General features: G+C 43.1%; 1 protein-coding gene across 6 annotated transcripts; it reads left to right on the top strand.

Moving 5' to 3' along the window:
* Positions 1-2,050: 2,050 nt before the first annotated feature.
* On the top strand, positions 2,051-232,779 carry SYCP2L (synaptonemal complex protein 2 like). 6 transcript variants are annotated; one of them, XM_033930427.1, is made up of 37 exons: positions 2,071-2,091; positions 3,237-3,302; positions 12,771-12,791; positions 14,743-14,880; positions 14,969-15,085; positions 22,284-22,388; positions 27,167-27,194; positions 32,719-32,804; positions 32,910-32,998; positions 35,738-35,772; positions 47,441-47,583; positions 55,405-55,457; positions 66,920-66,965; positions 72,946-73,038; positions 73,134-73,194; positions 73,603-73,748; positions 78,125-78,182; positions 82,009-82,121; positions 90,034-90,103; positions 90,223-90,361; positions 93,668-93,725; positions 100,178-100,236; positions 106,332-106,386; positions 111,326-111,375; positions 127,102-127,156; positions 137,642-137,801; positions 137,918-137,970; positions 155,702-155,840; positions 159,009-159,079; positions 164,465-164,534; positions 177,251-177,382; positions 186,088-186,224; positions 191,473-191,567; positions 215,310-215,409; positions 215,506-215,564; positions 228,784-228,904; positions 232,368-232,779. In XM_033930427.1, exons 1-37 carry the CDS (start codon positions 2,086-2,088, stop codon positions 232,434-232,436), a joined length of 3,096 nt encoding a protein of 1,031 aa, XP_033786318.1. In that variant the 5' UTR covers positions 2,071-2,085; the 3' UTR covers positions 232,437-232,779. The 6 variants fall into 6 exon arrangements, with proteins under 6 accessions (XP_033786319.1, XP_033786318.1, XP_033786320.1 ...); XM_033930429.1 differs by having other exon boundaries at positions 78,122-78,182; positions 228,784-228,856; XM_033930426.1 differs by having other exon boundaries at positions 78,122-78,182.
* Positions 232,780-243,644: the final 10,865 nt, after the last annotated feature.

The raw sequence follows: 243,644 nt of genomic DNA, 5'->3' as shown, positions 1-243,644 counted from the left end.
AGAATCAGCCAGAGTAGCATGAAGGGGCAAAGAGATTACCTCTTTTGGAATGTGAAGATACTTAAGGACCTGAAGTCTCTGTTCCCGGGGATCCGGCTGGGCTGTGGCGGTTAATTGTAGAGAGGACGCCATCTTGGAAAGGAAGCGTGGGTAGGAGGTGTCTTCCGGGGGTGACGCCCTATCTCGCTCAGATGGGGTGTCGTCATGAGCCAGAGAAGAGAGCAGGGGATCCGTCTGCAGATCAGGCGAGGGTGAGCGCGAGGAGGAAGCATAGTAGGATTCCAGCTCCGCCGCCATAGAAGAGGTAGTGGAAACAGAGTCCGAGAGATGGGCGTCATGCTGAACCTGAGGTGAGGATGTAAGCTGAGTGCCCTGTTCAATCGGCTGAGCGGAGAGTAGTGGAGGAGATGCAGAAAGCAGTTGCTGTTGCTGAAAGAGCTGGAACTGCTGGAAAAGTTGAAAAAGTTCAGGCTGCATCAGAAGCTGAGGCTGGAGCTGGGGAGGATCCTGGGCTGGAGCAGTAGCAGCAGACAGTGTAGGAGGAGAGCCCTGGGAGGAGGAGGAACTGGAGGAAAGCAGTTGTTTAGATGTCCTCTTTAGTTTCCTGGGTGGGCTGGCTGAAGCAGAGTGTGGATGCCGGTCTGGGGAGGCAAAACGCTGGGCTGCAGGCTTTCCAGGAAAGGGAGCACGGTGCCGATGGCTGGAGTCAGTCGGTGCCGAGGGCGGGACCGAGAGACAGCGATCCTGCCGTGATTGGCCAGTGGGAGCAGTCACTGAGCCAATCGGCAGTAGAGGAGCAAGGGAGCCAATAGGGAGCGTCCCAGTGTGTGACGTCATCGGTCCCGACGAGACACACGTGGGGGACGCTGGTGCCTGAGCTGGTTTGCGAATCACCAGCTTCGGCACCTTGGGAGGTGGTCCCTGCGGCTCCGATGCCCCTTGCAGGCAGGCGGAGGGGAGAGCGGAGGCCGCGTTAGGGATTTCAAGCTCCTTAAGTTTTAGTGCTCGGATTTTAAGCGAGCGTTTGTTTAGTTTAGCGCAGTGAGCGCAGGAAAAAGTCCGATGGTGGGGGCCCAGACAACGGATGCACGAGGCGTGTTGGTCAGTCGCCGACATCTTTGCTGAGCACGTGGAGCAGCGTTTAAACCCAGGTTTGGCTTTTTCAGGCATCTTAAACCAGAGCGCTGCTAAATCAAATTCGAGAAGAAGAGAAATGTTGTTGAAAAAGTTGAAGCGATAAGGGAACGAGGAAACCCCGTTAAGACTACCGAGTCGGGTTAAATCGCGGAAACTTTTAAAACTGTGTTTTGCCGGTTGGGGGTGTGATTATATAGGTGCGGGGTGGGATCCTGTAGGGGGGAGGGCTGGCACATGTGCAAAGCTCTTTAGCTTTGCAGCTTTTAGACTGCCGGGTCGGCTCCGTCACGGGGACGTCACCTTCTTGTGTGGCTGTAAGATCCATCTGTCCAAGGAGAACTACCATTACAGGTAAGCAACTTCTATTTCGCACCTGCCGATACACGCTAGACCGCCAGGCTATAAGAGGGAATTAAAAAGGTACGACGGGGCAGGGAGATGTTTTAAAAAAGGTACCGGGGGGATTAAAAAAGGTCTGGCCCCTCTGTCAAATTTAAGAACCCATTCTGGCCTACGAGTTGAAAAGTTTGCCCACCCCTGAACTAGTTCCACTGATTCTTTCCAGGGATCTGCTTTTTCCACAGCCTTTGCAACTCAGCCCCTCCTTCCTATCCCTAGCCTTCTCTTTGGCTGGAGCCTACCACAATCTCAGAACTGTAGGGGGGGAGAGCTAAACTCTGAAAAATATCCACACACTTATCCATCTTCCTGGCTTTAAGACAGGTGATGTACAACATTTTTGAATCCTGAAAAAATTCAGACAGTTGGCAATCCTAGCCTCCAGAACAGTGAGCAGATAAGACAAGATCCCCCCTAAACTTTTGGGCCCGAAGCACCTAGCTTGCCTATCCCTTGAACTGGCTCTGTCTGTTGTTAATGGGCTTTGCATGTGCACCTGCAGCTCAGTCCTTCTTCTTCTTGCTGCTAGTTCACGAGTTCTCTTACACTATGAGCGTGAGTACTGCTTGCAGTGTGCTTTGGTTTGGGATAGAGCGGCAGTGGTGTGGGTATTTTCTGGGGGTAACGGAGTTGGATGGGCCACATTTTTTATCCTTAAATGTTTAGATTAGAACACGGTTGCTTGGGTCTGGATCTGTCACATCCCGCACACTCAGGGGGAGGGTATATGCAGAGAATACGAAAAGATACGGGGGTATGTGGAAGCCATGGCACCCCCTATATGGAAAAGCTCTAAGACTAGCCTTCCCTGTACAACGTCCATTGGCTTTAGCACTGCAATCGTTTTGAAAAGGGGAAGAGCAGCAGATTCCTTAACAATAAAAAGTTGTGCAACAACCAGTTCTTTCCAAATTCACTTTTATCTTTTAACTGGCGTTTTAGATAGCCTCTCCGAATAACAATATTCAGCAGCACAACTTTTTCATTTTTTTAAAAACTCAGATGCAGTAAGTTTCTTCCTGAATCAGCTTACAGTTCAAGAGAACATAAAATGACTTGCCCAACTTCATAGGATTAAAGGGGGTAGGGTTGGGGTTGTTTTCAACCCATTGATCCAGGAACCATTCTTCTTAAAATTCTTCTTAAAATGATTTACTGTATATGGAACAGAAACGTGTAATTTTACTTTATGGAAAAATTTGAAAGATTACGGTAGCTTATGAATTCATGGACCGATTTACAACAGGACTGTTGTCTTCCAATATCTTATTTAATGCTAAGGATGGCACTTTTAAATCATGGACAATGTATGATGTTTGTTGTGTTTTGTGTTTTTTGGTTTTCTTTTTCCTGGCTTTCATGTCTGATAAGCAGTAGTTGTCTGATTTGATAAGGCTTCCCAAATCTGTCCTGGCCTTCCAGTACATGCTGATTTAATTCATGCATCTTCATTGTAACTCCTATATATTCTGCAAACCAAACTTGTTAGGAGTATATCAGGAAAAATTTGCCACATTTACTATGTTTCTATATGTGAGAAGCTCATTTGCATCCATAGCCAGCTTTTAGCAAAAATGGCTGGGAGTTGGTACATTGGCCTCCTGCTGTACTTCATTATGATAATCTTATCCAGAAGACTGCATTATAAATAGCTGTAAGCAGACCACTTATTTCTGATTTATTTTCTTGTGATTCTCAAGGAGGAAGAAAGTCAACATCCAAGCACTGAGATAACTGAGTCCATGGTTCCTAACAAAGAATTTTTTGTAAGTAACCTATTGCAAAGTCTGTTTTATATAACACTAGCTGATGCCCCGGCGTTGCACTGGTATTTAATTATAGCAATAACACTGTAAATGGATTCAAATAAAGATACTTTATAGTGGTGAATGAAATTATTTTTTTACAGCTTAATAAAAAGTACAATATTCAAATTATAATGTGAAATATTTGACAAAATGAATACAATACAACTAACGCAAAACGTGATTATAAACAACATTTTTAGTTTCACCTCCTGGAGCAAGAACATATAAATTCTTGGGTGAACCCAGCCTTGAGCAAGCAACATAGAGTTGTGGGCCGCGAGACCCCCAGAACATATCACCCCAGGTAGTGAGGGATCTGCATACCAAGTTTTGTCCAAATCGGTGAAGCCGTTTTTGAATTACTGTGAGAATGGCAGCTTTTTACATTTTTTCCATTGACATGAATGGGTGAAATCTGATTTTCTGATTGTAGCTCCGCCCACGTGTGCAGGTGGGCCGCGAGACCCCCAGAACATATCACCCCAGGTAGTGAGGGATCTGCATACCAAGTTTTGTTCAAATCGGTCAAGCCGTTTTTGAATTACTGTGAGAATGGCAGCTTTTTACATTTTTTCCATTGACATGAATGGGTGAAATCTGATTTTCTGTTTGTAGCTCCGCCCACATGTGCAGGTGGGCCGCGAGACCCCCAGAACATATCACCCCAGGTAGTGAGGGATCTGCATACCAAGTTTCGTTCAAATCGGTCAAGCCGTTTTTGAATTACAGTGAGAATGGCAGCTTGTTACATTTTTTCCATTGACATGAATGGGTGAAATCTGATTTTCTGTTTGTAGCTCCGCCCACGTGTGCAGGTGGGCTGCGAGACCCCCAGAACATATCACCCCAGGTAGTGAGGGATCTGCATACCAAGTTTTGTTCAAATCGGTCAAGCCGTTTTTGAATTACTGTGAGAATGGCAGCTTTTTACATTTTTTCCATTGACATGAATGGGTGAAATCTGATTTTATGTTTGTAGCTCCGCCCATGTGTGCAGGTGGGCCGAGAGACCCCCAGAACATATCATCCCAGGTAGTGAGGGATCTGCATACCAAGTTTCGTTCAAATCGGTCAAGCCGTTTTTGCGTGATCGCGGCACATACACACACACATACCTCCGATTTTATATATATATATATAGATTATTGGGGGGAGGGGGAAGGAAGTGCACGCTAAATTTTGAACCAATTTAATCAACACAGTTCTCGTATATATTTAACCAATTGAATCAACACAGTTCTCGTATATATTTTTGTACAAGTATGCTGTGTGACTTTCAGCTACCCGTGGTTTATATATTTTGATGTTTTAAAGCAGATTGTTTAATCTGAACCAGGACTATGAAATGTTGTGTGACGTTGTTTAGAGGATAGATATATAGAAATCTAAAACTGTGGACATTAAGTTCTAAACTTTAACTTGAAAGAGCAGAGTTGGATCTCTTTAGGTTTAAACAATTTTTTATTGATGACAATCCATACAATCAAGGGACAGTGCAAAACAGAAGATATACACACTATTTAACTCCATAGGTGGACAAAGATTGCCAGTCATCAGTTTTTGAAACTACATTACTCAACCTTACCCCCCACTCTCCTCCCCTATCCGAACCATAGAACCCCCTGAAGCCCAGGACCATGGGTAAAAACAAAGGAAGCCCACAACCCACTAGTCCCCCCATAGTTCAGAGAAGTATAAACTACCTTCCCCCCCCACTACATTCTGACCCAACTTGCAACAAGAAAAGGAAAATGAAGGTGTAAAATGGTGCAATCAGAAAATAAGAAGGACCGTAGTCAATGATGCTGGATCCAAAGTCACCCCCCCACACACACATCCCCAGCATCTGCTCTGTGCTGCTTAACATCTACTCCAGAGGCTGGGACCCTTATAGCCTCCAGAACTATCACACCCCCCAAAAAAAATTCCCCCCTTCACATAACCCAGAAGAAACAAAAGCAAAAAAAACCCCATCCCCACACTGAAGGAGACAGGACAGAGACCTGCCACACCACAGGCCCCCTCCCCTAAACTGTCACCAGGACTTCTCTACAAGGAGTTCATGAGGAGGCTCCGACCTCTAGGGGATCTCTTTAAACATGTAACTTTCTTATGTGGGCTGTCTTGTTTTCTGTTCCTTTGTCAATCCTCAGCTCAGCCTGTGTTTTGTGTGCTGCTCTCCAATTGGCTGGGTGGGCCTGGCTGGAGCAACCTGAGATGAGTTGATCACAGAGAAATTGGGGATAGATTTTACTAAAAGATGCGACTGTTATTTGCTGCAGGTCCCATTTTATGTGATGGGACTTATTACTAATAATGGCATTAGTATGTATTCACACAGTAACACATTTCAGTGAATCCAGCCATTGGTGATTTGATAAGTATTTTAATTTTAAGGTCACAGGGCTTTTCATCTGCTTGCAGTATTGAGCATACACAAATAATGAAGCTATCTGAGGTGGTAGGTAGGGTTGCATAATGAGGCATTATTACTTTTATGCTGCTTGTATACAAAAGTGCCACCCTTTGTTTTTTTTGCGGGGGGGGGGGGGGGAATTTTCTTATTCATAGTTGTCAAAACCAGGACCATCAAATTTTTGTAGAGAATGAAATGGTCACAGAATTCACCGTTCCATCCCCAACCTTAGTCCTTCTACACCAGCATTCTTCAATGCAAGGCTTGAGGTTCAGTGGCTGTGCCCATTCATACTCTGATTATTCCCTCTCTCCTTGAAGAATTGACATGGAGATGGTTTTCCGTGGTTATCCGCGGGATGGGAATGGTGATGAATTTTGTCACCGTGTTATTTTCTTGGAGCTTCATTTTGTGGATCCTTTTTTTTTCTCTCCAGAGCTTTGGCTGAATAGTCCTATTTACTGCATTTATCAGTATTTGCAAGAAAGCTCTTCCTTGCAATCCTTTTGTGCATCATTTTTTCAGGAAATACTTGTGGCGGAATTGAATATTCAGCTATTTCTTTAGCATTTCTAATATACCAGTCCAGAACCTATGATCTGTGCCAGGGGTGTCAAAGTCCCTCCTCGAGGGCCGCAATCCAGTCTGGTTTTCAGGATTTCCCCAATGAATGTGCATGAGGTCTATTAGCATACAATGAAAGCAGTGCAAGCAAATAGATCTCATGCATATTCATTGGGGAAATCCTGAAAACCTGACTGGATTGCGGCCCTCGAGGAGGGACTTTGACACCCCTGATCTATGCCAATCTAACAGCAGGTGAAGACAGCTCAATTTAGTTATATCATGCAGAACAGGGTACAGCAGTTCCAGTTCATTATTTCTCCATCTATATCAGGTGGTGGATAGTTTTGGTGCAGCTTCTGGACTCCTCTGTGGACACTTGCTTTTAGTCTTATTGAGTAGGGGGAAAAGTTTGGTCCTCTACTTTGCTTTGTATTCATGGTTATACCTGGTAGTGTCAAGTCCTTATCTTTCGCCACTCAACTTTCCTCCTTTAAAAAAAAAAGAAGTGTCTTTAAGTATCAACTTTACTGGCTATTTGAGGAAGTTGTCTCTCTACAAAGCACTTTGTTGGCTGTCAGTCTGTTTGCTCTGCCTTTACTCGGTGGGGAAGTTACGGAGCGGTCAGTGAGTACCGTTTTTGCTTCTCTTTTGCTCCTGTAGTGTTCACACAACTACTTTTCATTTCAACCCCTTCCTGTCTTTAGGCTCCAAATTTACATGCCTGCTGAAACTTGGTATAAATGCTGGTGCCTGAGTACCTCTTATATGTAAATCTCTTTGGTTGTAGCCACAGAAAGGCAGTAAATCAAGTCCCATCCCCATCCCTATCCCTTTATAGGAAAAGGCAGAATGGACTCCAGAATGGTCCCAAAATTGATTACTAAAGCTTGCTGTAGTACTTACACTGTGCCAAAGAAAGCTGCCTTTTGCATTTCATAAGTTGTAACATGCATAGGCAATTTTTCCAGGTATGCTTAAAAACGAATTTTAATCGGGCCTGTGGCACCAAAACAATGGAAAATATTTGTCATCTCCTGCTACATTTTATAGGTTTCACGACTGCATTTCTTAGTATATATTTATTTATTCTATTTTCTATACCATTCTCACAGGGGAGCATTTATTCAGGTACTCAAGCATTTTTCCCCGGTCTGTACCAGTGGGCAATAGGGAGATTAGGTGACTTGCCCAGGGTCACAAGGAGCAGCGTGGTTTGAACCCACAACTTCGGGGTCTGAGGCTTTATAGCTTTAACCACTGCGCCACACTCTCCCTCCCTAGTAACATACGAACATAAGAATTGCCGCTGCTGAGTTAGACCAGTGGTCCATCGTGCCCAGCAGTCTGCTCACGCGGCGGCCCTCTGATCAAAGGCCAGCGCCCTAACTGAAACTAGCCCTACCTGTGTATATAAGGGTCTCTCTTCTCTATGCATTCCACAAAAGTAATTGCTTGGGACTCGCATCTCTATGATCACTTCTGTACTCAGTGTTCTCCCTAGGGCCTTTTAGCTGGGCGGTCCGCCCAGCTAACTTAGATGACCGCCCGGCTAACATCTGCTGCTGTCACTGCTGCTGAACATTAAAAAAAAAAAAACACAAAAAAAAAAACGGCTTGGAGATTTCAGCCCATAGCGAACTTATGCTCCGGGGCTCTAACGAGTGCGTGCCGGCTTCCCTTCTCTTCCCTCCGAAACTGGAAGTTATGTCCAGGGGGGCGGGGAAGAGAAGGGAAGCTGGCACACACTCGTTAGACCCCCGAAGCAAATGTTCGCTACGGGTTAAGGCGGGAGACAGGTCAGTGAAGCATTTTCTCTTCTCACTGCCGGGTCCTGCCTACTTTCTGTTTCCACAAAGGCAGGACCCAGCAGCATTTCCCCCAATAGGTCGATCGCGATCTTGGGCTGATCAGCCTTCCTCTCCCCGACATCAATTCTGCCATCAGAGAGGAAGTTCTGGCCAGCCAATCGCTGCCTGGCTGGGCTGGAACTTCCTCTCCGACGGCAGAATTGACGTCGGGGAGAGGAATGCTGGTCGGCCCAAAGCAGGGAGAGCTTGTGGCAGTTTGGGGCCTCTTATTGGTGGCGGTTTGGTCCTGGTCCCTGATGGAAGTGGCAGTGGCTTGGGAGAGGGCAGGGAGAAAGAAAGAAAGAAAGAAAGAGGGCAGGCAGGGAGACAGAAGGAAAGAAGAGAAACAGAAAAAAAAGAAAGGGAGGCAGAGAGAAAGAAAGGGCAGGGAGAGAGGAAGGAAAAGTTGGGGGAGGGAATGAGGTCTGGAGGAGAGGAAGCATACAGGCTGAAAGAAGGGAAGAAAGATTGGATGCACAGTCAGAAGAAGAAAGTGCAACCAGAGACTCATGAATTCACCAGACAAGGTAGGAAAAATTATTTTATTTTAAATTTAGTGATCAAAATGTGTCTGAATTTATATCTGCTGTCTATATTTTACACTTTGGTCCTCTTTTACTAAACCGCAATAGAGGTTTTTAGTGCAGGGAGCCCATGAGCGTCGAGAGCAGTGCTGAGCATTCAGCGCAGCTCCCTGCGCTAAAAACTGCTATCGTGGTTTAGTAAAAAGGGAGGGGGTATATTTGTCTATTTTTGTATGCTTGTTACTGAGGTGACAGTACATAGAGCCATCTGCTTTGACCTCTTTGAAAAAACCCTGGAATAGGAATGATAATTAACATTTTCTATGCGTACAGTGTGCTTTGTGTTTTTTTTTTTAATTTTATTGTTGGTAGATCATTTTGACTTGGTCATTTTAAAAGTAGCTCGCAAGCCCAAAAAGTGTGGGCACCCCTGCTCTAGAACATCGCTCCTTAGTTTTATCAAGTGGTGCAGTGAGGGGCCAGCACTTTACATCTTATCACCTCATTCTTTCTTATTTCTCCTCATGTACAGCATGGTTCTTAATTCCAAGCAGCTCTGGCACTAACAGTACTACGGGTGCCTTATGCTACTTTCACTACCACTTGCAGTCAGGTTCGGCATTTTATCATGGTTTTGGTTTTTTATTTAGTTTTTTATTTATTAAAGCAGCCTTTTTTAACAGCCCGATGCCCCTCCCCTATCAGTGTGCATTCAATCCACTGCCGACACTTTTTTGGCGCCTCTTTCAACGGATCAAATATCATAGCCCCACTGTCGCGTGTTCACATTTATTCTGCGTACGAGTTTATCTCATCAGTGCAGAGACCTTTTCGTTAAGTCCATTTTACTCTCCCTTTTTTACTTTACCGAGTACTGTGGTTTTATTCTTTGGTTTAAATAGAAGCTCATTTGAACAATAATTTAGATCTTTCCCAGGTTTCACTTTTCATCTACCCGGTCTTTTCTGGTTTCCTTTCTATAGTCTGCTTTTCGTCTGGAGTCTTTTGAGTTTAGAATTACATTTTATGACATATTTTTGTGGTTATAATTGTATGGCATGTCTAAATCGGTCAAGTTATCCATTCTTTTTATTATTTTTTGTTCCCTCATACAGTAGCAGACCGCCCCGGGTGCCAGCCTTAGGGGGGTACACAGCCGGCTGGATCCAGAACCTTCCGAGCTGCTCTAAATGGCACCTGCACCTCAGCGCGGCTGCCGTACTTATTCCGAAGCAGAGTCAGCAGCCACACTGCCACATTTGCCGCCTCTGCCTCCGTAAGACGTAAGTGGCGTCGGAAGGGGTGGACTGGCAGCTGCAGTCATTGCGGAACCTTGTCGCAACTCCCTGCGTCTGCCGGCCCACCCCCTCCAACATCACTTACATTTTCCATAGGCAACAGAAGCAGTCATCATGGGACCTTGCTGGTTTGGAGGGAGAGAGGAGCTTAGGAGGGTGCTAGAGGGGGGAAAAAGGGGGTCAGGGTGGTATGGAATGGTGGTGGAGGGAGAGAAAGGGGGCAGATGCTGATGAAATTGGTGTGCAGGGAAAGGAAAGAGAGACATATAAGGGGGAAGGATACTGGATGGAATTGGGTTGGAGGGAAAGAAAGGGGGCAGATGCTGATGGAAGTGGGGGGAAGGGAGAGGAGAGAGTAAAATGCCATACCATGGGGGTGTGGGAGAGGAAAGGGAAGAAGAGGAGAGAGATGCCAGACCATTGGAGGAGGGAAGGGAAGAAGATGGATGCCAGAATAATAGGGGTGAAGGGAGAGATGGAAGGGGAATACAAGGAGAGAAGATGCCATATTAAAGGGGCAGAGAGAGGGTAGACAGTGGAAGAAAGGAAGAGAGTGACAAGACTGAGGAAAGCAGAAACCAGAGAAGACAATGTAGAAAAAAATTCTATTTATTGTTTTGCTTTAGGGAAGATGCATCGCTGTTTCTGTGGTGTTGCATTGTATACAGAGTCCAGCTTCTTGGTGGTTCAATTTAACCATTGTCTATGTTTTTCTATTTTATCCCCCCTTTTACAAAACTGTAGAGTGTCTTTTTAGCACCGGCCAAGGTGGTAATTTTTTCAGAATTCTATGAGAGTCTGAGCTGTTACCACCATGGCTAAAAACCACATTATAGGTTTGTAAAAGGGAGACGGGTTAGTTTGTGATTACATATTCCATACTAGGCGAAGGTGTTTTCTGTGTTCTGTGTGTTCGAAAGACATGGTTTTCAGTTAAGATTGACTGTGTAGGATTGATCTGTACTAGACTGGCTTGTTTAGTTTTACAATGGGTGTATTGATGTACTGCTCACTGCAGTATGTAAGATGCTGCCTTTTCCTTTCAAGATCATGAAGGGCTTAGAGAAAGTGGAAAGAGACAGATTCTTCAAACGCGCCCAGCAGTCCGCTCCCGCGGTGGCCCAACAAGTCCTGGACCTGTGTAGTAATCCTCTATCTATACCCCTCTATCCCCTTCTCCAGCAAGAAATTGTCCAATCCTTTCTTAAACCCCGTTACCGTACTCTGCCCTATTACGTCCTCTGGAAGCGCATTCCAGGTGTCCCCCACACGTTGGGAAAAGAAGAACTTCCTAGCATTCGTTTTGAATCTGTCCCCTTTCAACTTTTCCGAATGCCCTCTTGTTCTTTTATTTTTTGAAAGTTTGAAGAATCTGTCTCTCTCCACTTTCTCTATGCCCTTCATGATCTTGTAAGGAAAAGGCAGCATCTTACATACTGCAGTGAGCAGTACATCAATACACCCATTGTAAAACTAAACAAGCCAGTCTAGTACTGTTCTATTAAAATTGACAGGGTGTAAAAGGTCCTTGTGGCCATGGACTGAGATTTTGCAATCATCTTTTTGGTAACAGAAAATCTGAGATTCAGCCGGTGTTTTTTTTTTTCCATTCATTATTGATTTTCTAAACTTCAAAAAGTGCAATACTCAAATCTATATCATATAATAAGTTAATAAAATCACATTCAACTTACCAAATATGCATAACCATACATTTTCTTCCCCCCCACCCAATAATTATTCAATGAAACACAGAAACAGACTATCCCAATAACCTTACCCTATTCAGATTAAAAATATCCTCCCACCCCATGTGGACATACTCAAAAGTCAAATTAGGAAAGAAATAGCCCCTCCCTCACCCACCCTTTCCTGGATGTGTACGAAAATAAACCAAAACTGACTCGTAATCAGACCTACTATAGTGAGGTAATATATCAGGGGTGTCCAATGTCGGTCCTCGAGGGCCGCAATCCAGTCAGGTTTTCAGGATTTCCCCAATGAATATGCATGAGATCTATTTGCATGCACTGCTTTCATTGTATGCTAATAGATCTCATACATATTCATTGGGGAAATCCTGAAAACCCGACTGGATTGCGGCCCTCGAGGACCGACATTGGACACCCCTGTAATATATGATGTCAACGGCCCCCAAACCAGCTTAAATAAATTACTGTGCCCCAAATTATCGGCATTCATTTTTTCATATCTATAGCTGGAGTACAAATTTGCCGGTGTTATCAATTAAATTACATATCATTGTATGTAAGAGGATTTATGTCTTTCTCTATGATTTTTCCATAGGTCTACAGCAGGGGTAGGGAACTCCGGTCCTCGAGAGCCGTATTCCAGTCGGGTTTTCAGGATTTCCCCAATGAATATGCATTGAAAGCAGTGGATGCAAATAGATCTCATGCATATTCATTGGGGAAATCCTGAAAACCCGACTGGAATACGGCTCTCGAGGACCGGAGTTCCCTATCCCTGGACTACAGAAATGTGGTATTTTAAGGCAACCTGAAGTTCAGTTTGCTATGCTGTACCCAGCACAGTTGAGGGTGGTTTATACTGATACTGTCATCATTTGACTTGGTCAAGGCTATGGAACAATATATTCCAATAGTATGCTGCATATTGTAAGGAGATGGAGCATTGTGTTAAAAACTAACCTACTATCCTGCAGTTCAAGAGCATTTAAATGTCATTTACAATAATGAATTTTATGCCTCGTCAGCCTTTTTGCAGTAAACATACAAATTTGTTTCTTCTAGGCATACTCTACAATTGACTGTGTAAGTAGGTGGTCCTCCTTTTTAGCAGCAGCTTTGTCCAACATGTTTCCCTCATTTTGATTTTTGTTTCATGTCCTAATGTGAAACTTTCTGAAATTCGGTGTTACATTTGTCCCTTTTTTATTTTTGTATGTAATGTGAAAGTGAGTGTGTTATCCAAATTATCTTTTAGAAAGTTTCCCCCCATTTTCAGAGCAGCTCCACTGCTATCGGGAGCTGCCCCAGCGAAAAAACCGCCACCATCCACCACAAGGGGAGGAAGTCATGTTGGCATCCCTTGCAGCACGGAGTGACGCCATTTAGGGCAGTGCGACTAGCGGCACAACTTCTTTGCGCAGCGACTGAACGCAGCGCCATAATCCCAAGACTGCACACCAATGGACCTCCTAGCAACCATCTGACCATCTAAACACTGAATTCCCACAGCATCGGGTATCCAAACAATTTGGACAGCAGGAGCCAACTCTACACAGATCACAGGATGAAATCCCCATTTGCTCTAACCCTACCAGTGCTATACATCACCAGCATAGCAGCAATTCACAACACATTTCCCACCTACAGCACCAACACCTCATGGCACTCCACACAACAAAGACCTAAAACAATAAACCAAACTAATACACATAATGACTACTATGGACATCACCAAAATTTCATACCCATAATCTGGAATAAACACACAACCAACAGCAAACAAAAGAAATAACCTCCCTTTTAAACAAATTTCAGTCCAAAGCCCACAAAACAACACACAAAATCGAATAATGGCAAAATCGTTACCCCAGTCCCATGTATGTATGTTAATGCAAGATTAGTAGTAAACAAACTATTCCTCTTAAATAAGCTAATCACAACTAACAACACAGCTCTTTATCATTCATCACAGAAACATGGCTAAAAGAACTAAATAGCCCATACAACATACTCCAAATCCCTAGGAAACACAAGAGAGGAGGAGGACTAGCAATAATGTACAGAAACTCATATACCATTACACAGATCGACTCGGCCACCCATCCAGATCTGGAATATCTAGCATGTAAACTAGAGGACAAGCCCAACTCCACGTTAAAAACATAGGAATCCTTTTGATTTACAGGTCCCCCAAACTCCCATTCAAACACTATCACCAAACTGTTGGAAATAATAACAAACCTAGCATGCCAACACACCAACCTGCTCATCGTTGGGGATGCCAACCTACCCCCTCGAATTGACCACCAACAATGATGTCTCTAAACTGAAAACCCTGCTTGAAGATTTTCAAATCATGATCATACCCTCAGGCCCAACACACGAAAAAGGACACACCCTAGACTTACTTGCATCCATCCCCACTAATCTTACTTCTAACATCAAATGGTCCCCTATCCCCTGGTCCGACCATTACCTCCTCAACTTCAGCCTGAACCTCTCAACAGGAAACCAAAACAACAAAGCTACCAAAGAAGTAAAGGTAATACAAAGAAAACAAACCTTCTTCTCCTTCTCCCCCTTCCCCACCCCCTAAGCCTTAAAACACCCTTTTCCCATTGCAGTTCACCTTGAGCCTGCTTAGGTTTGCGTGACGAACAAAGATTAGATTAGATTTTTATCACTTTATTTAATGCAAAATCTAGCATACAATCACTTCTGTAATCTTTGATATTTTAATGTTGGCTTTATGACTCCATTATTTTCACTAAAGCTGTTAATAAAAATTAATCTAGCCCATCTTATCTGTTTGACCTGTAGCTTGACCTGTAGTTTGACCCCTAGGTTCTCCATGCTTCTAGGAATTGCTTCTTGCATGATTTCTTGAATTTTGTGGCTTACTGTTCCGTAGGTTTTGTCACTCTTTCTCCGAAGAGATGCTTTTGCACTCCTCTTCTTTTTTTCATAATTCATTCATGTTCTAGAATTTTATTATTCCTTTTCCAAGTACCTTTTTTTTCTTTCTTTATTTTAGTTGGAATCTCTCATAATTGATGCTTTCAAAGGAAAGGGATTTCAGAGAATAGGTGAACTATTCAAAAAAAAAGAGACATGGCCTTCCCAAAAATGCAGTAAACTACAGTTGAATCAGTTGGACAGGTTGGTAAATAAGGCAAGTATCATAACTTTACATGGTATGAATGAAAAATGTTTTTCTTATGCAGTTGTGCTGCTAACATGTACAATGTTGCTTCTGTTAGGAGATGGACAAGAACGACTTTGGAAATGTTGCATATTTGATGAAATGTATTCAGCATTTCTTTAAAGGTGGTTTGGAAGAAGAATCAACTTTAATTCAGCAGGGACTGGTTCCAAAGATAAGTACTATGTGGTGATTGTGTTAGACCACTTTGGCTGTCTAGAAATAAAGTTAAGTTAGTTACTGCAAAAAATTTACATTGTTAGTAGCCTATTTATTTATTAACCTCTGTCTATAAAGCAGAACCTATAATGGGAAGGTTCCTTCATTGGGCGAATACCTACATGAAGTAGAACTCTTATGAAAGGAGCTATTGTAAAACCTTTAGACCAATTGTCCTCTAAAGCTTGACCTAAAGTTGGTTGGTTGCTTTTCAAGTCACTTAAAAATATTTACACCAATTTATTTTCTCTTATTGTATTTCCCTTGGGGACAGTGTGCTTTTTATGTCATTTGTAAAGGTTCATCTGATAGTCTTTTGTATAGCATAATTAAATTTAATATATTTTATGATAATTTTTATGTATGTCTGAGCTGAGAGTTGGATCGCTTGTTTCACAGGAAATTTATTATTTTCTTGAGAAAGTTTTGAGAACTGATGGCTGAGTTCCAGAGGCAATTCTCTCACAGGGTCTTGATCATCAAACATTTTGTTTCCATGTTAGCTGTGGTGACCTGTTTAATTTCATGTGCATTAGGCATCTCCCATGGAAAAGGGATAGGTCATTTTACAAAGTTGTTCCATTTGTGTTCAGAATAGAAATTCTTAAGATTTGAATGTTCACCATTTGAAGCAGGTTTTCATTCTGCTAACAGCCCAAATTAGCCCAAATTACTAGAAGACATCTGGACCGCATGTATATATTTTACTTTTATGTATGCCCAGCTCAGACTTGAATTGTAGTGGGGTGATAGTGCCATGAGCTTTTATTCACAGTATTCCATTCTAATATTTATTTGTAACCCGCCACAAAAGATAAACTTAGTATGAGGGGGTGCTGAAAAGTTCTCAGCCCAACCAACCAACTTCCTAAATTCTGAGCATTATTTTGCCACTGTAGCTGCAAAGTATTTTTATTTCGTTAAGTGCCAGTTTGCAGAAATGAAATTCGTTTCGACATTGTTTTAGTCTTCTCCAGAAATAGGAGATACCACCTTCACAAACGTGAAAGCAGAAAACAAACAATGAAGGTGACTGGTGGATATTCAATTTCCTTTTATTACAATGACTCGACATGATCGTGTTTTGGCCACAACGGGCCTGCCTCAGGAATTTGTATGCTGATGATAAAACAGTAAACATAAAGGCCCGGATTCTGCAAAGTGCGTCCCGATTTTAGGCGTCCTACAGCTGTCTAATCAGCTAATTGGGACGCACGATTTTTTAAAAAATGCTCCCCAGGCAGGCCGCCTTTATTGAAGGCGCCTCCGGGAGCCTAGAGAGGCCCGCAAGACCGCTTAAGGCTAGGCGGTAGCCTTAGATGAACCTAGGCGGCCCTGCATGTCTCCCTAGTAGAGCGGAAGATGCTTACAATGCAGGCCAGTAAAATGCTGGCCTACATTGTAAGTAGAAGCGGCCACTATACTTATCATGGCAAGGGATCTCCCTGCCGCGATAGATATAGCGGCTGCCTGTCCCCCCCCCCCCCCTTCGGACGATCGCTCTAGGAGCCTGGGCCAATAAGGCCTTAGGCTTATCGGGATGGGCCGGAAAGGGGCGGGCCAACGATTAAAGGGTAGTGGGGGGAGGTCCGGGGGGGGCAACAATTAAAGGTTAGTGGTGGGGGAGGTCTGGGGGGGGGTGTTAGCGCGGAGTGGGGTGTCTTCCGGCAGGAGGGGTTGGGCACCCTCCTGCTGGCAATCGTCGGGGGGACAGGTGGCCGCTATACCTATCGCGGCAGAGAGATCCCTTGCCCCGATAACTGTAGCGGCCGCATCTATTCTAACCCATGTCTGTAACATGGATGTCGGTTACAGAATCGGGGTTAGTGTAGGCCCGATTCTGTATAGTATGCCCCTCCTGGGCGTCCTGTACAGAATACGGGCCTTCATGTTTATTGTTTTTTCATTAGCATACAGACTTCTGAGGCAAACACGATTGTGTCGAGTCATTGTAATAAAGGAAATTGAACATCCACCAGTCATCTTCGTTGTTTGTTTTCTTACATTGTTTCAGGTCATTGATTGAACCATATCCACGTCATTCTCTTCTTGGTTGAGCTGAGAACTTCTCAGCATTTCCTCATAATCCCTAGGAATATACAATGAAAAGCATTAAAAAGAACAGTCAATTATTAAGTAAAGATTTCTGAAACAAAAAAACTTCAGGTGTCTGCAAAATGATTTAGGCAAAACATTCTACCACTTAAAATACAATGGAAGAGAATAGAAAAAAACAATTATACACATGCAACTCTTTCCCCTTTCTCTATTCTAGCTGGACTTCTGAAGGGGACCTGCCTCTGACTGCCTTGAGAAATATGATATTATACAGATCCATCTTAATTTTTCCATCCAGGGCCCATTCAATTCTAGCTATGCCACTAGGATACATCTTGATTTATGTTGACCTGATGAAAATATTATCCAGCTAATAAAAACATGAGAAATGTACACTTTTCCTCAAGTAAATTGTTTGGGAAATGCAAAACCATATTTGAAAAAGAAGAAAATGAATACATTATCTTTTATGAATAAAGTTGAGAGGTTAGGTACAACTTGAAATTTGTATTTAAAACTTATCTGAAAGGAACGTGATCCCATCTTGTTAGTTAACAGTTTTTCTGTATCGCCTGGTAGACCGATATACAGTGCTCCCCTGGTCATTCGCGGTCTGCGATCCGCGGTCGCAGTCAGGAGAGGGCAGCAGGAGTGCCGGCGAGTGAAGGAAATCACTCGCTGTATGCTCCGACCGCCTCTTCCTGTACTAAAGTCGGGCCTCGCCAATCATGAGCTGCTTTGACATGCAGCTCCTGATTAGTAAGGCCTGACTTTAGTACAGGAAGAGGCAGTTGGAGCATACCGTGAGTGATTTCCTTCACTCGGCGGCGCTCCACCTGCCTTCTCCTGCCCCTCTGTCTGCCCTCTCCTTTCTCCCCTGCTAAAAATCGTATTTGCGGTTTTTCAACATTTGTGGGGGTTCCTGCAACGGAACCCCTGTGAATATTGGGGGAGTACTGTAGTTCCTTACGGATGGGTATTATACCTCACTGCTACCAGCAGGTGGAGACTGAGATCAAACTTGTATATCAGTATAGGTTCCCCCCTAAGAGTATTCCTCAGTCTCTGGAAGCAGATGGTAAGGCTAATTCGGCTCCCCTCTTAGAACCGTTGGAACTTTGTTTTTGGACTTCTGGTTCCCCTTTTGTGTAGGATAGAGCTTGGCCGAGTCCTGTTTTGGGATCTGTCCGACCTCGGGAGTGTCAAACTCGGCGGGTCTCATACTGAGTCTCTTCCCCCACCTTCCTCCACCTGCCCCATATTTTTGTAGAGGTGCCTCAGCCCCCTGGTTTGTTAGCCCTCCAGCTTTGAGAGCCGTGTTGCCTGTTCTGTAAAAATAACAAAAAAAAAACCCAAAATAAAAATGCTGAGGTGTGCCGGTATAAAGGGCTAATTTCCATTTAAAACTGCCTTTTTACTGTATTTTCTCATCTAACCGGCACTTTTCTTGCAGCTAGGGTGATTTTCAGCACAATGAGCACTTTTAAAGGGAAAAAGTGCTCATTGTGCTGCAGATGCGAGATACTCGCGGCCAGCTTGTGCAAGCGTTGTGCAGGCAGGAGCGGTGGGGTAGTCTCGTCGGTAGTGCATGCCGGCGGCCAGGGCACCCCGCCACATGTAGCTCACGAGTTGGTTTTGGATCGCGGGGAAGCTCGGGCTTCCCCTGACGCCCATGCTGCCGACGGTCAGGGAGAAAAGCATTCCCTTGCCGCCAGAATGTCTGAGGATTCCCTTTTCACGTTGGTTGGTTCCTCGGCCTCAGCGTCAGGAAAGTCCCAGGCTTTTCAGACACGGCAGGCTTTTCAGACACGGCAGGCTTCAGGAGCTCCAATTTTGGCGGTTTCAGGTCCAATTTCAGCGGGAACCTCCTTCTTCATCTTCATCTCAGTTACCTCAGATGACCTTCCCCCTGTTCTGGAAATGAAGGGACAAGGTATGGTAGGGTACCCTGCTTGGGGCAGGGAGTCCCTTGGGGCCGCTGGGGGTCTTTCCCCCCTGAATTTATGTTAGCACTTTGTTAAGCTTATGTGCTGGCAGCTGGAGGTTCCGTGTCCACTCTTGGGGGGGAGGAGGGTTACCCTTGACATCTTCGTGGGCATGGGCGTGATTTCTGCCCTGGTAGAGGGGCTGTCTCTTTTCCATCTTCTGGGCTCTCTAGAGGCAGATTCTTCCAGCTCATGCAGTCCTTTCGTGGGGCCCGCCAGGGTGCGGGTAGCGCCCCCGCCGAGTCCCCAGCCGCCTGCCCTACCCAATGATTCCTTGCTGGTGCCCATTGTGGTTCCGATGGGTGCCCGACTGAGGGATTTTTATTCAAAGTGGGCAGACATCACGTCCGATCAGTGGGTTCTGGAGGTGATTCAGGACGGCTATGCTCTGGAGTTTGCCCGGTCCTTGCCCGACTGTTTTTTCACTTCTCCGTCGCAGGTGGTGTGAAAGCAGCAGGCTTTTCGCCAGACCCTTCAAAGTTTGATAGATCTCTGCGCGTTTGGTTTCAGTTCCCCCGCAGGAGTGGGGCACAGGTTGGTACTCTATTTACTCTGTGGTGCCAAAGAAAGAAGGTACCTTTCGGCCCATCCTGGATTTGAAGGGGGGCAACAGGGCTCTTCAAGTTTTTTTTACAAGTTTATTAGGATTTTATATACCGCCTATCAAGGTTATCTAAGCGGATTTTACAGTCAGGTACTCAAGCATTTTCCCTGCCTGTCCCAGTGGGCTCACAATCTTTCTAACGTACCTGGAGCTATGGAGGATTAAGTGATTTGCCCAGGGTCACAAGGAGCAGTGTGGGATTTGAACCCACAACCCCAGGGTGCTGAGGATGTAGCTTCAACCACCGCGCCACACACTCCTCCACCTTCAAGAAATATTGGCATCCCACATAGCCGGAATGGAGAATGTTCAAGTGGACTTTCTAAGTCGTCACGTGCTAGATCCCGGAGAGTGGTGTCTAAGCCCCGTGGCCTTTCAGTTGATAGTGCAGTCATGGGGTCAGCCCCTCATGGGACCTGATGGCCACAAGTGTCAATGCCTAAATGCCCCGCTTCTTCAGTCATCGCAGAGACGGGCAGGCTGAGAGCCTGGATGCTCTAGTTCAACCATGGCCAACAGAGGGGCTGTTGTATGTGTTCCCTCCATGGCCATTGGTGGGCAGAGTTCTTTTTTGCAGAATTCGCCATCCGGGCCTCGTGGTTCTGGTGGCTCTGGATTGGCCTCGACAACCATGGTACGCAGATCTAGTAATAATAACTTCTATACCGCCAACAATCAAATGACTTCTAGGCGGTTTACACAGAAGAGAAACTGGTCAATCAGCGAAGTACAAAGTATTGAGAATAGAAGTACAGCATGTTATCTAAATTACAGGCAGATTAAAAGTATTGTTATAATGAGACTTCAGTTAAGAAATGAATTTATCAAACAGTGCAGTCTTAATTCCTTTTCGAAATGCGCTGTAAGATTGCATGGTTCCGTTGATATACTTGCCCAACCAGGATTGTTGTTTATTTGCTTGGAATGCTAGCATCCTGTCCAAAAAAGACTTGTATTTACAGCCAGTGAGGCATCTGGTGGCGGATCCTCTTCCTCTCTTGGACGACCTTCTAACTCAGGGTCTCATTACAATGTTTGATCTGGATCCCTTCTGTCTTATGGCTTAGCTCTTGAAAGGGGTCGCCTAGGTTAGAAGGGGTATTCGGATAAAGTGATCGCTATTCTCTTGGGGTCCTGGAGGCTTTCTACCTCTCGGGCTTGTGTGCGGGTTTGGCGTTTATTTGAGGAATGGTGTGCAGTGCGGGTAGTGGTCTCTTTTCGCTCTTCCTTGCCTAACATCTTAGAGTTCTTGCAGGATGGCCTGGAAAGGGGACTGGCTTGGTCTTTTCTCCGGGTTCAGCTTGCGGCCTTGTCAGCCTTTTGTGAGTTGTTGAAGGGTCAGCATTTGACTGCCATTCTTGATGTGATTCGCTTCTTGCGGGTGGCCAAATTGCTCAAGCTTCTCAAACGACCCTCTGTGCCATCTTGGGATCTGAATCTGGTTCTGTCAGTGCTAGTGCATCCTCCTTTTGAAGAGTTGGCCGACTGCTCTTTGAAGGACCTTACTCTTGGTGGCCATTACTTCAGTTAGACGTGTTTCTCAGCTGCAGGCTTTCTCTTGTAGGGCTCCCTTCTTGGAATTTTCTAGGGAGTGGGTTGTCTTGAGGCCTGTTCCTTCCTTTCTGCCCAAGGTAGTTTCTCCTTTTCATGTCAATCAGGCAGTGGTCCTCCTGATGTTGGGGTAGCCAGGAGGGTTCTTCCGAGCAGAGACACTTGCGCAAGTTAGATGTTACTCGGGTCCTTCGCTCTTAGGGGTCAGGGAGCTTCTTGGGCTGAGTCTTCTCTAGTGCCCCCAGTAGATATTTGCAAGGCTGCTGTTTGGTCTTCTCTGCAAAGACACTACCGTGTGGATGTCCAAGCGCGTAGGGATGCGTATTCGGTGAACATGTTCTGGTGTCGGCTTTTCGGGGGTCCCACCCTTGATGGGTTCTGCTTTGGTACGTCCCATCTGTAAGGAACTATACCGGTCTACGAGGCGATTCAGAAGGAGAAATTAGGTTCTTACCTGCTAATTTTCTTTCTGTTAGCCTGTAGACCGGTATAGTTCCCCAGCCTATCTGTCTTTGTGCGGTGATTGCGGGTTTTTGCTCGCGTGCAGATTTTGCTTTTTCTGCAGATTTTGCTTTTTCTATTATTTTTCTAGGGCTGGGGAGAATTAGGAACAGCGGCGATGGCTCAGCTAGCTTAGCTGGTAAGCTGTGGGGATGTTTATTTTCCAGGGTACAGTTCTACACGTTACAACAGTTGTTTACAGATGCTTGTTGTTTTTATGCACCTGTTCGGAGTGTATTTTACTGTTTTTCAGTTAAGATTTTTCCTAGGTTTTGCTTGGCTATTTGGCAGACTGGATTCTTAGGGGGAAGCTATACTGATATACAAGTTTGATCTCAGTCTTCACCTGCTGGTAGCAGTGAGGTGTAATTCCCATCTGTAAGGAACTATACCAGTCTACAGGCTAACAGAAAGAAAATTAGCATGTAATAACCTAATTTCTTCTTTCCCTTTACATGGTTTTGTGGTTTGAAAGAGCAACGGAATTTCTGAGAGTGAAAGGATTGTCGTCAAACATATCCCTCATGTCTCTTATTGAAGACTTTTATGATACTGCTTTGGTAAGTTTCTCATTAACTATATGTGTTCAGGCATGTACATAGGACATTCCGTCTAACTTCTAGGTCAGTGTTTTTCAACACGTGTTATACGTATCCTTAGGGGTTTGGTGCCGGCGCTGTATGTCTCCCAACTTCCTTCTGCTGTTGTGTAGACGCGGTGCTGTTTTTCTCCCTTCCTTCTGCTGTCGCATATCTCCCGCCTTCCTCAATTTCTCTTTCCTGCCTCCCTCCTGCCTTCCAAACAGCAGCAGCAGCAGCAACTCACTATGTACTTCCCCACACAGCTGCCACTAGCGTTAGTTTAGCTGGTGATTCCATCAGACAGCCTCGAGCCTTTTCTATTTATTTATTAAAAAATTTATATGTGGTTTCCGTATCACAAAAAGAAAAATAAAGAGGAATCAGAGCAAAAATCCACAAACACAACACTTATATCCTCCAGTTCAAACGCTGAAGCTAAAGCTCAAGGCTTAACTATTTTATACCTAAAGCAAACAGTTAAAGCACATATGCAGGGGGATTTGCCTCAGAAGCTACCGGGCAGTCATTGCTCCAGAGCTAGGAAGGAGAACCCAAATTCCTCATTGGTTAACCTTCAATATTCTATCATAGGCAACCCCACTGCGCCAACTATAACGGTAAAGTGATTAAATATTAATCTAACAAAGTGCAAGCCACACCTATCTGTTGCTTCATGGCAGACAGGCTTGATAATGTGGTACAGGCACTAATGAAAGCTTCCTCTCCAAACAGCTGACGAAGGCCTACGTTTCATGATTACAAAATCATTTCTTCGGGGCTCTGCAGTTTACTAATGCTGAGAGTCTCACATAGTTATAGTTATAGTCCTGTTATAATAGGGATAGAGCACAAATACAATCAATATTCAATCAGAAATACAAGCAAGCTTTAAATCATACATTGATGTCAGAAAAATTCTAAAATGCGATTACCAACTAAAATATACCTTAGCATAAGAAGGCATTGGCAAATAATTGAGTTTTCAGCATTTTCTTAAAATTCATCCTCCCCATACAAAACTGCAGGATACCAGGCAAGGCATTCCATAGTTCTACTCCAGCCACAGATATCCTAGCATGCATAGTCGACATTCTCCCCTCCAAACTTAATTTCATCCCATTTATACCTCTAAGCTCTCTTCTCGGTTTATAGATCTGGAAGAATTTTTGTAAGATCTTTGGGGAAGCGTGATAAAATGTCTGTATAATCGCAACAATCTTAAACTGCACTCTTTGTTGCATAGGTAACCAGTGTAGTTTCTTCAACACAGGAGTTATATAGATACTCCTAGGAACCCCTGTGATTAATCTTGCAGCGGAGTTGATAAGCATTTGCAAAGCCCTCAACTTCCCTTTCACAACTCCTAAGTATAGTGAATTAGAATAATCCACCCTACTCAGGATCAATGTTTGAACCACAGTACGGAAATCGTATGCTGGTAATATTGGCTTCAATCTATAAAGCATTTGAAGTTGCATGTATCCCACCCTGATTATTTTTAATATTTGGTTTTCCATTGTCAAACAGCTATCTAAGCACACTCCCAGGACAGTTGCATCTTTGGAGGCAGGCCGGCCTAGTAAAGGCCCCAAGGCTGCCTGATGGAATTGCTGGCTCAGCAGTACCTCCCCTCTACCTAGTGGCATCTCACTGCATGCTTTTAAATTCCCCACGCAGCCTGCTGCTAGTGTTTAGCCACTGTTCCATCAGGCAGCCTTGGGGCCTTTACTAGGCCAGACTGCTAACCGATGAAAGAGGAAGTTGCATTATTGGAGGCGGGCTGGCCTAGCAAAGTCCCCGAGGCTGCCTGATGAGAGAGGGAGAGATGGTCGGGGAGGGCAGAAAGGAGATAAGGAGAAATGTCACACTCGGGGGGGGGGGGGGGTGAGAGGGCAGAGTGTAAAAGGTTGGATTAATGGAGGGAGAGAGAGAGATGTTGGTTGGGGAGGGAATGAGGACTGGAGATGAGGAAGTGTGCAGGAGGCAGAGGAAATGTTGGACTGGTGGAAAGGAAGGAGACATATTGGATGTGGCAGTAGAGGGAGTGGGAGATAGGCACTCTGGATATCTCTCTCTTTTCCCACTCCCTTTTGCAGCAAGGGAGAAAATGAGAGAAGGACATTGAGAGAGATAGCGAGGGAGACATGTTGCCAATGGGGGTAGAGGAGAGAGGAAGAAAAGTTGGTCTCGTGGAGGGACAGAAAGAGATGTTGGTTGGGGAAGAGAATGAGGTCGGGAGGAGAGGAAGCATGCAGGAAACAGAAATATTGGATGCACAGTCAGAAGAGGAAGTGCAACCAGAGACTCGTGAAATCACTAGACAACAAAGGTAGGAAAAATTATTTTATTTTTAATTTAGTGATCGAAATGTGTCAGTTTTGAAAATTTATATCTGCTATCTATATATTTTGCACTATATTTTCTAGTTTTCTATACAGTGTTCCTCTGCAAATTCACGGTTTGAGAATCGCGGACTCACTCATTCACGGTCTGCTCTGACCGCCTCTTCCTGTAGTAAAGTCGGGCTATACCAATCAGGAGCTGCTTTGATATGCAGTTCCTGACTGGTGTAGCCTGACTTTTCTACAGGAAGAGGCGGTCGGAGCAGACCGTGAATGAGTGAGTCCGCGATTCTCAAACCGTGAAAAGTCAGGCTACAGCATTCAGGAACTGCGTATCAAAACAGCTCCTGATTGGTATAGCCCGACTTTACTACAGGAAGAGGCGGTCGGAGCAGACCGCAAGTGATTTTCTTCACCCGCCGGCGCTCCAGCTGCCCTCTCCAGCTCCTGGAAATTCATGGAGGTTCCTGGAATGGAACCCCTGCAAATTTTGGAGTACTGTAGTTGTTACTGAGGTGACATTGCATATTTTAAAGTCAGCTGCCTTGACGTTTTTGAAAAAAAAAGAATATAAATGATTAACATTTTCTCTGCATACAGTGCATTTTGTGGTGGTTGTTTTTTTAAAAATTTGTGGTTATTATATATTAAGATTATGTTGTGTATATGAAAAATGGATGGAAGAAATTGCATTACAATTTGTACTATTATGAGGGTGGGGTCTGGGGCAGAGCTAGGGCTAGGTCTGGGGGCGGAGCTTGGGTGAAGGTACTCGGTTGTTATTTGTTAGACTTAAGGGGTACTTGGCTTGAAGAAGTTGAGAAAGCTTTATTAGTAGTTCTGTCTTTAAAAGTTATATATTCTAGGAGAGAAACGATCTTTTCTGTAACAGTCCCTCAAATCTGGAATTCACTCCCACTCAATATAACACCACGAACACCTTCTCTCACATCAAGCAGCGCTGTGGGGTAGGGACCTAGAGCAATTGCTTTCGCCCACCACTTATGAGGTTTTCAGGAAACGTACAAAAACATACCTGTTCCTAAAATATCTAGACAACTGACCCTCTTCTCCTTCCCCCTCGATATTAATCACAATATCCTATTAATCTCTCTATCCTCAAAAATGGATTTCCTGTCCCACCAACTCTTTCTTCCTCCCCTTTTTAGTTCAATCAATTTGTACCTTGCTTAATCTTTTGTAAACCGCATAGAACTTCACGGTATTGCGGTATATAAACTGTTGTTATTATTATTATAAGAGAAGAAAAATTATTAAGCAAATTTAAAAGTCTCCTAAAGAGTTGGCTATTCAAGGACGCTTTCCAATAGATCTGTTCTAACCTATAATAATGTAGAAGATGATTTAATAGAATTAAGTGGGTAACTGTTCCCCAACCTTATGTGTCTCCGGACCTTCCACTGGTTTTTATTTGTACATTTTATTTTTTTAGAATTGTATTTAAATCAATGGATGTTAAGCTACTTCCCTCCTTGAATGTATTCTGTAATTAGTATTGAATGTTTCGTAATCTTATCTTGTTTTATTATCTTAACCTGATTTTGAACTCATGTAAATCGCATTGGATTTGGATTATGCGAATTAATCAAAGAAATCAAATAAACTTGTAACAAAATTAGGATAGAGCTTCAATGTTGTGTGCACGTAGGATCTCTCGGGGGTTACTGTGGCAGGGCAGACTAGATGGGCCATTTGGCCTTTATCTGCCATTATGTTTCTATGTTTATTGTAAGCACATATAGCAAAGAGAAAAGAATAATACACATCAAAGTTTTGAAGGCACTGCAGCTTCCCACCTTAGTAAAAGTTGAGAGTGGTTTGTCATTTTAGTTTATGGAAAATGTTGTATTCTGTAGTACAGTGACATGTTTGCTTTCTTTGTGAGAAGTATAAGCTGAATCAGGGCATGATTAACCCTGTTTATCCTTAGGCACAGAGCTTTTTTTTTTTTTGAGAGAGTTCAAAGGGTGATTTTAGCAAATGTTATGAATAAATAACTGATAATCCAATTTTGTGTATAAAATAGTACGTTTAAGTACATCGGTGCTTTCCAAACTTTGGGCATGACCCCATTTTAACAGGGAAAGAGAGCGCATAGTCTTAAGTTCTACATTGTTGTCTGCGTTGCTGCTCTTGGCCCTCGTGTAGCGTCTGCTGCTATGTTGCTGTCCTAATCCCCTGCCTCTTATTCAAAATGGATAGGCTTAGTGATTTATAATGTCCCTGGGCAAGCCAATGACACCTCTCCCCCTGTTTTAGTCATGATCCCAAATTCAGATTTGTGACCTTATTTGTGGTCATGACCCAGAGTTTCGTAATTGCTGAAGTACATTCTCTACCTGGCTTTTTTTAATGGGTCTTCTGTGGATTTTTTTTTTTTTTTTGTCTGCTCAGGTCATTTGCAAGTGCAGTGCGGGTGAAGGTCAGTATACTGTATATGTGATTCTATGTCTAGTAAACTGTTGAGTTGGTGGTTTCATGTTATGTTACTTTTGCCATAATATCAAACAATATGATAAATATCTTGAACATGGCGAATGGAGGGGGTAGAGTAGGCATCTGGAGAGAAGTGGTGGTGTCCATATACCCCCTCAAGAACATTACGATCAAACTCTCAAAATCTCTTAGTAATTCCTTCAATTCGCCAAATTGTATGTGATACAATGCATAAAATGATCTTTTCTGTCATGGCTCCCTCACTTTGAAACACTATGCCTCAAGACCTCAGACTAGAATCTTCCCTGCTAAAATGTAAATTCAATCTCGAAACCATTCCTATTCAAGAATGCATTCAATAAGTGAGAATCATCCCTTTCAAGGCAAACTCCCCCCCCCCCCCCGGCCAACCTACTGTGTTCTCCCTCTCCCTACCTATTTAAATTTTTATCTTGATGTTATGCTATACCATCCTCCCCATATCCTCTTGGTTTCATGTTATTTATGTTCTGTTTATGAAATCCTTTAAATTAAAAAAAAATCAAATAAAAAAATCATTTTATATAAAGCATTTATTGTAAACCGTTTAGATATATTTGATAGACTGTATATCAATAAACTAATAAACTTGAAACTTGTCTTCAGATGAAGCATCATTAAGACTCATGCAGCCTAATTTTCTGCCTCTGATTCAAATGGTGTTGTGGCTGTGTTAATCCACTTTCCAAGGTAATATAAAAAAATAAAACACAAAGGAAATAAGGTAATACCTTTTTTTTATTGGACTAACTCAATACATTTAATCATGAACTTTTGAAGGTAACCCGTCTTCAGATCAGAAATAAGCAAATGTTGACAAATACCAGTGTACAGTATATATAAGGACAACATGAAAGCATTATAGGGATAGGAAGAGGGAGGGGGTGGGTTGGTGGGAAGGAGACATTAAGGTGGCAGAGCAGTTTTAAATGTCTTTATAGTGAGAAAGGAAGCCCAGATCTCTGTTAAGTCCTTTCTGGTAGGTGTCAAAATGTTTTATAATTTTGATTTCAAAGGTTTTATGTTCGTGGATTTCTTAACGTTCTCTTAGTATTCTTACCATAATATAATTGGTGCAGTGATCAGTTTTTCCAAAGTGTTGTCCAACAGAGGTGACATCCTGGTTGGTATTGCAATTTTTAATATGATAGCTGTGTAGGTTGATTCTGGCCTTTAGCATTAGGCTTGTTTCACCAATGTAAAAAGTCTCTTTGCACTTTTTGCACTGAATGATGTATATATCACATTAGAAGATGAACATATGAAAGATCCCTTTATGTTGAATGTTTTTCCCATATGAATGACTGGGGGATCCTTTGAGATGTGCTTACACAGTTTGCAGTTTGTCACACCACAAGGATGTGTGCTATTCTCTTCTTCGAGGGTTTGTGTGTGAGTTTGCTTTTTACCAATTTTTGTTTCTGAGTAGGTGGCTGATGGAAGGCCAGCACAGGTGGAGCTAGGAATATTTCTTTTAGTAATTCATCTTCCCGGAGTAGCATTTTCTTAGTTTTTCTAGCTCTGGAATGTATGTCGCTACCAAGGGGGTTCTGTCTCTGGTTTTCTTGTCCTTGTAGTTTAGTAAGTTTTCTCTAGGTGTTTTAAGGTAGTGTTTCTCAACATGCAGTATGCGTACCCTTAGAGATACGCGGCCTGGTCGTCGCAGTGCATATTCCTGCCCGTCCATAGAAGCTGCTGTGTCCAGGGATCTCAGCCTTCTGCCAGCCCCTTGCTGCGGCCGGGGATCTTGAGATCCCTGCCTGCCCTTCTCTCTGAAGCCAATCCAGTTCTTGTTTGGGCCGCACTCCTTCAGTCTTCAGCGGCACTCCTTGCAGGGATGGCACAGGCAGCGATTTCCACGATACACATAAGTAGCTGACCCAAAAACCTTCCCGTTGATGTCAGAGGGAAGGCTTGTGGGTCAGCCACATGCAGTGTGTGAATTGCTGTCTGCGCTGTCCATGATCTGGGGGATGAGAGAGGGAGAAATGTTGGATATTACAGAAGAGGGTGTGGGAGAGATGCTTGGATCTCTCAAGACAGATGGACAGTGAGAGAGAGGGAGTCTTGTTGCCAATACAGGTGGAGGAGAATGGAAGAAAAGTTGGACTTGTGGAGGGACAGAGAGAGATGGTTGGGGTAGGGAATGAGGTCCGGAGGAGAGGACACATGCAGGAGGCAGACAGTGTTGGACTCGTGGAGAGAGAGATAGTGTGAGATAGATGGGGAGGGCAGAAAGGAGGGGAGGAGAAATGTCACACTTGGGGGAAGGGAAGAAGGCACAGAGTAAAAAGTTGAATTCATGGAGGGAGACAGAGGGATGTTGGTTGGGGGAGGGAATGAGGACTGAAAGAGAGGAAGCGTACAGGAGACAGAGAAAAAGATGTTGATCTAGTGGAAAGGAGTGAGACATGTTGGATGTGGCAGTAGAGGGAGTGGGAGAGATGCATCCTGGTTCTCTCTCTCTCTCTCTCTCGTTGTTTCCCTACTCCCTTTGTAGCAAGGCAGGGAATGAGAGAAGGACAATGAGAGAGAGAAGGAGACATGTTGCCAATGGGGGTAGAGGAGAGAGGAAGAAAAGTTGGACTAATCGAGGGACAGAGAGAGATGTTGGTTAGGGAATGGAATGAGGTCTGGAGGAGAGGAAGCATGCAGGAAACAGAAAGAAATATTTGATGCACAGTCAGAAGAGGAAGTGCAGTGCATCCAGAGACTCACAAAATCACCAGACAGCAAAGGTAGGAAAAATGAATTAATTTTCAATTTAGTGATTGAAATGCGTCAGTTTTGAGAATTTATATCTGCTATCTATATTTTGCACTGTATTTGTCTATTTTCAATAGTTGTTACTGAGGTGACATTGCATATTTTAAAGCCTTGACCTCTTTGAACCCCCCCCCCCGAATATAAATGATAATTAACATTCTCTCAGCATACAGTGTGCTTTTGTATTTTTAAAATTTTGTAGTTGCCATTATGTTAAGATTATATTGTGTGTATATGAAAAATGGATGGAAGAAATTGCATTACAGTTAGTACTATTATGGGGGTGGAGTCATGGGCAGAGCTTGAGCGGGTCTGGGGCACCGCTTGGGTGGGGGTACTTTGATTTATTAGACTTGACATGAAGTTGAGAAACACTGGCATAGACTCCTACACTTCTCCTGTGGCAGATTCAGGAATGATGCATGGCCACATTAAGAACAGTGTGTGGTTATGCATACTGTACCTTAGAGGGAACACTGATAGGAAAGTTGGCCCTTTTATCATCTGGGAGCAGAGATAAGCAGCAAGAATCTTAAAATCTACAAGTTCTGAGTTACGTACAAATCTGACTTAAGAACAGCTTTAAAAATATAACTTATTCTTAACCTGGGGACTGCTTATACCACAGTTGCAAGCAAAAATTGACCCTTAATACTCCACAGAACCAGAAGTCTACAAAGAACAAAAACACTATGGAGGAGATGATGTCCAAGATGCAGGCTTTATTGAAAATACAGTCAATCCACATGACGAGATGTCTAGGACACAAGTGATTGGGACTATGGACCCAATATGGTCCATATTTCGACAACCCTGTGTTCCTCAGGGGTCCCTGAAAGTCCTAATGCAAAAGCTCATGGATCAAATTCTAAAACCTAAGGTGGTCAAATATGGGAGTAAACCTCCAACGACTGAATAAGAGTGGCCAAAGGCCTACCGCAAAAACTGAAGAGATCAGTAACAGAATGCTGAGGAACCCCAGGAGGTCTCCCTTTGTGCATTCCTATCTACTAGACCGCAACTAACTACTGGGGTTCCTCAACGTTCTGTTCTGGCACCGATCGCTTCAGTTTTTGCTATAGGCCTTTGGCCACTCTTATTCGGTTGGAGGTTTACTCCCATATTTGACCACCTTAGGTTTTAGAATTTGATACTTTTAAACCAATAGGAGGATATATTTTTTCACTCGGAGAATAGTTAAACTCTGCAACACATTGCCAGAGGTTAGAAACATAGAAACATAGTGGCAGAAAAGGGCTATAGCCCACCAAGTCTGCCCATTCCAAAGTATTCGCTCCCGAATTTACTCCCTTAAAGATCCCACGTGAGCATCCCATTTACTCTTAAAATCCTTCACGCTGCTGGCTTCAACAACCTGCAGTGGGAGTTTGTTCCACTGATCCACCACTCTTTCGGTGAAGAAGTACTTTCTGGAGTCTCCTTGAAACTTCCCTCCTCTGATCTTCAGCGGATGCCCTCTGGTGGTCGAGGGACCCATAAGACAGAAGATATCATCTTCCGACTCAATGCGACCCGTGATGTACTTAAACGTTTCAATCATGTCTCCCCTTTCTCTTCGTTCCTCAAGTGAGTACAGTCGCAACTTCTTTAGTCTTTCTTCATACGTTAGATCCTTTAGCCCCGAGACCATCCTGGTGGCCATTCGCTGAACCGACTCAATCCTCAGCATGTCTTTATGGTAGTGTGGTCTCCAGAATTGAACACAGTACTCCAAGTGAGGCCTCACCATGGATCTGTACAATGGCATAATGACTTCAGGTCTCCTGCTGACAAAACCTCTGCGGATACAACCCATCATTTGTCTTGCCCTGGAGGAAGCCTTCTCCACTTGATTGGCAGCCTTCATGTCATCACTAATAATCACTCCTAGATCACGTTCTTCCTTGGTCCTAACCAAGGTCTCTCCATTTAGTGCATAAGTTCTGCGCGGGTTTCTCTTACCCAGGTGCATTACCTTGCATTTTTTTAGCATTGAAGCCCAACTGCCAAGTCGTTGACCATCTTTCCAGCAGCAGTAAGTCCTGTGTCATATTGTCAGGTAATAAGCTGTTGCCTACAATGTTGCAAATTTTGGCGTCATCGGCGAACAGTGATACCTTTCCCCTAAGCCCTTGCGTCATATCTCTTATGAATAAGTTGAATAAAATTGTTGTGGTATGAGTAGATAAGGTTGTGGTATGAGTAGATAAAGCTGCTGGTTTTTAAGAAAGGTTTGAATAATTTCTTGAAGGAAATGTCCATAGTCTGTTATTGAGAGACATGGGGGGAGCCACTGCTTGCCCTGGATCAGTAGCATGGAATGTTGCTACTCTTTGGGTTTTGGCCAGGTACTAGTAACCTGGATTGGCCACCGTGAGAACGGGCTACTGGGCTTGATTGACCATTGGTCTGACTCAGTAAGGCTATTCTTTTGTTCTTAAGCTGCACAATGTTTGGATTTTTTCTTCAGCTGTTCTTAATCTATACTACTGCTTTGTTTTTATCCTTTCTTTTATCCCCACCTCTGTTTTGCATGCAACATTTTTAAAGACTTAGAAGCTCTGTGGGGAAGTAAGCTACTAAAAAGCATGTTTTATGGTTTTGTAGTATAGGAAATCCTATTTATAAATGTCTAATATAACATTTATATCTAAAATAACTTTAACCCAAGTGCTTTTGGCATGATTTTTTTTTTCTATTTACAGGGAAGAAACAGTTACTGGATTCATTTATAGTAAGATTGGGACTGCTGGTAATGCAGAAAGATGCTGCATTTTCTCTTCGGTTAGAGGTGAGAGTTTGGTGAAGGAAAATTTTTCATTTGTAAATTGAAGTTTTGAAAACTGTCTCATCTTTCCTTTTTGTTCTCCTTCATTTTTTTCTGGGGTGGAAAAAGGCCTTGAGGACATTAAATGCCATGTTAGACAGCGTACCACGGGAAGACAGAAAAAGATTCCACTTGTCAGAAGAGCTATGTGAGCTCACGTAAGTGTGTGTATTATGTACTGTTTGATGATGTAGGGAGTGGGAACTTTGGGGTCCTTTTATCAAGCCGCGCTAGCGGGGTTAGCGCGTCGGACATTTCATCACGCGCTAACCCCCGCGGCCGGCTAAAAAACTTAACGCCTGCTCAATGCAGGCGTTAGCGGCTAGCGCGGCAGGCGGTTTAATGCGCGTTAACCCCCTACCACAGCTTGATAAAAGGACCCCTTTGTTTTAGTCAATTTTAAATAGTACAGTAATGTGGATAGAAGAAGCTTTGGTATTAGTTTTATTTCTCCCAGTCGTTATGTTGGATAATATCAGTAAAATAAACAAGAATAGGGCAAATAAACTCAAACCTTCCAAGGATGAGTGATTAAAGGAGTATCCTGAATTCAATGAAATAATCACTCCCAAGTATTCAAAAATAAGCTGTTTTGAACTACATACAACTGTTAGTGAACTTTATGCTCGGAGAAATGGAGGCAATAACAGGGGAAGAACCCCAACACTATTACCTCACCGCCCAATCATCGCATATTCAAAAACTTGTAAAAAATGCAGATGTTTTTAATTACATTTGGTGCCACTAAGGCTTCACTCTCTGTTCCTATAATTTAAATCTGGACAGCAAACTTATCTTATAGCTTGCAGGTTCCGACGCGACGCGTTTCGTTCCTGCTTCAGGGAACCAACGAAATATACAAAAGTTTTCTGAGAATATGGACGTAATAGCCTCGAAGATTTTAACGCTTCTTGCATATGATCCAAAACATTTCTGAACTTCCTGTCACGATAGGAGGAAGTTCAGAAATGTTCTCTTGTGTGCACACAATCAACTTAAAAAAATAAATAAATAAAAATTAATAAAACAATTTACCTGTGGCTAGAGTCACTAATGCTCACCTTTCCATCCGATTCGTGGGTGATTTGTGGCCGAATCTTGCCGGGCGACCAATTCACAAAACAGTCCCCATGTAAATGACCTGATTGGACACACGCCCACAAGCAATCCCATGGATCACTGCAGAGCGATCCAGAAGTATGCACAGATCATCCTCTCTGCCTAGAGAAGCGATTTGCGCATTCACTTTCTCTCTGCAAAGCGTGATGTCAAAACAAAAGGGGGGTAGTTCTGAAATCAGTCTAGGTCACCCCGATTTCTCTTTCTGGCAGCTGCTTGACCTCGGTCCTGGGGCTGGAAAAAAGGCAGCAGGGCTGCATCCCTGTCTCATTCCACAGACTGGAACAACACCGTAGTGCAGCCTCGCTTTTAACCCACGGGTTAAAACCACTGGTTAAAAACATGGGCTTGCAGAGAGGCAGGGCAGTCAGGCGGCCTAGCTCAAACGGTGTTCCTGCTTCTTTTTAGTGAATTGAGGCCCTTCCTACTTTGCATGCCATTTCCCCTCATTTGCGAATCGGGAGGAAGGTTAGTGAATTGGGTCGGGGTCGCAAACTGATTGGGACGCAATCGGTGGGCTTAGTGAATCTAGCCCCTGGTCTGAAAAGCCTTTTTATTTCATTTCATTTGCAAGGAACCTTTCAGACATTAACATTGGTAAGGGTTCAAAGAAAGATACACTAGATAAAGAGGTGGGAAAACACAAAACTAGTGACAGAGAGAAAAAGACCTGTAAACAGGGTCTCCTTGTTGATTACCTGTTGGAGAAAAGACAGGACAATTTTACATAAAGTAACAGTATATGGAAATAAGTAGTGGGAAAAGTAAGGAAAAAGGTACTCGCCTGAAAGGTTCCTGAATACTGTTAACCTTCTAAGTGGAACCCTGAAAGGTACAAAGACAAACTGTTTAAGCACTTTTCATGATAGAAAGGTGCTATTGAGAATTTAAGTGATTTTAAGAGAACCATTTTAATTAGAATAATAAATATTGCACTATTAATTGAGTGTGTGTTAAAAAATGTTGCACTTTGAGGATGTTTTAATGCTTTTAAAATGATATCCTAGCATGTTGAATGCACTTTAAATTTATGAAAAAACACTATGAAGTGAGTTTCTTTCTGAAGTGAATTTGAGAAATTTTGTGTAATAAATATTTAATTTATTTGAATTGGTATTTGTGAGTGTTTTTTTTCCTTTACCAGGTGTACACTGTGACTCACACCATCAGAAAGACTTTTTCAAAGTTTCATACACCTGAAGTGTGTTCGGGAGAAAATGTACTCTGACCCGGAGGAAATTTTATTTACCACCCACTGCTGTGTTCTCTGCTAAATAGCTGCTGCATTGGGTCAGGGTAGCGCTGAACCCCAGAGGGAGCTGCAGGGGTTTTCAAAAGGAACCAGTACTTCTATTAGCCTTCTAAAGCAGTGTTCCTCAACTCTGTCCTGGAGTTACCCCCTTGCTGGTCTGGTTTTCAGGATATCCACAATGAATATGCATTAAAGAAATTTGCATTATAATGGAGGCAGTATATGCAAATCAAATTTATGCATATTCATTGTGGATATCCTGAAAACCAGACTGGTAAGGGGGTACTCTAGGACCAAGATGAGAAACACTGTTTTAAAGCACATCAAAAATATTTTAATTGCCGAAAGGAAACTCTACCAGGTGTACCTGTACCTTTTTAAGTGGATTTTTGCATTTGGTGCTTCATGAATGATCACAATACCATTTGCTGTCTTCCTCGTGCCATTTTAAACTATTTCTACCATGTCTATTGCCTGGTTTTTATGCAACATTTCTAGGGAAGTTAACGATTATATTTTTTTCCAGGCAGGATCTTGCAAGAACGATTCTAGAAGCTGGTGGTAAGGAAAGCTAATGAATCCTTTTTTTTTTGTTGAAATGTATATTTTACTACCTTTATGTTTCACATTTGTGGAGAGAATGCACACTTCTATGCAGAATATAAGAAATATTACATTCCAGACCTAAAAGGTTCATGATTTAGGTTGCCTTTAACAAAGGTGCACCAAAGGATTTAGTGTATGCAGTGGCGTACCTAGGGTATGTGGCACCCGGGGCCCATCATTTTTTGACACCCCCCCCCTATGTAAAAAAATATTTTTTGTAATGACCATGAAACAGAATAAATGGTCAGAATAGAAACAGGCAGTGAAAATTTTCTTATATTCCAAACATAACATAACATAAATTATGTCTGAATTGTCATGACATCAGAAGTACATATGGAGTAGTTGCAGGTGATGCTTGGGACAGTTCTGATTGTGTTAGTTCGGTTTTATGTGTTTTTTGAATAGAAGGGTTTTTATTTCTTTTTGAAGGTTTTGCAGTCTGTGGTCGATGTCAATTGGTTGTAGAGTTGGGGGTCGAGTGTTGCAGCTCGAATGGCTAGGAGGTTGTCGAACAGTTTTTTTTCTTTTGACGTTTTTGGTTGGAGGGTGTGTGAATGGTGCGTGAGTTCTCCTATGTCTGTTTGAAGTGGATTGAATTATTTAGCTGAAGAAATTAGTTACCCCCTCATCCCACACACATTAATTCTCTTCCATTTTTGTTCCCATTATAAAAAACACTGATAAGTTCCCAGAAAAAAAATACATTAAAATAAGAAGTGAAAACAAAGGCCCCTACAGATGAGAACATAACATAAGAATAGCCTAACTGGGTCAGACCAATGGTCCGTCATGCCCAGTAGCCCATTCTCATGGTAGCCAATCCAGGACACTAATACCTGGTCAAAACCCAAAGAGTAGCAACATTCCATGCTACCGATCCAGGGCAAGCAGACACTTCCCCCATGTCTTAATAACAGATTATGGACTTTTCCTCCAGGAATTTGTCCAAATCTTTCTTAAAACCAGCTACACTATCTGCTTTTACCATAACTTCTGGCCATTTCATTTTTAAGTTTAGATCTTTCCTTTCAAACAGAGACCTTGCTAGATGTCAAATACAGCACAAGGTAACTTCACATGGACTTAGCTGTGCATGAAATGTGAATCTCCTCATACACCTACCATATAGTGCAAAAATGTGCAAAAGTCTGTTTTTTTCTTTCGATCACTACATAGCCTAATGTCACACAAGCAGCGCTGTTACAAACATATTCTGTAGGTCAATGCTAAGGATAACAAAGTTTCCTTCCTTGGACCAGAAGGAGATAAACCACTGGAAGAGATCCCAAAACAACACCCAAAGACCCACTCAGTGTGTGAACCAGTTGAGTGGAGTGGACTAACTGGGGGGTGGAAATGGGCCCGGAGTTTGCTCAGCAGAATTTCCCAGACCACCTCTTCCTCTCAACACATTGACACGCTGCCACCATCGCCACTAGGAATACCTCACTGGGTAGGCCAGCTATGCTATAAACTTTATAAAACACATTATTATATTTTCTTATAAAGCACATATTTTAACTGAACTCTCTGACATCCTCAGCCTTTCCATTCACAAAAATAGAAGGAAGAAAAGCTCCCATTTCCTGCTGTCTCATGTCCCCGGCCTATACAATATTTTTTTTCTGCAGACCCTTCAAAAGTCTGACCAAATCCTCGTTTCACTTGCATTATAAAGTACTGAGGATGCCATCTCTCCCCAATCCCAGGTCCTAAAGTCTAAGACAGTAGCACAAACTAATGCTGCCAGATTCAGGAAAAAAAATTTTGATTCGATTCAGCCTATTGCAGGGGTGTCCAATGTCGGTCCTCGAGGGCCGCAATCCAGTCGGGTTTTCAGGATTTCCCCAATGAATATGCATTGAAAGCAGTGCATGTACACAGATCTCATGCATATTCATTGGGGAAATCCTGAAAACCCGACTGGATTGCGGCCCTCGAGGACCGACATTGGACACCCCTGGCCTATTGAATTGGTTTTTCAATTCGATTTTCCTGCCCAGTTGGGTGATTTTTTTTTAAAACTCCTGGTGGGTTTTATAGCTTTTTCACCCCCTTTGGCTTCTCCTAACCACACTGGCGCTGTGGTGTAAATAAAATAAAGAAACAAAAAGGACTTTTCCTCTCTCTGTTAAATCCTAGCTCACGTTTGCAGTCCAACACCAGCTCTGGCAGGATACACATTTCAAATCTGACATATTATAATCACAAAACAGAAAATAAAATTAATTTTTCTACCTTTTGTTGTCTGGTTATATTTCAAATCTTGTTGGTCCAAGGCTCTGGTTTTCTTCTGATAACTTGCTTGCCAGGGTCTCCTTCTTTCTGCATGGTAACCATCCATCTGCCAACTCTGTCCTCCCTTTCCATTTCCCTTCCCTTCCCTGGCCCCCTGGTTGGTCAGCCCTCCAGCTTTGAGAGCCATGGAGTCTGTTCTGACTAAGTGAAAAAAAAAAATCCGGAGGTGTGCCAGTCTAAAGGGCTCAATTCCCTTTGAAACTGCCATGTGTATTGTTTTTTCTCATCTAACTGTTACTTTTTTATTACAGCTAGGGTGTTTTTCAGTACACAGAGCACTTTTAAGGGGGAAAAAAATGCTCACTGTGCTTCAGATGCGAGATATTCGCCAGCAAGTGTTGTGCAGGCCAGAGCGGTGGGGGAGTCTCGTCGGCAGCAGTTGCTGGTGGCCGGGGCACTCTGCCGCATGTACCTTGCGAAGGATTCCCTTACTGACGGAGTGGTTGGGGATTCCCTTTTTGTGTCGGTCGATGCCTCAGCGTCAGCAAAGTCCCAGGTTTTTCAGACACAGGCCGCAGGAGCTCCAATTTTGGCAGTTTCAGGTCCAATTTCGGCAGGAACCTCCTCCTTCATTTCTGTTACCTCACGTGACCTTCCCCCTGTTCTGGAAATACAGGGGCAAGGTATGGCAGGGTCCCCTGATGGGGCAGGGAGTCCCTTGGGGCCGCCAGGGTTTTTTTCCCCCTGAATTTGTCCACACTATGTAAAGCTTATGTGCTGGCGGCTGGAGGTTCCGTGTCCACTCCAGGGATCTTGGGGGGGGGGGGGAGGGGTTTGCCCTCGACATCTTCCCCGGTGCGGCCCCATACAGCAGCGGTTTTGCCCCCCCTCTACTCTTCTCTCATCCAAGCACCTGAGGGTTTCATAGGATGAGGATTTTTGATTAGAGAAGCAAGATGTTATTGATGAGGACCTGGACCCTTGGGGAGATTTCCAGGATCCTCTTGGGAGGCCAGATTCCGCCAGCGAGGGGTTCGAGCACCCCTCTGCTGGCGAAGATGCGTCTGTGGTGTACATCTTTCAGCGGGAAGAGCTTCATGAGCTAATTCTTCAGGTCTCCTCAGTTTTGCACTTTGAGGACACCGTGTCGGAGCCCCCGCGTACGGTGGACCCCTTGCTTAAGTGAATCTGCTCTGCTTCCCGCTCTTTTCCTATGCATCATGATATTCGGGACATTATGTTCGCACAGTGGCAGGTTCTGGAAGCTCCCTTTCGTTTTGTGTGCTCCATGGCCCGCCTGTATCCCATTCCTGAAGGGGATAGGGACACTCTGAAGTTGCCTGTTGTGGACGCGGTGGTCGGCAAACTCATTAGTCAAAAGAGCCAAAGATCAGCAGTACAACGATTAAGATTTCTTTTCAAGAACCATGTTTTTAGGAGTCTGTTTAAACTAGCTACTAACATTAAATAAAACCAGATATCACAATAATAATCTTATTTATTGACAAAAAAAATATTTTTCTACCTTTTGTCGTTTCTGCTTTAATCATCTTGTCTTCACTCACTTCTTTCTAGCCAGGATCTGTCCTCTCTCTGTCTTCCATGCAGCATCAGTCCCTTCCATGTCTGCCCTCTCTCTCTCTCTCTTCCCCTGCCATCCACTGTCCGCCCTCTCCCCATTCCATATGGCATATTCCTTCTTTCTATGCTCCTTCCATAAACTGTCTATCTTGTGCCCCTTCTTTCCTTTGTACATGATTCATTTCAGCTCAGCCACCTCTCCATTTTTCTCTGTCACCACTCCTTCCCCTATGCTCTGGCATCTCTCTCTTCTCCTTTCCTTCCCACTCCAAGGTCTGGCACTCCCTGATTCCCTGGCATCTTTCTCCTTTCCTTTCATCTCTCCCTCCCCATCCATGCTCTGACATCACATCTTCCTTTTCCCTTGGTCTGGCATACCTTCCTCCTTCCCTCCATGCCCTGGCATCTTGGTAGCCAGAATGTTCCTTTTCAGAGGGGCCCCAACACGGCAGCTATTCTCACAAGCTGCCAGCAGCTGCACCAAAGTTTTTCCTCTGCCGCAACTTCCCGTTTCCGAAAGGGCAGATTGGTTCAGAGGAAAAGCTTCAGGGCAGCCACCGGCAGTTTGTGAGAATGGCTACCATGTCAGGGCCCCTTTGAAAAGGAAAATTTAGGTGTTTAATAAAGAAGTTCGGACTGCAGGGCCCCCCTGGATCTGTGGGGCCCAGGGCAGCTGCCCTGTTTGCTTTTCTATTAAAAATAAAAATGTCCAACTGATGCCGCCTTTGAGCTCTGCTGGATCAGGGACAGAACTACTAATCTTCTTTTGTCTCACAATTTGACATAGATTCTATGTCAAATTGTGAGACAAAAGAAGATTAGTAGTTCTGTCCCTGATCCAGCAGAGCTCAAAGAAGGCATCAGTTGGACATTTTTATTTTTAACAGAAAAGCAAATAAGTGGACAGCACATGAAAATTAAAGACAAAAGAGAAATATGAGAAAATTTTTTTTAGATGTACAGAAGATTCTGTTTCCTAAATAAAAATAATTTTTTTTTTTTTGGGGGGGAGGGGAACGGGGAGAAATGTCAGTTAAGCGCAGGGGTTTTCAATCCAGTCCTACCTACGCAGTCCGGTACCTGCAGAGAGAAGCTAACAATAACTGTCGTTTTCAAGTGGGTTTTCTCTTTCCCGCCACTCTCCATCCGTCTGACAGAGGAAAATCCCAGTAAGTCTGCGCATCACAACATGTGAGACAAAGCACATGCACTACGTTACACTGGCGACAAAACACATGTGGAGATTTACCATTAAAAGAAAAGGGGGGGGGGGGTTCAATAGGAGACACTGCCAAAAGGAGGTTATACTTTAAAATCTTCAGTATTTTCTGCTGTATCTTAACTCTCTTTGTTTCGCCAGCAGACAGACCAGCTGGTGCACAGCAGCAGCGAGTATTGTGCAGACAAATTGACCTGCTGGTACAGCCGAAGAGGGAGGAAGGGAAACTGTTGAATTTCTTGGGGGAAAGATGAGGAGTTCCATCCAGCAGGGGGAGGGAATGCTGAACAATATGGGGAGGAGGAGCAGTAGAGAAGGCAAGAGATCGCTGTGTCCCCCCCCCCCCCGTAGCCAAAATTTTCCTTTACAAAAGGGCCCCAACACAGCAGCTGTTCTCACAAGCTGCCGGCGGTTGCCCCAAAGTTTTCCCTCTGCCACAGCTTCCCATTTCTGACAAGGCAGGTCGCCGCAGAGGGAAAACTTTGGGGCAGCCGCCGGCATTTTGTGAGAACGGCTGTCATGTTGGGGTCTCTCTGAAAAGGAAAATTTAGGTGTTTAATAAAGAAGTTCGGATCGCAGTGATTTCGGGCCCTAGGCACGTGCAGAGCCAAACTCAAGTGGCTAAAGAGCCACATGCAGCTCGTGAGCCGTGGTTTGCCGACCACTGGTCTGGGCTATCTTTAAGTGGCATACAGTGCCTGTTGAGGGCGGTGTAGCCTTGAAGGACCCTGAGGAGCGTAAGTTGGAGTCCCTCCTTAAACAGAGTTTTGATGCAACAGCTCTGGCGGTCCAGGCAGTTATGTGTGGTGGGCTCGTGGCTCGGGTGTGTTTCATTGGGCCGAGCATGTGCTTCACAGTAAATTTGAGGATTGGGAATTGCTAAAAGCGCTAGGTGGCAAAGTTTTGAATTGGGTGCTTCTTTCAGATGCCATGTATGATCTCTTGCGAGCTGCCAAGTCATTGACTTTTATAGTGGCAGCTCACCGTACCTTGTGGCTTCACGCTTGGTCGGTGGATTCGATGTCCAAAGCTAAGTTGACAAAGTTTCTCTTTCTTGTTTGGTGAGGACTTGGACAAGTTGGTTCAGACTCTCTCACTGATTCTAAAATGCCTCGTTTGCTTGAGGATAGGCTTAGACCATTGGCTCGAGGTGGTGTTGCTCATGGGCATGATTTCTGCTGTTTCCACCCTGGTCGAGGGGCTGCTTCTTTTCAGTCTGGGCTCTCTAGAGGCAGGTTCTTCCAGTACATACTGTCCTTTTGTGGGGCCCTCTGGGGTGCGGGTAGCGCACCTGCTGGGTCCCCTGCCGCCCATCCTGCTCAATGACTCCTTGCCAGTGCCCGTCTTGGTTCCAGTGGGTGCCCGGCTGCGGGATTTTTATCCAAAGTGAGCAGACATTACATCCGCTCAGTGGGTTCTGTACGAAAAGTTATGTAAAGTTATGTAAAGTTAGGTATGCAAAGTTTGTAAAGTTATACAAATAATTGTATTGTCATCGCCTGGAAATGACCAGCCATCTTCTAATGTAATCCGCTTAGAACCGCAAGGCACAAGCGGAATAGAAATCACTAATGTAATGTAATGTAATGTAAAGGTGATTCGGGACAGCTAAGCTCAGGAGTTTGCCCATGCCTTGCCAGATTGTTTTCTCGCTTCTCTCTCGCAGGTGGTGTGGAAGCAGCAGGCCTTTCGCCAGACCCTTCAAAGATTGTTGGATTTCCATACGGTGGTTCCAGTTCTCCCTCAGGAGTGGGGCACAGGTTGGTATTCGATTTACTTTGTGGTGATCATCCTAGATTTGAAGGGGGTCAACAGGGCTCTTCAAGTGCCTTCCTTCTGCATGGAAACTCTGCGGTCTGTGATTCTGGCGGTTCAACCGGGAGAGTTTCTGACCTCTCTAGATCTGACCAAGGCCTACTTGCACATTCCTATTTGGGCCTCCCATCATCGCTTCCTGCACTTTGCAATCTTGGGGCAACATTATCAGTTCTGTGCACTTCTCTTTGGTCTGGCCATGGCTCCACGGATGTTCACCAAGGTGATGGTGGTCGTTGCGGCAGCATTGTGCAAAGAGGGCATTCTAGTTCATCCCTACCTGGATGACTGGTTGATTCAAGTAAAGTTGTTACAGGAGAGCACCCGGGTCATGGCTCTGGTGGTGGCATTTTTGCAGTCGCTGGGATGGGTAGTCAACCTTGCCAAGAACCGGCTGTCTCCCTCTCAGCGCCTGGAGTATCTAGGTGATCTGTTTGACACCTACTTGGGGAAGGTCTTCCTACCGGAGGCCAGGGTAAGCAAATTGAAATCTCAGATTCACCTGCTTATGGTGTCCTTGGGCACAGGATTTCCTCCAAGTCTTGGCAACCCGAATAAGCGATTCATCAAATACCAATAAAAACTTGAAACTTGAAACTTCCCTCGATGTAGTGAGGTGGTTGCGGGCCCACATGCATTCTCTTCAGTATGCTCTTCCTTGGAGGTGGTCACCTTAGAGGCACAGTCTGGTTCATCCTGTTCTGCTTCCGGGCTTAGCTCGGGGCAGTCTTTGTTGGTGGATCTAGACCCCCCCCCCATCTTGTACAAGGGGCAAGTCTGGGTCAGCCGCAGTGGACGGTGCTGCTCACGGATGCCAGTCTTCTCAGTTGGGGAGCTCAGTGTCTGGGTCACTCAGCTCAGGGCACCTGGTCCACAGAGGAGGCTTCTTAGTTGATCAGTGTCTTGGAGACCAGAGCCATCTGTCTGGCGTTGCTAGCCTTCCAGTCCTTTCAGTCAGGGTTTTGTCAGAGAATGCCGTGGTGGTGGCCTCTGTCAGTCATCAGGGGGCACCAGGAGCATTTTGGTGGCACAGCAGGCAACTCTGCTCATGGTCTGGGTGGAGTCACACTTTCAAAAATATCAGCATCCCACATAGCCGAAGTGGAAAATGTTCAAGCGGACTTCCTAAATCATCATGTACTAGATCCTGGAGGGTTGTGTCTCAGCCCGGTGGATTTTCAGTTGATAGTGCAGTCTTGGGGTCAGGAGATCAGGAAATCAGATCATCTCTTTGTCCTTCTAGCGGCCCCTCATAAGTGGGATGGTGCTTCTAAGGCTACTATTGCGTGCTGGATCAAGGAGACTATTGCTTCTGCTTATTTTCTGAAGAAGAATCCTGTTCCAGAATTTCTCAAAGTTCATTCCACTAGGGGTCAGGCAGCTTCTTGGGCTGAATCTTCTCTAGTGCCTCCAATGGATATGTGCAAGGCTGCAGTTTGGTCTTCTCTACATTCCTTTGTCAGACACTACCGTGTGGATGTTCAAGCGCATCGAGATGTGGTATTTGGTGAACGTGTTCTGGTATTGGCCCTTCGGGGGTCCCACCCTTAATGGGTACTGCTTTGGTACGTCCCATTCGTAAGGACTATACCGGTCTATCAAGTGATACAGAAAGAGAAATTAGGTTCTTACCTGCTAATTTTCTTTCTGTTAGCTTGTAGACAGGTTTAGTCCCCCATCCTATCTGTCTTTGTGCGGTGATTACGGGTTTTTGTTTTGTTCGTGTGCAGATTTTGTGTTTTCTGCGGGTTCTAGAATTTTTCTAGGGCCGGGGAGAAGTAAGAACAGTGGCTGTGGCTCAGCTGGCTTAGCTGGTGAGCTGTGGGGATGTTTTCTATACCAGAATTAAGTTCTACACATGTTCCAAAAGTAGTTTATAAGTCTTTGTTGTTTATTCCCACTCCTGTGTGTTATACTGTTTTCAGTTGATGTCTTTCCTAGGTTCTGCTTGGCTATTCGGCAGAATGAGTTGCTATGGAGATTCTAGCCTGATATACAAGTTTGTGCTTAGTCTCCACCTGCTGGTAGCAGTGAGGCATATAACCCATTCGTAAGGACTATACCGGTCTACAAGCTAATAGAAAGAAAATTAGCAGGTAAGAACCTAATTTCTCCTTATTCCTATGGGCTTCTTTGCATTTAGCAGATGTTAAAACTGTTAGTGCACCTTTGTAAAAGGGCCCTTAATTTTTTTTTGGTATGGTATGTCATCTAAACTGCTTTATAGACCTATCAAATATTTACTTACAATTAATGTTGCTTTAATTAAACTTAAGGGATTGAACATTTCTAGGGAGGGAAAATGTGTTTTGTTTTGTGTTTTCACTGGTACACCTCTATTAAGAGTGGAGATCTATCTATTCAGGAGAGTTGGTGGAAGAGGTGGGAAGAAGGTAAGATTAGATTCACTCACTCACTCACATGAAACTGCATTAGGGTTTTTTACTTCCGCAACCAATGGTAAAAGCTCTGACATGCATAGAAATTCTATGAGCATAGGAGCTTTTACTTCTGCGGCCAACGATAAAAAAAAAAAGCCTTGGTAGGATGGAATGTTGCTACTATTTGGGTTTATGCCACATACTTGTGACCTGGATTGGCTACTATAGAAACAAGATGCTTGGGTAGATGGACAATTGGTCTGACCTAGTATGACTATTATGTTCTAATCATTCTTGTAGAGCAGTGTCTTGCGAACTTCTGGAAGCACTAAACCCTGTTCCGCTGCTGGAGGGCATCTGGAAATGTGCGGACATCGATGCAATGATGTCATGCGCATGCATGATGTCATCACATCAATGATTGCACATGCATAAAGGTCCTCCAGTTGGGGCCTTGAGCTGCCTGGGTGGGGGGGCGCTACTGCAAGAGGAGAGGCGCTGTCGAGGAGGAGAGGCGCTGTCGAGGAGTAGAGGTGCTGATGCTAGCTGACTGCCTACAGAATGGTGCCTCTTGGAGGTACATCGTTTAGGTAGTCAGCCAGCGCCGGCACCTCTCCTCCTCGCCGACATCTCACAGCACACCCAGAATCTTGCCACAGCACAGTTTGCGATACACTGTTGTAGAGCCTCTAGAAGTGTCTTATGGTCTCTTCCTAACTATTATTATTATTATTATTATTATTAGGTTCTTATATCCCGCCATACCCAGAGAGTTCTAGGCGGTTTACATTCGTTACATTAGGATCCGGTGTGAACCCGGATTTACAAAAATTTTATCGGAATTGCAGGTAGCGCGGAAGGAGTCACAGGTTTATCGTAGTTGGGTTAGAGGATAAAATGGAGGGAGTGGGAAATCAGAAGAGGGGGGGGAGAGGGAGGTGGGGGTGGGGGGGGTTGGAGTGTATGCGGGGAGTAAGGACTAAGGGTCTTGTTCGCGGAAGAGGTGTGTTTTGAGAAGTTTTCTGAAGTCTAGGTAGGTCGGGGCCTCTAGCATCATTTGGGCTAGCCAAGGGTTCAGCTTGGCCGCCTGGAAGGCATTGATTAAAAATACTGAACCCATTAAAGCAGTGGTTTCCAATCCTGTCCTGGGGTATATTAGCATGCCTGCCTCCCAAAAACCTGACTTGCTGGTGATCCTCCAGGACAAGGGTTGAGAAACACTGCATTAAAGTATGAACCAATTGTGTGTACTTTTATCTGTAAATAATGGTCCAATTCATAGAAATCTTATTATCGTATTTTTCGCTCCATAAGATGCACTTTATTTCCACCCAAAAGTGGGTAGAAATGTAGGTGCGTCTTATGGAGCGAATAGCAATTTTTTTTTTTTTTAACACCACACTCTCCCCCCCAGGCTCCTCAATGACCACCCGCAGCTCGTCCTGCAGCAGCAGCACCTGCTGCTACCTTTCTTGGATCAACCGGCCCTGAGACATGGAGAGGTCCAGCAGCTCGTCCTTCTCCCGGCTCAGCCGCTCCAGCTGGCTGCGCAGATCCTCTGTCTTCGGCCAGCCGCTGTTGCTCTTCAAGCTCCCCGATGCAGGTCCGCTGTTCCTCGCCTTCTGCTGAGAGGTGTCGCAGTTCCTTCTCCAGCTTCCTGATGCATTCTTGCCACTTGTGCAGGACCGCGTCTCAGTCCTCGCTCACGTCCTTCAGCTGCTCAGGCCCATTTCTCGCTCTTCTCCTGCAGCTGGCTGAACAGCTCCTCCCACAGCTCGGCGCTCTGATGCTTGTAGTCATCCACAACCGGCCGCACTCCTCCCACAGCTTAGTGCTCTGGCGCTTGTAGTCATCCGCAACCGACTGCAAGTCCTCCCGCAGCTCGGCGCTCTGACGTTTGTAGCGATCCTTGAAGCAGATCATCATCTGGTGGTTTGCCTCGAAGCGCTCCTCCAGCTGGTGGGCCCGGGGGTAAATTCTGGCATTCTCTTCTGCTTTACAGCACTGAACCACCAAAATAAAAAAGAGGTATGGGGGAGGGGCCCTGCTTGCCTGCCTACCACTAGGCCTGCCTTGTACCCTGTCCCGACCTACCACCAGATCACCAGATGGGGGACGGGGTACAGGCAGAGCAGTGGGCAGAATTTTTTTACTTAGGTTTTACTCCTCTACAGGGAGGTGCGTCTTATGGTGGGGTGCATCAAATGGAGCGAAAAATACGGTACTATTATTTTTATCACTGAAATGTAAATTATGCAGATTATGTAACATATCTATTAATACTGTGGGTAGTATTTTACTGTTTTTATACTAAATGTGCGTTCAGTATATTTTTGTTCAGCTATGATATCCGTGAGCTTTTTCCTTCATTCTTTGCCAACTGTAGACTATGACATCCAGGTAGCTATTTCTGAGGCCTTGTGTAGGATGATGATAAGGAAATGGAGAGAGAATCTTGTTGACAAATGGTTTGCTGACCCGTACCTTGCAGAAGCCTTCAGAGAAATCAAGGACAAAGATTTTGAAACGGTAAGAATACCAAGTGGAATAATTGCTGCAGTTTTGAGGGTTTTTTTTTGTTTTTTGTTTTGTTTTTGGGGGGGTTCTTAAACACATTGAAAAATCAGACTGAAGTAATGTCTTGTTTTGACATGGAGTCCTAGTGGCACAGGATGATAACTGGTCCAAGGTCACACAAAAGCAGAATCAGAGGAGGTTCCTGAGGATATCCACTAGGATTTCTCTTAAACCATAGCCCAGCACTATTAAGAGCTAGGTATCTTTCTCCTGTGCTTTTGTTGTTCAAATAGCTATCGGACTTTTTAATATACTCCTCCATATGTCATTATTAGTTCTGTCTATCAAGTCTTTTTTTTTATATTGCTTCAGTTCCTTTCATTTGTTGTTGATGGATTTACATATATCCTTTTTAGCTGTTTCCAGTTTTTATCCAGTTGTTATCCATCAGGTTCTTTTGTATTGCCACACTCTAGGTATGTATTTTTGTTTTATAAAGATCCTGATTCTTTAGATTTTCTTTGTATTTTCGCTTTATATAGATCCTGACTCTACATTTTCATCATTTTATGGCTTCTGGTTTTCACTTCTCCATCAAAGCTGATCTCCACTATGCATTTCTATTAGAATACTTCCGTAAGCAGATGATCCCTAGAGGTCTTCGTATGACCAAGGCCCTCACGATGTACAGTGATGATCAAGACTTTCTCAACCAGTGGTGCAGCATATTAAACAAATGCTCACTAGATCTTATGATCCTACTTATTGAAACATCTAAGAAAAGATCAGAAGCTATCAGATCCAATTTGGAGGACAAACTGGAATGAGTTAAGAATGAAGATGAGCAATTTGACCAGATTATTATGGAAATCAACCAGAAAATGATGGACTACAAAAAGAAATCAAATGAGGGGAAACCAGAAAAATTCAAAAGAGATTTACCTGATTACCAGCATGGCAATGTTTATCCCTGGGCCAAACCAAGGATCTACTTCAAGAAATCAAAGACCACAAAGAAGCTATATAGTTCAAACCAAACCATCAAATACCCAAAATATAGAAGAAAGAGGTCACAAGAGAACAAGAAGCTGTTCTGATAGGGACTATGTTTCACCCCCCACTGGTCCAGGTACATCAAGAGCACTACCTACACCAGATGTACCTGTAAGAAATTATATCAAAAATTTTTTAGACCTGCTTTGGACACCACGAGATCCAGGGCCCCAACAGATGAATGTGACAATGGCTTATACATAGAGGGGGAGAGAGGCTCCTTCAGAGGGAATTACAGAGGAACTATAGAGGTTCCCAGAGAGGCAGGAGCCATTCATACCACAACAAGAGGGGGTGGTAGAAGAAATTCCCATCTATAATTTTTCATCATTTACACTTACTACAGCACAAATCTATGCTTCAAAAAGGCCTCACCTTTGTTCCAACATCAAAATATGATTCTTTTCAAACCAGAGTTGATATTTTCAAATTTAAACGAAAATTACAAATTCATCTTTTTTTTTTTTTTTTTAAACTAAACTAAACTAAACCTTAGGTTTGTATACTGCGCCATCTCCACAAGCGTAGAGCTCGGCACGGTTTACAGGGTTAGGTTGAAAAGGAGCTACAATAAAGGGTTATAGGAAAGGAGCTAGGAAGATAAAGAGGGACAGGGAACCAAAAAGCGGGAAGTGTTAGATTTTTGAAAAGAGCCAAGTTTTCAGGTGTTTGCGGAAGGATTGGAGTGAACTTGAAACTCTGAGCGGGGATGTGAGGTTATTCCAGAGTTCTGTGGTTCTAAAGGGTTCCTAGTTTTCCTACGCGGGATATACCTTTTGTAGAGAGGAATGATAGTTTCAGTTTTTGGGAGGATCTAGTGGAATTAGGGTTAGAGGAATTCCAGAAGAGTGGGATAACGGGAGGGAGGATGCCATGTAGGATCTTGAAGGCTAAACAGGCACATTTAAAGAGGACTCTGGAGTGAACTAGGAGCCAGTGAAGTTTGGACAGGAGTGGGGAGACGTGGTCGAACTTGCCTTTTGCAAAAATAAGCTTGGCCGCGGCGTTCTGGATTAGCTGAAGTCTATGGAGTTTTTTTTTAGTTAGGCTTAAATAGATGGAGTTGCAATAATCCAGTCTAGAGAGGATGGTGGATTGAACAAGGACGATGAAGTGAGAATGATGAAAGTACGATCTCACTTTCCTCAGCATATGAAGACTAAAGAAGCATTTTTTAAAAATAATTCTGATACCATCAACACATATCAAGACACATCTATGCTTAAACCAAAGTCAAAATGAATACTCCCAGGCAATTGTGATCCATTGATCAACACCTTTTACAAATGCATCCTCAAGGACATCAACCTCCTGGAGAAGAAAAAACGCTATGTCAAATGGACCTTGAACTTAAATCAACAGGAATTTACATCTATCAATTAATTGAGATCTAATACTGGAATTGTCATTAAGCCAGCAGACAAAGCAGGTGGGATTGTTATGAATCGTGAGCAATATGTCGAGGCGATACATAGACAGATACAAGATGCCTCATTCTACTTACCTCTGGATCAAGATCCTACAAAGAGATTACAGAATGAAATTAAGGCATTAGTAGAGACAATCCACAGGACAAGTCTTTTTACGCTCAAGGAAAAACAATTTCTTATTCAAGAACATCCTGTCACTTCAACCATATATATTCTTTCCAAAATCCATAAATCCCTTACTAATCCTCCTGGAAGGCCTATTATTTTGGCAAATAATTCAGTATTGGAGCCATTGTCTGATTTTGTTAACCATTTCTTACGTCCATTTATTCCAGCCATACCTTCCTATGTACGCGATTCATCACACATCACACATGACGAATTTGATGGTGACCTGGAAGATCTTATTTTAGTGACCCTAGATATTGAGTCTCTTTACACCAATATTCTCCAAATGTCCGCAATAAGGGTAATAAAAAAAACCTTTACATAACAGAGACAGTGAGACTTGCATTCCCAATAGGCTTATCATTACTTTTGCAACAATAGCACTAACTGAAAATTACTTCCGTTTTCAAGACAAGTTCTATCTGCAAATTAAGGGTACTGCAATGGGGGCGTTCATGGCGCCAGATATCGCCAATCTTTATGTGGCAGATTTTGAGAAACGGTTCCTGGAAAACCATGATTTCAAGGATAAAATCAGACTATATAAACGCTACATTGACGACATTTTTATTTTGTGGAAAGGGACCACCACTAGATTACATTCATTTTTAAATTGGTTAAACTCATGCAATACCAATCTTAAATTTTAAAATGGAACACCACCAAGAACATATCCCTTTTTTGGATATAATAATAAAAAAGATAGGTACAGCTTTAAAACAACCATTTACAAAAAGCCTACTGATTAAAAATAGTTATCTCCATTACACGAGCTTCCACCGGAATCACTTAAAGAATTTACCGTACAGTCAATTTTTAAGACTTAAGAGATTATGCTCCAGTCCAGAAGAATTTGAAGAACAGTCCCTTGTTATGACAAATAGATTTGTACAAAGGGGTTATCCCTTACAAGACATTAGCAAATGCTATCAGTGCTCAAAGTTACACCACAGAGAAGATTTGCTAAAAACTGGAAAAAGTCTTACAAACAAGCTAATCTCATTTGTGTGATGAAACATTCAAATCTTTCATAAGACATTAGCAATATTATCAGAAAAAATTGGCATATTCTGGAGTTACATAAATGCAGTCCTCTCATTGCTTTTTCCCTGTAACCAAAATCTATGGGATAAATTAGTCCCCTCCACACTTCCAAAACTTCTTAATCAACTAAGTGTCCAATCTGCCCATCCTCCACATATACACTCTGGACATCAACCGTGTGCTACGTGTTTGGTGTGCCGACATTCTATGAGTATTTCTACTTTTAACCATCCAAGGACAGGGAAAAATTATCATCTTAACTTTAACAGCACATGCAACTCTGAATTGGTGGTGTATATTATCATCTTTTCCTGTGACTTACTATTCTTTGTAAAAACAAAACGCAAGATAAAAACGCGTATCATAGAGCACCGCAGTTGTATTCTAAGAGGAGTAACTTCTGCCCCATATGTCCTACATTGGCAGGAATTCAATCACACCATTGATGATTTAAAATTCTTTGTGTTCAGAACCTTCAAAACTAAATGGAGAGGAGGTGGCATTAATAAAATACTTCTACAAACTGAACAGAGAACCATTTTTAAAATTAACATGATCTGCCCAGCTGGCTTTAATGCAGAAATAGATTTTTACTCTTTTTTATGAATTAAATACGTTTATCCAGTAACATCATGGTCATCTGTACCCATGTGCTGTTTGCTTTTATTGATATCCCGTATTTATGTAATTTTATATTTATGTTTCATTCACTTATACCTCTATTTTTGCTATTATGTTTATACAATGTTTTCATTCATGCTTTATTTATGCTTTTGAATTTGTACGATTATATATGTGAGGTCTTGTCCACGTGGTTTTTTTATGTGCATATAGAATGTCGTTTTTGGTCATACTTATGTTCTATATCAAGGTTGCCCAAGTCCGGTCCTCGAGATCTACTGGCAGGCCAGGTTTTCAGGATATTCACAATTAATATGCTTGAGAGAGATTTGCATACCAAGAAGGCAGTGCAGGCAAATCTTTCTCATGCATATTCATTGTGGATATCCTGAAAACCTGGCCTGCCAGTAGATCTTGAGGACCGGACTTGGGCAGCCCTGTTCTATATTAATGAAATGGACTAATCATGTCTTAATCATGTTTTAATCTTTTATTAATGTTCATGCAATGGTTTTTGATGAAATGGATTTATCATGTCTGATTTATGCATTAATATTTATGCAATACTTTTATTCATGTTTTACTTATGCTTCTAATTTTGTAGACTTATAGACATATTCATGTTTTATATTGATGAGATGGATTAATCATCCTTTTTTTATATTGATGAAATGGACTAATCATGTCTTAATCATGCATTAATGTTCATGCAGTATTTTTATTGATGTAATGAACATAAGAACTCAAATGTAGTCTTCTAAAACAATATTTTTGAGATTAACTGGGATCTCAAGTGCTCACAGCCATAGTATTGAAGTATTTTTCAAAATCAATGGCCGATACCGTGAGCTATCATTGAACCCTTATGTAATCTCTATTTACTCTTCTACTTATATTCTATGCATTTTATTATTTATTTTCACTTTTTGCTTTTATAATTTTTTTCTTTTATAAAATGTATAAGTTATTTGCTTTACTATCCCATATAGTGTAAAATCACTTATCTTATTTTCTTTCTTAGTATTTCTCCTGATGTTTGTTCACTTCAATATTTCATTCTCAATTCCTTCACTTGGATATTGTATTTCACTTTCTTTCCTTTATTCTCTTTACTCTACGGAAGATCTCCGTTTCACACCCAAATTTTAATACGGGGCTTCGTCAGGAAAGCGATAACATTCACTCGCTTCTAATCATGACATGAAGATACTTCAGGCTGGAGTCTCAAATCAATTCTAGGAGACTTCTTCTTAGTCTGCATAACCAGCTGCTATTGATTCTCCGAATATGTCAAAAGCTACAGACAGATTGAACTGAAGTAAGATAGCATGTTTCTTATAAGATTGTAACTGCTGGATCTTAGAAAGGAGAGAGACCAAAAGGATTTCTGTACTGAAATTTGGGTGGAACCCATGCTGGAAAGGTAAAAAGATGGAAAACTTCTCCAGGTAACTTGAAAGTTGGCTGGCAATAATTGATTCCATGAGTTTAGTTAGAAGAGGTATATTTGTAATCGGTCTATAGTGGCAGTTGGGTCAAGGTCTGGTTTTTTTCAAGAGAGAGGAGTAAGGCTAATTATACCCATATCATGTGAGAAATACCCTGTTTCTAAAGCATGATTTAGTAATGTAGTCAACCAATTGATTGCTTGAGGTGGAATATTAACAAAAAGATGAGGGAAAAGGATCAAGAGTGCATTTACATCTCATAAATTTTGTGCGTAATTTTGAGACTTGGGACTCAGATGAGCATTGCTCATCACATCGGCTGCGTGATCTTGGTGGCTCCAGACTGGCCCAGGCACCTGTGGTACGCAGATCTGGTTTGTCTTCCCATGGCAGATCCTCTTCCGCTGCCCCTCTCACCTGACCTTCTGATGCAGGGTCCCATTCTAATGTTCGATCTGGGTCCCTTTTGTCTTACGGCTTGGCTCTTGAAAGGGAACACTTAAATAAAAAAGATTAATAAGATAAGTTGATCGCCACCCTCTTGGGTTCCTGTAGACTTTTCACCTCTCGGGCTTATGTGCAAGTTTGTCATCTTTTTGAGGAGTGGTGTTCCACGCATGTCGTGGTTCCCCTTCACACTTCTTTGCCTCACATCTTGGAGTTCTTGCAGGATGATCTTGACAGGGGCATTGCCTGGTCCTTCCTCCGGGTTCAGCTTGCGGCTTTGTCTATGTTTTGCGGTTTGTTGCATGGTTGGTGTTTAGCCTCTTCTCTGGATGTAGTTCAGTTTTTGAAGGTGGCAAAATTGCTCCATCCTCCTCCTTTTGAGCCTCTTGGCTCCTTTCGCATTGAAGGATCTTACTTTTAAGGTGGTCTTCCTGGTGGCCATTACTTCTGCGAGACGTGTTTCCGAACTGCAGGTCTTTTCATGTAGGCCTCCCTTCCTAGAGTTCTCTAGGGAGTGGGGCATGCTTTGGCCAGTTCCCTCTTTGCTGCCGAAGGTAGTTTCACTTTTTCATGTCAATCAGTCCGTGGTCCTTCCAGTCTTAGTTAGTCGGGAGGGCTCTTTGGAAGTTGGATATCAGTAGGGTCCTTTGCTCTTGTTCAGGAGTTCCGGAAATTGGATAGTCTTTTTGTCCTCTTAGCGGGTCCTCGTAAGGGGGACGATGCTTCTAAGGCTACCCGAAGCTATCACTTCAGTGTACCTTCTTCAAAAGAAGCCTGTTCTGAATTTCTCAGAGCTCATTCCACTTGGGGTCAGGCAGCTTTTTGGGCTGAGTCTTCTCTTGTACCTCCGGTGGATATCTGTACAGCTGTGGTTTGGTGGTCTCTCCATTCTTTTGTGCGACACTACAATGTGGGTGTTCAGGTGCATTGGGAAGTGGTGTTCGGTGAACGTGTTCTTGTGTCGGCCCTTCAGGGGTCCCACTCATGATGGGTACTGCTTTGGTATGTCCCATCAGTTTCTGTGCTGGCCTGGAGGGACAATAAAGAAGGAGAAATTAGGTTATTACCTGCTAAATTTTCTTTCCTTTAGTCCCTCCAGACTGGCACAGACGTTTTTTTTTTAATTTGGAGTTTTTTGTGAAAAATACTGGATTTTTTTTTCTGCAATGTATCTTTGGGTTGTTAGGGGAGATTAATTTGTCTGGCGTAGCTGGCGAGCTGTGGGGACGTTTTTTGAAGGTTCTCATTCTAATCAATATCCAACAGTATTTCTCTGTTAGTTGCTATTCTCCTTCTGGGAGTGATGTTGCTGTTATAGTTCACAGTTCTTAGTTTCTTCTGCTTGGCTATTCGTCAGTGGGCTGTTTGCACTTGGGACTGCACAGCCCACTTATACTACAGCTAAAAGTTTGTCTCAGTCTCCACCTGCTGATCATGATGAGCTATTACCCATCAGATTCTGTGCTGGTTTGGAGGGACTAAAACAGAGAAAATTAGCAGGTAAGAACTTAATTTCTCCTTTACAAAGAAGAAAAAACTTGATAGAATGAACTGTGAATGCTACTGTTTTTCATAGAATGTACTTTTTGTTTAAATCTTTAATTGTAATTTTGTCTTTTAAGGACTGCAGGAAATTTCTGAATGACTTAAACTCACGACTTGGTGATAAAAGAAGGTAGGGTTTTGACCAGCCTTTAAATTTAATCTGTAAGGGAAGCCAACATCTGTTTTTATACTGGTTTAATCATGGTCTAACCCAGCGGTCTCAAACTTAAACCCTTTGCAGGGCCACATTTTGGATTTGTAGGTACTTAGAGGGCTGCAGAAAAAAAATAGTTAATGTCTCCACCTCACAATTGCTTATGGACACAGGAAAGCGCTTGCATGAGGTTACAGCAGTGAGGCAGCAACGCTCCAGAACATAAGGTAACCATTGGAGACAGTGCAGCTTGTGCGTGTGTCTGGAGGAGGTGAGAGCTGAAGGCAATTGCGGATGCTTTAACTGGATACTTTAACACACAAGTTTTCCATAAAGAATCATTCTTTATAATACTGAGGGCCTCAAATTAGTACCTGGTGGGCCGTAAGTTCGAGACCACTGTTCTTAACCTGTCCTGCATCTGTATAAGGATATCTATTAATTGAAAGCTAACATGTCATGTGCTTGACCCTGAGAACGTTTCCCTGGCTGTTCCAAATTCATTGTTTAAATCCTGAGAAAAGTCTTTAGCCCTCACAATCAATTTGTACTTCAGATAGTACAGTGGTCTCAAACTCGCGGCCCAGGGGCAACATGCGGCCCGCCAGGTACTATTTTGAGGCCCTCAGTATGTTTATCATAATCACAAAAGTAAAATAAAACAGTTTCTTGATCATATGTCTCTTTAGCTATAAATTACAATATTATTATTAAGACTTATAGAGAGTTTTACCTCATGCAAAATTGTCATTTCTTTAATGTCATTATTTTTTTTTTTTTTAGGCCCTTCGAGTACCTACAAATCCAAAATGTGGCCCTGCAAAGGGTTTGAGTTTGAGACCACTGAGATAGTATGATAACTCTAAGGAGCTTGAGATTGACAAGCCTATGCAATGAAACTCTCTCAAAACTTATGACATTAAGGGCTCCTTTTACGAAGGTGTGCTAGCGTTTTTAGCACGCGCTAGCCGAAAAGCTACTACCTGCTCAAGAGGCGGTAGCGGCTAGCGCACGCGGCATTTTAGCACTCTCTATTCCACGCGTTAAGGCCCTAATGCGCCTTTGTAAAAGGATCCCTCAAAATCTGCTCTACTGTTGCTTCATGATCGCTTTCATTTGGATCACTTGTTGCACCTGCCTGGAACAAACTGAGACGTCTGAGTCTTTTCAGGGTTCGGGGATATTTTTTATTTATTTATTTCATTTATAAATATTTATACCAACTGCCTAAAGCTAATTCATTTGAAGTGGTTCACAAATCAATTAAAAAAACAAACTAAAATTAGAAAATGTAAAATAACCCCTTACCCTCACACCCACCCCCATCCCATCCCAACTTATTACACGACAGCTTGTAAGCTCACCTCAAAGTCAGGAGACCACCCCCTCCTCCATGCACCTTTCTTTCCCCAGAATTAATTTGCTAAAATATAACTTTAAAAAAAAAATCTTTATTGATTTTTAATCTAAAAACAGTGCCAAACAAATAAAAACAGTAGATTGCACTATTATCTGTACAGGTAACATATATATCATTCCAGATTTTCAGATTTCCTATATTTAATAATTAATAAATATCTAAAATCTCAGCTTTATTAATACATTTTCTTTAAAATATTTTTCTTTTTCTTTCGTACATTCATAAAGTGTTCCATCAATATAGTCATTCGTGCGTGAATAACAAACTACCGTGGTTATTCAGAGGACTTCATACTCTTCTTTATCGTATTGTCATTCTTCTATCAGTGGGCTAAAACGCTCATTTATAGTCTCTCCTTAAATTGAATTTTGTTTATAACCACTGAGTGAAAGTGAACTAGTGCAAAAAGTGCTGTAGTGCTGTAATTTTAAACTCCTTCGGGTTACATTTACCCCCCAACTCGAGTTTCGAGAATATCTTCGTCAGGAGGGGTACTGTTAGTCGGCTCTTTCTCTTGGGGAGATTTTAGATATTTATTGATTATTTCATCCAGCTATTTTGGTAATATCTCCCACATTTTGAGATATAGTTACTACATTTAATAATAACATAATATATGTACATTTTGACTTTAAGCATTTGAAAAAATTCATTTTTAATATAATTAAGTCTTATCTGCAAGTATTCAAATTTCATAATAGAGATCACTCCACATACCTATAAACATATATTTTAGTTACTAAGGCCTATGATTTTTATAACATCCATTAATTAGCTCATATTAATCCAAATGACTCTACTAAAACCTTAATATATGCTATCTAAAAACAGACAATCCAAACTACAAAGTTAATTCTTAAAATTTAATTTATCAGGACACATTAATTCTCTAATTCATTCATACTTTCATTCACCCATTCATTCTTTCTTACTAAACCTTCAAAAATTCCCCCCCCCCTGCAATTCAAAGTTAACTATTTCATGTATATTTATATATCTAATTTTTAACTGTATCCCAATAACTTTTCACCATATATCATTTGGTCTTTTGCTCTATACTCAGTTCAATAAGACTGATTAAAGGAACTATAACTCTTTCCCTTTCATTAAATAAATACCTTTGTTATCCAATTAAACAATTGTATAATTCAGGTTAAATATGGAACATTTCTCCTAAGAACATAGAATTAAGACTCCGGCATTGTAATAATTTTTATATATATTCTGTTACCCAATATTGTTATGTTTTATTTCATGTTTTTTTAATCTTCCGTAATCTTTATTTAGCCATTGCTCTTCATTGTCCTTTCATTTCTTTCTTTCTGGTGATTCACACTGAATAATACGTCTGATATAAATGGACCATCCAGAATGTGTAAGGACAACAGTATATAATACTTAAAAAATTAATACTCTTGATACGAGTATATCATCTAATATGTTCTGAGTTTTTTCTTTTAAATAGTAATGTTGTTAAAACTTTTCATTCTGGCACCAAAAAACAATGGAACACGTTTTCAGGGTAAAAGATTTTCTTAGCCAATATATGTGATCTCAAGCCCTGAGTGTTGCTGTGTAACTCTAGGTACAGACTGATGTAAGATCTTATTGCCAGATAAACAGAAGCCTTATTTAGACTCTTGATTTGATATGACTGATATGACATATGAACAGTGAAAGGAATCTTTGTAGTGGATCTCGGAGGAATATAGTGAGTTGTTGTTTTATGTATAGCACTAATTTCTGAGGTCTTGACACACTTAATATCTGTTTTACAAAGCCGCGCAGCAATAGCCCTGAAGCCCTTTAAATCTCTATGGACTTCAGGGACGTTACCGCGCTGCAGCCACTAGCACAGCTTTGTAAAACAGGCCTTTACTCTCTAATTTGTTCAAACTGAGGGGAAGTGGAAAAGAACATAAGGATTTGTAGGCCAGTGATACCCAAATCCATCCTGTGGGACTCTTGTCAATTAGATTTTCAGGATAGGTGTGACAAATATTCATTGAGGATATCCTAAAAACCTTATTGACTGGAGGTCACCTAAGACAGGCTGTGGCCTCTTAAGTTTTATGGTCTGTTCCTCTAGTGATTCTCATAATCAGTATAAGGGGAAATTTTCCTGCACACCCTTTGCAGGGAAAAATGAAAATCAGTTTTTCTCATGTCTCTCTAATTTTAAATTCTATCTCCAGTGCAATAGGTGAGACATTCTAGACATGTGAGTTGTGTCCCTATAGCCGCGTGCCATCTACAGAAGGAATCCAGTTTGGATCTTTCTCTGTGCCTCCTGTATACTTCACTGGGCTCCTTAGCTCCCTTTACAGTTTCTGTCTTCCGCATGTGTGCCTGCAGGAGTGTGTTTCTCTGCTCTCCCATTTTAGTTATTAGAGCTTTTAGTGGTTTTCTTCAGGTTTCTTGTGCTCAGAGCATTTCCTCGGCTCTTTCTGCATGGAGAACACACAGACTTCGGTCTATAGCTGACAGGCCAATCCCACTGGGAACCTGTTAGCCAGCCTGCTTAGATTTCTTTGAAGCTCAGGATTGTCCCTGAAGTGGTCTCATCTACGGTTAAGCAGAGGTCAAGCGCAGGCTGTTAGGCACCCGTCGGAGGCTCGGCAGTGTCTCGTAGGGTGCCGGCTTGATCTTCTCACCTCTGTCCATCCCAGTGTGTGTCCGTTGGTCTGCAGGAGTGGAGGTATGGTCAGGCATGAGGTCTGAATGGCAGTCCAAAGGTCTGAGTCAAAGGCGTTCACACCATGAGGTAGTGACACTCTGATTACAGTTACTGTGAGAAAGCTGAAGCAGACTGCAGCACTTACCCAGCACAGGTCACAGTGAGTACAGCCTGTGAGGTGAATCGGGGGATTTTGAAGGTTTCTGCATGTTCCCCCACCTGAAAATTCTAAAATCGCCAGTTTTTTTTAAACTTTGGTAAGAGTGGAAAATATTGTGATTTTAGTGTAAATTTCTTAATGGCAGCTATCTTGGATTTTTAGCAATCTTATTTCAAAAGCTCCCTCTTCTCCAGAACTAATTTTTGCCTCAAAACTTGTTGGTATGGAGTCCTTGGGCTCACCTTGATTGTGCAAGTTGGGTGCATCTGGAGTGTTAAGCGCCATGTGTTGTGTGGCGCAGTCTGGAATGGCAGCAGCACAAAGCTTAGCCTCATTCCTAATTTAGCAGGTGACTAAACACTCTGCTAGGTGCAACTCTAACCACCCCAGCCGGTGGGATGGCCTATTTTGTTTTTTGGGCTCAGCACGGCTGACTCAGATACTCTGAAGGTTTTGATCACTCTGCTTTTTTGTGGTTCAAGACGATCTCGCCCATATACAACTGACAAGTCGCAGAGATTTCCCAGAGCTCCTGGCAGCAGTACTCTAGCTATAGGGAAACCCAGCCATCTGCCTCCAGTTCAACGCGCAGTGGCTCAATGGCGCCAGGCTGAGGAGTGCCCCTTTGCTGATGGAGGCAGACTTTGTTTTCTGCTGGCCTAGGCTCACATTTTGTCTGACTGGTTGGTTTTGGACATTATTCAGTCGGACTACGAGTTGGAATTGCCTGGCCTATGATGGATTGGTTTGTAGACTCTCCCGCAGGTTGACTGGCCAAAGCGCTCAAGGTGCGAGCCACTGTACCACACCTGCTGGATGTTTAGATGCTAGGGCCAGGGTTGCTTGCCCTTTCAAGCTCAGACAGGTGCTCTATATGTTTCATTGTGCCAAAGAAAGGCTTAGACGATTGGAGGCCTGTTCTGGATTTCTGGGCCGTACTTGTGGCTCTCATGCTTCCACACTTTTCTGCATGCAGATGATGCGATCTGTCATGACTTCAGTGGCTGACAGGGAGTTCCTCGCATTCTGCTATTACCAGTCTTCTGTACATATTTGCCGGTTTAATGTTGGGGAGGGGGGGGTAATATGTGCAAACCAATTCCTTCCCGGTTCTCGGCTCTGCCTTATTTTGGACTGGCTCAGCTCCCTGTGCCTTTGCCAAAGTGATGGTGGTTGACAGCTTTTTTACAACACTGGGTCTGCTTGTACACCCTTATATGGATGACTGCCTCTTCAGGACTCCCACATTAGCCGAGGAGTAACATATAGTGGATTCGGTGCTCCATGTTCTGGAGGTCTTTGGTCAGATTGTGAGCTCTAGAACGAACAGTCTGACGCCCACGCAGTCTCTGAAATATCTGGCTGTTCTATTCGACACGGCAGCAGGCCGCATCTACCTTTCAGAGGCAAGCAGACAGGATATGTTATTCCGGTTTCTTCCTTCTAGAAACCACCATCTCCATTGGTGTAGGACTGTCTTCAGGTCCTCTGATCCATAGCAGCCACGTTGTATGTGGTTCCTTGGGCACACTCACATGCATCTTTTTCAGCATGCCTTACTCTCTCGCTGGGCTCCACACAGGGATGCTTCTGAACTGTAGAGACTCGGACCAGTGTGGCTTCTCTTGCATTTGCTCAGCGAGGGCATTCCACTGCGGATTGTCTCCTGTTTCATGGAACTGCTGGATGTCAGCTTTTGAGGCTGTGGAGCACACTTCAACTTTTGGCCCGTTCAGGGATATTGGATGCCCTCTAAGGGAAAATGGTTGCTCCACCAGTTGGGGCTGAGAGCCATTTGGCTGACTGTAGTTCGCTTGCAGTAGACTCTGGGGAGACAAGCGGTCAGAGTCTTCTCTGACAATTCAGCGGCAGTCACCAAGAGCTCTCTGGCTCAGGAGATCTGCCTTCTTTTTCTATAGGTGTAATGTCACCTCCAGGTGCTCGCTGAAGCGCATATGGCGGGAGTCGTCAATGTTTGGGTCGACTTCCTCAACAGATAGACCTTGAATCAGGGTGAGTGGGTGTTGGCCCTAGAAGCGTTACGATCCCTTGTGTGATGCTGAGGTCAGCCATGCTTTGTTCTCATGGCTCTGGCACAGATCAAGACTATAGATTGATTCTTCAACCAAAGGACCAAGCTCTGAAGTGTGGTTCTTGATGCTCTGGTGCAGCCATGGCTTCGGGGGTTCCTCTTGTATGTCTTTCTTCCCTGGTCCTTGATAGGACGAGGCATTCGGCAGATCATGGACCATCTGGGCCGTGTCATTCTGGTGGCTCCAGACCAGCGGCCTCAAACTCAAACCCTTTACAGGGTCATATTTTGGATTTGTAGGTACTTGGAGGGCCGCAAAAAAAATAGTTAATGTCTTATTAAAGAAATGACAACTTTGCATGAGGTAAGTACTTACAAATATAAAATTTGGATTATCTGAAATCTGAAATTATCAGAAGCAATTAAGGAAAGATTTATAAACTATAGTTTATAAATCTTTCCTTAATTGCTTCTGCTAATCTTGGCTATACACAGCTGAAAGCAATGCATCATGCATAAAGTGAAAAGCTATCAAAGTATCAACTGCAAGAGACAAGATTACACACGTACAAGCTGCACTGCTTCCAATGGTTACCTTATATTCTGGAACATTGCCCGCCTCACTGCTGTAACCTTACGCAAGCGCTTTCCTGCGTCTGTATGCGATTGTGAGGTGGAGTGGAGAGGACAATTGCGAACAGACGCAAGAAAGTGCTTGCGTGAGGTTACAGCAGTGAGTGTGACTGCCAGACACTTAAGGCACAAGTTTTCCATAAAGAATCATTCTTCATAATACCGAGGGCCTCAAAATAGTACCTGGCGGGCCACATTAACCTATATTACTTATAATTTTAATGCACCCTATTGTCTATTTTCTGTAAACCGCTTAGAATCCTAATCGGAGTTTAGCGGTATATTATTTCATTTATAAATATTTATACCAACTGCCTAAAGCTAATTCATTTGAAGTGGTTCACAAATCAATTAAAAAAACAAACTAAAATTAGAAAATGTAAAATAACCCCTTACCCTCACACCCACCCCCATCCCATCCCAACTTATTACACGACAGCTTGTAAGCTCACCTCAAAGTCAGGAGACCACCCCCTCCTCCATGCACCTTTCTTTCCCCAGAATTAATTTGCTAAAATATAACTTTAAAAAAAAAATCTTTATTGATTTTTAATCTAAAAACAGTGCCAAACAAATAAAAACAGTAGATTGCACTATTATCTGTACAGGTAACATATATATCATTCCAGATTTTCAGATTTCCTACATTTAATAATTAATAAATATCTAAAATCTCAGCTTTATTAATACATTTTCTTTAAAATATTTTTCTTTTTCTTTCGTACATTCATAAAGTGTTCCATCAATATAGTCATTCGTGCGTGAATAACAAACTACCGTGGTTATTCAGAGGACTTCATACTCTTCTTTATCGTATTGTCATTCTTCTATCAGTGGGCTAAAACGCTCATTTATAGTCTCTCCTTAAATTGAATTTTGTTTATAACCACTGAGTGAAAGTGAACTAGTGCAAAAAGTGCTGTAGTGCTGTAATTTTAAACTCCTTCGGGTTACATTTACCCCCCAACTCGAGTTTCGAGAATATCTTCGTCAGGAGGGGTACTGTTAGTCGGCTCTTTCTCTTGGGGAGATTTTAGATATTTATTGATTATTTCATCCAGCTATTTTGGTAATATCTCCCACATTTTGAGATATACCGGTAGTTACTACATTTAATAATAACATAATATACATACATTTTGACTTTAAGCATTTGAAAAAATTCATTTTGAATATAATTAATATATATAAGATATATAATATATATATAATATATATTATATATATAATATATATATTATAATATAATATATATATAATATATATACCTAATATATATAAGGTATATAAGAAATAAATTACATTACATTACATATGGCTCCCTGGCTGCGAGTTTGAGACCACTGCTCCAGACTGACCTCGCAGGCCGTGTTAAGCAGCTTTGCTGTATCTTTGCAAGGGTCATGGCCTTTGGTTCAGCGCTCATCCAGACCTACTTTCACAGGGTCTGTCCGGATGGAGGATCCGGATCACTTTGTTCTTCCGGCAGGATTCTTGAGAGCACAGCCTTGGAACCGAGGGCTTTTCTGATGTGGTCATTGACACTTACAGCAGTCGACTGCTTAGATTTATCTGCTTACGCTATGACGTGGATGTGCTCAGGAACAGGCGAAGCCCTATTCATCTCTGATTTCGGTGGTGCTTGCCTTTCTCCAGGCTTGGTCTTGCCAAAGCCTCACTATGGCAGCCCTTTGGGTCAAGTAGCAGGGCTCTCTTGTTTTATATCCTGAAGCCATCATTCATCTTTGTAGTCTCACCCTGACATTTACCAGATTTCTGACTGGGGCTCTTCACATCAGACCGCCGATTAAACTGCCCTTCCTTTGTGGGACTTCAACCTGGTGCTGTCTTGTCTCGCCAAAGCTCCCTTGGAGCCCTTTTGAGTTGCTTCCCTCTTGGACTTGATGTTGAAGACTGTCTGTCTTTCTGGGCGGACATGTCTCTTGTCTTTCTGGGCGGACATGTCTCCATCCTCCACGCTTTTTCTTGCTGGGGACCATTCCCCTGACTTTCGGAGACTGGGATTTCCTAGTGAAAATGGTTCACTCCTTACTGCCGCAAGTGGTTTTGGCTTTCCCTGTTACTCAGGAAGTCCATTTGCCTCTCTTTTTTTATTTTTTATTTTTTTTTTCAGTCTGTGGGTTCAAAGGCACAGGATTGTGTTTTGAGGAACCTGGATGTACGCAGAGTGCTTCTTTGCTATCTGGTGGTCATAAAGGAGTTTCATCTTTCTGTCCAGTGGGGTTCTCCGGCTTCTAAGGCCACTATTTCTAGATGGCTTCAAAAGCCCATTTCGTCAGCCTTCATTCTTTCTGAGACAAAATCTCCCGTTTCTGTCAAGGTGCATTCTGCCATGCCTGTGGCTCCTTTGTGGGCCGAAGCTAGAGCCATCTCCCCTGAGGAGATTTGCAGGGTAGCCATTCTCCACAATTTGCCAAGTTTTACAGAGTGGATGTGGTGGTAAGACAGGACTCTGTCCTTGGTCTTGATGGCCAGTGTAGTAAGCCTGCCCTAGCTTTTTGGGGACTGCTTTTGTACGTCCCACATGTCTAGAATGTCTCACCTATTATATTGGAAAAGGAGATTATGTACTTACCCTGGTAAGCTCTTTTCCAGTAGATATGGGAGACATTCTAGACTCCTGCCCTATCCTTTCTTTCATCTGCTTACTGTCTCAGTATGTTAATGCTTCTCCAAGTTTTTTCTTGGATGCCTGTCAGCCCTTGGGGGCTGGGAAGAATTTCATATATATGTTCCTCTTTTATAGGGGAGTAGTTTCTGTATTCCTTTGAGGATTCTGCTGGCTGTGTGCAGCTGATGTTCTTTGAGCAAAACATTGTTTCTGAACTTGTTTGTGCTGAGTGTCTACTTCAAGTTGATTTAGTGACTCTTGGTGCTTGGGTACTAATTGTAGAGGGAGCTAAGAAGCCCAGTGAAGTACACAGGAGGCACAGAGAAAGATTCAAAACTGGATTCCTTCTGCAGAGGGCACGCGGCCATAGGGACACAACCTATATGTCAGGCTAGACATTCTAGACATATGGGTTGTGTGTGACCTCCCCCCCTAGGATTTTTCAGAAAAAGATTATGTATTTACCCTGGTAAGCTCTTTTCCAATAGATAGGCAAGACATTCTAATCTATCGGAAAAGAGCTTACCAGGGTAAGTACATAATCTCTTTTTCAGAAAAATCCTAGGAGGTCACTGAATGAAAACTAGGAATGAACTTTTATTGTAGCACATCCTGTAAAGGAGAGCTTGGCAAATGGTTTAGTCCTTTCCTACCAGCTCTCCAACCAAATCTTCTCCGAGAGTAACATTTTCTTGGTTAGGGGTTCATTGGATCCTTAAACCTTCATAGGCTACAATAATATCAGTTTCTTAAATCATCCATTTTATATGAAGTGAAATTTAGTGGCTTAGTAAGTTTTTGGAGGTCTGTGGGTTTTTGTACTAACTTAGGCCATCGCTAAGCAAAACTGGATGATTCATTGCCTGGGATGATTCATCGTGACCATTTAAGAGCCACCAGTTTAGTGCAGCCCTTTCAACATGGGACAAGTTCAGTGCAGCCTTCCATAGAATATAAAAAAAACTTATTATTAGTTACAATTCACACGCTGGACATGCTGGATCGCCCATACAACACATACTGGATCATCTGATTTGGGGTGTGGGGAGCATTGCCACCCCCCCAACACACACACATTTGCCTCATGCTGGATTGAAATGGAGTGCTGAAGGGGAAGTGTAGGGGGCATTGCCCTCCCCACCACATGCGTCGCAATCCTCCCCCTGGATCAGGGCAGGATTATGAGCTCTGGTGTGGTGGTGCAGAACGCCATAGAGCAGATGGGGGCCATGGAACAGGAGCTAAGCTGGAAGAACTTGAAGACCTGATCATGGAGAAATAAATTGAAATGTCTTTTTTTTTTTAATATCCTGTGAAGGGCCACACTGAATTCTGTCCCACAATAAAAGGGCCGCGCTGAACTCTGTCCCATGGTGAATCGTCCTAGACCTTTACTGAGGGTCATTTGAATGAACTGTGCTCCAATTCATTTCTCATTGTTCATACATGTAGATATTGTTCAAAGTAACAAAAGTATTTAGGTATTTAGGAGCTGATATGAAAATGATTTTGTCTGGGTATCATTAAGCCAGGCAATTATTTTGTGTTCAAATTTGCAGCCTTTAGGATTCTTAAATTTGAGAGGGTAGAGAGGATGTTGGAGACATGACTGTGCATTGGCTTGATAATTTTAGCTGGATAGTGTTGAATATCTGGAGTAGCAGGCTCTATAAATTATGCAGTTAACTCTTGGATAGCTTGACTTAAGGTATGTTTATTCAGTGGTCCAACTTAACCAGGTAAGTCCACTGAATATCCAGTTAAAGCTAATCAGATAATGGGCTGCTGAATATCGAAACCATAGTGTGTTTCTTGGTCTTCAGTCCTTTGTGCTTTTGTGGTCACTAATATCTGCCTGTGTTTTCTTTTGTTTTTGTTTTTCAGTGTTTATACCTTTCCATGTATTACTGCTTTTACTAATATGGATGAGGTAAGAGAGATGGATTTAGCATATTTAAGAATTGTGCAACCAGGTTCTATGATTCCTTCCCTCTCCCTATATATCTATATCTATAAATTTCTGTGGCACAGTTTCACCATTTTTTTTTTCAGACTCCAGAACAGTAGGGATGGATGCAGGAAGCAGGAGGGAATGGGAGTGAGTCTGCAGCAGATAGCTATCACTTTACTCCTAATTCAGTCCCAGATTCTCAATCCTTTAACGCCATCACTAAAATGTTTTCTGACGGTTTAGCCTGCACGCATTTTGCGGCAGATTATCAAAACGGATTATCTGTCTTCAGCGAGGTTTTTAGCAGTCTCCGATAATGACATGCAAATGGCTCTTCAACATTGAAATGAGCCCTCCGGTGGATTATTAAAAATTGCCAAGCTATTTTCTAAAGGTGGTGTCTGCTTTTAGCTACAAAAATAAGTGACTGGTCCAGGGGTGCCTGTACAGTGACTGCACTGTTTTAAACCCTGGCATGGCAGTGTCAGAGACTGCTAAAAAGCAGTGTTGTGATTCAGCGGTCAGGGGGAGAGATGCTTATTCTCCCTCCTTGCATCACAATACCCCTCCCCATCAGCAGCGGCGACACCCCCCCTCCCCTTGTAGCGGGAGAGATGCCCAATATCTCATATAAACATGATGGCAGATAAAGGCCAAATGGCCCATCTAGTCTGCCCATCCGCAGTAATCATTCTCTCTTTCTCTCTCAGAGAGATCCCACGTGTCTATCCCAGGCCCTTTTAAATTCAGATACAGTCTCTGTCTCCACCACCTCTTCTGGGAAACTGTTTCATGCATCTACCACCCTTTCTGTAAAAAAAGTTTTTCCTTAGATTACTCTGGAGCCTATCATCTCTTAACTTCATCCTATGCCCTCTCATTGCAGAGTTTCCTTTCAAATGAAAGAGACTCGACTCATGTGCATTTACATTATGTAGGTATTTAAATGTGTCTATCATATCTCCCTTCTTCCGCCTTTCCTCCAAAGTATACAGATTGAGATCTTTAAGTCTGTCTCCATGTGCCTTATGATGAAGACCACATACCATTTTAGTAGCCTTCCTCTTGACTGACTCCATCCTTTTATATCTTTTTGAAGGTGCAGTCTCCAGAATTGTACACAATATTCTAAATGAGGTCTCACCAAAGTCTTATACAGGGGCATCAATACCTCCTTTTTCCTACTAGCCATACCTCTCCCTATGCAGCCTAGCATTCTTTTAGCTTTTGCCGTCACCTTTTCAACCTGTTTGGCCACCTTAAGATCATCACATACAATCACATCCAAGTCCTGCTCTTCTGTCGTGCGCATGACGGGATAGTGCGCCTAAGGAAACCTGATGGTAACTATGTAGAATCAGACTCCGATAAAGTCGAACTACTCAATGAATACTTCTGCTCAGTCTTTACCTGTGAGGAGCTGGGATCCTTGAGGCACACCATTGTTAACATCCCTTTCCTCAGAGTGATCTCCATTGATCACTACCCTCTGTCGCCTTCCACTCAACTCCCCCTGCAGCGGCGGTGACCCCACCCTTCCAGCGGGAGAGAGGCCGTTTCTCTCCCACCGCAAACCCCCCTACCCCTGCATTGGGAGAGATGCCCACTCTCTCACGTTGCCATACAACACCCCCCTCCCCCTACCTTCATGTAGATGTGTGACCTGAGGTACACGGATTCCCTCCACCCAGTTGGCCTGTGTCTTCCAAAATGTGTCTTCCCCTCCCTGGTGCATCTTGGGATTCACAAGGGAAGAGCCTGAGGCTCTGATTGGCCCAATTTGTGGGAGGGGCCTTATACAACCTGGGCCAATCAGAGCCTCTGACCGCTCCCCAGATACACTGGGAAGGGGCCTAAGGCTCTGATTGGCCTGGAGGCTTAAGGCCCCTCTTATGGGACATCCAGGCCAATCAGAGCTTTAGGCCCCTTCCCAGTGCATCTGGGTAGGGACCTGAAGTTTTGATTGGCCTAAGTTGTATAAGTTGTTTAAGGCCCATGAGAGGGGCCTTAAACAACGTGGGTCAATCAGAGCCTCAAGCTCCTCCCTGGTGCAGCCTAGGATGTACCAGGGAGGGGAAGGTCCATTTTGGGAGATGCAAACCAGCTGGATGAAGGGAATCTGCATCCCTCAAGTCACAGATCTACATGGAAGTAAAAGGGGGGCGTCGGAGACCGGGGGGGGAGGGGGTTGTTATATGGCAGTGGGAGAAAGTGGGCATCTCTCCCGCTTCGGGGCTGCAGCCGGGCAGTGGTTTCTTAGCAGTGGGAAAGAATTGACATCTCTCTCACTGCAAAGGAGTGGGGAGATGGTTTGTTGGTTGGCAGCAGGAGAGAATTGGAATCTCTTCCACTGCTGTGGGGGGAGGGTTGTTGGCAGCAGGAGAGACTAGGAGCATCTCTCATGCTGTCTTTTTTTTTTTCTTTTTGCATTTTTTTCTGCGCATGTGTACCCATCACTATCATCAACGATGAGCACATGCAAATTTAGCGAATCTTCGCGGCTGTCTGTTGACCTCATTTGCATATGCAATTTTTTGAGAATGCCTCACTTTTTTTGATTCGCTATCAAAATGGCTGCATTAGCAGGCCATTGCTTTTTAACGCGGTTTTTTAAGAATCCAGGCCTCAGTCCCCCTTTTTCTGTTGCTGCCACCCCGGCCCACCTGCCTCCTCCCCGGCACCACAGTTCAATTTCTTTTTACCTACAAATTAAGTCATACTGTATATATTTTAGGTTTATAGTTGGTTATATCTTACTATGGTACTGGATTTTGTACTGCTTAATTGCAATGTCGAGATGGGCAAAAAGAGTAAAATTAGTATCCTTATGTTTACCTGCAGTGAGATTTTTTAAGTCAATTGTAATACTGTGAACTTTGCTATTTCCTCCATTTGTGAGAGGAAATGCCAATCTTAAAACAAATAGGTCTTTTTTTCTTCTCAATCTTAACCTCTCAAACAAGATAAAAGCAGTACAGAAATGATCGAATCCCAAATGTGTAAAATGAAAAGATAGCATTTATAGTCTGCATTAAGAGTGAGGGGAGGTGTAAAAGGATAAAATAAATAAATTATATATCATTTTTTTTTCTAAAATGTTACCTGGTTGACTAAGAAAATCTTACTCTTGAAACTGAACTTACCTACCCACCTACCTTTAGAACTGTAAAATCCCTTTGATTCCTGAGCTTCTTATTTCAGGAAGAATTTGAAGTGTGAAGGATCCTGGAAAGTATACAATGAACCCTGATGTTGAAGGAAATGCTTGCAGGGGAATCTGAGTTACCCTTGTACTTACTGCTTTACATTTAACTGTAGGAACCCTTCTTCCTCATCTGAATGGCACGAGTAATATTTGGTCGAACCATTGCATGTTGACCACAGAAAAAAATTATTTTTCAATTTTTTCCACCAACTTACCTTGTTTGGTAGCAAAAGAGGCCAGTAAGGTGGCCCCTATTATTGATATCCTGTGAGTCCTCTAGGAATTCTTAAGTCCAGGTTACCCTCCAACTGCCCCCTCCTCCTCTCCCCCCCCAAAAATAATTAGGCCTATGATACAAATTCAAAGCAATTTTGTCAGAACCAATGTTTTCAGAGCTAAATGTCTAACCTTCAGGTCTGTTCAATCTCTATTATCCCCCACTTTGCTTCGCTCACAGTTTCACACCTTGGTGATCTCCTGTCTTGACTCCTGCAACTCGTTATATGCTGGACTTTCACTCACTTTGTTGAAAAGACTGCAACTTGTACAATCTTGTAAAGTACTTCATTCTGTAAATCAATCATCTACCCTCCCTTCTAAAATTAGAACATTGGCTTCCACTTTCCGCTCAAATAACCTTTGAATTATTGACTTTGGTTTGCAAATCTTGTTGTTTAGGTGCCCTATCTCAGTAAACTTATTCCTTATAACCCCTTTAAGAAACTCCATTCCTCTGACAATTATCTTCTTGCTCTTCCACTGTTATCTGAAATCTGCCTGTCATCCTCCCGGTTATCAGTATTTCGCTATATAGGACCAAAACGTTTGGAATGGCAACAACCCGTAAACTTGTTTTGTCAGAGCTTTGGTGTTCATCTCATACCCTAGCGTAACAGACTGAAAACTAGTCCTACCCTGTCTTTATTATTGCTGTTTTGTTATTTGTCTGACGAGTATAACTTGTAATATGATTGTGGTATGTTTTGTATTATGATATTGTTGTAATACATTTGTTTTTGAGCTGTTTTTATGGAAACCGCTGCAAAGCCTTTTCATGGCCATGTGGTGCTGTATTAAAATGCTAATATAAGATAGATAAAATATTTTTAGGCAACAATTAATGCGTTTGAGGGAATTTTAAGAAACCTGATTCCTAGCCCTACTTGTCCAAGTTCTCCAGACTAAAATGGCTACATAAACTACCTTTAATTTTGAAGATTTCAGCAGCTTGGCATGCTTGGACTGAGTGTTCATCATCAGAGTCCTTATGCAGCATATCCAACGCTTGGTCTACACCAGGGGTCTCAAAGTCCCTCCTTGAGGGCCGCAATCCAGTCGGGTTTTCAGGATTTCCCCAATGAATATGCATGAGATCTATGTGCATGCACTGCTTTCAATGCATATTCATTGGGGAAATCCTGAAAACCCGACTGGATTGCGGCCCTCAAGGAGGGACTTTGAGATCCCTGGTCTACACCATGAAACTTAGGTACAGTCTCTCCTATAAAACTACATAACTAGTGGGAGGGTTGTTTGTTTGTTTGTATATTGTAAAATGAGCTGGCAGCCTGCTATGACATGGTTGTGTTTTACCACTTGGTTTGGCATACTGTGATTGTGCCTGCTCTGTTAGTATAGTATAGACCAGGGATCTCAAAATCCCTCCTTGAGGGCCACAATCCAGTCAGGTTTTCAGGATTTCCCCAGTGAATATGCATTGAAAGCAGTGATGCACATAGATCTTATGCATATTCATTGGGGAAATCCTGAAAACCCAACTGGATTGCGGCCCTAAGGAGGGACTTTGAGACCCCTAGTATAGACTGTTGCTTTGAATGACATGGTTCCTTTTGTGCTGTGGCTGTACAGGTTGCCCCAATAAAGATGATACTAAAACCCCCCCCCCAAAACTGCATAACTGTGAAGCAGTACTTTCATAATACTTTATTTTCTTTACCATCTTCCATATATCTTTGAGAAATATCAGCACCAGAATTATCCTGTACATTAGGATCTGGGCTGCTTGCTTGCAATTTTTATATATATTTTTTTCTTCAGTTTTTTTTTTTTTTTTTTAAGAAACATTCTAAAAATATTAAGGATGCTTGTAGAGTACAGTTTTTCTCCAGCTTTCCTGTAAATGCTTGCTTAAGTATCAAGGAGCCAGTTATGTTTTGTGGGAGCATGTCCACTTGGAAATCTTTCTTCAAAATGTGTCCTTTTTTACAGAAAAGGGTGGAAATGCATGGAATAGTCTTCTGGTAGAGACAAAAGACTGCCTGAATTCAAGAAAGCATGGAGCAGGCATGTAGAATCTCCTAGGGAGAGAAGGAGATAGTAGATGCTGTGGGTGGGCAGACTAAATGGGCCATTTAGCCTTTATCTGCCCTCATTTTTCTCTTTGTTTCTTGCTTCAGCTATGAGCTGGTATATAGGTCTTGTACATCAGTAACAAATAATATTTTCCTCTAAGTATTCCCTTTTATTTTCAGTGTCATGGTCTTGGTTGTTTTGCTTCATTTTCCTCATTTGTTCTTTTCTCCTTCGTGGCCTAAGGAAACCTGTTGCATTGGGTTGATTTTGTGTATAGTTCTTCTTTTGTCACCCTTTCTGGAATGTTATAGATGCAGTTGTATATCCATGTTTTGCATGTGATGTATTAAAATTGAACAAAACATAAGAGGTCGAAGATTTTAGTATAACAGAAAAAAATTTGTTCTCAAAAGAAGTAAAACAATGTATGTTTGATTTTAGGTGGCAAAACCTGCTGATGACAAGTTGGAGAAATTCTGGATTGATTTTAATGTTGGAAGCCATAGTGTGACTTTTTACATAAATAATACAGAGGTAAAAATACAAAAACATCTTAACTTTTTCCATTAAACTTTAAAATATGCAAAAAAAGTAATTTTTGTCTTTTTGTATCAAACCTTTTTTTTTAGGGTCCTTTGTGGGATTCAATCAGATTGGGAAAGGAGTTGATCAGTAATTACAATATACAAGGTAAGAATGTAGTAAAAGCATGTTGGAGACTGTTTTTTCCCATTCTTCTGTGTATTTAATGAAAGGTGCCATTAACTTTCTCAACTTGTCTTGAAGTGTACCAACCTCACTTTACATATTGGTAGGTCATTTAAACTACGTTTTGTACTACTCTTATAAGGCACTAGATTTCCAACCCAATATCCATGCTGCTTCTGTTTTTGTTTTGTTTTTTTCCAGTAGTTAAGAAAATGGTATGGAATATGTAAATATGCTAAGCAATTTTTACAGGTTTCCAGGGACGTGATCACTGCTTCTGTAGTAGGCCACCTAGTGGCTGACATAAGTATTGTTACCAGTTCAAAGGAAATTTGAGTTAACAAGGATCCAAGTACTGTACTTTCCTCTTCTCTTTTTTTTTTTATATAGAGTCCGACAATTGCAAGATTTTCAGTATTTATCTGGAAAAACTTCTCTCTGTCAACAATAAAGAGATAACAAAAATCAAAATACATTTTGATGCACAACTTGATATTCTACCCATCATTAAACGGGTTTTAGGAGAAGAAAAAATGGCAAGTGTTCTTCCTTTTATTTTGTATCCTTTTATTTTGTATTTTGTATTTTATTTTAGACCCATTGCCTCTTGTACATATAAACATTTGTTGGTTTAAATGGTTGAGCAGTAGGTTTTGATGTATGACACCAGTTTTGTGCTGGGATTTCTCACAGGGCAAAATGAACAAAAAAAAATCCTCTAACTGTAGAAAGAACCACTTACAGTTGGAGTTTTTGGATTTTGTTCTGCACATGGTAGGCCTCTAAATCTAGAGAACATGCACTTTGATATTGCCCCTTAACAAAATCTCTTTCAAGTCTCAATAGAAGAAAAGGGTTAGAATATAAGAATTGCCTTACTGGGTCAGACCAATAGCCCGTCCTCATGGTGACCAATCTAGGTCACTAGTACCTGGCTTTCCCAGTGTCTTTCTCAATAACAGACTATGGATTTTTCCTCCAGGAAATTGTCCAAACATTTCTTTAAAAACAGCTCCATTAACCACTCTTACCACAACCTCTAGCAATGCGTTCCGGAGCTTCCTATTCTCTGAATGAAAAAAATATTTTTTCCTGTTTGTTTTAAAAGAATTTCCCTGTAACTTCGAGCATCCCCTAGTCTTTGTAATACTGGCCGGAGTAAAAAATTGATCCACTTGTACCTGTTTTACACCACTCAGGATTTTGTAGGGTTAATGGAATTTTCACTGTTGATCAAGAGGGGTTTTGTTTTGTTTTTTTTTTTAATGTGAAATGACTAGGAGTTTTACACCATGGGAGGATATAGGGAATAGAAAAGTGGAGAAAAAAATGAATGCCTGTCTGGTACCATGAGCTCTTAGTCAATTTGGTCAATTGATTTCTGGTTTAATGAAGTAGAAAAATGTATTCTATAGGACCTCAACAGAAAGTTTTAGGGCAACCCTAGTTGTGTATGTTATATGGGCACTATAAATTTGCTGATCTGAGAGTTTTATAAGCAGCTTTCTGCATTCTGAGCAAAAATGCAGCCACTTCAGTAAACTGATTTTTCTAAAGCTGTTTATTTCAATATGCAGCCTTTGCTTATACATTTAAATGTGGTAGTAAAGAATATGCTAATAGCTAAGGGGTAGAAAATTAGGCTGACTGGAAAATAAGCCAGTGCTTGTCAGCCCTCACCTGGAGGTACATTTAGTCACGTTTTCAAGATAAACACAGATAAAGATGGATTTGCTTACAGTGGTGACCTACTGTATCAATCTCGTACATATTCACAGTGGTAATACTGAAAACTTGACTGGATTGATGTGCCTCCAGGAGAGTGGTTGAAAACGCACAGGCTTAAAACAGTGCATGTCAGCTGTGTGCAGTGTGAAAGCCCTTGTTGTACCTTGGTGACAACAGCTAGTGGTTTGGTTAGGCATGGACTTTGAGACGTTTGCCTCATTTGTTTTGCACAGTGTCCCCAGGGAACAACCATGCGCTTTGTTTCTGCCCAGGCAGCATGCAGAGACCAGGAAGGAGAGAGGGTGAGCCTAGATCAGATGCAGAAAAAAAGTGTTACTCTTCTCTTCTGTCATAGGAGAGGGGAGGTATGTAATTAGGTAGACATTGTATATCAAAGAGCAGCTCTGCTCCAGCCCCTTTCTATCTTAAACACAGAAACATAAAAATTGCCATACTGGGACAGACCAAAGGTCCATCAAGTCCAGCATCCTGTTTCCAACAGTGGTCATCCCAGATTCCAAATATCTAGCTAGATCTCAAGTAGTAAAACAGATGTTATGTTGCTTATCCTATGAATAAGCAGTAGATTTCCCCAACACAATCTCAATAATCGCTTAGGGAAAATCCAAGATTACATTACATTGATGTCTTCATGTAATTTAGTATCTGCATTTTTCCTGGAGTTAACTGGATGCTCTAACCCCCTGCATTAGCAATTGCCGTGCGGCAATGGCCCCGAAGCCCTTTAAATCTCTATGGGCTTCGGGGCCCTCACCGTAGTGCAGCCGCTAGCGTGGCTTTGTAAAACAAGCCCTGAGTGTTTCTCAACTTCAAGCCAAGTACCTCTTAAGCCTAACAAATATCAACCGAAGACCATCCTCCACCTGATTAGCGCACACCCCAGACATCACCCCCATAATAATACTAATTGTAATGCAATTTCTTCCATTCATTTTTCATATACACACAATATAATCTTAACAATACATAATTAAAATTAAACTACACAAAGCACTTATATTCTGTTTTTTTTCAGAGATTAAGGCAGATATTAAAATATGCACTGTCAGCTCAGTAACTGCTAAGACAAATAGACAAATATAATGCAAAATATGGACAGCAGATATAAATTCTCAAAACTGACATTTCAATCACTAAATTGAAAATAAAATAATTTTCCCTACCTTTGTTGTCCAACTGCTGATGAATGAGCATCATTTTTATGGAAAAACTGTACACTGTTCACAAAGGACTCCTTTTACAAAGCCACTATCACAGCTTTGCAAAAGAGGCTGAAAGAGTATGCATTAAACACTTCAAGCATTTTAAACACAAACTTGTTCCAAATAGCCTTTAGTCACATGTCTAAGATACACCATCTTCTGTCTCTATTCAGCTGTACAGGAACAGTGGCAATCCTTTTATTTTTTTTAAGACTTCTTCCAGTGTCATTTGTCTAATTAACAAAGATTTCTGTTTGATCACGCACATTGCCAAAATCTCATACTCACTACTACTTATCACTTATATAGTACTGAAAGGTGTACACAACTGATGATTGCTGGCATGGAACAACATGCTTTTAACTGATTACACATATCTATAGGAATTTTTTTTCTCCGGTGTTTACTAGGTTTTCATCACTAATATATTCGGGCCTTTCTTTATTTAACACCATTTCAACAATCTCACCATCATTGAAGGAATGCACATCATTTTTTCACAAGAAGTTCTTGAAGTGAATGTCCAAACAGTTGTCCAGAACCAGTAAAACTTCACAGTTCAGCTTCTCTAAAATGAGCTCTTGCTGCTGGCACAAAATGGTTATGAAACCAATCACTAAATGTTTCTCTGGTTACCCTTGCTTTCTTGTTAGTATAATAGTGCACAGGTAGGTGATACCCTTCAAACATCATGGATGTTGACTTTTTCCAATCACTGCCAACTTTAATTTGTGTGTGCTCGCAGCATTGATACATGCAAGAACAGCTACCCTGTCCTTAAAGCCAGATGGTGCTTGTTCATCAGCTATTGTCAGTGTTTTTTGTAGGAACATAACACCAGTAGAGAGCTGATTTATCAGCACTGTAAATTTATTCAGGACTAAGGTCTCCATCAGATATTCTCTTAGCAAATTCATCAATGTAACTTTCAGCTACCTTGTAATCAGCAGAATCTTTTTCACCACAGATTTTGAAATATTTAACACCAATGGTTGCTTCTTAAATTCTTCATCCATCCCTCTGAATATTCACACTTACCTTCAGTGTTCCGTTCTTGATGGTATTTTTTGACTTGCTTCATTACCATCAAACCAGTCAAATGGCATACATCTACACCTTTGCTGAACCCATCCAATCAGCACACGATCAAAATCTTCATTTTTTTGCCTTATGTGATGTTTTTCTGGTTTTCATTAATTTCTGATTATCATGCACTGTAAAACTTAACTTTGTTTCTTTAAGTCATATGTGATGGTTGTTCCCAAACCATTTTCTTTAGTCAGCTGTCGTACACATACCCCTTGACCAAGCTTCTTCAGAACTTCGACTTTCTTTGCTGTTGGCAGAGATAAACACTTCCTTTTCTGCTTCTCACAGCCACCCTGAGTGGAATCTGTAGCTCTTCTTTGCCGCTTTCCAGTCTTCCAACCTGAATTGCACAGAGATCTATGCAGATTTACCCCAATGCTTCCTTGTCATCACGCCACTCCTAGGCTGAACTATTGATATGTTCAGATTAACAAACATCTCAAGGTCTGGCTTATAAACTACTGATGCTGAAATGTTGCAACATTAACATGCTCTGGTGCACACAAAGAGTGTTTTTGAAGATTGCAATGCCTGTGAATGTGAAGGAATATGCATGTTCAAATAAGGGGCAGTGAAATATATAAGGGTCTGTAATTATTTAAGGAAGAATTCTGGCTATGTATATTGTAGCTAGTCAGTTTTTTATTCTGTTCCTGTTTGTATTAAATATCGATCCTGTTTCTATGTAAGAAACTGAGAAATTGAAGCAGTCTAGAACCCAGTTCGATTCTGTTGCTTGAACAAGAATTAGTTGTATATAGCAGCACAGTTATGGAATGATCATTATGAGAATAAATGTCTTGCTGTGATTTCAAGGACAAAATACATAGCATTTAGTAAAGTGATGCTGTTTGGCTAATTCTGTACAGCAGAAAATGACAGATGACAAGGAGCATGCAAATAATTCAACAGTGCACGAGGAGAACACATGTAAGTACCAATGTTAAAATACAGGTTGCAAATCGGTTGGATTTTCATGGAGAGATCGTTGTAGAATTTAAAATGAGATAGTCAGATTATAGGGAAAATGAAAGATCAGGGCAATAATCCAGTTTCTCAGATTGATTTCTAGCACAGTGTTTGTCTTTTGAGCATTTGACAAAATGTTGCTGCATTATGTTATATACTTCCCCCTCCGTATTCCCGGGGGTTAGGGGCAGAGACGGCCTGCGAATATTAAAAAAACGCAAATAATATTTGGGCCGGTTCTGCCCCTAACCCCTGCTTCCCCTGGCTATTTTAAGCCCTGAAAGCCCCCCTTAAGCCTTACCTAGTGGTCTAGTGGGTTTTCAGACAGGAGCGATCTTCCCACGCTCCTGCCCCGTGCAGATCGCTCACAGGAAATGGCTGCCTTGAGCTACCGTAGTCTCGCGAGCCATTTCCTGTGAGCGATCTGCACGGGGCAGGAGCGTGGGAAGATCGCTCCGGCCCAGAAAATCCGCTAGACCACCAGGTAAGGCTTAAGGGGGGGCTTACAGGGTTTAAAATAGCCCGAAAAAAGAAAAAGGAATTTTAGGTTTAAAATCGCGAATAAGTGAATCCGTAGATACAGAATTCGCGAATAAGGAGGAGGAAGTATACATTTCTTTATGTCCGAGTTTCATGTGTTATAGATATGTAAAGGTGTTACAGATATATAAAGATGGGACATTTCTTAAGGATGTATTTAAGCTGAAAGTGCAGTTAGATTTGAAATTGTCATTGTGAACCTCAGATACTGAAAAAAAGCCGTTACCACCTAGAACCTATAAATTGCCTTAATAAATAATGTGCTAGAGAGAGCCCTCAGAAATTATTATGAAAATAACCAGATATGGCTTCACATCCTCAGTCTTGGGAGCTGTTATAGTAAATCACGCCCCCTTAAAGGACTTTCATCTGTGCTCCTTTTCCATGATTGGGCTCGGGCTCATATCATATTGAATGTATAGCATATAATAACAAAAATCAATGTGTTATTTCTGCATGTCAACTTAATATAATGAATTCAAATAAGGCAAAAATATCAATCATCCAGTTATTGAAAGCCTTTACAAATCTTACCATAGTTCAGCCAATGCGCTTAATAGGATTTTTTTTAATACAGTTTGCCTGTAAAAAAGGATCGGTCCACAAATTACATGAGATAGGGCACATATTGCAAAGTTCACAAGGACCATGATGTCCTCCAGTGTCCCTAGACAGATTTTGGGAAATATAGATTGACTGAATTGCTGACACCATCCGCTACTAAATTCCTGGGTCTGGTGTATGGTATATAGGCTCATGTTTAAAAACTTCATGAAGAATTAATATGTCCCCTATCACACTAACATGCAGTGGACCAATCTTTTAGTCATGCAGTACATGTGACTTTATTTTGATTTATATCATCATATGTCCTTGTATGAGTTTGTCAGACAGACTACATTCACTATTAAAATAAGTGCACAAGAACACCGGAGTTGGATCCACAGGTTCTCTTGTATCTCTCCTGTGGTCCCCTACTGCATAGAATATTCACACTCCTTTATGGATTTTTGATGACTTATTGAAAGGATCCTTGACTCATACCAGAGGGAAGGGGGGGGTAATGTAGCATATTTGCTTTACTGCCTTGTATTCTCCATGTGGTATTGTCTGTTTTTACTCTACTCTCCCGCTGTGTTGCAGATTTTCAGCATTTCACTGCACTTCCCCCTGCTCCATATCTGATCCTCTACTGTTACCAGGTGATATCAGACTCCAAAGACTACTTCAATGCTCATATAACAAGGCTCTTGTGCCGCAGACATACACTGAAGGAATGCACACAAAGAGCAGGTCTTGTTCTTTGGGTGCTCCTTAAAGCGCCTCCATGTTACTGCTTCTGGGTATCCTCGCCTTTTTTTTTTTAAACCCTGGAAGGCTCAGAAATTTTTGCAACCACTGAGTCCCACTGGGGTCATTTTGACCCCACATGCTATATCCATAATTTATAGCGGTTTTGTTATTAATATGAATTTTAAATGTATGCATATGATTATAGTGACTATAATTCGAGGAAACAAGAGTCAAAATTAATTCGAGCCCTGCTTTAATTTGATATAAGAAAGCAGAAATGCAAACATTATAAAAAACTTTGTTGATTTTCATTATCTGTAAGTGATGTTATTAAATTTGTTCAAGTATCATTGTCATTCAAAGTCCCAAGAAATTGTGGAGCTCATCTTCATCAATACCTTTCCAAGCGTCTTTATAAATACATTGTCCTTCTTTATTTCAAGATCTCTGTGGTAATGGAGCTTCTGAAAAATAATTCAAATGCAGTCAATGGACTATCTACATTTCTCAGCGCATATCTTGTTGGCCCCCATGTAGTATGCATAATAATCTTAAGATTCTTCCAACCAGATGCTGGCTTCACTGGTCCTGTTGCCACAGAATTCCATATTTGTCTCTCCACGACACAAGCAATCTATCTGATGAAGGAATGGTTAGACTTCTCATTAATGAAGTTGAGTAAGGACCTGAACTTCCTCGACGACTTGATCCCCTAATCCTCCCTCAACCTCTACCATGACGAACAGACAGACACCAACACCATGACCTGTCTGAGCAGAATATTTTGATTTCCAGAGGTGTAAGTGATCAGCTTCTTTTTTGCTAGATGACAATTCAGTCTGCAAACTGGAAGAGTCACCAGCATGGCAATAGAAATCACTAAATTTGACACCAGAACAGTTGTCTTCTTTCCAAAGCAGAACTACTTGAATCATCACCTTCGACCTCAACATCTTCCATAATTATCCTTCTCACTTCCTCAGCAGAATACTTTACAGTGGCAATAACTACTTGCACAATATCCCAATCTATTACGTAAGAGCATGTGAAACTAACGGAAGAGGGTGTCAAACCCTGAAACTGTCTATTATTGGTATTCCATGATAGAGAGATCTCTGAAATACTGAGTGAAGTGGAACGGGTAGATGCGAATTGCTTGTTTATTCTTTCCAACAATAGGACTAGGGGGAATGCAATGAAACTACTATTTTCTCCAAATTTACAACAAACTGGAGAAAATATTTCTTCACTCAACATGTAATTAAACTCTGGAATTCATTGCCAGAGAAAATGGGGAAGACAGCTTAGCAGGGCTTAAAAATGGATTGGATAATTTCCTAAAACAAAGGTCCATAAGCCATTATTAAGATGGACTTGGGAAAATCAACTGCTTATTCTTAGGATAAGCAGTACATAGTGTTTTACTCTTTAGGATCTTGCCAGGTACTTGTGACCTGGGTTAGGCACTGTTGGAAACAAGATACTGGGCTTGATGGACTTTTGATCTGTCCCAGTATGGCAACACTTATGTTCTTCTTTTGAAATTATATTAAGTCAGCATGCATAGATAACATCTTGTTGATAGTGTTATGTTACCCATTCAACATATGAACCTGATGATGGAAAAGGAGCCTTTTATGGGATGTGAAGCCATGGTCTGGTTATTTTCATAAGTTATTGAGGGCTCTATATCTCACACATTATTTATTAGGACAATTTACAGTTTCTAGGTGACATTTTCTTTTCAGTATTTTTACATTTGGGTTTTCACATATTTTGAATAGTGGACTTCAGAGCTGAATTGGTACAAATTTAACAACTTTTCCTTTACAAAAAATAAATTCTAACTTTGTTACAGCATTTCTCGACATATAAGCTTATATTGAAAAATATGTTAATTTCTATTTCCATTTCCTCCTCCACTTTAACATCCTTTTTGGTCTATTGCTTGCAGTAAAGACTCTTGAATCCACTTATGCCCACTGGAAAAAAGCACAAAGACCTGACCAAGTGGACTCTCTCTCGGATATCCTGTCATCCCAGCTGAGTGATCAGTCTGCAGCTTTGGTGAGTAGGACTGATTCATGAATTTGATTGTGCCAGTTAACCAGCTCTATTTTGCTTTAATTTTTCTGCAGAAGATGTTATTTTCAGTGATTTGTTTATTTTTACCATGGTGTTTAATGGAGAAAGGTATAGAGGAAACTAACATGGTTAAAATTGCCATTGCCATATATCACTTGTCTCAAGTCTCCATCCTGGATTCATTTGAGTTTTTGTATGAAGAATTCGGAATTTGCAGAATGAAAATATCACTGATTACAGCTATGTGGCTTCTTTTCTATTTGAGGCATCTGAAAGGGAGAAGTATTTTTGGTAGTGCAAGTCAATAATATTTATTTACCTCGGTAGGAAAGAAAAGAGTTTTAAAAAAAATTGTTTTATTTTTCCAATATAGTCCCCTGATAGCTCCATACACTTAATGCACTTTTCCGGCAACAACTTTAACCCCTTTGAAAAGAATTATTCTGTTTGACCTTCAAAACAGTACGCCACAGCTTCCTTGACATATTCATCACTTGAAAACCACTGTCCATGACTCCAAGGAGAGATTTCTTCAAAACCCGGAACAGGAAATAATCCGAAGGAGTTGGGTCAGGACTGTAGGGTGGATTGTTCAGCTGCTGAAACCCACATTCTCGGATGGCAGCCTATGATTGTCATAACATGTGCAACGGTGCATTGTGAAGAAGCAGTGCACCTTCAGTGTGTTTTCTTCATCTTTTCTCCTTGATTGACTCCCACAAAACAATCATTGTGTTGGTATAACTCTCCCCAATTATGGTTCTTGAGTGGCATGAACTCAAGAAGCAAAAGTCCTTCATCATCCCAGGAAACAGTTGCCATGACTTTGCCTGCAGATTTTTCTGTCTTGAAATTTTTTAGGGTGGGGGATGACTTGTAGTTCCACTTCATTGACTCCATTTTGGACTCGGGATCTCTGTGATAGACTCAAGTCTCATCTCCAGTCACCAAACAATGAAAAAATTCACTTGGTCTTCACAGAGCATCTCCAAATTCCTCTGATAGCATTGGAATTTCATGGCTGCCTGATATGGCACCAGCATTCTTGGAACCCATCTTGCACTAATCTTGGACATGCCCAACTTTTCATTAATCATTTTCCAAACTGTACCTGCCAAGATGCCCATTTCTTCAGCTGTTCAGAAAACCTTAATTCATCTGTCTGACAAAATTAAAATCTTTCTTTGCACATTTCTGTGGAAGTTGCTTCAATAGACTCTCTTCCACACTTAAACTACTTGCTCCAAAATTTTACTTTGTAGGATGATGGGGCAGACTCGCCATAACCTGAAATCATGCGTTCATGAATCTCCTTTGGATTTTTCCCTTCTTTGTGAGAACTTTTGATTTAGCGGTTTCTTACTTGATTCACATGAGGACTCTCCTGACATCCTGTTTCTTGGAATGTTAGACTTGCGCTGTGCATGAGTAACCTGGAGACATGTCGCAACCTGCACAGACTTATTTCAACATGCTTGCTACTTTCTTTCATACTCGGGTAAATAAATTATTATTGAACACCCCTCATAGTTGTAGAGTGTTTTCCCTCTGCTACGTGCAGTGAATAGTCACTTATAGGTGCATATGCACTGTAGCTCACAGGGCCCACATTTTTCATTTGATCTCAAAATAGCTGTTTGGAGACATGGAATTGATGTTAAACACTGTAAAGTTCTTATTAGAACCAAAGAGTTTGTAAGTTACTGAATAAAACTAGGAATGAAGATGGAAAATGTATACAAGTTGATAAAATTTTATTAATTTTTACGGCCTTTGTGTTAGGTAGTGCTATAAGGGAAGATGAGCATTTAAGGAACGTGTCTGAGGGCTGCTTCTTGGAACAGGTGTTTACATACCTGTACTTGGCTTTTAGGGTAATGATGTGGTATATGATGGATCTCCACACTTTATACTGTAATATTGTTGGTTTGTTGTTGTATTGATTGTATTTATATAACCAAAACCTGAATAAAAATGATGTTAAAAATTTTTTTAAGTATTGCACAGATACTTTGTTCCTTTTTAATTTACTAACGACTATTTTTGACTAGTCTGTCGCAGCTGTTTGCAGAATAAATTGTATTAAAGAGAGGAACTGCATAAGAAAAACCTATACAAGTATGCAAGAACAAACAATCCTAAATCAAAAGATCAACCATTACATCTCTAGAGATTCCAGTCCAACTCTTCAAAAGCCTGTTGGAAATAGGCTTCGAGGAGATTTAAAAGTTTAAATACTAGTTCTGCTCTTAAATGGAATGGTAAAGAATTCCGAAGTGCTGGAGTTAGATAACATTCTGCTTTTGTTTACGTGCACAAGAAGACTAAACAATCATATTAGCATTTAAGGAACAATTAAATGCAAAGTTAAGTGTGCAATCAGTACATTCGTAGAGTACACACACTTAAAATCAGGTCCTGTATGAATTCCTTGTGAATGTTTTCCTATATGTATGCACTGTGTACGTTCAAGTGGTCCCTGTAGTAAATTTTGAATTTTGGCATCCCCCGCCCCAAACAACCAAACTTATTTTTAAATAAAATTTTTAATGCAATTAAAAAAAAATGTATAGCCATGCAAACAGCTTGTACTGAAAAGTAATCACTCAAATATAAGAAAGAAATAGGTAAAAATATCACAATAATAATGAAGAATGAAAAACAGGATTGATATAATTGTCTACAATAGTAAGATCCAAGAATTATAAACTGGAAGATCAAGGAAAATTCCAGAAATACTACAGTTAAGTTAATCATACTTCCAGTATTCTAATTTATTTAATTACTGTAGAATTAACTCTGGAAGGTTTAGACAAGATTTGCAAAACAATCCCCCTCCCCAAATAATATGCATTTTCTTCTCAGCATACATGTTGATCTTACATGCTGATTCACACATCTGTCTATACTGTAGATAACCAGAAAAGATTTTATGTTGTATAATGTAAGAGGAGCCGCTGAAAATTGCCCAACCTACAAAGTTGTGGCAGTCTCCATCATGGCCTATACACTTAGTCCACCGATTTCTTTTCCACTTTTTAGTTCTGTATTTTTCTAAAGGTCTGCTTTTAGTTTTTAAAGTAGTATTTAGTCATGGTTTTATAGGGTTTTTATAAATGTGCCCTTGAAAGAAGGAACAGTAGCTTTGCCAGAGTAAGCATTGCTTTGGAACGCTGTGAGAGATTTCCCCCAACATGCCCCTCACCTTAAAATAAAATACAATAAAATAAATGGCAAAATGTAATGCAGAATGCTTTCGCGTGTTCTGTGTTGGGCTTTTTTTTTGCTGCTTTTTTGCTGTAACCAGAGTGAAATATTTAAAGAAAATACCTGAAGGGAGGGGGGAGGGGGGTAAGGAAAAGCAGCCACATGCCAGAGATACTGCCCAGTTCTGGAGGGTGAATTGGGATCCGAACTGCAAGTCTGGGATTAGATCGCCGGATTCGCAATCATCGCGTCCATTTCCTGACCGCTAGAGTAAAGGGCAGGGCTGGAGAAGCAAGCAGGAATGTCAAGGCCTGGGCCAGAAAACATTGTCCGCGCATGTGCACATGCTAACATCATAAACATGTGCAGAACAGGGGGTGTGAGGGCAGGCACCAGTGCTCTGGGAGAATCCTGGAGTCATTTTAACATACTACCATCAACAAATAAATGTTTTAAAGGTGGCAGGGGAGATCAAGAAGGCCCAGAAAAAAGGGCAGTGGTGGCCCTAATGTGACATCGTGGTTTGCATTTATAATGCATAGGAACATAAAAATTGCCACTGCTGGGTCAGACCAGTGGTCCATCATGCCCAGCAGTCCGCTCATGCGGCGGCCCTCTGGTCTAATACCAGTACCCTAACCGAGACTAGCCCTACCAGCGCAAGTTCTTGTTCAGCAGAAACTTGTCTAACTTTGTCTTGAATCCTTGGAGGGTGTTTTCCCCTATAACAGTCTCTGGAAGAGCGTTCCACGCATGTACGATTTAGTGTTTATAATAATTAATAAATGCCCCACGGAGTGCTGGGAGTTGAAGGGAGGTAGTGTGGGTGCCAGAAACAGCAGTTTGGCGTGAAATTTCGTACATATCCTGTTAAACTAAAAAAGACTGGCAAGGAAACCAGCTCCTAAATAAATAAAAACAAAATTATTTAAAATAATTTAAGTGGCTATCTAAGATTCTAGGAATCCCCTGAGAGCAGCTGTACATTTGCTACTTTGTTAAGATACTGTTGGAGTTCAGAAAAAGTTGCTCAGAAGTAGAGGTCTGCGGGAATCCCCCCTAACCCATGAGACTCCCACGGGGCCCCCCTCTGGTCCACGGGACTCCCACGGGGACCCCCCTCTAGCCAACGGGACTCCCACTGGGATGGAAGGCTTTGGAAGCAGGGTTCGTCCATATAATATAATGGACACGTCAACCTTAGTAAAAGAGGGGGTTTATAAGTTAATTACCTGAACAGAAAACAAAAAAAAGGGTTCCACCAAAGAGATTCCACAAGGAAAACAGCAGCACAAACACAAAAGAAACTGTGGAATTGATGATCCTGTCAGAACTAATTGCTGCTTTTTATGGGGACGGGCGGGGATGGAGGTAATTCCTTGCGGGGATGGGTGGGGACGGAGAGGATCCTGGCGGGGACGGGTGGGGACGGAGAGGATCCTGACGGGGACGGGTGGGGACGGAGAGGATCCTGGCGGGGACGGGTGGGGACGGAGAGGATCCTGACGGGGACGGGTGGGGACGGAGAGGATCCTGGCGGGGACGGAGAGGATCCTGGCGGGGACGGGTGGGGACGGAGAGGATCCTGACGGGGACAGGTGGGGACGGAGAGGATCCTGACGGGGACGGGTGGGGACGGACAGGATCTTGGTGGGGACGGGCGGGGATGGGTGGGATTTCTGTCCCCGTGTAACTTTCAGAACATAAAAAAACAAGAGGGCATTCGGAAAAGTTGAAAGGGGACAGATTCAAAACAAATGCTAGGAAGTTCTTCTTTACCCAACGTGTGGTGGACACCTGGAATGCGCTTCCAGAGGACGTTATAGGGCAGCGAACGGTACTGGGGTTTAAGAAAGGATTGGACAATTTCCTGCTGGAAAAGGAGATAGAGGGGTATAGATAAAAGATTACTGCACAGGTCCTGGACCTGATGGGCCGCCGCGTGAGCGGACTGCTGGGCGCGATGGACCTTAGGTCTGACCCAGCGGAGGCATTTCTTATGTTCTTATGTTCTACTCAGAAGCTAAAATCAAATTCTTGCAAGTTAAGTTTGCCATATTTTAGTGGAATAATAGTGTCATCAGCACAGTTGAATCATTTAATTAGTTTCCAAAATGAAGGTTTTAAAGTTTTAAATTAATTTAACCCTCCCCACCCCCCGGGTTACCAGATGTCCGGATTTCCCAGGACATGTCCCCCTTTTTCAAGGACCTGTCCGGGGTCCGGATGGCTTTCAAAATCCAGAATCAAAATTGCAACGTGAAGGGGCATCCGCATGTGCGGACACAACGCGGCAAAGTCATTGTGTCGTGTCATCTAGGGGCGGAGCTGGGGGCGGAACAGGGCGTGACAGGCAGAACGGGGCGGGCCTGGGGGGGCATGACCATGGGTCCGGATTTTCCTTTGGGAAAATCAAGTAACCTTCCCCCCTCCCCCTATGAAGCCACATTAAGAATTTTAAAAAAAATTTTTTTATCACTGGTTGCAATGATAAAAGCTCCATTGCTCATATGAGCATTGGAACTTTTACCTCCGGAGACAGCAATAAATTCTAACGCAGCTCGGTATGAATGTGTCTTGTATGTAAGCTGTTCTGTTGCTTGTGTTTGACGCTACTGAAGACTCCAGAAAACTGAAAAGAATCCAGCTCTTATAGTTATATTAGAAAAAAAAAAAAAAAGCATAGACAGGATGTTAAATACAGAAACAAATACTTTTATTTATTTTGCTGTATTTAGTAAAACATTTTAACGTTATCCTGAGTAGGCAGGCCAATTTTATAAGCATACACTCAGGAAGTCAGGTTCTCTCCATTTATTTTCCTTTTAAGTGAGGTTTAGGATGAAGACACAGATGAAGACAGAAGATAAAGGGGCCTGAAGAAAAGATAGGAAGAAGAGACATTTTAACTATTTCTGAGAGACTGAGACACTTACCGTATTTTCAAGTAGATAACGCGCACCCGTGTAAAACGCGCACACGGGTATAGCGTGTGGGGAACACAAATCTATGTAAAAAAAATTTAATATAGCGCGCACATGCGTATACCGCGCATGCTAAAACCTCCTCCCGCCTACTCCGAACCGGCATCCTCCCCCCCGCTCGCTTACCCGCGTTTTACAACTTTTTTTTTTCAATCCAATCTGGCATCCCCCCTACGAACCGACATCCTCACCCCCCGCTCGCGTCACCCCCCCCTCCCCCGCGATCCTACATCCCCCCCAGCACCGCAAAACATCTCTTACCCGATTGGGCACTGGCACCAGCACCAATGCACAGGATGTGCCAGTGCCAGTGCCCGAAGATCCTCTCTCGTTGGTTTGGGCTGGGCTGGGCTGGGCGGTGCGGTGCAGGAGAGATCCTCCTTCTTGCGCCGGGCTGGACTAGGCTTTGAGCATTTGTGCATGCTCAAAGCCTTCTGGTCTCGCTCTCTCCGAGATTATCTCGGAGAGAGCGAGACCAGAAGGCTTTGAGCATGCGCAAATGCTCAAAGCCTAGTCCAGCCCGGCGCAGGAAGAAGGAGGATCTCTCCTGCACCGCACCGCCCAGCCCAGCCCAAACCAACGAGGGAGGATCTTCGGGCACCCAATTGGGTAAGAGATGTTTTGCGGTGCTGGGGGGATGTAGGATTGTGGGGGAGGGGGGGTGACGCGAGCTGGGGGGAGGATGCCGGTTCTCAGGGGGATGCCGATCGGATTGAAAAAAAAAAGTTGTAAAACGCGCTCACACATATAACGCGCACAGTTATGCACGGTTTGTAAAATTGTGTATAACGCGTGCGTTATATGTGTGAAAATACGGTACTTACCTGACAGTATTCATCATAACAACAGCTAAATCTGTAAGGAATTGGCATACATTAAGGGTTCCTTTTACTAAGCTGCGCTAGCGGTTTTAGCACACGCATTTGCCGCATGCGCTGGACGCTAACGCCAGCATTGAGGGTTAGCGCGCGGGGCAAAAACACTAGCGCACCTTAGTAAAAGTAGCCCTACATGTTCTAGGGTGAAATTTGAAGAAAATTTATTTAAAGATATTTAACTGAAAGTTGTCTTGAAAACTTGCAGTTCTGTAAAAGACAATTTTACTTCTGGCAGTAATTTAGTTCACTGGATCTAGTTTAGGATAGTAGCATAGTACATTTTTTTTAATTGGAATTTGCGCTTTATAACATTATTGGAACTTTTAATCTGTTTTTTAAGGATTTAAAAGTATTTATTGGGAAAGTGCAATAAAAGTATTCATGCACTTTCAGGCTGAGTCTTCTGTCAATGACACTTTAGGCATTGTAACATTACATCTGATTCTCTCTCATTATCACACTAAGTCCTAACGAGGTTCTTCTTGATACTTCATTAGTCAAGGGGTGGTTAGTGATATTTCTCTGAGCACCTCCTCCTCTGACTAAAAGTGTTTAGCTAGGCCACTCGAGATACTACAATTGAAGACTAGTTGCAATACTCTTAGTAAAAAGGCCTCTTAATCCTTAGTTCTGTTGTGGGGTTTGTTTGGGGTTTTTTTTTTTTGCTTTTGTTTAGTCCACTCTTGATTTATTAAATCAAGCCTGTACTAAGGACAAAAGAATGACAGTTTTTCAGAGATTTTGTGCTAACAGCTTTTCTTTGTACAGAAGAAACGTCATTAATGATAACAGAACCTCAGCATATATTATTGCATTACCCTTCAGAAAGTGAGCTCTGGCACCACTTCAACAGAGAAGAACACACTCGTGAGTGAATCGCAAATTAACAACACCGGTCAGTACAAATTTCAATTCTTTTGGAAACTTGATAGATTTTCCTGTAGTATTTTGGATATTGATGACATATTCATGAATGCTCAACTGTCTTTTTTTTTTCTCATTCTTTTAAATTAGAAGCTCATAAGAAGCTTACTGCCACCTTACCTTCAGCTCCTCATGAACCAGAATCCAGAATATCTACTCCTGTATTACCTTCAGCTCCTCAAGATCCAGAGTCCAAAATATTTCCTCTTGTAATTTTGGATGAAGTCATGTAAGAACCGTGCAGATTAAACATTTGTTTTGATATTCTAGTTGGGGAGGAGAGGAAAGGACTGGTCATACTTGTAAAGGGGGAAAAAAACCGGTAACCATTCATATGAAGACCACTCAAGAGAGTTGTTTGCTAATTGAAATACAGAATAGAAGCGAGCCACAGATATACATGGACCTAAAATATACAGACGGAATGAAAGTAAGAATAAGGAATTATGATAGAAAGATTAAATATGGAAATCTAGGTATGTTTTGGTTAGTGGTTCCAAGAAAATTTGTCATGATATGATTTTAAAGAGGTATTTTTTCACATGCCTGGTGGAAGATGCAAAACATTTGCCTAATGTAGATGATGGTGGGCAAAAATTGTAGTGGAATTAGAGAATGACACAGGGAAAAAAATTTGTCCCCGTCTCCGCCCTGTCCCTGCAAGCTCGGCCCCTGTCCCCGCAAACCATCTGATCCCATTTGCACAAACCATCTCCCTTATGTGTTCCTACTTTCCCCATTTCTAATATCTCCCCCTCTGTATCTGTGTCTGTCCCTATGCCCCCCTGCACATAATTTCCCCTCTGTTTGTTACCTTCCTGTGTCCAGATTCCCCTCTCTTCCTCTTCCACACCAATGTGTGTCTCTCCTCTCCAACCCCATCTAGCTTCTTTCCCTCTTTCTCCCCCCCCCCCCCCCCGCTTCCAGCATCTGGCTCACCTGCCTGTCCTTCTCCCCTTTCTCTTTCCTACTCCTCAGCCAGTTTTGCTTTGGTGTCCTTTTTTCCCCCCAAGCTCTATGGGAAACTCTAATATATATTTTTTAGAAAAGGTTCATTTTAGCTGGGTCCTCTGTCCTCAGCAGCAGCCCCCTCTCTCCCGCCCGCTGCGGTCCGTGCATCTCCCTCCCTTGCCTTTACTTTCACTGGCGATTTTTTTCTTAACAAGCAGCCGGAACATTTCCTGAAGTTGTATGCGGCTGGCTGCCTGAAACTTCTCTGCTCTGACGCAACTTCCTTTCAACACCTGACTCTCAGGACTGAGAAAGGTAACTGTACTTCAGGGCAGCTCCAGTCCGCCTGGAAGCTGCCCCAATAGGACCACGAGGCAGGAGAATAGTGTGGAAGCTGAAGCTCTGCCCCCTGCTGACATCACAAGGGCCACCTATTGGGCGGCTCAAGCCAAAGGCGTGATTCTTAACATACTATTTTGTGCAGCGAATTGCACAGCCACAGTAAGCTCTCCAAGCAAGACCTTTGGACACAGCAAAAAACTTCTGAAAAACCCACCCAATGAGAACTAAACACCCACAAAGACAGGACAGCCAAAGGTTTGTTAATAGCTACATTACCTATTGTATAAACAATACCTCCTACCTCAAACTTCTACCTAATACAACACTCAAAATGATAAGAAACATAGCTAGAATGTGAATGAGACTAGGTTTTACTGGTAATACTACTAGTCAATTAACAGAAAGCACACTACTGAAAAGCCTGTTGTTCCCTATTATGACCAATAGAATCCAGATAGAGCAGAGGGTAAATTTCTCATACATAAACAAAGTCCCAAAAAGCCACAACCCAATAATGAGGAAGATTGTAGTCTTACAGGCAGTAGACCCCAGAAGAAATTTCACAAGAAACTAGATCATGGAAGATTGATAAATAACCTTATGACCTAAAAGGTTAAGCACAACTCCTCCCCAAACTCCTCACTTACAATCCTTGGCCACTATATTAATGCTAGATCTGTGATAAACAAAATAGATTTAATCAGGGACTGGCTAATGCGAGCCTAACCAAGTTTAGTACAAGTAACTGAAACCTGGTTGCAATTATAGGATGATCCAATAATAAGAGAATTTCTGTTGTAGATACACAGGAGTCCGTACTGTAACTGTTGATTCCCATTTTCCACTAACTGCAGAAAGTTATCACTTTAAGAATTTGAAACTCCTAGACCATGGCACCCTCCTCGGTTATTCCTTCTGCAAGTGAACTCAGAAGGTGCATTTTGCCCTTTTCTGCTTCTCTTTATTATTTTGGAGTATTTTTCCATTGAATGTTTTGAAATTCTTTGTGGCTTCAGTGCTTGGAAGGATCCCTGTTCGGGCATACTCCCATCGGGGAAAGAACACAGTCCCACGTGGAAGGACTTCTGCTCCCATGCCAATCTCGGAGTACATGCGGAGCCAGCCTGCTTTTGGGTCCCTTCAGGTGCTCAGGGTCCATTGTCCTGGGAGTAGCTTGCCTGCTGATTTTAGCAGAGGCTTGACTGCAGACCAGGGAACCAGCTGCATAATTTCAGAGTTTCAAATTCTTAACATGATAGCCTTCTGCTGTTGCAGGAAATGGGAATCAATAGCTATAGTATGGACTCCTGTGCATCCTATTTAATGTTGGTACCTGCTGGGTTGAAGCAGTTTAATGCAGGGTAGTCAGGCTCCAGAGCTACACAGTTATGCTACCCAGTCTTTCCTATGCTCCTCTGCACAGCCACAGTAAGTGCTGGCGAACTTGAGCCAACGAGATTCTTGAGGGGAGGTCTCGCACCAGGGCTCACTACTGGGAGAGCTCTGCACATCCATCAGTCTGGGAGTGCTCCTGATTGGCCATCCAGCTTTACCTCTATATCTCTGATTGGTGAATGTACAGAACTCTCCCATGTGAGCAGCAATCAGCAACTGGTGTGCTGAGAGATCGAAGAAGCTTAGAGGGAACTGCAACAAAGATAGGCCTGCATTTCCATGGCAACCCTGGAGAACCAGCATCCATCCTCGTGGGAGTCCTGTGGACCAGGGGGGATCCCCACAGTGTTCTCGTGGGTCCTATGGGATTCCCGCGATCCCTGTTCCCATGCAGACCTCTAGTCTAATGGGACAGGCTAGATGTTAATATATTTGTGAATTAATGTTATGATAGCTCTGCACAGGTATCTTTGAAACTGTTAAATTATTTTTGCTTTTGCATTAAAATTATTTTGAACACAAATAATGAAGTTCTAGCTATAGAGCTTTAAAGATGTAGCTACTGCTCTTGAGTGGTTGTATGATAGGAGAGTATTAAAAAGATTAGAACAAAGCTGGAATTAAAATCCGTGAACAGCCAGTAGTGAAACATGCTCATCTGAAATACAAGAATGAAATGGGACCCAAATTTAGGGAGGTTGCTGTAAGAGGGGGCAAGGAAAGAAAATACATCCCCTAAACTGAAGTTAGTTTTAAATAAATTGAATTCTTTGTACTAAAATGAGGTTCTGTTTAGTGCAGTTGTTTATGAAATAAACCAGCAGATATCTTTATAATCTTATTTTAGTGAAATACCTGCTGAAGAAACTTCAGATGTCCAAGAGATTCAAGAGTATTCTACAAAGGTATGCTTTTGTTTTCCTTTCTGAAGCATGGATCTATAATTATAGGTTTTTGTGTTTGTATTATGACATTTATTCTCTCTTTATTTAATCAAATGGCATTCACTCTAAGGATAGGGATGTTAACTAATGGTATTCCTAAAGGACTGACCCTTCGTCATGTTCTTTTGAACACTTCATAAGAGAGATTATGAAAGTGCTGTCCAGAAAGATCTGCACCTCTATGGACAATACTTAGAGGTAGGCACCGTGGAAGGATACATTAAGGTGGTCCCCCCCCAAAAAATTAACACATTTTGTTTGTCCATAAGGCTAATTTTATTCCTTTTATATAAAAATGGAAAACACAAAATTTTACTTAAAACAATGTTTAGGGGTTGCCTCACCTTGTTGCTGTTTAAAACTATCACTATGCTTAACAGTATATTGTAATTCTTGTGCACTCGACAAATGGCCACCTTTGATGCGGAAGGAAAAGCCGAAGAACAAATTGCTTCGGTTTTTCATCTTTTGTAAATGTATCTTTGTATTTTTTAATGAGGTTTATACCTCGTTCTGCTGCATAATTAAGTCAAGTTTGGATGCCCGATTTCAAAGTACCTTGAAAATTGGATCGTCAGTCTACTCTGTGGGTTGTTGCTTTTGTTGATCCTCCTTCAATCGAGATCAAAAAAGGTCTGTTCTCTGTTTTCCAAGACTTTCAAGCGTCACAGGTTCCGTTTCATCCGTATGCATGAGATGTGGAATGTCTGGCAATGGTGGATGCAGTAAGTTTTGCACCATTTGTAACTTTGTTTCTGGTGCAGTTCTGTCATCAAAAAAGGCAAGTGCTACTAGGTGCTCGGACAAACCATAGATGGCTGGAAATGGTTGTGAGCGCCTTGTTTGCAACAGTTTTATTCATTTAGTTTCTTCAACTTCCTAACGCAAGACTCTGTTGTATATTGGCTTGATCCCATACCGCCATTGCTGACTCACACACCAACTTATAATTTTCTGGTAAAGGTTTTCCTTCACCATAGTAATGAAAATTGACCAGTTGAACATCCAGTCTAGCAGTTGACAGCTTACAGTCTGACTTTCCAAGGAGCTAGTTTTTGGGTGCAGATTGCAAACTAGATGACATCACAAACTAATTGTGCACAACACACAAGCAAACAGTGCATGCTGGGGTGACCTCTAAATATTGTCTAAGCTGAAATTTGACACATGAGTAAGACATACCAAGTGGACAAAAATAAGCCTTGTGGAGACTAGATCTAACAAGGTTGAAATTTTTTTGCATAATACCGTGGACCCACCCTAGTGTACATAACGTGAAACTAAAATCTGGAAAAGCTTGACTGGCTAAAATGCAGCTAAAAGGAGGGTAGACTTGGGTAATCTAAGGAAATATTTCATTACAGAAAGGGGGCTGGTGTGTGGAAAAGCCTCCCAGTGGAGGTGATGGAGATGAGTACAGAAACTCAAGCCTGGAAGCAAGGGATGAGTACAAAGGATCTCTAAGGGAGAGAAAGAGATAGAGATAGAAATAGATAGGCTGATTAGATCAGGGCTTAATTTGTGCTGGAGCAGAGTTCAATTTTTGTGTTCATATTTCTATTTTTAATTTGTGATCTCTCTTTGAGGGTTGGTCTGTGCATAGGTGCCAACATTTCAAGATGACTGAAGGTGCTAGACACAATACAAATAACCCTTCCCTGGACATAATAATAATAACAGCTTATATAACGCAATAATGATGGAACTTGCTCAATATTGGGGGTACTCTGAACCCACTGGATACACAGATCTGGCTCCTATGTGGTTTGTGTTACCTGTAACTGAGATGCGGTATATCTGCATGTAGTTTGTATAGAAATCCCACTTGTTCGTTTGACCAGTAATAGGTGTATTGGTGTTCTATAGCTTAGTGTAATATGAAAGTATGCTGATAAGTCTTTGACTTTTTCTGTTTCATCTACTTTTATTCGTATATGTCTAACCTAAATTTCATAATTGTAGCCTAATTATTTAACTATTTTTCAGATCTGATGTGCAAGTGATGTAAAACAGTGGAGACTGTACTACAAAAGAGTGGTGATGAAATATATTTTCCTAAAAGGAAATGCAATCAAACAAACTTATGATGATATGTCACTTTCTTTAGGGGACAAGAATTGGGTTGCTGTGTTTAAAACAGAACATTGGAGCACAGAAGAAGAACATTCTAGGACAGTGGTCCCCAACCCTGTCCTGGAGGACCACTAGGCCAATCGGGTTTTCAGGCTAGCCCTAATGAATATGCATAGAGCAGATTTGCATGCCTGTCACTTCCATTATATGCAAATCTCTCTCATGCATATTCATTAGGGCTAACCTGAAAACCCGATTGGCCTGGTGGTCCCCCAGGACAAGGTTGGGGACCACTGTAGGAGTCCAACTCAAATGATAATTCCAATAAACATGAATGTTGTTCATTCCACAACCCTGGAAGATCAAAGAATATCCTCCAAAAAGATAAGAGACTGGAGATACCCTGAGAATTAGTAGGCTATATTCACAAGATTTTAGACATGAGAAAGCTCTCAGCATAATCAAGTGGTTGCCTCACAATGCAGAGGCAAAAGAACAATCCAAAAAAATGGAGAAACAGTGGTTCTCTACATCTCAAAAAGTTCAAGACACAATTCATCAAGCAAGGTGTTGGGCATCTGTCTTCTAGGACAAAGATGGAATTTTTCTTGTAGATTACAAGGTGCAACCATCGTGGCAAAGTACTATGTTGCACTTCTTGACAAACTGAAGCAGCAATTGGTCTCCGAACATAAGAATAGACAATGTTCCATCTAGCCCATTATCCTGTTTCCATAGTGGCCAATCCAGGTCAAAAGTACCTGACAAATAGTACCAACATCCATGCTACTAATCCTAGGATAAGCAGTGATGTCCCCCTTGTCTGTCTCAATAACAGACTATGGACTTTTCCTTCAGAAACTTGTGCAAACCTTTTTGAAAACCAGCTATGTTAACCCCTCCTACCATGTGCTCTGGCAACGCGTCTCAGAGCTTAACTATTCTTTGAGTGAATAAAATATTCCTTCCTATTGATTTTAAAATATTTCCCTGTCTTTTCAAATGTCCCCTAGACTTTGTAATTTTTTGATGGAGTAAAATATCAGTCTACTTGTACCCATTCTACACCAAGGCAAGCTTTAGAAAGGAACCTTGTTTCTTCAAGACAATGCTGCTTCTCACAAGGTGGCCATTATGCAGCAGATCTTCACTTTGAGGTTCTGAAACACACCCGACCTCACCTGATTTGGCCCCTTCGGACTACTACCTCTTTACTAACTTCAAGAAACACTTCAAGGGAAGAAAGTTTTTATGTATTGAGGATGCCACTTTAGTTACAGACGAATGGTTTGTAGCACAAGCAAAATATTTTTTTCTTGGATTGGTTAAAGAAGTAAGTCTCCACACAAAATCCACAAAAAAACAAATCGGGGGGAAAAAATGTATTCAAAATACTGTAGATTCACTCAATAAATATCACAAACAAAAAAAAATGAATCTCACAAACAAATCCAGAAAATATAAATAAAAAATTATTAAAGGTGCTCAGTGAATGAAATAAACCACTAACAGGTAATTGTTAAATCAGAAACATCATAGCACCACCCCCCTACCAACCTACAATTCAAAAAGAATTGAAAGAAGAGTACTTATCTCTGAAAGTAGATCCAAAGACATTCCTCAAACAGTTCCTTTTGAGGAAGATGGATGTTGGATACTTTGGAGTGTTTTTTGGATTGAGTTTTTTTCACGAGGTTTCACTCTTTGTTTGGATGTGTATTTGGTTCACGTTTGGACTGAAGAAAGGGTAATGGATTGTGCTCACCCTCAACTGTTTTTGGACTAAGATCTACCGCCTGTTGAACTGTTTGAGGAATGTCTTTGGATCTACTTTCAGAGATAAGTGCTCTTTTTTTCAATTCTTTTTGAATTGTAGGTTGGTAGGGGGTGGTGCTATGATGATTCAGATTTAATCATTACGTGTTAGTGGTTTATTTCATTCACTGAGCACCTTTAATTATTTTTTATTTATATTTTCTGGATTTGTTTGCGAGATTCATTTTTTTGTTTGTGTTAAAGAAGTTAGAACAACAGTCACAAGTGTCTGGTGGAGCTCAGTGGTGAAATACGTAGAGTAATTTTTTTTCAGTCTTATAGCTTTACAAAGCCATGAACTTGTCGGCAGCTCTTCATATTTGTAGTGTTGCCTATTCATAGGTAGGGTTCTTGCTATTTGGATCTCAAGAATTAGTGCTATTGTTGTATGTCAGATATGTTATATGTATGATGAAATGGAATTAGTTTTTTCAGGTTTCATATTTCATAGTGCACCTGGTAGAGAGATTCATGTTGCTGTTGCTCACATGACATGAAATATCAGAATATTTATTGTATAGTGACTTCCAAAGAGAAATGTCCTACCTGTTGGGGATAGATTGGATTTTTGTGGATAAGAGCACTTTTACATTTACCATATTTTTTGCTCCATAAGACTCATCCTAGATTTAGAGAAGGAAAACAAGAAAAAAAATTCTACACCGTCCCCACTTCCTGCCAGGCTTTGTACCCTGTTCCCCCTTTGGTGGTCTATGTGTAGGTCGGGACAGGGTACAGAGCCTGGCAGAGAGGAGGGACAGGGTGCAGAATGTTTTTTTGGTGGTGTTTTTTCTTGTTTTCCTCCTCTAAATCCAGTACCTTTTAAAATCGTGCCCCCCCAATACCTTTTTAAAATACCCCCCATGTCTTCTTGTTATCTACCTATCGTATACTTTAAAGCAAGTTGTTATCCTGTTCAGTAATCATACATCTGCTTCTTTTCCATCTACTGGTGACCTCCATGTGCTGCAGGTGCAGGTCGCCACGCACATGCCCAGTAGATCAGGTATCCCTTGAATTTGATGCTCCCGGCCCGTGTACGTGTCAGCGAGGGCATTAGCTGCATCAGCCCAAGCAGATAGCAAGATCAGCTGCGCTGAATGTTGAAGAGAATAGGAGGTAGACCCTGGCTCTTACGCTCGTACGTGAGCGCCATAGGAACTGCTCCCGTCCCCCAGTGCTAATTTCCCCCTGGAGATCGCTTGCAACAAGTCCCACCCTTTTTTTGACACAGCTTCCTGTTTCCGGCAAATGTGGGATGCTTGCGAGGGAGAGAACATAAGAACATAAGAAATGGCTTCGTCGGATCAGACCCTAGATCCATCCAGTCCGGCGACCCGCACCCGCGGAGGCCAAGCCAGGTGTTCCCTGTTGAGAAACCTTGTTTACTCGTATCACTCAATGTGATACGAAGTTGTGTCAAATGTGGTCGGGGGACCAAAGAAGGAAGGCTTCGGGATTTTCGTGGTGGGAAAGCTCAGGAGGAGGAGGGTAAGGGTGTTTTAAAAAGATACCATCTCTGCACCACTCCTTGATAGGCTGCCACAAAAACTGCGAATCCTGCGAGAACTTGCGGCAGCCTATCAAGGAGCGGTGCAGGGCTGGCTGGCAGCATGAAAAGCTCACTCCTGCGTACCGGCCTGGGTGCACCGCTGGCTACTACCTTTACAAAGGATTTCAGCACAGGATACACGCTGGACCACCAGAGAACAGGTACGCAAGGGAGGGAGAGAAGGAGGGAGGGTGGTAATTATTAGTGTCGGCCGGGGCAGGAGACGGGAGGGATCCCTCCTGTCCCAGCCTAAGGCAGGCCTGCAGGAAGTCTGGGAGGGTTTTGGGTGGTCACTGGGAGATGACCCAAATATAAACCAGGACCCCCATTTTTGGGCCAATTTCTTAGCCCGAAAATCCCGGTTTATATTCAAGCAAGTTCATTTCTGGTTCTGACCTTGCCCATTTCTGACCCTTGCCCCACCCCCAGTTCGTCTTCTGTTTTGTCTACAAATTAAACCTTGGACTACACAGGCAGTAGAGTCTTATCTGCTGTCATTTGCTATGTTCTGGTTATTAATACTATGAGGGAATAGGAAATTCAATTCCAATAAAAAACACTTGTTCTTACTTATGAAGGTTGTTGTTTCTAGGCCATATGAAGAGATTACTGCATTAAGATCTGGATCTTTCTCTTGTGTGTCACATTTGGATGGTGACTTTGCACAAGTGGGATTATATAGAAAATAATTTGATGTTCTGGTTCTAAATATAAACACATGAAATACTGAAACTAGTTCTCTAGTGGTGATCATGAAATCTTAGTTATTGATGATTTAGGGTAGCCTGACATTTGTTTGGGATGATGTAGGTATACAGGATCCTATCAAGAGGTAGATGTTTCACAAGCAAAACTGCTGAAATTGTGCTAGCCATATTTTTGTATGTTCATATATGGTTTTGGAGTTTGCCTGTACCATTTTTTAAAAATTTGAGTAAGTTTTAATGCCTATAAAAAATTGTCTCTTTTTCAGAACAATAAACAAGAAAAGAGAAATAAAAAAGCAAGTCCCAGCAAGCAGACAGAGGCTAGGTACGGTATTCAGTTCCCTTATGTTTTAATCTTGTGTTCTGCTATATAGCTTTAATGCAAATTGCAGAATGGCTATAAAATAAAGGAAGATAGGTACACTCCCCCCCACCCCACCCCCGTATTCGCAGTTTCCGTATCTACGGATTCACTTATTCGCGATTTTAAACCTAAAATTCCTTTTTCTTTTTTTGGGCTATTTTTAAACCCTGTAAGCTCCCCCTTAAGCCTTACCTGGTGGTCAGTGGATTTTCCGGGCAGGAGCGATCTTCCCACGCTCCTGCCCCATGCAAATCGCTCACAGGAAATGGCTCGAGAGACTACAGGAGCTCAAGGCAGCCATTTCCTGCGAGCGATCTGCACGGGGCAGGAGCGTGGGAAGATCGCTCCTGCCTGAAAACCCGCTAACCACCAGGTAAGGCTTAAGGGGGGTCTTTCAGGGCTTAAAATAGATGGGGGAAGCAGGGGTTAGGGGCAGAACTGGCCCAAATTTTATTCGTGGTTTTTTAATATTTGCGGGCCGGCTCTGCCCCTAACCACCGCAAATACAGAGGGGGAAGTGTATAATAATTTATATATAGAGGATAATTTTAGATAAGCCATGTGCTAGTGCCTTTACAAAATCTCTGCCCAAAAGCTCCTGCACAAATTTACATCTGCTTCAAGGCACAAATAATAATGTGTCTTTCAGTTGGAATCCATGCAAATGTGTGTGTTTTATAAAATACTTACACGCATTCTGATCCTGCCCTCTCTCTGCCCAGGTGTATATTAACAAAAGCAGACATTGTGGCTTTCTTAGAACCTACTTTGGTGCATATGCCTATGGGCACTTCTTGAATGCATACTTGAGAATGGATAAAACAGTTTTGTCTACTTAAGTTGTGTGTAAAATTATCAATATGAGCTTTTGTATGCATGTAAAGCCTGTTCCGCACTCAGAGAAGGACTTTTATAAAATTGGGCAGCTGCATTAAAAAGTAACTGCATGGAAGGAATGCACCTATTTTGTGTGACCTGTAACTTTTATGTGACGTTTCTCAGGGGCATGGTACTTATGGAACACAGGTTGCAATTCAATAATGCATGTGCATATATTTTAAAATATGTGGGGATACGTGGAGGGGCATAATCGAAAGGGACGTCTAAGTCCATTTACATCCATTTCGCAAGTCGTCCAAAGTAAAAAAAACAGCTTGACACATTTTTGAAAAAATACGTCAAACTTTTTTTCCGTTTCGAAAATCATCTAATTATACGTCCTGCCGATCTGATCGTCCAAGCTGCTAAATCGTCTCATCTTTATACCACATTTTCGTCCAACTTTTCGTCCAAGTCCAAAACAAGCCCTGTTGGACGTGGGAGGGGTCTGCAAAGTGATGGACTGCACAACCAGACATGGCACCCTTACAGGGCACACCTGTGAACTTCACAAAAAGGGTGCCATGTCTTCTCCCTACAGCTCCCTACAGGTCATGGTGAGCCCCCCAAACCACCTTCAGAATCCCCTAGACCCACTTATCTACCACCCCAATAGTCCTTATGGCTGCAGGAGCCACTTATATGCCAGTACAAAAGGGTTTTGGGAGTGTATAGGGAAGTGCACATGTTTAAGTATCAATGCAGTGATTACAGGGGCTTATGGGCATGGATCCTCCTCTCTATGGGTCCCTAACCCACCCCCAAGATGACTTAAGCTGCGTCTGTGCTGGACGACTAGGCTTTCCTATGCCAGGCGGCCAGGTGGTGATGGTCTGGAGGCTGAATTTTAAAGATGTGATTAATATTTTTATGGGGGTGGGGGGGTCGGTGATCACTGGGGTAGTGTGTGGGGGTCTGTGTTATGTGTTTTCAGTGCTTATCTTGTGACTTTAGGTGGGTTTTTGTGACTTAGACCATGGTCTAAGTCACAACGTCCAAGTTCCGTCAATCGTGGGCTGTACAACTTTCGGTTATACATGCTGTACGACTAAGTCTAAGCCGGCCCACGTCCCGCCCAACTCCCGCCCTCGACACTCCTCCCAAAACACCCCGTTTAGCTTTAGTCGTTCAGGAGCACTATGAAGGCCTAGGTCGTTTAAAAATACATCCAAAACCTGTTTTTAGTATCAGCACTTGGACGTTTTTGAGAAATGTTCGTCCGAGTGCCAACTTAGGCTGGTTTTTGGACGTATTTCTCTTTCGATTATGAGCCCCATAGTGTATACTTACACATTTACACCTTTTTAGAAGCAGGGGTAAATTTGTGCATTTATGTATTATTGGAGTTGTTTCTGAGATCCTGCTATAAGGTACATAGGTACATGTTGCTTTTGTAAACTAAGTGTCTTAGGGATAAAGACCATCCTCTTCAGAAACTCGATAGGAAGAACACAAAAGGATATAAGTAAACCAAGGGCTGAAGACCAGAAAACTAGACTCTGAAGAAGATAATATTTCAAAGATAAACATAAAACACGATACAGATACATACATATATAGACTATATTTAGCTGAATAGGCCAAACTCCTTAGGAGGTGTGTAAATATAGTGTACTTAGCTGTAATAGTAAACCTAATATTAGATATGAATATAGGTAGGACGATTGATTTGGTATGAACATATGCAAATAATTAGGACGATCGATGTGTCGGTAACATAAGTAAGATTATTGATTATTCCATAATTATGCCGGTCTTAACTCTGTATTGTAGCACTGCTACAGAAGCCCCTGTAACTCTATATAGAGTCTATGTATTGTAACACCTCGCAAAAACTCTTTGTAACTCTGTATTGTAACACCTATTACAGAAGCTCATGCAAACCACTCTGAATTGCCTCCCCAGTCATTAGTAGCGGTATAGAAGCTCACAATAAACAATTTGGACTTATTACATTTATTAAAATGTTTATAGAGCAGCTATCACTAGATGTCCAAGGTGTTTTACAATAAAAACATCTGAAATGATACTGAATTTTGGTTTTGGATTCAGCACCAAAACTGGCCCGCAATCCAATTTGGGTTTCAGCCAGAAATACCAGTGAAACTTTCCTGCACCCCATCCGCTGTGATCAGGGTCTGCCTCTGCCCCCTTCACCACAAATATTCTTGCCCCCTCCCAGGCTGTCTGGTCCTGCCTTTAAATGCTGTGGTGTTCTAGTGGCCTCTTTAGGGCAAGATCAATCCCCAATTCTTGCTCCTGCTGGTTTCTCAGCCAAAATGTCTGCCAGGACTTCCTTCAGCAGCCTTGTGAGATTGCTTTTGGGAGATCCCGGCAGTCATTTTGCCATTGGGACCAGCATAAACAGGAGTGACTAGAGATTGCTCTCGCTTATGCTAATTCCAATCCCAAAATGGATGCTGTGACATCCCACTGCAGTCTTGCAAAGCTGTCTTGGGAAGTACTGGCAGTGATTCTGGCTAAGGAACCAACAGAGGGCAAGAACAATTGGGGATTGCCTGGAAGAGACAACTAGACTACCAGGGAATCCTTCATGAAGAAAGTAAATGAGCAGAGAGAAGGTGGCAAGACTGAGAAGCATCTATGAGAATGAGGTACATTGCTGAAATGCTTCATGCAGCATCAAATATTTCCAGCTGTAGGGAAGAAGAGTCTATGCTCCATGATGCATAAAATATTTCCAGCAGTGGGGAAGAAGAGGCCGTGCTAAGGAAGGAAAGCTGGACTCGTATTTCAGGACCTTACAGGATTGATACTGTGATTCCACCTTCCATTGAACTGAAGAACCGGTATACAGCCCTGGAAGTGGAGAGCATGCTAGGGAGAGGAAGGATATAAGCTCGAAATCCCCGAAGTTACCAGATCTGTGATCACTAGGAGGCATAAGGTAGTCGTTATTAATGATTCCTTTCTGAGGGATACAGAGGCGTCCATCTGCAGACCAGACATGATGTCCCAGGAGGTATGCTGTCTGCCTGGTGCCAAAATCCAAGATGTTACGGAGAGTTTGCCAGAACCCATCAAGCCTAATGACTATTATCCAATGCTGCTCATTCAAGTTGGCACTAATGATACTTCTAGGTACCCCTCCAAACGTATCAAGAGTGACTTAGTGGCTCAGAGAGAAGGTGAAACAGTCGGGTACGCAGGTGGTATTCTCGTCCATCCTCCCTGTCGAGAGTAAGGGCCAGGGTAGAGAAGCTCATATCCTGGAGATGAATACGTGGATAGTGTTGTCAAGAGAATTTTGGCTTCCTGGACCATGGGATGATTTTCCAAGGTCTGCTGAGCAAGTATGGTATGCATCTATCAAAGAAGGGAAGATGTTTCTTCAGCAGACTGGCTAACCTGCTGAGGAGGGCTTTAAACTAGAATCGGGGCAGGGTGATCAAAGCCCCAGGAAAGTATAGCCCTCAGGCAAGTGAATCACTAAATACCTCTACCCAAAAGGGAAAAGGGGGCAATGTCTGGAAAGTTGTATATACCAATTCTTGAAGTATGGGAAACAAGGTGGATTTAGTGGCTTTCACAGAGATGTGGTTCACAGATAACCTTGACTGGGATATAATTATACCGGGCTATAATCTGTTCAGGAAAGACAAGGTAGGAAGAAAAGGAAGGAAAGTGGCATTATATGTTAAAGATCATATTAAAGCCACACAATTGCAGGATCCTGCAGGGTAAGGAATTGGTGTGATATACAGGCCTCCTTCACAGACAGAAGTAGACAGAATATAGCTGTAAAAGGGGAAGTATTATTAATGGTGATTTTAACATGCTAGATGTTGATTTGGGGTATCCCTATAGCGGAGTCTTCTAGAAGTAGAGAGATCCTGGATTCTCTACAAGGAAAACTGTTCCTGCAGTTGGTAATGGAACCCACGTGTGATGGGACCCTACTGAACTTACAAACGGGGAAAGTGTTTCTTATGTTACAGTGGGTGACATAGTGATCAATGCATAGTGTGGCTTAATATTAAGACAGGTATAGAGATAGCTCATTCAAAAGTAAAGGTTCTAGACTTAAAAAAAAAACAACACCACCACCACCTTTGTTCAGATGAAGGGATTATATCAAGGAATTATCTGGATGGGAATATCTGGAAGAGGTGGGAAAAGCAGTGGGCAAAACTGAAAGGAGCTATTGTAAGGGCAAGAAACCATTTTGTAAGGAAAAATAAGAGGAAAAGACCGCTTTGGTTCTCAAAAGTAGTAGCTGAAAAGGTAAGGAAAAAGAGGTTAAAAGCAACCCTCCTCTAATGTCAGTGCAAACTGTCAACCAATCAAAAATGTGGTTGTACACTGAGTTATATACTCTACTAGCTGTCTGATCCTCGTGATGAACATACAAATATACAAGTAATAAAATATGCCAGATTTAATTTAAACATTTATCGGTTCTTATGGGCTAGTCAGATATCGTCATTAATTGGCAACAATAAGAATTTGTGTGCATCTTGTTAGGCTTATTCTATAAAGAGGCGCATGTAAATACTTTTTTTTTTTTTTCAATTATCTTTATTAACAATTGCAAAGGGAACATACAACCAGGAGCAGAGTAAGCATAAAAACAGATCAGCCAGAAAAACAGCACTTGAAAACTATAACAACAAAATGTGCACCGTACAAGAACCCAATGGGAGTATGCCCATCACAATTGACATTTTTAAATATCAAATCCCCCAATCAAACCCACCCATACCATATTCTAATGTGTGCATCTGAAAAGGTTCATGGCCACGGGCATTCCAAGAATTTGTGCACAGTGTTACAGAATATGCCTGATCTGTGCCTAATTTAGGTGCAGGGATTTACAGCAGATTGTAGTTGGTGTAAATCCTTGCACCTAAAAGGTTCAGATCTTGGCACTATTCTGTAAATGACACCCAATTTTGAGCACTGTTTATAGAATAGCACTTAGCTCTCCTTTTTTTTTTTTTTTTTTTGGCACTGATTTTTCATCCCATATATAAACTTTTGTCCTAGGTGTAGAGAAGTGTGCTGAAATAAGCATCAGTGAGTCTGTTCTACATGTGCCTTTTAACTTGTAATGTAGAATTATTGGAATCACCAGCTTGGTTCAGGGGCTACTCTCAGAAGAAACTTTTTGCCATTTTTTTTCTTATGCTTGGGTCTCGCTTTTATTTGCTTTCCAGAAAAAAGGAATCCTTTGATTTTCAAAACTCCCCTGACTCGCTCATTCATGAAACGGTGAGTTGGGATGAATCACTAGCCTTGCATTGGAGGACACTTTTAATGTAATTGTCTTAGGGTAGTAGTGGACAGAAAGGACAGCTGAATGATTTTCTAAAGGTTAACCTTTTGAGAACATAAAATGCCATTAATAGCGTAAGTGTGGCTTCAAAAAAAGTGTCAACGAAGAAGATGGTCACCTATGGAATTAGGGTAATTTTATAGGGTCATGCCTAATTAACATGTTTTTAGGTGCATTTTCATGTGCCTATTTTATGCCTGTTTTATGAAGTCAAATATATACCATGATAAAATACTAGTGTAAACTGTGAAAAAATGTGTACACATTAGACACATAGGGCTGCACCTAAGGGTCTACAACGGTAGAAAGCCCACTGTCCCCCTAGCTCCCTTATAGTTTAGTCATTTTTGATAAGTGATTAGGGGCTCATGACCCTTAATGCCTTGGGGCCAAGATCATTTACTCCATTGCTGGTGTAAATTTTAGCACACACATTTTGTGCATGCATAAGTTAGAGCATTCAGTGGTTCCCAACCCTGTCCTGGAGGAACACCAGGCCAATTGGGTTTTCAGGCTAGCACTAATGAATATGCATGAAGCAAATTTGCATGCCTATCACTTCCATCATATGCAAATCTCTCTCATGCATATTCATTAGGGCTAGCCTGAAAACCCGATTGGCCTGGTGTTCCTCCAGGACAGGGTTGGGAATCACTGAGTTAGAGCATTGTTCTTCAACCACCGGTCCATGGACCAGTGCCGGTCCATGGACCAGTGCCGGTCCACAGAAATTTCCTGCCAGTCCACAGGGCCAGCACGTGCATCAGGCCCAAAACAGTGTTCTTCAACCGCCGGTCCACGGTGCGATCGATGGGGCGTTATCTTCGAGCCAGCTCCCTCTTCCTAACTGATTCAGTGCACAAAGCCATGGGCAGTGGCTCCTACGGGCATCCTGCGCCTGAACCGGAAGCCTTCTCTCTGACGTTGCAATGTCAGAGGGAAGGCTTCCAGATGAGGCACGGGACGTGCAAGGTGCAATTAGTACTATTATGGGGGCGGGGTCTGGGGTGGAGATTGGGTAGAGATGGGCGGGGTCTGGCCCACGACTTAGCCCCGTGTTCTTCAACCGCTGGTCCACGGACCTATGCCGGTCCACAGAATAATTCTTTTATTTCTGCCGGTCCATAGGTGTAGAAAGGTTGAAAAACATTGAGTTAGAGAACTTGATCGTCTATGTTTGTGTGGACTCTGCTGTGCTCTATCCCTCTGAACAATAGCAAAGATACGTGCTAGGATTTTGTTTGGTTTTCAGGAAGAGCTCAGTAATGAACATAAAGTGCTAAAATACTGGCATCCATATACAGTCTTGGCTCCTAAAATTAGGCAGTTCCTTATAAAATTATCCCTTATAAGTAGAAGAATGCTTGATCAGTTGACTTGCCTCTCTTATCCTCATCTAAGTAAGGTAGTAATATCGAGTGATGGAACAATAGATTACTGTACTGTAGATCTAGAAAATTTGGCATCAGCATTTCCTAAAATGTCACTTCCCACTTTACCCCCATAAACTTTCACAGTTAGTATGTGCAGTTGGTGATGTCTTATTTCTATAACATGTTCATTATACCCCCACTTTAAAAAAAGGCCCTATCTGGTTTACATCTTTCACGAGAGACGCCATGAGTGTGTTTTACCTGGATTGTCCACCGTTCTACTGCCACATTTCAGTTTGAATATTGGCAGCATCCTTGTGTTCTGCCAGCAGGTTTATTTTGTGCTTTGTGATTCTTAAGACTCCTGAGGCAGGCCGGTTGGCCGAAACATGTACATGTCGAGTCACTGAATCATTGATTGTACCATGATGATGTTGGAAGAATAAAGATTTCTACATCTACAGATTAACCTGTGGACACTTTTTTAGTGCACATCTTTCTTCTTTGGACAATTCCACTGTTCTGTTTTCTTACATCATAGTACAGTCATTTAGACGTTTGACTGTCAGAATATATGAGAAAAGCAGTTGTCAAGCATGCAAGTGTTGACTCTCCTATGATAAGAAACAGATCTGTTTTTAACTTGGAAATTAACTACTGAAAAAGGTACAATTTCTCATGGACTTAATCACTGCTCATTTGTGACCTTTTATTGGTTATCTTAGAAGCTCTATTCTTATTTTGGATGTCTGAAAACTGGCATTTAAGACATCCTTATTGCATGGATGTACAAATCCTGTTTATGTAAAGCCAGGCTATGGATGTCAAAGACTGCAGAATTTAAATGTCTCTGCCTTAGGGGTCCAGACAGCGATATGTGGTGGTTTGGTGGCTCGGGCCTGTTCTGAGCGTGTTCTTGACCATGAGTCTGATGACTGGTCCTTGGTGGAGCAGAAAGTAGCCAAAATTGAGTATGTCTGCCTCTTATCTCTCTGATGCCCTGTATGACTTGTTGCGGGTTTCGGTCCATGGTTCTCGGGGCGGCTGCACGTCGTACCTTGTAACTTCGGGCTTGGTCGGCGAATGCAGCATCTAAAGCTAAGCTTACAAAATTTCCCTTTTTTGGGGGAAGGGGGGGTTCGTTTTTGTTTGGTGAGGATTTGGACAAGTTCATTCAGACCTTGACGAACTCTAAGGTGCCCCATCTTCCTGAAGGCTGTGCCCGCCCACGCAGGATGGCATTGTTCGGGGGCATTTGCGTGATTTCCACAGGTATCGCCCCGGGCATAGGGCTGCTTCCTTTCCAGCCTCTGGAGTTTCTTGGGGCCGTTTCTTTCAGTGCATGCAGTCCTTTCGGGGAGCCCGTCAGAGGGGACGTGATTCCTCCTCTGGCTTCTCCGCTGCTTGGCCCGCCCAGTGACTTCTTGCTGGCACCTCCACTGGTTCCAGTGGGCGCTTGGTTGCGAGATTTTTACCAGGGGTGGGCTGAGATCACAATGGATCAGTGGGTCCTGGAGGTGATTCGGGATGGTTATGCTCTGGAGTTTTCCCGCTCGTTGCCAGATCACTTTCTCGCTTCTCCTTGTCAGGCGGCATGGAAGAAGTGGGCCTTTTGTCAGACGCTTCAAAGATTGCTGGATCTCAAAGCAGTAGTACCTGTGCCTCAGCAGGCGTGTGGCACCGGCCAGTATTCGATTTACTTCGTGGTGCCCAAGAAAGAGGGGTCTATTTGGCCCACCTTAAATCTGAAGGGGGTCAACAGGGCTCTGCGAGTTCCGTCTCTTTGGATGGAGATCCTGAGATCTGTCATTCTGGCGGTTCAGCCGGGGGGGGGGGGGGATTTCTGACCTCTTTCGATCTGACGGAGGCATACTTGCATGTTCCGATTCGCGCCTCCCATCAGCGGTTCCTTTGCTTTGCGATCTTGGACAGGCACTACCAATTTTGTGCTCTTCCTTTTGGTCTGGCCACGGCTCCGCGGATGTTCACCAAGATTATGGTGGTCGTGGCAGCGGCCTTGCGCAAGGAGGGCATTCTGGTTCACCCCTATCTGGACGACTGGTTGATCAGAGCAAAGTCATTTCAGGAGAGCGCCGGGGTTGCTGCTCAGGTTGCGGAGTTCCTGCAGTCACTGGGATGGATAGTCAACCTGTCCAAGAGCCAGTTGGTTCCATCTCAGCGCCTGGAGTATCTTGGGGTTCTTTTCGACACCAGCTTGGGGAAGGCCTTCCTAATTTTAAACACAACATCCATCATTACCACACAAACATCCTATAAAATAGGAAGATATATTATACACTGACAGTTCTTTAAATGTGTATGTTTGTTTCTCAGGACCTCTTGTTTTAGTTTAACTGCAGCTGCTCATTGCTGCTTTAAGCAACTGCTTGGACCTGCCTAATAGTTGGGATGACCTGCTCTGCTACTGTCACCGTAGGCTAAAAATTATTTAAAGGGTTTGTAAGACAGTGCATAGACTGATTATTGCCTCCTGTGTCTAGTGGGTTTAAGTTTCTTCATGTCATTAAATACTTCCTATGTGAATGCTTTTGAAAAACTCATATTTGGTGTGCTTTAGCAGGCCTTAAAGGCTAGCAAAATATTGGGGCTTAAGAGAATCTGCAAACTGAAACCCAGAATGCCCTTGTGCCAGTCCATTGTGAAGTCATATCTTGAATACTGTATGACATTCCGGTTACTTCTGCCCTAAAAAGTTGATAGTATGTTTTGTAAGATGTATATACAGATTGTGGATTTCATCACTGCACAGAATGATTTAAATCCATTTTCCAGTTTGTAAGTATCAAGTTTATTTAAAATTTCTTATACCGCCCAATCAAGCCTTCTAGGCGGTGTACAAAAAAACGCCAAAACAATGTGCCAATTAAAATACAATATAAACAAAGACAAACCAGGGAAAATGACAATTTTTAAAGACATTGACGAACGAGAACAAAAGAAGCATACCTAGAAAAATTATATATATAAAGAGCAATAAAGAGGAATAGGAACAGTAGCATAGCCACAGATGAGCTTTGGTTGGCAAAGGCCCATGTACTTTGGGCTCAGCGCCCCCCCATCCTTGCCAGCAGTGACACATATTTATCTGGAATCCTCAAACTCTGCCAGTTGAACATCTGAAGGGCCCAGATTTCCCTGCTACTAAGCTCGTAAGTTAACTGCAGCATTCCTGAGTCACCAGTGCCATATATGAAAACTGAACATGTACTGGGTGCCGGTGGCAGTGACTAAGGAACACCGTCACCGAGTGGCAAGTTTGGCAGCAGAGATTTCTGGGTTCCTTTGGAGGAGGTCTTCAGCTGGTAGGCCCTGTCAACTCAATATATTGAATTAGGGAGGTGGTGGAGAATAGGAGTGAGAGAGTGAGGGGTAAGACAACATTTCATGCTCACCCAAAATTTGCTATCTGGAGTAGGAAATGAATGGACTTTGCCCTCACTCAGATTTGCTCTTACTGCTTTTCCTTTGTTATTGATTTCAGGTTCTGGAAGCAAAAACTAAAAAGTTCACCACCAAGAACACTGCACGCAGGTAACATGCTATAAAGATTTGAATCTTGTTGGGGGGGGGGGTTCTTTTGTATTTTATTCAATAAGTTTGGGTGCCAGAATGTAGAGCAGAATGTGAGTTAGAAACATAGAAACATGATGGCAGATAAAGGCCAAATCCACAGTAACCATTATCTCTTCCTCTAAGACAGGGGTGTCAAACTCAAATCACATAAGGGGCTGAAATCTAAAACACAGGCTAAGTCGCAGGCCAAATTTTTTATTAAGATACTTACCCCCTCCTTTACTAACGCATAGTGTGGGTTTTAGCGCTGGCAGTGGTGGTAACTACTCTGACGCTCACAGGACTTCTATGAGCATCGAATCAAGTACTGCTGCTGCCGGTGCTAAAATGTTAGTAAAGGAGGGGGTTAGTCTTAGTAGAAGTATAGGGATACACCTCTCCAATCCCATTCTGGCTATTTGTTACATATACAAAATAAAGAAAGACTTCTCCTCTCTCTTATAGGTTCTAGTTCACGCTTGCTGTCGTAACACCAGTTCTGACAGGATACACATTTCAAATCTGACATATTGTAATCGCAAAATAGAAAATTATTTTTTCTATCTTTTGTTGTCTGGTCATTTTGCTTTTGGTCCCAGTTTCTCTTTCTGATTTTGACTATCTTCTAATTCTCTTTCCTGTGTCTGCTGTCCATTTTTTTTCTCCTCTTCTCTCTTGCTCCAGTCCGTCTCCAACATATTGATTTTCCCTTTCAACTTTTCTCCTTTTTTCTTTTCTGCCTCTGCCCACTCAAATCTTGCCCTCTTTCTCATCCTTCTCCTTCTTTTTAAGTTTCAGCTACCTATCAATTTTCCATTTTCTCATATTCTGTAACTCTCAATTCCCATCTCACTCCTTTCCCAGCCTCCTATTTCCTTCTATCTCTCCTCCTCTCTCCTTTTGGTCCAACATTTTTCCTCTCTCTCTTTTCTGTTGTTGTTCTTCTTCCCTTAGATTACTCCAGAGCCTATCACCTCTTTTAACTTCATCCTATGCCCTCTCATTACAGAGCTTCCTTTCAAATGATAGAGATTCGACTCAGGCGCATTTACACCACGTAGATATTTAAACGTCTATCATATCTCCCCTCTCCTGACTTTCCTCCGAAGTATACATATTGAGATGTTTAAGTTGGTCCCCATACGCCTTATGACGAAGACCATGCACCATTTTAGTAGCCTTCCTCTAGACCAGTGTTTTTCAACCTTTTTTGGGCAAAGGCACACTTGTTTCATGAAAAAAATCACGAGGCACACCACCATTAGAAAATGTTAAAAAATTTAACTCTGTGCCTATATTGACTATATATAAAGTAATTCTCTTGAATAGGAATCAAATAAACACAAAGAAAGTATTTTATAATTACTTTATTATGAAATATTAAGTAAACAGAATAGTGAAAAATTATAAAATACTTTATTCAGTGCGAAACCTGGGCCTGTTTGGCTGAACACAAAGCTGATATTCTGGCTGGAATCGAAGAAAGACACACACGTAGCTCTTCGTCAACAGCTCTCAGTCTCTCTCTGTATTTGGTTTTTATAGCATACAAAAATAGACAAATATACCCTCCATCCTTTTTATTAAACCACAATAGCAGTTTTTAGCGCAGGGAGCTGCGCTGAATGCCCAGCGCTGCTCTTGACGCTCATAGGCTCCCTGCGCTAAAAACCACTATTGCGGTTTAGTAAAAGGTGACCATATTGTAAAATATAGACAGCAGATATAAATTCAGAACTGTGCATAGTAAGTGAAGGGAAGTTTTCATCTCTGGGAATTTACCCAGTTAACTATTAAGTTATTTGGGCAAATTCCTTTGAAACTGTGGTAATACTGCCTCCACTTTGCTAAATTTAAAATAAAATCATTTTTCCTACCTTGTCTGGTGATTTCTGGTTGCGCTTTCTTCTTCTGACTGTGCATCCAATCTTTCTTCCCTTCTATCAGCCTGTATGCTTTCTCTCCTCCACACCTCATTCCCTCCCCCAACTTTTTCTTCCTCTCTCCCTGACCTTTCTTTCTTTTTTTCTGTTTCTCTTCTTTCCTTCTGTTTCCCTGCCTGCCCCCTTTCTTTCTTTCTCCCTGCCGTTCCCCAAGCCACTGCCATCGGGGAACAGGACCCACCAATGGATAACAGGCCCCAAAGCCGACGCCAACGCATGCTCTCCCTGACGTCAATTCTGCAATCGGAGAGGAAGTGCCGCCCGGCCAGGCAGCGATTGGCTGGCCCGAACTTCCTCTCCGACTGCAGAATTGACGTCGGGGAGAAGAAGACTTATCGGCTCAATAGATTAGATCGCCAAGACAAAGTGAGTCCTGGGTGATCGACTCACTTTGCCTTGGCGAGCTACTGGCGCCCCTGCCTCGGGCCCCCTGTCAGCTCCGGGCCCCTGAATGCAGGACTGGTAGTACTGCCCTGATGGCGGCCCTGCGGCACACCAGGCAACATCTCGCGGCAAACTAGTGTGCCGCGGAACAGCGGTTGAAAAACACTGCTCTAGACCGACTCCATCCTTTTTATATATTTTTTTAAGGTGCAGTCTCTAGAATTGTACACTATATTCTAAATGAGATCTCACCAGAGTCTTATACAGAGGCATCAGTACCTCCTTTTACCTACTGCCTATACCTCTTCCTAAGCACCCTAGCATCCTTCTAGCTTTCACCATCACCTTTTTAACCTGTTTGGCCACCTCAAATGGGGTCAGAAAACTGGCACCCAATGATAAATACAACTAATCCTAAAGGAATCAAATATACCTTCACTCTATAATGTTTCCGTACCTGGCAGCAAAATGGTGGAATCCTTTACCAGCACAATTAAGTAACACCCTCTTCTACCAAACTTTTGTAAAGGCTCGTAAAGGCCTAAAACCCTATCTATTTGGAAAATATCTTACTCCCCCCCCCCCACAAATCAATTATGACCAACAAACCAAACAAGACACAAACCACTTCTCCCATCTCGATAGATGATCAAGCTATATACATACCCATCACCCCACAACCACAAACCAGGAAAGTGACACTCGTACCAGAACCTGTAATATTAAGATTGGCCATATCTTGTGTTGTAATCTTCTCTCCAAACCACATACCATAATCATAAGCTTACATGAACACAAACCAAGATAGCTATGTCATGAATAAAATAATCTAAATCCTGGACATGGCCAGGCTCTTCTAAATTATAAATCACATTGAACTCACTGGGGCATATTAACAATCCATAAATACGCATGTAATGTAATGTAATTTTGGGATATAACCTGTATGGGCTTTCCATAGGTACATCATTATTCTGTGCATCCTGTGGATCACAAGTAGTTTACAATCGTAACATATAATAGAAAAGGAACTCTATAAATCTGACAGTAAAGTAGAGACAATCATAGTTGGCACAGAGTGACAGATTACAAAAGTAATATCAGATTTTAGCCTGGCCAGAGCCTTTGTGTGGGTGGAGGATGGAGTTTGTGGTTGGGGTGGGGGAATGGCATGAGCAATCCAAGTGGAGAGGTTTTGGCTTTTGTTTTGGCCAAAACTGAACAGCAAATTTTGGCCACAGATTATTTTTGGCCAAAACTGTAAACCTGTTTCAGTTGCCCTCTTAATCTCCATTAACCCAAGTGCTCATCGCCAAAGATTTTTGGAAAGATACATTTTTAAAGCCATAGAGACAAAGAAAGACTGTTCCACAATGAAGGTGTGATAAGCGAGCCCTTAGGGACCCAGCACAAGATGGTGATCATTTAGAGAACGGAGAAATCATTGTGGGGAAATAAGGAATGGTAAAGAGTTGGCAGATGGGTTGACCCTTCATGTTGAGGTACCAGGATCTTCTTGACTTTGATTCTAAACTCGGAGCCAATACAAGCCAATCATGAGAGGTGGTATGGGGTCCTGTTAATGTGCTTAATATAGAACCTATGGTAATATATAATATACTGTATATACTCTTAATATAAACCAGGGTTTTTTGCCAAAAAATTGGCCCAAAAATGGGGGTCCTGGTTTTATATTTGCACCAACACTCCGTCCCAGAATTATTGCAGGCCACCACCATCAGGTTCTGCACCCTGCCCCCCTCCCTAGCTTCATACCTCATCTGCCGATCTCCATTGGAGTTGCAGCGGGCAACAACGAACTTTCCGAGTTGCTGCTAGCCGGCTGCCGCGAGATCATTTCTTTGGCTTCTGAGCAGCACGAACAGGAGCATGATTTGGCGCTACTGCTCGTTGCTGAGCAGCTTCTTTACTTGCTTCCATGAATTTTCATGAAAAAGTTGGGGAGCGAGGGAAAGGGGGCTGGGTGCAGAGCTTGACAGGGAGGGGGCTGGGTACAGAGCCTGACAGGACTTGAATATTAAGCCACCTGACTTTTATTTGAGTCAACCATTTTTCCTCCTTTTTTGGGGGGAAAAGGGGGTCTCAACTTATATTTGGATTGACTTATATTCGAGTATATACGGTAAGTTTGAAGTATCTCCAAATTAGTATGAAGTCTGTCTGCATATATTACAGCAGTCTAACTGGGAAATCAAAAAGTGCATGAAGAAAGATGTGTAGTGTGTCAGAATAAAAGTAAATGTGAACAGATCTTATTTTGCACAGGACAAAGAATCATTTGGGTAAAGAAGTTAACAAGCAAGAATGACTCCCAAGTACTTAAAGGATTCTATGAGCTAAACAGGAGAACCTGATAAAGCAGGGATTAGGGATGGATAAAAGCCTTAACACAGCAATCAACTTTTTTTCAGGATTTATTTATTTAGTTTTTAATTCTTTATTGATTTTTCAAATTTTGACAGTGCAATACAAATATATTAAACATGAGCATTATACCTATACCTACCTCTATATCTCAACCAAACGATTCAACACCAAAAACATTCTTACCAATTCAAACATTTTCTCCTAATAACTTTCATACTCTAAAACTAGGATTGATCAACTCTAGATCTCTTAAAAGCAAACATCATCTCCTAAAAGATACTATTCTTAAACACAACTTACACATCCTCTGTATTACTGAAACCTGGCTCTCCGAAGGTGAAGAACCTTACCTTTCCTTTTGTTGTCCCCCTAATTATGACTATATATGGAACCACCGCCATAATCGTAAGGGTGGTGGCTTAGCTATTATCTTCCTCAAAAACCTAATCAAACTCCATGACCAATCCATAAATAACTCCATAATTGAATACCTTCATATCAAAATTAACTTAACCCAAAAAATTGACCTTCTTCTACTTTATATTCCTCCCCCTGTAGACCACTCTAACTTAACCTCCTTTCACAATTTGCTTTTTGACTACTGTTCAACCACTAACTGCCCGATTATATTAGGAGACTTCAACATTCACTTTGATAACCCCAAAAATCCAAACACCTCAGATACATTAAACTTATTCAAAGAATTGGAATTGCAAACAGTTATCCAAGAACCTACTCATTCAGCTCAACATATCCTTGACATGATCTTAACACCTATATCTCAAATTATTTCTCACTCTGTTCCAAACATTTTCCCAGTCCCATGGTCTGACCATAGTCTAATATTGCTAAACCTTCACCTTGCAGAACCTTTATCTTCAAACTATCCTTCTGAATCTACAAGGATCTCATTCAGAGACTTTTCTAAATTGGAAACTTCTGACATCTCACCATTCTTTGGTTCATCCACATCTTCTCCAAATTTTAACTCCATTGAAGAACAACTTCAATTTTGGAACTCTTCCCTCGAATCTATTATAAATACAAAAACACCTTTAATCTCAAAAACTATATCTATCCGTAAACAAAAAAAACCCTGGTATTCCAAAGAACTATCTTTATTAAAAACACAACTTTGCGCTTCAGAAAGGAAATGGCGCTCCTCTAAATCTTCATTTAACCTTCAACAATTCAAAGATAATGCTTCTCTCTATAAAAACAAAATCACCCAAGCAAAAAAATCATACTATACCAACAAAATTCAAAAAGCAAAAAACACATCAGTTCTATTTAAAATTTTAAAATCCATCAACCCAGAGACAAAAGTCAAACTAACTAATCAAAAATCAACTTTAACAGCACAGGAATTAGCTGATCACTTTTGTCAAAAGATTGCCACCATTAGACAAAATCTTCCAAGCCATAAAATAACCACAATTGCATCCGATGACACTAACAATAGTATACCAACAGCCAAATGTACTAATTTCAAAACACCTTCCTTAGGAGAAATTGAAGGATACCTAAAAACAATTAATCTAAAAGGCTCTCCATTAGAAATAATTCCCCCATTCTACCTAAAGAAATTCTTTAACTACTTCGGCCCTTTTATTCTCTCTCTTATCCAAAACAGCTTTCTCTCTGCTACTGTTCCCATCTCCTGGAAATCTTCAATTGTCACACCAATAATAAAAAATTTTAAAACTACTCATGATGATGTCTCAAATTATCGCCCTATCTCCAACTTACCTTTTCTAATGAAACTGACAGAAAAATTAGTTTTTGAACAAATTTCAGACTTCATTGAATCTTCGAATGCCCTCCACCCCAATCAAACAGGTTTTCGAAAACATCATAGCACGGAATACTCAATGATTGGTCTCATAACAAATATCCATTACTTCCTCGATCATCACAAATCAGTAGTCCTTTTCTCTTTAGATTTATCTGCCGCATTCGACACAATTGATCACGAACTCTTACTAAATCGGATGAAATCATTAGGCATAGGAGGTCAAGTTTTAAAATGGTTAACTTCCTTTCTATCGGACCGTGCTTCTCAAGTCAGATTCAATGATGCCTATTCCTCAACTTACTCTTCAACCTACGGGGTACCTCAAGGTTCTATACTCTCGCCTCTCCTATTTAACATTTTCTTATCACCTCTTCTTACCATTTCACAATCGCTAGGTTTCACATCTTTTTCCTATGCAGATGATATTCAACTTCTACATCCCTTTAATCCGGAAAAAGCTGAAGAAATAAAAGCTATCAATGAAAAACTGGAACTAATAAAAAATTGGCTAAGCCCTAATAAATTAGCACTAAATATCCAAAAATCAAAAACCATGTTTTTCACCTGGAAAAGAAACCTAACACCAATTTCACCATTCATCCTTGACAATACCCCTCTGGAATCAGTACCTCATTTAAAAATCCTTGGTGTAACTGTCGATGTAGACTTATCGTTCCATAATCATATCAGTGAAATAGTCAAATCATGCTTTTATAGATTACGTCTTATCCGTTCAATTTCCACATTCTTAGAATCTAAGTCAGTAATTATTCTGGTCCATTCTCTGATCATTTCCAAAATTGACTACTGCAATTCACTCTTAATCAATATAACTCAGAAAGAAAAAAGACGACTTCAGATAATTCAAAATACTGCAATAAAATTAATTCATAAAGCAAAAAAGTTTGATCATGTCACACCTTTACTGATTAAATCACACTGGCTTCCCATTTCCCACCGAATTACATTTAAAATTATATTTCTAGTATATAAAACATTAACTTTCAATGAACCACAATTCATATCAAAAATGATTATTCTACACAACACCCCACGTTCACTGCGTTCATCCTCTTCAAACCTTTTATCAATTCCCTCATTAAAAATTATCGGCACAAGAAGAAATTATATATTTTCAGTTATGGCCCCTACACTTTGGAACTCCATACCAAACTATATCAGAATTGAAAAAAACCTTCTATCTTTTAAGAAAATTTTAAAAACCTTTTTGTTTCAAGACGCCTTTGACACATAGTACGTCTCATATCAACCCCCTTACATTTAGTAATGACTATCACACTTTCCAATCCCCTTCATTACCTATTGTGTTTTCCCTTTTATGTTAATTTCAATAGATAAAGAGATTGTAACTTTTCCCTCCTTTCCTACACATCCAGACTTATCTCTATCTCTATTGTCCAAATGTCAATTGTTTGTTTTTATGACTAATTTGTATAATATATATGTGAGACCACCACCTGGCAGTTTTTAACTTGTACATCGCTTAGAAATATTATATAAGCGATTCATCAAATGCTAATAAAACTTGAAACTTGAAACTTGATACATAACACACTTAAAATACACAAAATTAATACATTACCAATCCTTTTCCTCACATAACTATTAAACTGCATATGCATATATTATTGCAATATTATAGATAAATACCTTTAGCTAACCCAAATACCTCCCTTCCCCCACCCCACCCCCCTGGATGTGTAAAGAATCTATAAAAAGGGAAAATGCCTGACATTCATTGCAATTCAACATATGCCGTCAATGGGCTCCACACCTTATTGAATGTCATACTAGACCTCAAACACTCCGCATTCATTCTCTCATATTTTTACATGGAACAAATATTTGCCCACCAAAATGTGTAATTCAATCTGTCGTAACTCTTCCAGTTACGTGTAATCATCTGGATGGCTATTCCGGTCATAATCAAGAAGAGCTGGCATTTATATCTATCTAAAGAAGGCTTAATATGCAATATTGTACCACAAAAAAGAAGAGTTTGAGAGATATTTGGAGCATTGAGATTAAGCAGTATATTTCTGCATCTCGATGGTCACGAATTTGGACTTGGAGATTACGATGTACAGCGTCAGCATCTATGAGACAAACTTGGTTATTCTTATTACATAGAATTTTTTTGGACTCCAGTTCGTTTGAATAAAATAGATAGTTCTAAGTTTAATAGATGCTGGCATTGTCATATTGATATAGGGACCTTGGATCATCTGTTGTAGTATTGTCCATTGATACTTAATTTCTGGAAGTCAATTTGGGGACAAATAAATATTATTCTTGAGTCATCAGTCCCTTTAACCTACGAAGCCATAATTTGTGGTACAATATTTCAGGATTTATTAACATGACAGGCATAAAGCCAGTAGACTACCTTGTTTAAGCAAGCTTGCTGGGAAATTGGATCCAGGTGAGTACTATGAAGGCAAATCAAAAATTAAAGGAAATTGTTAAATTATGTGATGAGCAGAGCTAGTGAAATGCAACATATGTACTTGTACATTGCCTGTTGGATAGTTCATCCACGCACAGTGCAGTGCTTGACTTTAGTTGAGTGGCAGCCACGAGGTCAGAAACATTGACACTCCATTGCAAGATTGCACCATTGAAGTACAATGTGCAGTAGTGTGCTTACTATGGGCAGAGGGAGTGAAACCTGTGGAAATTCACCATCGGTATGCACATAGCACCATGATCAATGAAAGGTTTGAGTGGGCAAAAAGGTTTAAAGCAGGAAGAACAGGTGTAACCAACGAAGGTCGTTCTGGTCGCCCATCCACATTGCACACACAAGAACGCATTGACAGGGTGGATGCATTGATTAGAGAAGACCGACTGATAACGGTGTCTCAGTTGGCTGCAGATTTGGATATCAGCTATGGATCTGCATTTGCCATAATGTGCACATTGGGTTCCCAAACAGCTTACTGATCTGCACTGGCAACAACATGTGGAGATTGTGACCCAGTTCCTGAGCTGGTATGAAGAAAAATCTGAGTATTCTGGAGAGATTTGTCACTGGCGATGAAACATGGGTGCATCACTGCGACCCGGAGTAAAGGAAGCAGTGCTCGCCTGGCTTCGGGAGCAGCTGAAAAACTTCTCTGCAGGAATGCAGAAGCTAGTTGTACGATACAACAAATGGGTCATCTTGCAAGGAGACTATGTGGAAAAATGATATGTTCAGTTGCTCACAGTTACTTAAAGCAGTTAAATATATTTTGTCTTTACTTCTTGATTTACCCTTGTATATACAAGCAGGATATCATTTGTCTAATAGTATGTACTCATGCCACATGCTTGAGGAGGATGAAGAACAAAGGTAGTCTCAAAATAGGCAAATAAACATAGAAATACTGAAAGATGAAGGTGATAAAGACCATATAACCTTCCATGCTAGCTAGTATTCCTTCTTCTCTCAGCTTCGGACAAGTACATCTTCCCAAGCTTGAAATCTGTCTTTATGTTCACCACCTCCACTGAGAGGCTGTTCCATGAATTTACTACTTTTCCTTGAAGCCCCCCCCCCCTTCCCATATCAGTATATCTTCCATCTTTGCTCCTCGTTAATGCCAGCTCCAATTGACCTTCCTCCATGTTCCACCAGATCTGATGCCATCACTTTGACCTTCCTTTAATATTTTACATACACTCTCCACTAATAGCGGTCCCTGATGATTACTTTCTTTAGTGCAGTGTTTCAACACGCGGTAAGCGTAGCCTTAGAGGTACGCGAGCTGTTTGTTGGAGGTACGCAGCTCTGGCTACCGCCAAGGATATTGCCTGCCCTCCCACCGAAGCTGCCAATGGAGATCCCTCCTTCCTGCTCTCCATTCTCCTGTCGAAGCCACCACTGGGGATCCCTCCCTGCCCTTTATCCTTCTGTCAAAGCCACTGCCGGGTATCCCTCCTTCCTGCCCTCTTTGTCAACCCGCTGCCGGGGATCCCTCCTTTCTGCTTGCCCCCCCCCCTCCACCAAAGCCGACCCAAAAGGCTTCCCTCCGATCTCAGAGCTGACGTCAGAGGAAAGCCTTCTGGGTCAGTGCGGGGGGAGGTGGTCCAGTCACCCCTTAAGTGGCTCTCGTTACAGGGACACATAGCGGTTCATACGCACGTAGCTGACCCAGAAACCTTCTCTCTGATGTTAGAGTTGACATCAGAGGAAAGGCTTGTGGGTCAGCCACGTACAATGTGTGAACTGCAACGAGTGCCGCTGAAGGCAGAAGGAGCGAGTGTGGCTCAAGCAAGTAAGGGAGAGAGGAGACATGATCTGGGACAAAGGGAGAAAGGAGGGAGGGGTAGGGGGAAAGGAGCGTGTTGTGACATGTGAGCATGATTTTGGAGCAAAGGCTGGATGGAGTATGGGGGGCATGAACTCAGGGCATGAATATGGGACACAGAAGGGAGAGAGGCACTAACTTGTGACTTAGGAGGGAGGGAATAGAAAGGGAGAATTGTTGGGCATGAGTGTGTGAGTGAGAGGGAAAGAGAATGGTGCACATGGGGAAAGGAAGAAAGGAAAATTGGCCATAGAGAGCGAGGAGTGAGGTAGAGATGCATGGGGAATAGAAGGATGAGAAGGAGAAACGTTGGATATGGTGGTAGAGAGGGAACAGAGGGACAGATTGAAAGGGATGCAAAGTGAAGGAATGTTGGACATAGTGACGGAGGGTGATATGTGGCATTGTGATAGAAAGGGATGATAGAAGGAGAAATGGGCATGGGGCTGGTGGGCAGTGGTGAAAAATGCTGCACATGATCCAGGGGATGAGAGAGGGAGAAATGTTGGATGTGGCAGTAGAGGGGGGTGGGAGAGATGCCTGGTGAAAGAGAGAGGGAGACATGTGCTTCAGTTGGCTTTCTGGTAATGAGGAAGTTATGTGGAGTTCGAGTGGTGATATTATAATTGGCAAAGATATACGATGATGTGTCTGTCTAGTTCAGGCATGGGCAACTCCGGTCCTCGAGGGCTGGAATCCAATCAGGTTTTCAGGATTTCCCCAATGAATATGCATTGAAAGAAGTGCATGCAATACATATTCATTGGGGAAAGCCTGAAAACCCGATTGGATTCCAGCCCTCGAGGACCGGAGTTGCCCATGTCTGATCTAGTTTCATGCCCTGATTAATATATGATGTCAGTCTATATTCCCCCCCTCCCTCCTCTTTTTTTCTAGATGCAGTTTTATTAGCGGAACCCTGGGATATGGCTGTTTGGAGAAAGCAGAGCACTATCTCATTCTGCTCCTACATTTTCCTTTGCCTTGTTATATACCTTTCTGAGCTGTCGGATCAGTAGGTGGCATGTTGTTCCTTTTAAATCAGAAAAAGGATACATCTCAGTTAAAAGCCCACCTCTTTAAGAGTGCTTTCACCTCCTAACTCCTCTCACCTTGGGTTCTGCATCACCAACCCTATATGTCATGTCTGTCTGTCCATATTAGATTGTGAGCTTTTCCAAGCAGGGACCGTATATAAATGTCAAAATGTACAGCGCTGCATACGCCTTTCAGTGCTATATAAGTGATACGTAATAATAGTAACCTCTGGTGTATTCTCTAGGGAATGACGACTACTTTAGTCTGAGAAAATAAGTTGCTTTCTCGTACTTTTGCTTGGCTTTAATACAGGGGTCTCAAAGTCCCTCCTTGAGGGCCACAATCCAGTTGGGGTTTCAGGATTTCCCCAATGAATATGGGGAATCTATGTGCATGCACTGCTTTCAATGCATATAGAGAATGACACGGTGGCGGTTTACCCGCGGCTACCGCGTTTAGCCGCGGGTAACCCACCAAAAACGAGGAATGAAAATTAGCAGCCTCTGCGGGGACGGGGACAAGGCCATCACCGCCCCGTGGAGCGGTGAATGGTCTTGTCACCGCAGTGAGGCATAAAGGATCGTGCGGTCCCCGCAGCCCCCACACGCCCACCCGCACGCCGGCTTGATCGTTTAACCAGCTTCCTCTCTCCACCTCATCTTAGTTTGCCGGCTTTCTTTTTCGGCGACCGGAACGCTTTCAAAAGAGCCGTGCATGCGCGGCTGCTCAGTATTCAATCTTCTGCTCTGACTCAACCGGAAAGAGGAAGTTGCAGCAGAGCAGAAGATTGAACTTTGAGCAGCCGCACGTGCGCGGCTCTTTGAAAGCGTGCCGGTTGCCGAAAAAGAAAGCCGGCAAACTAAGGAGAGCTGGAGAGAGGAAGCTGGTTAAACGATCGAGCCGGCGTGCGGGTGGGGGCTGCGGGGACCGCGTGTTCCGGCTCACACAAGGAAGGAGGGGGTGAAAGGGAAAAGTTTATCTTCCATGGAAATGTGGAAGGCAGAGTGGGGAGAAGACGCTGGAAGGGAAGAAGACATTTGCCAGACTATGCGGGAGCGGAGGGAAGAAGATGGGTGCTAGACCAATTGGGGGGGGGGGGGTTAAGGGAGAGGCACAGTAACAGCAAATGGAAGACGCAGAGAGAAGACACACAGTGGATGGAAGGAATTGAATGAGAAGATGTGGAAAGCAGAAACCAGACAACAAAGGTAGGAAAAAAAATTCTATTTATTTATTTATTTTTTGCTTTAGGATAAAGTAGTATATTAGTTGTGTTGATAAAAATTTATAAACAAAGCCCTGCCAGCTGAACATCTTTCTCTAGTTCAGCAGCAGGAACTTTGATTTATAAGAACGGAATAAGCTAAATATTAGAGTACTAAGGCTTATATGGATGCTGCGGGGACGGTGAGGGGGCGGTGAATGAGATGGCAGTGGCGGTGACGGGGCGGTGAAAGGGATGGCGGTGACGGGGCGGTGAAGGAAACGGCGGTGACGGGGCGGGGCAGAGGATGGTGGGCTGGGGACGGGGCGGTGACGGGGACAGATTTTTTCCCCGTGTCATTCTCTAAATGCATAGTCATTGGGGAAATCCTGAAAACCCAACTGGATTGCGGCCCTCAAGGAGGGACTTTGAGATCCCTGCTTTAATACAACATCAAATCAGAATCTAGGTTGGCTTGGATGGGAGAGATGATTCCCAGGATCCCCTTGGCTAAACTGAACAAGTTTTGGATTCCCATGTTTAATCCTGGTCTTGCTGACACATAACAGCGTACTTAAATATGAAAAACACATTCTATAAAAGTGTTTACTTAGCATAACCACCTATATGCACACGCGTGCATTTAGGCGCAAGCACGTATACCAGCCCTACACCTTGCATAAGTCTGTGTGCCTATGTTCTGGATGTATGCGTGTAACTTAGAGCACCTATCTGCCAATTGTACACAATCAGAGATATGGCTACAGATAAGAGAATAGTGCTTGGGTGCACTTCTGTGCGCATACACACGTATATGACGTAATTGTATGCATGCATACTTTAAATATCCCAAGTGTGGAAAAATATTTCAAGCATTGGTTGAGCCTTCCTGCCTAAATATTAACATAATATTTTCCATTGGGGTTTGAGGAAAAGAGCACCAGGTCCCATGAGTTATTCATTTTCTTGTCACCTGTGTAGCATTTGTTCAGAATAGGGAGTGACAGAGTGAATAGATTTGGTCTTCCTCTGAGAAATTAGAATCATTGGTGGTTTGGCAGTAAAGTTTTTTTTGTTTTGTTTTGTTTTTAAATCTCTTTATTGGCAAACAAGATGCAGCATACAAAACAGAAGGCAAGTACAACAAAGTAATAAATCGGTACCGATGCAGAAAACAAGCAGACTAATTAAGCCCAAGAGCTAGTCTCGACGGGCGACCCTAACGCGGGGCTGGGTGGCCCGCTGAGTCGCCCGTGGGCTAGTTAGACTAGAGGGGGTCGGGGTAGGTAGAGGGATAGGAGAGAGTGCGGCCGGGGCGGTCCGTGGTCGAGGGATCTCACCCCCCAATTGGTTAGTCGCGGCCGAGGGGGATTGTGGGTGGGAGGGGTTAAAAAGAAGTGCTCTTGGAGGACCTTAACGGTTTTAGGTCCTCCGAGGCAGCTTTCCCACCCACCCGCCCGCCCTTTGGTTTCTGGGGTGTGTGGGGTTGGTTGGGGTTGCGGTATCCCGAGCTACTGGCTACTGGGCTCATCAAGGGATGAGCGGTGGGCCGGCTGGGAGCTGTGCCTGGTGGGTCGGTTGACCCTGGATAATGGGGCATGTGTGGGACATGCCACCCCTCGGACCCTTGCTTAGATGGCGGGGTCGGGGGCCAATTACATCTGATGGTAGCTCGGGATCAGGTCACAATGGTGATACCATTGTTCTGGGGTTATTGTTAATGTTTTATTTATGGCTGTTAATTTATATATATTTAATTATGTTAAAATGTTTTAAGAATATGTTACTGTTCAATAAACAGGGCTGCGGCCAGGTGTTTTACCAACTAAGGTGTATTTGTCTCCTTGGGATTGGGAAAAGGTATGTTGGGAGGGGGGTCAAGTGTTATAGGAAGCGGGTCACTCCAGGTACCGCTGTTATAGAAACTAGTACAAATACATATCTGAAAATGTTGCTTTTCAGCATGGCTTTCTTCCACCTATGCTATAGATCAGTGGTCTCAAACTCAAACCCTTTGCAGGGCTACATTTTGGATTTGTAGGTACTTGGAGGGCCTCAGAAAAAAATAGTTAATGTTATATTAAAGAAATGACAATTTTGCATTTATAAATCCTTTTGGCTAAGTCTTAATAATAATATTATAATTTATAGCTAAAGAGACATATGATCAAGAAACTGTTTTATTTTACTTTACTTTTGTGATTATGATAAACATACCGAGGGCCTCAAAATAGGACTTGGCGGGCCGCATGTGCCCCCCCTGGGCCGTGAGTTTGAGACCACTGCTATATAGATGGTTTGTAAGACTAGCAAGTATGCCTCTGCTCTTCACCCCCTATCTTGAAACATGTCATAAGCCAAATCACTTCACTTTAGAACAGGAGCTATCAACCTCTGGTCTTCAGGACATACCAAACCGCCAGTTTGGGCTTCAGTATTCACAGTATTCAGTATTCATTTGTATTTTTTGTAGGCATCCTGAAAACCTGGCTGGCTTGGTGTGTCCTGAGGACTGGGTTGAGAATCTCTGCTTTAGAATATAGCAGACTTGATAGTCTGTCTGTCTTCATTTAGCTCCAAAATACTCTTGCCCATATCTGCCACAGAGTTCTAAATTTTCAAATTCTGGCTATATTTTAGGGATAATGAAAGCTTAAGAAAGAAACGCATCTTAAGTGCACCTGAAATGAGACAGGTAAGTGTCGTCATGTTTTTCTCAAATGTGCTCAGTGCTGGAAAGTGTTTAACTTTTTTTCTGGTCACTTCATTCTTATAAGCAAGGCTCTTATGGAATTTGTTTATTATATACTTGATATGCCGCTGAATTTCAAAGTCACAGCGGCTGCAGAAGCCCTGAGAGATTGGCCACTTTTTTCTGGTGTCTTAGCAGTCCACTGAAGTACAGAAATGTGTGGAAAAGGGGTATCACCTATAAATGCACATGGAAACCCAGAAAATTGAGTGTTCATGTACTGTATATTGGCATACAAAAACTTTTTGCCAAAGTGTCCACAAGTGTTCCATTCCTAATGGTAAACATATGTAGCCTTAAAAAGTTTATTAAATTTAAAAATAGCACTGTTGTGATTGATGAAAAACAACGGTCCCATTTTTTTTTTCAGGCTCACGTACTAGCAATGTTTCATATGCAAGTTTATTTTGTAGGAATTGAAAGGCTACATGTGAATGAAGGTATTAACATACAGGAAATCCTGGTCAATTAGTTGGTCTGCTAGTCCCCACATTCTTATCCTCCAGTACCTTATCTTTTGTAAAGTGACTGCTGTTACTCCACCTTCAGACAGCATTTAATTATTGTCATGCTTTTTATTCTGTTCCTTATGTCTCGGTTATCTTTTCACATACGTACTGTTCAGCCAGGCCCAGGTGATTTGTGATGCTAAAACTTGTTCTTGCCTCATGCTAGATTTTCTGGTTCTAGGGTTTATAAATTCTATATTTTTCACAGTAATTAAGTGCTTTATCCCAGGACAAGCAGGCAGCATATTCTTGACTGATGGGGTGACGGCACCGACGGAGCCCCGGTACGGACAATTTTAGAGTGATTGCACTCTAAGAACTTGGAAAGTTCTAGCAGGCCGCACCGCGCACGCGCGAGTGCCTTCCCACCCGATGGAGGCGCGCGGTCCCCAGTTTCTTAGTTTCCGCGGAGCTAAGAAGACGCACGTTTCAACGGCTGTTGAAAACTTTTTTCTATTTTCGCCTTCCCGCTCGCGTAAACTCGTTGGGAAATATTGTTTCCCTCATTTTCTTTTCTTTTCTTTTCTTTGTTAAAAAAAAAAAACAACAACTTAATTCGTTTTTCTTTCATTTTTTCGGTTTCGCCCCAGCGGGGCCTGTTGCCACCATCAAGGCCTCGGCCTTCGATTTGGCTGAAGCCGTTTTTACATTCATGCCCCCTCAACCCGGGTTTAAGAAGTGCCAGCGGTGCGCTCGACCAATTTCACTCACAGACCCGCACAACTGGTGTCTACAGTGTCTTGGTCCTGACCATCGAGCGTCTACTTGCACCCGCTGTGCCACTCTTAAAAAGAGAACTTTAAAAAATCGACAAATCCAACAGCGATTATTGTTTGGTACCGAGATGTCGGATTCGGCGGCACCGGTCCCCACTTCGACCCCGACGCAGTCGGCACCTGCCTCGTCGACACCGCGCCGGCGTCGCACCCTTCAGGTAAGCCGGCTAAGAAGCCTTCCCCGCTGGAGCGCCCTCCGGTCTCAGTGGCAGCGAGCCCAATCCTGCCGACCTCGAGGCGCCCGCCGATTGAGGTAAGCCCCTCGACATCGGGTTCCTCTTCGGAGTGTAGAGCGGCACCCAAGGTACCGCAGAAGAAAAAAGCGGTACCGGTGCCTTCACTGGACGAGTGCATTGCCGCCGTCCTGCAAGTACAGCTTAAAGAACAACTACAGCAGCTGTTACCTGCCCTTCTGACACCGAGCCTTCCAGTCCCGGTCCAGTCTGAGCCTCCGGTACCGACAGTGGAGCAGCCTCCTTTGTCGGCATCCACCTTGTCGGTACCGATGCATACCACTTCCTCGGTATCTATGCCAGTCTTAGTGCCGGAACCGAGATCCTTACACCAGGCTGTTCAAACATCGGCGCCGACACAGCCTATAACATCTCCCGGTACCGTTTCACAGAGGTCTGGGAAGTCGATGCATAAAACTCGACACCTAGAACCCTCCACACCGGAATCCAGGGACCGCAGTTTTCAAGTGCGGGACCCTGATCTGTGGGGCGATTCGGAGGACCCTCTTCTCTCAGAGGGAGAGTGTTCATCAGGAGAAGAGGATCCTTCTGTTTTGGATCCATCCTCCAAACCTGATGCAACTTCTTTTACCTCTTTTCTCAAAGAGATGTGTGAATCTCTCTCTATTCCCTTGGAGGCTGAATCCAAAAAATCCAAGGCATTTCTTGATGCTCTGGATTTTGACCAGCCTCCAAGGGAATTTCTCAAACTGCCTCTCCATGACATATTAAGAGAGACATTTTACAAAAATCTAGAGACACCCTTGACCATCCCAGGAGCTCCCCGCAAACTGGACTCATTATATAAGGTAATACCTATTCCAGGCTTTGACAAGCCACAACTCCCCCATGAGTCCTTACTGGTGGAATCTACTTTAAAGAAATCCACGGGGGCTAGTGTATATGCTTCTGTCCCTCCTGGCAGAGAAGGTAAGGCCATGGATAAGTTTGGCAAGAGGTTGTATCAAAATGCGATGCTAGCAAATAGATCAGGGATCTATGCTTTCCATTTTTCTTTTTACCTTAAGCATCTCATTCAGACTTTGTCATCTTTTGAGAAATATCTCCCTGACCGTAAAAAATCTGCCTTTCGCCAAACTTCTTCATCGCTCTTACAGCTGCGCAAGTTCATGGTCAGATCAATCTATGACACCTTTGAGCTGACCTCTAGGGCCACGGCTATGTCGGTAGCTATGCGGCGACTGGCCTGGCTCAGAGTTTCAGAACTTGATATCAATCATCAAGATCGACTGGCCAATGCACCTTGTTTGGGGGATGAGCTGTTTGGAGAATCCATGGTCTCCACTACTCAGAAACTCTCAGCTCATGAGGCTCGATGGGACACTCTCCTTAAGACAAAGAAGAAGACCCCACCTACTAGGCCTTTTCGCCAACAATCGGCCTATCAACGTAGATTTGTGGCTCGTCCTTTACCTCAGACCCAGCAGCAACCCAGGCGTCAGAGGCAACAACAGAGGCAAGCTGCTAGACCAGCACAGCAGCAACAGCAGGTGAAACCTCCCCCTTCACAGAAATCAACTCAACCCTTTTGACTTGGTTCTCCAGGACATAGCCAGTCTCCCTCCTTCTGCCCATCTTCAGCAGCCCATAGGAGGACGCCTTACTCATTTCATAAGCCGTTGGGAAATCATCACCTCGGATCAGTGGGTCCTCAACATCATCCGCCACGGCTACTCTCTCAATTTCCAGACTCTTCCTGCCCAAAGTCTGCCAAGAGAGTCTGCTTTGAACACTTCTCAGTTTTCCCTCCTTCTTCAAGAGGTTCAATCCCTCCTTCTTCTGAACGCCATAGAGGAGGTTCCTCTGGATCAAAAGGGGCAGGGATTTTACTCCAGTTACTTTCTAGTTCCCAAAAAGACAGGAGATCTCAGACCCATTTTAGATCTTCGCGATCTCAACAAATGCTTGGTAAAGAGAAATTCAAGATGCTTTCCCTAGCTACTCTTTATCCTCTTCTCAATCAAGGCGACTGGCTATGTTCCCTAGATCTCAAAGAAGCATACACTCACATACCGGTCAATCTGGCCGCCAGACAGTACCTCCGCTTCATGATCAACCATTGTCATTACCAATACAAGGTGCTACCCTTCGGTCTGGCCTCCTCTCCAAGAGTGTCCACCAAATGTCTGATTGTGGTGGCCGCCTTTCTACGTTCCCACCACCTTCAGGTGTTTCCTTACCTGGACGATTGGTTGATAAAGGCCAATTCTTCTCAGATAGTACTCCAGGCTACCAACCAGACCATCATGTTTCTACAACTTCTGGGGTTCGAGATCAATCTACCCAAATCTCATATTATCCCCACTCAGAGACTTCAATTCATTGGAGCGGTGCTGGACACAGTCCTCATGAGAGCTTTTCTGCCGTCCAACCGTCTTCACACTCTCCAATCTCTGTGTCAGCAGGTGCTTCATCAACGTTCCATCTCTGCCAAGCAAATGATGATACTCTTGGGTCACATGGCCTCCACAGTTCATGTCACACCCTTCGCACATCTCCACCTACGCACTCCTCAATGGACCCTAGTGACCCAGTGGTCCCAAGCGACGGATCCTTGCTCACGACACATATCTGTGACATCCTCTCTTCATCAGTCTCTACAATGGTGGTTGATATCCTCAAATCTCTCCAGAGGTCTTTTGTTCCATCTACCTCCTCATCAACTTGTCATCACCACCGACGCCTCCCCTTATGCCTGGGGAGCTCATTTGAACGAATTCCAAACTCAAGGACTTTGGACAGCCCAGGAAATGAAACATCACATCAACTTCCTGGAACTCAGAGCGATGTTTTATGCCCTCAAGGCCTTCCAGCATCTTCTCTTTCCTCAGGTCCTTCTACTGTGCACAGACAATCAAGTTGCGATGTACTACATCAACAAGCAGGGTGGGACGGGCTCTCGCCTCTTGTGCCAGGAAGCCCAGAAGATTTGGGCTTGGGCCACAGTTCACCACCTATTCCTAAAAGCTATCTACATTCAGGGAGAACAGAATTCCTTAGCGGACAAGCTCAGCAGAATTCTCCAGCCTCACGAGTGGACACTCGATCCTTTTACTCTGCAGTCCATCTTCGCTCAGTGGGGCACTCCTCAGATAGACCTCTTTGCAGCTCCTCACAATCATCAGCTGCCCCACTTCTGTTCCAGACTCTCCTCTCCTCACCGTCTGGCAGCGGATGCATTTCTCCTGGATTGGTCCAATCTCTTCCTGTATGCTTTCCCTCCTCTGCCTCTCATGCTCAGGACCTTGTTCAAGCTCCAGAGGGAACAGGCCACCATGATTCTGATTGCGCCACGGTGGCCCAGGCAACATTGGTTCTCCCTTCTACTTCAACTCAGTTCCAGGGAACCTATTCTACTTCCACAATTTCCTTCTCTGCTCACACAACATCAGGAGACCCTTCTGCATCCCAACCTCCAGTCTCTACACCTGACAGCCTGGTATCTCTCGGGCTGACTTCAAATGATACTCTTTTATCTCTGCCCGTTCGTTCTGTTCTGGATGCCTCCAGGAAACCGGCCACTCTGCAATGTTACCATCAGAAGTGGACACGGTTTTCTTCCTGGTGTCTTCTTCATCATCATATTCCTACGTCCCTTGCTGTGGAGACCGTGTTGGATTACCTTCTTTCTTTGTCTGATTCTGGTCTCAAGTCTACTTCCATCAGAGTCCACCTCAGTGCTATTGCTGCTTTTCATGAGCCAGTCCATGGGAAACTCCTTTCAGCTCATCCCTTGGTCTCCAGATTCATGCGAGGACTTTTCAATGTGAAACCATCTCTTAAACCTCCTCCTGTGATCTGGGATCTTAACGTGGTTCTTTCAGCCTTAATGAAACCTCCGTTTGAACCTTTGGCCACGGCTTCTTTCAAATTTCTCACTTGGAAGGTTCTCTTCCTGATTGCTCTCACCTCTGCCAGGAGGGTCAGTGAGCTCCATGCACTAGTAGCAGACCCACCCTTTACCGTCTTTCATCATGACAAGGTGGTTCTGCGTACACATCCAAAGTTTCTCCCTAAGGTTGTCTCTGAATTCCATCTCAACCAATCCATTGTTCTGCCTGTTTTCTTTCCGAAACCTCACTCTCACTCTGGAGAACAGGCTTTGCATACTTTGGACTGTAAGCGGGCTTTAGCTTACTACTTAGACCGTACTAAGCCCCACAGATCATTCCCTCAACTCTTTCTGTCCTCTGATCCGAATAAATTGGGACATCCTGTTTCTAAACGTACGCTGTCCAATTGGCTCGCAGCGTGCATTTCTTTCTGTTATGCTCAGACCAGACTGACTCTGGAAGGTTCTATCACGGCCCATAGAATTAGAGCTATGGCAGCATCTGTAGCTTTCCTCCGTTCCACTCCTATTGAGGAAATCTGCAAGGCTGCCACTTGGTCCTCAGTTCATACTTTTACATCTCACTATTGTCTGGACGCATTCTCCAGACGGGATGGTCACTTCGGCCAATCTGTTTTGCAAAATTTGTTTTCCTAATGGCCAACCTTCCCACCATCTCTCTTTTTGTTAGCTTGGAGGTCACCCATCAGTCAAGAATATGCTGCCTGCTTGTCCTGGGATAAAGCACAGTTACTTACCGTAACAGGTGTTATCCAGGGACAGCAGGCAGATATTCTTGCGTCCCACCCACCTCCCCGGGTTGGCTTCTTAGCTGGCTTATCCTAACTGGGGACCGCGCGCCTCCGTCGGGCGGGAAGGCACTCGCGCGTGCGCGGTGCGGCCTGCTAGAACTTTCCAAGTTCTTAGAGTGCAATCACTCTAAAATTGTCCGTACCGGGGCTCCGTCGGTGCCGTCACCCCATCAGTCAAGAATATCTGCCTGCTGTCCCTGGATAACACCTGTTACGGTAAGTAACTGTGCTTTATGGTGGTCCTAAAATTCTTTATATATTTGAGGGAGGGGGTTTACGTCATGAAATTAAATTTTAGCCATATTTTTTTTTTAAGTGGATTCTATATTTTACATAACCTTAATAAAATCTTGGGGTGGGCGAGGAGAAAGATATAAGGTAGGCCAAACTGTGGCATCAAAGATGCCTTTTAAGGTACTCCTGCACTTGAGAACTTTAGCTTAAATATTAATAAAAAACGAACCAAAGGTTTAGCTGTTACGTACTACAAATGCAAAACATCACTGTTAAATGGCAGAACTGAGAACACCTTTCTAATAACTACTTAATGGCCCAATATTCAACTACGATGGTGAGTGTGTTGAAACTCAGGACCATGGTATCTAGAAGGGGAAGGGGTAAAACGCGGATCTAAAACTACACGTCCTTAAAAATCCGAGGTCCATGCCACTTTTAATCTCTGGCTCTGACAGAGCTCTATGACAATTTAACTCTGATGGATCCTAGCATAGGGAGGGAAAAGCATTAGGATCCGTCGGAGTTAAATTGTCATAGAGCTCTGTCAGAGCCAGAGACTAAAAGTGGCACGGACCTCAAAAGTGGCGCAGACCTCGGATTTTTAAGGATGTGACGTGCAGTTCAGATCCGTGAGGTCCGCGAGGGAGCCGGGGACCTGAGCTGAGCTGCAGGGAAAGCGAAGGCGGACGTCAATGCACGGACCTCAGATTTTTAAGGACGTGTGGTTTTAGATCCGTGAGGTCCGCGTTTTACCCCTTCCCATCTAGAAGCTCTTTTACCAAAAGCTTAGTGCATGCTAAATTCTAAGGTAGCCATAGGTATATAAAGTAATGGGCTTCTTACCATTTAGTGTTTGCTAAGGTACATTAGCATGCATCAAGCTTATGCTAAGCTTTAGTAGAGGGGCCTCTTATTAATAATAATAAAACAGCCTCTTAATAAAAACAAAACATATTCAGTGCTTATATCTGAGTAGGCTACATGGCTGAATTTATGTGCAAAGTGCTTGCTGCTGGCAGCTATATACAATGGCAATTTATAGCTGCTATGTATATAGCTAAACAGTTTAACATTGGATGGCTTTTTTCTGTTCTAAGTTAAACCACTTATGAATAATGGCTGAATAGCTGGACGAAACACCCTTACTTCTCCCTGGCACTCTGCCGGGGTGGGGGTGGGGTCTCAAGGACTTCTTGTTCCTGGGAAGCAAAGTAATGAGGATCAGAGGTACAGGAGGTTGTAATATGAATTGGGGTGTGTGGGAGGTGCTGTTGTAACAATATGACAAGGAGAGAGATGCTGAAGGAGAGAAAAGTGCTGCCACACCAGAATCAATTATCCCGAGGTGGTAAGTTTTGCTGCATCAGCAGGAGTCAGGACAGCTAGTCTGTGGTAAAAACTTGCAAGGTCGTCTCGGGTGCCCTGAGCCAGATTAAATGAATTGCCTGCGTCCCCTTGCATCACTTTCCAGCCTTTCTCTCCACCTTCCATATCCCTGCTCCATAGATTGAAGATGTGGCTGTGATAGTGGATCAGCTCAAGTTAAGTGACTGTTTCTATGGGCTTTGTTGGAGTACTGATGTTTGATTTTTACCTACCATTGGAAAGGAGCATCAGTTTGCTTGAGAAATGTTTCAGTGTTTGATAAATGTTGATAATATATTGGAAGTTTTTTGTTTTCAGAGTGGAGGGTTTGGGTTTTTTTTTTTAATGGCCAATAATTAATGTGAGCCAACCATTTGTCAGTGTGTACTGCATTGGTAGTGTTCAGGTTGGGGTTTTTGTTATTTTGGGTTTTCTTTACTGAGGTCTTTTTTTTTTTTTTTTCTCCACTCTTTTTGGTTTTGAAATTACTGTGGAAGAAAATGGACATTTTGGTTTTTGCGATCATGTATTGGACTCTACTCTGACCCTTATTTGTATGTATGTATTGGTAGTTGAAATCACCCATTATTATATCATTGCCCAGTTTGCCAGCTTTCCTACTTTCTACAAACATTTCTTCATCTGTCTGTCTGTTCTGTCTTGGCAGATGGTAGTACAGCCCTACCAGTATACTCTTTCCCTTCCCACTTAGAATTTCTATCCATAAGTATTCCATGCTACTATCTGTTTCATATTAGAATGTTCTGTTTGACTCAATTCCCTCTGTAACATATAGCATAACCCCCTCTCCAATTTGATGCACTCTATCATTGCAATATAATTTTTACCCTGACAAGTGTCCCACTGATTGTCCTCCTTCCACCAGGTCTCTGAGATGCCTATAATATTTACTGCTTCATTTAGTGTTATATACTCTCTCCCATCTTATTTTTCAGGCTTCTGACATTTGTATACAGACACTTCAAATTGTGTTTTTTCCCTTCATCTACAAGCTGCTTAGAAGTTAATAGGGATGATTTGCATCCCTTTTACTCTGCTCTCCCTTTAAACACTCATAACTTTTGCCCATATTTATTGAAACCTCTCTATTCTCTAAATGTCCTGTTTCAGTAGTATCCTTCAGAAATACTCCATATCAAACCATGGGCTCTTGGGTGACTGTTGGCTTTCCCCAATCTTAATTTAAAAGCTGCTCTATCTCCTTTTTAAATTGCTAGCGCCAGCAGCCTCTTTCCATCCCAATTAAGGTAGAGTCCATCCTTTGGGAATAAGCTCCCCCTTTCCCAGAATTTTGCCCAGTTCCTAATATATCCCTTGTCCCTGCACCATTGTCTCAAGCATGCATTGAGACTTTGAAGCTTTGCCTAGTTTTTTGGGTCCTGCAAGTGGAACAGGGAGCATGTCTGAAAATGCCACCCTGGAGGATCTGGATTGCAGTTTTTTACCTAAGAACCTAAATTTGGCTTCTAGAATCCCCCTTTGTAAAATGATCTCTAAATGCTTTCCTAAGGCAGGGCAACTATGCTGTGGAAGTGCTGCATAAAATTAAGGTAACACAATATAATAATAATAACTTTATTCTTTTATACCGCCATAACCAAAAGTTCTAGGCGGTTTATACTAAAAAGAGCTGGACAATCAGCGAAATACAATAATTGTACATTCTCCTAAATAAGGCAATTAAAGCGGCAATCCTAGACTAGAGACCATGCATCATCCACTAGGCAGTCTTAATTTCAAAATCCAACCACTATTTCTCATTATCATGTAGTGACTGAGGTACTATCCCTTCTCCATAGCATGGCCAATCTGGGGAGCACACAGCACTTGTACTGGGCCACAAGAACTAGATTAAATCTAACCCATGCTTATGGTTATTAGGCTAAAATTTCCAGGAATATATTCCTTGGGGATTATTGTAAAATTTCAGAGAAGGTGTTCATTTATTCATCTTTTTAATAAAAATTTAAAGTCTGCCAGAAAGTTCTTTTTCACCCAGAGGGTGGTGGATACATGGAATGCGCTTCCGGAGGCTGTGATAGGCCGGAGCACGTTACAAGGCTTCAAAGAAGGTTTGGATAGGTTCCTAGAGGATAAAGGAATTGAGGGGTACAGATAAGAGTAGAGATAGGTTTAGGGTTAGTCTGGGACCACTGCTCAGGCAATGAGCTTGATGGGCCGCCGCGGGTGCGGACCGCTGGGCGAGATGGACCTCTGGTCTGCCTCAGCGGAGGCAACTTCTTATGTTCTTATGTTTCTCTAGATGTTTGTTGCCAATAGCAGTAGCTTCCCCATCATTGGGCATTCTCTGATTGGCAATGGCTTTCCTGATAGCAGCTGGTAAGGAACAGTAAATATCTGTTAGGAAGTGCCTATTCAGATAGTCTTTATCCAGGTAGATTTCTAATTTCATTGTATACTTGTCTTCAAAAAGTAACCAAATAATTAACTCATTGATGTTGTAATTGGTATTAGCTGTTTTCCTTGTGGCAAAATGGTAGAAAGCCATTCTAAAGAGAGTAATCTATTTAAACACTATGAATTTGCTATGCAGGAGCACTGATTGAATCAAATAAGTGATTCCTGTAGTTTGCTTGGATATTTTTCTTGTCTGGGTTATAGTCTGTTCACTATCGGAAGCATCTTTTCTCTGATACATATGGCGAAACTGGCAGTAGCAGCCATAGTGAAAGAAGCTGGATCCTGGAACATCAGAAGAGACCATTATCAAAATCTGCAGACTACAGCCGAAGGAGGCCAAGGACACGAAGTAAACTGAAAGGTAAGCCTGATCTATAGTTTATGCTGGAGTTGTCAAACCTCACAAAGCAGTACAATTCATTAAAAACAAAACTTATTATTCTGACGAGCCCAAGCTGTGTTTTTATATTTTATCAGTTTTGCCGTTGTCATCGGAAAGTAGTCCTGAGGAGCAGAAAAAGAAAAACGCAGTAAGTCCCTTTTCTTCATTGTTTGAGACGAATACTAGTCATAAAATATTATCCCAGGACAAGCAGGCAGCATATTCTTAACGCATGGGTGACGTCACCGACGGACCCCGGTACGGACACTTTTAACTAGAAAGTTCTAGTTGGCCGCACCGCACATGCGCGAGTGCCTTCCCGCCCGACGGAGGAGAGCGTGGTCCCCAGTTTCTTCGTTTCCGCGGAGCGAAGAAGACGCATGTGTTTTCAACGGCTGTTGAAAAATCTGATTTTTGCCTTCCCGCTCGCGAAATTGTCTTCCTTTTTGTTCTTTTTCCTTCGGGTTTCTTTTCCGTTCTAAAAAAAAACAAACAAACTTTGCTTTTGCTTTTTTCTTTATTTTTCAGGCCAGCCCCGGCGGGGCCTGTTGCCACCATACAGGCCTCTGGTTTTGATTTTGCGGAGGCCGTGTTTCCCTTCATGCCCCCTCAGACGGGTTTTAAGATGTGCCAGCGGTGTGCACGCCCGATCTCTCTCACTGACCCGCACAATTGGTGCCTACAGTGCCTGGGTCCAGAGCATCGGGCTGACATCTGCACCCGCTGTGCTACTCTTAAAAAACGTACATTAAAAAATAGACAGATCCAACAGAATATCCTTTTCGGTACCGGATCTGCCATGGAATCGGCCGCGCCGTCAACGGCACCGCAAAAGTCGGCACCGACTACTTCGACGCCTGATCCTTCCTCGGGGTCGCTGGCACCAGGTAAGCCGGCTAAGAAGCCTTCCACTTCCCTTGAGCGCCCTCCTGCCACAGTGGCGACGCCGGTCCTCCCGGCATCACGCCGACCCCGCAAACGCTCCGCCCCGATTTCGGTGAGTGCCTCGTCATCGGCCTCCTCATCGCCGGGGCATGGAGCGGCACCTATGGTACCGAAAAAGAAAAAAGCGGTACTGGTGCCTCCTCTGGACGACCGCATTGCGGCCATACTCCAAAGCCAATTGCAGGAGCAACTACAACAACAACTCCAACACTTGTTGCCAGCAATGTTGGCCCCGCTCCTTCCGGTACCGGACCGGCCCGAGCCTCGCACCATACCACCGGTGTCGACACCATCGGTACCGTTGAACACCTCCATGCCGGTACTCACGGCTGAACCACTCAATCATCCCGTGCAACCACGCTCTGACGCCGACCCTCCCCGACATCGAGATCGACACCAGTCCCCCTGAGACCAGGACCAGCACCGGTCTTCCTCCCCCGGTACCGTCTCGATGCGCTCTGGCAAATCTCTCTCTAAGACTCGCCACACTGAGCCGTCCACACCACCGTCCCATCCTGCGCACACCGACGTCAGGGACCCGGACTTATGGGAAGAATCCCCACCCGGTACCGATGATGAGGCTTCATCAATGGACGAGGAACCCTCGATGGTCAATACCAGTTCCAAACCTGAACAGTCCTCATTCACAAAATTTCTAAGGGAAATGTCCATCTTTGCTTTCTGGGGCACTCCTCAGGTGGACCTCTTTGCAGCTCCTCACAACCATCAGCTGCCCCAGTTCTGTTCCAGACTCTTCTCTCCTCATCGTCTGGCCCCGGATGCATTCCTGCTCGACTGGACAGATCGGTTCCTCTATGCCTTTCCTCCACTGCCTCTGATGTTGCGGACGCTATTCAAACTCCGCAGGGACAGAGCCACCATGATTCTCATTGCTCCTCGGTGGCCTCACCAACACTGGTTCTCCCTCCTGCTCCAGCTCAGCTCCAGGGAGCCCATTCCTCTTCCTGTGTTTCCTACTCTACTTACGCAGCAGCATCAGTCTCTACTACATCCCAATCTGTCCTCGCTCCACCTGACAGCTTGGTTTCTCTCGGGCTGACCTCCCTAGAGAATCTGTCTCAGCCTGTCCGTCGCATTTTGGATGCCTCCAGGAAACCGGCCACCCTCCAATGTTACCATCAGAAGTGGACCAGGTTCTCCTCTTGGTGTCTACTGCATCACCACGATCCCACCTCATTGGCGGTGGAAACTGTACTGGACTATTTGCTCTCTCTATCCGATGCTGGCCTCAAATCCACCTCAATCAGAGTCCACCTCAGTGCCATCACTGCGTTTCATGAACCTATCCTCGGAAAACCTCTCACGGCTCATCCCCTGGTGTCCCGGTTCATGAGGGGCCTCTTCAATGTCAAACCACCTCTGAAGCCTCCTCCAGTCGTCTGGGACCTGAATGTGGTTTTATCAGCCCTCATGAAACCTCCGTTTGAGCCTCTTGCCACTGCTTCACTCAAATTTCTGACATGGAAGGTGCTTTTCCTCTTTGCCATCACCTCTGCCAGGAGGGTTAGTGAGCTGCATGCACTGGTTGCCGACCCACCTTTCACTGTTTTTCACCATGACAAGGTGGTTCTGCGTACCCATCCTAAATTCCTTCCCAAAGTGGTCTTGGACTTCCACCTCAACCAATACATTGTGTTGCCTGTCTTTATCTCTAAGCCCCATTCTCATCCTGGGGAACAGGCGTTGCACACGCTGGACTGTAAGCGTGCCCTTGAATACTACCTTCACCGTACCAGGTCTCACCGCTCGTCCCCTCAGCTCTTTTTGTCCTTCGACCCTAACCGTCTAGGTCGCCCTATCTCTAAACGGACGCTTTCCAACTGGCTTGCTGCCTGCATTGCGTTCTGTTATGCTCGGGCCGGTCTCTCACTGGAAGGTGCTGTCACGGCCCACAGGGTCAGAGCTATGGCTGCTTCTGTGGCTTTCCTCCGTTCCACGCCCATCGAGGAAATCTGCAAGGCTGCCACTTGGTCCTCAGTTCACACGTTCACTACTCACTACTGTCTGGATACATTCTCCAGACGGGATGGGCACTTCGGCCAATCTGTATTACACAATTTATTTTCCTAATGGCCAACCATCCCTCCTCCCTCTCTGTTAGCTTAGAGGTCACCCATGCGTTAAGAATATGCTGCCTGCTTGTCCTGGGATAAAGCACAGTTACTTACCATAACAGGTGTTATCCAGGGACAGCAGGCAGATATTCTTACGTCCCACCCACCTCCCCGGGTTGGCTTCTTAGCTGGCTTATCTTAACTGGGGACCACGCACTCCTCCGTCGGGCGGGAAGGCACTCGCGCATGTGCGGTGCGGCCAACTAGAACTTTCTAGTTAAAAGTGTCCGTACCGGGGCTCCGTCGGTGACGTCACCCATGCGTTAAGAATATCTGCCGGCTGTCCCTGGATAATACCTGTTACGGTAAGTAACTGTGCTTTTTGTAGTCTTGAGTCTAAGTTCTAAGAACTTTTACAACACAGCAACATATCAATATTCGCTGAAATCACTTACTGCTGTAACCACCTGTGGGGCCCTGGGCAAACTTTTCAGGATGTGCTTTGGAGGATTGTTGCCTCACTGGAGGCCATATTTTGCTAAGGACATAAAAAGGATTGAAGTAGTCCAGAGAAAAGAAAAGCAACAAAAATGATATGGGCATTGTGCCAGAAGACTCGTAACAAGAGAATTGAGGACCTGAATATGTATACCTTGGAAGAAAGCAGGGCTAGGGGAGATATGCTACAAATACTTGAATATCTGAAAGGTATTACCGTATTTTCGCGGATATAACGCGCGCGTTATACGTGATTTTACGTACCGCGCATACCCCTCGCGCGTTATATGCCTGAGCGCGGTATACAAAAGTTTTTAAACATAGTTCCCACCCCGCCCGACGCCCGATTCACCCCCCCAGCAGGACCGCTCGCACCCCCACCCCGAACGACCGCTCGCACGCGCTCCCACCCGCACCCGCATCCACGATCGGAGCAAGAGGGAGCCCAAGCCCTCTTGCCCGGCCGACTCCCCGACGTCCGATTACATCCCCCCCCCCCGGCAGGACCACTCGCACCCTCACCCCGAAGGACCGCCGACTCCCCAACAATATCGGGCCAGGAGGGAGCCCAAACCCTCCTGGCCACGGCGACCCCCTAACCCCACCCCGCACTACATTACGGGCAGGAGGGATCCCAGGCCCTCCTGCCCTCGACGCAAACCCCCCCCCCCCAACGCCCGCCCCCCCCCCCCAAGAACCTCCGCCCGTCCCCCAGCCGACCCGCGACCCCCCCTGGCCGACCCCCACGACACCCCCACCCGCCTTCCCCGTACTTTGTGTAGTTGGGCCAGAAGGGAGCCCAAACCCTCCTGGCCACGGCGACCCCCCTAACCCCACCCCGCACTACATTACGGGCAGGAGGGATCCCAGGCCCTCCTGCCCTCGACGCAAACCCCCTCCCCCCAACGACCGCCCCCCCCCCAAGAACCTCCGCCCGTCCCCCAGCCGACCCGCGACCCCCCTGGCCGACCCCCACGACACCCCCACCCGCCTTCCCCGTACTTTGTGTACTTGGGCCAGAAGGGAGCCCAAACCCTCCTGGCCACGGCGACCCCCTAACCCCACCCCGCACTACATTACGGGCAGGAGGGATCCCAGGCCCTCCTGCCCTCGACGCAAACCCCCCTCCCTCCAACGACCGCCCCCCCCCCCAAGAACCTCCGACCGCCCCCCCAGCCGACCCGCGACCCCCCTGGCCGACCCCCACGACCCCCCCCACCCCCCTTCCCCGTACCTTTGGAAGTTGGCCGGACAGACGGGAGCCAAACCCGCCTGTCCGGCAGGCAGCCAACGAAGGAATGAGGCCGGATTGGCCCATCCGTCCTAAAGCTCCGCCTACTGGTGGGGCCTAAGGCGCGTGGGCCAATCAGAATAGGCCCTGGAGCCTTAGGTCCCACCTGGGGGCGCGGCCTGAGGCACATGGGCCAAACCCGACCATGTGTCTCAGGCCGCGCCCCCAGGTGGGACCTAAGGCTCCAGGGCCTATTCTGATTGGCCCACGCGCCTTAGGCCCCACCAGTAGGCGGAGCTTTAGGACGGATGGGCCAATCCGGCCTCATTCCTTCGTTGGCTGCCTGCCGGACAGGCGGGTTTGGCTCCCGTCTGTCCGGCCAACTTCCAAAGGTACGGGGAAGGGGGGTGGGGGGGTCGTGGGGGTCGGCCAGGGGGGTCGCGGGTCGGCTGGGGGGGAGGGGGGTTTGCGTCGAGGGCAGGAGGGCCTGGGATCCCTCCTGCCCGTAATGTAGTGCGGGGTGGGGTTAGGGGGTCGCCGTGGCCAGGAGGATTTGGGCTCCCTCCTGGCCCAATATTGTCGGGGAGTCGGCGGTCCTTCGGGGTGGGGGTGCGAGTGGTCCTGCCGAGGGGGGAGAAGAAATCGGACGTCGAGGGGGGGCATCAGGCTTTCAGGATGGGGACAGGACTTCAAGGGGGGACAGGCAGATCTTCAAGGGGGACAGGCAGACCTTCAAGGGGGACAGGACTTCAAGGGGGGACAGGCAGACCTTCAAGGGGGGACAGGCAGACTTTCAAGGGGGGACAAGACTAGAGAGTTGCGCGGGGACAGAAATCCCACCCGTCCCCACCCGTCCCCGCCAAAATCCCACCCATCCCCACCCGTCCCCGTGAGGAATCCCTCCGTCCCCACCCGTCCCCGTGAGGAATCCCTCCGTCCCCACCCGTCCCTGCGAGGAATCCCCTCCGTCCCCACCCGTCCCCGCGAGGAATCCCCTCCGTCCCCACCCGTCCCTATAAACTTCAGAAATAGTTATTTTATTTAATTATGCTACTGAATTAAAGGCTCTGGTAGAGACCCATTTACAAATAAGCAAAGAGACTATTAATTTGGAAATATTAATTGGGAAGAATACATACTTTGTAAATGGGTTTCTTCCAGAACCTCTAATGTAAATATAAAATATAAATACTCAGCTGATGAGAACCCACAAACTGTCAGCTGAGGACTTCCTTTGCAGTTGGCCTGGGGTCCCTTTTGCCAAGCTTGGCAGGCAGCAGTAGCGTCCCTGAGTCACAGATGCTGGCACCTCAGTGGCTCATGGATGCTGCCAGCGACTGCTGCGCTTGGTGGAGGGGAGTTCTGACCATCTCTAGAGGAGGTCCTCTGCTGGCGGTGCTTGGGGATCCCCACCAGTCACAGCAAGGGCCAACAAGTACTTCAACACTGTAGAAATAAAACCAGAAATGCATTTCCTTTTCTTTTGAACACAAAACAAAGATATCTGCCATATACATTTCCCAAGGCAGATGACTCTATGCAATGTCACCTCGGTAACAAAATACAAAAATAGATAAATACACCCCCTCCCTTTTTACTAAACCACAATAGTAGGTTTTAGCACAGGGAGTTACGCTGAATGCCTCGCGCTGCTCTCAATGCTCATAGGCTCCCTGCGCTAAAAAACAATATTGCGGTTTAGTAAAAGGGAGCCATAGTGCAAAATATAGGCAGCAGATATAAATTCTCAAAACAGACACATTTTGATCACTAAATTGAAAATAAAATCATTTTTCCTATCTTTGCTGTTTGGTGATTTCATGAGTCTCTGGTTGCACTTTCTTCTTCTGACTGTGCATCCAATCTTTCTTCCTTTCTTTCAGCCTCCTGTATGTTTCCTCTCCTCCAGACCTCATTCTCTCCCCCAACTTTTTCTTTCTGTCTCCCTGTTCCCCCTTCTTTCTGTCTCTCTGTCTGCCCCCTTTCTTTCTTTCTCCGTGCCCTCCCCCAAGCCACTCGGTTTGCTGCCACCGCCATCGGGGAATAGTCCCCAAGCCACCGCTGTCCCAAGCTTTCCCTGCAGAAGCGTCGCGCTGACCAGCATTCCGCTCCCTGACGTCAATTCTGACGTAGGAGAGGAAGTTCCGGGCCAACAAGGCATTTCTCCTCATTCCATCCAGCCTGAGCCCCATCTCTCCTTGATCCAGCATTTCCCTTCTGTGTCTGTCAGAATTACCATTCCACCTATTTTCCAGCATCACCCTTCTTTGTGTCCATCTCACCTATATCCCTATCTCACCACTTTTTCAGAATCTTCATTTGTCTCTGTCCTTGTCTTTACCCCATATTCACCATTTGCCCTTTCAATGTCTTTATCTCCCCCCCCCACACACACTTTTTCAGCATTACTTCTATGTCTCTATTTCACCTCCTCTTCATGTCCCCTCTGTATCTCTATCCTTATTCAGAAGGTCCTGCTTACCCTTTCTCTTCTTTGTGTCACTATCTCCATTTTCAGCTTTCCCCCCTTTTCCTTTGTTACTGCACCCTGTAGCCAGAATCTTTCCACCCTCCCTCCACTCCGGCCCAGCCCAGTATGAAATATTTCCTTTTGTTTCCCTCCCCTCTCTCTTTCTCTCTCTCTTCTCCTCCCTCACCCACGAGTCCTGCATCTGGCCCTCTCCCTTCTACCTGCACCTGGCAACACCCCCCTGCTCCGCGGCTCTCTTAAGCAACTCGTCAGCAGCGGTGATCAAGACAAGCTGCCGACATCGAGGCCTTCCCTCTACAAGTCCCACCTTTGTGGAAAAAGGAAGTTGAAACAAGCGGGACTCGCAGAGGGTAGGCCCCGACGCCAGAAGCTTGTGTCGATCGTTGCTGCTGAGTTGCCGAAGAGAGCCGCAGGTAGAAGGGAGAGGGAGATAGGAAGGCTGTAGAAGCTCCGGAGCATGACACCGAACCCGGCCAGGATGATTTCTTTTTCAGGCTGCTGCTGCCGCTGCCATCCCCCACCCGAAATGACAAAAAACAGCCTAATGCCCGCGTCGGGAAATAGCCATGCTGAGCAGTGAGCTCAGCACGTACACAGATGAAAGCCTTGCTTGCTGATTGGTCCGGCGGCACGGTGGGGCGGGGCCGCCGGACCAATCAGCAAGCAAGGCTTTCATCTGTGTACGTGCTGAGCTCACTGCTCAACATGGCTATTTCCCGACGCGACGCCAGACTTGTAAGCTGCATGCTTGCATCGCCAGAATTTAGGTAGGCTGTTTTCATCCCCGTGGGAGTCCCGTGGGCAAGGGGGCGTCCCCGTGGGAGTCCCGTGGGTCAGGGGGGCATCCCCGTGGGAGTCCCGTGGGCCAGGGGGCGTCCCCGTGGGAGTCCCGTGGGCCAGGGGGGGAACCCGCGGGATCCCCGCGATCCCCGTTCCCGTGCAGACCTCTAGACAAGACTTCAAGGGGGACAGGCACGGAGAGGCGGGGCAGTGCACCGAAAGTCAGGGCGGGTGAACGGTGAGTCGGGGCAACCAGAGGAGAGTCGGGGCAGTGCACCGAAAGTCAGGGTGAGTCGGGGCAACCAGAGGAGAGTCGGGGCAGTGCACCGAAAGTCAGGGTGAGTCGGGGCAACCAGATGAGAGTCGGGGAGGGCGAAAGGAGAGTCGGGGTGGCCAGAGGAGAGTCGGGGAGAGCGAAAGGAGAGTCGGGGTGGCCAGAGGAGAGTCGGGCAGCATGCGCGTTATATGCCTGAGCGCGGTATAGAAAAGTTTTTGTACATATCATCGTGATTTCTGCGCGCTATACCCCTGTGCGCGTTTTACAATGGTGCGCGTTATATCCGCGAAAATACGGTAGTATACAAACAAATTTCTTCCAGAGAAGGGTATGTGGTAGAACTAGAGGACATGAATTAAGGTTGCATGGGGGTTGATTTTAGAAGTACTTTGTCATGGAGAGGGTAGTAGATACCTGGAATGCCTTTCTGTGGGAGGTGGTGGAGCCAGAAATGGTAACAGAATTCAGAGGAAGTGATGTCGCAGCTGAAGATGGAAGCCTAATTCCAAGGCTCTGTTTTCAGCCAAGCGAGTTCCCTGAGAATCTTATTGTTTTGCGGGTCCCCAAGAAAAGATTGGCGAGTCATGGAGAGAAGACAGTAGGGTTCTTATATCCGTGAAAAAATTAGCTGATTTGAACAGGTTGGTTTGCGACACTGTGGACAGATTGTCAGGCCAACCCCCATGTGGCGCTGGAGTAATGGAGGAAGGTGGAAGGCATGTGCCTGCACTGGGGTTGGTGCCAGAACAGCGGGAGTGCAGTCAACTAGGAAGAGATGATATGGAGGTCTCTAGTAAAGCGGACCTGCAATAACTTTTGGAAGAAGTAAAAGTGGAGATATCCACTGTAGCGTACAAGTGAAAGAAATGGTAACAGAATTCAAGAATGCATGGGATAAGTACAAAGGATTCCTAAATGGAGAGACAACAGAATTAAAACATCTTAATCATGCTTAAGCAATAAGCTGCAAATGCAGTAGTTGGAAAGTAAGGCTATTGTCAGGCAGACTTCTACAGTCTGTGTCCCAATTATGCTAAACAGATCTGATTAGTCTGGACTTTGAAGGCAACTCCAGAAGTTGAAAATTAACCCAGTTCCAGGTAGACTTCAAAAGTCTATGCCCTGAAAATGGCAGGCTGATTGTTCCATGCAGGTCTTTATCTGCCACCAACTTCTGTGTTACTATGGTTTGTTGGTTTTTTGTTGATTTTTTTTTTTTTTTTTGCTGAAAGCTGGAACCAGAAATCTGACAGGGAGGGGGGTGGGGTGTTAATGAAGCTGCTGGACGAGGGGAGGGAAGGAGGATGCTGAACCAGAGTACAGAAATACCAAGGGTGGCCCATGCCACAGAGTGAGATGAAAAAGCCAATGAGTGAGCTTTTTTTGTGGTATATTCTGAGTATAAATTTGGCATTTTTGTGAGGGGACTAAGGCCTGAGGGGCTGCTGGCTATCGTGGCATGCTACTTATTTTAAACTTGGTTATTTCAAGCATTCAGCAGCACATATACACCTAAATACAGTTGAATTGTTTCCACAAAATCCCATAAGAGGCAGTGTCTCATAATTTAACCCTGATCAAACACAAGTCTGCTATAGATGACACGTGAGCACACATCAGATCCTGCAAAATATTCTAAAATCCTGTCTGATATTATGATAAACTAGAAATATTGGGACGGCATCAAAACGTTAATAATGAGCAACACAATCACTCTACTGCAAAACACTATGCACAAACATATTCAAAAACACACTCAGAAGCTTACCATAAAAGCACAAACTCTGGGACTAAAAGGGTACCAAACATCCATGAAAAAGCATCACTTCACTCCTGAGATAATTCTGTGCACAATAGTTAAAAATTCTACAAAATACTGCACACTTTATTTGTAATTTTCTTGTGCAGAATTCTCTACCCTCCAACATCACTGCCACAGCAATTTCCCTCCTCAGGCTCCACCTTCCCCATTTCTCTCTCAGCTTATATCCCTCCTATTGGTTAAATTCAATCTGTGGATTTCTCAATCCCTTCTCCAGGGTGAACACTTCCATTTTTTCCTCTTCCACCACCTTTTTGTTCACCTGTTCTTTACCCTCTAGCAACACTGCCCTCTTTATGATCTCCCCTAACTCCTAGCACGACCCCCCTATTTTGCCCATCCCCAAGCTCTTTCCCTGCTTCCAGGCAAACTCTCACCTCACTTTTCTATGCCCTAGCCCCCATGACACATGCACACCCCACCATTTACCTTTCTCCAGTCCTGCCCCAGCCCCATGACATACACACACGCACCCTGTCCAACTTTTATCAAGCCTGCCCCAAACTCCGTTCATATTTTTCCAGCCGCCGCCTCCATTTCCTTTTTTTCCAGGTCCTTCCCCTCCCTCCCTCCCTGCAAATACACCTCTCCTAGAGAATGACACGGGGACAAATTTTTCCTTGTCATCACAGGAACTCATTTTCCTGCCCAGTCCTGTCGAGCTATTTTCCTGTCCCTACCCCATTCCTTCAAGCTCTGTCCTCATCTGCACAAGCCTCAAACACTTTAAAATCATAAGTGTTCAAGGCTTGTGCAGTCAAGGCAGATTTTACAGGAATGGGGCAGAGACAGCGACAGCAACAAAACTCGCGAGGACGGGATGGGGAAATTGAGTTCCTGTGAGGATGAGAACAAATTTGTTCCATTGTCATTCTCTACTCTCTAACTCCTCGCCAGCATGAGCAGCCTCTCCAATCTGATGCCTGAGAAAGCTTCGGCCCTCCCTATGTAGTCACTTCTTACCCGGAAGAGACTTCAGAGGGAGAGCCGAGGCTGGCGTGAGCAGCAGATTGGAGATGTTGTACATGCCAGCGAAGAACCAAAGAGTTACGGAGGGGAACAGAAAAGGAGAGGTGCCGGCACCCCCACCAAGATGGTGCCTAACAGTCTCCCCCCTCCGCCCCCCCTAACCTACACCGCTGACCACAATGAAAATGCATGTGAGAGATTTCCATACAGTAGCTCTCTGATAATTGCAAATTCTGTGTTGCCTGATAGACCGGTATAGTTCTTTACTGATGGGTTATATCTCACTGTAACCAGTAGGTGGAGACTGAGACCAAAACTTGGTTGTAGTACATTAGCTAAGGCTCCCCCTTGCCAACCCAGTCATTCTCGGTCTCCAGCAGGTAGAGGTAGGAAAAATCTGGCTCCCTCTGTTAGGCTTGTTGGAATTTGTTTTAGGACTCCTGGTTCCCCTTTTAGTGCTGGGCGGAGCTTGGACGGGTCCTGTTTAGGGATCCACCCGACCTTGGGGGTGTCAAACCCACTGGGTCCCTCCCCCACTTTCTCCACCTCCCCACATTTTTGTAGAGGTGCCTCAGCCTGGCTACCGATACCGGTGAGGTCTTCAGCTTTGAGAGCCGTGGAGTCTGTTCTGAAAGAAAAAAAAAATCATGAGGCTGTGCCAGTCTAAAGGGCTCTTTCCCTTTAAAATGACTGTATTTTACTGTCTTTTTCTACTAACCGGCGCTTTTTATTCTAGGTAGGTCACATCTGAAGCAACGAGCACTTTTGCAAAGTGCTCATTGTAATCCAGCCACGAGGCACTCGCGGCTGTCCTGTTCGAGTGAGGCAGGTCGCTGCAAAGGGGAATCTTCATCGGCATCGGGTGCTGGCGGCAAGGGATCCCCTTTGTGAGTGCCTCACAGCCAGCAGCTGTTCGCAGGAAAGCCCAGGCTTCCCTCGCCACCCACGCGGGAGGTTCCCCAGCCACCGACGGTCAGGTAGAAAGGATTCTCTTACCTCAAAGTGGCTGGGGATTCCCTTTACAGCTGATGCTGGCTTGCCTGCTTTAGCAGCTGGGGCGGTTTAGGCCTCTTAGCTGCTGCAGGTCTAGGGAGCTTATTTTTTGGCGGTTCAGCTCCGTTTTTGGCAGGAAGCACCTCCATTTTTGTTTAGCCTCAGGTGACCTCGCCCCTGTAGCAGGTTGTTTGTTGGGTTCCCTGCTGTGACAGGGAGTCCCATGGGACCGCTGAGGGTTTTTTCCCCTATTTTCTTATTTGGCTTATTGCTGTGGCCGGAGGTCTTGCTTCCATCCCAGAAGTCTCGTTTTTTGCCCTTGACGTCCTCTATGGGTTGGCCCCATTCAGTGACAGTTCTGTTCCCCTCTGCTCCTCTCACATCCCATCGCCCGTGGGTCTTGTGAGATGCTGCAGTCTTTTGGTTCTCAGAACCTGGACTCTTTGAGGAGCTCTCCAGGATCCTCTGGGGGATACGGTTTTTCCTCTAGCAGCGGCTTGCGCTCCATCTGCTAGCGCTGACGCGTCCGTGGGGCGTGTTTTGTGATGGGACGAGTTATGTGAGATGCTTTTGCCTGTCTCCTTTGTGTTCCGGTCCAAGGACACCATGTCGGAGCCCCCGCGTACAGTGGACCCCTTGCTCAGGGGGATCCATTCTGGTTCCCGCTCTTTCCCTATGATTCAGGATATTATGCTCACATAATGGCAGGTGCCGGTGGCTTTACGTATTTAATGGCCCACCTATCTTCCATCCCGGAAGGGGATAGGGACACTCCGAAGTTGCCGGTGGTCATGGACATCTCAAAGCGACATACTGTGCCTATGGAGGGCGGTTCTACCTTGAGGGACCCTGAGGAACGCAAGTTGGAGTCTCTTCTTAAACAGAGTTTTGATGTGACAGCTCTGGCGGTCCAGGCAGCAATGTGTGGTGGGCTGATTGCTCGGGCATGTTTTCTGGGCTTAGCATGTCCTTGACTGTGAGTCTGTTTGGGACTTAGTAGAGCAGGGGAGATATAAGAACAGCGGCTATGGCTCAGCTGTTGAGCTGTGGGGACAATTTCACTGCATTTCTAAGCATTTTCCAACAGTTGTTACTATGTTTGTTTTTAATCTCCTGTTTGGAGTGTTTTTACTGTTTACAGTTAGAATTGTGCTTGGTTCTGCTTGGCTATTCAACAGACTGGATTGGCAAGGGGGAGCCTTGGCTAATATACTACAACCAAGTTTTGGTCTCAGTCTCCACCTGCTGGTCACAGTGAGATATAACCCATCAGTAGTAATAATAATAATAATTTATTTTTATATCCCGCCATACCTGTGAGTTCTAGGCAGTTCACAACAGTTACGCATAGTACAAACAATGCAAATCGTTTGAGATTCGACAAATTAAGTGCATACAATATAAAAGAAATAGATACAATGTAAGAATACAACAATGTTAAAATAAAGTAAAAAGTTAAAAGAATAAGATACATTAAAAATCCAGCCCGTTAAATAATTGAGTTTTTAACTGTTTTCTAAAATCGAGATAAGAAGCTTCTAACATAGTTTTGGCCAGCCATAAATTCAATTTGGCCGCCTGGAAAGAACAGGTTTTCTCAAGGAACCTTTTATAATGACATAATTTTATTAAGGGATATGCAAACAAGTGTATTCTTTGAGAACTCTTGTTAGTGTAACTCAAAGTAAAATGAGGAGTAAGATAACCCGGTAACATGCCAAATACTGTTTTATAGCAAATGCATGAAAACTTAAACAAAACTCTAGATTCTAATGGCAGCCAGTGGAGCTTTTGATAAAAGTGGGTAACATGTTCCCATTTCTTTAAGCCAAAAATAAGGTGAACAGCCGTGTTCTGAACCACCCTCAATTTCCTGAGAATATTTTTTAAAAACGCCCAAATAAATGTTACAATAATCAAGGATACTCAGGATGGAAGATTAAACTAACAGACGAAAAGAGGCTTCGTCGAAGTACTTCTTAATAGGGCGGAATTTCCAAAGCACCGAGATACTTTTCTTAAATACTAAGTCAGAATGTTTTTCCAGTGTGAGTTGTTTGTCCAATGTTACTCCCAATATTTTTAAGGACTGTTCAATATTATAATCCATCCCATTCACATGTATCATAGTTTCCTTGATTTTATTATTAGGAGCTGCTAGGAAAAATTTAGTTTTTCCATATTTAATTTTAATTTGAAGCAGTCATCCAATGTTCAACCTGGTTTAAAATGAATGATAAAGAATTTATGAACTCAGATGAAAAACAAATTAGCGGAATGACTATTGTAATGTCATCCGCATAAATGTAAAATTTGAGCTTTAAGCTCTGCAGAAAATTTCCCAAAGAGACGAGATAGATGTTGAACAAGGTGGGGGATAAAGGGGAACCCTGGGGAACACCACAGGAATTGTCCCAACTGTAGGAGAGAGTATCATCCTTGAACACCTGATAGGATCTTTTTCCCAGAAACCCACGGAACCAATTCAGGACATTGCCCGAGATTCCAATGGATTCCAAGGAATCTAGGAGAATTATATGATCTACCAAGTCAAATGCACTACTGAGATCAAGTTGCAAAATCATAGCACTTGATCCTTTGCTGAAAAGTGAGTGCAGATAATCAAAATAGTGAAATAGTAAAGAACTATACCAGTTTACAGGCTAACGGAAAGAAAATTAGCAGGTAAGAACCTGATTTCTCTTTTAATTTTGAAGATCATGTAAACCTGATTGGCTGGGTGAACCTCTGGGAGAGAGTTGCAAAGCACTGGTCTAGACTATATGCTTATTTAGGATTTCCCTCAGAATGCTAAGCCATTATTCCTTATCTTTCCACCAGACCAGTCCAAATGGTTAGATTGGTGCTGTCCTGCCTGCAGGTGGAGACTGAGGAATGAGCTGTGATGTCATCAGTTAAGAATCCTTTGCAATTCCATGGTTAGTCAGTATTTCTCAATATCCAGCAGGTAGTATGCTTTCCCATGCAAAATCTGATGATTTTATTTCCATTTCCGTGGTCGGTAATAATCACCCTCCTTCCCCCCAAAAAATAAAGAAAAGATTTTAAGGGTATAAAACCTGGCTATACAAGGTTCCTCTCCCCAACCAACCCTTTTCTTAAAGGGTTAGGTTTTTCTTGTGCATCAGAACTTTCTCTTAGAGGAAACCTTGAGTATCCAATCTTAATTGTTGCTCAATAATAATAATAATAATAACTTTATTTTTGTATACCGCATTACCATGGAAGTTCTATGCGGTTAACAGATGAAGAGACTGTACATTACAGCGAAGTTACACTTTTTTTTTTTTTTTTGGCATAGCTACTTTTACATTTTCGGCGACGCTACATTTGCGGTGAAGTTATTTTTCAACTCGGTTATTATTGCAGAGAAGTTACATTTGTTGTAAGTTGCATATATATAGCGGAGTTCATACAGTAATGTTACATACAGCGGTGATATATACTGCGGAGTTCGATAAAGCCGAGCATAGGCATTAAGTAAGGGGGGTAATGAAGAAGGGGTGATTAGTTGGATAGGGTGATCCATTTTGTTAAGCCGTTTGGTGGCTGACAGGATTGGAGGAGTCGAGAGACTGAGGTAAGTCAAGGTCCGAGGAGGAGGCAAGGAAAAGGAGGGGAGAAGTTAGAGGAATTTATCAAAAAGGTAGGTTTTGATTGCCTTCCTGAACATTTGGTAGGGGGGGGGAATTGGAGATGAGTGCTGTGAGGCATTTGTTCCATTTGCCCGCTTGGAATGCAAGGGATCTGTCGAGAAATTTCTTGTAGAGGCAGCCTTTCAGGGAAGGAAAGGAGAACAGGTAGGTGTTTCGTGTACGAGAGGGGCCAGCAATTTCAAGGTGCTCGGATAGGTAGATTGGAGAAGAGCCTGCTAGGGTTTTGAAGCAGAGGCAGGCAAATTTGAAGATGATCCTTGCCTCCACCGGCAGCCAGTGGAGTTTAGCGAAATAGGGGCTAACGTGGTCATATTTTTTGAGGCCGAAGATGAGGCTGACAGCAGCATTTTGAACTATTCTTAAACGTTTGATGGTGTTTTTATAGGATCCCAGGTATATGATGTTACAATAGTCCAGTATACTTAAGATTAGTGACTGGACCAGAAGACGGAAGAAGAGGTGGTTGAAATAGCGTTTAATTGTGCGAAGTTTCCAGAGGGAGTAGAAACATTTTTTGACCTGGGCACTGGTATGATCTTCGAAGGTCAAGCATCTGTCTAGGAGGACTCCAAGGATTTTTATGGTGGGGTTGATAGGATAGTCTAGGCCGTTCAATTTCAGGGAGGTGTTTGTAAGTTTATGGTTAGGACTTGCCAGGAAAATTTTGGTTTTTTCGGTGTTCAGTTTTAATTTGAATTGTGAGGTCCATAGTTCTAGTTTGGTGAGGACGGAGGAGGTGAGTTGTTCCGTCTGTTGTGTGAATGAAGTAAGGGGAATGATAATGGTGATGTCATCTGCGTATATGAATGATTTTAGGTTTAAGTCAGCAAGTGTCCGTGCCAGGGGGGCCAAGTAAATGTTAAAAAGGAAGGGGGATAGAGGGGAGCCTTGTGGGACTCCGCAGGAGTTGCGCCAGTGATGGAATACGACACTTTGACTAGCAGTTGCCTGTCTTGGTGCTTCTTTGGTCTTGGCTTTGATTTACCTTCACGGGGGGGAGGGGGAGGGAGAGAGGAGAGGCTGCTCTGGAAAGGTTTTGTTCTTGTCTCTGTTGGGTTTTCTTTGTTAGTCTAGGCTCCATGAAGGATTGCTGTTGTGAAAATGGGCACTGTTCACTTTGTGGAGCATGAAGATTGGATATTGTTCAGTGCAGTGCAGAAGTGTTAGATGAGCAGCACTCTGGTTCTTCCAGCCCAGCCAGCATTTAATATGGTGGTAGATCCAATTTTTGTCGAAAACCACTACCATGTTTGCAGTGCTCATGGTGGGTGATTTCCAGAGACAAATCCCCTGATTTGTCTCCCTCCCAACTAACAATGATGGATCTGTCTCATAGGTAAGTTGCAGGACATAGGTTTTGGTCAAATTTTCTCACCTGCATTTATTCTCTTGTTCAGAGCCTTAGTACGGGCTGAGATTTACTACCTTCTGCTTTATCTAATATATCTGAGCCTTCTAATTGAGCTGTTAAGTGGCCCAGATTGGAAAGGATAGATTAGGATGGTAGGCTTTCTGTAGTCTCTAGAGCGGAGGAGAAGCTAGATTTAAATTTGGTAAAGCAACAGTTTGGGCTAGAAGATCTGTATTCAAAGAATTCCACTTTTGACTCATTTGTCCATTGAACATCATCTCAAAAGGCTTTGGGATCATCCAGGTGCTGACTTTGTAGTGTTGCGTTTGTTATCAAAATGTTAGAGAAAGTCAGGTATTATCCTGTACATGAATTGCGTTAATGCATTCAGTGTGTGTACTGCTGGAGTATTTTCTGTCTTGGAAAAAGATCAGGTGTTCATTTAAGAAAGCTAACCTTTCATACTCAAAAGATTTGGCATTACACATGGACGTGGGTCACAAGTAAGTTGGAATATGATCTTTTCAAAGCTCAGTACAAATATTGAGCATATTGCAAAAAGTTTTGTTTAACAAGATAAAATATTTGCTGCTCACAAACTAGGTGCACTATGTGAGAGTTTCCAAATCATGATTTTTTTTTAATGTATCCAGAACTTGTGTTACTCTTGTTGTCTTAATTGTTGGTCTTTCCGAAATCAAGATTGCCTGTGTGTTGCACTGTTTTGTATTGGAGGATTTTAAACCAGGAGACTTGGTGGTTTATTTTAGGTTAACACTTCAAGATATGCACCGCCCATCCCACAGAAAGGAACAAAAGTGCACACAAAAAAGCTCAGTGTTCCAGGGCAGGAGCTACCAGGCGTATCTGCATTTCTGACACCTGGAGATTCCAACATTAAGAGTACAGGTATGAGGCACTCTTTTCACTATTGTTTCTCTAGCAAAATAATCATTTAGTAATATGATCTTAGCTGTAGTTAAGTGATGAGTTACATAGAAACATGATGGCAGATAAAGGCTTGGAGGAAGCCCATAATGGTATTAACAAGCTTGGAGGAAGCAGTAGTTGTCATTAAATTTATGCAACATATCAATCATCCTGTGTATATACAAACATAATACTAGTATCGTGTACTATGTTCATACTAAATCCTACTTATTTGCACACCTAATACCTATATCATGTTCTATGTTCATCTTAGATTTGCATACATCCTGATAATTCTAGTTTTCTGTACTTTATCTTAACCTCACAATACTGGTTATCTCTACTGTGCTCATCCTATCGTGTTCCTAGTGAGAACTAGTCGGCTATCTCCTCTGTTATGTTATTAAAGTAGTTTGTGAAGTGGATGATCTTTATCCCTTTCTTGAACTTTCCAGTGCCCTTTTCTAGTTTGAATAGGTTATGTAGAGAGACATTAGGGACATTAATTGCTATCAATCTTTTAGGAAGGCGGTGGAAAGCTATCTGTTTTCTTTATATTTTAATAGCTTATATTTTAATAGTTAAGTAGCTCTTATTGTAGCTGTCTATTGGATGAATTGGTTGGTAACATTTTCTTTATAGAGTAAATATTGTCACAGATCATTTGTTGTAATCTGCCTTGAGCTATTTGCTTGGTTAAGTGGAATAGAAATGCTCTGATTAGATTAGGTTGGATAAAAAGTTTCTGTAATAGAAGAACAAATCTTAAGAGAAGCTAAGGCACCATTAGGAGTAATTGCCAATCCTTTATGCCAGCCACAGGACCTGTTACACCCTTAACTCTTTCCAAGAGCATTCCTGATGATACCAACCATTGTTCAGATTTGAATAATAAGTATCCTTAATTTTCTTATTCAAAAGTTCATTCAATTCTTATGTTCATTAAGAACATAAGAATTGCCGCTGCTGGGTCAGACCAGTGGTCAATCGTGCCCAGCAGTCCGCTCCAACGGTGGCCCTTAGGTCAAGGACCAGAGCCCTAACTGAGTCTGGCCTTACCTGCGTACGTTCTAGTCTAGCAGGAACTTGTCTAACTTTGTCTTGAATCCCTGGAGGGTTTTTCCCCCTATGATAGCCTCCGGAAGAGCGTTCCAGTTTTCCACCACTCTCTGGGTGAAAAAGAACTTCCTTACGTTCATACAGAATCTATCCCCTTTTAACTTTAGAGAGTGCCCTCTCGTTCTCCCTACCTTGGAGAGGGTGAACAACCTGTCTTTATCTTGAACGTTTCATTCATGTCCCCTCTCAGTCTTCTCTTTTCAAGGGAGAAGAGACCCAGTTTCTCTAATCTCTCGCTGTACGACAACTCCTCCAGCCCCTTAACCATTTTAGTCACTCTTCTCTGGACCCTTTCAAATAGTACCATGGCCTTCTTCAAGTACAGCAACCAGTGCTGGATGCAGTATTCCAGGTGGGGTCGCACCATGGCCCGGTATAGCGGCATGATAACTTTCTCCGATCTGTTTGTGATCCCCTTATTAATCATTCCAAGCATTCTGTTCCCCCTTTTCGCCACCGCTGCTACACATTGCGCAGACAGCTTCATCAACTTGTCGACCAATACTCCCAAGTCTCTTTCCTAGGGGGATCTCTCCGAGTACTGCACCAGACAACCTGTATTTGTGTACAAGATTTTTGTAACCGACATGCATCACCTTACACTTATCCATGTTAAACTTCATTTGCCATGTCGCGACCCATTTCTCAAGTGTGTTATGTCCTGTTGCAGGTCATCGCAATCCTCCTGTGTCTTCACTACTCTGAATAACTTCGTATCGTCTGCAAATTTAATCACCTCTCTTGTCATTCCAATTTCCAGGTTGTTTATAAATATGTTGAATGGCACGGACCCAAGCACTGAACCCTGCGGCACTCCACTGGTGACGCTTTTCCAGTCCAAGTATTGTCCATTTACACCCACTATCTGTTTTCTATCCGCCAACCAGTTTTTGATCCACATGAGTATTTCACCCTCAATCCTATGGCTCGCAATTTTTCGAAGTAGTCGTTCATGCGGGACCTTGTCAAACGCCTTCTGAAAATCCAGATATAGAAGTTTCAAGTTTATTGTGTATTTGATTAATCGCTTACTCTAATTTCTAAGTGATGAACAAATCTTTCAAATTACAGATTAAAACTGGAGTTATTAAAAACAAGTAGACACTAGGGTTATTAAAAACAAGTAGACATTAAGCAAACATAACAGATTAGTAACTAACAATATAAACAATAACAGAAGAAACAGAAGGAATGAATGGGTAAGGAAATACAATATTGATGATAGAAAGAGGAACAATTATGGTGGAGAACAATAGGAGGGGAATAAGATAGTAACCATGTAAGAGTTTATAGCAGTAGGTACGGACTCCTAAGCATCATAGGCAATGTCAACCGGGTCACCTTAGTCTATCTGCCTGTTAACTCCCTCAAAGAAGTGTAGCAAGTTTGTCAAGCAAGATCTTCCTTTGCTGAAGCCGTGCTGGCTGGTCCTTATCAGATTGCTTCCATCAAGATGGTCAACGATGCAATCCTTTATCAGCGCCTCTACCATCTTTCCCGGTACCGAGGTCAGACTCACCAGCCTGTAGTTTCCCAGATCTCCCCTCAAACCTTTCTTGAAGATTGGTGTAACATTCGCCACTTTCCAGTCTTCCGGAATCCTGCCTGATTTGATCGACAGATTGGTTATTAGTTGAAGCAGTTAAGCTATAACCCCTTTCATTTCCTTGATTACCCTCGGAATTTATCGTCCTTAAGCCTGTCAATCTTCCTGCATACCTCTTCTAGACTGACCGTCAACCCAGTCAGTTTCCTATCTTCGTTTCCTAGGTATAGCCTATTAGTTTCTGGTATGTTGCATATATCCTCTTCTGTAAACACAGACACAAAAAATGTGTTCAGTTTGTCGGCGATGGCTTTGTCCTCTTTCATCAGTTGTCATGATAAGAGTTTAGGATCCTCACTTCACATCCTTAGAATGTATAGTATATGAGAATTCTGATGTCTATGTTTTTGCTATGTATGCAGCCTTCAATAATTATGTAAGTTTTCATCTTTTTTTTTTTTTTTTGCTTATTTCAATTGAAGAGCATCTTTTGGACGACTTTGATGCTCTAGGTGGTGTATCTTCCCCAGAGTATTCAGGAACTGTAGAAAAGGTAGGTTGAAAGGTTTACTAATGAAATGTACATATCATTCTATGACTGCTCACCCAAGCATGAAGTGACAGTGTAGGAGAGACTCAGGCTTTTCCTGGTCGGGAGTTTTTGATGCATTTCATTGAGGATTGGTACCAAACACAGGCTTTCTGACTTTGACAAATAGAAGACAGTTCTATAAGGACTTATTTGGGGCCTATTCTATAATGGAAAGTAGGCATCTATTTTCCTTTATAGAATATGAGCTTAACAAGATATATATGTGAGTTGGACCTCAGTTAGAGGTATCATATCATTTTCATTGTTTAGATATCTTCCTGATCATAGAGAAGGACTATAAATAACACAAAATTATACTTCTATCCTGCAATACCTTGCAGTTCAGTGTGGGCAACAATAAAAAACGATTTATATACTCCGAATAACTCACACTATAAATCAACAAACATAAATAATATTTAAATTCTATACATCTAAAAATTTCTTAAGCAGTTTTCTAAACTGGAGATAAGTTGAAGAATTAAATAATAAAAAAAGAAAAAGCATGAATTTCTTCTTCCCAGCTTGCTGCCTAGTAAGAAAGCAATCTATCTTGAAATTTCTTAAATATGCATCCTCTGGCCAGAGGAAAGACAATGCCGGAGTTTGCAAAGAGAATTGTTAAATACAAAGTGATCCAATAAATAACCAGGCAGCAAACCGTGAAGTGCCATATAACAAAACCAACCTAACTTGAACATAATACATGCCTCCACAGGTAACTAATGCAATTTACGAAAGTAGGATGTAATATGATCTGATCTTTTAAAACGGAAAATCATATGAACCACTGTGCTTTGTAACATGCAGAGTCTTCGAAGGTGCTTCTGGGTAACATAAAACATAACTGTATTACAGTAGTCTATAACCAATAAAATTCAAGACTGCACCAACAGTTGAAACCCTGTAGTCACGTCTGACGCATCAGAGGAAAGGCCCTTGGCCCTTCTTAATGAGTAATTCTGAGTTCCAACTCCTTTTAATCTATTCTTATACTATTAGATTAATAACATGAAACTTTTCCTGTACATACATTATTTCTATTTACAGGTATGGAAATATTTACAGTAATATATAGAAGAAAAGTTCAGGTTAAGATAGAATAACAGTTCTTTAAATGCTGTCCTTTTAACTGGACCCTTTCTGATATTGGAACAAACACACACGGGCCTGATTCTCAAAACAGCGCTGTTAGTTAGGCGGCAGCAGGATCAAAGATTGTATAAAAAAAGAGTAGGCAGTGGAATTGCAGCTAGAAAGGTGCCTAAGAGCACTTAAGAAGAAAGGACAAGGGGAAAGGGATTAGGACTTGTCCACCACCTTTTTGTAGTTATACAACTGCACTCAAAGCCTACTGTCTTATCAAAAGTGAACACAGAATTTGACTATACAACCTGTATATGTTGCCAGTCTTCAGGATGACTGAAGTAGCAGATATTTGTCCTCAAAGGCAGTACTCGATTAAATGTTCAAATGTTCGAGCCGATATCAGATGAAAGATGTGGATCTAATAATAAATCCATACTTAACAAAAGTTAAGCAAAAGTAAAGGAAGAATTATTATGGTGAAATTAGCTCAAAAGTCCTCTTTGGATCCAAGAAAGTTACACTGACGAGCTAAGGAAAAAATGTAATCAATACAACAAAGTAATGCTGTTTTCTATACATCAGGAATGGAGCTACCATTTTACTTTTAGAGCTCAAGATTTAGATTTGTCCTTGTCCAGACGGGACATAGCCACAAAATTAATCAATTGTTGAGGCTCAAAGAATACATATTTAGTTGTAAACCTGCTTTGGTTAAATTTGCTTTCTGTACAAGTTATACTTGATACTATATATGAAATCAATTAAAAAAAAAAAAAGAAAGACGTGGATCTAGGTGCCTTCTGATGAAAACGATGTCTTTTATATAATTTTCTTATCAAAAATGCCTATGATCTGATAACATTGCAAAAAGTGATAGACTGTGCTCTTTTGGATATGTTTCCAGTCAGAGCACAAATATTAGAAAAAGTGATGCTTTAGTGGAGTTTCAGGTGTCCCACAGATTCTCTGATACACTAAGACCCTGATTTTATAAAATGTGCCCGAAATTAAACATCTAAATTAGTAGCACCTGCCAATCTAGGTGCCTAACTTAATTTTTTTAATTGCCTTATTTGGAGTTGCTAATTGAAAGTGCCATTAAAAACCATTTTAAAATTATTTTAGAAAAATTAATTAGCCAGTAGGTGCCTCATCAACACAGAGGCACCTACCTACCTACCAGATGTCTGATAAATAAACTGAGTACCCTAAGGATGGGTCCCAAAGTGACAGGCTGGTTGAGTGGAAGGCAACAGAGGGTAGTGATCAATGGAGATTGCTCTGAGGAAAGGGATGTTACCAGTGGTGTGCCTCAAGGTTCTGTTCTTGGGCCTGTTCTTTTTAACATTTTTATAAATGATATTGCTGAAGGGTTGTCGGGTAAGATTTGCCACTGCAGATGATACCAAAATCTGCAATAGAGTAGACACGCTGGATAGTGTGAATAACATGAAGAAAGACCTGGCGAAGCTTGAAGAATGGTCTGAAATTTGGCAGCTAAAATTTAATGCTAAGAAATGCAAGGTCATGCATTTGGGCTGCAAAAACCAGAGGGAATAGTGAAGAACTTATGTGCATAACGGAAGAGCGGGACTTGGGTGTGATTGTATGTGATGATCTTAAGGTGGCCAAACAGGTTGAAAAAGTGATGGCGAAAGCTAGAAGGATGCTAGGTTGCATAGGAAGAGGTAGGGACAGTAGGAAAAAGGAGGTATTGATGCCCCTGTATAAGACTCTGGTGAGACCTCATTTAGAAGATTGTGTACAATTCTGGAGGCCGCACCTTCAAAAAGATATAAAAAGGATGGAATCAGTCCAGAGGAAGGCTACTAAAATGATATGTAGTTTTCGTGATAAGGCGTATGGGGACAGACTTAAAGATCTCAATCTGTATACTTTGGAGGAAAAGCGGAAGAGGGGAGATATGATAGAGACGTTTAAATACCTGCGTAATATAAATGCGCATGAGTCGAGTCTCTTTTATTTGAAAGGAAACCACAATGAGAGGGCATAGGTTGAAGTTAAGAGGTGTTAGGCTCCGGAGTCATCTGAGGAAATACTTTTTTACGGAAAGGGTGGTAGTTGTGTGGAACAGCCTCCCGGAAGAGGTGGTGGAGACAGAGACTGTGTCTGAATTCAAGAGGGCCTGGGATAGGCACGTGGGATCTCTCGGAGAGAGAAAGAGAGAATGGTTACTGCGGATGGGCAGACTAGATGGGCCATTTGGTCTTTATCTGCCGTCGTGGTTTCTAAGTTTCTACCTGCGCTTAACACAATTAGTAAGCATGGTTAGGGGAAGAGTTTTGGCATGGATTGAGTTGAGTACTGGTAGGCGTCTACCTTAGCTGCCAGTATATTAGGCCAAGAAAACCATGGCTTAATGTACCAGTGCCTAAGGTATACATGTTTATTAGCGCCTAAGTTGATTTAGGTGCAGGTAAGCGCTTTTTGATTGACATGTGGTAGGTGCTACTTTTCCAGGCGCCTACTGACTTAAGTGCTGTTTATAGAATGTGTTCCTAATTGTACTATGGCAAGGGCTTTTACCCCCTCAGCCTACAGAATTTCACTTAGTACCCATTTTTCCTGGCGTCTAAATACGGGCACCATTTTTAGAATTTACCACATAGTGCATAGAAAAAAATCTAAGTGTATGTCTGGGTTAGAAGAGTTCTACAAGGAAGATTGGGGAAAAATTCATAACAATTTACAAAGACTCTTAATTAGCTACAAGAAACATTTGGAAGCTTTTATTCCTGCTAAAAGAGGTACTGCAAAGTACTGACTGACGGGGTGTCCAAACTTTGGCACCTGTTGTATTCTTGGTTTCCTTATGTTGAATCTGTGAAAAAAAAATCCTTAAATATAAGCTATGTATTAAAATTTGTTATAACTTTATACTATGCAGAGCTTCTGTTAGGGATTCATCGAAACATAATTTGACCAGGAATGGCTAAACCTTTGCCTCACAAGTTATATGATGCAAGCAAAAATCCCTTTAGATCTCTCTGTCAGTACTTTGCAACACCTCTTTTAGCAGTAATATTGGTAATAGCCCTTGTTTTCCTGGGTACAGGAATATAACCTTTCAGAATCCAGCTTTACCTCCTGTAACTACTCTGTGCTTCCCAATCCAATGTTCTGCATTTTGGGCTTTAAATGTACTTTAATTTTTTCTATCTGTCCTATTCCACTTTCAGTTGCCTTCTTTCAATGCTATTCTCTTATGTGATGCATGCATACTGGTATATTGTAACCTCTTGGGCTCATTTGGTGGAAAAGTATGATACTTGAATGGATGATGGTGATGAATAGGTCACGGCATTGCTCCACATCTTCCTAGTGAACCTTCTCTCCACTACGTTGTACCTTGGAGGGAACAGGCTGGAGCAAAGAAATAGAATCTTCTCTGGGGCACTGTTCAATGAAAACATGGACAAGAGTCTGGGCAGAAGGGATCTGTTCATTTTTGTTTGTGTGGCCTTTTGTGTGTTGTGTTGTAAATTGTATGCATCATTATAATTTTGTTTTACCTTAGTGTTGTACTGCTTTTTTTTATATTTATTTGCAAACACGTAAAACTGAACCGTCTCCACAAACAGTCCATCTGCTTTCACTGGTAGTATTCTTCCTTTATTTTTGTTTATAATGTTTTTAAACCGCTTTCCCAACTTTTGCATGAGATTAGATAAGGGTAGTGTGCAAAGTATAGTTTCTCCTAACTAGGTTGTATTCCGCTAGAAGACATAGCAGACAGTCTTAGAAACCAGCAGCGCTCTGAGAAGTCACCTATTGTCTATTTTCATAAGTGCATAAAACATGCCACCAGTGGTCTCTCAAGCCAAATTAGTCTCTGACGGGGGCCTTTCTGGGTTAATAACAAAGTACTAGTTGCTTGTTGCATTTTAGAATGACAATTCTTATTTCTGTATGACTAATAATTGTTAGTGGAGCTGTCCTTTTGAAAACCATGAACACATCTAGCAACAGATTTCAGAGAATAATTATGCAATAACTGCAAAAAAATACTTTTTACATTTGTTCTGGCTCTGTATTGTGTTTTCATAGCTTTGTTAAAGCAGGTACTGTACTTTACAGCATCAGGATGAGCATATGTACGATTTGCACTCTTAATTTTCCCATGATTGAATTAATATTAAATGTGAAAAAATGATGGTCTTAAATTTCTTTTTTTTTTCCCATGATAGAGAATGTTTTGTGAGTGTGTTAATTTCTTTTTCTTTATTTCTTGGCAAGAAATGGTACATTCAAAATGATCGAGGCTCTGCACAGGAGATTGTTTTAGGAGCCAAACGGGAAAATTCAGGTACATTAAACAAGGCCCTCTGTGATATATATAGTCATGTGAAAAAATTAGATACTCCATGAAAGATTTAGTTCTTTCTTAAGAAATGTTCACATGTCGATGTCAAATCTTTTTTAAAAAATTTATCTCTGGAAAAGAAAGTGATGTAATTGCAGGTAAACAACAGAAATTTTCCTTGATTTACTCATGAAACAAAAGATATCCACAAAAATGTGGATGGCATTTAACATCCTCAAGGCCTTTTTCCACCCCAGAAAATATGAAGGAGAGCAAAAAGGAAAGATGAGTTTTCAACACAAAATTTTTCATTCATCAATTGAACACTTCAATTGATGAATGAAAAATTTTCCTTCACCAAACTCTCACCTCTAACCAAAGAGGAAATGGAGCATCTTTCTGCATTACCAGCAGTCCCAATCTTACTATAAATGAATCCAGTAACTGTTTCTTCCCTGTAAACATAAAAAAAGAAATCATGCCAAAAGCACTTGGGTTAGAGTCGTATTAGATAAAAATGTTATATTAGACATATTTGTAAATAGGATTTCCTATACTACTGAGCCAGAAAACAGGCTTTTTAGTAGCTTACTTCCCCACAGATCTTCTAAGGGCTCCTTTACAAAGGTGCGTTAGGGCCTTAATGCGCAGGGATAGTGCGCACTAGCCGCTACCGCCTCCTTTTAAGCAGGTGGTAGTCTTTTGGCTAGCGCGCGCTAATCTGGTGCGTGTGCTAAAAACGGTAGCGCACCTTTGTAACATAAAGCCCTAAGTCTTTAAAAATGTTGCATGCAAAACCGAGGTGGGGGGAAAAGGATAAAAACAAAACAGCAGTATAGATTAAGAACAGCTGAAGAAAAAATCCAAACATTGTGCAGCTTAAGAACAAAAGAATAGGCTTATTGAATCAGACCAATCGTCCATCAAGCCCAGTAGCCCATTCTCACGGTGGCCAATCCAGGTCACTAGTACCTGGCCAAAGCCCAAAGAGTAGCAACATTCCATGCTACCGATCCAGAGCAAGCAGTGGCTTCCCTCATGTTTTTTCTTAATAAGAGACTATGGACTTTTTCTCCATGAAATTGTCCAAACTTTTCTTAAAACCAGCTATGCTAGCCACTCTTACTACAATCTCTGACAATGCGTTCCAGAGCTTAACTATTCTCTTAGTGAAAAAAATAGTTCTTCCTATTGGTTTTAAAAAGTATTTCCCTGTAACTGCAAGTGTCCCCTAGTCTTTGTAATTTTTGACAGAGTGAAAAATAAATCCGCTTGTATTTGTAGTTGAGAAAAAGAGAGATGGTGGGTCTGGAGATGATGGGATCCATTGCTGCAACTGCTCTTTCACTCTTTGGGCCTCCGGCAGCATTACTGAAATAAACATGCATGCTTGGAAGCTTTCGCTCTGCTACTGTTTCCTGTCTCCACTTAGTAGCGAAGCAGTAGTAGAGGGAAAAATTCAGGTCACTAAAGACAGTGTGCTTACTTCATGCCGCCAGCGACCTGAAGAATGGAAGAGTAGCTGCCTTTTCGGATCCCGTGGAGGGGAGGAATGCAGTGGGGTCACAGGGGGTAGTCATTAGAGAAATGCTGGACTGTAGGGATGGAGAAGAAAAACAAGAAAGATGCCAGACTTCCATGGAAGGGGAAAACAGAGATGCCAGACTCTGGTAGGGGAGAAGGAGGGAAGGAGAGAAGAGGAGATGACAGATCACAAGAAAGGAGAAAGGGAACAAGAGAAATGTTGGACTACTGGAGGAAGTGGGAAGGAGAGTGAGATGCCAGACCACGGAAGGGAAGCAGAAGAGAAAGGTAGATGAGAGGGGGAAGAGAAGGACAGGAAGATATGAGACCACAAAAGGGGTAGAGGAAAGGAGAAGAGAGAGATGCTAGATTGTGGGAAGAAGAGAAGAAAGATGTTGGGCCACCAGAGGAAGGGGAAAGAGAGAGGGAGATTGTGTGTGTGAAAAGGACATGGGTTTCTGTTGGCATTGACTATAGAAATAATCAGTAGTAGTAGTAATATGAACATAAGAATAGCCTTACTGGGTCAGACCAATGGTCCATCCAGCCCAGTATCCTGTCTTCACGGAGGCCAATCCAAGTCAAAAGTACCAGACAAAAGCTCAAATAGTAGCAGCATTCCATGTCACCGCCAGGGCAAGAAGTGGCTTCCTCCATGTCTGTTTCAACAGCAGACTATGGACTTTTCCTCCTAAGAAATTGTCCAGACCTTTAAAATTAGCTACATTAACCTCTCTTACCATATTCTCTGGCAATTCGTTCCAAAGCTTAACTATTCTCTTAAGTGAAAAAATATTTCCTCCTATTAGTTTTAAGAGTATTACTCTAACTTCATAGAGTATCCTCTAGTCTTTGTAAATTTTGATGCAGTAAAAAAATCGATCCACTTGTACTCGTTCTACACCACTCAGGTTTTTGTAGACTTTAATCATATCTCCCCTCAGCTATCTTTTCCAAGTTGAAGAGCCCCAACCTCTTTTGTCTTTCCTCATACAAAAGGGGTGTCATCCCCTTTATCATCTTGGTCGGTCTTCTTTGAACCTTTTCTAGTGCTGCTATATCTTTTTTGAGATAAGGAGACCAGAACTGAATGCAATACTCAAGGTGAGGTTACACCATTGAGCGATACAGAGGCATTGTAACATTCGTAGTCCTGTTTACCATCCCTTTTCTAATAATTCCTAGCATCTTGTTTGCTTTTTTGGCCGCCGCCACACATTGAGCAGAAGGTTTTGGTGTATTGTCTTTGACACCTAGATCTTTTTCTTGAGCGCTGACCCCCAAGGTGGACTCTAGTATTCGGTAACTATGATTTGGATTATTCCTCCCAATGTGCATCACTCTGCATTTGTCCACATTTAATTTCATCTGCCATTTGGACGCTTGGTCTTCCAATTTCCTAAGATCATCCAATTTCCTAAGATTTTCACAGTCTGCGTGCATTTTAACAACTTTGAACAGTTTAGTATCATCTGCAAATTTACAAAATACCCCCAAAAATCAGCATTAAATAGAGAGAGAGTAAAACCCTCACCATATAAATCCAAAATGAAAGAGAATAGCAGAATATAGCACAAAAATACAATCAATTAACAATAAACTATAAGAGAGAGATCTCAGTACTGGGGAACTGTAATAAGTCAAATTTCTAGCAGTATACTCCTGGGCTGACATCTCATATTTCTTAATCACTATAACCTAAATGAGTTTGCCCCGTACATTGCAATGTCTCCTCCGTAGTGCAATACTAATAAGTGAAAAATAAATCAATAGAAATGTGATATAATGTGTATATAATGCACTCTCCTCATTTGGAAAAACTGTCTTCAATTTTCTTTTCGCTGCTCAAGTATACAAGAGCTGTTCAAAAAGTACCAGACCTTTATTCATAAAAAAAATACTCTTATTTAGATACAACAATCTTATACTAATCTTCTTCAAAGTAGTCCCCTTGGGCTGCCACACACTTCTTCCAACGGTTCTGCCACTATCAGAAGCAGCACTGGAACGCCTCTTTTGAGATTGCTTGCAACTGGTCCTTTGCATTCTGCACGATGTCTTCTCTTGATTGAAATCTGGTCCCTTTCAGGGGCATTTTCAGCTTAGCCAAAAGTCATACAGAACCATGTCGGGAGAATAGGGAGCCTGAGGAATCACAGGTGTGTTTTGTTTGGCCAGGAAACATAGTATCAAATGTGAAGAATGGGCAGGTGCGTTATCATGATAGGGCTGCCAATTGCCCGCTGCCCACAGGTCCAGCCATTTGCAACTCACAGCGTTACGAAGGTGACACAGAACCTCTTGGTAGTACCCCTTGGTGATGGTTGTGCCATGTGGTGTGTACTTGTGATGAACCATGCCACTGGAGTCAAAGAAGATGGTCAGCATGACTTTGAAATTACTGCGGACTTGCCTTGCTTTTTTTTGGCCTCAGGGATGTTGAATGCTTCTATTGTGATGACATCAACTTGGTTTCTGGATTGTACCCATAAACCTAGGACTCATCGCCAGTGATCACTGTACTGAGGAAGTTGGAATCAATGTTCACAGTCTCCAGCATGTCCTGTACGATCTCCAAACGGAGTTGCTTCTGCTTAATCATTAGCAACTTTGGCACAAACTTCGCTGAATCCTCAAGCAAAATGGAATGAATGGATCCAGTGCTAATGTTTGCATCGTCTGCAAGTTCTCTGATCGTGATCCGACGATCCTGCATCACTTGGTCAATGACGATCTCATTTCTGGATGTTGAGGGCCTACCAGAATGTGCTTCACTCTCCACTGATGTGTGGCCATCTCTGAAGTGGTTGTATCACTCCTTTATCTGTGTGGTGCCCATTGCTTTGTCCCCGAATGCCTGTTGAATCTTGCATATCATTTCCACTTGGGAATTGCAAAGCTTCACACAAAATTTAATGCAGTAAGCATAGTTCAACTTTTTCTGTCATTTTGTCAAAAATGAAAATCGGACAACACTCACACTTCCTCACTCATCGGCAGTCACTCTGCCGGTGACTGACAGCATCTGTAGGCGGGAAAAAATTCAAGCATGCGCTTTAGGGTTGCCTACATATGTGAACCAAACCATGCCTCCCTGCTTTATTTGTTTACACAAGAAAAATTAAGGTCTGATACTTTTTGAACAGTCTTCGTATAGCAAGACATAATCAAACAATCAAATATCAGACTTATCTGTGTTGAAAGGAAAATCAGTTACTGCCCGACAGAGCTCCGTTTCGCTGTCTTCATCAGGAGCAGAGACCCTGTAAATCCTTTACATCCATTGTAGATTAAAGTCCAATTTAAGACGATGAAAAAAACCTGTTAAAGCATTGGAGGTAAGCTTGAATGAAACTTTTTTTCCTCCACTTGCATACGAAGTTAACAAGAATAATGGCAGCCGAAAAAATCCGAGACGATTAAAAAGCACCACGAAAAGGCAAACACATTCCCTGTGACATAATGACATTGTCAAAAACTTTATTGAATAAGGTTATACAATTGCAAAACCTAAAAACATTATTGAATTGACATTATTGAATTGACAGATTTTGAATGAATACTTCTTGATAACCAACAAGTTATTTCAAAAAACACTTATCTACATTTTCATTATGTCCGTATGGAGAAAATGCTTGTAAATGAAAAATCCAATAATTTTCCCGCATTAGCAGGAAATCTTGTCACCATTGAAAGTCTCCAGATTTTTTTGCAAATCACTCAGTTGATCTTGAAACTGCGTGCTATCTGGGTTTGCTGTTAAAGTTTGAAAGATTTCATCAGACTCTCGTGTAACTTCTATTATGGATTCATTTATTGTATCCACCATAAGGACCATCGGGTCCAGAAAACATTGTTGAGGACAGCTGCCCATTTCTCCAAAAATGTAATGTTAGTCTTAAAAATACTTAGTTGTTTTTGCATCCGCAATCCCCTTGGTATCATTTTTTTTTTTTAATATATTCAATTAAAGACATACTGTGAAGCTCCATTCCAATAAGAATTCTTTGAAGATTCATCCATTGATCCTTTTGTTGTGTAAAAGAAGAAGATGTATCTTGCAAATTCAGTCACCTCACTCGTAGTTCCAATTTGCAGATTGTTTATAAATAAGCTAAATAGCACCCAGTACTGATCCCTGCAGCCCACCACTATTTACCCTCCTCCGTTGAGAAAAATGGCCATCTTACCCTACCCTCTGTTTTCTGCCCGATAGCCAATTCTTTATCCACAATTAAACATTGCCTCCTATCCCATGACTCTTTAATTTTCTCAGGAGCCTCTCATGAGGAACTTTGACAAAAGCCTTCTGAAAATCTAGATACACTACATCAACCAGCTTGCCTTTATCCACATGTTTATTCATACCTTCAAAGAAGTCAAGAAAATTGGTGAGGCAAGTAGCAGCAATGGGTAACTTCTTCCTCCTCTTGTCAGCTCATACCTGAGTGTTCCTTTTAACTGCATGGGCCTCGGCCTCCATATAGCCCAATAGTTCAAATAAACATTCAGGTCTGGGCTAGCAGAAGTGACCTATTCCACAGCTGCTGGTAGACTGGTAGAGTTTTGTACACAACTGGAAATCATAAGCTGAAGTTTTCATGCTATGTTTATTTTTTAAAAATTCTGATTTGCAACTTACAATTAGGGATCAAATGTTTTTCTTATGTTCTCTTAATCTCAGGGATGTCTTGGAAAAATAAGGGTTTTAATAGCTCCTCTTCTCATGCAACAATTAGGCTTAACACATCTGATTTGTAAGGCAGTACAATACATCTCACTATTCCAACTCATTCACAACTTACAGCTGATAATGTTTCATACTCCCTACCATCGTGGGTAAATGGTCCAAGTACGAGAGGAAATACTGTGCAGCTTGGGAAAAGAAGCAGAGTTTAAGGGATGGATCCAGAAAGTACCGGCTGATGACACAAAAGCATTTTGCAAATATTGCCAATGTGAAGTGCGTGCTCACCAGAGTGATTTGAAGGCACACAGCTTAATTGAGAAGCACTGACGCAATGCTGCACCTTTTTTGAACATGAGGAATTTTTTTGACGTTGGATGTCACAGCAGCACGAAAGGTCTCAATACGACATTGAAAGTTGCTGAGCTAAAATTGGCTGTACACATAGCTTGTCATTCCAGCATATCTACTGTGAACCATCTTGGAGAATTAGTTCGGGACATATCTGGAAAAGACTTAGCAATTCATCGCACTAAATGCACATCTTTGATTAAACAGGTTCTTAGTCCTTTCAATGCATGAAGACTTGTTGAAGGACATAAAGGGAGAATCCAAAAGCGGTAGCACGGTTATTATGGGAGACTTCAACTATCCCAGGATAGACTTGAGTCTTGGAAGCTCAAATTGCGCTAGGGAGGCAGAATTCCTGGAGGCTATACAAGATTGTTTCATGGAGTAGCTTGTTAGAGAACCAACGAGAGGATATTCCACTCTGGATCCAATCCTAAATGGGTTAAGGGGACCTGCAAAGGAAGTAGAGGTAGTGGAACCGTTGGGAAACAGCGATCATAACGTGATCAAGCTCAAGGGTGAGGTGGGAATACCCAAAAGAAAGAGAACCATAGCGACAACTTTCAACTTCAGGAAAGGAAACTACGAAGCAATGAGGGAAATGGTAAGGAAGAAACTTAGGAACACTTCCAAAAAATGGCAAACGGTAGAACATGCCTGGTCTTTTCTCAAGAACATGGTGAGCGAGGCGCAAAATCTGTATATCCCCAGATCCAGAAAGGGGTGCAAAAAGAGTCGAACAAAAGACTCGGCGTGGATAACCAAAACAGTGAAGGAAGCGATAGGCAATAAGAAAAATTCATTCAGGAAATGGGAAAAGGACAAAACTCAGGGGAACTGGAAAGAGCACAGGAAGTATCAAAAAGAATGTGGTTTGAAAAGCCAAAAGAGAGTATGAAGAGAGGCTAGCCAGGGAAGCACGAAATTTCAAACTGTTCTTTAGATATGTTAAAGAGAAGCAACCGGCTAGGGAGGAGGTGGGACCACTGGACGACGGAGACAGGAAAGGAGTGGTGAAAGAAGAGAAAGAAGTGGCAGAAAGACTTAACGTGTTCTTTTCAACTATATTTACAAACGAAGACACATCCAACATACCGGAACCTGAGCAATTCTTCAATGGAAATCAGGCAGAAAAATTAACATCCATGGAAGTGAGCCTTGAAGATGTACGCAGGCAGATGGGAAAAACTAAAAACTGACAAATCCCTGGTCCGGACGGAATCCATCCAAGGGTTCTGAAGGAATTAAAGGAGGAGATAGTGGAACTACTGCAGCAAATTTGCAATCTATCCCTGAAAACAGGCGTGATCCCGAAGGACTGGAAGATAGCCAACGTTACGCCCATCTTTAAAAAGGGATCAAGAGGTGAGCCAGGAAACTACAGACTGGTGAGTCTGACCTCGGTTCCGGGGAAAATGGCGGAAGCACTGATAAAAGAAAACATCGATGAACATTTGGAAAGAAACGAACTTCTGATAACCAGCCAACATGGTTTCTGCAAGGGGAGATCGTGCCTAACAAACTTATTGCACTTCTTCGAAGGAATTAACAAACGGATGGACAAAGGAGACCCCATAGACATCATATATCTAGATTTCCAAAAAGCCTTTGATAAGGTGCCCCATGAACGCCTACTCCGGAAACTGAAGAACCATGGGGTGGAAGGAGATGTACATAGATGGATCAGAAACTGGTTGGCGGGTAGGAAACAGAGGGTAGGAGTGAAGGGCCACTACTCGGACTGGAGAAGGATCATGAGTGGGGTCCCGCAGGGCTCGGTGCTCGGGCCGCTACTATTTAATATATTCATAAATGATCTAGAAACAGGGACGAAGTGTGAGATAATAAAATTTGCGGACGACACCAAACTATTTAGTGGAGCTCGGACTAAAGAGGACTGTGAAGAACTGCAAAGGGACTTGAACAAACTAGGGGAATGGGCGACGAGATGGCAGATGAAGTTCAACATTGAGAAATGTAAAGTATTACATGTGGGAAACAGAAACCCGAGGTACAACTATACGATGGGAGGGATGTTATTAAATGAGAGTACCCAAGAAAGGGACTTGGGGGTAATGGTGGACATGACGATGAAGCCGACGGCACAGTGCGCAGCGGCCGCTAAGAAGGCAAATAGAATGCTAGACATCATCAAGAAGGGTATTACAACCAGAATGAAAGAAGTTATCCTGCCATTGTATCGGGCGATGGTGCATCTGGAGTACTGCGTCCAATATTGGTTGCCGTATCTTAAGAAGGATATGGTGATACTCGAGAGGGTTCAGAGGAGAGTGACACGTCTGATAAAAGGTTTGGAAAATCTTTCATACGCTGAGAGATTGGAAAAACTGGGACTCTTTTCCCTGAGAAGAGGAGACTTAGAGGGGATATGATAGAGACTTACAAGATCATGAAGGGCATAAAGAGAGTAGAGAGGGACAGATTCTTCAAACTTTCGAATAATAAAAGAACAAAAGGGCATTTGGAAAAGTTGAAAGGGGACAGATTCAAAACGAATGCTAGGAAGTTCTTCTTTACCCAACATGTGCACTTCCAGAGGGCATAATAGGGCAGAATGCGGTACTGGGGTTCAAGAAGGGATTGGACAATTTCCTGCTGGAAAAGGGGATAGAGGGGTATAGATAGAGGATTACTGCACAGGTCCTGGACCTGTTGGGCCGCCGCGTGAGCGGACTTCTGGGCACGATGGACCTCAGGTGTGACCCAGTAGAGGCATTTCTTATGTTCATGATAGATGAAAGTACAGATGTAACAACCGAGAAACAACTCTGCTTTGTTCGTTTTTTATAGCTGCATACTACACAAAATTGTGACAACTTTTCTTGGCTTAGTTTTGCTGGAGTGTGGAACAGCTAATGCCATTTTTACTGCACTAATGAAATTCCTGAAACAAAATAATCTGGCATCTGCAAAGTGTATTGGACTCGCAACAGATGGCTGCAATACAATGGGTGGTAGTGTCAATTCAGTGACAACCAGATTTTGTGAACTTAATCCTAATATTGTTCACATTAAATGCATTTGCCATTCCTTACAGCTGTGTTCATCCTATGCCTTTAAAGTGTTGCCTAGAAATGTCGAGTTTATGGTTTCTGAAACCTACAGATGGTTCTCTCACAGTACTGCCCATCAGCAGAAGTACAAAGCTATGTATTCTTATATAAATGTTGGTGAAGAACCACTTAAAATTTTGAAATTGTATGATACCAGATGGCTGTCTATCACTCCAAGTGTTCAATGCATTCTGGACCAGTATGATGAACTAAGGCTTCATTTTCAGGTTGCAAAAGATTTATTTATGTATTCAATTTTCTATACCATTTTCCCAAGGGAGCTCAGAACGGTTTACATGAATTTATTCAGGTACTTGAGCATTTTTCCCTGTCTGTCCCGGTGGGCTCACAATCTTTCTAATGTACCTGGGGGCAATGGGGGGAATTAAGTGACTTGCCCAGGGTCACAAGGAGTAGCGTGGGTTTGAACTCACATCCTCAGGGTGAAGAAAGGAATTATACTGCAGAGCTGTTTCAGATGTACAGTGACCCTAAAAATAAGCTGTACCTTGTATTTATGCAGCCTATACTGCATGAACTGTCCAAAGTGAACAGATCATTTGAGCTTGACAAAGCAAGTCCAGAAAAACTGCTCAAAGAACTTACGAATATGTATCTTAGTATTATGGATTGGGTTATGCGACCAGCTGCGATGAAGACATGGACAGCAATACTTGCATATGATAACAACAATGAAGCAAATTACCTTCCTATCAGTGCAGTGAACTTTGGAATTGATTTCCATATTCTGTTAACAAACATGAACTTGAGGAAGCCTTCGGTCCCAGAAAGTATGAATGTGCAATAGAGTTTCCAGTGTGGAATACTTAGATAAAGATAATATGAAATGGAGGGAAATGGGCGCACTCAGGGGATGCACGAAGTAGTACACAAAGGAGCACGTCATGCTCCTTATTTGCGCTCCTTTGTACGCCAGCGGCTTATGCCGCTGAAGAGGATAGTTGGAGAAATAAGCTCAGAGGAGTGATGTCACAGTGGGCAGAGCTTGGGTGAGCAGAGAAGGCAGAACACATTGAGAACTGAAAAACAAAGTAAGAACAGGACAAAACAAAAGTTAACTCAGCAAACAGCACAATCTCTAGCCAGTAGAGCAGTCAAAATTGAAGAGGATAGCTATAGAAATAGGCTCAGAGGAGTGATGTCACCTGTGGGCGGAGCTTGTTCTTTACGCCCTATCTCTTTACTCTGTGCCATTCTCTCATAAGAACATAACATAAGAACATAAGAATTGCCGCTGCTGGGTCAGACCAGTGGTCCATCGTGCCCAGCAGTCCGCTCCCACGGTGGCCCCTAGGTCAAAGACCAGCGCCCTAACTGAAACCAGCCCTACCTGCGTACGTTCCAGTTCTGCAGGAATTCATCTAACTTTGTTTGAATCCCTGGAGGGTGTTTTCCCCTATGACAGCCTCCGGAAGAGCGTTTCAGTTTTCCACCACTCTCTGAATGAAAAATAACTTCCTTACGTTTGTACGGAATCTATCCCCTTTTAACTTTAGAGAGTGCCCTCTCGTTCTCCCTTCCTTGGAGAGGGTGATCAACCTGTGTTTATCTACTAAGTGAGGGATCTCAAAGTCCCTCCATGAGGGCCACAATCCAGTCAGGTTTTCAGGATTTCCCCAATAAATATGCATTGAAAGTCGTGCATGCACATAGATCTCATGCATATTCATTGGGGAAATCCTGAAAACACGACTGGATTGCGGCCCTCAAGGAGGGACTTTGAGATCCCTGTATTAAGTCTATTCCCTTCATTATCTTGAAGTTTTCAATCATGTCCCCTCTGTCTCCTATTTTCAAGAGAAGAGGCCCAGTTTCTCTATTCTCTCACTATACGACAACTCCTCCAGCCCCTTAAGCATTTTAGTCACTCTTCTCTGGACCCTTTCGAGTAGTACTGTGTCCTTCTGCCCTTGATGGTACCTATCCCTCTTTCTCTCTTGACTTCAAGACCCATTCCTTTACTCCTGCATCTCCCTGCACATTCTTTTTTTCCTCAAACCTCACTCCTTTTAGCCTCCTCTGCATCCCCTGCCTGTGTCCCCGTATAAGTTGGTTCATCTGTCCTCATCTATCTCTCCCTCTCCTCTTGCTGTAGATAATGATCAACTTGAAGACTAATCCTTGGGTTGCTTTTTTTTTTGTCTCACATTCATTTATTTATTTATTATTCTTATTCAGTCCGTGAATATTCTTTTTTTAATCTTTATTCATTTCAAATCTTAAATCAAGTACAATAATGACATTTATCAATTAAGCTTTCAAATACACTTGAAATCTTATAATTGATCTTCATAATATACGGGTTGCTTAATGACCAGATCTAAGATAAAACAAGTTGACTTGGTCTCTCTTCCTGGTCTCTTGTGTGTTTCTGTCTCGCTCTTCAGTGGCAGGTTTTGTGCAGTGGTGAGCTCAGGGTTCTTGGTCACAGGAAAACATGGCATTAGGACTGAGACATTCAGAGAAGACATGAAACAGCTTAGTCTACATGTGCATCTCGTGACCTTTGGCTTCTTTGCCTGCTTATCTTGTTTCAGGCCATCTCCAGACCTGCAGCAAAACAGAAAAGATACTGGTTGAAGGTCAGGAAGGACAAATTGGGCACGATTCAATGAGCTTGCTTAGTGTTGTTACTGAGATGTACAGTTCAAACGTGCTATTAGAGTGCTGGCCATGCTACAGTAAGAAATCTAATTGATAGATTGGGAAAGAGGGGATAGGTGCTTTTAAAGTGACCATACTCCTTTTCAGAATCACCAGTTTGAGAGCTTTGTTGCTCAGCCACCATCTGTGCAAGTGGAATTCTGGCTCCTGACAGCTCTAGGGCTAATTACTCCATGTTACTGTTGGGCTATACACTATGAAAAGGTTTATTCTAAAAACAGAAATAGTGAAAACCAGGTGTGTTTTTTTTTACCATTTTGTCAAATGATTTTTTATATAAGAATTTTTCTTTTAATATAGTGAGGCTTTAACTAAGCTTGAATAAACACTCTTATGAATATTTGCAAAATGCATCTATTATGAAAGAATGTATTTATTGAACTTCTATCCCCCATCAGATTTGTCTGCTGGTAGTGTCTTTAAAAAAATGAAACAACCCAGAAGAGAACCAGGTAATGAGGCGCCTGAAATGTCCCTAAAGCCACAGAAACTCTTTGATTCGAGTGAAAGGAAAAAGAACAGGCGACCAGGTAAATATAGAAGATCAGACATGTAGATCTTAATTTTGAAAGCAAAAACTGTTGTACCTTGTTAACAGCGAGGAATAAGTTCTATGAGATATTGGGCAGTTTGTGCAGATTCCAAGTTCACTAAAATATGTATGAGGTCTATAAATCAGTTCTTATTCATTTAGCACAATACTCGGAAGCATTCCCTCTTTCGTGTCCCACCTATGTGGACACAGAACGTTGTCTCAAGGGTTCATAGACTAAAGCGCGTGGGACAATCGCATGCTGGATTAAAAGGTAACTTTAAAGCGCTCCGAGGGGCGTAGGGGGGAAGACCCTGATTTTACTTAAGTGTTGGCGCTGCTGTTGGAGGTTTTTTTTGGGGAGGGAACCTCCCCCCCCTTCCCATTAGAGAAGAAAGTGTAATTTTTCTCAGTGTTTTAGTGAAAGATTAGTTTCCTCTGTAAGTGTGTGGGGGGGGGGGGTTCCCCACCCCTCAATGGTAGTGGCTACACTTCTAAGTAAATTGGGAGGGGGGTTCCACACATATACACACACCCTCGGAATGCTTTAAAGTTACATTTTAATCCAGCACACTGACATCCTGCGCACATTTGTCTTGGCGGCTTTGTCCACGCGCGATTGTCCGGCGCGCTTTAGTCCCGTCACCGTCTCAAAAGGTGGAACACAGCCGAGGGAATGCTTCCAGGGCAGGCTAAAGCAGCTTGTTTTCAGGGCTGACGCTGCTGGTGGCCCAAAAGAAAGTTGTAGTGGGGGCGGGGGGTGAGCAGTCAGGCAGCAAGGCAACACAAAAGGCAAGGCAAGAAGATGGATCACATTGGGAGGCAGCTGGGAAAGAAGGGAGATAGATGCATGTCCAGACCACAGGAAGGGAAAGAGGCTAGGATGCAGGGAAAGCGGGTAGTGTGACAGAAAGGACAGAACATTACATTACATTACATTAGTGATTTCTATTCCACCTGTGCCTTGCGGTTCTAGGCGGATTACAATTTAGAAGATATCTGGACATTTCCAGTAGAATTACATAACAAGGAAGTGAATATATTACAATTTAGATTACAATTTAGAAGATATCTGGACATTTCCAGTAGAATTACACAACAAGGAAGGATAGGGAGCTCAAATAAGGAAACCCCAGAGGGAGAGTTGGAGTTCAAGGGGAGGGGGAGATGTTCAGGATGCAGGTGAAAGGGAAGAGAGGGTTAGAAGTTGTATACAGATAGGGACAAGGACAGGAGGGAAGATGCTAGACACATGGGGGGGGGAGGTTCAGGAATGAGGATATAGATGTTGAACATAGGGAGGGGTACAGCATTTTTTTCATATGCAGGGGGTTGGCAGCTGACTGCGGTCCACAATGAATCCAATTTTTGTCTCAATGGTCCAAGGCCTTCAAAAGACTCACTTTACCCACCCCCTAGTCAAAGGCATAGCAAGCAAAAAACTATATGATGGACTATTAGCAACCAAGCAGCAAGAGTAGACCACCACCTCTGCAATCTGATGACCACAATGCCCAACTACAAAACCTTCAGGAAAGAATTGAAAACTATGCTATTCAAGAAATTTGTCAATTGATCTAATTAAGCCTTTATCCCAGGACAAGCAGGCAGCATATTCTTTACGCATGGGTGACGTCACCGACGGAGCCCACGGTACGGACCTTTTTACTAGAAAGTTCTAGTTGGCCGCACCGCGCGTGCGCGAGTGCCTTCCCGCCCGACGGAGGAGAGCGTGGTCCCCAGTTTTTTTCGTTTCCGCGGAGCGAAGAAGACGTGCGTTTTTCAACTCCGATTGAAATCCTCTTTTTGCCTTCCCGCTCGCGTTCTTTTTTCGTTTTATTTACCTTCGGGTTCTTTTTTATTTCATTTCCAAAAAAAAAAAAAAAAAAATATTTTCTTTTTGTTTCGTTTTTTGTCTTTGCCCCGGCGGGGCCTGTTGTCACGATCCAGGCCTCGGGGTTTGATTTTGCGGAGGCCGTGTTCACATTCATGCCCCCGCAGCCCGGTTTTAAGAAGTGCCAGCGGTGTGCACGCCCGATCTCCCTCACTGACCCACACAATTGGTGTTTACAGTGTTTGGGACCGGAGCATCGGGCGGACTCGTGCACCCGCTGTGCCACTCTTAAAAAACGCACTTTGAAGAATCGCCAAATCCAGCAAAGTCTGCTGTTCGGCACCGGCCCGACTATGGACTCGACTTCTTCAACTGCGGCACCATCGAAGTCGGCACCGACCACCTCGACACCGCCTGACATTACATCGGCGCCACCGGCGCCAGGTAAGCCGGCTAAGAAGCCTTCCACCCTTGAGCGCCCTCCCACCTCGGTGGCGACACCGGCTCTTTCGGCTCCACGCCGAACTAAAAAGCGCTCCGCTCCGATATCGGTGAGTGCCTCGTCATCGGCCGCCTCATCGCCGGAGCGTAGAGCGGCACCCATGGAACCAAAGCAGAAAAAAGTGGTTCCGGTGCCAACCCTGGATGACCGCATTGCGGCCATCCTCCAGGATAAGTTGCAGGAACAACTCCAAAAGCAACTTAAACAGCTCTTGCCCTATATCCTGGCACCGCTGCTTTCGGTACCAGACCGGCCCGAGCCCCACACCGTCCAACCGGTATCCACGCCATCGGTACCTATGGACCCCTCCATGCCCATTCTCTCGGCACCGCATATCCATGCCCATGCCGAGGCCGTAGCTCTGACGACATCCGATCCTCCTCGGGACCGAGCGGAACACCGGTCTTCCCGCGAACCTGACCGGCACCGTTCTTCCCGGGACCGGGACAGACACAGGTCTTCATCCCCCGGTGCCGTCTCGGTACGCTCAGGCAAGTCTCGGTCTAAAGCTCATCATACCGAACCTTCCACTCCAGTCTCTCGGCACGCACACACCGATGTCAGAGACCCGGACCTCTGGGAGGAATCTCCCCTCGGTACCGAGGAGGATGCATCATCGTCGGACGAAGAGCCCTCGGCCCCCGATACCACATCTAAACCTGAGCAATCTTCTTTTTCAAAATTCCTCAGGGAGTTATCGGGAGCCTTATCTTTGCCTCTGGAATCTGATTCCAAGAAGTCACAAGCTTTCCTGGAGGCATTAGATTTCGATCAACCTCCTAAGGAGTTCCTGAAGTTACCCGTGCATGACATCCTACGGGAAACTTTTTATAAAAATTGGGAAAATCCATTAACTGTCCCTGGGGCACCCCGTAAACTGGATAGCCTTTACAGGGTTATCCCAATCCCGGGATTTGATAAACCCCAGCTGCCCCATGAATCTCTCCTGGTTGAGTCCACTTTAAAAAAGACTCAAGGCTCCAGTGTATATGCCTCTACCCCTCCTGGCAGGGAGGGCAAAACTATGGACAAGTTTGGCAAGCGGCTCTACCAGAATGCCATGCTTGCCAACAGGGCAAACAATTACTCTTTCCACTTTTCATTCTACCTGAAACATCTGGTAATGCAACTCTCCGCCATGCAAAAGTACATGCCGGAGCACAAGGTTCCACTATTCCAGCAGCACATCTCCAGCCTGCTTCAACTTAGAAAATTTATGGTGCGCTCCATCTATGACTCCTTTGAGCTCACCTCTCGTGCATCTGCCATCGCTGTGGCCATGCGCCGCCTGGCCTGGCTCAGGGTCTCTGATCTGGATGTCAACCATCAGGACCGACTAGCCAACGCCCCATTTATGGGAGACGAATTGTTCGGAGAGTCTCTGGATACCACCACACAAAAACTCTCCGCCCATGAGACCCGATGGGATACTCTCATTAAACCAAAAAAGAAGGCCCCTCCTGCTCGGCCTTACAAACCACAGTCTTCATACCAGCGCAGGTTCTCCGCTAGGCCGCTTAACCCGCCTTCACAGCAACCTAGGCGGGCTCGCCAACAACACCACAACCAGGCTCGTGCACAGTCTAATCAACCTGCCAAGCCTCTTCCTCCTGCCAAACCTTCTCAGCCCTTTTGACTCCTCTCTCCAGGGCTTAGCCAGTCTTCCACCCTCATTGCCTCTCCCTCAACCAATCGGAGGCAGGCTCCACATTTTTCTCAGCCGTTGGGAGGTCATCACATCGGACCAGTGGGTCCTCAACATCATCCGCCACGGCTACTCTCTCAACTTCCAGACTCTTCCACCAGACAATCCTCCCGTAGAGTCTGCTTCTCTTTCAACTCAAACCCCCCTCCTCCTGAGGGAGGTCCAATCCCTCCTTCTCCTCAATGCCATCGAAGAAGTGCCTCTGGAACAAAGGGGCCGGGGATTCTACTCCCGTTACTTTCTGGTTCCAAAAAAGACAGGAGACCTACGTCCCATTCTCGATCTCAGGGACCTCAACAAATGTCTTGTCAAGGAGAAGTTCAGAATGCTCTCCCTTGCCACGCTTTACCCTCATCTCTCTCAGAACGACTGGCTATGTTCCCTGGACCTCAAAGAGGCCTACACTCACATACCAATCAATCCAGCTTCACGTCGCTACCTAAGATTCCAGGTGCACCATCGCCATTATCAGTACAAAGTGCTACCTTTTGGCCTCGCTTCATCACCCAGGGTGTTCACCAAATGCCTCATTGTGGCGGCGGCCTTCCTCAGGTCTCACAACCTCCAGGTGTTTCCCTACTTGGACGATTGGTTGGTGAAAGCACCTACGTCTCCGCTTGTGCTACAAGCCACTCATCATACCATCTCTCTCCTCCACCTCCTGGGGTTCGAGATCAACTACCCCAAGTCGCATCTGCTTCCCACGCAGCGCCTTCAGTTCATTGGAGCAGTTCTCGACACCACACTGATGAGGGCGTTTCTCCCCTCCGACCGTCAGCGGAACCTGCTCCGCCTGTGTCGTCAGGTGCTCCTTCATCACTCCATCTCTGCCAGACAGATGATGGTCCTCCTGGGCCACATGGCCTCGACGGTGCATGTGCTTCCCCTGGCACGACTCCACCTCAGGACACCTCAATGGACTCTGGCCAACCAATGGTCGCAGACCTCGAATCTTCTTTCTCATCCCATCTCTGTGACATCGTCTCTTCAGCAATCTCTACAATGGTGGTTGAACTCCTCAAATCTTTCCAGGGGCCTTCTTTTTCATCTGCCCCCGCATTCCATGACCATCACCACGGATGCCTCCCCTTATGCATGGGGAGCTCACCTGGGAGACCTACGCACCCAAGGTCTTTGGACCCCGCAGGAGCGTCTTCATCACATCAATTTCCTGGAACTACGAGCCATGTTCTATGCTCTCAAGGCCTTCCAGCACCTTCTTTGCCCTCAGGTTCTGCTCCTGTGCACGGACAACCAAGTTGCCATGTACTACATCAACAAACAGGGCGGCACCGGATCTCGCCTCCTTTGTCAGGAGGCTCTTCGCATTTGGACCTGGGCCACGGCCCGCAGTCTCTTCCTCAAGGCTGTCTACATCCAGGGCGAACAGAACTCCCTGGCCGACAATCTCAGCCGCATCCTTCAACCTCACGAGTGGACTTTGGACCCTCCCACGCTCCACTCCATCTTTTCTCGCTGGGGCACTCCGCAGGTGGACCTATTCGCAGCTCCTCACAACCATCAGCTGCCCCAGTTCTGCTCCAGACTCTTCTCTCCTCATCGTCTGGCCCCGGATGCATTCCTTCTCGACTGGACGGATCGGTTCCTCTATGCCTTTCCTCCTCTACCTCTGATGTTGCGGACTTTATCCAAACTCCGCAGGGACGGAGCCACCATGATCCTCATAGCTCCCCGGTGGCCTCGTCAACACTGGTTCTCCCTCCTGCTTCAGCTCAGCTCCAGGGATCCCATTCCTCTGCCTGTGTTTCCTACTCTACTTACACAGCAACATCAGTCTCTACTACATCCCAATCTGTCTTCGCTCCACCTGACAGCTTGGTTTCTCTCGGGCTGACCTCTTCAGGAAATCTGTCTCAGCCTGTCCGTCTCATTTTGGACGCCTCCAGGAAACCGGCAACCCTTCAATGTTACCATCAGAAGTGGACCAGGTTCTCCTCTTGGTGCCTCCGTCATCATCACAATCCCACCTCTTTAGCGGTGGAAACTGTTCTGGACTACTTGCTCTCCCTGTCCAATGCAGGCCTCAAGTCTACCTCTATCAGAGTCCATCTCAGTGCCATCACGGCTTTTCATGAACCTGTCTTAGGAAAACCTCTCACGGCTCACCCTCTGGTTTCCCGATTCATGAGGGGCCTCTTCAACATCAAACCACCTCTGAAGCCTCCTCCGGTCGTCTGGGACCTGAATGTGGTTTTATCTGCCCTCATGAAACCTCCCTTTGAGCCGCTTGCCACAACTTCGCTCAAATTTCTGACATGGAAGGTTCTTTTCCTCATTGCCATCACCTCTGCCAGGAGGGTTAGTGAGCTTCATGCACTGGTTGCCGATCCACCGTTCACTATTTTTCACCATGACAAGGTGGTTCTACGCACCCATCCAAAGTTCCTCCCTAAGGTGGTCTCAGCTTTTCACCTCAACCAGTCCATTGTATTGCCTGTTTTCTTCCCGAAACCTCATTCACATCCCGGAGAACAGGCATTGCACAGTCTTGACTGCAAGCGTGCCCTGGCTTACTATCTTGATCGTACAAGGGCTCACCGCTTGTCCCCTCAGCTCTTCCTGACCTTCGACCCAAATCGTTTGGGTCGACCGGTCTCTAAACGGACGCTATCCAACTGGCTTGCAGCTTGCATCGCGTTCTGTTACGCTCGGGCCGGTCTGTCACTAGACGGTGCTGTCACGGCCCACAGGGTAAGAGCTATGGCCGCTTCTGTTGCTTTCCTCCGTTCCACACCCATTGAGGAAATCTGCAAGGCGGCCACCTGGTCCTCAGTTCACACATTCACTACTCACTACTGTCTGGATGCTTTCTCCAGACGGGATGGGCACTTCGGCCAATCTGTACTTCAGAATTTATTTTCCTAATGGCCAACCATCCCTCCTCCCTCTTTGTTAGCTTGGAGGTCACCCATGCGTAAAGAATATGCTGCCTGCTTGTCCTGGGATAAAGCACAGTTACTTACCGTAACAGATGTTATCCAGGGACAGCAGGCAGATATTCTTACGTCCCACCCTCCTCCCCGGGTTGGCTTCTTAGCTGGCTTATACTAACTGGGGACCACGCTCTCCTACGTCGGGCGGGAAGGCACTCGCGCACGCGCGGTGCGGCCAACTAGAACTTTCTAGTAAAAAGGTCTGTACCGTGGGCTCCGTCGGTGACGTCACCCATGCGTAAGAATATCTGCCTGCTGTCCCTGGATAACACCTGTTACGGTAAGTAACTGTGCTTTCCGACTCCCCAGATCCTAATGTATTTTTCAACTATCAATCTTGTAATCTCCCTCAGAATGCCCAGGCTAATTCTTTTGTAAACCGCCTAGAACTGAAAGGTATTGGCGGGATAGACACCAATGTAATGTAACTACTGGGATAAACAGATAGGAGGCTAAACTCAAGGCAAGATGTTTGGAAGTAGGTTGGAATTTGTCCAAGCCTCTTTCTGCTGGGATGCCAGATTTACCGTCTTCCGCTGGGTAATTTTAGTTCAATGCAATGCTCCAAAAGTATGCTTATTTGAATCCCTCTTTTTACAGTTAAACAAGTTAAACTGATTTAATTAGTATGCATAGCAAGCTAGTTCTGATGTAGAATGAGTGTATAGTTGATCACTCTATGTATTAAAGGCCTGGATGAAGAGCCAGGCATTAACCTGCTTTCTGAAGTAGAGGAAGTACCTCTGGGAGTAAATTCCAGAGCATGGGGGCTACTCATGACAAGGCTCGCTGGTGAGTATTGCATTGTTCATTTTCTTTTGATGAGGGTACAGATAGTGATGCTTCTTGAGAAGAACTCCAAGTTCTTGATGGTCTATAAAGGGTTAGCTTTTTCTTTAAGTATTCTGGCCCATTTTGTATGAGGATCTAGAAAATTTAACATTTTAAATTTAACCCTGTAAGGTACTGGTAGCCAATATAGTTTGTGCAGGAAGGGTGGAGTATAGGCTCCCAGCCTTTGTATAGCTGCCAGCAAATAGTTGCATATATAGATTCACCCTTTTGTGTCCTGTTTGTCTGCTACAATTAGATTGTAAGCTCTCTTGAGCATGGACTGTCTCTTCTGTATTAATGTACAGCACTGCATGCATCTGGTGGCGCTATAGAAATGATTATTGGTAATAGGATTAGGCGAGGGCAAATGAGAACAAAATATTATAAACCATGAAGATGTACATATATGGAAGCTTTTAAGACCTCATAGAGCCGTTCTTCAAATATGTGATAAAGGACAAGTGAGTTCAAAAGCTTATGCGCAACAATATTTTTTCATATTTATTTTGCCAAATAATGGTATCAAAATCTGCAAAGAATCATAATTGTAAGTGATGTATTCAGTTATTTGTAGCTTAGTATTCCTGGACAAATTCCTGGAGGAAAAGTCCATAGTCTGTTGTTAAGACATGGGGAAGCCTCTTCCTTCCCATGGATCGGTAGCATGGAATGTTGCCACTCTTTGGGTTTTGGACAGGTACTAGTGACCTGGATTGGCCACCATGAGAACGGGCTACTGGGCTTGATGGACCATTGGTCTGACCCAGTAAGGCTGTTCTTATGTGAAGATGGAGTCTTATTTTCTTATCTGCTCAATAAAAAAAAAATAAGGAAACAAGAAAAATGTATCCTTGCTTCTTTTCTTTTTCCACAGAGCTTTCTTCTTCTGTGGAGAAGAGTTCAGCAGAAGTCAATGAGGTCTTTGATGATGATCAAGAAGAGGAGCCCGGTGAATCTAGTATCATTGCTGTGTTTAAACGTTTTACCAAAGACCTCAAAGGAAAATCCTGGGTAAATATAACATCATAATTATTTCTGCAGATTTCATGCATTTTCTGTACATTAGTTCTACCTTTATACTGCTTTATCAAGATTCTCTTGGGAGTGTATGGTGCAGTGCTTAGAGCTATAGCCCCAGCATCCTGGAGTTGTGGGTTCAAATCCCGCACTGATCCTTGTAACCCTGGGCAAGCCAGCATCAGAAATACTCTCTTCATTTCTTAATTCTTTTCACTATTCTAAATAAATGAAAACATAGATGTATTGGGGTGGTTTAGCTTAGGTTAGAACAGCAATTAAATTCTGTAACGGAGGAAGAACCTCAGGTCCCAGTTTGCCGCTGGCTATTTGACTCAGCCTGCAGACTACAGCAGAACTTATCCTCATTGGCTTCAACCTCCAACCTCCCAATTACTATAAATGTTTTTATTTTTGTTTTTTATTCTTGATTTTCTTTAACGTTTAATTTTTGATCTAGACAGTTTATGGTTAATTACAAAATACTCTTAAGTACTTCAGTGTTCTCCCCAGAAATTTTTTCAAGCCAGGTGGCATGAAAAAGTAGCCAGTTGGGGCAGGATGGGGAAATTTGGTGGTGGGGAAAATTAACCCCCTCTTTTACTAAGATGCGCTAAGCGCGCAAAACCCCATACTACGCAGGAAAACTAACGCCAGCTCAAAGCTGGTGTTAACGTCTAGCGTGCACGGCAATTCTGAACGCACTACGCACACGCTAAAACTGCTATCGCAGCTTAGTAAAAGGAACCCTAAATGTGTACTATTTTTATGAATTATTATTATTACCGTATTTTCACGCATATAACGTGCGCGTTATACACGATTTTACAAACCGTGTATAACCATGCACGTTATCCCCTTTTTTTTTTTACATAGTTCCCCCCAACGTCCGATTCACCCCCCCCCCCCCCCCCCGCAGGACCGCTCACACCCGCACCCCGAAGGACCGCTCACACCCGCACCCCAAAGGACCGCTCGCACTGGAACATGCACCCGCAGCCGCATCCCCACACCGAAGGACCGCTCACACCCCCACAGCCTCCCCACCCCCCCCATCATGTAGAAGTTTCCTACCGTCGTCCTGCTGCTTCCTCTGCCGACGGTCCTGCCCCTTCTCTTAGCCCTGCGTCTATGCTGCGTCTACCCTGCTTCCTCTTCCGGCGGTCCCGCCCTTTCTCTGACGTCAGAGAAAGGGCGGGACCGCCGGAAGAGGAAACAGCATAGACGCAGGGCTAAGAGAAGGGGCAGGACCGCCGGCAGAGGAAGCAGCAGGACGACGGTAGGAAACTTCTACATGATGGGGGGAGGTGGGGAGGCTGGGGGGTGCGAGCGGTCCTTCGGGGTGGGGTGCGCTTGCGGGTGTGTGTTCCAGCGCGAGTGGTCCTTCGGGGTGCGGGTGCGAGCGGTCCTGCGGGGGGGGGTGAATCGGACGTCGGGGTGGGGTGCATCAGGCTTTCAGGGTGGGACAGGACTTCAAGGGGGAGAGGAGAGTCGGGGCGGGCTAAAGGAGAGTGGGCTGGCCAGAGGAGAGTCGGGGCGGGTTAAAGGAGAGTCGGGCTGGCCAGAGGAGAGTCGGGGCGGGCTAAAGGAGAGTCGGGCTGGCCAGAGGAGAGTCGGGGCGGGCGAAAGGAGAGTCGGGCAGCGACGGGAGAGTCAGGGCGGCATGCGCGGTATACAGGTGTGTGCGGTATATAAAAATTTATTTACATAAATTACAGTTCCCCGCGTGCTATACCCGTGTGCGCGTTTTACACGGGTGCGCGGTATATGAGTGAAAATACGGTATTTTCCAATGCTCAATATGACTTCCTTTTTTTAAGGTTTGACACTTGTGCCAGAATATTTTTACTAAATTTAAGAAGTATCCAATTCTAAAAGGGAATAAGTAGATATTTGCCCTCTTTCAAATGGTATAGAGGTTTAAAAAATGGAAATGCGTTAATGAGATCATTAGGTTCAATCTAGCCATTTATTTCTGCATGAATTTAAACAACTAAAAAAAAAAAGATAAATATAGCTCATCCAGTCATACAAGAAATGGCTCTACAGCACCTCTAATAATGTTTTGATCACTAGATTCCTTCCTGAGGTCTCACTGAGGATATGAAATAGATGCGATCCCCACTTCCAGACCTCTTCCACATAATTAATGGAGAGGTGTTACTGAGCCTTGAAGGAGACCTGTGTGACTGATCTTTATCTGCTACTTTTTTTGCTGTACACTTCTCCCTCCGTATTCGCAGGGGAAGAGCCGGCCCACGAATATTTAAAAAACGTGAATAATATTCGGACCGGTTCTGCCCCTAACCCCTGCTTCCCCCGGCTATTTTAAGACCTGAAAGCCCCCCTTAAGCATTACCTGATGGTCTAGTGGATTTTCAGGCAGGAGCGATCTTCCCACGCTCCTGCCCCGTGCAGATCGCTCACAGGAAATGGCTGCCTTGAACTCCCGTAGTCTCTCAAACCATTTCCTGTGAGCGATCTGCACGGAACAGGAGCATGGGAAGATAGCTCCTGCCCCGAAAACCCACTAGACCACCAGGTAAGGCTTAAGGGAGGCTTATAGGGCTCAAAATAGCCTGAAAATGAAAATGCATTTTTTGGTTTAAAACTGCGAATACGGAGGGGGAAGTGTAGTGCAAAGTGAGAGCTAGGGCAAAACAGTTTAGGTAAAGAAGCAGGTAATAATTAGCAATGTATTAAAAATATTTTATTGGCTTATAATGTCATTTGAAAGCTGCTTGATGTTAATATAACTTTAATTTAATTCTTTATAGTGTGTGTGGGGGGACAACACCTACATCAACAGTAAAGTTGGAATAGGGTCATTAAATCCAGTGGCGTATATAGTATTATGACAGCCAATGCTGATCATTTTTTAACAACCCCCTCCTCTATATAAAAAAGATATTTTTAGTAATAATCCATGAGTCACACAACAAGGGTGCACCTAGGAAAAGACAGCATCTTAAACACTGCAGTGAGCACTAGAACATCAACACACACACACGCATTGTAAAACTAAACAAGCCAGATACTGCACAGTCAATTGATCCTGTACAGTCACTGCTAACAGAAAGCCATGTCCCTTTCATATACAGACAGATACACCCTTGCCCAATGTGGAATAATTACAACTAAAAACAGAACTATGTAGACAAAAGTTAAACTGAGCCAAGAAACCAGACTTTGCATACAATGCAACACCACAGAAACAGTGACACGTCCTCTAATACTGTGCAAAATATAAAGACAGTAGATGTAAATTTGAAAAAAACTTACATAACAATCACCACTTTACAAATTAACAAACAGAAATAAAACAAATAATGAGAAATAGGAAAATACCATTTTTTGAACTAATCCATTTTTCAATTAGCTTTCAGAGGCCAAATCTTTCTTCAAAACAGTACAGCAGGGGTGCCCACAATTTTTTAGCTTGCAAGCTACTTTTTAAAATGACCAAGTCAAAATCATCTACCAACAGTAAAATTTTAAAAAACACAAAGCACACTGTACGCAGAGAAAATGTTAATTATCATTTGTATTCGGGGGGGGGGGGGGGTTTCAGAGGTCAAGGCAGATGACTTTAAAATATGCAATGTCACCTCAGTAACAACTATACAAAAATAGACAAATATACCCTCTCCCCTTTTACTAAACCATGATAGCGGTTTTTAGCGGAGGGAGCTACGCTGAATGCCCCTGTGCTGCTCTCGACACTCATAGGCTCCCTGCCCTAAAAACCACCATCGCGGTTTAGTAAAAGTGGGTCATAGTGCAAAATGTAGACGGCAGATATAAATTCTCAAAACGGACACATTTTGATAACTAAATTAAAAATAAAATCATTTTTCCTACCTTTTTGTGATTTCATGAGTCTTTGGTTGCACTTCCTTCTTCTGACTGTAAATCCAATATTTCTTTCTTTCTGCCCCTCCCCTTTTCTTTCTGTCTCTTTCTTTCTTTCTCTCTCCCCCTGCCCCCCTCTTTTTATTTCTATCTTTCTTGCTCTCTCTCCCCCTGCCCCCCCCAAGCCATCGCGCCGATTTCTCCACTTCCCCAATTCTTTCCCTATCCCCAAGCCACCACGATGATTTCTCCCTGCTGCTTCCCCGAGCCAGGCCAGGCACGTAAAAGCGCCAGACTCACAAGATATCAATTCTGACGTTGGAGAGGAAGTTCCATGTCAGCCAGGCAGCGATCAAAAATTAAACATGAAAGAAAATCAAGAATCCAAAACAAAAATAAAAACATTTATAGTAATTGGGAGGTTGGAGATTGAAGCCAATGAGGTTAAATCCCGCTGTGGTTTCCAGGCTGAGTCAAATAGCCAGCGGCAAACTGGGACCTGAGGTTCTTCCTCCGTAACAGCATTTTAATTGCTGTTCTAACCTAAGTTGAACCACCCCAATACATCTATGTTTTCACTTATTTAAAATAGTGAAAAAAATTAAGAAGTGAAGAGAGTTTTTGATGCTGAATTTATATTTTTCTTTTGCACTGCCTGTATATTTTGTATGTTTTTTGAAGATGCAAGTCACTTAATCCCCCAGTGCCCCAGGTACATTAGATAGAGTCTGAGCCCGCCAGGACAGATAGGGAAAAATGCTTGAGTACCTGAATAATTTGTGATCAGCATAGAATAGGATATGCGGAATATAAATAATTAAATAAAATAATTCAAAATAACATCCTTGACATTATGGTCCAAAGTGGCCATATTTTCATGAAACCTTGTTCTGTGTGCCATTTCTTTTTTTTTTTCACTTTCACCGACTTCTTGTGTGTTGGTTCTTACAGCGTGCATAATTCTACTGGATGTAAAAACTTGTACCCATCATCTCCCTACCTCTTTTACTGTGGTTTATCTGTCCAAATGATGTTTTGGTTTCTACCACTTCTGCTAGGCTTTACAAGGTATCTACTCCTCTCTCCAAGAGTATTTTGTCTGAGCATCTCTCCTGGCAATTTCACTTAAGAATCTCTTAAATGCTGAAATGTATCTTTGACATTTGATTCCTGGCTGAAATGGGTTATAATAACCATGATTTAAGCATAACAACTATGTAAAAGACTAACTGTGTTAAATATTTACTGCTGATGTGTGAGCTAAGGCTGGCATACCAATGTCTCATATATTGAATGGCAACTTTTTATTATCATTTGAATGTATCAAATTTTTATGTATCAAAACCAAGCAGACATATTTATTGAATACATTAATAAATGTATTTTGTAGTCCAGGTACAAAAAGATGGAATTGCGTGTACAAAATGATTTAAAAGTATCGGAACAGCAAGTATCCACATTATTAAGCCAAATCCATCAGTACAGGTAAACAAATCTTTAATCGCATTTTGCTATTTTTTTTTCACTAATTTTTTAATAAAGAAAATAACTGCTTTCTAATTTAATTTTAAAAAATTATAGTAGTTTAAATTCCTTAAGAAGGAAATGGGAGGAATGGCTTCCTCATAGTAAATATTATTTAAGCCAATGTCCCACAAACTTTCTCGAGCCATGGCACACTAAATATAGTGACTGCAGCTCAAGGTATTGGGAAGTGCGTGGATGTCACAGTGATGGCATCACGTGCATGTGTGGCATCATCACGTTGACGTCCACGCATGCGTGAAGGCCCTCCAGATGAGCCCTGAGCCGCCAGTTTGTGTGCCAGCAGGGAAGAGAGCTGGACCAGCCATGAGAGGCACATCCCGTAGATGGTCAGCCAGTGCCTCTCCTCCTCCACAGAGTGTCGCGGCACACCTGAAATCTCAGGAGGCACACTAGTGTGCCCCAGCACACAGTTTGCAATACCCTTCTTTAAGCCATGGAAAGGACTCTGGCCTGCTCATGTATATTAGTGATTATATCTATTGGTTTGTTTATTTTTTTTAATAGAGAAGTCTGTAATTTAACCATGATCTGCAGAAATCTTGTTGATGGTCCGTGACTTATTCCTGTATAAAGTCAGGAAATATATCCTAGTGTCATGAAGAAAGCATATGCCTCTTGATCAACTGTAAGAAATTTACATAAAGGCCGGGTATATGTCTTTTAAATCTTTTTATTGTCCTCCAAGAACAGTGTTGACCCAGTTGGTTTTTTGCTGGTTCACAAGAAGATAGATCAGTGAAAAAGATAGTTGAGTGTGCAATCTAAATCTAGCATCTGTTAGCGAGTCCACAACTAGTGCTGCTTGATTCAGGAAAAAATATTTCAGTTTGATTCAATTCAGCCTATTGAATTGATTTTTCGATTCGATTTTCCTGCCCAATTGGGTATTTTTTATCAAATATTCTGATGGGATTATTTTATAGCCTCTTCATCCCCTTTGCCCTCTCTTACCCACACTGGCACTGTGGTGTAAACAAAAAAACCAAACAAGTCCTTTCCTTTCTCTGTTAAATCCTTGCTCACATTTGCGGTTCAAATCTGACATATTGTAATCACAAAACAGAAAATAAAATTATTTTTTCTACCTTTTGTTGTCTGGTCATTATTGAAATCGTGTTGGTCCCAGACTCTGTTTGTCTTCTGATAACGTGCTTGCCAGAGTCTCCTGCCCTTTAGTCGTTTCCTTCTTTCACCATGCTAACCATCCATCTTCCATCTCTGTCCTCCCCTTCCCTCCCCCGGAGGTCTGGCATCTTTCCTTTTTTCATCTCCATCCCTGCAGTTGCAGTGATGGACCTCCCATCCCCCAGATCCACCATCTCTCCTTTTCTCAACTACCCTTTTATCCGGCATCTCTCTCTCCTTCCCCACCACCTCAGGGTCCATCAGCTCTCCCTTTCTCTTCCCAACTACCCTCCTATTCAGTATCTCTATCCCCCACCCCCTCTCCATACCATCCCTTGTGTCCATCTTCTCTCCCTTTCTGTTCCTTCCCTCCCTAAATCCCATTATCCACCATCTCTCTCCCAGTCCTATCCTTCATCATTTTCAAGGAAGCATGAGATCCAGATTTTTACCCAGTACTCTGCTCTTTGTTCCTGTCATGTTCTCACTAGTTTCTCTTGCTGTCTCTTTTTAACATTTCCTCTTCCCCCAACCAAACTCCAGCAATTTCTCTGACTAGCTCCCCACAGGTAAATCTCTCCCCCTCCAGCCTGTCCCACTCATCTGGGCCCAGCAGTTTCTCTGACTAGCTCCAGTCACCACAGGTCAATCTATCTCCCTCCAGCCTGTCCCACTCATCTGGGCCCGCTCATACATCCAGAACTCTATTCTCCCATCCCCTGTGGGTTCCTTTACTTGCTCGCTGCACTTCCACTCTTGGGATCGCACAGGCAGCGTGAGTGAAACAAATACGATGCCTTCAGCAGCCCTGGAAGCATATCTCTCAGCTACAGTTTCCTGTCCCTGCATAGGCGAGAATTCTCCCAAAGATGCACAACATGGGAAGTCTTTCATCCATTCCGACCCCATGACAGTTATCGGTGGAACACTGATCTCTCCATTAGCCGCTGTTCCACCCTACTTGAACCTGCTCCTCGCTCTGCACAGCACACAAATTCCGACTTCCAAAGTGCGTAAACCTTGCCAGGAAACCAAACCCCGCCCTAACACTTGAAAGGCAGCCTTCTCCATAGTCAGATGCTGTAACAGAGGAAAAACTTCCAGGGCTCACGAAGGCAGCGTGTTTGTAACGCTGCCCGTGGCCCCAATGGTGAACACGTGCAGTGCTGTTGGGGAGCTAGCAGGGTAAATAAGTACCGGATCCCGTAGGGGGAGGGAGTGGAATAGAGCTCCGGACAGGTGTGCGGGTCTTGCATTGAAGATGACTGACATAGCCTCGTGCACTTCCTTACTGACCCCACCGATTTTGGCGAGGCCGATTTTTTTTATTTATTTTTTTAACAAATCAATTCGAATCGATTCACCCAAAAGAACAACTGAAGTGTGAACTAAACCTCAGAATACATCAATACTATGTAATCCAATATCTTTCCAGTTACCGCTCCCTCACTCTAGAATTCTACATCAAATTATCTACATGAAGAAACAACCCTAAACCATTTTAAATAAAAACTAAAATCATTTCTGTTTACTGATGCTTTTGGACTATAAATGTTCTTATAAGAACAATACAATGAGTATCCCCTACCTCTCATCTTTCCCTTTTATGTTCTTTTTCTCTCAATATTGTAGTTCACTCCCCCTTCTCTCCTCTCAATATTGTAGTTCACTGCCCCCCTTCCCTCCTCTCAATATTGTAATTCACGCCCCCCTTCCTTCCTCTTTTCAGTCTGTTTGGTGTATTAATCCACTCTAGTGATGTTCTACCTACTAATTTAGTTATTTTATCTTAGTTTTAATGTACCTTACATACTACTTTTATTGATGTACATCGCCTAGAAGTTTGATTAGGCAGTATAAAAATTTTTTTAAATAAACTTGAATGCTGAGTTTATTGGTTTAAGGGGAAAATGTGAGTATTTAGCCTTTTCCTAAAGATGTAGTAAGTACATGGTTGTGTCAGGTGGAGAGGGAAGTCATTCCATATCTTGGATCCCTGGTACGAAAATGTGGATTCATGCAGCTTCTTCCAAAGTACACATAAAAGGGGGGAAGGCTAGTTTGTACCACTGATGAGGTCTTGCAGTGAGAAAGGAGCATGTAACGGTGATGTCTGCACTTAAGTCCTGCAGAGTTATCATCATAGATGGCTTTGTGGACCATGCAGGCTATCTTGTATTGTATTCTCTTCTTTACGGAGAGCCAATATAAATCTTTCAGGAGTGGGGAGACACTTTTGAATTTACTCCATCGGAAAATTAATCTGGCAGCTGTGTTTTGAAGTAGCTGTAGTCTTAGAAACATAGAAACATAGAAGATGACGGCAGAAAAGGGCCACAGCCCATCAAGTCTGCCCACTCCAACAACCCTACCCCCTTGAATTTACCCCCCTAGAGATCCCACATGTGTATCCCATTTCCTTTTAAAATCCTTCACGCTGCTGGCCTGAATCACCTGAGGTGGAAGTTCATTCCAACGATCGACCACCCTTTCGGTGAAGAAGAACTTCCTGGTGTCGCCATGAAATTTCCCACCCCTGATTTTCAGCGGATGGCCTCTTGTGGCAGAGGGGCCTTTAAAAAAGAAGATATCATCCTCTACCTCAATACGGCCGGTGATATATTTAAACGTCTCTATCATGTCTCCTCTCTCTCTACGTTCTTCAAGTGAATATAGCTGCAATTTATTCAGCCTTTCTTCATACGGGAGGTCTTTGAGTCCCGAGACCATTTTGGTGGCCATTCTTTGAACCGACTCAACTCTCAGCACATCCTTTTGGTAATGTGGCCTCCAGAATTGTACACAATACTCCAGATGAGGCCTCACCATGGATCTGTACAATGGCATTATAACTTCGGGCTTCCGGCTAATAAAACTTCTTCGGATGCATCCCATCATTTGTCTTGCCTTTGATGAAGCCTTCTCCACTTGATTGGCAGTCTTCATGTCTTCGCTAATGATCACCCCCAAATCACGTTCCGCCTTGGTCCTAACTAAGGTTTCACCATTTAGTGTGTAAGTTTTGCATGGATTCCTGCTGCCGAGGTGCATGACCTTACATTTTCTAGCATTGAAGTTTAGCTACCAAGTCGAGGACCAATGTTCCAATAGAAGTAGGTCCTGCGTCATACTGTCTGGTAAAGTGTTCTCACTTACTATGTTGCATAGTTTGGCGTCATCAGCGAATAATGTGATTTTACCCTGAAGCCCCTGAGTCAGATCTCCCACAAATATGTTGAAGAGGATCGGGCCCAAGACCGAGCCCTGAGGCACTCCACTGATCACCTCCGACGTTTTTGAAGGGGCACCATTTATCACCACTCTCTGAAGTCTACTGTTTAGCCAATCACCGACCCATGTAGTTAACGTCTCTCCCAGTCCCATTGATTTCTTCTTGTTCAATAGTCTGCGGTGCGGAACGCTATCAAAAGCTTTACTAAAGTCCAAGTAAACGACGTCCAGGGACTCACCCACATCCAGTTTCCTTGTTATCCAGTCAAAGAAACTAATCAGATTGGATTGGCAGGACCTGCCTCTGGTAAATCCATGTTGGCGGGGATCCCGTAGATTCTTCTCGTCTAGGATTGTATCTAATTTATGCTTAATTAGTGTTTCCATGAGTTTACTCACTATGGATGTGAGACTCACCGGTCTGTAATTCTCAGCCTCTGTCCTGCAGCCCTTTTTGTGGAGTGGGATTACATTGGCTGTTTTCCAGTCCAAGGGGACTTTTCCCGCCTTCAAGGAAAGATTGAAGATCACAGACAATGGCTCTGCCAGGACATCACACAGCTCTCTAAGCACCCTGGGGTGTAGATTGTCCGGTCCCATGGCTTTGTTCACTTTGAGTCTTGATAGTTCGCAGTAGACGCTGCTGGGTGTAAACTCGAAATTCCAGAACGGGTCATCTGAGCTATGCCTTGCTTGCAACTGTGGACCGGACCCTGGCGCCTCGCAGGTAAAGACTGAGCAGAAGTATTCGTTTAGTAGTTCGGTTTTATCGGAATCTGATTCTGCATAAGTCCCGTCTGCTTTCCTAAGGCGTACTATCCCATTTGTGTTTCTTTTCCTATCATTGATGTACCTGAAAAAGGATTTATCCCTTTTCTTAATGTCCTTTGCTAGATTCTCTTCTATCTGAAGCTTGGCCTCTCTGACTGCCGTTTTGACAGCTTTGGACTTGGCCAGATAGTCTTCTTTTGCTGCTCCTCTTCCTGAATGTTTGTAGGAAACAAATGCTTTTTTCTTTTTCTTAACGAGGTCCGAGATTTCTGTAGTGAACCACTGGGGTCTATTATTCCTCCGTCGTTTGCTTGTTGTTTTTATATAGCGATTTATTGCTTCATGTAGGGTAGATTTCAGGTTTGCCCACATGGCCTCTACATTATTGGTTTCGGCATGGTCTTGCAGTGCCCGATGGACGAAGTCTCCCATGCGTTTGAAGTCAGTGCCACGAAAATTTAGGACCTTTGTTGTTGTGGTCGATCTGGAGAAACCCTTCCGAAGGTTGAACCAAACCATGTTATGGTCGCTGGAGGCCAGCGTATCACCTACCGAAACTTCTGATACGCTGTCTCCGTTGGTGAGTACCAGGTCTAGTAACGCCTGGTCCCTAGTGGGCTCCAATACCAATTGTTTGAGCTGTGCACCCTTTATGGAGGTTAACAACCTTCTACTGCCGCTAGTTTGTGCGGTAAGTGCATTCCAATCTGTATCGGGCATATTAAAATCCCCTAACAGTACTGTGTCCCCACGCAAGGTGATGTTTTCAATGTCCTCGATTAATTCCATATCCTTGTCTACCTGTTGTCTCGGAGGTCTGTAAATCACACCAAGATACAGGCATTTTTCATTTCCTCTAGCCAGGTTCACCCAGAGGGATTCCCCGGTATACTTAACATCTGTGATTATGGTAGTTTTGATGTCTTCTCTAGTGTAAAGAGCTACCCCTCCTCCTAACTTGCCCTCCCTGTCTCGACGGAGTAAGTTGTAACCCGGTATAACCATATCCCACCCGTGTGAGTCCGTGAACCAAGTTTCGGATATCGCCACTACGTCTAGGTCGGCGTTCATTATTTCCGTCTCTAAATCTAGAATTTTATTGCCCAAACTGTGTGCATTGACGTACATAGCTCTCCATACCTTATGTTTGCTAAGTCCCTGTATAGAGTTTCCCGCCTGAGTTAGTGTGACCCCCGATGTATTGTTTACAGTGTGTGCACTTACCTCAGACTCAGAGTGGCGACTCACCTCCTCAGGATAGTTACTTACTGCTCCAGAGAATGAACGGATACCCTCCCCCAACTTACCTAGTTTAAAGCCCTTCGAAGTAGGCGGGCTAGTCGACGTCCGAAGACGTTCTTACCTCTTCTGGTCAGGTGGAGTCCGTCTGGTCCCTGAAGTCCCTGCAGTGCCTCTCCATGGTCCAGAAATCCAAAGTTCATCTCCCTGCACCATCCATGTAGCCACTGCAATACCACTGTATAAGGAATTGCAGTAATCCAGATAGGGGAGGAAGGCCGTTTGTACGATTGTAATGAAGTTTGACTGGCTCAGCACAGATCTGATCACTCGTAATTGCCTGAGTCTGAAGAAGAATTTCCTGACTAGTGTGTTAATATGGTCTGTGAAGGTGAGATCCAAATTTAGGATTACCCCCAGTACCTTTGAAGACCCCTCTAGTTTGAGTGTTTCTCCGGTTGTCAGCATCAGGTCTGTAAGCTAATATAATGTAGTTTCCGAACCATAAGTCTTTAGTTTGAGTTTGTAAGTTTGTTGTCTATATGCAGATGTCGTTGATCAGGCTTCCTATGTGTGCTGTGATGTCATCAAAGGTATCTTTAGCTAGGGTCAGTAGGAAGATGTCATCTGCTTAGGACAGCTTGTGGACAAGGATTTGAGAATTTCCTACCTAGGGCACTGAAGTATATATTAAACGGTGAGGGGGACAGAGGTGAACTTTGTGGAAAGCCACAGGAGACCTTCCAGGTCTGAGATATGTTGTTGCCTTTTCTCACTTCATAGGTTCTTGTGGAGAAGAATTCTATGAACCATTTTGTTACTGTACCTCGTATGCCTAGCTTGCTGAGTTTGAATAGTAAGAGTGAATGGTCCATGGCATTAAGTGCCACCAAGATGTCAAATTGTAGTAGAATGGATTGCGTGCCCTTGCTTAGGTATGTTTTGGTCTTTACGGTCATCTCCAGTAGTAGGGACTCAGTGCTATGCATGGGTCTAAAGCCGTGATATATAGTGCTTTTACATTATGTAAATACTCTTGTCAGCTGGGAGCTGACGCAAAACTCAAATCAATTTTGCAGGCCATGGGATTCATACCACTGGTCTAAAATGTTCTGGTTGTATGGAGTCCGTCCCTTCTGCCTTCAGGATATGGGTCAGGGTAATAGAAGATAAGGATTTGAGGTATTTGCCTTGTATTAAGCTTAGATTGATGAGGTTGGTTAGCCATTCTACAAATGTGGCTGGTGTATGAGCTAGGAGATGAGATGGGCAGTAGAGAATGACACGGTGACGGTTTACCCGCGGCCACCGCATTTAAGCCGTGGGTCACCGCCGAAAACGGGGAAGAAAACTAGCAGTCGCTGCGGTGACGGGGACAAGGCCATTCACCGACCGCGGAAACGGTGAACAGGTTTGTCCCCGCGGGCCAATGTACCCCCTTCTAGGAACCGCTATTTACCTGTGTTTCACCGCTCCTCGCTCGTCTGGCCAGCAGGCCTGCCTCCGTCCAAATGAGGCGGGCCCGCCCCTCCCCTCCCCTGCCTCCCAATGGCCTCCCCTAAGATCGCCGGCAGGAGGGTACCCAACCCCTCCTGCTGGACCCCCCCCCAACGAACCCTCCCACCCCGGAACCCCCTTAGTCTTACTTTCCAAGTTGGACCGGACAGCTCCTCGCTCGTCTGGCCAGCAGGCCTGCCTCCGTCCAAATGAGGCGGGCCCGCCCCTCCCCTCCCCTGCCTCCCAATGGCCTCCCCTAAGATCGCCGGCAGGAGGGTACCCAACCCCTCCTGCTGGACCCCCCCTCAACGAACCCTCCCACCCCGGAACCCCCTTAGTCTTACTTTTCAAGTTGGACCGGACAGCTCCTCGCTCGTCTGGCCAGCAGGCCTGCCTCCGTCCAAATGAGGCGGGCCCGCCCCTCCCCTCCCCTGCCTAACCCACAGGATCCTAGGGCCTGATTGGCCCAAGCACCTAAGGCCCCTCCTATAGCGGGAGTGGCTTTAGGTGCCTAGACCAATCAGGCCCTAGGATCCTGTGGGTTGGGCAGGGTAGGGGCGGGCCCGCCTCATTTGGACGGAGGCAGGCCTGCTGGCCAGACGAGCGAGGAGCTGTCCGGTCCAACTTGAAAAGTAAGACTAAGGGGGTTCCGGGGTGGGAGGGTTCGTTGGGGGGGGGTCCAGCAGGAGGGGTTGGGTACCCTCCTGCCGGCGATCTTAGGGGAGGCCATTGGGAGGCAGGGGAGGGGAGGGTAGGGGCGGGCCCGCCTCATTTGGACGGAGGCAGGCCTGCTGGCCAGACGAGCGAGGAGCTGTCCGGTCCAACTTGAAAAGTAAGACTAAGGGGGTTCCGGGGTGGGAGGGTTCGTTGGGGGGGGTCCAGCAGGAGGGGTTGGGTACCCTCCTGCAGGCGATCTTAGGGGAGGCCATTGGGAGGACCGGCAGGAGGGGTTGGGTACCCTTCTGCTGCGATTGTCGGGAGGGCCGTTGGGGGGGTCTACATGAGGGGTTGGGTGCCCTCCTGCCGTGATCGCTGGGGGGAGGGGAGACTTGCAGCCGTAGCCGCGGTCACTATGCTAATCACGGCAGCATTTAAAGTACATGTCGTGTTTGTTTTTGCATTGCTAGCCCCAGGGGTGGTGGAAGATTAGTGATTGAAAAACTGTATGAAAAATAACTATTTTAAATTTAGTGATCAAAATGTGTCAGTTTTGAGAATTTTTATTAATTAATTTTTTCTCTGCGTGTTTTGTTTTTGTATAGTTATTAACTAATATTTAACTAAGTTTTAAAGTTTTAAAGAATGTTTCCTTTATACGTAAATAAAGAAAAGTGAATGGGACTGCAGTGGCAGTGACGGGGCGGTGAATGGGGTGGCAGTGGCGGTGACGGGGCGGTGAAGAGGATGGTGAGACGGGGACGGGGCGGTGACGGGGTTGGTGAGACGGGGACGGGGCGGTGACGGGGAACAATTTTTTCACCGTGTCATTCTCTAATGGGCAGACATCTAAGCAGCATTGTTTCTTTGATAGTCTGTTCAGTAGTCTGAGATAATACCTGGGCTGGTAGGTTGGAATTTGTCCCAGCCTCTGTCTACTGGGATGCCTGCTTCACTTTCTTCCACTGGGTGATTTTGGTTCAGTGCAATGCTCCAAAGTGTGTTTAAATGAATCTCTGTTTTTATCTTGTGTTAGAGGTAAGTAGCCATAGTGTGCATTGGGATTGGCTATTGGTTCTTTTGTGGATATGAGTGAGGTAAAAATCTTAGAGGCATTTAGAGGAGTTCTCTTGATTCATTAGTTAGTTTTTCATAGCCTTTTGGCTTCCACTATAGCTGTCTTGTATTGTTAAGCTTCTCTTCTCCAGCGGATATAGTTGTCATGAGTCTGGAATTTTCTTCATGTTCCAGCTTCCTCACTTCCATTCTCAGTGCTAGTAGAGAATCAGAGAATCATGAGTTGGCATTTTTTTTCCTTTTTTGGCTTAACAGTTTTTGTTGGTGCAATGTCATTGAGGGTAGATGAAGTTAGGTCTTGCCATGTCCCTATGGACTTATCTTTATCTGTGTCAATGAGAGCCAGCTTGGCTGACACCCATTCTCAGAAGAGTTCTGGTGGAATCTTGCCACACCACCTTACCTGTAGAGGCTTGGTGAAAGGTTTAGTGTTGTAAGCTTTGGGTAGGTTCATTTGGAAGGTGAGCATGTAATGGTCGGCCCAGATAGCAGGTTCCTTTCTACCTAGCTCTACCAGGGAATGTGCTGGATTTTCTGTGCTGAACGTGACAGTCAAGGCAGTTTTTATGTGGGTTTTTTCATAAGGGAAGGATGATAAGTTCAGTTGTTGTAGGTTGTGCAAAGAGCGGGCCTTGGGGTTTGTTTCTGATTAGCACTAGATTTGGGAATGAGGTTAAGAAGTGTGAGACTTGTATAATTTTTCTTCCACTTTGGTTCAGTTACCCAATGGTCTGTAGATTAATATACCTTTCTACTTTTGTGATTCAGGCTGCTGCAGAGCATATATTCAAGATTTTGGTCTATTTTATTGTCAATAAATCTGAGGGAGAGAGGGGGATTGTATACAATGAGAAGTCCACCTCCTTCTGTGATCTGGGACAGTGAATCAGCTTGTAGTATGATAGGCAAAGATCAGTTAGAATTGGGGAGTCTGTGTTTGAGATCCATGATTTCATGATTCACACTAACCCTGCCTGATGCCTATTTATTAAGTCTTTCAGGACATGCACCTTACTACATACAAATCGAGAGTTTAGGTAGAGGCATGTGATAGGCATGGTGCTCTATTTAGTGGTGGAGCATGCTACTTTGCCAGACTGCTTTGTTTGTTTATTATCTATTCCGCTTATAACCTAAGTTTGTTACTGTATTCCTGTCTCTTGGTTATTTTATGGATAGGCGGCGGTCTTCCCCTTCCTACGATAATCGTTGGGGGTCTCATATGTCACATTGTCATGTTCGGTCAGAGGCACCAGAGCATGAGTGTGGGGTCTTTGGTCTCTGGGCCTGAATGTTTTGTTCAGGTAGGACCTCATGGCTGCTGATGTCTCTTGGATATGGCTTAGATATACAATGTGTGTGTGTGTGTGTCTTCATGTGTGCTCACTTTCGCTGCAGAGAGGGTTATGCAGCTTGCAAGTAACAAGGACATTCTTAGATCAGTTGGGTGCTTGAGTAGCGTGTTTAGGTGGAATGACCTTGCATTGGACAGACTGCTTCTCCTTCTGGTCCTCACGAGGGCCTCACAAAAGAGCCTCTTGGGATCATTTAGTGCCTCGACAGTGCTTCTTGCTAGGCAGACAGCCAGTCTAGAGAGTGGGATCTTCTCTTTACTATTTGAAATTAAATAAAAGACTGAGGAAAGTTGTTTCCCAGGCAGTGTTGGGAGTCTGGTGGTGATGGCCCCCAAAAGAACTTTGTCTTTTTCTTCGGGGGCCTGGGGCCTGTACAAAAAAAAAAAAAAGCCATAATGAGTGCAAATCACAAGCGGTTAAAAAAATGCCTTGTTTGCTCCCGCCGCAGTGTTGATTAAATGGGGGTTTGAGAACCGGCTCCAGAGGAGACACTTTGGCAGCGGCAGAGTTGGTCTATGGGCGGCAGCAGACAGATATGTGTGGGGAGTCCCTGATTGCCAGCATGACTGCGATCTCTGAATCTACAGTTTTGGTGGGAACTTCCACCTTATTGGCTGCTGTGGCGGTCTGCAATCAACCACTGCGGCTTTCCCTGGCGGTCCTCCTCAGTGGCTTTGCTTGTGATGATCAGAGACAGAACGGTGCAGTTTGTGAGTTTTCCCCTGACTTTATTTTGGCAATGTACTCGGCTTTTTGTATGTGCAAGCAAGGGAAAGAGGTTCTATTGGTTGATCTATGGGGATCTCAGCCTTTAACTCTCTTCCTCTCCTCCTCATTTTCCAGTTTCGGCACCCAAGAGATTGATGTTGGATTGGCAGGAGGAAGATCCTTTAGTGTCTGGTTCCCCATCTTCAGAGCTGGGTGACTTTGGGAATAGTTGGAGGACCTTCTTGATCTGCAAGATTTGGATAACTGGAGAGAGGAACTTCTGGTAGGTGAGGATTCTTCAGTGGTTTGTGTTTTCCACAGGAATGAACTGCAGGAGCTAATTGATCAGGTGTCCTCTGTCTTGGAGGAAGGTCCTTCAGAGGCTACTTGTATGGTGGACCCTTTGATTAGAGGGATCAGGAAGCCCTCACATTCTTTTCCTATGTTTCAGTACATTAGGGAAGTTATCCAGGCCCAGTGGAATTCTCCAGATGCTTCCTTTTGCCTGGCTAAGTTGATGGTATGTGTTGTACCCTTTGAGCAGGATAAGAATTCACGCTAACCTCTGGTGGTTGACACAATAGGCTTGGTAGTCTCTAGGCATACCACAGTCCTGGTTGACGGGGGTACTGCCTTAAGGCAGTGTTTCTCAACACGTGGTACGCTTACCCTTGGGGGTACGTGGGCTGCTTGTTGGGGGTATGCGGCTTAGCTGCTGCTGGGAATTCCTCCCTGCCCACCTCTTGCTGAAGCCATTGCTGGGGATCCCTCCCTACCTACCCGCTGCACAACCCCCCACCCTTGAAGCTGACCCTGTTACTTAGTTTGAGCTGGACTGGCTCCCTCCAAAGGCAGCACTCCATGCAGGGATGTAGGCAGCGACTCACATGCTGCATAGCTGACCCAGAACCTGCTCTCCGATGTCGGAATTGACGTCTGAGAAGGTTTGTGGGCCAGCCACATGCAGCGGGGCTTCGATGGAAAATTGCATTATTCACCAATGACGCCAAACTATGCAACATAGTAGGCAAAAGCACAGTGCCCAACTGCATGATACAGGACCTACTCTTACTGGAACATTGGTCCTCAACTTGGCAACTAAGTTTTAATGCCAAAAAGTGTAAGGTCATGCACCTTGGCAGCAGAAATCCATGCAGAACTTACACCCTAAATGGTGAGACCTTAGCAAGAACTACAGCAGAACGGGACTTGGGAGTAATCATTAGCGAAGACATGAAGACTGTCAATTAAGTGGAGAAAGCTTCATCCAAGGCTAGATAAATGATGGGTTGTATCCGAAGAAGTTTCGTCAGTTGGAAGACCGAAGTTATAATGCCTTTGTACAAATCCATGGTGAGACCTCATCTGGAATATTGTGTACAATTCTGGAGACCGCATTATCAAAAAGATGTGCAGAGAATGGAGTTGGTTCAGCGAATGGCCACCAGGATGGTCTCAGGACTCAAGGATCTCCTGTATGAGGAAAGGCTGGGTAAGTTGCAGCTATACTCACTCGAGGAGCGTAGAGAGAGGGGAGACATGATTGAGATGTTCAAATATGTCACGGGCCGTATTGAGGTAGAAAAGGATATCTTTTTCCTTAAAGAACCTACGGCAACAAGAGGACACCCGTTGAAACTCAGGGGTGGGAGATTTTCAGAGTGACACCAGGAAGTACTTCTTCACCGAAAGGGTGGTTGATCATTGGAATAGTCTTCCGCTGCAGGTAATTCAGGCCAGCAACATGCTGGACTTTAAGAGAAAATGGGATCACCTCAGGGAAGAATTTAGGGGGTGGGTCATCAGAATTGGCAGACTTGTTGGGCCGTGGTCCTTTTCTGCCGTCACCTTCTTTGTTTCTATGTCAAGACTTGTGAACCTCCTTGCTTGTATATTGTAAGCATAAAAATTACTACTTACTTTGCTAAATCCATACATCTAGTACTACTTAGGTTTGCTAACTCCCTAGTGATGGTGCTCTTTTTTGGAGCAATTTTGTTTAAAATTGCTGTTCTCGTATGGGTTAGCACCTTTATGTATGAGGGACGTTCAATAATTTACCTACCTCAGTAGGAAAGAGAAAAGTTTTCAAAAAAATCTTTTGTTTTACTTTTCAATATATTCCCCTGGTAGCTCCATACACTTCATCCACTTTTCCTGCAATTTATTTAACCCCTTTGAAAAGAATTCTTCTGTTTGAACATCAAACCAAGATATCGCAGCTTCCTGGATGCCTTCCTCGCTTGAAAACAGCTGTTCATGAAGAGATTTCTTCAAAACCCGGAACAGGAAATAATCTGAGGGAGCCAGGTCAGGGCTGTAAGGTAGATGATTCGGCTGCTGAAACCCACATTCTGGGATGCCCAGCCTGTGATAGTCGTAACATGTATTAGTGCATTGTTTTGAAGAAGCAGCACACCTACTGGGAGTTTGCCTCGTCTTTTCTCATTGATTGACTCCCGCAAAGCAATCATTGTGTTGGCATAACTCTCTCCGGTTATGATTGTCTTGTGTGGCATGAACTCCAGAAGCAAAACTCCATCATCCCAGAAGACAGTTTCCATGACTTTGCCTGCAGATTTCTTTTTCTTTTTTTTTTTTATCTTTATTGAATTTTAAACTTTGATAGTGTAATACAAATGAAAAATCATACAAACTGCATGAAAACACACTATTAATTATACAAATATTACATTAAACAATCATTTTCTCCCCTTATCTTGATTATTAAAATAATAATACATATGATATGGTTTCAATATTATAATGAAATAATTTAACTCCTTAAAATACATTTCACCCCACCCCTACCCCTCCACCCTTCCTGGATGTGCAAGGACTCTAATGGAAATAGAAAGAAGAAACATAACCCTAATTATAATGCAATAAAATTAGTCAATGGACTCCATACATCATTAAAAGACTTAGTTCCCCAACATTCTGCCATCATCCTTTCATACTTATACGTAGTACACACAGTTACCACCAAAACGTAAAATTAATCCTATCATGGTTTTTCCAATTATGAGTAATCAATTGAACCCCTATTCCTGTCAAGATCAGGAAAAGGCAATTTTTATATTTATCTAAAGTAGGTTTAACATGAAGTAGCGTACCATATATTATCACCTCATATGACAAGGGATAGATGATTCAAGAATGAGATTAATTTGTCCCCAAATTGACTTCCAGAAACCAAGTATCAATGGAGAAAAATATAACAGATGATCCAAAGTCTCTATATTAATGTGACAATGCCAACATCTATTAGATTTAGAATTGCCTAATTTTTGTAAACGAACTGGGGTCCAAAAAATCCTATGCAATAAAAATAACCATGTTTGTCTCGTAGATGCTTACGCTGTACATTTCAACCTCCAAGTCCAAATTTGTGGCCAACGAGATACAGAAATATACTGTTATCTCGATGCTCCAAATATCTCTAAGACTATTTTTTAGCTTTTTATTTAAAAATTCAAACATCAATTTGTACCACTGGGTGGCCTGATGCGCCCTACTAGATCTCTCTGGTAGCAAAGGATCTGCAAGCTGAAATACGTTTTTAAATGTTTCCATTCAGGGAACCCACTCTGAATAGCCTGCTTTAACTGCAACCACCTATAATTGTTGAGACTTTAAAATGCCAAATGAATGTACATTTGATTTGTTATGCTGTACATTTCTGTTCTAGCTTGTTTTTCTTGAAAACTTAAAAATATTTAAACATTAAAAAAAATGCCAAATGATTGTTGCAGCCACCGCCTATTTGAAACTTGGAGTTTAACCATAAGGACTGCAAAGTAGATTTCATTATAGGAACATCTGGAAGTTTATCAATAAATTTAATTGTTTTACATGTATCCAATAAAATTATGTTGTCCTTAGCATATCTAGGTAATCTGATACTTAGTACATGAGATAATCACATAGGGGACATAATTTTCCATTCAAGATATAGCCAATCTGGCTGATGTTTCATGAGCTCAGGGAGGATCCAATACATACTTTGATGCAATATATAGGCTTGATGATACCTATAAAAATTGGGAAAATTTACCCCACCCTCCACAATTGTTTTTTGCAAAGATATTAAAGCAATTCTTGAATTTTTCCCAAGCCAAATAAATTTTGTCAGGATACTATTTAGCTTTCTGTAAAAGGACCCTTGAAAATAAACTGGCAACATACCCATTTGGTAGCAAACTACAGGCAAAATCATCATTTTGACCGTTTGAACTCTCCCCCACCAAGACAAATGTAGAGGGTTCTATTGCTCACACATTTCCATGACCTTTAACAGTAAGGATTTTTCATTTACTTTCATTGTTTCTTCCAATGTACTTTTTATTCAAATCCCTAAATATCCTCCTTCCAGATAAAAGGAAACACATCAAATAATCCTTTTACACAATGTACATTTAATGGTAGAACCTTTGATTTACTCCAATTTATTTTGTAACCAGAGAATTTTCCAAATCTATCAAATCCAGTAAATGTGGAATGGTTAACTCAGGATTCCTCAAATGAATCAAAATATCATCTGCATATGCAGAGACTTTATATTCCCGACCTGCATAAAGAATACCATACAGTGGTGCCTCACACAACGAACTTAATTCGTTCCAGGAGCAAGTTTGTTATGCGAAAAGTTCGTTATGTGAAACGCGTTTTCCCATAACAATACATGTTAAAAAAAATTATTCGTTCTGCAGCATAAAATATGCTAAGATGACATAAAAAAAGATAAATTTGTCAAAATGGTGAAAATGGTAGTCTTGCTGAGGCCAAACTCTTTGACGAGGTCACACTGTTTTACCCCACATTCACTCCTTCTAATTATTTCATTTCAACAGAAATCACCTTCCTGCTTTTTTTAGAAGCCATGATATATAAAAAATATTGAGTTTATCTTAAAAGGACGACTGTATACAGTGAGAGAGGGCAGAGTCTCAGCGGCAAAAACTGGGACTTAACTTTTCTTTTCTTTTTTTTCTAGCATCGGGGAAGCAGCGAGAGTAGCTCCGCCCCCCCCAACGCATCAGCAGTAGGCGCCGGGCCCCTCCATAAAAGGAGGCGAGCCGACGGTCCGCCACTGCACAGGGAGCCAGGCGAAGGGCTGTGAGAGAGGGCAGTTAAGCGCAGTGACTAACGACTGCCTGCAGTGCCTGCGCGGAAGGATGCAATACATCGGCAGCTCGGGCGACTTCGTTGTGTGAAACGAAGTTCGTTGTATGAATCAAGACATGAAGTTCGTTGTGTGCAGCGTTCGCTGTGCGAGGCGTTCGTTATGCGAGGCACCACTGTATCTCCTTCGCTTGTTGAAAAGCCAATAACAAAGGTTCCAAAACAATAGCAAATAGCAAAGGAGACAACGGACACCCCTGTCTAACTCCCCTCTCCAAACAAAACCACTCTGAAAAAGTATTGTTTATATATAATCTGGCAGAAGGGGAACTATACAAGGTTTGAATCGTTTGTATAAATCCAGAACCAATGCTAAACCAATCCATTGTCTGATATAGAGAATGACACGGTGGCGGTTTACCCGCGGCCACCGCATTTTAGCCGCGGGTCACCTGCCGAAAACGGGGAAGAAAACTAGCAGTCGCTGCGGCGACGGGGACAAGGCCATTCACCGCCCGCGGAGCGGTGAATGGTCTTGTCCCCCGCAGTGAGGCATGAAGGATCGCGCGGTCCCCGCAGCTCACACCCGCCCGCCCAATCGATTCCAGTGTCCAGCCAGCTCTCTCCCCTCTCCTCACCCCAGTCCGCAGATCCTCCTCCTCGGCGACCCGCACGCTACCAGAGAGCCGCGCACACCCGCCGCTGCTCAGCCTCGATCTTCTGCTCTGACGCAACCGGAAACAGGAAGTTGCAGCAGAGCAGAAGATCGAACACTGAGCAGCCGCGCGTGTGCGGCTCCCTGGGAAAGCGCGCAGGTTGCCGAAAAAGAAAACCCACAAACCAAGGTGAGGAGAAGGGAGAGAGCCGGCCAAACACCAGGATCGACCGGGCAGGCAGGTAGTGGCCGCGGGGACCGTGCGATCGCTAGTGTTCCCGGCTCAAATTGGAAGGAGGGAGTGAAAGGAAAAAGGCTTATATGGATGCAGCGGGGACGGTGACGGGGCGGTGAAGGGATCGGCGGTGACGGGGCGGTGCAGAGGATGGTGGGCCGGTGACGGGGCGGTGACGGGGACAGATTTTTTCCCCGTGTCATTCTCTAGTCTGATACATAAATGTCCATTCTACTGATCAAAGGCCTCTGCATCCAAGGATACAGAAAAGGCCGGATCATCCATTCCCTTTGTCAAGTTTAGCATATGAAAAGCCAATCTGGTATTATTAGAAGAATATCTATGAGCAACGAACCCTGTTTGGTGTATACCAATAATATAAGGGAGAGCCTTGGCCAGACGTAAAGTTAATAACTTAGCTAACAATTTCCCATCCACATTAATCAAAGAAATAGGCCTGTAATTTGAAACCAATGTAGGATCTTTATTTGGCTTTGGCAAAACAATTGTTAAAGATTCTTCCATAGTACCTGTAATACAAACTTTATTCAGTTGATCTTGATATAAATTTAATAGATGAGGTAAAATATTTTGAAAAGACTTATAAAACTCTACTGTATATCCATCACCACCTGGAGTGGATCCCACTCTAAGGGACTTTAATACTGTCTGCAATTCCGTTTGTGAAATAGGTGCCTCAAGACTTCTTTTCATATGCTCGGGAATTTTAGGCCTATTAATTAAGTTTAAAAACTCTAAACCTTTCTCTTTGGTTAAATAACACTCAGAAGAATACAGGCTTTTATAATAATTCAAAAATTGCTTCAAAATATTTCCAATTTGAGATTGAGTTACTGCATTCTCATCTATAATGGCCGCTAAATTTACTTTTCTTTTTTTCCCTTTCAAATAATTAGCCAGTAAACTTAACGCTATTTGAGTTTCCATAATACAAAGCTTTATGAGATATCAACTCTTTTCTAGCCAATTGGGAAGAAATCTCATTATATCTACATTTTGCTTTTAGAAGAGCCTGATAAATATTCTGTTCCCATTTTGATTTCAATTGTGACTCCAAATCCTTAATATTTTGTTCCAAGATAAGAAAGTTTTGATTTACAGTGGTGCCTCACACAACGAACTTAATTGGTTCCAGGAGCAAGTTTGTTATGTGAAACGTTCGTTATGTGAAACGCGTTTTCCCATAGGAATACATGTAAAAAAAAATAATTCGTTCTGCAGCATAAAATATGCTAAGATGACATAAAAAAGATAAATTTTTTGTTATTATTTTTATTTAGATACATCTAAAAACATACATCTCCCTGTCCTTTTACTTCCACTATCTTCCTATCCCATCTCTATTCCCTTTTGTCCCTCTCCCCATGATCAATCATCTCACCACCTCTCTCTGCCCTCACCCTCAGGGTTCAAGATTGCTTCCACTCTTTTTCCTGTTGTTCTCTCTGCCTGTCACCCTATGATTTAGCATCCCTTCTGCCCTTGTCCAATATTTCCCCTTCTCTCCCTCCCTCTCATCCCCTGCTCCAACATGTGCTTTCAGCGGCCTTCTCCCCCCTTAAGCGTCTTTTCTTCTCCACTCCACCTTTCCTCCCTCCCTGCCTCCACCTTTGTGGCGCTTTTGCACCCGACCGACAACAGAACAGGCCCGGTCGGACAAATCTCCCTGTCCTGTAGCCGCGAATCTAAATTACCTTCTTACAGCAGCTGGATTATTGAAGCTGCTGTAAGAGGTAATTTAGATTCGCGGCTACAGGGCAGGGAGGTTTGTCGGCCGGGCCTGTTGTCGGTCGATCGGGGGACCTGACCAGCTGTGCACATTCTTCGGGCGGACCGCCCCTCCCCCCTCTTTCGTTCGCCATTGCCTTCTTCCTACCTGCCCTGCCGCAGCCGCACACAGCCGACCGGAAGTCTTCCTGATGTCAGCGCTGACGTCGGAGGAAGGGAGGGCTTTGCTTAAGCCCTCCCTCCGACGTCAGCGCTGACATCGGGAAGATTTCCGTTCGGCTGTGTGCTGCGACAGGGCAGGTAAGGAGAAGGAGACTACCCTCGACCAACCCCGCTGCGATCCAACCCCGCAGGAACCCCGGAAGGATGCAGCTCGGGCGACTTCGTTGTGTGAAACGAAGTACGTTATACGGATCACGACATAAAGTTCGTTGTGCGCAGCGTCCGCTGTGCGAGGCGGCCGTTATGCGAGGCACCACTGTAATTGCTTTTTAATATATGATGAATATGAAATTATGTAATCTCTCATAGTAGCCTTAAAGGCATCCCATACTGTTCCTTTAGAGATTTCTTATGAAGCATTGATCTGAAAAAATTCGTTCATTTTCAATTTAAATTCCTCTATAAAGTTGGAATCTGCCAGCAATGCATTATTAAACCTCCAAACAGGTCTATTATTTCCTAGTCTGTCAATATCATATTCAATCCAAACACTACCATGATCTGATAAAATAATTGGATCTATTGCTGCTTTCTTAACCTGCTGAATTAAATGATCTGATATAAACATATAATCAATTCTCGAAAATGATTTATGAACATGGGAGTAAAATGAAAATTCCCGATCATTGAAATGAAGAATCCTCCAAATATCTTTCAAACCACAAGAATTCACCAAATTATCCAAACCCAATCTAATATAATAAAATGGTAGGCCGCGCATGCGCACTAAAAAAACGTGTTCCCTGATCCCGTCGCGGAAACACGAGTGCGCATGCGCGGCCCCGGCGGCTTTCAAATAATAACTAAAAAAGTCGACAGAGGAGCTGCAGTGGAGGCTTTCAACTTAAAACAAAAAAAAAAACCAACACAACCGGAGATCGCCGCTCTCACCCGGCGGCTTTCAACTTAAAAAAAAAAAAAAACAACACAACCGGAGGTCGCCGCTCTCACCCGGCTCCCCCAGCGGCTTTCAACTTAAAAAAAAAAACAACCCAACACAACCGGAGGTCGCCGCTCTCACCCGGCTCCCCCGGCGGCTTTCAACTTAAAAATAAAAAATAAAAAAAATAAACACAACCAGAGGTCGCCGCTCTCACCCGGCTCCCCCGGCAGCTTTCAACTTAAAAAAACAAAAAAAACCAAACACAACCGGAGGTCGCCGCTCTCACCCGGCTCCCCCGGCGGCTTTCAACTTAAAAAAACAAAAAAAACCAAACACAACCGGAGGTCGCCGCTCTCACCCGGCTCCCCCGGCGGCTTTCAACTTAAAAAAACAAAAAAAACCAAACACAACCGGAGGTCGCCGCTCTCACCTGGCTCCCCCGGCGGCTTTCAACTTAAAAAAACAAAAAAACCAAACACAACCGGAGGTCACCGCTCTCACCCAGCTCCCCTGGCGGCTTTCAACTTAAAAAAACAAAAAAAACCAAACACAACCGGAGGTCGCTGCTCTCACCCGGCTCCCCCGGCGGCTTTCAACTTAAAAAAACAAAAAAAAACAAACACAACCGGAGGTCGCCGCTCTCACCCGGCTCCCCCGGCGGCTTTCAACTTTAAGGAAAAAAAACAAACCAACACAACTGGAGATCACCACTCTCACCCGGTGGCTTTCAACTAAAAAAAAAAAAAAAACAACACAACCGGAGGTCGCCGCTCTCACCCGGCTCCCACTGTGGTATAAAACAACGTTGCAAAAATTAAATAAAACTTGCGCATCTGTAGTGAAGGACTTTAAACAACTGTGCCATGTATTTTTTAAATAGCAGGCACGTTACACGGTCGTCATAACAATGTTGCATCCGGTTAATAATAGGCGCGTTCCACATGTGAACTTTCGCATTTCAATGAGTGTCAAGTGGCGGTTTGACCTACACTAATCACTCTGTGCCTATTTCATACTTTCTACCATTTATATTCTGCCGATTTACTAATACAACTTACTCTGTGCCACTTCCGTTATTATTAAAAAAAAAAAAAAGGTAGGTGATACACATCTGCACACACTGCAAATACACACACAGGAGGACAAGGGGCCTACAGATACAGATTCAAAGAAAAAGACACCAAAACAAACACAGACAGAGAGAGCTAAAGTAACAAATACAGACAGCAGCCAAATACATAGATAGAAGGTGACAGTCAAAAAACAACAAAGAATAACAGGGGTCTAAAGAAACAGATTTAAAAAAAAAAATTAAAACTTTGGACAAGGAGAGAGAGACAAACATAAAAAAAAAAACACAAAAGGACATACACACACTAGGACATACACACACTGAGAGAGAGACACATAGCAAAGCAACAAAAAAAAAACCCAATTATAAATCTACACATTTCTTCTAGCACCTGCCACTATTTGTGTGTGGCTGTTTCTTCCAACCCCAACACCTCAAAAACCTCCTCCACACACCTGAACCCCCGTTTAACCTCCCATCTGACATTCCCACTGCGGTGTGACAATCCCATCCAAACCTCACTTTCCGCTCGCTTAATTCCTTGCCTACACCATCACTTCTCGCATTCTAAAAAAAATACAAACTGCTGCACAAGAAAATGGACAGGGGAATAAATGCTGCTGCAGCTGCTGTGCAGAGAAGTGGGGAGGGAGGTAAATGCTGCACAGGGAAGTAGGGAGGGGGGAAATGCTGATGCACAAGGAAATGGAGGGGGAGGGAATGCTGATATGGCTACTGTACAGGAAAGTGCACAAGGGGAGATAAATGCTGCATAGGGGCCAGAAAGAGAGACAAATAGGGAAACAGAAATAAAAGAAGAAAGACACAAGGACAGGGAGTGAGACAGAAAGAAAGAAAGACACACATACATATATTCTAGCACCCGTTAATGTAACGGGCTTAAATACTAGTGATTTTAATATTTTACTAGGCTTTTTATCCAATATAGGATATATTACTGCATTAAAGTCCCATCCCAAAATTAAATTAGAAGGAGATGATGATAATAGCTGTTGAAGGTTTTTTTAAAAATTCATCCTGATTCGAATTAGGTGCATATATATTAAATAATATCTTTCCCTGAGCTCATTTCACTTGAATCCACCTTCCAAGGGCCAAACATTTTTTATGTACTAAGATAACTACTCCAGCTTTTTTCCCTACAGCAGGGGCAGCCTGCATATTTCTTGAACTTTTTTGGTGTGGGGCATGACTTATGCTTCTAATGCATTGACTCCTTTTTGGACTCGGGATCTCTGTAGATCCAAGTTTCAACTCCAGTCATCAAACAATGAAAAAAATTTACTTGGTCTTCATGGAGTACCTCCAAGTTCTCCTGACAGCACTGGAGCCTCTTGGCCTTCTGACATGGCATCAGCATTCTTGGAACCCATCTTGCACTATCTTGGACATGCCCAACTTTACATTAATTATTTTCCAAACTGTACCTGCTAAGAGGCCCATTTCATCAGCTATTTGGAAAACCTTGATTCGTCTATCTGACAAAATTAAATCCTCAACTTTCTTGTGTATTTTTGTGGAAGTTGATTCTGCAGGCTGTCCAGTGTGAGGGTCATCTTCAATGGACTCTCTACTAAACTTCTTGCTCCAAAATTTTACTTTGTAGGATGATGGGGCAGACTCGCCATAAACTGATGAGAAATTTATCACTGAACAGTGCTCCAAATCTAGCAGTTTCTTACTTGATTTGCAAGAAGACTCTCCTGACATCCTGTCTCTTGGAATGTTGGATTCGTGCTGAGCTGCAATTGTGCATGAGTAACCTTGAGATATGTCATAACATGCACAGACTTGTTTAAACACGTTTGCTACTTTCTTTCATACTCAGGTAGATAAATTATTGAATGTCCCTCATATGTCTTTGGCAGTGCTATGTGCTTTAGATAAAGTTTCTGTGCCTAGCTTTTTCCAAAATACTGAGGCTTCTTGAACATACAAATCTAAATCGATCCTAAATTTCCATAGCTGCATGGCAAAACTGAAGCATGCTTATATATTTTGGGAAGGGGGGAAACCTTGGTGCCTGTTTGAGCAAACAATTATTTTAATACCTCACAGATTGCAAAAGCTGGATAACTTCCAGAAGATTGTGGTAAAAGAGCTGAAAATTCTTGAAAAGGAATCTCAGGAACTTGTAGATCTGGAGAAGAACACAGTAGTATGTACATCTCTTGCTTTGCATTTTTTACCAGTTTAATACAACTGACCTCCAAATATAATGGTTCCTTTTTCCTTTATAAAAACAATTTTATAGGAGTTCTGGAAAAAGCAGAGTATCACACTGAATTCCTTTTGTGATCTGCAGAAGCAAAGGTATTTTTCATGTTCATATGATGTCACGGGGTTACAGCACCTTGGTATTCTTCCCAGTGGTTCATCAAGAAATAATGCCTGTTCTAGCACGAATGGCAGTCCCTCCCTCCCAATTTCTTTTCACCCTTGGTGGTATGTTTCACCATTGTTTCACATTTGCCTCCAAACTAATGATGGTGGTGGGCCTAGCATTTGCTTTGCATCCCTTCTTTTTCCTTCTCGTATCACAGAACTCACCACCTTCACTCCTGTCCCATACCTAGCTCAGTCCCCTGTCTCTGTCCAGCCCATGTCGTGTGGACCCCAGCACTTTCCTTTACACTTTATCACCTTTAAATCCTACAGCTGCATTTACTTGTTCTAACCCACTGCTGATGTTACCACCTTCTAGCAAAGAGTATCCTGAGCTATAATTGAGTATCCTGAGCTATAATTGCGTCCTATTCGACGTGCATCCTAGCACTTCTGCCCACTGTACTTTGGCTACTACAGGGGGAACAGTGAGCAGGAAGTAGTTTTTGGACCCCCATATCCCAGCTGTTGGGGTGACCGTGCTTCTACTCCACAGGACTTCTGTTTTTGATGGAGGAAGGGGCTATAAACAGTATAACGGGGGGAGAAGGGTGTTACAGGAGTGCTGCTTTTGTTAGAGTGACAGGAATTAAAAACTGGATAACTTCCAGAAGACTCTGGAAGAAGAGCTGAAGAACTGGAGAAGAACACAGTAGTAAATACAGTATGTATATCTCTTTCTTTGCCTTTTTTTTACCAGTTTAACACAACTGACCTCTAAATATGCTATACTGTGCTTAATAATTTATTTAAAACTTGGTGTCCCTCATCTCCATAAGCTTTAATCACTGCCTAGCTCACGCAGCCCTTGTTCTGGGGGTGGCTATGGATTTGCAGATAGTTTAGAAGTGTAATTCCATGACTTTAAATGGTCCCTTATTAAATTACTTGCTGAATAGAACAGAACTATTTTGGCAGCATATCACTTCTGATATGGTTACCTTTGGAATCGTTCATACTATTTTTGCACTTGCATTTGCACTGTATGTAGTCTACTTGGATTTCAGTAAGGCCTTTGGCACGGTCCCTCATAGGCAGCTCAGGAATGAACTCAAAAGGCTTAAGTTAGAACATAAAATGGTGAACTGGATAGAGAACTGGTTGACTGACAGATGTAGAGGATGGTAGTTAATGGAGTTTTCTCAGATTAGAAATACAAGTAGTGGAGTACCTTGGGGATCTGTACTGGGGCTGATCCTATTCAACATATTGTGAGCAACATTACTAAAGGGTTGGAAGGAAAAGTTTGCCTTTTTGTGGATGATGCCAAGATTTGCAACAGAGATGACTCCCTGCTGATAGAATTGAAAAATAAATTTGCAGTTCTTAGTAATTTGCAGTTTAAAATCCAGCATGATACACATGGACTGGAGGAAAACCAATGTAGTGCTAATTTTTAAAAAGAGTTCCAGAAGTGATCCAGGAAATTATACACTGGTGAGTATGACAATGGTGCCGGGCAAAATGGTAGAGACCATTATAAAGCATGGATTAATGAGACAAAGCCAAAATGGATTTAGTCAAGGGAAATCTTGCCTCACTAATCTACTACAGTACATTTCTTTGAAGGGGTGACTAAACAAGTGGATTTTTAGGTGACCCGTTGATATTGTATATCTGGATTTTCAAACAGCAATTGACAGAGTACCTCATGAAACTCCTGAGGAAATGAGAAAGTCATGGGATAGGAGGTAATGTCCTATTTATGGATTAAGAACTGGTTAAAATATAGAAAGCAGAGTAGGGTTAAATGGTCAATATTCTCAATGGAGAAGGGTAAATAGTAGGGCTCCCCAGTGGTCTGTGCTGGGACCGCTGCTTTTTAAAATTTATAAATGATGTAGAGATGGGAATAAATAGTGAGAACTAAATTTACTGATGACATAAATTTGTTCAAAGTTGCTAAATTTCATGAGGAGCTTGTGAGACTGGGAGGCTAGGCATCAAAATGTCCGACATTTAATGTGAACAAGTGCAAAGTGATAACATAAGAACATAAGCAATGCCTCCACTGGGTCAGACCTGAGGTCCATCGTTCCCAGCAGTCCGCTCACGCGGCGGCCCAACAAGTCCAGGACCTGTGCAGTAATCCTCTATTTATACCCATCTATCCCCTTTTCCAGCAGGAAATTATCCAATCCTTTCTTGAACCCCAGTACCGTACTCTGCCCTATTATGCCCTCTGGCAGCGTATTCCAGGTGTCCACCACACGTTGGGTAAAGAAGAACTTCCTAGCATTTGTTTTGAATCTGTCCCCTTTCAACTTTTCCGAATGCTGTCTTGTTCTTTTATTTTTTGAAAGTTTGAAGAATCTGTCCCTCTCTACTCTCTCTATGCCCCTCATGATCTTATAAGTGATGCATGTGGGAAAGAGAAATCATGTTAAGAGTCACTACCCAGGAAAAAGATCTAGGTGTCATTGCGGATACAATGAAACCCTTAGCTCAGTGTACAGAAGCAGCTGAGAAAGCAAATAGAATGTTAGGAATTATCAGGAAAGAAATGTAAAAAGATGAAAATGTTATGCTTTTATATTGTGTGCAGTTCTGGTTGTTTTATCTCATAAAAGATATTGCAGAATTAGGGTACAGAGAAGGGTGGCGAAAATGATAAAGGGATGGGGCAACTTCCCTATGAAAAAGGCTAAAGCGGCTAGGGCTCTTCAACCTGGAGGAGACGACTCAGGGGAGTTATGATAGAGGTATATAAAATACTGAGTGGAGCGGGTAGATACGACTCCCTTGTTTACTCTTTCTAAAAATACTAATACTAGGGAGCATGTAATAAGGCTACTAAGTCACATGTGCCAAAACATAAGGCCCGCGGGCCGAATCCAGCCCACCTGGCCTTTTTATGTGGCCCACAGCAATGCTCCCGAACTTCCCCTTCTCTCAGCCCAGCATGTCTTCCTTCCTGTGCTGGTCCAATGTCGCCATCATGCTGAAAAGCTTGCCGGCCTCGGCAGCAATTCAGCAATGTTGTCCATGGCTCCCCTTCCTATGGCTCCCCTTCCTACTTTCTGTCTGCCATGGTCCACCCGGGCAAAAACAGGAAGTTGTGCATCATTGGAGGCAGACGAAAAGCTGGAAGGGGATCCACGGACAACATTGCTGAAGCTGGCAGATTTTTCAGCTTGGTGACATCGGACTGGCGCTGGAGGGAAGGACATGCTGGGCTGTGAGGAGAGAGTGATAAAGGGAGAGAAGTTGGACCAGGGGTGGTGTGGAGGAAGAGGGAAAAAGATACTTGAAGGGAGAACCATTGAGAAGAGAAAGGGAGAGACGTTGGATTTGGAGATGGAAGGGAAGGAGAAATATTTGGCCTGGGGGTGGAAGGGAGATATATATTGTTCAGCATCAAAGGGGGAGGGAAGAAGAACAACAGAAAAGAGAGGGAGCAAAATGTTGGACCAAGATGAGAGAGGAGGAGAGATAGAAGGAAATAGGAGACTGGGAAAGGAGTGAGATGGGAAATGAGAGAGCTACAGAAGAAGAGAAGATGGAAAATTGATAGGTAGCTGAAAATTTAAAAAGGAGAAGGATGAGAAAGAGGGTAAGATTTGAGTGGGCAGAGGCAGAAAAGAAAAAAGGAGGAAAGTTGAAAGGGAAAAATCAATATGTTGGAGACGGACTGGAGCAAGAGAGAAGAGGAGAAAAAAAATGGACAGCAGACACTGGAAAGAGAATTAGAAGATTGACAAAATCAGAAAGAAAAACTGGGACCAAAAGCAAAATGGCCAGACAACAAAAGGTAGAAAAAATAATTTTATTTTCTATTTTGTGATTACAATATGTCAGTTTTGAAATATGTATCCTGTCAGAACTGGTGTTAGACAGCAAGTGTGAACTAGGACTTAAAAGAGAGAGGAAAAGTCTTTTTAATTTATTTTGTATATGTAACACATACCCGGCATTGGTTGGAGAGGTTGTATCCCTATACTTCTACTAAGACTAACCCCCTCCTTTACCCACGCATAGTGTGGGTTTTAGCACCTGCAGCAACAGTAATTGGTCCGACACTCATAGAAGTCCTAAGAGCGTCGGAGCAGTTACTGCCGCTGCTGGCGCTAAAACCCATGCTATGCCTTAGTAAAAGAGGGGGTAAGTATCTTAATAAAAAATTTGTCCCTCAACTTAGCCTGTGTTTTAGATTTTGGCCCCTTATGTGATTTGAATTTGATACCCCTGTACTAAGTAGTAGATTTTAAGCAGGAGAAAATTTCTTCACTCGTGTAATTAAACTCTAGAATTCATTGCTGGAGAAAGTGGTGAAAGCAGTTAACTTTAAAAAAAGGTTTGGATAACTTCCTAAAAAAGAAGTCTATAAGCTGCTATTAAGATGGGGAAATCCACTGCTTATTCCTTGGATAAGCAGTAGAGAATGACACGGGAAAAAACTTTGTCCCTGCCCTCATCCTGACCCCGTGAGCTCAGTCCATGTCCCCACAAACCATCTGATCCCATCCACACAAGCCTCGAATAGTTTTATACTGAACTTATTTTATTAAAGTATAAAAAGAAACAATATTCTGTACAATTGTCATTTTATAAATCAAAGTTCTGGCTGCTGAACTAGAGAAAGAGATGTTCAGCTGGCAGGGCTTTGTTTATAAATGTTTATCAACACAACTAATATACTACATTATCTTAAAGCAAAAAAATGAAAATAAATAGAATTTTTTTTTCTACCTTTGTTGTCTGGTTTCTGCTTTCCTCATCTTATCATTCATTTCCTTCCATCCACTGTCTGCCTTCTCTTTCTCTTCCATATGTTCTGTTACTGTGCCTCTCCCTTCAATCTCTCCCCCACCCCCCTCCCCCCATTGGTCTGGCACCCATCTTCTTCCCTCCACTCACCCCATAATCTGGAATCTCTCTTTTTCCCATTTCCCTTCAGCGTCTGTTCCTCTCCACCCCACCTTCCCTCCCTCTCTCCATTCAGCATCTGTTCCTCCCCACCTTCCCTCCCTTCCCCTTACCTTTTTGGCAGGTGATTTCTAAATTTCCTTCCTACGAGCAGCTGGAGCGTTGATGTTGCATGTGGCTACAGGAAAGGTCATCTCAAATGCAACTTCCGGATGCATTAGAGATGATCTTTATGACAGCTACATGTGACTTAAATGCTCCGGCTGCTCGTAGGAAGGAAATTTAGAAATCACCCACCACGAAGGTAAGGGGCAGGGAGGGAGAAAGGGAGATGCTCGGATGGGGCGGCGACGACGATCAGTAAGGAGGGAGATGCTTGGATGGGGCAGCGGTGACGATCAGTAAGGAAGGAGGGAGTGCGATCAATGACCGTGCGCGTTCCCTCCCTTAACTGCGGAGACAAAGCCATTCACTGCTCCACGGGGCGGTGAATGGCCTTGTCCCCGTAGCCGTGGTGAATACTGTTTTTTCCCCACTGTTTCAGCAGGTTGCCCACAGCTTACATGGGTAACGGCTACCGTATCATTCTCTAATAAGAAACAAAATGTTTTACTCTTTGGGATCTTGCCAGGTACTTGTGACCTGGGTTAGCCACTATTTGAAACAGAATACAGGGTTTGATGGCCCATCAGTCTGTCTCAGTATGGCAGTTATGTTCTTATCACTAAATCCAATGCCTTTTTTTTTGCTTTATTCAATACTCTTCAATTGAAAGGTTCTTAATAATAATAATGATCAAATTTGTATATTGTGTTCAGTCACCTCCACCACGGTCACATCTGAAGCAGATTGGAACGCACTTTCAGCATCTACCAGCGGCAGCAGAAGGCTATTTCCTCCATAAGGGGAGCACGACTCAAGCAATTGGTGTTGGAGCCTACTAGGGCCCAGGTGATACTGGATCTGGTGCTCACCAATGGAGAAAGTGTCTCGGAGGTCTCGGTAGGCAATAAGCTAGCCTCCAGCGACCACAACATGATATGGTTCAACCTCAAAAAGGGTTTCTCTAGATCAAACACGACAACAAAAGTACTCAACTTTCGAGGCATGGACTTTAAACGCATGGGAGATTTTGTCCTTTAAGCACTGCAACACCAAGCGGTGACCGATAATGTGGAGGCTATGTGGTCAACCTTGAAATCTACCCTACACACAGCAACAAACCACTACATAAAATCGGTAAGTTAACGGCAAAGAAACAACAGACCTCAGTGGTTCACCGCAGAGATATCAGATCTCGTCAAAGACAAGAAACGTGCATTCATTTCCTACAAACGTTCGGGGGAAAAAGAGGCTAGAACAAAATATACGGCCAAGTCAGCAGCTGTCAAACTGGCAGTCAAAGAGGCCAAGCTTCGAAAAGAAGAAAACTTAGCAAAGTACATCAAAAAGGGGGACAAATCTTTCTTCAGGTATATTAGTGACAGAAAAAGAAACACGGATGGGATAGTACACCTCAGAAAACCTGACTGGAATTATGCAGAATCAGACACAGATAAAGCCGAACTACTAAATGAGTACTTCTGCTCAGTCTTCACCTGCGAGGCGCCGGGGTCTGGCCCACAGTTGCAGGAGAGGCACAACTCGGGAGACCTGTTTCTGAACCACGAGTTTACACCCAGTGACATCTACAGCGAGCTATCAAAACTCAAGGTGAACAAAGTCATGGGACCGGACAATCTGTACCCCAGGGTGCTCAGAAAGCTGTGTGATGTCCTAGCGGAACCGTTAGCCGTACTCTTCAATCTCTCCCTGAGTACAGGAAAAGTCCCTTTGGACTGGAAAACTGCTAACGTCGTTCCTCTGCACAAAAAGTGTTGCAGGGCAGAGGCTGCAAATTACAGACCGGTGAGTCTCACTTCGATTGTGAGTAAGCTCATGGAAACGCTAATCAAACGCGAATTAGACACCATCCTGAACGAGGAGAATCTACGCAATCCCCACCAACACGGTTTCACCAAGGGTAGATCATGCCAATCCAATCTTATCAGCTTCTTCGACTGGGTAACTAGAAAGCTGGACCTGGGAGAGTCCCTGGACGTCGTGTACTTGGACTTCAGTAAAGCTTTTGACAGTGTCCCCCACCGTAGATTATTGAACAAAATGAAATCAATGGGATTAGGTGCAACACTAACTGCATGGGTCAATGACTGGCTAAGTGGTAGACTTCAAAGGGTGTTGGTTAACGGTACCCTCTCTAAATCGTCGAAGGTGACCAGTGGAGTGCCGCAGGGTTCGGTCCTGGGACCGATCCTTTTCAACATATTCATAGGAGACCTGACGCAGGGGCTTCAAGGTAAGATAGCATTGTTCGCTGACAATGCCAAACTATGTAACACTGTAAGTAAAAATGATTTGTCTGACAGCATGAAGCAAGACCTGCTTCTACTGGAACATTGGTCCACGACCTGGCAGCTGGGCTTCAACGTGAAAAAATGCAAGATCATGCACCTTGGCAACAACAATCCGTGCAGAACATATACACTGAATGGCGAGACCTTAGCTAGGAAAGATTTATAAACTATAAAGAGTTACCTCATGCAAAATTTTCATTTCTTTAATAAGACGTTAACTATTTTGTCTTTTCTGCGGCCCTCCAGGTACCTACAACTCCAAAGTGTGGTCCTGCAAAGGGTTTTAGTTTGAGACCACTGTGTTAGATAGTCTTAAGGGAACATGTTATTTGAACAATTTTCACTGGTTGCCCATGGTATAGGGCAGGGGTAGGCAATTCCAGTCCTCGAGAGCTGCAGCCAGGTCAGGCTTTCAGGATTTCCACAATGAATATGCACGAGATAGACTTGCATCTCAAGGAGGCAGTGCATGCAAATCCATCTCATACATATTCATTGTGGATATCCTGAAAATCTGCCCTGGCTGCAGCTCTCAAGGACCGGAATTGCCTACCCCTGGTATAGGGTACCTGCTATATTTTTAGTATACAAGAAATAAAATTATTATTATTATTAAAGCAAAAAAAAAAAAGGCATTGGATTTAGTGATGATGAACATTTGAATGCCAAATTCACAAGTTTTCCCAGAAATATTTAATAGTTATATTCTTATGTAATGATACATGCATGGTTTGTTCTACAAGTCAGAAGAGACTGGAGGACTTGAATATGGAAAAGAGAGGTGATTTGATACAGATCTTTAAGTACTTGAAAAGTATTAAACAAACCTATTTTAGAGACAGGGGCAGTAGAACTAGAAGACAAGAATGGAGGTTGCAGGGAGGTAAATTCAGGATTAATGCATGGAACGCCCTTCTGAGAGATGTGGTAGAATCTAAAATTATGAACGAGTTCAAAAATGCTTGGGATAGACACACGGGATGCCTAAATAGAAAAAAGATGGAAACGCAGCATCGCTGTTATCTTGGGCAAGAATAGTGGGAGCTGAGGCCAGTGCTGGAAAGACTTGTATGGTCAGTGTGTTGCATGTGGTAAGAGACAGGTGAAGGGTTCACAACTCCAATGTGTTGATCATTTTATTGTCACATACTGCGAGGGGAAGGCATCTTGATTGGCAAGTTGAATACTGTTAGCAATACACAACTTTTCATCCTCATTATGTTTGGCTGTTGTTAGCATGGTAATGACTTCATGACCAGCATTTAACTATGGGGTGACTTGGGCCTAGAGTGGTGGGTGAGGCTCTGGTCACCTTGTTGAGCAGACTATATGGACTTGTGAGGATCTCTTCTGTCATAATTTACTGCGTTGGGGGCAGAATATGTTATTAAATGCACTGTTTAAAAGAAGCATTTTAACCTGATTCATTGAAAATTATATATGCTGGAATTTTATCTTGGTGTGTACAGGTTTTAAATAGTTATTTGCTCTCAAAATTAGAAATTGAGGGGGATGTTCAGCCACATGGCCAATGTGCTGTGGATTGTTAGTGGATCTGTCATTTCAAGTGTGAATGCTAAAAGTGCCAACAAAATGGCAACTTATCTGTTTGCAGCTCCTCTCTTCTCTATTTAACTTTGGGCCCTTCCCCTAGAACGGGGGTTGGCAACCCGCGGCTCCAGAGCCGCATGCGGCTCTTTTTCACCTTTGCCGCGGCTCCGGTAGTGTGGACGCCCCCTGGCCCACGGGACTCCCATGGGGATGAAAACAGCCTACCTAAATTCTGGCGATGCAGGCATTCAGCTTACAAGTCCAGCGTCGCGGCGGGAAATAGCCATGCTGAGCAGTGAGCTCAGCACGTATACAGATGAAAGCCTTGCTTGCTGATTGGTCCGGCGGCCCCACAGTGCTAGATTTGTTTTATAATGGTTTTGCGGCTCCAAGTTTTTTTTCTTTTCGAAAACGGGTCCAAGTGGCTCTTTATGTCTTAAAGGTTGCAGACCCCTGCCCTAGAATGATCAAAATTCTGTTCCAATTTAGAAAGCTAAGTTTTAGCCATTGAGCAACATATTACAGGCTTCTGGGTTTGCTGCCAGCATGTAGGAACTGCTGCCCATGGCCTTGAAGACCTCTGCTTAATAAGGGCAGAGAGCAAAGGGAGGAAGAGGTGGTAATTGGACATCTTGACTTGGAGGATCCTGGGCAAATACACTCCCACGGAAACCCCGTTGGAACTACTTCAATCCCTGTAGGATCTCATAATCCTGGAGGATTCCAATGGGTTTCCCGCGGACCTCCCCCCCTTGGATTTCCACAAACCATGTTTCTGTACAGCTCTCTACTCTAGATACTGAACCTTCTCTGTGTTCCTAACTAAAAATATAGCAGGTACCCTATACCAGGGGTAGGCAATTCCGGTCCTCGAGAGCTGCAGCCAGGTCAGATTTTCAGGATATCCACAATGAATATGTATGAGATGGATTTGCATGCACTGCCTCCTTGAGATGCAAGTCTATCTCGTGCATATTCATTGTGGAAATCCTGAAAACCTGACCTGGCTGCGGCTCTCGAGGACTGGAATTGCCTACCCCTGCCCTATATCATGGGCAACCAGTGAAAATTGTTCAAATAACATGTTCCCTTAAGACTATCTAACACAGTGGTCTCAAACTAAAACCCTTTGCAGGGCCACATTTTGGAGTTGTAGGTACTTGGAGGGCCGCAGAAAAGACAAAATAGTTAACGTCTTATTAAAGAAATGACAATTTTGCATGAGGTAACTCTTTATAGTTTATAAATCTTTCCTTGTTAAAGGAAAGATTTATAAACTATAAAGAGTTTTTACCTCATGCAAAATTATAATTTCTTTAATAAGACATTAACTATTTTTTCTGCAGCCCTCCAAGTACCCTATTTTATCTGCGGCTCTCACAGTTAAAGTTTAACATCATTCCTTTCTCAAAACTGACACATTTCAATCACTATATTAGAAATAAAATCATTTTCCCTACCTTTGTTGTCTAGTGACTTTATTTTTCTATGCTTTTAACTATATTTCCATGGCCTTCTTGTCCATTGACTGGTTTTCTCTCCGTCTTCACTTTCTGCCTTGTATCCATCTTTGGACAAATAAACAAAAAGGAGCAAAAACCTCTCTAAAACTTCGAGAGGAGAGTGATTAAAGAGAATATAGCAATTATGCAAAGTAATCACTCAAAAAAGTGTGAATAAATACTTATAAACATACAACTTGTTCATAGAGTTTTTTGAAGCTCAGAGAAATGGAGGTGATAACAGGGACGGATCCCAACATTACCACCTCACCCCCCAATCATTGCTACAATTCTAGAAGACTTGTTGTAAATGATGTCATTATTTAAAGAGTGCTGAAAGCTACTACTTTTGCAAGATGTAGAGCAAGATTGTATAAGTATGGAACGGCAAACTTTACTTTGGCTTGCGGGTTTCGAAGGACTTGGCCCGTTTCGTTCCTGCTTCAGGGAACCGAAAAAGGTCGGAAAGAATGTTATAATCATGGGCGCGATGACCTCTGAAAATACAAAGATTAAAAATTGTAAACTTTATTTCCACTTAGTAAACATTTTAAAAAAATGAACACAGTCAATAAAATCTTAGCTACATTAAAGCTACAGGATGGCGCTTACCTATTGTATACACTAATCTTTCTTAACAGCGTTCTGATGCAACTATCTCCTCATGGCGTGTCCGCTATTACTCAGACACCAGAATGGGTTTTGAATCATATGTGCATCAGCTCGTAAGCGACGTGCAGGGCTGTCCAGCCAATCACAGCCCCGCGCCAAGAAGCGGCAAGATTAAACAGATATAGAACAACTGTGAATAGTCTGTGAAGGAATGTGTAAGATCACAAAGTATTCTTTATAAAAAAGCTCGCCACTCGATCTCACTATTAAGGCCTCTTGGGTGAAGTGTGTCTATCTTAAAAATCCAACTCTGTTCTTTCCTGTATAACATCCCTTTTAGATCCCCCCCACCCCCACCCCCGAGGCAAACAAGGGTTTTCTAAAATGGAAAAACGCAATGCAGAAGGTCGGAAAGAATGTTATAATCATGGGCGCGATGGACCTCTGAAAATACAAAGATTAAAAATTGTAAACTTTATGAATGATTTGCTTGTATCCAATGCTGGGTGAGTGGTGCCTCAGGGACATGAGTGGAAATTCTAGATATGTGCTCACCAATTCGGGCTCGAATGCTCCGTACCGTGTGTCCTATATATAAAAGCTTACAAGAGCACTGGATGACATATACAACACCACTTGTATTACAATTAGTAGGAGTAATGGATCTGCGGCGGTGTACCCACCCTGGTACTGCCATGTCTTGTAAAGAGGCACTATATTGGTATACCTACATGATAAACATGGGGAGTGACCCCCCATAACTGACAACATTAAAGAGCACCCTGAAGAAAATTGAGATCAAGTCAGGTACTGTTTCAAATTGCGACCCCAGGAATAGGCATAGGTGGGAGGAGCTTATAAAATATCATGGTACTGCAGAATATGCCAATGAGAGTTAATAATATGTTTAATTTTAAATGCATATTGGGAATATGGCAAAACACATACTGTAGCAGCTTCACTAGATGTTTTAGTGTTGGTAGTGAACAGAACATCTCGATGAACATACAATGCTCTTTTATATGCTTTTTTGATGACTTTGTCTGGGTAACCTCTTTCTTTGAATCATTCTTTCATGTCCTCTGCTTTGTGTACAAACTCTATGCGAGAAGAGCACAGGTGGCGGAGCCGCAAAAATTGTCCTGTGGGGATGTTGTCCCGTAAGTGCCTAGGGTGGTGACTTTCATATCGCAGCAAATTATTTCGAGCAGTAGACTTTCTGTAGATGGTAGTATGAAATCTGCCTCCATTCAATGTGATGTTAATGTCCAAGAAAGAGGAATCCTGGTAGTGTATAGCCAGCAGATCAGAGCAGAAGACAGAAAATCAGCCGGCGATTGGCAGCAGAAGGCAGGAAGTCAGCTGACACCGGCAAGGGTGATCGGCGGCAGAAGACGAGATTGCATACAGACCGCAGGCCGCTAGTTTGAGACCACTGATCTAACAGAAATTTTGCAATGTTTTGAATCATTGGTAATGTTTTCAGTGTGTAAGTGGGTAGTTAGTGCATTAAAGACCAGAGCTTGCAATATTATACCAAACTCCCTTTCCTCTAATACATGCCACAATTTTGCTGGAGCCTCAAGTTGAAGAAGGTGGTACAAAACATTTTAATTTTCTTGTATAAACTTATATTTTTGAAGATGTGGTCTCCAGAATTGTACACAATCAGCGGAAGAGGTCGACTGGGGATTCTCCTTGAAATTGAACCAGTTGACATGGAATAACCCAAATTCAAAATATTTTTTTTCTATATTGAAAGTTTGTTTATAAGGAAAGCCAGAGATCGCCTGTGGTATATGTAATTTCCAGTATAATTCCTGGTGCAGACTAGCTTGGGCCTTACTCTCCTGATCTACTTTCATGTTTCCTGTTGCTAAGGTTGCCATATGGCTCCAGAAAAAAGGACTGATTGAGACATCTAGGTCTTACTTCCATTGCAGATGTCTCAATCCTGGCTTACCGGAAGCATAGACACATGATGGCAGATAAAGGACAAATGGCCCATCCAGCCTGCCCATCCGCAGTAGCCATTATCTCTTCTTCTCTCTAAGAGATCCCACATGCCTATCCCAGGCTTTCTTGAATTCAGACACAGTTCTTACTTGAAGCTTAAACTTTGCAATGTGGAGTTGCTTTCCTATATTGATCTAAGATTATGAATGTAATAAAAAAAATAAGATTTGTTTGGTCTCCTTTCAGGTTGAAAAGCATGAGCTCTCATATAGAGGAAACTGTGAACACTTTTGAAGAGACAGTGCAGCAGATTGCCATGGTATCTATACTGATGCATTTCCCTTTGAATGAGAGAAACAGATTCAAGGTCTTGGGCATCTTATCTTTTATGAAGACTGCATATGAATATATCCTATAGTAGTTCATGGAATGAAACAATATCTTGGCCTCTGACTTCCTTGATATCTAATCCAGTTTTGGAGCCAGATTCTCTAAAGTCACTGTGTATTTAACGATGTCACTAAATCATCGTTAAATGCACGTATTATACCACCCGATTATCAAAATTGCTCACCATGGTCTAGTTAATATTAAATTGAGCTCTCCGGGCGTTTCTCCAAAAGGAACGCCCCTCTATTTACGAGGAATCTAGGCCAATATTTTTCAGATGAGTCTGAGCTGTCATAACCTTACTTTCCTGTCAGGACCTGACTGTTTGGCTCAGGCTGTGACAGGAAATGAAGCACCACAAATGGCCTGGATTCCTCACAAATGGAGCCCAAAAAAGGCTTGTGGTCTAGGCCCCCGCCTCAACCATTGCCACCCTGCCAGTGCCCCCCCTGCATGAAGGATGCCCACTCCCTCCTGCTGCAGGGTTGGGGGACCCCCCTGAAACTCCCCACCACACAAACCTGGGGGTCTAGTGGGCTGTTCCCCCCTCCCCACTGTACCTTTTTTAAAAGACCGGCAGGATGGATGGCAGGCCTTCCCCTTCCCAGTGCACAAATAGCATTCATATAATTTGCATGCTATTGTGCTGAAAATTGCCAGTAAAACAAAAATTGCTCCCACCACCGTATTTTTTTTAGCATGGTGTTGGAGCTTAGAGAATCTGGCAGGGTATGATATAGAATTCTCTGTTGGGGGGTTCTCAACCCAGTCCTTGGAACATAACATAAAAACTCACTTTTATACCGCAAAACCGTTCTATGCGGTTCACAAAAGATTAAGCGTGTACAAAGTGAATACAGTAAGTAAGGTTAACCTAATTTCCAAAAAGATTTAATAAAAAGATGTTTTTAAAGCACACTGAAATTGTTGGTGTCAGAAGACATAATCAAATGATTCAAATCTTTGTCCCATAATGCTGCTTGAAATGACAGAAGGCGTTGATGAAATCTTTTTAAAATTTGCAACCCTTGGCAGGCGGAAAAGTGAATAACGCCTGAGATTTTCTGGAACACACCAAGCAGTCTGGTTTTCAGTATACCCACAGTGAATATCCATGAGATGTATTTGTATACAAGGAATGTAGTGCATGCAAATCTCTCATATGTATTCATTGTGGTTATCTTGAAAATTCTTGATGTGTTCCAAGGACTGGGTTGAGAACACTTGCTCCTAAATTGACTGACGCCGATTACCTTCTTTATACTTGTCTAATATACCCAAACATTGTGTGACCTGTAAATCTTTTTGTTTGATTCAGTCATGAGAACCTCTGTTACACAGATTGGCAACAAAGTAGTAGCTCAACCCAGGCAAACATTACATTCTAGTAACCCAACCCCCCAAAAAATATGTTGACATATGGTTGCCACAACAGGAACTTAAAGCTTGGTTAGTAAAGAGGAAATTATGCTGAGGGCAAAACTGCAGTAGAAAAAGTAATATAGCTAGAAAGAGAGGTGAAAGATGCCTCTGGTGAAGTAGAGGAGAGATGATTCTGAGGGGTGGGTGGAGAAAGAGGAGAGAGATGATATGGAAAAAGGAAGGTGCTTGGTGAACAGGAGAAGGCAGAGGAGAAGATTTTATTGGTAGAAGTTAGGATTTTAGTGGCTTCATTCCCCCCCTTGAAAATCAGCTCAGGGGGCCACCTTAGCACATGTGCTATATAGCCCTTTGTAAACAGTTTGACTTCTCTAGTAGGTAGTAAATTAGTCTAGATGAGCTTTATGGATGTTACTGGAACTGGATTAATCTACTATTTTTCTGAAAATAAAGATGTGGTGGTTCATGTGAGGGGCAAGTGCAAAGGACAAATACCAGAAATTGTTGGGGTTAACCCTATAGCAGTGCAATGCTGTGGGGCAGAAAATCTGTGATTTTCTATCAGCTCAAACTTCATGAAACACTCACAAAATTTGACTCTTATGTTGGGAAGATGGAAGGGTAAACATGCTGTCTAGTCTTTAGTTTGAGTTGACACTTATCCAGGTGTTGACTAGTAAGGGGGATTGGGAGGAGGATAACTTTATTTAATTGAAATGTAATATTTTGATACAGAAAACATTTGTTCTATTGAGATTCTTGTATTCCACACTGTCTCCTATTGGGTTTAATTTGGATCATAAAAGGAAACCCTCAAGGGGAATTTCAACTTAAAATACAGTTTAGTTAACAAACATCACAGTTAAATGCATTAAAGATAATTAAAATTGATGCTAAACAGGTTTTAATAGCTTTCCAAAAAAGAAAGATTTACTATGCCCTAAACTGAGTGGTAAGGGATTCCATGATTTAGCACCCAGATATGCAAAGGGAAATCACAATTGTTCCTAGAGATGTTCTTCACAGAAGAGAAATTTGTAGGTTTGTTATATTGGCATGTGAACCTGCACATGGTTAGTAACCTGTGCATTAAGAGGTATCTGCTCTAATGTGTTCAACCTTGTAATTGAATGTGTTGTGAAAGAAGAGCTTAAATTTTAGCTCCTCATTTTCTTTCATTTAATTGCAAAAGATCAATCTAGGACTTGTGTGGTATGCCTGTCTGCCAGCAGATGGAGATAGAGAACAGCTCAATTTTGTCTTCTAATAGGCAGTGCAGACAGAGTGAATCAGCTCAGTATTCCTCTATAGCAGGTGTAACACATATCCTGAATCCTGACACTACTGGATTGACTTAGACACTACTTCTGTTCCAATATTTCTGGTAGAAGTTGAGTGGGGGGTGTTGTGAGTCATCTTTAGCAGTGCAGGGAATACCTAATAGTGCAGGTGATCCTTCTTTGCCTAAAAGTTTATTTTTATTAAATTGGGATAATTTTGTTTGTCATCAGCTGTCTGTCTTTATTTTATTTCCATTAAGAGACAAGCACAGCATTCAAGATGTAAAAAAAAAACAAAAAAACCCAAAAACCTGTTCAGCTTGGAATTTTTATCTGGACATCTTAAGTCTTCTAAATTCTTCCCTCTCTCCTTAATGACACGGCAATGGAGCATTTGCTCATTGAGACTATAAGGGCCTGGTCATGTCAAAGGGATGGGTGCACTCAGACCTAGAGGATTAGATCACCTCTTACTGGTGATTTAAGGAGGGTGCAATCAGTGAAGAGGTACTTATCCAGTCATTGTGGTAGAGGTGGCAGTCTGAGCTTGCTGTGTATGCCATTTGAAGAGTGAGGGAGAGGAATGGCAGAGAAGTGTAACAGAAAGAAGGTGAAAGGTTAATCAACTGTGCCGTGGTTTTAATCTATGAATCCCTGGTTTTTACTGATGTTACAGCAAAGTGTCTTGAGTAAAGGTCATAATTTTGTATATCTGTAAAATCATGAAATTGGTGTAATATAGTTGGAATTTATTTGAACTTCTGAATGCGTTTTTTGCAGGAGGAAGAAGTCTTGCAACACATGGAAGAAAATCTTGAATTATCAGTCACTTCTAATGAAACAGCATAGCCCATTATAGTAGAAATGTATTTTAAGTTTCTGTCTGTTGATTATGTGAAGCCAGAAGTAATAGTGTGCAAACACATTGAAGCTCCTGGTCTGCTATCACACAAGAATTTCTCGAGCCACAGCAGCATGCCATCTTGCACTCAGGATTTTGTGTCCCCAACTTCAATACTGAAGAAATATTTAGGTTTTCCACTTTTGATCAGAAAATAGTTATGTTTAAAGGGGGGAAGAGGATGGGCAATTCACTGTATTTTTTGAGTGCTATGAAATCATGCAAACTCTATTGATCAAGAATGGATTTCAATTAATATTTGAAATAAAACTGCTGAACAAATAAATATTGCTGCCCAAGAGGTTGCTGATCATGTGGAGGTATATTTATTTGTCTCTTTTTTTTTTCCACTTAAATTTGCATTGAAAAAGACAAAAGGAGGAGTTCCATAATATTAACAACTTGAGTGATTTATTTTTTTATTAACAAAATACTACACAAGTATCCACTTCTTCAACAGAATAGGAAATTGCAAAAAAAATAAATAAAAAAAATCCATAACCATGGACCATTCAGGTCTTTATCTGCCGTCATCTACTATGTTACTATGATTAAGAAGAAAACTCTTAATTTTCCTCATTGGACCCCAATTAGAAAGGAGGAGGAGTTGGTATAGTAAAAGGGAGATCAAATAAGCAGAAACATTAACCCCGTCTTTTACTAAGGTGTGTTAACCGATTAGCGCGCGCTAACGCGTCCATAGACTAACATGCACGCGTTAGCATTTAGCGCATGCTAATCGGTTAGCGCACCTTAGTAAAAGAGGGCCTAAGATACCCAAAAGGCTTAGGATGATATAATTCTCAACAAATAATCATGCCTAAATTTTAGCTGCTATCTTCATATCCGGGAAGAATCTCAATTGATCTGGGGCATAAAAACATACTTTATCCCATCTAATTGTATTATTCATTTACACGGTTAAGCCATTAAGAATAAAGTTCCAATATCTTTAGTTTCCTGCCTCAATACCACAAAAAGCTTTTCTCTGAGTTGACCAAGCCCACCCCAGATTACTTGAATCCTCGTCAGCTCCAATCATACATTCATTCACAATAAAAGCCATTCATCTGCCACTAACAACCACCAAAAGAGAAAACTACATCCTAATCCCCAAGAAGTCATCTGCTACCTTACACCCAACCATCCCTTGCCTCCTATCTTTCACAATGAAAACAATACCACAAAAACAATTGCAAACTATCTTATTGATCACCTTGCTCCTAACAAGCCGGAAGGCAGCAGCAAACAACATCTCCCCAATACCAGTTATTTTAACCGCAAACAGAGTTCACCACCCAGCCAGGAGAATCATTGTAGACAGAAACATAATTAACTTCCAGACCTACATGCAACACATCATTACACCAACATGGGGGCGAAGAACAACAAACCCACCCAGGACCAATCCACACCCACAACCAAGATCACTCATCCACCCAAAAATGACAAACAATGCTCAAACAGAATACACCACACTATCATATGCCTACATAAACAGTTGACAAAACAGCACAATAGTTCAAGTTAAATTTTCTGTGAGTATAACCCAAACTTCAGATTGGAAGGGTGTATATTCTCTTACCCCTCCTAACTCTCTTCACAGTAAATAGTACAACGTTTATAGATCCTCAGAAGTACCTAGCACTCATACAAATTCATTGTGTCAAACTTTATGTACTACTTCCTCAGCAGATCTTCCATACTTTGCTATTAAGGAGTTCAAGACAGTGGCAGGTGAAATGCAGGAATGCTTTCGAGCAAGGGGATATCCTGCTAAAGCTATTCAAAGAACATACATACGGGCTAGATATGCACAACGTGAACTGTAGCTAGAAGAAAGGTCTTCCTCCAGTCATCCTATGCTAGATGAAGAAAAACTGATATGTGTTTTACCATATTCAGATGCCACTAAATTGATTCTCTTGTTAAAGATCATTGGCACATTTTACAGTCATTGAGAAGGTTCAGTGAGCCCTGTTTTTGCTTTCACCAAAGGGAGGTCTATAGGACAAGTCCTGGAACAACGGAGAAGGGAGGGGGATGCAAATGGAGAGCATTTAAAATGTCAGCATTGTCAGTGGTGTGACATGACTATAGAAGGACCCCAATGGCAAGACCCCCAAATGAAACAGATCATTAAAGCCTGTGATATGACTAATTGTAGAACAAGTAGGGTCATATATGTGATCATTTGCCCTTGTTCATTGGTGTATGTTAGGCCGTACTAAAAGATCCATTCAGATACGATTAAATGAACATAAATCTCGTAACAATACAGGGGTTCTTCAAGCTCCTTTAGTCCAACACTGGGTTCAATACCAACATACAATAGAACATTACAATGGAGAATAATAGAGCATATACAAGAAGGGAGGGAGGGTGGTAACTGGCAAGCAAAACTTAACTTTATAGAACAAAGATGGATCTACCAGCTTAATACAGTGATCCCTTCTGGGTTAAATTTGGAACTCGAATGGACTACATTGATATGAATGGTTTCAGCCGGGTGGACCTCAGGTTACATTAACTTGGGTCTTTAATATCCTGGGGTAAGCTTTTATGGAGGGCATAACATAGCATTTTGTAACAAAGTTTTTCCAATTAATTTTCCCTTCCCTGTTCTAAATGTTGGTGCCGCCCCTATGATGACATCATCAGCAGTCCAGGCTGGGTGAGTGTATGTAAGTGAGACAGGAACAAGCCGTGGCCATTTTGAATTAACTATTCAGTGGTCGGTTACAGCGGCGTTAAGCTTTAGAAAGGTAAGCTGAAAGGTTTGAATGTCTTTGTGCATTTTTTATTAAAGAACCATCTGTGAAAAGTGTTCCCATGGCATTGGGATATGGTAGTTAACAAGTCTAAAATAGTAACATAGTTTAGATATGTGAGTAAATGTTTGTTTTGATTTTATTAGGGATATGGTGCCTTGATAAAACTCCTTCGGGTGAAACATATTGGTGGTATAAATCCCTGAAAGCATGACCACAAGTTTTAAACTAAGTATTTAAACTATTTATACACTAAGGTGGAAAAGAGTATTTATAAATTTAATAGCAAAGTATGAAAGATCTGGTGAGGAAGTAGTTCATAAAGTTTGACACAATGAATTTATATGAGTGCTAGGTGGTACATTTCTGAGGATCTATAAACTGAAGAGAGTTAGGAGGGGTAAGAGAATATACACCCTTCCACTCTGAAGTACATAAACATCAGAGCACTAGGCCCAAAGATAGAACGCATAAGAGACTGGATAGAAACCGAGAATCTAGACTGCCTCTTCCTCACCGAAACCTGGCTAACTTCATCCTCTGATACCAGGATAACTGAAGTTTGCCCACAGGGATACAAGATAAAGGTGGTCTGCAGAGAAAAAAAAAAAAGAGGAGGAGGTCTGGCCATCCTAGTTAGAAACTCCCTAAACTTAAACATACTAGACAAAACATCCACCCCGTACATGGACCTCATAGCTTGCCAACTATCATGCTCCACACTAAAATAATTCATAACCTGCATGCTCTGCTACATAACACCAGGGAATTGGAACACAGCAAAACCAGAATTTGAAGATTTTATATACTGAAACTAATTCAAATTCTACTGTCTATTATTTAAAGCAATGAATGGAGACGGCCCAACCTACTTGAACAACTGCCTTATCCAACCTGCCACAACCAGGATAAGGAGAGCCCAGACACCATCCACTAATCCCCCAATTAGAGGCATCAAACACAAAAAAATGTACAATGGCCTACTGGCCACACAGGCAGCGAAACCTGACCACCAACTATCCAATCTACTGATCATGACATCAGACTACAAAACTTTCAGAAAAGAAATAAAAACCCCGCTATTCAAGAAATCAATCAAGATAAACTAACTCCGCAGGAAGCATTTCAATCCCCCAAAGTAACCCGCTCAACTATGTAACTCTTCTGGAATTGTCCAGATAACCTGTTATGTAATCCGCCTTGAACCGCGATGTAATGGCAGAATAAAAGTCACTAATGTAATGTTGATTTACTCACATCCAGATAGATCCTTATTTTTTGTCCGTTCAACAGTACAGGAAAATATAACTTCATAACCGCATTTAAATCCTGTTCAGAAATGAAAGATACCAGCAATGTAGACCTCTCCGTAGTTTCTGCGATAGATTCTTCCAGAAAAGCTGCCAAATTTCTAAGATCAAAACTATTTTCCTTATTCTGCTGCCATGGTTTTTCGCTTGAGGAATTAGGTAAGTAGTAGAGAATGATATGGTAATTGTTACCATGGTAATTCTGTAGTTGCTGTGGTAATTACCATGGTAGTGAGGAGCCCTAGACCAACTTGTGGTATTACCGTGGTTGTGCCATGGAAACAGGAACTGCTGTCGCAGTAATACTGTGGCAGTGGAGACACAGCAAAGCCCTCTCCAAGCCTATCTTTTAACATCCCTGCATGCATCCTCTAGCATCCCTTCCTCCCTCCTTCCCTGCAGTACAAACCCAACCTGACCCCCCATCTTCCCTGCCCCTGCCACCACTATAAGAGCTGCCGCTCTGAAGATTTTCAAGATGGACTAATTTAATACTTTTTAAACTAACTTTCAGAGATCAAAACCCCTTTCCTCACGTCAGGACAGGGTACTATAACATTAATATACGGTACTGACCTAAGGAATGAGGTTTTGGCTAATAATAAAATGTAGTAGTACAATAAAATGGCACTAGCTTATTTTCCATATTTTGCTGTATTTCTTTTTGTTAATTTGTAAAGTGGTGATTGTCAGGTTTTTTTCACATTTACATCTGCTGTCTTTATATTTTGCACAGTATTAGGGAATATGTGTCATTGTTTCTGTGGTTTTGCATTGTATGCAAAGTCTGGCTTTTTGGTGGTTCAGATTAACTATATTGTGTCTCCCTCAGTAGCATCTTAGACAAAATAAGCATAGCTTCATATAGCTATGTGGACAATATCACTCTCTTTCTAACAGCTGAAAACTTACTAACTAGAGTAACCAAAAAAATACATGATGTCTTTAGGATAATAGAAGTCTAGATGAACAACAGACTAAAACTAAACACAAAACTCCCTAATTTACCCACTAGCACTAAAAGTATTAGGGGGTCACTCTAAATAGACATGGTTCTCATCAATTACAAATCAACAACATCATCCAAAAATCCTTCATAATGATGCGCGACCTAAAACATGCAAATTTTTTGAAGAGCCACAATTTTGTCTCCTAGTACAATCCCTAATCCTGGGAATGCTGGATTATTGCAACATCTTGTTCTTGTACAATCTTAATCTATTCCTGGACAAATGGGTTATGTATCTCATATCGTGAAACTGTAGGAAACCCCATTTACATAATTTTTTCAGGCCCGCCCCTTTTACCTCAGGATTGCCCTCAGGAATTCAGTTGCTTTCCTACAAGCCAAACAGTAGGAGCTAGTCTCTTCTGCTCATTTTTAATTTTTCTTCTCGGTATTTTTACATGTTTCATCTCTTTGTGCGGCAGAGATTCCCAGTGGGGACAGCTTCTGGCTGTGGGAGATCACAGACTTTGTGGATAAAGTTTCCAGGGGACTTGGCTGCATTGTAGTGCACCTCCTGGACAGCCTGAACCTTCAGATCAGGGCTTAGGGTCTGTTCCCTTGGGTGCTGGTGCACTCCAGGTTCATCTGCTAGTGAGTTTGAGTGCAGACTGCATGGCTCCGTGGAAGTGTACCCAGGATCAGAGCCAACTGCGATCCTTTGCCAGGTTGCATGTGCGGCGTGTTCTGTGGGTGGTGGAGGTCCCCAGCCGATGGAGTCGGGCCAGAGGGGCAGTCAGAAGACCAGCAGTCCAGTGTGCAAGGCTTATTGAGGCAGTGGATCTCCCTGTAAGCTCTTTCAGCTTCTACTGCAGCTTTCAGCACAGTATGGCACAGTGAGCACAGGGCTGGCAGCCTGTCACAGTGATTTGGGGGGGTTCTTTAAAAGTGGTTTTGGGCTGTTTGGGATTAGCCCTAGTCCTCCACCCCACCCCTAAAATTGCTGCTTTATTAGCGATTTCTTTTCTTTTTTCTGGGCTATTTTCTTTTGAAAATTGCTCCTAAGGTGGCCATCTTGGGTAATGCTGGCTGAAAAAAGGTGTCGGTACTGTAATGGAAGAAAAAAAACCTCTGGGTCAGAGGAGCAGCCAGGTATCTGAGGAGTCTCCTTGGAACATTGAGGGGAGTATTCAGGAAGGTCAATTGGAACCACCATAGAGGTCCACAGAGACCTCCATTGACTTGTGGGCCTTGTATAGAACAGAACATAGCCATAAGGGATATGTTGGGGGGTTTTTTGGATTGGGATTCTTGGAGGTCGGAGAATTTTTGTTGTTGATTTTTGAACATTTCCTTTTGGCTTTTAGTTTTGAAAAATGAATAATTAGTGCGCTTTTCCTTTGTAATACTGAGGTGTATTATATAGTATTTGAAGAGCTGCCCAGGTCAGCTGTAAAAAAAAAATGTCCTATGTGACAAGGATCTTTCTCTTGACACATAATTTTCCCTTAAATTTCTCTGTACTTAGATATGTTCTTTGGGACTGGAACCATTTGATCAAATTTGGCCATTTCCCTCTTCCCCTCAGCTTCCTGATTTAAGATCTTACTGATATTTGTCCATGTTTACTTCAGGAAGGAGATCTGGTTGTCCACTGGAGATTTTTTTCCCTAGTTTTATTTTTATTTTTGAACTATAGTGCATTACATACTGTTTGATAGTCTCTGTTTTTAATTCATTTGTTTTTCTAGTCTTTCTCCTACTGTAATGGCTTATTTCTACACAGAGATACTTTTTCTGTTCCCTTTTTGAAATGGCTAAATAAAGGAATGAAGTGAAATTCATTTTATATTTGGTAGCACAAAGAAACTGAAGCCAAGTTCCTGCTAAACCAGAACCTACGCATGTAAGGCACTCAGTTAGGGCACTGGTTTTTGACCTGAGGGCCACCACAGGAGCAGACTGCTGGACACGATGGACCACTGGTCTGACCCAGCAGCCGCAATTCTTATGTTCTTATGACCATTTCAGAGGATTCCAACTATTGGGCAATGCCAAGAGGGAACAATTTAGCAACAAATGGCTTTTTAGATACTACACATGGAAGATGCCCTGCCTGACTCAGTATTACTATGCTGTATTAGGTCCTCCGTGATTGTGCATCTACTTGACTTTTATGCAGCTTATGGAGAGACTGGTTTGTTTTTGTTAGTATGTGGTCTTTTGAATCATCTTTGAGCAGAGATTTGTATTTGCTCATTTGATTGACCACCTTTTGCCCAACCCACAACGTGCTGGGCAAAGATTCAAAGGAGTTTACAACAAAACAAAAAAACCCACAAACAAAAGAGAACCTACAAAAAAATCCCTGGCTAGTATACTTAAGTAGGGGGTCTCGGACAAGACCCACAAGAAGCATACAATAGTGATTATACATTTGGATCTATATAAAGACACATACAGAAGACATAAAACAAGAAACAAATGAGTGTACAGCTACAGGTATTACAAGAATACAAAAGAAGAAAAAGGAATAGCAATTAGAGAATGACACGGTGACAAAATTCATCACCGTTCCCGTCCCCGCGGATAACCACGGGAAACCATCTTTATGTCATTCTTTAAGGAGAGAGGGAAGAATCAGAGTATAATTGGGCACAACCACTGACCCACAAACTTTGCTTTGAAGAATGCTGGTGTAGGACCAAGGTTGAAATAGACACTAGAAAATGACATGGGATTATTTCCCGCGGTTATCTGCGGGGATGGGGACGGTGATGAATTTTGTCACCGTGTCATTCTCTAATAGCAATGCATACAGACAAGAATACAAGAGCAGGGAACAGCATAGATGAAAGACAAAGACATCTATTTCCATCTGTAGAGTCCAGGAAAGGGCCTTACACACAGCTGTATAAGTAACCTGTCAAGGTATCCAGATGGTGGATTTTGTAAACAGTTTGAAAGTTGTCCTGCTTATGGGTGTTCACATCCAGATTTACATTTTGTGCATTGGCAGAAATATGTGAATAATACCTGGAATTCATATTTTTTCATGGAACTGAAGAAAAATAAACATTTGTAAAATGTATCCTTTTTTATTTCCAGTGTTACATGAAATTCAGTTCAAAAGTCAACATACATTTTCTTTTAATTTCAGTTTGTTGCACCATTTAAAGATGTTTTAATAATAGGTATAAATATTCAAAATGTACCTGATTTATTTCATCTGATTTTAAGCTGTGCAAAATGAAATGGTTTTTCAGCCCTTGGATATTTTAGATAAGGCATTCTAATAGATTTGACCAAAAGTAACCAGTAGTGTGGGAATATACAAATGCTTACAATCATATCTGAAGTCATACGGCGTACTAGTTGGGTTTGTCTTTAATGACTAGGAATGTACAACAATTCAAGATTGAACTTTGCAATGAGTTCACCAGGTTCAAGTTTACTGATTTTCAGATTTGCTCTGATTCTAGGATAATTGGTGAAATATTTATCAGTGGATTTGGGAAGAAAATCCCCCCAAATGAGGTTCAGATTATTTCAGGAATGTATAAGTGATCTGTTAGCTGTGGTAGCATTCACATTAGAGCAGAGATAGGCAACCTCTGTACACAGGGCCGCATGAATGACACGGATGGTCTCAGGACTCAGGGATCTCCCGTATGAGGAACGGCTGAATAAATTGCAGCTCTACACACTAGAGGAACGCAGGGAGAGGGGAGACATGATCGAGATGTTCAAATATCTCACGCGCCGTATCGAGGTAGGGGAGGATATCTTCTTTTTCAAGGAACCCACAACAACACGAGGGCATCCGTGGAAAATCAGGGGAGGGAAATTGCATAGCGACACCAGAAAATACTTCTTCACCGAGAAGGTGGTGGATCGATGGAATGGTCTTCCAATACAGGTAACTGAGGCCAGCAGCGTGCCTGATTTTAAGACTAAATGGGATCAACACGTGGGATCTCTTCACAGAGAGAGGTGAGGGAGGGTCATTGGTGTGGGCAGACTGAATGGGCCTTGGCCCTTATCTGCCGTCACTTTCTATGTTACTAACCCTAGCAAGAAGCAATATTATGCAGTGTCGGAACTGGAAATCACAGAGCTCCATGGACAACTTGTGATAGATAAATAAGTGAAATTTAACTAAAATGATAAAAATAAATAGGAGGAAATATATGCTCACTCTAAGAATAGTTTAGCTCTGGAACTTATTGCTAGAGGATGTGGTAACAGCGGTTAGTGTAGATGGGCTAAAAAAAAAGTTTGAACAAGTTCTGGAGGAAAAGTCCATAGTCTGCTCTTGAGGCAGACATGGGGGAAATCATTACTTGTGCTGGGATTGGTAGCATAGAATGTTGCTACAATTTGGGTTTCTGCCAGCTACTTGTGACTTGGATGGGATTCTGAGCTAGATGGACCATTGGTCTGACCCTTAAGTTCTTAGGATACCAGGGTTATTCTGAAAATATCAGCAAAATACAGTTTTAAAAGTGCTAAAATTTTGTTAAATGATGTTTTCTGTGTAGACTTCCCATAGTATCATGGTCAGTATAAAATTCAATGGCAAGCTACAGCTTGCCCACCCCTGGTTTAGAGTTTAAAATATGCCCATGTTGATTCAGAGAATTTGATTCAAAGATATTTTAAGAAACTTGTTTTGAAAAAGATTGCACATCTCTGTCCTTATGTAGATTCCTACTTCACAGACTAGTTCTTGGAACCAGTTAGAACTCTTAACACAATCGCAAATCAGCTCTATGATTAGTACAAATGAAAGATGTCATTTTGCATTACCTACAGAACAAACATAGCCTATGGAGAAAAAGCAATGATGGCCCTTCCACCTCAGTTTGGAAGGAATTTCTTTAAAAAAAACCCAAATATATTTTGAAAGTACAAATAAGGTCAGTAGAAAACTATATGCCCTTTCCTTTGTGCTCTTGGTTTTCAACAAAGCATGATCCCAAATCCAAATTTGATAACATGGAATGTAGTATTTTCACCTTTCATTGCTTAAAGTGTGTCTGAGTCCTTGGCTGCTTTTGTGACTAAATGTGTATTTGTTTCCTCAAATTAAAAATTTTAGGGGTCCAAGGCTCTGTCTTCCACTGTATTGGCAGCCTACAGTATGTCTGTGTGTTAACAGAATGGGAGCTAACAAACTTGCTCCCTTGTGGTATATGTCTTCCAGCCATAGGTTTTTCTTGTTCAGAATAAGCATGTACTATAACTTTTATTTTAAGTTCAGATTAGCAAAATACCACCAGAGCAGTGAATCTGTAATATTAGAGATTCTAACTGAAAGTTTTTAGTGTAAGACCATATTTGTCTCAGGCTCTATTGATATTGGTGCCATCTGCTGTAATGAGAGAACACATCACATCCTGCAAGGTCATCAGAAGTCTGATTCATTCAAGGAATTACATGCCTGTGCTTCAGAAGTGTTACACACCTATTGAGCAGTAGACAAATTTTATGTACTAGTGATTCAAATTTTATGTACTAGTGATGTACTAGTAATTCAAAATGAAAGAAACTAAATCATTTAGGTAATTCCTTTATATTCCACTTATATGGAATGCATTTGAGGTAGGTGAGCACAATCTTGTATCATGGAACCTTATGCATCTAGGATGTCTCCCTTAGGTTTACAGTGGGGAAAAAATGCATCTCAAACCTGTGCTGTTGATCCTGGAACCAGTCAAGTTTACCGAATATCCATAGTATTTTATTAAACCATGGTAGAGGTTTCTACCACAGCCTGGTGAGGTAACTGCTCCTCATAGAATTCTTCTGAGTATCGGAGCAGTTACCTAGCCGGACCGCAATAGAAACTTCTACCGTGGTTTAGTACAGTATCCTACAGTTGCATATATTAGGTGTCCGCTGTACGCATCTATATTGATGGTGGATAGCCTAAAAACTCAACTGGCTGTGCAATAAGGACAGGCTTGGGAAGGCTAGTCTTGGTCCACATATTGCTTTCCTGGTAATACAAAATAAATGCTTAATGTAAGGACATGTTCTCTTGGTGTCATAGAAATAACATAGATACGTTTTGCACAAAATTGCATTACTATATGTGGTGGTGATACCTGATTTGTGCTCTATGAA

This window comes from Geotrypetes seraphini, chromosome 2, assembly GCF_902459505.1.
Source record: "Geotrypetes seraphini chromosome 2, aGeoSer1.1, whole genome shotgun sequence".
Lineage (NCBI taxonomy): Eukaryota > Metazoa > Chordata > Amphibia > Gymnophiona > Dermophiidae > Geotrypetes > Geotrypetes seraphini.
This window is presented reverse-complemented; position numbering and strand designations above follow the sequence as displayed.

What these genes read in the sequence shown, in the direction of transcription:
- SYCP2L (XM_033930426.1), top strand. An exon ending in ACTTTTATGATACTGCTTTG is followed by an intron (nt 22,389 to 27,166) that starts GTAAGTTTCTCA and finishes TTGTCTGCTCAG; the next exon opens with GTCATTTGCAAGTGCAGTGC. An exon ending in ATGAGAGAAACAGATTCAAG is followed by an intron (nt 228,905 to 232,367) that starts GTCTTGGGCATC and finishes CGTTTTTTGCAG; the next exon opens with GAGGAAGAAGTCTTGCAACA.